The following is a 288,358-nucleotide window of genomic DNA, read 5'->3' as shown; positions in this document are numbered from 1 at the left end:
CAGCTCTCTCAGGAGAAGCGGCTGACTGGTACGCTCACCTGGCTTCTGTCTCTAAGCACTGTCAGCACCCAACTTTGTTACTATAAAAGTGCAGTAGTTCAGCATTTGCTATCTTTCTAGCCCATTTTCAAAACTCAAGTAACTGAATTGCATTCAAAATATACAATGTACCACCATGAAATCTCATTACTGTATTCAGGTATGTGTATGTGTATACACACACACACACACACACACACACACACATATGTATTTAGGGTAACCTAGCAGTTGAGGAGAATGGACAGCTTTACTTATTTTATCTTTAAAATGATTGAATGGAATTGAAGATAATTTCTCTCTCACAGTCACTTAAATTCTACAAGCTGCGACGTTAGCCCAAGTAGGTTCTGCAAAGCTCTGCTACAAAATGCTTCAATTCATTTCAGCCAGGGTTTCCTGGGCAACGGCTTTGTGCTGAGCCCAGTGCTGGGCGCTCAAGACAGACAGTTTGAGTCTGTCTCTATCCTCAAAGGTCAGTCACCTAAGTGAAAGACAGTGTCTATGCATGGGCGACTCTTTCTCTGCAAGTCTGTGTGTTCAGTACCGTGTGTGGTGCCATCACAGATATTAATATAATGAATAGAAGTCCCCTTCTGTGGGAAAATGGCTGAGAGATTAAATTGCAGCCTGAGACAAGTCTTGGGTGCGGACTTCAGACACCGAGTCCTGCGGGGGCAGAACGCTGCCCCAGTGAGCACTACTAGGGTTGTTTATAGGAAGCAGCTGATCCCTGCAGCCTTTCTCTGCACCTGAATCCACTGTAGACTAATTTGACTCAGGCTCTGCTAATCTGCTTGATGAGCAAAGAGACCAATAAATGAGATGAGGCTGCAGAGATCTGGGCTCTCAGTCCCAGAGGCGGGGGTGGGGGGGTCCCCTGTACCCATCTTTTCTCTATGTTGTGTCTTGTGTGTTTTTTTCTGAAGTCCTGCAGCACCTTCCTCTCGTGCACACCCATTGCTGAGCTGGTCGTGGCACGTTCCGGGGGAAAGCTTCCTAGAAAAAGAAAAGTGAGTTATGAGCATTGGAACTATAAAGCATAAAATGAGCTGTTCTAGTGTTCAAAATTATAAAAGATTAGATATTTAGACAGAAAACAATGAAAACCAAGGAAGTAGCACAGAAGTTCCTAGAATCAAAAACATGACACTAAAACAAGTATTTATATATTAACAGGTACAATTACGGTTACAGCAAAATTCTGTGTTATTGATCTTGAGGTCGGCAAATTTGATTTAAAGGATAAGATCATAAAGATTTGGAGGAAAGAGATTATTGGAGAAAAGAAAGCATGTATTATTTTAACCATTTTAGGAGCCTCTCTCATAAAAGGCACCGAAGGCATGTGGTTTTTCGAGAAGCACACCATTGTTTCCGCCAAGTAAGATTATCTTATTTTAGCAACTGAGGTTAAATAACAGAGATGAGCTTTTGTCTAGTAAATGATCTCTTTCAGGGAAAAAGCTGAACAAAAACTCAGATTCTAATCATTCTGAGAACTGGAAAGGTATCATATGAGGGACAGAAATATATGGCCACATGCAGATTTATAAAATTAAACAATCCAGGTTTCAATTTAGACTCAAGGATATAGTAATAATAATAATAATAATAATAATAATGCATCACACATTATTCTTATGTATAATATTAGATTCTAATATATACTACTATATATCGGTATCCATTATATTCTAACATATTAATATAATATGTAATAGGACTTCCCTCCTGAAGTAATTGTAAGGATTAAATGAATTAATATATATTTAATTCATATTATAATATAAATATTACATGTTAATATATTTAATTTATAATATAGACACTATTTTTATATTCATTTAATCCTTAAAGTAAGGGAAGTGTTATGACTGTTCCCATTTACAGAGAGGAAAATGAAGGCAAGCAATGGTAAGTCGAGGGCCTGAGTCCATGGTGGGACTCAGCCGGACCGCACCGTTGTTGAGTTCAGGGAACCAAGCCGTCGTTGAAACAGCACTTGTCCTCAGGGCTCTCTCTAAGGTGGGCACCTGGGAAGCCGTCCAATGTAGAAATCACAAATTGACATTCCTTACTCTTTTTTAACGTTTATCTGCGCAACAAGCGTACCCTAAGCACCTGTAGTGATGGTTATTCCATCCACAGGTGAAAAAACTTGCAAGTGAGGACACCAATCAAGAAGCAATATGGAAATATCTTAAATAACAGTTTTATTTATTTTTTATTGTCAGGTATTATTTAATATTCTTTCATTAAGATTTTAAAACTCTTTCTTATAACACAATCTAGTTCTGTGTACTTCTTTTATTATTCTTATTTAAGCATTAAGTGCATGAAATAATAAACTACCCTTTGGTATATCGTTTCTTATACGTAAAACGGTCGTTAGGGCAGAGAGCCGGTTGTTAGATTATTTGAATCCCATCTGGCCTGCGGTCACGGAGTTGGGAGGTGGTGGAACTGGGGTGGGAACAGGGTTAGCTCCAGAGTCTGCTTGACAACTCTACTCTATCTCTCTGCAAGGCAAAGAGTCTCTTAAAACTAGAATTCTCACTGGTTTGCGTCACGGACTCATTGTATCCCTGCTATCCCCTGCACCTGAAATGTGTCTCCTACTCACCTTCATCACGTCCACACCGACCCGCTCTTGAGATTTCAGGTCAAAGCACTCCCTGAACCCCTAGTCTAAGTCTCTCTTCCCTGTTAGAGCTCATGTGATCGATTGTCTTCCTCTGAGCTTTTCTATCGGTTCATATTAAGTAATGTGATGTCTTGCTTAAACTCTATCTCCACCACAGATCGCATAGTCCATTGGCGTGGCACGGTAACTGGTACATTTATACTGAAATATTTATATAAGGAAGGAAGGAAGGAAGGAAGGAAAGAAGGAAGGAAGGAAGGAAGGAAGGAAGGAAGGAAGGAAGGAAGGAAGGATGGAAGGGAGGAAAGAGGGACGAATGAAAAGAAAGGATCAGAAGATAAAGGAAATATATTTAAATTCACCAATTCTTTGAAAGTCGTATCAGGAAGCCCTCTACAGTTTCCCAGTTGGAAATTGGTCACATCTTCCCCTGTGAGCTCATCTATTTGACCCTCTATTTCCGTTGTTATGAGGGTCTGCTTGCGATCATCTTTAATTCACCCACGTCCACCTCCCTCACCGCTACGTGACCCTCTGGAACTCGTGAGTGGTGTCTATTCGCCCTTGCGTCTCTCACAGTGTCTACTCAGTATATTGAACACCAAAGTTACTCAGTTTTTTGTTTGTTTGTTTGTTTGTTTTGTTACTGAAGTAGAGAAGGTGATGATAGACTTCATGTGTAATCCATCCTGTTTTAGACCTGAAACCTGGAAGGATCCGTGCTGGTGGGGCTAGAAAGCTCTGTGCGTTTGTTACAGCTAATTCAGAAAAATGAATTTCCATATGCACCTCGCCTACACATGCTGTTCTACTATTGCAAACGTCCCGAATACAGTATCTCCTGTCTTTAAAATACGAACCATATGCTCTTCCCGTGTTAACAGACTCTGGACTCCATCAGCAACTTTGAATGGAGTGAACTCACAGTACCCCCAGGTTTGGAATTCCAGACACGCGGTTGGTCACAGACATGTTTTGAGCCACGCTCGGGATTCTGTCTGCCTTCCCAGGAGTGATGATGGGGTTTTCCCAACGAGGCCACGCGTTCTCACCTCATTCCTTTGTGGGCCGAGCATCTGGGAGACCAGAGCTGAGCGGGGTCTGAGCCTGTGGCTCTGCAACAAACGCCCCATGTCCAGCCGCACATGGAGACACCAACTGGGCCTCATTAGCACCATGTCCTTTCCAAAAGCCCCTCCCCACACCCACCCACACCCACACCCACACCGTCTTCAGCCGGCTATCCTCAGAGAGTGCCTCATTAGAAAGCCAGCTCATCAAAATCTCAGAGAGGACCGAAAACGGGGGGATATTTTTAGCTGACTCTATTTTAAAACCAGAATCTGAAATTATGGAATTAAGATAGCGAATGTTTCCCTCCATGCTGTTAGAAGTAGTGTTTCCAGGATGAAACTGCTTTATCATAGGACTATCTAGTTCCCAAAGGTCGGAAGTGAGAGACTCAGTCATTGAAGGCCTGTGGCCCAAGGAACTCAGGACAAAGGAGCGGTCGGTCCACGCTCCGAACTCTGTCCTTTGCTGTCTCAGAACCTCTGGCGATGCTGGGATTGACAAAATGTCACGCCGTTCATTTTATTATGATCCTGAACTGCTACCTCTGTTCCAAGGTCTACGAGATGAAAGTCTACTGAACCAGGGGATAAAGTCAATCTCAAAACCACATAATCTACCCTCCCACTTAGAAGTACCTCCCCCTTCCCCCAGCTGCGGCCTGAGGTCCCCACGAAATCCCACAAGAGACCCTACCTTAACTAAAGCCTTTGAGAATGTCGCCAGTTCTCCAGAAAGGGTAAGGGGCATGACTGCTAAATGTTAGGAACAGAACATCCCAACCCTGCTTCCACTCCCAAAATGAATAAATGTCTGGCCCCCTGGATCTTAAAAAATAGATGAACGGACCCCGCAGTAGTTCTGATAAGTACTATGTGTGCATCAATTGATAGAATATCTAAACCAGCGCTGGGATTTTATAAAGAAAGGACGGATCATTGATTCCAGCCTATCAAACCACTTTGCTTCACAGATTATGAAATTACGATCTTAAAAAAAATTAAGCTCCCATTTGCACAGCCAGCTGTGGAGCGCGGACTAGAGTCCACATAAGAGAGATTGCTGGCCCGGTCGTCTGTGCACAGCCCTCCCCTCTGGATTCTTTCGTAGATTCTGAAAGAAGCAGACAGGGGCTTCAGGCTGAAGGCAGGTCATGAGCACACTCGCTGCTGCTCTTCAGAATCAGGGCTCACGGAATGGGAAACAGGGGAAGAGGATGGCCAGGGAACGGACATGCGCAAAGCACACCAGTAAGCTGTGGCCCAGCAAGCACCAGAATCCACGCCTACGCGGGTTTCCAGGCCTCCCAGGGTGCTGAGTGAAAGAACCCCTTCGAATCCATTGAAAGGTAGGCATCCGGACCTAACTGAAAATTGTGATCAAACTTCTAAACCTAGAATAGACAGCCAGCGAGGTAAGCAGCCAGCCTAACACAGTGAACTTTTTGAAAGGCTCATTGGCACTTGGTGGGACGTGTCCCGCCCCCACTGCCCTCACTCCAGATCTTGGAACCTGGCGCCTGACCTCGCGGAGAAGGATTGTTCCACGGCGCACGGTACGTGACTGCCCAGCTCGGATTGATGGGCAGACGGCGATGGAAGTGCTTATTTCTACCTTGGCCCTCAAATTGAGAGCCTTGCCCAGCCATCTAAGAGAACTATGGGAGGAAGGAAATGTAGAATGTTATTATAACAAATGAGAAGGGGCAGGGCCTGGGGTCTCACCTCTCTCTATCCAAGTCTGAGAACCGTGCTCTCTGACATTAATCACACCCTAAAACCCAAGCTGCTTGAGTCGCTTCGTTTTCTGGTCCCCCTGAGCGCTGACAGAAATCACTGATTGTGTTATGGTGTGATTTATTTATCCTTGACGCTATAGCTAAGATTTTGTCTAGGAAAAGAAATGAAATAATTGTGCACAATGGCCAGCTCTCTCATGTGACAAATGCTTAATTTACGATGAGTATTCCATGAGTAAATTCCAGAGAACATTGGCTGGGAAACAGACAAGGTAAAAAAAAAAAAAATCGGAAGGGTGCTTTCTCCTTTCCGCTTTGGCATCCAGTGAAAATCATTCTAAACTTTTGAAGAAAAGTTGCTACAAAGATTTTGATATAGTGACGTGAGAGATACATACTTAATTTTTTTTTAGTTCATGAACCAAAACATATATAAATGTGAGTTCTGCAAGAATACTTCATTGTATGAACATTACTATTTAAGTTGTTTATTTTTTTCTTTTTTTAAAAATGTGTATTAAATTTATTGGGATGACATTGGTTAAGCAAATCTCCTTGGTTTCAGGTGTAGCACTGTACAATATAGCATCTATATATTCTGTTGTGAATTCCTTACCCCAAGTCAAGTTTTTTTCTATCACCATCCGCCTTTTAATCACCATGCTGTTGTCTGTCTGGAAGGTTTGTTTGTTTGTTTGTTTGTTTTCTGCTTAATCCTTCACCTTTTTCACCAGCCCCCACCCCCTTCCCTCTGACAGCTGTCCGTCTGTTCTCTGTATCTGTGAGAATTAGTTTTTGCTTTTGCTTTTGAATATTAATGATCCTGAAAAACATTTTCCCTAATATTTCTGATATATTTACTCCAGAATGTGTCATTTTAGTCACTTATAAACTGTCAAGCTTTAAAATGACTGTGGCATCAATATTTAGGGGGAACACTTATCTTTAGTTGTTTTTTTTTTCTTTCAGAATTATTAGACCTGACATAAACTGAAAAAATTTTCTGATAATGTTTACAGGATAAAAAAAAAGTGTTATAAATAAACCTGCTTTTAAACTTTAAAAATATTGGTGGTATTTGATTTTCTTTTACTTTAGTCTAGTTATATTTGTACTAGTTACATTGTAGGATTGCCATGATGGGTCCTGGTGTTGCACACAAAATAAAACAAAGTTACATGTTTTGATTCCCATACTTACCAGTTATTTCCTATAAGGAAAAGTATTTTTAACTCCTGAGGGCTATAAGGCAACTGGATATTATTCCGTAATTGTTAATAACTGTAAGTAACAACCACACAAGTGACTTCTGAAGTTTGTATTGGCCCATGCTCATAGAAGCTGGGTTTCTGGTTGGGGATGGGGACTGATTTGTAACCCTCCCATTCATAAAAAAGAAGCCTGGAAAGTTTAAACAATAAAAAATAAAGGATAGAAATCATGTATCATAGAAATGTACCCTTGAAACCTATCTGATCCTATTGACCAATGACATTGACTAATAGATTTGTTAACCAACAGATTTCATAAAAAGTAAATAAAGAAAGTGAATTTAGAAAAAAAAAAACAAAAACAATGAATAATCTCTTCTACTTTCTACAATATTCAAGTTTTGTGCTTGTTAATCTGAGGCCATGGCCAGGACTTCTGCGTAGCTGGAACTCATTGTCTTCTAGGAAGAGGGGACAACCACAGAGTCATTACTTCGTGGGGCAGTTGTGAGTACGGAAGAAGAGCAAGTGCGTACGGTGCATAGACAATACCGGGTACGCACAGGTACTGAGCAAACGATCGTGATAGTAACCATTTCCACTACTTTCCATTATTCCTGATCATTCACAGCAGATACCCGTCGTTGAGCAACCAGAAGGAAGGTCAAAGGAGCGTGGCTCGGTCTGCCAGAGTTATAGTGTCTTGTTCTTCTCAAATAGCAAGCTTTATTTTTTTCTTTTTAAATTAAACATCTATCTCACTGGGCTTGGCAAACACAGGGATTTATACACACAAACCACAGAACTTCGTAGCAATACTGACCTTGGGGAATCTTCCTAAATGATAAGAAAGAACAGTTTTAGAGACTTTAGAGTAACAGTAAGATTACCAGAATTGCGGTCAAAGCTGAGCAATGCCCTTTCTTTTAAGGGGGACTTTCAGTTTTCCAAGCTCGTGCTCAAACACCTGCTATCAAATCTGGCCCCACCCCACACCCTGTGAGGTCAGCAGGCTGGCTGCAGGGTCCCCCTCAGGACAGCCTGGGTTCTGCTTGGCGTCTGGGTTCTCCCGCATCCAGCAGACGCTCAAGCGGACAACCTCAGTGACAGGACTCAGATGGCCTCATCCTGGACTTGGCATACATAACTCTATGGCAAATGAAAATCAAGGAAGCTTCTGAGTATTTAGAGAGAAGACAGAAAGGTATATTATTTTCAGCAAGCTTTAGAATTGGGGAAAAACAATTCTATGAGTCACCAACCCCTCCCCAAACTGCTGCACGGGACATTACTAACCCTGCTTAGGAGGGACCGCCATGGAGGCCTCTTTGCTTTGAGTCTGTGAAGTGTAGACAAATAGTGAGAGAAAAAGAAGCTTGTGGGGAAACATGAAGATAGAATGTAACAATGTAGGAAACCCTTGTTTAAGATGTTCTTCTCTTTCTCCTGGGTTCTCAGGGCCACCCTTTTACCCTCCTTCCCCCACTTATTTTGTAATATTCATGAAACAAGGAAGAAAAAAAGGGAAAGGAAAAAGACTTTCAAAAAGAAGGAGGAAACAACATATAATACATAGATTTACCTGAGCCGATTTAAAAAAAAAAATCATGCCTGAATGTGAAAGGTAGATTTTTTCGCTATAGTAGCACAACTTGCAGAAAATGAGTATTTTAATCATGCTACTCATTTAACACAAACGAAGTCATGTTATTCTAATCTAACTAACTAGTGAACTTGCTGGCATTCCTCACATATTTCTCTCTAAATCATCATGTACAGTAACTATCACTACTTTTAAAATGTTGAATTACTTTTTTTTCATTATATTACTCTGGGGTTGACTACATCTTTGCTTTTCTTTATAATTTTTCTCCTCCTATTTAAATTTCTACAACAATACGATATTATTATAACCTTATTTATAATAAATAAAATTTCTTCTATTTGACAAATTTCACTATGGTCAAATCAGACAAAAATATTTTTGTTTATATAAAATATGTCAATAACTGCTGTCCGTCTGTGATCCATTCTGAAAAGAAAATCACATTATTTAGAGGAAAATTTTAGGTATTATTATTTTGGCATATAAGTCATCCAACCAAAAAATCGCTTCTCTGTTATCATAGCTTCTTAAGCCTTTTAATTAAGTTCATTACAAGAAAATATCCTACTTATAGAACATCCAGCATAGACACACCCTTTTTCTTTTGAGTCTTAGGAAAGGCAAAATTAGTTTTAAAACATAAATAAATAAAAAGAAAAGTAAATCATGCCAGTGTAGTCTTAAGTTGTAACTCTGCAATGAGGATGAAGGTGGGGCCAGACACGGGCTCTTATAAACTCTCCGTGGGCTGACACATCGCTGAGACGCTGAGACCTTTCCTAGCTCTGCTGGTCACATTGCTATTTTATATATATATATATATATATATATATATATATATATATATATATATATATATATATATATTCTTTTTTTTTTTTTTTTAGAGAGGAGAGGGAGAGACAGAGAAAGAGGAGAGACAGAGAGAGAGAAGGGGGAAGGAGCTGGAAGCATCAACTCCCATATGTGCCTTGACCAGGCAAGCCCAGGGTTTCGAACTGGCGACCTCAGCATTTCCAGGTCAATGCTTTATCCACTGCGCTACCACAGGTCAGGCCTGGTCACATTGCTATTTAAAAGTAATCTGCCCTTCCCATCATGTCAGAGGTCTTTAAAAAAAAAAAAAAAAAAAAAAGACAATTCTTTATAACATCAAATCATCCTTAGTTCCAGAACAAAATTTGCTAGTACAACTTCCCACGAAGCAACGGGAGTAGAGAAAACACTGGAAACCTTTTCCAAAGAAACGAGATTTCCTCTCATTGTGAAGGTGAAACAATGACGGTGAAGGGGGGGGGGGAATCAGCCACCGGACCGTTTCTGGTCGTAGATGTGCCTTCCGACTGGATGACATTCACAGACACTCAGGATGCGAGCAAGGACTCTCCCCAAACAGTCCCTAAGCGCCAAGACAACACAGGTTTCAGGATCGGAGTTTGGCCCTTCGAAGTGAAAAGTTGTGCGTTAAGGAGGAAATGACATTTCCTATGGCTCCTGATTACTCATAACAAAGCAAAACAAAAAAGCTAATAAAACTAGTCCCAGAAAACCAAACTGAATTATCCTATTCTCAGCGAGCTAAACTGGCACCCTGGCTTTAAAATAAGACAGAAGGCGTCTGCAGGGGAGAGACACCCACTTCCACAATGCTGGCAGCAGAGAGATATACCCATTTTAAAGAATAAATTATATAAATGTGATTTCCAAGAAGAACGAGCTTATTTTTTGAGACTGGTTTTCAGGTGTAACAGATTACTGACCCTAGAAAGTGATTCCTGTGCGCTTGAGACGGAGGTGTATTCTGCTGCTCCACGGTGTAGTGTTCCAGGTTAGAGTTGTATTTAACTCTGGGAGCTTCTTTGCGTGTGAGATTTGAATAGAATTTCTTTTAAAAAGAGGGAAGTAATACTGGATTTCCAAGATTTAGAAAAAAGAAAATCTCTAATCTCATTAAAAATCTAAATGAAAATTCAAGCAACTAGATAGCTATAAATTAAAACTAAAATTCAGAAGGCTTTTTATTTTGAATGAAATACCCAGTGATGTAAAGGGTGCAGCAATATAGTCACCCCCTCCACTGCTGATGGGAGTCATTTGGTACAACCCTTTCAAAACCGTTTGGCTTCCAACAGTCCTACTTTCTGTACAAAAATATGTTGAAACGTTATTTATAAAAGCGTGAGTCAGAAATAATCAAAATGCAATGATTTGCAATGCTGTGTATGAAGAGTCCATAAACACATGCAAAAAAGCAGTAGACATTACTATGACTTAAGAAGAAAACAATGAAGACCGTTAGGAAATGGAAATACAGAGAGAGAGAGAGAGAGAGAGAAGTCATCATGATCTAACAGAGTTAGCCCAGAAATGGAAGGTTGCCTCAACATTAGAAATCTCCTCAATGCAAGTCACCGCTTTGGAGAATAACCACATTGTTTTCACAAAACATTTTAAAATGTTTTACTATTTCTCTCCATGTAACCTGCAGAAAGCGGCTGCCTCAGGCCTCTTCCCATTACGCACATTCCAGAAGGGGCCGGCCCTGACACGGGCTAACTCGCCCCAGATTGAACCCTGCTCTGGTCACATCTCAAAAGGCATAACAAGAAGACTGAACGAGATCAGGTTCTGGAGACTTCCCTGTGTCCCATGACAAAGGTCCATCACATTTATCTGGGAAGAGAGCTTCCTAATGCTAAACCACAGAGCGGGGTTGTGCCATCTGTCACCAGCGAGCCTGGCACCTCACAAGCTTCCGAGGGGGTCACAGGGCTTTCCCACAATCTAGAGCAGCAAAGGAAGCCTCGACATGTGTGCGGTTCACCTTGAGAACTCTCCGAGGCCCCGGAGTTCCCGATCTTGAATACCCAGAGTCAGCAGACTGGGGTGGTGGCCCCGCTGTGAAATCACACCACGTTCTGGGGACGCCAACGGTGCCTTCGGCAGGACCCTGAGCACACTGATCCCGAGGGCTTTCCTGCGGCTGGCCCTGGACCCCAACAGGAAGTGAGGACCACCCAGGAGCACCTTCTCTTCCAGATGATTCCATCCAGAGAGTGAGCCGGCCACGGGGACCCGGAGGAAGACGACAGCATCATGCTCTCACAGGTCTTCCTCATGGAAGAGAAGGACAATGTCTGGACAGGACAGTGCGTTCACACCACTGGCTTTTTGTTCTCTTCAGCGTTGGAGCTCTGCCGTGAGCTCATGGTCCCCCTGAAGCAGCGCCACCTCCCTCAGGGGATGAGAACAGCCCCCCATCAGTACAGCCCTGCCCCACCTTGGTCCGGTGGCCTTCTGGACGTACCACGGCTCTGCCACACACCCTCCCGGGGCCTCTGGCAGGGATCCGCACTTGGTCCAGAGAAAGCTCTGAAATGGGTCGAATCGGTTAAATTTGCTTTAAATCCGATCTATTCCCAAAGCCACCCTCTCCATCACAGCCTGTCAGACAGAGTGACCAGCCACCCCGGTCTGCCTGGGATGGAGGGGTTTCTGGGATGTAGGACATTTCATTTCAAAACCAGAACAACCCCAGGCAAACTGAGACAAGTTGGTCACCTTCTGCAATGTAATTAAAGGACAGTAAATGGACATGCCTTCAGTTTGATATAATCCCTTTCCAATGATCAAAGTCTAAGGAAGAAATTTAAGTCAAAAAATAAAAGTAGTTTTCAAGACACACATGAAATACATTTTTTAAAAAAGACCTAAAGTCAGGTGTTTTTTTTTTTTAACTCATGAGTCGAAATTCAAGAAAATTAAAATCCAAAGTGTCTCTCCCCCTCCTTCTTCTGCGCCGTCTCAGCCAGAGGGCTCTCGGGAGGCTGGTAGCTCCTCCCTGACCACACGCAGCCTGGGAAGCCTCTGCCAGGAGGAAGCCTGTCCCCAGGGCTTCCGAAGTCGTCATCAGTTCAGTTCCAAGACTCTCCTAAGCCCTACGTGTAACGAATCCAAAAAGTTCCTGGGCTCACACGACCATCCACAAGTTATCATAGCTGTCGCTTCAGAGCCGTTCAGTTCCGAAGACAAGCGAGCCCTCAGATCCCAGAACAACCATCCAAGGAGCGGCCACACTCCCAGAACCGAGCGGGCTCGGCCAACACACAGGCAGCAGACAGGGAACCGGCGGCGGGGAAGACAGGGACTGCCAAGGCCACCCTGGGGCGCTCAGACGGAGGGGAGGCGGAGCCAGCCTCGGAGTCCGCTTTCCCGGGGGGGCCTGTTCCTCCAGGTCAGCCACCCAGGAGCCCTGGTCTGGGAACTTGAACTTGAAAGCATCTCTGAGCAAAAGGCACATTTTGCCCATCAACCTTTGCCGTGTTTGGTCCAACTCCACCCAGACTTACTGCCTCCCCCTCTCAGAGGGGAGGGAGGTGGGGCTCAGGTTTAGAAATCTGTCAGAGAGGCAGCCTACTCACCCCGTCCTATGCGAGGTGCCTTTCTTTTCCTCCCAGTGTATCAGAAATTGTTTCATTTCCATTTCCCTCCGAGGCCAGGGTTTCCGCCACCCTGGTGGTACCAGCATCCACACTGCGGCCGCAGGCCTGTTGGACCGAAACCACAGTGGCCATCCGCACCGCCTCCAGCTTCTGTTGCGTGGGCCTCAGATGCTGGGCCCTGGGGGGCTTCCTCCCTCCTGTGCCATCTGCCCCAGGAGGCCTGCCCTGGGGCCACTGGTGACCTCTGGAAGGCAGCGGCTTCCTCCCTGACCTTGCCAGCAGGGGGGATGTGGTGACGGCTAGTCCGCACTGCCCACCTAGGCGTGGCACTGGTAACTGGAAACCAAACCCTCACCCAACCTCTGTGCCAGGAAGGTGTGATTTTTTTCTGCTCTCCTGTCTGTAAAAACAGCAACTTCACTGTGGACAGAGCTGTCATGAGCTGCCGTCACTTGCCAAGATTAGAATCAACAGCCTAAGACGGTGGTTCTCAAACTCTTTGCAGTCGGGGTGTATTTAAAATCCTACAAATAACTGTAGGCACACTATATACAAATTTCTGAGAAATATGTTATAATAATTAAGTCAAATATTAAAGAAAAAAATATCAAGTCCAAGCGTGCTTTTATGGTAATTAAATGAAATAAATATGAGAAAATTAAATTTATTCTGACATTAAAAAACATTTTTATGTTACATTTTTTGAGTTATGCTTTTTAGAATTTGTAAAAAAGAGGGGTTAAAAAAATAAAGAAATGACAAAAAAGTTATCTTTATATATATATATAGATACATTCTTAGTAAGATTTAGTAAATTCGGCAGGTCCTGGCACGAATGTGTTAAGTTTTTTCATTCTTGTGTTTATGAGAAACATGAGCCAGATGTGTCCTAGTGATTTCTTCCATGTTTGGGCATCTATTTGAAAGGCAAACTCTCATTTCCTCGTCAATACATTGAAGAATTCCTCTTTTTACTCTTAATTGTGTTGAATGCAGAAAACCCCCACCACACATATCATCTTAACTTTACACCAAACAAAGGATAGAAGAAACTTGCCTCCAGTCTTTCCGGGGAACATGGGGGGTAGTGTAAACAATCCAGCAGCACAGCTTAACAGCCTTATTGCAACCTAATCAGGCAAGTGAGATGGGGGGTTGGGCAGACTGTCAGCTTACAGCCAATTCCCCACACCTCTGTCCCCCAAAAATCTAAACTCCAAAAACCCTGTTGGTTTTTGGGTCTCCAACAGGCACATATTTCTCTGGAATGCCATAGGGCCCAGCTGGAAATCTTCTAGGGTGCACCAGGGCACCCTGCCGCACACTTTGAGAACCACTGGCCTAAGAGTTCAAACCCCACTCCCTGGCGAGGTAACAATGACGGAAGGCAGGAGGGCAGGCAGTGGCAGACAGAGCCAGGCTGGAGACCGGGGACCGCGGCCACAGGCGCTGCACCCCCGGTTCCTCCCAGCCACAGTTAGGGTCTCCTGCCCAAGATGCAGGAACTCCCACTAGTTTCCAAGTTCACCCAGAGTCTGTCACTGTGACGCTCACGGCGCGGGGGAGCTGAACAGGACCAAAGCGGCAAGGGTGCGGGGAGAGGGCAGTGACTCACGTGGGAGAGCACTTCTGAGGAAACGCGCCTGTGTTCCGAGGGCCGCGAGCGGAAGACCGAAGGAGAGAAAAACAAGCGGACGCGCCGGCGGAACTGCGTCTTGATGGCACATTCTGTGAAGACAGCAGCCCAGCTGGAACGGAAGTCTGGACTTACTATGTGAACGGCCACCACGCGGCCTGACATGAAGCTTCGTCGGAGGACATGTTAACGAAAATATTTAAACCTTTTTAACTCATTGATCAAATGATTGGCTGCACGAAAGAATGGCCCCCGCCCATCGTGTGCTGATTGAAAAGGGCGAAGCTGAGTCCCACGGAGCAGAGTGTGCTGGGCTCTCTACCGGCTCCAGTACCTGGGACGGGTGGGAAGACAACCTTCTGTGCAGAAGCTGGGTCTGAACTGGCTCACCGTCCCTGAGCTGGTGAGTGACAGGGGCGGCCACCAGAGCAGAGGGAGCAGAAAGAGAGTCCAAGGTCAGTGACAGTGAAAAATGTCCAAGCCGCATAAGAAACACGGACGTCTCTAGAGTTTGGGGAAACAGAGAGAACAGCCGTGTTAATACTCCGTAGTTGAGGGAATTCCCAAGTGAACAGTGTTTGAGACAATGTTTTGGCCTCTTTATGATTTTGAAGCCAATTTAAACGACGTGTTTGACGAAGGGCTCTCCTATATGTTTAGGTGTAGCCGTGTGAGGGGGCCGTCTTCCGCCGTCTGGGGAGGTCACTGCGTGCAGGCACATTGTCACTTTTCCACAAAGCCATCGTAGAGGAAGCAATGATGACAGCTGTCGTAATCAATGAGAACGTTTTACCCAAGTCTTGTTTTTTTTTTTTCATTAGCACAGATGTTGATGTATTATGAAGTGCTCGGCATAAAATAAACAGATAAAAAACTCTCTCCCACCTCTTCAATGGAAAGAGTAATAAAATTTAGATTTCAGTACCGAAGATCATATGGCTGAAATAAAATGTTTTATAGCCTGAAAGCTTAAATTCTTAGCCGATGCTGCCTTGAGGTCGGGTCCACGGAAGGGTTTCCTGTTTCTCCTTTCCCATTGCTGTCCTGACCGTCCGTGAGTGAACGCTCGCAAACGCTCTGAACTGGATGGGGCGAAGCCCGGGTGTTGGGCGTTGTCTTCTAAGTTCGTAGACGTCTTCGCCGGGAAGGTGGGTTGAAAGGAGAGATGAGAAATATTCTAGAAAGGGAACAACTAGAAAGATGGGAGATGAGACTCAGCAAGAAATAGGGCTGAAATAATTGATTATTAATGAGGGAAGAGCCCCAAATCCCCACATCACAACACATGCCAAAGAAATCCCAGGGAGATTAAAGACTAAAATGTGTAAGACACAACTTTAAATCTTTAAAATAAAAAAATATAGGAGGATATTGTCCTATTTTCAGAAAAGGATCTACTCGCTAAGACACAACAGCCAACACCGAAAAGTAAGACTGATATTTTTAAAAATTGCAACACACGTCACTGACAAAAGATTTATGAGGAGGATTGTGCAGAATCCTAGTAATTCAGCTTTGATATTGTCAACACAAAAGAGAAGAAAATGGCCAAAAGACACAAACAGGGAAGTCATCAAACTGGGTACCCAAATGGCCAAGAAACATATAAAAAGATGCTCAAACTCACTAGTCTTTGGAGAAATTTAAAGTAAAATCACACTAATATTTTATTTTTATTATTTTATTTCAGTCATCACATTGGTAAAAACTTTAATTTAGACAACACTAAAACCTGGCAATGAAAGGGAAAAAACAACTCCCAGGCAGCTGGTGAGTGTGAACTGGTACAACTCTTCTGGGTGGTCAATTTTTAATATTCCTAATCACAATTTTAAAATCTGCATCTGGTAAAGAAAAGTCCTAGGACCAAGAAATCCCACTTCTAATGTAAACTCTAGAGAAACTTAATGTATGTGCCCAAAGAACGCGCGTAAACATGTCCAGCGCAGCTTAACTTTTGTGGGAAAAATTAGGAAAACATTCCATTGTCATTCGTGGAAGATGGCTAGACACACAGATATTTATCTGTACCATGTTGTCCTAGATCGCTCCTTCGACCTTTGCTCACATGGACAGCAATTCTTTCAGCCTCTGGTCACACGCTGGCACATGCATCGTCTACTGGTGCGTGCCACACTGCCCGGTGGGAAGACACAGGCCTTACCTCCCACTTCCTTTCTGTTGTAGTTTTGACAGAACTTGTCTGGAAAATAGGTGACACTCAAAAATATCAAACAAACTGCAGTGACTGAATCGTCATTATAGAATACACTCTGTTTAGGAGATAGAAACAAGCAAGCCTACCCTGTATTTTCCTTCCTGTGATATGTCATGAAAGATGTTTTCTTGATTAAACAATAACACGCATTTGTTTCTTCCGCATATGAACGCAGGAAATGTAAAAATAAATGAAATCATTGTGAAGATACAGAAGCTCGTATTCAGTGGTTTCCAGAGGAGTGGAATTTATTTTTTGTTATATCTATTACATTTTCAATCTAGTAAGGGCTGTTCTAAATTCTCCAAAGTCCTGTTCAGAGTGTCAAATGTATAAAGATAAGTTGGACATGCTTCTGAGTGGGAATCAGGTAACTTCTTATCCACTGTATTCAAACATATAGCAATACTGTACATATTTCAACACACACCATTTTTTACCAAAACACTTTGGATTCAACTTAAAGGACTATTCTCTGCACATGTGTCTGCCAAGAAGCTTTTTCTCCTGGTTGTCCTTCATAGAAATTAAAAAGGGCTGTTTTATTCACTCCATAAACTCAAATAACCTGTCATGAGCTCCCTCCATCCAGCACCTGAGCCTGATATTCCTACTGACTTCCCCTTGATAGCTGAGTTGTTCGAGTTTTCTCAAGACGAGTCTGACGGAGAAGTTATCTGTTTCCCAAGGAGAACGAAGAGGCGTGGAGGAATGCCTAAAAGCCGGGAAGAACCACAGCTTCGTCTTCGACTCCACAGGAATAGTGCTGCTGTTCCTTCCCATCCATGTCACCGGAGGGTTCACAGAAACCAAACCTACCTTCATATCTAAACTATTGAAAACGTTTAGAATTTAACAACTTCTAGTAAAACTTCAGCATGGTTGCCTTAAATTGAACAATAATATAAAAGTACCAAAAAACAAACAAATCAGAGCCTTATTAATTCCCACGGACGGGCTCCCTGCATGAAGACATTTTGTTCACATTTGGCAGCTCTCAGGAATTCTCTGGAAGACAGCCATCCCGGAACATGACAGGTGGCTTGTTCGTGAACATGTGTTCTTGAAAGTGGACCCCCAAAATGTCATAAATATAACGGGCCAGAATAACACCAGGCATCAGAAGTCAAAGATCATCACGGCGTGGACCAGCAGTGGGAAAACCAGCATCCAGGTCACACCAACCAGTCTCTGACAATCAGCCCGGGCTACAATTCTCTGCCATGACCAGAGCCAACACATAAAGTAATCCAACACCCGGAGCATCTGTTATTTAAAAAAAAAAAAACAACAAGAGGAAAACCCCCACATTTCACCTGATGTAGCCACAGCGCGGATGCATGACTTGCATGCAAGCATCTCATTACCACCTATGGCATCGAGCGGGCGCCAGCAACAGGGAGGGAAGGACGTACCGGGATCCCCTGGCAAGACAAGGACTTGTAAGCACCGGGCTGATTCACAGTTTAACACTCCTTTTCGCAAGTACAGTCATTCTTAAATGCCTTCTAAAAATGGGCTGCGGTTAATTAACAGGGCCAGCGTTCATGCTACCTCTGTAAGGAACGTCGTGTGTTGGGACACTGTGGCACAGATCTCTGGTCTCCGTGGAATGTACGTGGGCAGAGCCACCAGGAAAACAGACGTCTACCCACAGGAGGCGTGAGCCACCACCGCTGTTATGTCTTTAAACCAAGAGGATCACGTTCCTGGGGTCTCCGAATGAGGGTCAAGAGTAACTGAACTTGTGGAAGCGGATGCCCTGATTTCGGATCCTGGCTCTCACACTTCTTAGCTGTGCGATCTTAAGACAATTATGTGTTTTATTTTTCTCGTTTGAATCATAATGTCATAAGGCTAGTGAGGAAAAAAGCTAGAACAAAATGAACAACTGTTTGAATGTCTATAAAAATAGCATACTAAAGTTGTTAAAATTTTCATTATAAAACTGACAAAATGCCATTAAATTAAAAGACCCATTTGAAAACTTAAGGTTCTGCTCACTTTTTAGAAGGCTTATGTATGGGATAATTTCTAACAAATGACCATGCATTTTTCTAAAAACTCTTAAGTGGTTATACATTAAGTAAAATTTATCTCCAAACGATTTCATTCACAAATTAAAAAACTAATCCCCAAGCAAGATATTGTTTTTAATGTGGGATGTGGGAGTATTTTAGCATGGTTGATATGCTTAGGGTTATGGACTCTAAAATTAAGCACTTAATTTTAAAATGTCCTAAATGACTCAGGAAAAGTTTTGCTAGAAAACAATGCAGGAATCCAAGTGAGAATGGTGATTGTTTGGCCAAAGGCGATAGCGCGGCATAGGACATAATTCTCCATCCGTTTCCTTCCTCGTTCATTTCCTGTGCGCACGTATTGATATAACAGCATGTGAATTGGTAAGCTCCGCCCACCGTGGGAACCAGCGTTATCAACCGTGCTGAGGCAAGGTTGCTTTTGCCATTGGCCTTACAAACTCCATTCATTTCCTCAGTTACCTAGGTCAGCACATTTTCCCCACCCAGTGAATAGGGCGGTTTCATACATTTGTAGTATATTTAGACTATTTTGTCACATTTGCATCTAAGCCCCAACTTCTAAACTGATCTTGTAAAACGTGCATGCCTTCAAGTTCACCCTCTGTGCTGTAAAGTGCTGTGAGTCGTGCCAAGTGCACAGTGTCTTGTATCATGAAAGTATCCTGTAGAATTGTTATCATCTGAAATAAAACAAAGTTTCCAAACCACCCCCTGGGCTTCCCCTATCCAACCCTCCTGCACTCCGGCAGGGGTCAGGCACCCCCGGCGACCACTGCTCTTCCTTACCTCTGTGGCTTTTCCTGTCCAGGGTGTGGTGCAGTTAGAATCCCACAGGCATGGCCTTTTCAGACCAGCTTCTTTCACTCAGCAACGCGCACGTAAGGTTTGTTCCTGCCTCTCCGTGGACTAATGGCTCACTTCTTTTCTTTTTTTTTTTTTTTGTATTTTTCCGAAACTGGAAACGGGGAGAGACAGTCAGACAGACTCCCGCATGCGCCCGACCGGGATCCACCCGGCACGCCCAGCAGGGGCGACGCTCTGCCCATCAGGGGGCGATGCTCTGCCCCGCTGGGGCATCGCTCTGCCGCGACCAGAGCCACTCTAGCGCCTGGGGCAGAGGCCAAGGAGCCATCCCCAGCGCCTGGGCCATCTTTGCTCCAATGGAGCCTCAGCTGCGGGAGGGGAAGAGAGAGACAGAGAGGAAGGAGAGGGGGAGGGGTGGAGAAGCAGATGGGCGCTTCTCCTGTGTGCCCTGCCCAGGAATCGAACTTCTGCACGCCAGGCCCACGCTCTACCACTGAGCCAACCAGCCAGGGCCTGGCTCACTTCTTTTTATCGCTGAATAATATTCCATGGAGTGTATGTACTACAATGTGTTTATTCATTCACCTTCAAGGGACATTTTGGTTTTCAGAGTCTGCGAGTTCTGAACTCGGGTGTCCTAAGCATGTGCGTGCAGATTTTTTTTGTGTGAGAACAGAAATTTCAAACCCTTGGGATCAACCTGAGGAGACACAGGGGTCGTCTTGCTGTCCACAGGGGAGCTGTTTTTGCTTTTCATCCACTAGGGACGCTGGAGAGCAGTCGGGGATTTGGTATTGCCACCAGAGGGGTCTCTTAATAGAACTTGGCATTAATTGAGGGCTCGCGGGTGGGCTCCCTTTTCACCTTCTGTCGCCGATGCCCTCTATGTGGCCTTGAAGCTGGAATAGGAGACAAGTCCTTCCTGGCTGGATGGTAAAGGTTTCTTCTCCCCTGTAGAGCAGGTGTGTGTTGTGTCGAATACTGGTGGGGGGCTCACAATGCTTAGTTTCCCCTCCCCCTTGCCAAAGCCAAGAGGAGAACTGTTTGAGCTCTACCGTGAGAACTTGATGACATGTCTGAAACAAACCGAGGGAAGTTCGGGGGCCCAGGGAGACTGCGGCACCCAGGCACTTTGCCGTCTCAGGCCCGGCCCCTCCGAGCCTCCAGGGACCATCAGAAGCGGCATCCACATGTTCCCATCACTAGACAGCCCTCACCCCCGCTGTCCAGCCGGCAGCTGTCAGCTGTGACCCTGCAGATTCGCGTTATCTCCACGTATCCTCGTATGTCCGGAAACGATAACTTCCGAGCTCTCCTAATGTTGGGACTGAAACGGGAAACCTCTCTGGAATATTCCAGAGAAAATTTTAAGTACCAACTAGACTGATGCATTCTCCGTGGGCGGTCCATGAATCATTTAAAAATGCTGCAAATGTGTGCAGCACACATCTGTGTACTTTTCTTAGGGGTTCAAAAGCTTTTCTTAAATTCTCAGAGTTGTATGACTTAAGACATCTAAGAACTACAGGATAGAAAATAGTTCCTTTTATTTCTGTATGTCAAAATAGAACTCGGGTTCCCAAGCTAGGAATAACAAGAAAACATAAACTACGTCTTTTTTCTTTTTCTTTTTTTTCTTTTTGCTTTCCCTTGAATATCCTTGAGTAGTAAATAATAGACTCCCAAGTTCAAAGGCAGTATCTTTCATGCATGTTCAGTTTGTGAAAAGGTGTCCTTTTCAAGAGTTGATTAAATACTTGACAATACAATGTATAATTTGGCTTTCCATAAATTCACCCTAACACTAGATTTTTTTTAAAAAAAGATTAAGATGTGATTGAAGAGCAGACTTGTCTAGGTACAGGACTGATACAAGGTTCTAACAAGGCAGAGAAGACATTCACATTTCTCCGTGATTTTTTCTTGTCTTTTCTGAAATAATACGAAGACTTAGCTTTATCTATTCATATAACAGAGGAAGCTAACAATCAGGCCTGATGTTAGAGGTATCTCTCATGCGCTGTTACATTAATACAATTAGGCATAAAACAGCAAGATAAAAGATTGCTTTTTAATTTCATCCCACTGTGTGAAATCACTGTCCTGATCTTCAAGGTTGAGTCGTTGAGATTGCTGAGGGAAAATGAGGAAGGAGCCCACCCGTGAGCATCAAATTAATGTAAGTTTTATTAAAGGAGCATTATGGTGGCAAGAGCAAGTCCCCGACCGCTGTCTGCTGTCTCTAGCAGATTAAAAGGACACGCAGCCCCACAGTTTATAGGAACAAGGTCCGTGGTTGGCCCATCAGTCTTTTGCTTGGGCCCGGGATTTTGTATCACCATCGAACTTCCTAATGGTAGCCTCAGGAAGATGAAAGTGAACGCTCACTGAGACTTTCGCACAAATGGATTAATTTGTGTCTCCATTTTTGGCATGTCGCCATGGATACGGCCATCTGAGGGCCTTTGTGCAGCTGTGAGTTGATTGACGGTCCATTCACAGTCTGGGCTTTACAAACCCAGTCACATGAAAGAGGGCTCATTAGTGGACAAAGACCTGCCTCACACTTTTGGGTGATGCTTCAAAGACTAAACGGCACCCTTTTGTAAATCTGACCTTCATATCAATAATCCAAGGAAAGTTAGTTATAACACGAAAGAATATGTTCAAAACTGTAGAGTTGGTATAGTATTTATTTGATACCTCGCTTTACCTCGCTTTTGTTCAACGCCAGCTAACTCACAGTGGAATGGAAACACAAAGAGGAAAGGGCTGTGTGGTAAATCTCGTATTTAAAATAAAAAAAAATCAAAAGCGCCAAAGCCGTTTCTCATTTTAAACTTTCTGATTGCTATATACTTAGGTTAATAAAAGGGAGTAATTTTTGTCATTTACTATGAAATGAAAAGCCTTCCTTCTGCATGTGTGGCCGAGTGTGAAGTGTAATATGACATGTTACGCGGTCACACACCCAAGTGTACAAAGATGCAACTGTTTTCCTGTCAGTAGGATTTACTGTTCTGTCCTCTCTTTTCCTTGATAAATTGGGCAGAAACACCACATCAAAAATCAGCACATTGGACCTGCTCGCTTAGAAAGAATTAAGTCATGCGACTTAAAGGTGTAGCCCCTAAAAGAATCAGAACAGCGATCAACTACAGAATGTGGGGCTATCCTCACACACCTTCGTGCAGATGCGCCCGACGTTGAGAGGGTCTGTGTTAAAGCCACCTGATGAGTCTCTCCCGAAGCAGAGGAACTGGGTAAAACTAAGCTCAGTCACACATGGGAGTAAGTCGCTTAAGTACATGTACAAGGCTTACATCTGATGGCTCTTTTTCTATGTTTCTACATTTCCCAAGCTCATTACTCTGTGGTACAGAAAGACACCAGGGGCAGAGGGGCAAGCCGCTGGGGACTCTAATCTGTGTGAGCAATTAAAGAGGAAAAAAAGAACTCTTTAGAGAGGAAACTTCTTGTAGCAAAAGAGAAGAATATAAGGTATATTTCCAAAGGAGAGCAAGTAGAAGGCTGTCCAGAGAAATACAGAATTTACTTTCTAATTGTCTGGTTTGTGTCTGTTATAAAGGCTTTCTATTTTCTTTTTCTTTTTTTTTTTTAAGACAATAATATCAGGTCTAGTTCTTTTCTCTATATCTGTGCTTGAAATTCAATGGTGGTCAGCTTTCAGCTGATACTTTGATTAGGAACTAACAGGAGAGCCTTTGCACTCAGTTTTCTGGGAGAGCTCAATCCCAAACCTTTGAAAATGAAAAGTGCTCAGAGGAAGATTCCTAAGTCCCAGGCCTCAAAAATATGAACTAATACTAAATAAAAGAAGACTAAATAATCATGCATTGGGAGAAAGTCATTTCATGAGAATCGTTGTTAAAGATGGAGAGGGAGCAGACACAGGCTTCTTCCTGGGCTGGCTTTTCCAACGATATTGTAATTAGAGAACATGAATGAAAGGGCAAATGGGTCTGAAAAGAGAAAAGCAGAGCCTTTTACAGCAGAAACTTTAAGTTTTTAAACTACTTGTCCAGAAGAAATTTCTCTTTTCTAAGACTGTGTGTGTCACTTAACAAAATAGAACACATTGGTATCGGACTATGATATCAATACTGTATCGACTCCCTAGTGTCGTTAATTTATTAAGATTGGATATGACCATATAATTGGTTGAAATGATCATTTAAGAGAGAATTATATCCGAAACATAGGCATTGATGGACGGCAACACGGTCAGTAGGCAGCAAAGCCTAAAATTTTGTGTCAAGACTGAAATGTATACTTAATAAAATACAAATAATACAACATGATAGTGACCTGTCTTGATGATAATCTAAGTTAAACAATTAAAATATAGGGTTCTAGCAGTAACCACCACTTCAGAAGACAGTTATGGGAACCGACCATTTGAGTCATTAACTGTAACAGTTACCAGGGTGCCCCATTCGCTTTTACTTGACAAAATTAAGAGCAACAAAACTTCTCAGAAATGCTCAATTTATATTTCAGAGTACAGTAATGTACATGTGATCCATTTGACTGGAACTTCTGACATTGATGACTTCAATGTAATTTTCAGTAAATAATTGGAAGGCATCTCCTAGAGTTCATGTTCTCTACAAAATTCTATTCTCTACCCACCATTTGCTCTTAATTAAATACTTGGCTTTATTACTTTGAATTTCACAGTCCATTTTTATTTCTACCATCTACTTCCTACTAAGATATATATATATATATATATATATATATATTTTTTTTTTTTTTTTTTTTAAAGCCAGCAACTATATTTAGTCTAGATATATCGTAAGTAAACTAACTTTCGCGAGGTTACCCTGTGGCACGCACCTACTACCTGCTTCCTGTACTTTATTTCATTCTAACCACATCACACATCTTCTCTAGGCACTGTTAGTATCATTTTCCCAATAAGCCAACAGGCGCAGAGAGGGTAAGTAAGTTGCCCAAAGTCTCAGAGTTAATTAATGGCAAAGACATGAATCCAATTATGATTATACTCGCCACTTTCAGACAAAATTCTTTAACATTCTTAGGTCCTTGTTATATAGTCTTGATGTTAGAAATAGGGGCTTAGTACTTTATTGATAAAGAAGTTTCTATAAATTTGATTTAGGCTAACCTAAATATAAAAACTGCTTTTTAATCCATTAAGATCAAAAGGCAGCAAGGAAAAGACTTTTTTTTTTTAAGAGGTCATTAAGTATCTGGGAACTGAAATGTAAAGAAACGCAAGTCTCTAACCCTCAGGCTGAGTGTCAACAAAATGCCCGTGAAGGAAATAATGTCTGAGTTGAGAGAGTGAGATGCTGTAACTCTTATCCTCCCTACAAGGGGGACGGAGCGTAGATGATTCCATGACTGCGTGGTCACCTCCTGTTCCAATTTCCTATCCCGATGAACTCTGGATCACACTCACATCTTGCTTCTGTATTATCTTTTCCACCAGCTTGACCCCATGAAGAACACAAGTTTCTTCCTCTTTACTTCCCCGAGCAATACCAAGCCCATTGCGGGTGACTGACTTTGAACAGAACGTTGGAGGCGTCGGAGAAGGTGAACAGTGCGCACCTCACATTGACAGAGTGAGAATTACCGCAGCTTCTGGGTCCAGTAAGCTGCATTTCCACATTCTCTTTCACCGTTAATGCTCAGCAGAGCTCTGAGGACCTCGATGAGTTTTCTATGCTGAAAACCAGACCAGGAGGGGCCCTCTCACCTCCATCTGAAGTCGGCCGTTAGATAGGTACAAGTAGAACAGGACCAATGGGCCAGGCAGAGGGTCCCCGGGGCGGGGCACCCCGGGTGCCCAGCACAAGGGCTCCCTATAGCATTAACCCCTGGAGAGGACATGCCAGCGGTGTGCCAGGCCAGGCCAGGCAGAGCAAGCCCATGGTGGACATCAGGATCGGCTGCATTGACTGACACCCTGGTGCCAACCAGTCAGTGGAGGCCGGGACCCTGGGGCCCTGCACCAGGAAAGCTGGTGAATATTTTATTGAGATCCTCCCCTGAGACCTCAGCGATGGACGGCCCAGCTTGGGGCATGCCTGCACCTTTTCTCATTCCCTTTCTCTCTCTCCCCCCGTCTCTCTGAAGCAGACCAGACCTTTTCTCCTTATTCCGCCTCTCTAAGTGCCTCTCTCTCTCTCTCTCTCTCTCTCTCTCACCCCACCAAGAACTGAGGTTGCTGAACAAAGGTTAACACCCGGTGTTGTTTTTCCACCACAGACACAACCTTCTCCTGTCATTGACTGCCTCATGGTGCTCCAGCCCAGTATGATGCTCATGACAACCCCATGGAGACAGCTTCATGACAGTCGGCCTTAAGAAACACACACAGAAAAGCGTAAATAAAATAACAGCCAGTGGAATGCAGTAAAATAGATTTTAATCATATAATGACAAGAGAGGAGAATGTATCCTAGGAACAAAAAGATATTTCAATGCAATAATCAAGTTTTCTTTTTAAAAAAATCAACAAGGTTTTAAACTATCAGATTGAGTTAAAGAGATTAGTAACCAACAACAAAATTATATAGACATGAATAATTTGATGCTAATTTAAAGAAAAATTGTTTAAAAAATAATACAAAAGATTCCCAATAAAAGTAGTAACAAGAGACATGAGAATACTTAAGTAGAAATGTATAGGGCTTAAGTTAAGAAAATTAACTTTATGAAGGGACCAAAAGTACATTGAGTGAATAAAAAGACAGGTCATGTTTACACGGGGAGTGATTCAGCACTGAGCTGTCCGTTTTCTCCCCGTGACTCAGAACTACAAGTAAGTATCAATCAAATAGCAGCCTAATGGAGTAGGTTGTGTTTTTCTGTGTGCGTTTTTTTCTTTTTGGACATTGGCTTGTTTTCTTTTTTATTAAAATAATTTGATAGTTCATATGGATGAAATAACTGGACATGTATTTATATGAACTCTCATGCAAGATACTGAGAATAAAATAATAAACAGCAAGACATAGTCCCAATGTTTGTGGCATTTTAATTTTATAATGTAAGAGACAAAACGTTAAAAAGTACACAAATAAATAAAATTCCAGCGTGTGGTACATAATCAGGGTACTATTACAGGTCAGACTTCATTAAACACAAAAGAGCTCTCTGAGAAGTAACTTTTACTCTGAGAGAGGTGAAAGTTACTATTAAAGTTTTCTTGCCCTGGCTGGTTGGCTCAGTGGTAGAGCGTCAGCCTGGCGTGCAGAAGTCCTGGATTCGATTCCCGGCCAGGGCACACAGGAGAGGCGCCCATCTGCTTCTCCACCCCCCACCCTTCCTCTCTATCTCTCTCTTCCCCTCCTGCAGCCGAGGCTCCATTGGAGCAAAAAGATGGCCCGGGCGCTGGGGATGGCTCCTTGTCCTCTGCCCCAGGCACTAGAGTGGCTCTGGTCGCAACAGAGCGACTCCCCGGAGGGGCAGAGCATCGCCCCCTGGTGGGCGTGCCGGGTGGGTCCCGGTCAGGCGCATGTGGGGAGTTTGTCTGACTGCCTCCACGTTTCCAGCTTCAGAAAAAAATAAAAATAAATAAATAAATAAAGTTTTCTTCTTCATTCTACATGTATTGTTTTAAATTTCTATGATAAACATTAAAATTTCTAATACAAAAGACATTACATTAGTTTTTAAAGTTACTTGAAAACAAGGACCATCGCTTAAACAATTATGAGTTTTTTTTGGTATGCCAAACCATTGGTTACATAGATGTTGGTTAAACATCTATGTAAACCGTTGGTTAAACATCTATGTAAACCGTTGGTTAAACATCTATGTAAACCGTTGGTTAAACATCTATGTAAACCGTTGGTTAAACATCTGTGTTTTCCTTCAGTGTTCTTCATATTTTAATTTTTTTTAATCACTCAATGAATATAAAAACAGATGAATGAAATATATGGTCTCATAGTATAGGTTTAGAAACATATTCAGAATACTATGAGGACTGAAATATCCAGTAATCTTAATTTTATAAATCTTATAAAAATACAGAATATTTTCTATACAGACTACTTATCTAATATTTTTTTAAAAACATTTTCTAAAATCTCATGATGATATATTTTAAAATCTCTGGTTCAGTTAAGCACTAGAAGAAATTATGTGGGTTTCTTAATTCATTACTTTTTTTCTATTAATATTTTTAATTTTATACAAATGTATTGAATTTATTTATTTGAAATTTCAGGCATATATAACCAGTAAAACAAAGCTTTTACAAATTAGAATAGATTAAAAATGAGTATTTATTTCTAATATATTTGGCCAATGTAAGCTTATTTATCTATTTTTTTTTCCTTCAAATTATGGAGAATTAAACACATTACCATGTAAGATATAAAGATAATTTTAATAAGAATTATGAAACCCACATAAAGTCCACTACTTCAGAGATTTTACTTAGTAATCTTAACATCAATATAACTACCAGCAAATACTCTTTTTATAATTTTCTTAAGATACTTAAACTAAATCGGGAAAACACACCTTTTACAAATATTCTATAATAATGCCTTTCAAACAGACATAGTTCAAAGATTCTTTTACAAGATAGTGAATTAGTTAGATATTCACATGTGATACTAATATAATCTCCCATTAAATAGCCCAAGAGGCCCCCAACTAGATTCAACGGGTAAAATCTTAGATATGATACAGTTCAAATACATTTCAGCACCAGAGAAATGCATGAACCCACCTAAGTTCTAGTCCCAGGGGCTGTTCCTTAGAACAATAGTTATCAAGTGGCATGAAGAGATCGATTAGATATTTTCAGGAGCAACTGGAAACCAAAGCACTGTGGTCTGAGCTGAAGGCTACCCCGTCCATCATTGGAATGTCCATCCAATCCGTCACCGTGCTGTACGTGACACGTGTATACTTCATCAAGGGAAGTGCTCACCAACGTGCAATCGCTTTTATTTCAACATTTCGTGCTCATTAATGATAAGTCCCTGGTAGCTCTCCCAGATGATCTCCGGGACAGGAAAGAGAAGACAGAATAATCAAGGCAAGCCTGTTGCCCCACCAACGACCTCTCTCTTGAGCTAGAGTTACCTCTAGATGTAGATGTTGGAGACAGCTCATTTGTATGTGACTTCAAAGCGCACCGGCTCCCTAGAATGAGATAAAAATGAAACTTTAGATCCCAAAGAACCAAGGGAAGGTAGAATATGGTGTGTGCTATTGCTCGACACTGTTCATAGCACCTCCGGCAGGGTTTCCCTTTCTCCTTCTGTATAACAAGGTCAAAGCGGAGAAAAAGACCACGTGGCATTTCTAGCTAAATTCAGCCATGTCCCAGTCACGTCTGCACTTAAAAAGCTGAACATGGGCCCTTGGATTCAAGAGACAAGGTAGAGTTTCATAATGAGACACTTAAGCCAGCAGTTACCCTTTAAGGTCTGGAACAAAATGTCTTTAAAAACCCTTGTGCCAAACAGGATAAGGAAAAAAAAAAAAAAAAATAGCTGGCGACATGAGGTAATGAGCATAAAAAACCTTGCTTTGGGTGTGTTATTAAACTTATTGATATCTTAGTTTCAATCTGTGAGCGAGGAGCCAGCATGGTTATGTCAGCTGGTTTCCAAGTCAATAGATCCTTGAACGCCTGGACTCACAGCTTGTACCCCATGGGCCTCCAGCTTTCCGGAAAACCAGGAAACTCAACACCAAGCTCGCAACCGCAAGGCCCCGTGCAGGGTGTGAACGTGACGATCACTTCACAGGTATGTGTTCAGAAAATTTGGGCCCAGGGTGACCTCATTGTATTTGTTTATTTCCTCAAAGATCTGATGGGGGAAAAAAATCCCTAGGGGTATTATCCGTTTTAATCATCAAAAACAGATAATGGAGGAGAAAATTATACATATATCTCAATCTCGTTTTTCAGAAAAGGACTGACATCAGAGTTGATTATGGAGCGTCAGATTCAAAGAGGCTCTCTTCTGAGAGAAACCACAGTCTCTCTTCTCGTCGTATATCGTAGAAAACTGCCTGGAAAGGATGCTCGAAGGAAGAAAAAGGCTTTTCAAGTCTGCTGACTAAGACTTGGTCGGGCTGGGGGAAGGCTGGGAGGCTGACACACAGGAGACGGGGTTCCGAGAGGGAGTCGCTGTGCAGACTTGGTCGGGCTGGGGGAAGGCTGGGAGGCTGACACTCAGGAGACGGGGTTCCGAGAGGGAGTCGCTGTGCAGACTTGGTCGGGCTGGGGGAAGGCTGGGAGGCTGGGGCTGGGGGAAGGCTGGGAGGCTGACACACAGGAGACAGGGGTTCGAGAGGGAGTCGCTGTGCAGACTTGGTCGGGCTGGGGGAAGGCTGGGAGGCTGACACACAGGAGACGGGGTTCCGAGAGGGAGTCGCTGTGCAGACTTGGGTTGAGGGGGTCAGACAGAACGTGAGCGAGATGGTGACAGAGTGCCCAGAGCTCAGGAAGACACAGACAGAATGCGGCCTCTTTAGTAAGTCACAGAGGAGGCAATGCTCATGGTTTTGAGGCATCTGAGCAATCAGTAGATCCTTTTAATTTTTTTAATTTTTTTTTTATTTTATTTATTTATTTATTTATTTATTTATTTATTTCTGAAGTTGGAAACGGGGAGGCAGTCAGACAGACTCCCGCATGCGCCCAACCAGGATCCACCCGGCACGCCCACCAGGGGGCGATGCTCTGCCCATCTGGGGCGTCGCTCTGTTGCAACCAGAGCCACTCTAGCGCCTGAGGCAGAAGCCACAGAGCCATCCTCAGCACCCGGGCCAACTCTGCTCCAATGGAGCCTTGGCTGTGGGAGGGGAAGAGAGAGACAGAGAGGAAGGAGAGGGGGAGGGGTGGAGAAGCAGATGGGCGTTTCTCCTGTATGCCCTGGCTGGGAATCGAACCCAGGACTCCTGCACACCAGGCCAATACTCTACCACTGAGCCAACCGCCCAGGGCCTCAGTAGGTCCTTTTAAAAACAACTGAGGAGTGGCACTCGACTGAGACTTGTCGATCACTTCCGACCGGCCAGTCGCTTTGCCGGCCATCGCAGTGCCCAGAAGGTGTGAATTAATTTTGGGCCCACCCCATGAGGTGGATTTAATTCTCACCACCTCACCATGATGTTGAAGCGTGTTCCCCATTTTACATGTGGGGAGACCAGTATTCAGAGTCAATGCGTTGCCCAAAGCCACAGCGCTCATCAAGACAAGCTGGCTGTGGGCAGTGGCGGGCAGTTAGAAGAGCCTGGATCCTGAGGAAAGGGAAATCAACAGAAGGTGTACGTAGTAAAAGCAACAGGACAAACTGAATTCTGGGAAGAAGCATCTCAGGTCACACTCCACTGCTTTCCTTCCCGGGAAACACGGTGCGCTTTGACCACCGGGGTCTTCCTCAGCCTGCTCAGCGGCCTGAAACCCTCCTCTGCTCCCCCTTCCTCCTGTGCCTTCTCTGGGCCTGATACTCACACTCACCCTTTGCTTTAAAAGACCAGAGTTCCCAGAACGAGGGGTTCCCAGCGGCTCCTGGGCCTCCTCCCTGTGCTTACCCGCGTCACTGCACGCACCACCCCGTGTCTGGATGCCTCCTAACGGGTCTGCTTACCCCATGAGCTTCTTGAGCAAGAATTGTGTCTTATTCATCATTTTAACCACGGAGTCTTCTTCAGTGCCCAGGGCATAGGACCAGTTTTACACATACTGTTGTTGGGGAAAAAGGCTGTGGTATGAAAGAGAAATGGGAAGAAACATACCCAAAGGTTACTATCAAGGAGAAAAGGCAGACCGGTTGAGAAAGCAGAGTAAGGACACGTTATTGATCCATGGTGTCTGGATTTGAGGCCGGCCTTGTCCTTTGACAGGGACTGGAAGAGTGTGAGCAGCCCGTTCGGGGTTCAAGCAGCTGGGCTTGGTGGTGAGTGGGAGAAGGAGGAGCTTGGGAAGGACCTATGAGGTGTGCCTTATGATGGAGACTTTTCATAACCCTGGGCAGGAAATTGGAGTCCCCTCCTCTGTCCCCTCGGCTCTGGGGTCAGGCCCCCGCTGGTCTCTTAGCCTCCTCCATTCCCCTTCTTCTCAGCCGAGTGTCCCCAGCCCAGTGCTCTCCTGGCGACCTCTGGACCTACCTGGGGGGCTGACTCCATTGTAACATTCGAGTGGTCACCTCCCCCAGGAGGGCTTCCACAGTGAGGACGGGTGGGTGCCCAACCCCCACCCCCACCCCCACGGGTTGTCATGCGCTTGCCGTGCGTATTGATCTCGGAATTGATAGTGTGTTGGTGGGGCGGCTGGCTGGTTTCTGTTTCATCTCAGCGCTTGGAGTTTTCAGCTCCGTGAGAGCAGGTACTTGCTCTGTTCATTTCAGAATTCCCCGTGCTTGTCCCATAGGGAGTGCTCAATACATATGCGGAATAAACGGGTGAATCGATCAGCCAGGCTGCCTTTTGCTCTGTGGCACTATCATCAGTAAGAATGGGCGACCACGGGGAAGTACGCTCATAATAGTCACCATATATTGGAGCACTGTATTCTGAGCAGCGTTCAAAGTGCTCTATGCGCATTAATGCAGTCAATCTTTAGAAAAGCCTATCCTGACCCCTGTTTTGCGGGTGAAGAACCAAGGCCGGAGAGCTTATGGTGGTCAGGACCGCACAGAGCGCAAGCCAGGCGGGACGTCCCACTGTGATACCTGGCACGCCAGCACCTGGTACCCGAACTCACCGTCCGGCCTGTGAACGAGTCCCTAACGCTCATGGCCTCCGTGTCTCTGACCCTCTGCCCGCGGAGAGCACTCGTACTTTACCTCCAGGATTTAGTCAACATCTCGCAAACCCTGTATCGTTTATCTGCGGCGTCACCGGCGGCATTAGAGGCGCCAAGTCCCTGTTCCCACAGAGCCCTCCACGTGGCTGTGCTGAGGTCACAGCGCAGTTCCGCGGACAACGCGTGTTTACCCGATGTCTCTCTGATCAGCGGGCAGCTCTGAGGGCAGGGACATTGTGCCTTGCTGGCTTGCGGTCACCGGTGCAGGTCCCAGCCCCAGGCGCAGAGCAACGTCTCAGAAAGTGTTTATTGAGTTCATCGCTACCACTGCTCATAAAACTGAAAATTTTTACAAATTGTCCTCTAAACTTAAGAATCCAAATTTCCATGTGTTAAATAAGGCTTTTGTCAAAAAAATAATAATCTCTACATGGCGGTAGTTTGATATATACATATATGCATATATATATATGTATATATATATATTGCTTTTCTTTTTTTTTTTTTTTTTATTATTATTATTATTATTTTTTGCATTTTTCTGAAGCTGGAAACAGGGAGAGACAGTCAGACAGACTCCCGCATGCGCCCGACCGGGATCCACCCGGCACGCCCACCATGGGGCGACGCTCTGCCCACCAGGGGGCGATGCTCTGCCCATCCTGGGCGTCGCCATGTTGCGACCAGAGCCACTCTAGCGCCTGGGGCAGAGGCCAAGGAGCCATCCCCAGCGCCCGGGCCATCTTTGCTCCAATGGAGCCTTGGCTGCGGGAGGGGAAGAGAGAGACAGAGAGGAAGGCGCAGCGGAGGGGTGGAGAAGCAAATGGACGCTTCTCCTGTGTGCCCTGGCCGGGAATCGAACCCGGGTCCTCCGCACGCTAGGCCGACGCTCTACCGCTGAGCCAACCGGCCAGGGCCTATATTGCTTTTCATTATGGAATAATCAGGTTCATTCACTCATACAGTTCATATGTAATCAGTTGTGTCAGGCAGCTTGCCAAATATATACGGGACTTAGCAGCATTCACGAACAGGACTTTTCCTGAGCCGTGTGAGTCAAAGCAGAACCACAGGATGTCAGCTCCCTTCACGGTCAGCGGCCGCTCACTTGGAGAAGCCTCCAGGTCACCGGGTAACAGAGTCAGTTCTCTCCCGATAAGGAGCCCTCCAGCAGTTGAGCCTCGGACCTGGTCAAGAAGATATTCTGAAGCAGTGGATGTTTCCCTGGGGCTTTTCTGAACCACTCAGCCCTCCGGAGGCCGCTGTATTGGGCCTGACATAGAAGAAGAGGGAGAGGTGTTCTCATAATACTTTTCAACACCATTTGTTTCCGGCTTTAGCCAAAGATCACGTAAAAGAGATTTGTGGACATGTTAAGGTCCAAACTAGCTTAAAAAAAAAAGGAAAGTAATAATAATAATAAAGACTTGGAGACAAAAAACAAAGTCATTGAAATTGAATAAGTTTCACTCCGGCCTGCAGTTGGAACAATGAAACCACAACACAAGCACTCACATTCAGCCTTTATCTGAGAAGTTGATGCCTCCTCCCCTCGCTGACACGCACAGGGTTCATTCCATCTCTCCCTGCCTCCTGCGAATGCATCTCAACTCAGAGGACGAGGAGGTGATGAGATCAGAGTTCTGAGGAGGGCGGCCTAGAAAAAGAAACACAATAACAGGAACTAGGTGGTGGTCACATAAGCATTAAATGTGTCTCAAGTGTGAACTTGAAGGGGAAAAAAAAAAAAGAGAGAGAAAACAGAGCCGTGGCAGAGGCCAAGAGGCAGGGCGATCCTTCTGCCCCGCGGAGGAAAGTTTTGACTGCGTTTTTGTAAGATGTAGATTTTCCATCACTGGGCAACTTTGATTGAATCCACATTCTAGGAGAGACCCCCCCCCCCCCCTGCCAGCCTCTCCAAAAAAAAGTCACGTACCACCTGGGCTTGGACATAAGATCTACTTTGCACACCGACAGATAATTTAACATTTCCAAATGCCTCTGATGTTTTTGTTAACAGAGGAGCTTTTTTGCTTTGAGTGTCCTGCCAAGCAAAAGTGCAATTTCATCACCTTAAGTGGATATGTGAAACATTGGTCTGCCGTGGACCGGAACGGCAGGAAGCCTGCGGAACCCAGCTCCAGCGGCATTGTTTGGGTCCATAATTCCATGCACACTGGGGCTTTCATAGAATGGTCACCTGTAGACCTTGCATGGGAAGGAGGAAAAATAGACCAATCTACAGCCAGCCTCTTAATAGAGGCATGTGGTCAGGTAAAGTGTTAGCTCACAGGTGCTGCTGTGTAAAAAAGTCATACGGAGCAATCTCTTCCATTTCCTTTTATTCTTAAATGAAATGGGTACCACCCACCATGGTCACCCACCTTCTTCACTGGGCTGGTTCTGTGTTTTGGACAGTCCCCTAAATTAAGCTCTATCTTCAAAGAACAAATTTGTATCACTGTAGACTTTGTATCTCAAAAACTCTAAAATGCTATTCTGTTCAATGCAGCTAAAAATCCACCTTGTTGGAGCAAAACACATGATATTCCAGGGCCGGGAGAGGGGCAAAATAATCCCTTATGGTGATTTTGATTTTACTTTTTTTTTTATCCCCCATATTCACATAATAATTATAAGGTTGTGTTTACCCCCTGATTTCTAAACAAACCATTCCTTTTTTTCAAAGTTCCTAAAAATACTTCAAACGAAACCCAACATGGTTACCGAAACGTGTGTGGGCGCCACCACGTGGCCCCTTTGCGGATTGAAGGGCTCCTACGGAAGGTGGAGTCAGTTGGGGCACTTGAAACCGATTTAGAAATATTAGGCATTATCTCAGGAGGAGTAAGAACCTTGTTTAGATGAAGCCATCTGAAAAAAAAAAGAAAAAGAAATGTATGAAAAGACAGACCCCTAGGCGAGGCTGCTGCGTGTGCTTCTCCACGCGCTCGGTCTCAGCGCAGCTGAGTGGAGGGGGCTCCTTCTCTTCTCTCCGGGGGGAGGGGGTCTGGGAGAAGTTCACAGAGAGGAGCGCACTGGCCGCCCTGCCAGCTGCGGGTCCTTCTTCACCAGGAGCAGCAGGGACGGTTGAAAAACAAGCCTGCGTCTGGTTGAAGCAGCTCTTCCCGGCTCTTACACTGCGCATGTAGCTAGGATTCCCAGAGGAAGGCTGATCACAGCTTGCTGTTTTGTACTCTTTTCGTTCCCAGGAGAGTTGGAAACGAGAGTGGAAGGCAGAGAACTACGAGACTGAAGGCAGTAGGGAGGTTCAGGGGGATGGTGCTGCCCAAGGTGCTGCTTGCATGAAAACAACAGCCTGACTAGGCGGCGGCCAGTAGATAGAGCCTCCCCTGGGACCGCCTGGGGTGCCTGGGACTCAGAGGACCCAGGTTCAAAACCCCGAGGTCACCGGCTTAAGCACGGGGTTGCTGGCTTAAGTGTGGGATAATAGACATGACTCCATGGTCACTGGCTTGAGCAACAGGTCACCAACTCAGCTGGAGCCCCGGTCAAGGCACATAGATGAAAGCAATTAATGAATGAATGACTATGGTGCTGCAACTAAGGTGCTGCAACCACCAGTTAATCCTCCTCATCTCTCTTGCTGTCTGTCTGTCCCTGTCTGTCCCCCACCCCTCGCTTAAATAAACAAATAAATAAATAAACAAATAAATAAATAAAATGGAAACAACAGTAACCACTAGGGTTTGGGGACTCGGAGAGTTCAGGCTGCCGTCATGCCAAACCTGGGCCACATATAGTATTGGGTCAAGCCAGATGTATTGGCCGTCTGTATGAGCCACACTCGGGCGGGAGGTATCCCCTGCTTCCCGATTCTAACAGCAATTTGGGGATTCCCAGATGAAGAAACAGGCCCTTACTGTCTTGTGGTGTAGACATGGGATTAGGGGGACAGGACTCATCTATAACACTGGGGAACAAAATTTTTGTTGCATCCACAAAAACACCTGTTCTTACCTAATTCGAGTGTGCTGATCTCAAGTCTGACATTAGTTTTTCTCTGTAAACTACAGTTTTTTTGCAGTTCAAGACTTTAGGTTTTCATCTTATTGTAAATTTTTCAACATTTAGTTTAACATAATAAAGTAGAATGTCTTCCTGGACATCATCTTTGTGAAAATATATGATAATAAGTTTATAATGCAGTAAATACACTAATACACTAAAAGATATGATTGCATCAGAATTTGTCTACAATTTCAAAATAAAACATATTAAAACACTTATTTTAATCATAAAATTTGCACAAAACTTATTTAAATTCTATTCAGGCAAAAATTTGCATTTGTAGCTCTTGTGTTTGTGTACTTGTTGAGGACAATCTCGTTTGATGCTCCAGCAGTAGTCTGCTCATCACTAACAGCTCCAAGATTTTTGGGAAACTTATCAAGGTGACTGTTCAGGAAGTGAATCTTAAAGCTCATGTTATATCCAATGTTGCAGAAATCCAACAGCATCCTTTGAAGCAGAAGTTCATAGTTTTCTGCTTTTTTGTTGCCAAGGAAGTTCTTTGTAACTGCCACAAAAGACTGCCATGCTGCTTTCTCCTCCTTATTCATCTTCCTGGCAAATTCTTCATCACGTATGAGGGTTCGATTTGAGGTCCATCGAATACACGTGCTTTTATCTTCTCGAAAGACAAAGCAGGAAAAGCAGAAATAATATGTTGAAAGCATTCACTTTCTCTATTCAAAGCCTGAACAAACTGCTTCATTAAGACAAGTTTGATGTGAAGTGGGGGAAAAATGATCCTGTCTCGATTAACTACAGGTTCATTCACAATATTTTGCATCCCTACTTCCAGAGCTTCACGTTTCGGCCACTCCCTCTGTGTCCAGTGTTTCTCCCAAGCTTGGCTGTCCCACAGACACAGAAAGCAAGGATACTTCGTGAAACCTCTCTGTTGTCCTAGAAGGAAATTTACCATTTTAAGATCCACACAAATGATCCAGTTATGCTCCTCATACTTCAGGAATGTCGAGGACAATTTTTATGTCATTATAATCTTCTCGCAAATAAGTTGAATAACCAATTGGAACCACTGCATAAACATTACTGTTATGTAGGATAACACATTTCAGACTCTGTTTAGAGCTGTCAAGAAAGAGCTGCCATTCTGTTGGACTGTAAGTGGTAACACCTAGCTGGCTGAGAAGACTACTGATATCATGACAGTAAACAAAGTGTTTGTCTTCGGAAAAAAAGTCCACAAAAATTTGTTCACGCTTCCTGAAATGGGATACTTTAGCTCAGTAGTCCCCAACCCTTTTTGGGCCACGAACTGGTTTAATGTCAGAAAATATTTTCACAGACTGGCCTTTAGGGTGGGATGGATTAATGTATCACGTGACTGAGACAAGCATCAAGAGTGAGTCTTAGACAGATGTAACAGAGGGAATCTGGTTATTTTTTAAAAATAAAACATCGTTCAGACTTAAATATAAATAAAACAGAAATAATGTAAGTTATTTATTCTTTCTCTGCGGACCGGTACCAAATGGCCCACGGACCAGTACCAGTCTGCGGCCCAGGGGATGGGGACCACTGCTTTAGCTGACCGGTGAAGTACATTCTTTTCTTGAAGCTGGAGGCTAATAACTCAGCTGCTTTCTTTGATAGGCCCAAATCTCTTACTAAGTCATTCAATTCGGGTTGGCTAAACTGCTGAGGGGTTAATGACTGCTTGGCATCAGAAGAAGACCCTTCAGATTCTACAACCATTTCCTCATGCATCTTATCAAAATACACTTGATCACCATGTTCACTTTCTTTGTCCTTAGAAGAAATAAAACCATTGAAAACTGGAACCGGGAGTGTCTCAGAGTATAGGATAGGTCGTATTGCTGAAGGAATATTAGGATATGCGATCATATGCCGTTTTTTCTTGCCAATGCCCTTTTATGGATCAGACAGAAATAACAGTCACTGCTGTGGTCCTTAGGTTCACACCAAACCATGGGAATACCAAAAGGCATTCCTTTGTGTTTTTCTTTTGTCCAGTCATGAAGCATTTCCTCACAATTATGACACACAATATGAGGAGCCTGATTCTTGTCTTGGTTGCCAAGGGGAACTTGAAAATAGGCAATATATGCACGTGTCACAAATGATGAAATATTGTGCCTTTGATGTTGAAGTGTGTAACAGCCACATATATAACAGAAGGTGTCAGGACTATTCTTACATTTACGCCTACTCGAAGAAGCCATGATTCAATCTTAAAACAAAATAAGAGGGTGTTTTTATCAGATAATATTTTTTTACATTTAAAAACAACTACAGGCCCTGGCCATTTGGCTCAGAGGTAGAGCATCGGCCTGGCGTGCAGGAGTCCCAGGTTTGATTCCTGGCCAGGGCACACAGGAGAAGTGCTCATCTGCTTCTCCACCCCTCCCCCTCTCCTTCCTCTCTGTCTCTCTCTTCCCCTCCCACAGCCAAGGCTCCATTGGAGCAAAGTTGGCCTGGGTGCTGAGGATGGCTCCATGGCCTCTGCCTCAGGCACTAGAATGGCTCTGGTTGCAACAGAGCAACGCCCCAGATGGGCAGAGCATCGCCCCCTGGTGGGCATGCTGGGTGGATCCTGGTTGGGCGCATGCAGGAGTCTGTCTGACTACCTCCCCATTTGCAACTTCAGAAAAATACAAAAAAATAAAAAATAAAAATAAAAACAACTACAATTATGTAAAAGTGATGTTTGTAAAACATTAATTGCCTTGTGGTTATGTTCAATCCAAGAGTCGTTGCCCTTTAACTCCAATTTAAAAACCAATGCATGCCATTAACTGTAACAAAAAGAAATTAAAATTGCATAAAAACTAGAGCATGCACCAAAAAACGAATTTCAGATTTGGAATCAGCGATGCAGAAATATACAGAAACAGTTCTAAAACCTCATGCAACAGGAAATGAAAAAAGATTTGTTCCCCGGTGTTAATCCATAGCAACCTCCGGACTTTCCCTCTGCTAATTCTGGAAGCCTCCGCTGACGGCCAAGGCTGGTGATTGGGACAAATGACCGCCACTGTCCCCTTCTCGGGCTCTCTGGGTCCACGGTGCTGCCCTGGGAGCACACCAGGAGATAGAAATGCACCAGGGGGACTTAAAATGGAAAGGGAAAGAAAATAATAGGGAGACAGGATGTTGAACAAACAACACCCAGGTAAGTGTGTTGGTGACAACCGCAATGCAGGTGCGACCTGCAGGGTGCAGGGAGGCGTGGCCCCTGTCTGAGCTCTCACAGCTCAGCTCAGCGCTCAGCACCCCGCTGCCCCCCAGGGCTCGTACTGTGCCCATTTTCATGACAAGTCGCCCAACCTCTCCGGGAGGAGTATAAGCCCTGGAGAGGCAGGAGGCTGACCGGAGAGAGCCCTTGCTAGCTGGCAGACCCCTTGTCACAGTCATTCAGAAACACATGATGATTTACTGTCGATGAACCCAGTCATGGTAAAGGACACACCAGGGTGGGGGGAAGGTTATTGAGAGCCATACACGGACCGCGGCCGCTGTCTGCGCTGGGCCTAGGTGCTGAGGAAGGAAATCCCCCTTCTAAGGGGTTCCACTCTCGAGACCCTCTCCACAGTCACCGGAAATGTGTGGGAAGCGAGGGTGGAATCACCTTTCAAACCCTCCACCCCACCGTGTGTGCCCCAAAGGCCGGGCACGGGCAACAGGCACCTGTGCTGCGGTCCCGGGAACTGCAGAGCGAGGGGTGCACGCAGGGGGCGGGGAGCTCCGCTGTTCTGCAAAACCAGCGAGGAGGATCCAGGGGCTGCAGGAGGCGGCGGGTGTGGAGGAAGGAGACCCCCGGCTCTGGGCTACTCACCGCGTGTGAGGGACGCTCTGAAAGGGGAATCAAGGCAGGGAACACAGCTGAACACCAGCGGGGATTCACGAGACAGCGCGCCCAGATGGGCAGGTGGCTTTGTGCACTCGTCCTGCAGGACGTGGGATGAATGACAGCGGGCCCTCCTTCCGTCCTCCGCCCGGCCTCTGCTAGTGCCCACGTGGCTAGTCCTACTGGGTCCCGGGCTCGCCCCGTTCTCAACCCAAACTGTGAACCCCCTCCGTCCAGGACCCCACTTTCTGCTGGTTTATCTGACGACGGACTGATTATTGCTGAGGTACAGGGACTGATGTGCCGCCTAGATAACCTACTTCCATTTCAATGACAGCAGGAGAGACCTGACCTGCAGTGAACAACTCCAGTGGGACGGAGGGGGCAGAGGGGTCCGATGATGGAGGCCTCCCTGCCCTGCTCACATCACACCTCACAGGCCAACCCCTGCCTCCACCCGACCGTGCTGGTTCCCACCACCTCGTTCCCCATAGCTGGGCACTGTCCCCGGGGTCCTGCCAAGCATCTGGGCAGAGCCCCACACATTTCCTTCAATGCCCTGTGCCACCATCTTGCTGTGAGAAATCATGCTGCTCTCCTCCTCCACGCAGGAATCTCTGTCACTGAATATTTGAACTTCATGCAAATCAGCCAAATGTATTTTCTACTTTGCTCCATCAAAAACCAGGACAACCACAAGAATTTTCCATAATTCCAGCAACACAGCTCTCCAGAAATAGAGTCTCTGTTTGGTTGGCTTTCAGATTGTAATCATAGAAAGAACACGTCTTTTTAAGGCTAGATGAGAATGAGAGTGCAGAATTGGGCATCGTCAGGGCAGAACTCCGGACTCCCCACGGGCCCTGCCCTGTAGTGACAACTGCTCACCCTCGCCACGTGGCTCAGAACTACTCAGCCCTCCTCTGCACCTTAATGGCTATCACGTTCCTCCCCACTGCTCTGGGTGATTGAGAAGGCAGGTGTGGGAAATGAAATATTACTGAAATGTGAGGTGCTGATAACCACTCGATTTCAGAACTGAATTTTCTAACCAGGACTTGTATCATTTAAACGTCATATCAATTCACAGAGACTGTCATTTTGTTCTTAAGAGAAAAAGAAAAACACCTGGTACATTGTTTGGTATATGTAGATAAAAGGAACCAGAGGAAATTATCTTTGGCAGCAAGAATAAGTAGTTGTATATTTTAACTGTCAGCTGTTCCTATTTCTTATAAATTCTGGGTGGCAACGGCTTCTTTCTCCCTTCTGCTTCTCTCTCTCTCTCTCTCTCTCTCTCTCTCTCTCTCTCTCTCTTTCTCATTACCAGATAAAAAATTAGAACATATTTCAGTTCCAACTGAGGTTGCTCAGATGTCAAATAGAATCCGCACTATCTCCTGGACACAGCACCCTTACTTATTACATAAAACTGTACCAAATGGTTGAGAGCTCCTTTAATGGCTGTGCAAAATAAAGTTGGATCTTGGGCCATCAATGTCCCCCTCCAGGGGATAAAAATGAACCTCAACACCAAGAAAGAAAATAGAGACCAAGAAAGGCAAAGATCCCTGCAAAGTAAAACTGATTCCCCACCCTTGGAACAGTGCCCAGCCCACGGTGGGCGCTCAGGTCGGTCAAGAAGTGACTGTCCACCCCGAGTCCCGACCTCCTGCTGTTCGGCTCTTCATAGCACTCTCTGCTGACCTTCCTGGTCTCTGCCCGGGTTTATGGCTCCTGTCAGGATGACTCCATGTCACCTTTGTCCTGCTAAGGAACCTTCACATCTGCATCCATTGGGATCTTCCAAACCTCCACTCAAGCACTTTGAAATGAAATCACAGCCAGTGATGCGATAAGTAAGCAGGCAGAGAAAGTATCTAAGTACAGTGTTACACATCATGGCTGGTTGAGGACCATAATGCATAATAAATCTTTCGGCTCAAATGAAACAGGAGGCTCTGAAAACAAAATCAAAAGCATGTTTGACCGCCTTTCTCTGGTTTCAGCCTCTTTTATCTCTTGGTTCTCTTAGTTGTGGGAGCGGAACCGAGGGCTAAACCCCCTAAAGCAGAGTCTGTTGAGGATACTCCCATTCTCACTCAAGCAGGAAATGCCGGGAAGATCGCGAGAGGCCTGATTCCTGAGTGACTGCTAGTCTCGGTTACGTACCCCACAGAGTAAAATGTGCTTGGGGAATACTCGGAAGAAAAATAGTGCTAAATTAGGGGGCTTTACCCAAATAAATCCCTTTCAAAACAGTCTGTTGTTAATATTTGGGTTTCAGTTAAAAATTATCTTGTATCTTTCATCCTTTTGTCGCAATATATCCTTGTCTTAATTAGGAAGTAGATCTTATGGAATGATCTGAAAGTGATTACCGTTATATCAATAAGGCATTAGTCATTAGTTTACCTAAGTTGTTAATAGTGTAATTAGTCATCCATATTGAACTTTTTTTTTTTCTCTCATGATGCCTCAAGAGATCACAATGCCATCGATGCCATTGCAATTATTTCCAAAATATTGATTTGAATGACTCTTGGAGAATTGAAAAGTGTAAAAAAATAAAAAATAAAAAGGTTGCCATGACTTCTTAAAGTTAGAAATTAAACATGTTTTTAGCTGCTAGAAGCTTTAAATGCAACCCTGTTTTTGCACCATCAAATGTAATTTTGAAAAAAATGTTTATTCATGGAAGAAATACTAGTTTTAAATAGAGCTCCCCGGATTTCTAAACACTCTAAGGAAGATGAATGAGCCTGGCCGCAGGTTAGACGTCATGAAAATAACACGAAGCAGAAAGAGTAGTAAAATTAACCGGGGATATAAAGGAAGGAAGCTTCAGTATTTCTGACCATGGGAAAGCGAGCGATTGTCCAGGGATACACTTCGCCAGTGTTCTCCCCAAGCTGCTCTTGTTCCTGGACTGTGTATCTTGGCCCGACAACTTCTGAGGAAAGGAAACTCCACTTTACTGCCGGGTCCAATTTTCCAGATGATGCGTCCGTACAAAGCACACCAATGTTGACCTCACCCAGTGCCAAGAAGTTAAAATTACGCTGTGAAGTTTCCAGCAGAAACATTTGAAATTGCTTAGCAGAGGATTCACTTGTTTCTCTCCTCTTTTTTTTCTTTTTCTCAGCCGGAATGAGTGCTGCATTTTGCAAGCTATTCTCTGGGCTTTTATCAAATCAATGAAAGTGCAACAACGAGAGACGGGACTTCAAACACAATCACTGCTGTTGGCCAGGGAGCAGACCAGGGTTCCTGGGTCGCGTCCCTGAGTCATCCCGACGCCCCCAGACCTCATGGGTCCAGACACCAGCCTCACTGAAATCCGTGTCTTGACCTCTCCAGCCGCCCCGCCCACACACATGCCCTGCTTGGTGCTCACAAGAGGACTTGTGGTGAAGGAATTCTAAAGCCACATTGATGGGGTGAGCGTTTATCGGAGGCCTCCTGCAGAGCGCATGGATGTAACAGTGAACCAGGCTGAGCCCAGCCTCGGGCAGCCTCCCCGCCAGTGGGCGAAGGGAGCCTCGGACAGCGGCCACGGAAACTGAGAGTCCGTGGGTCATTCCAGTACACGAGACAGTTATCCAGTTCTGGTTCTAGGAAAAGGGGTGGAGGGGCGGCTCCATGGGAGCAGGGGCGGGGCCTTGCATGGGGGAGGGGCAGGTAAGACAGGGCTGGAGGGTGAGAGAGCGCAGGGCTGACGGTAGTGTGGTGTGACTTCCGGTACAGTGTGTGACTACGTGTGTCTGTGTGGGCGAGTGTCTGTGTGTGTGAGAGAGTGTGTGTGTGTGTGAGTGTGTGTGTGTGAATGTGAGTGTCGGTCTGTGTGACTGTGTATGAGTGTGTGTGTGAATGTGAGTGAGTGTCGGTGTGACTGTGTCTGAGTGTGTGACTGTGTGCGAGTGTGTCTGTGTGTGTGTGAGTGTGTGAGTGTGTGTGTGAATGTGAGTGTCGGTCTGTGTGACTGTGTGTGAGTGTGTGTGTGTGAATGTGAGTGAGTGTCTGTCTGTGTCTGAGTGTGTGTGTGTATGTGAATGTGAGTGTTGGTCTGTGTGGCTGTGTGTGTGTGTGTGAATGTGTCTGTCTGAGTGTGTGTGTGTGAATGTGAGTGAGTGTGTGACTGTGTGTGAGTGTGTGTGTGTGAATGTGAGTGTCTGAGTGTGTGTGAATGTGAGTGAGTGTCTGTCTGTGTGACTGTGTGTGAGTGTGTGTGTGAGTGTGTGTGTGACTGTGTGTGAGTGTGTGCGTGTGTGTGTGAATGTGAGTGAGTGTCTGTGTGACTGTGTCTGAGTGTGTGTGAATGTGAGTGTCGGTTTGTGTGACTGTGTGCGTGTGTGTGAATGTGAGTGTCTGTGTGACTGTGTCTGAGTGTGTGTGTGTGAATGTGAGTGTCTGTGTGACTGTGTGTGTGTGAATGTGAGTGTCTGTCTGACTGTGTCTGACTGTGTGTGTGTGAATGTGAGTGTCTGTCTGTGTGACTGTGACTGTGTGCGTGTGTGTGTCTGTGAGTGTGTGCGTGTGTGTTGGGAGGGGAAGCAAAAGCAGGGAGAGGGTGACGGCAGAGCTGGAGAGAAATCAGGGACATCACCCAGAGCCCCTGGGTGTTAGGCAGGGAGAGTCTGGACTTGGCCTTGGGGACAATGAGCTCATTGAAAGGCTCCCCGAGGAAAGAAGGGTGGCACACCTGCACGGAAAGAGGGAACCACCCCTAGAGGCAGAGCAAGGCTGGACGTGCCTGGGCTGAGAGGCCGGCTAGGAACCAGCCAGGGCGAGAGGCTGACTCACTGAGTAGGTAGCGTGGGGATAGTAAGAGTGGGCCCATTCGAAATAAAGTAAAGATGCCGCAGGTGTCAGAATTTCAGGTTATCTGGACACAGGGGTAGTAAAGAAGGAAGGTTTGAGGATAATGCTTCATGACATGTCTCCCATGTGGGTGGTGGTACCATTCAGTGAGACAGCGAATGCAGGAGAAAGAGCAGATCTGTGTGGCTGGAAGTGGATCAGATTAAAAAAAAAAAAACCACACACAGTAGAAAGTGAGACTTAAAAAGGCAATAATGGCTTTTAAAAAAATATGGATAAGATTTAGCTAAGAACAAAGATTTTTTCAAAATAAATCCTCTTTTCCTTATCCCCCCCTTCAGCTTGTTTCTAGTCTTCTCAGTGCTGACCACTGGTCCTGCTGACCTCCCATTATTCCATCAGACCTCCGCTCCTCAAATCTCCAGCGTGGGGATTGTTCCTCGTATGTTTTGGCACCTAACGTACTTTTAAAGGGCTAAATATATGTACAGATGAATGGTCTAATAGATATATTTTTTTGTCTTATACCGTCATATCCAATGGAATGTTCTCGTCTTGGTAGTTAACTGGGGACGACTGACCACCGAGGCAGGTCTGCTGACCGAGGCACAAGGGAACCAGGTGCTGTGGGCTTCTGTCCCTACGAGCGCTGTGGGTAAACACGATGAGGTTCCGGGGGGAATGAGGTGTGACAAATCCCTACACAGTCCGAGTCAGATGCACAAGCACATACACATATGTGTGTGTATAAAAATATACTACGTATATATGAGGCAAACTGGAAGCTCTTTGAGTACCTACAAGTGACACATAACATACGTAGTACAATTAGATGTCCTAGATGATAACCTATTCAACTTCTAGCGCATACAGACACAGAACGTTTCGTTTAGTGTGAAACAAAGAGACGCTTCCAGGTAGTAAGGTAAGGAAGACAAGAGACATGATTCCTATTCTCATTAAAAATTCAGCTCAGTTGATAATAACAGATGCCCAGCTACCGTCTGTGATCGCCTGTGAAACTAGTCCACAGGTAGGAGGGGAACATACACTTGAGTGTAAATCCCACCTAAAATTTCAAACCCTCAGCGAACCTTTTCCACCCCGGCCTCAATATCATGGCCCCTGTTGGTAACATTCAACCTTATTGATAATTATGATTATTGGGTTTATTTCTCTATTTTCTTGATTGTAATCTGACTCCATTACTAGAATATAAGACCCATAAGAACAGGAACCAAGTCTGGTCCTCCCTATATCCCTGAAACCTAGCAGAGTGTAGCACTTAGTAATTATACATATATTTGAAAAAATAATTAATCTCATCGGATTTTGACATTAAAATAAAGATATGACTTTCTTTTGCACAGAATCATGATGATTACATATTAATCACTGTGCTTTCAACTTTTTATAAATTAATTTGATATCCCCACTATTGAAGACAAACTCCTAGTTCCTGAGGACTTTTTCTTTCGATCTGTCCAAAATTTAGGCTCTTCGATGGCATGACCTACATTTTATTTGTTTTGTTTTGTTGTTTTTTTTTTGTATTTTTCTGAAGCTGGAAACGGGGAGAGACAGTCAGACAGACTCCCGCATGCGCCCGACCGGGATCCACCCGGCACGCCCACCAGGGGGCGACGCTCTGCCCACCAGGGGGCGATGCTCTGCCCCTCCAGGGCGTCGCTCTGCTGCGACCAGAGCCACTCTAGCGCCTGGGGTAGAGGCCAAGGAGCCATCCCCAGCACCCGGGCCATCTTTGCTCCAATGGAGCCTTGGCAGCAGGAGGGGAAGAGAGAGACAGAGAGGAAGGAGGGGGGGGTGGAGAAGCAAATGGGCGCTTCTCCTATGTGCCCTGGCCGGGAATCGAACCCGGGTCCCCCGCACACCAGGCCGACGCTCTACCGCTGAGCCAACTGGCCAGGGCCTATCTTTATCTTTTGAAAGCCTGACAGAGCATGTGACAAATAACAGGCATGTGATCAATATTTATTAGAGAAATAAAAGAAAGAAAGACAGCCAGGAAGGTTTTCAGTTGTACTTTCACTGATAGGAACACATCAGAGAGCAAATTTTTTTATTTCAGTGGTTCATTGATTATAAAACACTTAATCATTAAAATTAACATTTAACGATGCTCAAACAAGCTTTTGCTTACAGTGGGTTTTAACTATGCACATGTATCTGGAGGGGAAAAGAATTGTGTGCTCAGGGGTGGTGACAAAAAACGCTGACACATGTCACAGTCCTAACGAAAGGTGTTCTGCTTCCTCTTATTTTCTTCTGAAAGAAGTGACACTTGGTATCTAAGTGCCTTTCACATTCTTGTGAGAACTATTTTTAACTGCTTTACAGTGTTTATCCTCAATCTTTTATCACTTTTTGCCACCAGACGGTTTAAAATCACAGTAGAGGCGGAGCCTTCGGGCGGCTCTCTGGCTACAGCCCACAGTGACCCTTACGTCTTGAAAGAGAGATGTCGGGCGGCTCTCTGGCTACAGCCCGCAGTGACCCTTACGTCTTGAAGGAGAGATGTCGGGCGGCTCTCTGGCTACAGCCCGCAGTGACCCTTACGTCTTGAAGGAGAGATGTCGGGTGGCTCTCTGGCTACAGCCCGCAGTGACCCTTACGTCTTGAAGGAGAGATGTCGGGCGGCTCTCTGGCTACAGCCCGCAGTGACCCTTACGTCTTGAAGGAGAGATGTCGGGCGGCTCTCTGGCTACAGCCCGCAGTGACCCTTAGGTCTTGAAGGAGAGATGTTGAGGAAGAAGAGCAGCCTCCAGTAGGGTCAGGCCCAGAAACCGGGGCCACACTGTCTGCCTTGCAACTCAGGCTGAACTCATTGAACCTAACAAAGACAGTGAGAAAGCCTGACTGGGCGGTGGCTCAGTGGATAGAGCGTCAGACTGGGATGCGGAGGACCCAGGTTCGAAACCCCGAGGTCGCCATTTTGAGTGCAGGCTCATCTGGTTTGAGTAAAGCTCACCAGCTTGGACCCAAGGTCGCTGGCTTGAGCAAGGGGTCACTCAGTCTGCTGTAACCCCATGGTCAAAGTATATATGAGAAAGCAATCAATGAATAACTAAAGTGCCAGAACAAAAAATTGATGCGTCTCATCTCTATGTGTTCTTGTCTGTCTATCCCTCTCTCTGACTCTCGCTCTGTCTCTGTAAAACAAAAAAACAAATACAGTGAGAGAAAATTCTAGGAAGACCTAGCAATTTCCTCAGCCTACCTATTCAGAGCTCAAAAATGCAGCAGCAGTCACCAAACAATAAACACAGTTATAGCTATGACAATAACCCCATTTTTATGATGCTTTACATTAAGGATGGCAAAGAAATTTGCAAAACTCTACACTAACAGCCAGTTTACCAGGCATTGCATCGTTACATCAACAGTTGTTTGGAGTCTTCTTAGTTTATTGAAAACACATGAGCAAAGAGCTTCGTAAATTTTAAGTCAAATTATATTTTAGTTATTTTTAATATTCTTCTTTGAGTTGTAAAGATAAATTTGTGTATGCAGATATCTAACTCGACAGCATAAAATCCATTTATAGTATACTGTACTCTCAAGTGATATTTTAGAAGCTAATTAATTAAAGACATGACATAGTCCAAAGATAATAAATAACAGTTTGGGGGAAAAAATATGACATCTAAATTAACTAATATATAGTACTAGTGATTGGTTACTTTTACCTAAGAATATAACCCAGTGGCAACTGTATTTACGCCAATCCCACTGACGGTAGCTTGAACTGTCGCACATTCATTAATGCAGGAGTGAGTTAGGCTCGGAGGTATCTGTGCTAGGAAGGAGACCTTCCGCTCCTCAAGGATGACTTGGGCCCAATGTCAACAGAAAGAAGTGAGTGACAACATGGTAACCCACAAGAGATACGTCACAAAATATTAGAACAAACAGCAAACAGAAACCTGGAAATTAAATTATTTCCCCCAAGCCTTTCCTAAGGAAACAAACCTCCTGGTACCCGCCTCCCTCTGTCCTTCCCGCAGGGGCCACGGCCATTGGAGGTGGGGAAGGCCGGTGGATGTGTGCAGGGTTGTCCGCTAGGACACGTGTGTGTCAGCTCTGACCTTGTCTGGGGGTCGCACGGGGATCTGGTCACCAGGCAGAGGTCAGCAGGTGGGAGGTGAGGCCCCCCATCACACAGAGGCCCTGGCATGGGAAACAACTCCCAGGGGCCGGTTCCAGGCCAAAGGAAGAGGAAGTTCTCTTTGTCTTTCATGAGGATGTCAGTTCCCAGCTCCCTCACCTCAGAGCAGCGGGTGACCAAGGCAGGTCTTCACAGCAGCCTAATCACAGAAAAACCTTTGAAAGGGAGCAAGGAGATTGGCTTTGAAGGTCCCCAAAAGGGTAATGGATATTTGTTTAAACAAAAAATATATATAAAATAAAAGAGATAACTTTTTCAGTTATACTGTCTGCCTAGCAAAAAATAACCGTCAAACCTTCGAGAGGGAAAAATCAGACTGCATCTCAGGCTTCCGTCGGAAGTTTCCCGAGTGTCCGTTTGGGAGGACTGGCCCGAAGAAAGTTCGAGCCTGAACACTCCTGCACCCCCTGCAAGTGTCTATTATTTGCATTCTCCCCAAAGGGAATTTTCTATTCTGCAATCTGTCAAGATAAAAACCGACACAAGTATGGAACTTGAGGAGATGACGCAAGGTTATAACTGAACAGGACCTTCCGCGTAGCTGTTTCCAGGAAGAAATGAATATCGGAAATGTCTAATTCACACACTTCCATTGGATGGACTTTTCAGATTCTCACTACTTCAATTACAAAACTAATATCCATTAGAATACATAATTGCTTAATGGTGTTCTTAAAATCACTTGTCAAATCCTCTTCCAGCTTGTATCTGCAGATAGATGTTGGGTCCCTGGGATCTAAGCGGCTATACTAAAGCACTAAGGTAAACAATGTAATTTTCGATCAATAAAATGTGTATATTTTCTCAAAAATATAAAAATCTGATGTTCTATTCAGAGGTATATGAATATATTTATTTAAATAATTATAACCAAAATAACTTGCATTCAGTGTGAAAAGAAATTATAGTTTTGAACCCTGTGCATAAAGTTTATGAAAGTTTTTACTGTTACATTATATTATCAACTCTATATTTCAACAGGGTGAATATCACAAATGTTTCTATATATTGACTTTTTCAATTTACGTGACCAGTATTTAAAATTCAGAAGAATAGCCGGAAATACTAACAGTTTTAACATTTGGTGTCCAGAAAACCAGACGCATTTGGTAATCACTAACATGTACCATAATATCTGAGCAAACATTGGAAGGTGTTTACTCTTTTCAGTTAAGTCATTAGAAATCTATCACATTAGGGCATTTTAGAAATAGGAAATTATGAATCCTTTTCTTTTCAAGTGGTAATAAAAGGCAAATAGTTGATTGTTGTTGATTAAAGAACCCATAATGTAAAGCCATTTCCCCTGCTTTCAAAAAGAAGCATACATCACAAAGAGATACTGTAGGCGACAAGAGCAAAGAACGCCACTGGTAGACTTCAACTCGAGACATGAAGCGGATACATTTACAGCCAACAGCTTTAAAAGTCACGTGCAATCCCGTAAAAACAACACCGATCCCACTGACTCTGGCCTAAATGCCAAACGCAGTAAACACAAATTCAACAGATCTGTAAAACAGTATACAAAAGCTATAAATCTATACAAAACATCCCTCAGAAAGCTGTACTTTCAGTAGCAGATCTGTCCAAGAAATTTGGAGTTAACTAAAAATGACCACAGTATTTGTTTTAAGATGTTCTCTGCAGACACTATTTATAGAGAGAATGTAGAATAAAATATGGTCTCAGTTATCAAGTGTTGCATGATAAACTACCACAAATCGAGTGGCTTCATACAACTGAAATAATATGGACACACTCACACACACACTCGCACACATGCACACACATGTGCACACTTGCACAGCCTTTGAAAGACTTGAACGAGAAGATGCTGCCGGGTGCTCAGGGCTCACTCCGCTCCATCACGTACGCCCCCTTGCCAGTCTCATCAGCGACTAATTGTTCTTTCTTCTCACATGTTAAAAATACAAACAGACCAATGGCCAAACTAGATAAAGATGAAAAATATAAACATTTTACTACTCCGGAAATTGACCAAAGGCATAGAGCAATCAGAGAAGCAGTCTTGCTTGCAAACCTCCTGAACTTCAGCTAAAAATAGTGGCACTTTGTGGCATTACCAACAACAAAAAAACCCCACAGAACTTGGGCCCTCACCTCACACCATACACAAAAAGCTACCTCTCAATGAATCTGAGACCAAAATGTAGGAGTTAAAACTATACAATTTCAAAAATAAAACAGGAGATACTCTCCATAGGTTCTGGTTGAGCAAAAAAATTCTTACAAAGGATGCCAAAAGCACAACTCATTTTTAAAATAAACTTGTTGAAGTGGACTTCATCAAAATTCTTAAAAGATTCAAAATAGTGTCAAAAGATACTATTATAAGGCCTGACCTGTGGTGGCACAGTGGGTAAAAGCGTTGACCTGGAACGCTGAGGTTGCCGGTTCGAAACCCCAGGCTTGCCTGGTCAAGGCACATATGGGAGTTGATGCTTCCTGCTCCTCCCTCTGTTCTTTCTATCTCTTTCCTCTCTCTGTCTCTTTCTCTCTCTGTGTCTCCTCTCTCTAAAAAAAAAAAAAAAAGATACTATTAAGATAGGCAAGCCTCAGACTGGGAAAAAGTATCTGCAGATTATAGATCTAATAAAGGATTGGTATATAAAATACATAACGATACAGCTCAATTATAAGAAGACAAAAAGACAAAGAAACAACAAAAATAAAGATTTGAATAACATTTCATAAACCAATGTATACAAGCGGCCAGTAAACACATGGAAAAGAGGGCTCAGCAGCATTAGTCTCCAGAGAAATGGAAATTAAACCAACAAAGAGATGCCACTACTCACCCTCCGGATGAACAGTAACAAGCCTTGGCCAGGGTGTGGAGGATTGGGCAACCCCACACATTGCTGGCAGGAACGTGTCAAGGTGCAGTCACTTCGGAAAAGAGTTTGGCTGTTGTTCAAAATGTTACACCTATATCACAGGACTTGGAAATTCCACTTCTATTTACCCAGGAAAAATGCTGACATATGTCCGCATGAAGACGGAATGTGGGAATGTTGACTGGAGCATTATTCATAGCATCTAAAAAATAGCTGGAAACATTGCAAATGTATAATCACCGGGGGGGGGGGGGGGGCGGATAAACGAAATGTGGTCCTTCCCCGCAACGGAAAACCATTCCGCGATCGAGAGGGGGACCGAAGGCGCATGGTACACAGTGAGAGAAAAGGTTGAAAAACATTATGCTAAGTGAAAGCAGCAAGACACAAAGGCCTCAGACCACGTGTTGTGTGATCCCGTTTCTGTGAAGAGCCCCGGAAAGGCAAATTTACAGAGACAGAAAGCAGATCGGTACTTGCCCGGGGCTGGGTGTGGGAGGGAGGATTTAAAGATGAGGTTTTTGACGAGTGTGTTTAATGAGCACCAGGAAAGTTGGTGCGATGAAGGCTGTGTAATCAACCGTTGTGGGGATGGTTGCTCCGCTCTGTAAATCCGTCAACTTACAGTAGATGAATTACACATCAATAAATTCGGTTAAGAACCGTTTTTAATTGTGTACAATATTTCATCTTCAGCACTTCTTTGGCTTTAGGATATCTTTCACACATGCGGGCACACACACACACAAGCATACACATTTGTATGGGCTCAGTTACTGTATGTCTTACCCAGCTTAGTCTTCAGACACTTTCTGTCTCATTCTCATTATTCTACATATTATGTTGTAAAACAGATTATTTCTAACTCTGTTCATAATCTCATGTCTTTGAAGCAAGAGCCTTCTCCTTTAGAGTTTCAAAACTTGCTTCATGAGGGTCTTTTCAAGAAAATTTTTTAAAAAAAATAATACATTTGACATCAAACTTCTAAGAACAAAACATGTTCTGTGTAGCATTAATTTTATAGAATTAAATTTATTGCTTTATTTCACACAGCTTTGTCATGGATACATATGGCATTTTTCAATTAAAATGAGAATTATTCCTTAAGTGCACCTTGACAGCATTTAATGGAAGTATAATTTAAAAGCAGTAGTTAAAATAATGGTTAAAATCCATCTCAAGAACATGTAATACATTGGCCTGCTTGGACTCCACAATTTAAAAATCACTCACCTTTATATTTTTAGGTTGATCTTGGCCAAAATTTTTCTTAAAGACTGCCATTTGTGATTTTAATATAGTGCTCATTGCTCACACATAATTGCCACAAGCTCACTATTCATAGCAAGTTGTTTTTATCCATAGAGCATGATCTCATAAAAATAGAGACTGGCTTAGTTTTAGCAAATGTGTAAAAATGAGAACACAAAGCCCTAGTTTTTAGACTCAAAATCAGCAATGAAAAGAAGTTAAAGTATCATTTAATCAATTGTTACTATATGGGAAAAGTACGGAATAGGAACAACATGTCCAACTGCGTATCTTCCCAAGGTTGTCCAGCAAGCGGACTTCCTCCGCCCAGCATATCCCGTTTTCTTCACTTAGCGCTGCTGTGAAAGCATCGCTAAATTAAGCAACAGCAAGCCACAGTTTCCCACTCTGTCCAGTAATTATGACCTAACTTCCAAACTAAAAACAATCATTGATTCTGGGTACAGTGTTTATTTCATTTTATCACGAAAAACACAGTGACAGGAGCTTATGCTTGGAAAACTGTCTCTCATCACAGAAACTCATGGCCGGTCAAGGGAACTTTGATAGACACAGCCATCTCCCCCTGCACCTCCCGACCGGTTCTTGAACAGTCTTTTACACTTGACAAAAAAGCCAGACAGACCTCAGGAAATAAGTTTAAAAAAGTTCTGTTATTAAGGTTTACTACAGCATAATATATCAAGCTGATGGGATCACTGCCTATTTTCCAATGTGTGTAAAATGCATGATTGCCTGACTATTGTCATTTCCACGGGCTAGCAAAATAACACAAAGTGTGAAGTGTGACCCTGTGTTTTAAGACAAGAGCAGTTTACGATTAAGAAGACTATATTTTTGCCATGATGAATAAGGAACTGAGTACTGCTAGATTCTTTTCAAACAATGTCAACTTGGGATGTAGCATTTGTGAACGGGATTCTGGGCCTGTTGATTCCGGGTTTTCGGGAGTGGGAAGTCACTCCTCACAGCTACTGGGTTTCACTGCTGTATGTCCACTGTTTGACGGAGGGGTGTGTCCAGATAGAGCTATAATGAGTGTATAAAGGTGTCCTAAGGATGTCCAGATTTCCCTATCACTTGCTATAGCTGGGTTATTTAATTTTGAAACACACAAGTCTAAAAGTCTAAGTCGTCAGAATTTCTATTTCCTTTTCTTTTTGTCTCTGCAAGGGTACATGAGTATTCTCATTATCTTTCTTTCACCCGTTTAAATGCTTTCTCAATTCTTTTTTTTTTACAGAGACAGAGAGAGAGTCAGAGAGATGGATAGGCAGGGACAGACAGACAGGAACGAAGAGATGAGAAGCATCAATCATTAGTTTTTTGTTGCGCATTGCAATATCTTAGTAGTTCATTGATTGCCTTCTCATACATGCCTTGACCACAGGCCTTCAGCAGACCGAGTAACCCCTTGCTCAAGACAGCGACCTTGGGCTCAAGCTGGTGAGCTTTTGCTCAAACCAGATGAGCCCTCGCTCAAGCTGGCAACCTCGGGGCCTCGAACCTGGGTTCTCTGCATCCCAGTCCGATGCTCTATCCACTGCACCACCACCTGGTCAGGCGCTTTCTCAATTCTTTAGTTGTATTCACCATGGATATTTTCTGTTTCAAGTTTAAAGTAAGGGCCCTGGACAGTTGGTTCAGCAGTAGAGCATTGGCCCAGTGTGTGGAGGTGCCACTTTCAATTTGCGGTCAAGGCACACAGGAGACGAGCCCATCTGCTTTTTCACCCCTCCCCCTCTTGCTTCTCTCTATCTATCTATCTATCTCTATCTATCTATCTCTTCCCCTCCCACAGCCATGGCTCAATTGGAGTGAGTTGGCCCTGGGTGCTAAGGAAGGCTCTATGATGGTCTCTGTCTCAGGCACTAAGAAAACCTTGGTTGCTGAGCAACGGAGCAACATCCCAGATGGGCAGATGACCACCCCCTCGTGAGTTTGGCAGGTGGATCTCAGTCCGGGTGCGTGTGGGAGTCTGTCTCGGCCTCTCCTCTCTCACTAAATTAAAATTTCAAGAAAGGATTTGATGGCATGAAGAATATGAAGCTGTTGCTATTGTTCCCATTTTATAGATGAGAAGCTGAGTCATGGGCCAGGACTAGAACACAAAGCTTCTTCCTTCCGATGTGTTGTTTGGCTGGTTTTATCTGACCAGCGTATTGCCTCACTTTTAGGCAGTTGTTTCCAATGTCTTGTTATTTTGATGTTTGCTTTTGAACATAAATGGTGAATGTGGACCATTTTGACTGAAGAAGGCTCAATCTAAGACACTGTTACGTGGTTCTCCAACCTGCATTAAATGTCATTTCAGACCCTCCATACGTCCTACAAGAGACTGCAGACTTATTCAGCTCACTAACTCAAAAGAGGAAAACCTTAGAAAGAAAGCACATTTTTCTTAGTTACTAATTTTTCCTAATCTGAATTCTAGAAGACTTTCTTAACATAGAAAATCCTCCCTCCTGATTCAACTACACTATGCCGACCTCTGCACTACAGACCATCTGTTAATGTGCTATTCTTGACAAAGGTGACATATTCCAGGACAAGGAGCAGCCCTTTTTTTTTTTTTTATCATACTTACATATTTAATTCCATACCAAAAAGCCTCAAAAGATTGTTTCAAGAAGATAGGAAAACTTAACACCCAGAGTTTGTTTTGAATATTATTCATCTCCTGACAAGGAATTTTCAATAAAACTCTTAGGATATGACAATGGACAACTATTTATCCGTAGTGGTAATGGGTTACCTGGTTGTGTTCACGCCACCGTCAGAGTCCATGCCGACAATGACTTCCCTGGTGTCCCTGCTCTGCACTGAGAGAGCACGGGATCTCCCACGCAGACCTGGCATTCCCTCAGGGCGTGGCGACCAGCAGGAGTGTGGGTTCAATGTGGTTGTCAATTAGCCTGTCATTTATCTACAGAGATTACGGTAACTCTCTTAGTTCTCCAGGCCAGTGGCTCCTGAGTGTGAGCATTGATGGGGTCCCAGGGAAAATGCCTTCTGCAGGAAGTAGGAGGCAACGTCTCTGGTCATAGCTGAGCAGCCTAACCTTCCAATCATGGAGAACCAGTTTCTGAAATAAGAACCAGTTTTTGAAATCTCAGAATGGATGAAGCTCAATTTTATATCTTTACTTTTCTGTTTAAATTTCACTATAAGCCAATCACTTTAAATTCATTTGAAAATCACTTTTGAGAGTTAAAATAATAGTTCTAAGAAGAAAAAAAAAAAAAAAAAACTAAGGTCTTGTAGGGCCAATCCTTTATAGCATGTTTACAGACCTCCTGCTAAAATACCTTTAACTACATCCTCTTCAAGTCTGCCAATAATCACAGTACTTTTAAACTGCGAGAAAATTCTTATAAACATTTACATATGCCAGAAAAGATCTGGTGTTACTTCTATCCAAATAGCTTTCTATCCAAATACCCAATCAAGTAAGTTATTTGTCATCTAGTACATAAACCTTCTGCATATTTGATTTAATTTTTAAAAATAAAAACCAAGTAAAACCATTTCGTTTGCACAAGCCAGTATTCACCAAGCTTTTTAAATTACTAAAGCAATCGATATAGTTTCAAAATGAGGCAAAATTTACTTAAATATGTATTTCTTTATTTACTCTTATATATTATGATATATCCATTTGACAAACAGCAGTAGAAAAAAACTTCAAATCCGAAAAATATTAATCAAGATTAATTGGTTGCCTGACATTGATAGGTGCAAAATAAACATTAAATAATATAAAATAATGTGAGAGCCATTTTAGGGGGAAAAAAAACAAGCAGAAAATCTATGATCTAAAGAGCTTCTAAAGAAGTCTTAGGTCATGTCAATTTTTTTTTTTTATGCTAACTTCGAGAATTACTTATGGCCACAGTGGTGGCTTTCATCCACTGAGAGTACTGATATATTGTACTGTCAATTGGAAATTAGACAGATAAACAGGTTCACTGACTGCACTTAACACTTACTTGCACAAAAAGCAAACATCCGTGTTTGGATCTCAAGGGCTAACATGGTGTCTCAGAAGCCAAAGCCCTTCCGTGGCCTCATGCATGTGTGTGCTGAGGCCCCATGGGCACGGCCTGGACCTGGCAGAGGCTCTCAGAACCTAGAGCTGGCTCCTTCAGGGCCATGCTTGGCAGTTATTAATTTCTAAACCTTAAAACTGTCAAAGGCTTTAAGATTGCTTACCAGTTCTAAAAACACCAGCTACATTCAATTCTAATAATTGGCCCTCAGAGAGCAACTGCGTTTTGTAATGCTATATGCTTTCTCATCGTACTGTTTAAGAAATTTAAGAATGCAGGTTTCAGCCTTGGCTGGTTGGCTCAGCAGTCGAGCGTCGGCCTGGCATGTGAAAGTCCCGGGTTTGATTCCCAGACAGGGCACACAGGAGAAGCACCCATCTGCTTCTCCACCCCTCCCCCTTCCCCTTTCTCACTCTCTCTTTCTACCCCCCCCTTCACCTCCCACAGCCATGGCTCAAATGGTTCGAGCAAGTTGGCCCCAGGCACTGAGGATGGCTCCACGGCCTCGCTTCCAGTGCTGAAATAGCTTGGCGCCCAGCAGCGGAGCAGTGGCCCCAGAGAGGCAGAGCATCACCCTGTAGGGGGCTTGCTGGGTAAATCCCACTCAGGGTGCATGCAGGAGTTCGTCTCTCTGCCTCCCTTTCTTCCTACCTCTCACTTAATAAAAAAAAAAAAAGAATTTAAAAATAAATAAATAAATAATGCAGATTTTCACAGAAAAGACTTTGTCTGGATCACCCACTTTTGATTTATGGCATACACTATCTTCAAAAAAACAAAAAACAAAAAGCAAATAACATTGTTATTACCCCCACAATACTAGTAATTTCAACGAACTAAATCAGTTGCATGGGAATCAGATAGAAGAAAGGATTTTTAAAAGTAATTTTAGGGTATTACGCTTAGTTTGTGGAACATTTGATTGATTCATTTCTCAAAGCAAAGCTGTCGCACAAACAAACATCTCCCGGCACTGTCAGCTCAGAGTCTGAGGTCTCCGCCTTCCTCTTCCCTGAAGCTAATGAGCATTTTTGTGTGCTTTGCGCCTTTGCTCCAGTTTGTTTTGTTTTTGCACAGACTGGGCTAGATACAGTATTGTCACTGAAATAGAGACGATGGTCCCCCCATGCGTGTCTGTGTCTATGTGTATCCATCAGACAAAAGGCAAGGAAGCAAACAGGTAAACAAACAATAAAAGAAATATTGTTAGTGCACCTGTAAGTGGTATTTGGTTTTAGATTTCATTGTGACAAAATAATTTATGCTACAGAGGATTTTGTCTGAACGAGATTTGATTATTACCATTCATTTCAAAGATTGGTGCAAGACATAAGTGTCCTGGTCATCCTCCGATTTTAGCGTTACTGATGGGGAGAGGTCAGCAGAAACCCGGGTCCCCGCTGAGTGGGGCGCTGCAGAGGCCGACAGGCCTCCTCTGTTTCGGGACCCGCAGTAACTAGGTCAGTGCTGGGGACCTTCTGGTCTCTCCCCGTTGCTCCACGCAGCCACCTGGCCCGAAAGCTGCCGCCAATCGTACAGTAACCAGTGAGTGCGGCTGTGTTCCAATATATTCGGCTCACAGACACCGACATTTGAATTTCACGCAATTTTCACACCTGATGAAATGTTATTCTTTTGGTCTTTTTCCTACAATTTAAAAAATGTAACCACTCTTCTTAGCTAGTAGACAACACAGAAAGAAGCCGCACACACCTAGGGCGGTGCAGAGAAAAAGAAGTAAAGCCGACTTCACCACTAGGTCTGAGCTCTTCCTGGTTTCTGGGAGGGTCCCCCCTCTGGCTGCTGGGAGGGTCCCCCCTCTGGCTGCTGGGAGGGTCCCCCCTCTGGCTGCTGGGAGAGTCCCCCTTCTGGCTCCTGGGAGGGCCCCCCCTCTGGCTGCTGGGAGGGTCCCCCCTCTGGCTGCTGGGAGGGTCCCCCCTCTGGCTGCTGGGAGAGTCCCCCCTCTGGCTGCTGGGAGGGTCCCCCCTCTGGCTCCTGGGAGGGTCCCCCCTCTGGCTGCTGGGAGGGTCCCCCCTCTGGCTGCTGGGAGGGTCCCCCTTCTGGTTCCTGGGAGGGCCCCCCTCTGGCTGCTGGGAGGGTCCCCCTTCTGGCTCCTGGGAGGGTCCCCCCTCTGGCTGCTGGGAGGGTCCCCCTTCTGGTTCCTGGGAGGGTCCCCCCTCTGGCTGCTGAGAGGGCCCCCCCTCTGGCTGCTGGGAGGGTCCCCCCTCTGGCTGCTGGGAGGGTCCCCCTTCTGGCTGCTGGGAGGGCCCCCCCTCTGGCTGCTGGGAGGGTCCCCCCTCTGGCTGCTGGGAGGGTCCCCCCTCTGGCTCCTGGGAGGGCCCCCCCCGAGCCTCAGCCACCTCACCGAGGGGCGGTGAGAAGTCCCTTCCAGTTCTAACATCTGAGGATGTCAGTGAAAGAATCACCCATACTTGCTATTTTAATAACTCCTATCGATCAGTTATGGAATGGGGTTTTGTACAATAGCTTGCAAACTGCCTTTGTGTCTTATCCTATTTTATCCTCAACATTTCCTGTGACATGGCACAATTTTACTAACTTTTTAGATAAGGAAACTGAATGTTTAGGAAATACTCCTCAGGTCACACAGCTACCAGTGACAAAACTCTCGTCTCAAACCCAAATTATCAAACCATTACTAATATCCCCATCACATTTCTAGTACTTCAAAAAAAATTATCCTTAAAAAAAAAACACTTAGAAAAACCTCTTTAAATTATTTAACAGTCATGTTTTTGATGGTTTAATCACCTTGGGAAACCAACGGTAAAGCTTTCAATCAAAATTAGTACACTTGTCTTTCCTGAGATACAAGCTAGAATCTTGAGAAGCAGCTAATGATGTCTAAAGAAAAAAAAGGGGAAATTAACTAGACTAGGTAATAGAACATCTGTGTCTCCTCTCCGAGTCTTGTAAAACAGACACTGACAGCTGACACCGACATTTTAAGGTAATAAGCATTATACTTACTTTTATACCCTCATAAAGGCAACGTCTATTTTTAATTTGCCTGCCAACATGATGAGCTATATTCTTTATGTAGAGATAGCATCATCACTAAACACAAATATCAAATCTCTAAGAACTGTTCTGCTGGGTTGACTAAAGAAAACCTTTATTTTAGGTATTTCTCTTGGTCCTTGACCAAGTCTTTCACCTTTAAAAATTTAGAAATATTCTGCGGCCCTTGTTTTAGCCACCAGACCTGAAGAATAAAAGAAATATAGTAAAAAGTGTTTATAATTATCTGAGGTGAGAATCTAGAACGAATAAAGAGAAAATAAACCAATAATGTCTTAAGGTTCTGATCGGAAGTGTGGATAACTTAGTTTGTATGAACTATATATATTAATTCGGGAATTATTTTGAAGGGCTATTGTATGTTGAGTATTGTTCTAGGCCTCAGGGATTCAACAATAAACAAAACACAACTTCTTCTCTTGGGAAGCTTACATTTTGTCAGGAGAGACATATAACTCAACAAATGAATATATGATTTCTCAGATGCTAATAAGGACTATGGGGGGGAAATGTAGAATAAGGAGCAAAGAACTGAAGGACAGAGTGCTGGCCAGAGAGGCCAGACAGTGAGAACAGCACATACAAAGGTCCTGAGGCATTACATGCTCGGTTGGTTAAGGCACAGCTAAGGGGCCCACCTGCTGGAGTAAAGAACACAGAGGCGAGTGACAGGGAAGGAGGTCAGACAGGCCCACCCGGCCTGAGATGGAGACCCTTGAGGCCCCCTTTGCAGAGTAGCGTCATGATCTGACTTGTGTTCTCTCTGGACATGTGTGAAGTATACACTATACATGGACAGGGTCAGAGGCAGGGATCATGAGAAACAATGGGAAAGTCCAACTGAGAATTTACAGTGAGCTGAGCAACGGTCCTCGTAGTGGAAGTTCTGTGTGGCGGTGAGATTGTTCTAGTCAAATGCCAAAGGAAGAGCTGCCCGAATTTACTGATGGTTCGACTCTGGGCGTGAAGGGGAGTCGAGAATAACAGGAGTCTGGCTGAAGACCCTGGAGGACAAACGTGCCCTTCGAAAGGACAGGAGGGTGTGAGCGCGTCAGATCGGTGGGTGGGCAGGGTGCAGATGGAGACGGCCATGGTAAATCTGGGGCGCCTGTTCCATGTGCAGAGAGAGATGTCAGTTAGGCAGTTGGATGGGTGAGATTCGAGTTCCGCAGAGGTCCCTGAAACATGACCCTACGTGGGAGGCAGGGTTGGCTGGAGAAGAGGTAGGCTGCCCCCCCCAGGGAGCCCACAGACACTGAGAAGGTGGGGAGAAGAGCCACAGAGGCAGGAAAGAAGAGTCAAGGAGCCAGGAGGCGAGGAAGGGAGAGCCGTGTTCTGGAAGGCGAGGGAGGGAACTATTTTTGAAAGAACAGGAGCTGGATGGGATACTGTTGACATGAGCTAGACTGAATATGGTTTAAAGGCTAAGATGAAAGCTAAAATCGGCAATACATGTCTGAACTATACACATGAATACATTAATCCTTCAAAATAATTCCCGAATTAATGTATATAGTTCATACAAATTCTCTGGTCACCTTCATCCCGGCTGCTTCATGGCAGTTAGGAGACCAGAACCAGACGGTGGTCGGTGTAGGGAGCGCAGCGGTCACGGAGGGGGGAGCACAGCTGACCCCTTGGAGGAGGATTGCTGCAGAGAGCGGAGACTCGGAGTAAAGGGTGGGAGGGCTGGTGGGGTCAGAGAGGGTTCCTTCCAGAGGGGAGCTGTGGTTGTGCAGCCCGTGTGGAGGCGCAAGGGGGAGAGATTTCAGGAGAGTGGTCTTGCAGCAGATAATGGGGGGGGAGTACTGTGTACGAGAAAGGTTAGACACCGGACACACAGTCCTGAGTCAACAGGACACACAGCACAGTGACAGCAATGGGAAGAAAGACAATCTGGTGTAGGTGGAGGCAGGTTGGGAGGTACGGGGACGAGGACGTGTCAAAGAGCTCTCCTACCTGCCTCTCGTCTGCGGCAGCCTGTTCATCAGCTGAGAACAATTGAGAAGAAGAAGGTTTGGGAGTTTGGAGAAAAGTTGTGGAATAATAATGGTCTAACGCACTGGTCGGCAAACTCATTAGTCAACAGAGCCAAATATCAACAGTCCAACGATTGAAATTTCTTTTGAGAATCAATTTTTTAAAACTTACACTATATAGGTAGGTACACTCCTTATTGAGGTAGCGCCTGCATGTGGTATTTTGTGGAAGAGCCACACTCAAGGGTCCAAAGAGCTGCATGTGGCTCGTGAGCCACAGTTTGCCGCTCACTGGGCCCTAACATAATGGGAGAATAAGGCAATTAGGGAAAAATACCTGCTGACAACACAAAGGGTCCACTTGAGATCGGTGGCCATGAATATTTTTAGGTTGTCATGACTCTGTTTTTCTGCAGACTTGCTCAGTTTCCTAGGGACAAGGGCAGAGCATTCCGAGTAAGATTTAAAGAAAGATTGAAGGTCTCCTGGAAGAACACCGTGGAGGTGATAGGGTCAATGAATTAGAGTTCCCTGTGAGGTCCGTGAGTTGTGGTTGTCTTAGAAAGTTGGGGGAAGTATGTATATGGGAAAGAGAAGGTGTCGTTTTCTGAGCTTGAGATACTTGACGTTAAGGTTATGGAAGGTGACAGAGGTGTTGCTAATAAATGCTAGAGTATGAACATGAAAGTGGGTGATTGAGGAAAAATGGAGAAATAGATTGTTGGAGGTCAGGGTAGTGAAAGTCCATTTCTCTTCAGTTATACACAGGGCAATGCTGAGGCTAGCCGAGAAGACCTGTGATGCCACGGGCAAGAGAAATCTCTGCAATTCTTTGACTGTCTTACAAGTCGTTTGAGGACCTGCAAGAATGTTGTCATAAGAAGCAAGCATAACCGTGGACTTCCTCTGCTGTCATGTCAATAGCATATTCAGTCACATGGACTCTTGTGGACATCTACTGGAAGCTATGGTAGTGGGAGTAAATCTACAGTAAAATCAGGACAGTGGACGGTATCCTAGTTATGTGACAACTTTGTATTCCTCAGATGGTCCAAGGATTACCTGTTCTGACTCATTCAATGGCTTTTTTCAGGAAAGAACCATGGCATGCATTATGGTCATTAAGAACACACAGTAATGTCAGAAATGGGTCAATTGTCTCTTCTATTTACTGACATGTTATTTCTCTCGTCCTTTTTAGAAGATAAAATGGGTTTGACTATAGCTCAGTTCTGTAGACCTTTACTCCCCAAACTCCAAACATAGCTAGGGTGAAATGTGAATGAAAATGGCAGACGAACTGCTGAGCAAAAACTGTACTCTCCGCATTAAGGAACAGGGGTAAACACATATCTCCTGGTGTGAAGAGTGCATGCACAATTAAAAAAAATAGATATGTTGTATTGTATGAGAAGATAAAGGATATCAATAATTATAGAATCATTAGAAAGTGACAGACTTACGTGAGAAAGAAAATATTAGAGTCCATTTGGGAGAAAGCAAAAAGAAAGGCGAAACAGAGCAGCAAGCTGACACAGGACTAGGGTACAGCAGGGATCGGAAACTTGACCCTCTCTGGGAGCTGACACTGACTCAGGAACTCAGAGCGGAACACCTGTGGAGGTCTGACCTGGCTGATATTTTCTGTGATCTGAAGTCAGAAGAAGCATAGAGAGACACTGTCACACTAGCATTCATTCCACCAACAGGAAGAAATACATTACAATGGGAAGATTATCATGAGAAAGAAATAGGCAAGTCATTGCGGAGGGACGGAGAAAGCTTCCTTTGTGTCATTCTTGAGGACCCGACATCCGATACAAAGGAAAGGATTGGATTCTGTGTTCTGAATCTTTCATAAGAAAGATGAATTAAGAGCATTTGAAAGCTCTAAAAATGTAATTATCTAGGCATAACTAATTATTCCAATGAAGTAGAAAAGTGACAAGTAAATGAAAAACTACATGAGTTTCACGGGCTGTTCTCAGTAAATTAAGGTCATAATAGATATGAATGACAGCAGGGAAATGAAGCCACAGCCAAGGACAAACGTAAGATGCTGGCCTGGACAAATCAAGAAGATGAAATCCTCAAGAGAGCTGAGGGCTTATTATATATGTGTATGTGTGTGTGTGTGTGTGTATATATATATATATATATATATACACACACACACACACACACACATACACATATATATATATATTGCTTTTTAATAGTTTTATTAATGCTATGTATTTCCATGCAAATGGGTAAAATTACTGTTGACAGGATATAAGACTATACGTCAAGGCAACCTCCAGTTAGAAGCTGCTAACACAGAACCCACCTGCCTCAGGGAAATTGCAGAAGGTTCACAGCAAATGGATCAGTAAAGGCACAACAGGAAATGCAACAACAACAAAAAAACAGTGGGAATCCCAGTATTCATCTCATGGAAAATGGCAGGAGTCAAGGCACAGACAAAACTCCCCATGATGGGCGTGGTGATTAGAGGGCTTCCCCTTAGGACCTGCAGACAGTTCCTCAACTGCAGCTCCCTCAGCTTCCTCCTGCTTTCTCTCCTCACCTCCAGGAACACTTCCATTATCATCTCCATTCTATCACCCCCCTGCCTGTTGGGTGTGGCCCAGTGGAGGTAAAGGGCCAGCCAGGGAGGCTGCCCCCATCCATTATTTCCTGCCGACTCCTGGCCTCGCCCCTCCCAAAAGGCAGTCTTCCTCTCCGTTCTGCACGGGCTGCTCTGTTTCTTTGTTTTCCTGGTGGATGTTTGCCGTGGTGAGATTTCCTTCCCAGGTTGCTTTACTGGGCCGGTGCTTGCTGTTGTGGTCCCCTCCTCCTGCCTCTCCTCCTCGCCTGCACTCCGCTGTCCCCAGACACCGGGTCCCCTCCTCCTGCCTCTCCTCCTCGCCTGCACTCCGCTGTCCCCAGACATCAGCTCACCGGCGGGTTTATACCATTACAAGCAAGGTGGGGAGAGACCCTATTTGAAATGGCTGTTTGAATGTTAATATCCATTAACATGGACAGAAATAAAAACACTTCCTAAATTTTTCTTTTATTCGGTTGTTCTTTCAACTTGATAGACATTCAGATGGCTAAGAATAAAATAGTGAAAATATCAATAATTTACTCAAGTAATGCATTTCCAAACCATTCGGTAGAAGGATGTTGGGGAACAGAATAGTGCTTGATGTCACCCAGAGATGACTTGCTAACTGTAAAAGGCTAAACAAACTTCATGTTGGAGAAATCTAGTGGTCATACCTTAACAAAAGGGCCAATCTTTGCTTTGTGCAACATCTTGGTATTATGTGTCTAGGATGATTCACTATATGTCAAAAATGTTTAACCTGAATATAAATAAAATGTTAAACTTAATTCTCAATTGAAAGAACATGCTAGGGTTAGAAGAACCAATTATATTATATATAGCACAAAATTTAAAATAGTTTTCCAAAAAAAAAAATCCTGATAGTTGCCCCAAATCAATATTACTGAGGAATTTAAAAATGAGGAGGAAATGCTCTTGATTTAAAAAACTATAAACTAAACTAATACATAAACTTTATTTAGATATTAGTTCAATTCCACCTCAAGGAACTAGGAAAAGAAAAGGGAACTGAACCCAAAGTTAGCAGAAGAAAGAAAATAATAATTAAGGCAGAAATAAATTAAATAAAGACTAAAAAAATTTTAAAATCCATGAGACAAAAATGGTTTTATAAAAAGAAAAAATATTGACAAACCTTTAGCTAGACTAATTTTTAAAAAAGGAGAGAAGAGCCAAATAAGACTATAAATTGAAGAGGAAACATTACAACTGATATCAATCACAGAAATATAAAATATCATAAGAGACTACTATAAACATTTATATGCCAACATACTAGATAACTTAAACCAAATGGATAAATTTCTAGAAACATACAATTTACCGATACTGAATGATGAAGAAATAAAACATCTGAACAAACCAATAACAAGTAAAGAGATCGAATCAGTAATCAAAAACATCCCAGCAAAGAAAAGCCCACATGACCAGTTGGCTTTATGAGTAAGTTCTACAAAACACCTAAAGAAGAATTAATCTTCTGAAAAATTGAAGAGAAGGGAATACTACAAAAGTCATTTTACAAAGCCAAAACTACCGTGATATCTAAGCTACACAAGGGCGCTACAAGAAAAGAAAACTATTGGCCCGTATCCCTGGTAAAAATAGATGCCAAACCCTTTAACAGAATCCTAGCAAACTGAATTCAACAACACATTACAGTGATCACACACCATGATCAAGTAGGATTTATTTGGGGGATGCAAGCATGGTTCAAGATAGACAAATCAGTAAACATGGTACACCGCATCAATGAATGAAGGATAAAAATCATGGAATCATCTCAATGGATACAGAAAATCTATAGGAAAAAATTCAGCATTCTTTCATGATTAAAAAACAACTACTAACAAATAAGATATAGAAGAAATATACCTCAATATAATAAAGGCCACATATGACAAACCCACAGCTGACATACCCAACAGTGAAAAGCTGAAAGCTTTTCCTCTAAGTCAATAACAGAAAAAGGCACCCACTCTCACAACTTCTATTCAACACAGCATTAAAAATCCTAATCAAAACAACTAGGCAAGAAAAAGAAATAGAAGCCATTCGAATTGGAGAGGAAGAAGTAAAAGTGTTTCCATTTGCAGATATGATCTTATACACAGAGAATAAAAAAACTCTCCATCAAAAAACAAAACAGAAAACTGTTAGTAGAACTAATCAATGGATTCAGTTCCTGTATCCCTTTCTCCCACTAAAGTTGCTCTTGAACCTCCCAGCCATGACTTTAATTAACCTCCTCAGTGTTTTCCTGTTCCCTCAAGAGATCATTTTCAATCTTCACTCCCTTCTCTATTCAGTCTAGAAACCAGGGCCCATTATTTCAAGTACACACACAAAAAAATTCTTGAATGAGCTGTAGTCTTTTGCTATGATCAAAAAATGATTTCATCATCTTATTTACATAAATGGAATATCTTCATTTGGCAAACACCACTTATCTTTGAAATTTATCCAATCTATGAAAAGCATTATAAGACTAAGGATAGTATCTTTGAAAAGCTTAGTCCTAACTAAAATTTCACAAGTGCCTCTAAGATGTCAGAAGGAAAGGCCAAAATAAATTGTATGTTGACTTTTTGTCTTTCCGCTTAACTGTCTTGAGAATTTTTAGGGGGAATATATTTGACTGTAAATATAGCCGACCATTCTCCATTCTTTTATATGAAGAAATGATCGAAATACTAAAATCAGAGAAAATTTTAAGGCATGATAAGAAAGCTACCCCTCTGGATGGGTGAATTAACCTGGGATATTAAACTTAAAACAACTCTGAGTCCATTTTAAAGCAAAAGTATTCACTTTTATCAATGTTGATTGGATATGTCCTTAGTTAGGTAAAGTATCAAATCCTAATCTTGGCGTGTTTGCAAGTTATGTCTTATGTTTGTCCTATAACGGTATCATTGGTGTTTTTTTGTTTTTGTTGTTTTTTGTTTTTGCTAGCAGAAGAAAATATGTATGAATATTATCTATTGCAGAGGGGACAGATCACACCGAAAATTAAAATGAAAGATTAAAGTTTTCCCTGCTGGGTAGGGATACTGTGAATTACATTATTCATAGAGACCATTAGGTCATATGAGCAAACTTAATTTAGAGATTACAGAAAGCTAATACAGCTCTATTTCCGGTAGGTGCACAGAAACACTAAAACAAACTCTGCTAAAAGGATTTGACAAATTAATTAAAGCCGATTTGAGGATTACAAAACCTCGAGACTGCATTTCATAAACAGCTTAAAACAAAACATATTCTAACCTTTAAAGCCTTAGGAATAACAGTTTTCAGCATGCTCTTGATCAAAATATCACTTTCTGTTCTTCAGTTAAATAATCGAAATGAAGACATGACTCCCTATATATAAGCCATGCATTGCCTTTTACGTATGATTAATGTAATTTGAATTTGATACTTAGGTTATTTTTAATAAAATTTATTGGAGTGACATTGGCTAATAAGATCATATAGATTTCGCCTGACCAGGGAGTGGCGCAGTGGATAGAGTGTAAGACTGGGATGCAGAGGACCCAGGTTGAAAACCCCGAGGTCACTGGCTTGAGCGTGGGCTTATCTGATTTGAGCAAGGCTCACCAGCTTGAGCCCAAGGTTGCTGGCTTGAGCAAGGGGTCACTCGGTCTGCTATAGCCCCCCCAGTCAAGGCACATATGAGAAAGCAATCAATGAACAGCTAAGGAGCCACGACAAACAATTGGTGCTGCTCATCTCTCTCCCTTCCTGTCTGTCTGTCCCTACTTGTCCCTCTCTCTGACTTTCTGTGTCTCTGGCACAAAAAAAAGAGATCATATAGGTTTCAAGTATACATTTCTATGTTACATCATCTGTGTATTGCATTGTGTGCCCGCCACCCAAAGTCCAATCTTCCATTACCGTATATCTGACCCCTGTTAGCCTGTACTGCCTGTCCCCAACCCCTACCCTCTGGGAACCACCATCCTATTGCGACAACATCGATGGACCTGGAGAATATTATGCTAGGTGAAATAATTCTGTCAGAAAAAGCCAAGAACTGCTTTGGGTTTTATTCAATGTGACAGCTTCCAAGGTAAAGGTCTAGCCTATTTCCTGAGGAGAGAATGTGAAATTAGATCTCTAGAGGCACGACCAGCCGACTTGCCTTCATAAGGGCTTAGAAACAACAGAGGTCGCCTAGCACGTGGGCACCTTGCACGGGATGAGGTGAACATCTGCCTGGTTTATTATCCTCCCTGTGTCTCTGTCTCCTCACATATAAAACTGCTTCCTCAGCATACATGGCTGTGAGGATGGGAAAAGTACTAAGAGCCTACCCGACACATAGAAAGTGCCTTTATAAACACTTTTGGAATGCTGGTGAAAACAAAGCCCGGAGCCACCAGGGACACTGCATCAGACCACAGACCCGGGAGCTGAACGTCCTTGTTAGCAGCAACGGCTCTTCAGGAAAATGGTCTTAGGTTCAAATGTTGCTTCTGCCATTTACTGGATGTGTGACCTTGAATGTGACATTTAATCTTTCTAGATCTTATTTTCCTCATAGAACTTGAAACATAAGTTCTCGATAAATAACAGTACAAATAGTAGTAGTATCACCGTTATCACCAGAAAACCAGGAAGAAGTCATCAGCATGGCCAACTTCTTTGCATTTGACAACCTCTGGATATTTCTAAGCTCTGGGTCCATCTTCTTTGGGTCTTATTTTAAGTGACATACCCAGAAGACTCTATAAACTGTACTTGGAAACAAGACCCTAAAAAGTTGGTCTTGTTGGAAAAGTAAGGGGATAGGATTACTAAGAAGTGACCCCCCATAATGACGAGATTGGGTCCCAGCGGTTGCACTAACAAGAGTCTGCCGAGAGTCTGTCCGGCAGGGGGCAAGCTGCAAAGGTTTACAGAGCATGGACGTGGAGGTGGCTGTGACAGCACTTTCACTGTCTCCACTCTGAACATGAAGTACAAAAAAATATGCTGCAACTGTTTCTCCACCACCCCGCCATAATCAACCGATGAAATCAACTCAGTCAAAGAATAGTGAGCTCCCTGATCTGTGGTGGTGCAGTGGATAAAGCGTCGACCTGGAAACGCTGAGGTCGCCGGTTCGAAACCCTGGGCTTGCCTGGTCAAGGCACATATGGGAGTTGATGCTTCCAGCTCCTCCCCCCTTCTCTCTCTCTCTCTCTCTCTCCTCTCTCTCTCTCTCTCTCTCTCTCTCTCTCTCTCTCTCTGTCTTTCCCTCTCCTCTCTAAAATGAATAAATAAAAAATTTAAAAAAAAAAAGAAAAAAAAAGAATAGTGAGCTTTACAAAGACATCCAATCCTATTAGTCAACAGGACAATTCAGTTAAAACTGTCAAACCCACTTCTCCACTCCAGGACAACCAGTCACATACATAAAGGCATAGTGGGCATGCCTTTAGACTTTTAATTAAATTTAGCCTCTTAATTTAGACTTTTAATTAAATTCATTTCCGTGAAATTCTGACATGTAGACTTTTTTTTTTTTTTAGTTACACTGTGATATACCAATATTTCTGAAGTATGATATTCTGAAAATCAAACTGTGGCCTTTGAAAACGGCGGCTCTGCACTCACTCTCACTCGGCCAGAACGTCTATGTTGTGATACACGCCCTTAGGGAACCCGTTGGACCAGGCTTACATCGTCATACTAATCCACCGAATCCACTCCTAATTGTTGAACAAATAATGTAGCTTCACATTCCTCAGGGGAGATGGGGGAAGGAAGAGATACTTGGAAACACTGGGAAATTATTTTTCAGGATGGTTGGAAGAAAGAGTCGGAGTTAAGGAGATGCTATGACACACAGACCCATTTGGATTATGAACCTTGTGTAATTACTCGAAATCATCATTTACAGCTTTTAATATTTACGTCCTTTTTTTTTTTTCCTTCCACCAGACATAGCACACTCATTTGTACTTATGGTCCCCTAAAAATATCTGAGGAAGATGGATCAAGAATTGCATTCCTGAGCAGGTAGACCAAGTCCACTGTGAGAATGATACGGAATTTCTTTTCATGTATTTTAACACGGGAGAAGGGAAAAACCCAAACAGACATAAGCAGGGAAGCTCGTCCTCGGGACACCACGTGAAGCGGGGGCTCCGATAAGAGCAGGCAGTGCACTTGGAGGGTGACCCTGGGCACAGCCGCTGGCAGTCCCCGGACAGAAGGAGGCGCCGCCCACGCACCAGCGGACGACTCTTTGCTTCTCTGCTCTGGCAGGTTGGCGTCGGGACTCCTCCACGATGATCAACTTCTAGAATGAAACGGATCTCAACGCATGAGTTGCAGATCATTAAGATTACCTTTCGTGACTAATGACAAACCGCCATAGTAGTCAGGAAGTCAGTTGATAATATTGTTGTCCCTGCTTCGAGTTTGTCCGTCTGCCTCCCTCCGGCTCCCACACAATGAAGACCGGCTTCCTCAGGCTGGGGCACGCGGGGCCCCCCGGTTGAGCCCCATCCTCACTGCTCCCCAACGCTCACTCCGGCCCCACCAGCCTTCGGCTCGGCCTGTGTTTTATCCTGGCCCTTGGCCTTCAGTCTCCTCTGCTTGCAAAGTGCTTGGTCTACCCCAGGCCCTTCAGGTGCCGTGAACTTGTCCGTGACTTCTGCTGTAAAACCTTCCCGGCCGCCCCTTAGTCCCCTCTGCTTGCAAAGTGCTTGGTCTACCCCAGGCCCTTCAGGTGCCGTGAACCTGTCTGTGACTTCTGCTGTAAAGCCTTCCGCCGCCCCTCATTCTAAGTGTAGTCAACAACACTATCTACACTAGGATGCACCGGGCTTTTGCTATGTGTCAGAAAACGTCTTCCTTAGGAGGAAGGCTAGAACAGGGCACCACAACCACAGACGCAGATGCGAGTCAAACAACGTGGGTGGTCACCGTGGCTCCGTTATGAGCTGTGTAATCCTTGTGCCTTCCTCACCTTACCTCTCCGAGTGGCAGACTCTTCCTCTGCCAAGGGAACCGAACAGCATCTGCCTCACACGGTTGTTGTGATACAGACTAAGTACTCAGTGACACAGTCAGTGTGTGTGTGTGTGTGTGTGTGAATTCTCATCACAGTCCCTTTCACAGAGAAGTGCAGGCTTAGGATGAAGCAACTTAACGAGCTAGTAACGAGTAGAGATTGGAATAAACAAAGGGCTCTCTCACCCCAAAGTTACCCACTCAGGCATTGTGTTATCACGCCTCCAGGAACTGGCTCTATCTCTCCAGATACCGAAGTATCTTAGACATTTCTTTACCAGCCCTGACCCCAGGCGATCCTAATTGCCTACTGACATGCTGAGCCCCTGGGGAGCAGGGTCCAGTCTCCTTATCTCTTCGTTGGGGACTGTACTTAGATCCCACCCCCCTGGCACAGGCCTGCATATCACACTGTTTCGTCATGGGGTTCAGCAAGTGATTGACAGGGTTATTCAGGATACAGAGGCCACGCCTAAAAGGGTACTCTGCTTTGTACGCCAGAGTCTCAAAATCATATGGATTAGAAAGCTCAGTACATCCTAGAGATGGGATTGGCATTCAGGACATGAAGTCTTGGTCCTCTGTTGACATCACCTCTATAGGTCCTAATCATCCCTCTTCCACTTCCATCCCCAAGTTCAGAGTCAACTGAAGCAGCGTCCTTACCTTATGGTTGCTCCTTCGTTTGTCATGTATGTTACCAACTATTCTCAATACAACTTGTTCAACAGAGATCCTAGGAACCCCTACTCTGTCCTGGAGCCTGTGTCCCCCTGGCTGTCCCCTCATAAGGACTGAGGAGTACGTGTGGCCAAGGGGACATTACCTTCTCCTCCCACGGAGTCCACATTAAGTCTTCAAGACAAGGTTCCAGACCCACGGGTCCCCAACCCCTCGCCCCCTGGCTCCAAGCCGGCCTCAGGCATTTGTTTGGGACTCCTGCTCACAACAGTCAGTGTGCCTTTGGTGTCTACACTCCTAGACCCTTGGATGATCAACTGGTGTCTACACTCCTAGACCCTTGGATGATCAACTGGTGTCTACACTCCTAGACCCCGTGGATGACCAACTGGTGTCTACACTCCTAGACCCCGTGGATGATCAACTGGTGTCTACACTCCTAGACCCCGGGGATGATCAACTGGTGTCTACACTCCTAGACCCCCGGGGATGATCAACTGGTGTCTACACTCCTAGACCCCGGGGATGATCAACTGGTGTCTACACTCCTAGACCCCGGGGATGATCAACTGGCTCCCGCTTGTTGGATGCAGAAGGCACAGCTGGAGCTCAGAAATGCATCTGGGCTGACATGTCTACACCTGTGCGTGACAGGTGAGAGCCAGAGCTGAGGCTGAGAGAGAGGAGACCAAGCCACAAGCCACGGTGCAGCCCCGGGCCAAGGTGTGGCACAGTCCACGGAATCTGCTTCTAAACCTGCACGTCCAAGTCATGATGAAAAGTGCGTTCGCTTAGGGAGGCAGATGGAGTGTGTCTGAATTAACGCTCCCTTAGATTGACTTATCATTTCTGGATATTTAGCAAACAGCTAAATCCGGGGGCTTCCCTTCGTACCTCAGCCTCAGCCGCCGCTCCCGGTCAAGGCAGGCCCGTGAGCGACAGTAGGCCTGCCTGCAGCCAGCAGGGGAACAGGAGCCAGAGCTCTCTCCTCAGAAGACCAGAGGGGCCTAGTGAGCAGGAAAGCAGAGACGAAGCAGGGCCCTGAGAACGGCTCCATCGGCCCCACCCTCCGTGCCCACCCTGCTCACGTCTCTGTAACCGCGGTGAAGTGACTAACATGAGAAAGAGGATGTTCTCAAACTGTCCTTTTTCAGCCAGACGGCCACCCCGGCTATTACGAAATCAGTGTCTCCCAGGGCGATGCCTTTTCCTAATGAGAGCCATGTGCAGGAAGGGGAGACGTTTAGCCACTGAGAAAAGACACGTGTTCGCCAGAATCCAGGTGCCCCAGGAGCCAGCAAGCCTGTTTCCATGTTGTACCCCCTGGGGCAGTACCCCCTGGCCATCGGTAGGCCTGTCTGTTAACCCGGGTGCCGTTTCAGAGGTCCCTGGGGGAGGGGCTGGGGGATGGAGTGGGCAGCGGCGTCCCCACACCCACGAGGAAGAGCCCCTGGCCGGAGCACACCTGGACAAGTTCAAAGAGAAAGCGGGTGGCGGTCTCCAGAGGCCCCCTCTGTCCAGCAGAGCACGCGCCTGCTCCGTGGGGTTCCTGTTAGCAGGGCGGGCGTTATGATTTACAATTCATCCGAAGGGTACTTTGACTCTTAAAAAAAAAAAAAAGAGAGAGAGAGACAGGCATTGTGGGCCCTGGAGGCAAAGGAAACCGCCCTTGAGCCCAATCTGCCCAGCAATCAGGTTCACACGGCCATAATTCAAGGAAGCCGGGCAGTGTGGGGACGGCGTGGGCGTTCGTTTCGCTCTTTAAAACGTGGACTTTCTCCCGGGCTGGTGCAATGTTTTTAAAAGCAGCTGAGATTGTCCCTTCCCCTCCCATCGGCCTCAGCAAGCTCTTCTGCTCCACGTGGGAACCCCCGAGCCCCGGGCTCACACTCGCCGCCTGGTGACTCATGACTATTGTTCCCTCCGACTTTTCTCACGTCTCCTCCTGCGACATTTCCCTTCGCTCAAGAGTAAAAAACACTAATGAGAAAAGTCCATGTTCTAACACGTCCACTGCACACGGAATGGAAATATACTAAGACAAATTCACGAGCTCTGCTCTGACTTTTCAACGACCACATAGCTTGAAACCCGTACGCACCTTGTGTTCAAGGTCAGAATGACCTTGCTCACCTAATAGAATAATTAGTATGTTTCTATTTCTTTTCCCTTCTTGTAGGGAAAGAGAGTTACAGCTTTTTATTGTTTTTTTATTTTACTTCTACTGAATGTATATCCTTGTCTTCTTGCAGATCTGCTGTAAAGATGAAAATTTCATACATTTTACATAACCGTGGCAATGATAACACTGATGCACTTAAAAATAGATCCAGCCATTGAAGGGGTGGGAAGCCCCCTATATACCTGGTTCATTCGACTCCACAAACTATGCCAGATGTGACTTCAAGAATGATCAATAAACAATGACGCTAAGGTTAACTTTTTAAATATAAACACCAATAGTGTAACGCCACCTTTTGGGAGAAATTCAGGGACAAAGATGAAGTGCTTTAAATCATCTGATGGAAAGGAAGGAAAGGTAAGTGTCATATTTCAGTGACCAGATCAAAATCTCTCTAAGGAAAGATGGCCCAGTGAAGGGAGGTAGACACCAGAGGTCACCCTGCGGGGAGAAGGGTGTCGACTCTCTCTGAAAACAAAGCCAGCGCGCAGTCACAGAGAACAGCACAGACTCCCACCCCTGGAAGGGACTTCAGACATGAGGGAGTGTGACCTTTCCATGTGACCCTTCGGGAAACCGGGGCCCACAGGTTTTTAACAACTTCACCAGGATTCCACCCCAGGGCCCGGCTTGGATGAGGCCACCAGGCTGTGGATCCCAAATGCGGGACCGAGCCTGTGTCTCCCTGTCTCCCGCGGTACTACGTGCATCAGTGTCCGCTTTAAAAATAAAACTTTATTACTGATGCTGAGTAGGCAGTATGCTTTTCTTAAGGCAGGGGGTTTATACAGGGCACTTAGAGTTACGATGTATCCATTTATGATCACTCCTGGGTTTCCAGTGGAGAGGCAGCGGCCGGAAGAGTGTGGGCTTTGGAGAGAGGAAGAGCCCACCGCTGTCTATTAACCAGTCCTGTGCGCTTCCCACAGTCACTTAACTTGCAGAGAATTCTGCTTCATCGCGTCTATCATCATGATCAACATCACATGACTGGCAGACCTTTTTAAAAACTAACATTCAGGGACACAAATGGAAACACCAAGCACTGTGGCTGCCACCTGGGGGCACTGAGATGTCCCGCCCAGTATCCTGCTGAGTGAAATGAGTCCGTGGGAGGAAGACTGAACACCCTACAACCTCACTCCTATGCGGAGCCTAACGGACACAGTAGAAGCACAAACAACTCAGGAACAGACCGAGACGCGGAGAAGAGACGGACGGTGTTCTTGGATAGTCCAGTGCGTGCTGAGCAGAGTTTAGGTCCCTCTGTGTGATGCCCTGAGCAGCGTGGTGACTTTCTGTGGGACTGGTGGCCGCACAGCAGTCCTCAGAGGAGTCCTCCCTTCCCCCCGGGGGGTTCTCAGAGCTCAGGCAGCTCGTGAGGACGGGTGACCCCTGCGTTCTCACCTCTCGCTCCCCTGCCTCATCCCGCAGTCGTCACCGTCCCCTAAGGCACGACTGTTCTCCTGATTCCTCCTCCTCTGTCGTCGTCGTCGGGGACATGTCCACACGGCCCGGACGTTAGAGAGCCGAGGGCTCGGCCGCTGCTGAGGTGGACACCATGTGATAAAGGAGACGGAGCAGGAGTGCCGGTCGCCTCTCGTACCTCGTCTGCTGAGACGTGGGCCTGACCATGTCACGCACGGTGCGGCCGGAGTGCTGGAGGAAAAGATCTTATGTTTAAAAAAAAAACAAAAATCTCTTAAAACCTATTCTAGATACAACTGTTATATAGGTCCTAAAACTCTTTGCATAGAAGACTTTCAAATTTTAATAATAGTAAATTTTCCTACTCAAACGATCAAACTGTACTGCCGTTGTTCATAAAGCTATTCTCCAGTTGTTTGGTGTCAAACTTTGTATCTTTTTTTCTTAATTTTATTAGGTCAGTATCTTTTCACCACTGACTGTTTCCTGGTGTTCACTACTGCTTAATATACATACCTCAAAATTGGATTTTTTTTTTTTTTTTGTATTTAAAGACTGCATAAATTATAACAGAAGCCAAAGGAGCCTCACTAAGGAAAATGAAGGGACATGGGACTGTTTCGGTGTTCCTGGCTGCAAACGTTCTGCAAACAGTGAGAATCCGCGGAAGGGGTCATGGTCTCCCGGTGTGCCTGCATCCGGAAGAGCCACCACCAGGTGGCAGCACAAACACCTGTATCGAATCTGGATTGAAGTACAGCATTCAGTCCCACGGTGGGACAAACTAATTGGAAGTATAAGGGTCAGAAAAAAAATCTGTGGAGAGATGGCCAGTTTTCCCATAATAAATTCAGAATTTACTGAAAAAGAAAGACTGGCCATATTGCTCCCTTTAAGACACACGGTCTTCAGGATAAACTACCACCCCCGCTGAAAGGAGAAGGTGGATTTAAAACACAAAGGCTGTTGCAGAAACACCCTAGGGTACAGGGACTTTTGTAGGTAGTATATTTTCAGTTGAAGAGGCATTTCCTCACTTTGAGACACTAAAGGAAACTCGCCTCCTATAACTCGAGCTGGTTTTGTTCTGCTTTTATGGGATCCGCCCTTAGCTAACAGCCCAGTGCCGCACCAGGGGAGACAGAACGACTGCTCGCTACTGTAGCCAGCACGCCTACAGAGCAGACTGTTGCCCAGGCAGCCACCCAGGCACACGCCCCTAACCTCACACACTGGTGACTCTCACCCTCGAGTGAGGCCCTAAGCTGCCATCGCCATCAGGAGTGATGCGTCCTCCCGGGGAAGCACCGACGGCTTCACCACAAATGCAGATTGCCATTCTCTGCATGTCTCCCTGCTTTCTCTCTTCTTTCCCAGCTCTCCAGGTTGGACACTGAGATGGAGATTTAAATTTAAAAAAATCATAAAATAAAATGGGGAAATAGAAATTCATCATTGCTGGAATACAGAATGCCTCGAGTCCCCGATAGGCAAATGGGGAGGATTATTATGGTGACAGTTCAACAAACATGACACTTTGACGTGATAACTACAGTGACTTCTCCTCGGCTGGTCCTTGGCAGGTGAGCAGCAACGTGGAGTAACTACAGAGAGTGGCTGCCATCTGCTGGACCACTAGAGACAGGAAAAGAGAGACGCCGTGTGTGGACCTGGAGTCCATCCACATCTGCGATGGGTAACGGAGGAGCATTGGTGTAAAGCAGGGGTCGCCAAACTACGGCCCTCGGGCCACATGTGGCTCCCTGAGGCCATTTATCCACCCCCGCCGCACTTCCGGAAGGGGCACCTCTTTCATTGGTGGTCAGTGAGAGGAGCACATTGACCATCTCATTAGCCAAAAGCAGGCCCATAGTTCCCATTGAAATACTGGTCAGTTTGTTGATTTAAATTTACTTGTTCTTCATTTTAAATATTGTATTTGTTCCCATTTTGTTTTTTTACTTTAAAATAAGATATGTGCAGTGTGCATAGGGATTTGTTCATAGTTTTTTTTATAGTCCGGCCCTCCAATGGTCTGAGGGACAGTGAACTGGCCCCCTGTGTAAAAAGTTTGGGGACCTCTGGTGTAAAGCCTCGGGGTTGAAGGGGCGATGGCGTGTCACGGGGGCGGGGAGGGGGTGCAGTGTGTCACGTGCGTGGTTGGCTTGCAGGCGTCCGGTCGAGGCAGCGCCACTCCCAGAGCGGTTACACAGCCTTCATAAATACTGCGGATGCCCACGTCTTGCTGTTGACTTCTGCAACGTGGGTCTCCCTCAGCGGGACGCCGGCTAGGTCTGTGCAAACTCTCGAGTGGGCTTTGCAAGTCGAGGACCGAGAAACCCACTCAGAACCCATCACTGGAAGAGTCAGAAGGCAACTTGGCCCCAAATGGACAGATCCATGACATTCGACGTGGCTCGCCCAGCCCTTTCCCCGGGCTTTCAGCTGAGTTTCTCTTCTAAAAAAAGCCGTTTCTTGGTGAGGCGAGGAGATCACTCTTCCTTGAGGACCTGTCTTGTTGTTTCATTTTGGCTGCGTGACTACACGTCCACGAGGGAAGTGTTCCTAAGTCCGTTTCACAGACGAGAGCGGTGCAGGGTTGGTCCAACGTTACCCGGGTTGTAAGTGACCGAGGGCGCTCTGACTCCGGGTCCTCGCTGACCGTGGGGACATGGTGCTTTATGTCTCCCAGGGCCGGAAACTCTCCGTGTCATTTTCAACTGTACACGGTGACTAGAGAGAATAGGAGCTGCCCATGGACACCGAGGGAGCCCCCATTCTTCCCTCGCAGCGCGGTTCTGTTTGGGGACACGCTTCTCCAGCACGTGCCTTGTGAAGACTCGGAGCTGCACCAGGCGCGGAGGGCACAGCTTTGTTCCTCCGAGTACAGGGTGAAATGCGCTCTGGGCCTCAGTTTCCTGACTTCTGCAGTGATGGAGATGGGTAGGTCATTCCGCGGGGCCCTGTCAGCCACGAATTCGCAGGAAATAGCGGCAGACCCAGTGCCCGGGTTTGCTATAATTGCGCAATGACACAGAATTCATATATATATTGCACTCCTCTCTCGGTAATTGAAGTGTTATTTAGTCTTCAGAGGTTTTGTTTCTAATGTCTCACGGCAATTGGAGTGAAACTGTGTACTCGAAGGTAGTTTATTTTTGCACATAAACACAGCCTCTCAAGATGTTTTCTTGCCCGATAAAAAATTTGGGGAGGGGGGGAAGCCCGTACTTTTGCCGTGGTCTAAAAATAAAACTGTTATTCTGCCCGAGAAGAAAAGTAGCTGTAGAAACACTTACAACACATGTAACCATCACCAAAACACTATGTTTGATAATGAAAAGATCATTTTTATGAATTAGAAACAAAAAAAGTAGACAATACCACATCAGCTCCTTGAGAATTTAAGTGTTTTCAAATTTCCAGGTTACACGTTTTGATTACTTAACCTCCAAAGTGAAAGAAAAAAGGTCGGAATGTGGTTTCGAATATTACTGTAGAAGGGAAAAGTAACACAGGTTATCTTCTATAATTGGCCCAATTCCTGCATTAAAATCTACAGCCGATCGAATCTTGAACTCAATAGTGCCATCTAATGGACGCCGACCAGAAGTGTTGGTTTTCTATGGCTGTTTCTACCAGGGCCTCCAATAACCAAGACTAGTGGCACCCCCCCCCCCCAAGTAGGTAGGTATTTGTTTGCAACAGAAATGTGCGCTGGAGAATTATGTAAACTCTCTCATGGAATATACTGAACAGTTTCGCTGAATATTATAAGGACATAACTATCTAACTAGGAGCTCAGTCTTAACAACCACTCATCATACAAGATGCTGACAAATGTTACTGTCAGGGGTTAAATGTGGTGTACGGGCATAAGCATATATAAATATATACCTACATATAAATCACTCATTAACTCAGTTATTAGCAATTGCTCTTAATTTATAGTTCTTGTCTCTCTATTTCTGCTGCTGTCTCTCCACAGCTGTCAGGCATGAAGCCCTGGGCACGGCTTACTTTTTTGCAGACGACACTGAACCGAACCCCGATGTCCCCACTGCTCCCCGCCTGGCTGTGCGGCTGCTTCCGGAGGTCTCGGGGTTCCCTGGCTCACGCGCACCTGCTTCCGGAGGTGTCAGGTTCCCTGGCTCACGCGCACCTGCTTCTGGAGGTCTCAGGTTCCCTGGCTCACGCGCACCTGCTTCTGGAGGTCTCAGGTTCCCTGGCTCACGCGCACCTGCTCCCATGCGGTTCCCTTCGCTGCTGCAAAGATGGTTCCTCTCCCACGGGGTCCTCTCAGCGCCTGTGAGTAGCGGCTCAGACGAAGACAGTGGGGGACGATATCTGGCTTGTTGACAAAGTGCCACCAGAAAGAACAAACAGGAACAGACAGAAGAAGAACAAACAGTTCCCTCCAGGAACAAACAGATTTGTCCTAACCCTCTGACAGCAGCCACAGTCGGGGCGGGTGCTGGGGAGGGGCAGGCGCGGAGAGCTGATGACTGCACTGTTCTCCCTGCACCGGTGACAAGCAGCCCTCCCACTCCCCGGGGGAAGGGGAGGGGGTCTGAAAGGCTGGCCTGATGACTCGCTGCTCCTCCTTTAAAAAAAAAACCAAACCCTTTTCCAGCCCAGGGCCCCCAGCATCCTGGAAGCCTGTGCTGACATTGCGCCTCCAGGAGCCTGGGCCAGGGGCTCTCATGTCAAAACGCAGAGCCCCCGCCCTGCTCGTGGGCCCTCTGGGATCGCGAGTAAACAGGAAATCTACCACCAAGCCACCGAACTGTTAAGATGGTGTGTATGTGCTGTACAACCCAGCCAAGTTCTGTGGACACCGAAGATGAGTTCAGGGTAAGAGAAATAAATACACTCACCTGTGCCAAGACCAAGGTGGCCCCAGAGGTGAGCGCAGGTGAGAAAGGATGACCCTGTCTCTCCCGCGGGGGAATGCCCGCTACTCCCGAGGATGCCGTGTGTGTGTGTGTGTGTGTGTGTGTGTGTGTGTGTGTGTGTGTGTGTGTCTGTGTGTGTGTGTGTGTGTGACAGAGAGAGAGAGAGAGAGAGAGAGAGAGAGAGAGACCTGGAGACTCACTACACCTCAACTGGACGGAGGCCCCAGCGCCCGCGAACTCACAGCCCCTCTGACCACGGGTCCCCCCTCGCTGAGTCATGTGTGTGTCACCATCGTCCTGCTCGAGACGAAGCCAGAGTGGCAGCCGCAGGTCGGAGCACCTCGCCCCGTGGGCCCCGCCGGGGGGACGGGCCAGGGCTGCTGTGCAGGGTCTCAGGGGCCTGTCTTGTTTCCCGTGGGGGACAGGGCGCACCCCCCGGGAAGGGACACTGTGAGGTGGCTGAGCTGAGCCTGAGCAGGAACGCACACACCGACCCGGGACCGGGCGGCCGGCCCCCAGCTGTCACCGCCCCTGGCCGATGGTCAATGGCTTCAACATCCCGGGAGAACAGAAGCTCCTGGGACCACCTCCCAGCAACACCCTCAGCATGGGCCAGCAGCACACCTGTGGACAAACCGAAGCTGTGAGTGTGACCACTGTCCATCAGTCCTTCGTCCAAGGACCGTCTGACTGACCCCTGGACTTGAGAAAGACGGGAACAGCAAGAATAAGGGCGAGTGAAGGAAATGGTGAAGTTGGTAAGGAAATTGAAACAGGTATTTGTGGTGGGAACATGGTGAGCATGATGCCAAGTGTGTGATATCAAATGAAAATCAAAACAAAAGGCCCGAGCCGCTGGACACCGGCAGCCCGCCGGTCACAAGCAGGTGGCGATGGTAGCGTGCTCTGAGGTCCCGGGGCTGGGAAGGCATCGGGGTCGGAGACGGAAACCCCAGCCCTACTGGAGGGGCCATGCTCAACACTGCGCATGCTTGAGCGTTCGTTTAAGGATCCTTAACTTAAAATTTTGTTAGCGATGCCTGGTAGTAATGGTTCAAGGTTTACACCAAGTTTAAAACGAAAACCAATGAATTGAAAATAACGAAGGTAAATAAGAGGACTCCATCAACTAAAAATAAAACAAGAGAAAATAAAGCATAGCAATAGATGATTGGATATGAAGTACAAAGAGGGGAGAACCTGTCCAAATAAAGCGATATTCGTGATAACCACCAATTAAGATAGAGATCATCAGATTTGATTTTTGCTTTCTTTTAAATCCAATTCTGTTTTATTAAAAGAGATGTCCCTACGCTGGGGATGGCTCCATGGCCTCAACCTCAGGTGCTAAAATAGCTCAGTTGCCGAGCAACAGAGCAGCCACCCAGCCAGGCAGAGCATCGCTTGTTAGGGGCTTGCCTGGTGGATCCCAGTGGGGGCACATGTGGGAGTCTGTCTCTGCCTCCCCACCTTTCAATAAATAAGATAAATAAATAAGTAAACAAAATACATAAATAAAATAAAAGAGATGTCCTTAAAACAAGGGCGACAGGATAAAATTAAAATAATAAAGCAAACTGCCTGACCTGTGGTGGCGCAGTGGATAAAGCGTTGACCTGGAATGCTGAGGTCGCCGGTTCAAAACCCTGGGCCTGCCTGGTCAAGGCACATATGGGAGTTGATGTTTCCTGCTCCTCCCCCCTTTCTCTCTCTCTCTCTCTCTCTCTCTCTCTCTCTCTCTCCTCTAAAATGAATAAATAAAAAAATAAAAATAATAATAAAAAAATAATAATAATAAAGCGAACTATATATCCTTCAGGGTCACACTACCCACTCTGTTAGTTTGTAGTTCAGATTGCCTAGACAATACGTTTTTTTATACTGTTAGTGGGTTTGTTTTACGTGATTTTCAGTGACTTTTTAAAATGTACTTGTCATGTTTCACTGAGAGGGGATTTATTGGCAATGTGCACACAAAAGTAATGACTGTTTGGTTATTGTTAGACTTGTTCTTAAAAGATTTATAATATTTTTCATGACACTGATTTTCAAGACTAGCCTCAGTTTATGAAATTAGATATTGCTTTCTATTAACTTGACACCTCAGAGCTGTTAGCAATTTTTATATGAGGCAAAACTAAATGAACTAAGTGTGTGTTATGGGTAATTTTTCTTTATGCTTTTCAATATTGTGACTTGTAGACATTAGTGTACACAATATTATACTGGTTTTCAACCCTTTCATCTCATGGCATGCATAAACTGACTACTAAAATTCTGCAGCACAGGAAAAAATGTTATATTTTTTTGCCAATCTGACCAAAAATTTTTGGCATAATTTCTATTTATTCACACTGGATGGCTACTGTTGTGTTAGCTGTTGTCAATTTTTTTATTTGACAATCTAAGGGAAAAGAGGTCAGTGCCCTTGACTCGAGTATTGCATCTGCTCTATAGCATTAAATGCTCTCTTTTTTTAATGAAATGCTTTTTGTGGACAGACAGAGAGAGAGTCAGAGAGAGGGACAGATAGGGTCAGACAGGAAGGGAGAGAGAAGCATCAAATACTCTTACTTGCTTTCCCTATTTATACCACCAGAGGGCATCAAAGCACCAGTAATCAGCAAAAAATAAGAATTTGAGAAAAAGACAACAGTGATGATTATGTCATTTTTTTCATGGCTTTTCACAAGTAAGCATCCGGCCAAGGTGGTGAAGTTAAACACCAGGACATCAAGATGGGTCCGCACCGGGCACAGCGCCCTGCCGATGGCTCTTCGTGACATGGTTTGGCACTAAAACTTTTTATTGTAAAAAAATAATAATTGTTTTAAGTCTGAAAACTAGAAAAATTGCATTGATGAAATGCCTTCCCTCCGTGGTGCTTTCACAGCTTACACTGAATGAAAGCTATTTCACTGACGTGGAAAGTTCTGTGACGTCTCACCAAACGATTCACGAGGACAGCACTGCCGGACGGCTCACAGCGTCTCTACCAGTGTTTGCTCAGCTGGCTGGGCCCAGGCTTCTACTGACACATTCCTTCAGCATGTGATTTCCAGCCAGCCACGCTGTCGGACCCCTTTAGCTCACCGGATAACGTGGTAGGCCTCCGTCAAATACGGAAAGGTGAGTAAGGGGGTGGACGGACGACACACAGTGAGTGAGTACATGTCCCGGTCGTGGGGAGGCATGGCCTTCGGGGTCACTAGACCCGTGACTCAAGGTCAGAGCGCCTGAGGGCCGGGCCCACAGCTCAATGCCCTGACCAGCTGGCTCTCCATACCCGCACTACACCTGAGCCCGGTCCCCGGGAGGCTCTGAGGACTGCCCGCCTGGCCTCGGGGTCCCGTGCGACGATCGCTCTCCCCCTGGCAGCCTTTCTGGTACTACCCTTTTTGTCACCTCCTTCTGGTACCACCTTGCCCCCAAACGCTCCTTATGCCCCTTCCCACGGCACTGACAAAATCACGACCCGAGACACGGTGACACTGTGGTCGGATGTCCCCCCGCCCCCACCAGGGATTGTTTGCTCTGCTCTGGTCACAGCTCCGTCCCCACTAACTAGAACAGCGAGTGCCTGGCCCCCACACACAGTCAATGTTTGCAGAACAACAGGGAGCCCCGATGTTGTGACGGATCATGTTTGTTACATGACGTGTTGTTCCATTCTTAACTCCTTGCTTCCTGTTACGGTCTCAACTTTTTTTTTTTTCCACGCCAGAGCTTTAGTGGGGAGGAGGGTAAGTGTCACTGACTGCCCTTAGAATTCTTCACAGACCACAGGAGGGGTCCTAAAGGCAGTGCAGCCCACTCCCCACTTTGCAATGCAGAAGTGTGTGTGTGTGTGTGTGTGTGTGTGTGTGTGTGTGTGTGTAACGCGTGGCAACAAGAACTTTAAAGGATGCTGCAGAGTAGAAAGTTAGATGGCAGAATGACTTCAGGAGCCACCAGGAGCCTTGGAGGAGGTAACGCGGGTGAAAGACGAGGAGACAACATTCTGGGAAGGGGTGCGAGTGCCTTGCAGCGGCCACAGGAAGCCGCCTGGCCAGTGGGACGAGGGCAGCTGGCGCTGGTGCCAGGGCGTGTGTATCACAGGAAGTCTGCTTCCAGGAAGACACATCCTGCTCATGCCCTGTGCGTGGGAGCCACGCGGCCTCAGCAGTCCTGGTGGCCCCGCTGTGGGAAAAGACCTGCTCGTGTCCGAGACCGACCCCGGGGGACTCTTCCCAGTCCAAGTGACACAGACAACCCTCGTCCGACCCGGGGGACTCTTCCCAGTCCAGTGACACAGACAACCCTCGTCCGACCCCAGGGGACTCTTCCCAGTCCAAGTGACACAGACAGCCCTCATCTGACCCTGGGGGACTCTTCCCAGTCCAAGTGACACACACAGACAACCCTTGTCCGACCCCGGGGGACTCTTCCTAGTCCAAGTGACACACACAGCCCTCGTCCGACCCCAGGGGACTCTTCCCAGTCCAAGTGACACAGACAACCCTCGTTGACCCCGGGGAACTCTTCCCAGTCCAAGTGACACACACAGCCCTTGTCCGACCCCGGGGAACCCTTCCCAGTCCAAGTGACACAGACAACCCTCGTCCGACCCCGGGGGACTCTTCCCAGTCCAAGTGACACAGACAGCCCTCGTCCGACCCCGGGGGACTCTTCCCAGTCCAAGTGACACAGACAACCCTCGTCCGACCCCGGGGGACTCTTCCCAGTCCAAGTGACACAGATAGACAACCCTCGTCCGACCCGGGGGAACTCTTCCCGGTCCAAGTGACACAGACAACCCTCGTCCGACCCCGGGGAACTCTTCCCAGTCCAAGTGACACAGACAACCCTTGTCCACATTGGCACCAGCTCTGGGCAGCGTTCCCCAAGAGCTACTTTGCATGTCTGTGTTGCATCGAGTGATATAAACAGCAACCAGGAAGAATAGATCAAGATAAAACTGGTATCCTTTCCGTGAAACCAAGTCCTAGAGTGACTACTAGGCTAGAAAGGGTACTTGTCAGGTAACTCGTGCCCGAGAGGTGGTTACAAACCCCAACTCCTAAAACCTAACGTGCTCAACCTCAGAAAATCCTTTCTGCCTTCATACTACGGACGAAATATAGAACAACTACAGAAAACATTCACAATAATCAGCAGGTTACCCCCCCACCCCATGCGGCGGGGGCGGCAGGCAGAGCTGGTGAGCACGAGGCAAGGGTGACAGGTGCCCGGCCGTGCAGGACTCTGCTCCTGGCTGGTCACACAGTGCCCACCCAGTGAAGATTCTCCCCCCTGGGGTCCTCGAGTCTCTGCAGGGCCACACCCCTCGGTCTCACCAGGAACAGGCCTGGGCCCCAAGCGGAGGCGGTTCCCAGTCCCCGCTAGTCTCTGCAGAGCAGGCCTATGCGGGGGCGGGGGAGGCTTAAAGCAGCCGCAGAGGCCGCAGCAATGGGACGAGCCCTGACTTCCCAAATACATCTGAGATGCCCACACAACTTAAGGTCCTCTAACAGGATACAACTCCCTCTCAGTGCAGGGTGCCTATGTGTGGGGTCCCTCGGGGCATCTCAGAAGCCTGCTGGCCACCCCCTGTCCTAGCTCACCAGCAGGGGCTGGGGATGTGGGGCCCAGAAGCACCAGCCTTCAGGAGTGGAGGCTCTCTCGTCCCCAACACCAACGACTGATCAACTTTGTCACCTCCCAGAGGCCGGCTTGCTACCATACTGGACACACCAATGGGATGTAAGAATTACACTTATTCTAACAAGAAAACACCTGCTTCTCTCCGGTGGGAAGGAGAGGCCCGGCTGGGAAGCCACGTCAAGCTGGAAGTCGGCTCAGACAGACCAGGGCACCCCGGCCGAAGTGATGCTCTTCCTTTCTGCAGGTGACACGCTGACCGGGAGACCCACTGAGCCCGGAACTCCTGCTGTGACGTACCGTCTGGAGAGACAGGGACAAAGGAGGACAAGAGGTCGTGTCTGCGGACCGAGTTCTGACACAGGGTTTCCCAAGTTGGGAGAAAAACACAAAGGCAAAATTTAGCTGACCTTTAATATTGATCCAGGTTAAACACACTTAGGAAAGAAAAAAAACCCTACGCTCTAAACTCAACTGATTTGGGGTTCTTTTGAAGGAATATTTTTATTCTGAGTGCACTGGTAGAAGTTCAGCCTCTTCTGAGAAACTCCTGTCTCTTCTGAGAGAAATAAAGAGGACAAGAAGAGTATCTGTCACTCAGCACCTGGCGTCCCGCCCGAAGAGCCAGGAATGACAGTGGCTGGGCGGCCTCGGCGAACCTGACTTCCTCCAGCGGAGTCAGGCTGCGCCCTTGCACCATCTCTTCAGGAGCCAGACAGGCATCCTGGGGGGGGGGGGGGGGGGTTAAGTCTGCATTGTGGTTTTCTAGTGTATTTGAAAGTAGGCGATTTGCACAGCACTCTTCCCACCCAGTCACCACCCCTGGGCTCTGCTGTCCACAGCAGCGGGGTCCAGGTCAGAACCAGAGGCTGGAAGGGGAGGAGAAGACAGAGCTGTGGGCAGCTCTCAGGAAGGGAGAGAGACTGTCCCCGCGGGGTGGTCCCCTCGGACAGCCAGGGACGCTGTGTGCTGTCCTGTTCATCGGGTGCCTGTTCTCTGTGCGCGCAGCGTGCCAGGCGCTGGGGAAGGCGCGTGGGGAAGAAGGCGCGCTGGGGAAGAAGGCGCGCTGGGGAAGAAGGCGCGCGGGTCCGCAGCTGCCGCAGAGCGCGGACCGTCTAGCGCGGGTGCCCGTCTCCAGAGGGATGTCAGGCGTCATTAACCTCCCCGCCCAACCCGCAGAAGAATTTAAAAAGTGAGAAAGAAAAAGAGAAACACGTTCAGGGGACTTGACCTCACCCTTTCCATTTAGCTCAGAAGCAGCCTCACATAAAAGGCGTAAACCTGAGAAGCTTTCAGAATGCATCCTTCTACTCACAAAACTCATTTTCGTTAGAAAAGAATGCTATTATTCCAATTAAAATCCTCATATATTCAGTGTTTTTATGAGTTTTTTTTTTTCTTAACCAAGCTGTATTTGTGAAGTAAACAATTTCCTAAATTGCATCAAAACAGGCCACCACTTGGTGAAGCAGGTCCCTAAACCATTGGGGTCACATAACACGCGCACAGCCTCTGGGGAAGCAAGGACAGCTTCGGACACGGACAGGGGCTTGTGGGCTAGCCAAGCTCAGAGCTCATGGTATCACACAGCCCTCTCGTGTCTGCTCCGTGTATTATAAAGTAACACCTCCTCCCACCTGCACCCCCAAGACCCAAGTCTCAGATCACCATGCTTTAGACAGAAGAGTGGGAAAAAGTTCATTATAACCTTATAGCCCACCTCCTAGAGCAGGGGTCGGGAACCTATGGCTTGTGAGCCAGATGTGGCTCTTTTGATGGCTGCATCTGGCTCGCAGACAAATCTTTTTTGTTGTTTTTTTTTTGTATTTTTCTGAAGTTGGAAATAGGGAGGCAGTCAGACAGACTCCCGCATGCGCCCGACCGAGATCCACCCGGCATGCCCACGCTGCCCATCCAGGGCATCGCTTTGTTGCAACCAGAGCCATTCTAGCACCTGAGGCAGAGGCCACAGAGCCATCCTCAGCGCCTGGGCCAACTTTTGCTCCAATGGATCCTTGGCTGCGGGAGGGGAAGAGAGAGACAAAGAGGAAGGAGAGGGGGAGGGGTGGAGAAGCAGATGGGCACTTCTCCTGTGTGCCCTGGCCGGGAATCAAACCCGGGACTCCTGTACACCAGGCTGATGCTCTACCACAGCCAACCAGCCAGGGCCGCAGACAAATCTTTAATAAAAAAAATAATAACACTAAAAATATAAAACATACTCATGTATTACAATCCATTCATTTCCTACAGCTCATGTTCATGGTTGTGGGTGGCTGGAGCCAATCACAGCGGTCCTCCAGGACAACAGCAAATTTTTATTGGATAATGCGTAACATACACGGGTCGTTGTATGGCTCTCACGGAATTACATTTTAAAATATGAGGCCTTCATGGCTCTCTCAGCCAAAAAGGTTCCTGACCTCTGTGCTAGAGCTACTACTTGGCTCTTACCCACCAGACAACTATCAAATGATTCCAAGCAACAAAATTCAAAATCACCCACTTTAGCGTTACACCCTAAGGAATTTCTGAAGGTTTGTCATTTTCCTTTACGCATAGAGACTAGATGTAATCGATTGGGGGAATAAAAATAGACTGCACTAGCTCCTTGTTTAGGCTACACTGCTAGAAAAGGGGTGAGCCCTCCATGTCAACATTTACTCACATTGAACCAGAACTTTAGGTTAAGTGTCTTGCAAGTATTCGCTTTTGCCAGAATCACTTCTGGGCTCACAGTTCTAATCCCACTTAGGTTTCTGTAAGTTTGAAGACTTGGGTCTTTGTGGAGATGTTATCAGGGTTTATAAAACAGTGATGCTCAGCTAGATAAGGTTATCAGAGTGAATACAAATCTTTTTTTGTTCGTTTGATGTAGATTCATAGAAAAGGAACAAAGCTGACACACCCAAGAGTGAGTTCCTGAGAGGGAGGTTTCCCGTCCCGAGTGGGGAAGCACCTTGTCCTGAGCAGAAACACAGTGTAGCTATCTGTCAGGCTAGCGGGGCGAATAGAACCCTCGTCCTCACCCAATCCCAAACCAATGATAGCGCAAGTGGATTTCAACATTCACCTCCACCTCCAGTGACAGCCCCCTCGCCCAAGTCTGCCTGAGCTGTGAACCCAGCACTCGCCCGGCCGCGACGGCAGGCTTGCTGTGCACCTTCCTCGATGACACCACGCCTAGTGTGTAGGCTTTGATGCCTGCAGATGTGAGGTTTCCACACCCACCCGTAAGAACCACATGGAGTCAACGCCCGGGTGTACGCCTCACAGAACTCAAGTCGGGTCACCGTGAATTACCACATGGAGTCAACGCCCAGGTGTACACCTCACAGAACTCAAGTCGAGTCACTGTGAATTACCACATGGAGTCAAGTCCCGGGTGTACACCTCACAGAACTCAAGTCGTCACTGTGAATCAGATGTCCCCTCTCCCCTCCCTGGCTTCACATGACTACAGTGCTCTCGTGCTTGAACTCTCTGCTGACGAGACACAACAAAGTTGTAGACCTGTGTGGTGTGAGAGCACCACTACTGAAGTTAACTAGTCCAACTGTCACTTTTCAGATAAAGAAACTGGGACCCTGGAAAGTTTAATGAGAAGCTGGGAGCCAAACACAGTCCAGGACTCATGATATTACACCTGACTTTTCCCACGGACACAAGCTCCTACATACAAATTAACTCAAACTGTGTAAATCAGAGTAATTAAGTGGTGCTGCCTTTCATGAAATAAACATAGCAAATGAGAGAGAGCTATTGACGTGAACTAACCTCAGGACACACCAGCCCTTCCCAGTGACTGCTGGCGGTGACAGCTGGCCGTGGGCAGTGCTGGCTCTTGCTCTATGGGGGACTGGTTTGTAGCTGCTGCTTTAGCGGATGGCTACTGGTCCGCTCCAGACACAAGTCACGTTAAATACGACCACATCGCCAATTCTGTTTCATCATGTGTTTAATCTCCAAATGACTTTTACACATATCTGGAGTTTTATACTGTTAACATAAGTAAAATTAATTCACGCAGAGGACGGAGGTGAGCTGTGACCTCCAGAAAGGGGTTGGGAGCTTGGGAATTAGTCACCGCCACCGAGGACGGAAAACCTCCCGGGGAGTGGGACAAAGCGTGTCCAGGGTAACAAAACACACCATGAAAACTACCCGTGAACTGATTAGTCTGTGGTCTGAGTTCAAGTTTTCACCCCTCTCCTTGCTGGTTATGGACCTGCAAGCAGTTCGGTCGGCTGCTGGGCTTGTTTCATCTGCAGAGCTAACATGTGCACGACTCACCTCATTAGCCTCCTGAAGAGAACTGGCAGTAAACGATACGGGAGTACTGCACATGGGAGAGTGCACCAACAAATAGTATGATGACCCCAGTAGTTACTAAAGTGTGGACCTACAGAAGAATGTAAATAGTGACCACTCAGTGGGACTAGGCATGCTCACGAGAACAAAGCTCCCTCGGGGGACCATGCAGACAACAGCAGCTGTCGCCGGCAGTGCTGAAAACCACACGCAGATGACAAAGGGCCGTGTTTACGACAGCACTGAAGACACACTCGGCGGTGTGAGACCTGAAATAAGTTAGAATGATCACAGCACACCCAGAGGTAATCAGTCCCCACGTGGAGGGAGCTGCTAGTCACCTACGAGAACAAGCAGCACGGGCCTAGGACACCTGGAATAAAACCCCATCACTCTGGGCTATCTGTCACCCAGGCTTCTCACAAATACTCCTGTCCACGTTTCCAGTCCTCAGACACACCATGAGAGAGGGACAAGACAGCGCCTCCTCCTAATCACATCTAGTGTGAGCCCGGACGCAAGGCCTGACACAGAGCTCTTGTAAGCCCGCCGGCAGTAACAACGTCAGCCACCCTCACGCACACTGTGTGTTCCATTCGGGATCGTGGAAACACCGGGGACCCTTCAAACAGAAACCGTTCACAGATCCTGGCGTACGGCTTTCTTATTCTCTCACACTCCACTCTGGTGGCCTTCCTTTTCTCTTTGTTTTGACTTCAAAATTAAGTGTAGGTAGCACGTCAACTCCTCCATTCAACCATGCCTTTTGATGTTAGTTCTCATACAAAAAAAATTAAGTTAACAACCAAAAACAAATGAAGATGCAGGGGGGACATAACTGAGATACAATTCATTAAGTATAAAAATATGCTGTTTCAAATTCAGAATAATTTAATAACTCTTCATTATTTCATATGTATCCGGAAACGGAACAGACACGTGTCCTGATCCTGTCACAAGAGGTAGAATTCCAGCATTTGGTACAACGTTCCAAGACAGGGTTAAAGTGACATTCCTGTTTCCCCTGTAAAAAGATACAATAAACAGATGTTAGCAGAAACATGTATAGTTCAATAAAAACATTTTACTTAAAGCAGCGAGGTGTCAAAAGGTCTAGTTACAAGCAACTCTTCCTAACTGGCACCCTAACCCTCAGAGTGTTCTCAAGTCCTGGAGGGCAGAACACTGGCGACCCGCAGGGTCTGCGCAGGCGCCCACGAGCCCTGGGCTCCCCGACCGCAGCTCACAGACCCCAGGGAGCGCATGCGCAGACCCGAGCGGGACTCAGGAGACTGCCGGAGCCCCAGCGCTCCCACCACCTAGCCGGCAGGCCTGGGCCAACCTGATCGCAGTGGAAGAGCCAAAAATGTCCGGGAGATGGCTCATGTTGTGCAAGAAGGAAACTGAGGCTCGGAGAAGCTGAGGGGACCAGACCCAGAACCAGAAACCTCAGAATCAACTGGGCCAGTGTGGTACTTGCTCGCGGAGGTCCCCCTGGGTAGTTCCTCTTCCAGCCCACAGGAAGGCCGTGCCAGACGCCCCGACGTGGCGGTCACCCCGCACACAGCCGGGGCACGTGGGGCTCGCTGCAGCCGGGCGGCCATTCCCACCCGTCTGCCAGCCCACAGGAAGGCCGTGCCAGACGCCCCGACGTGGCGGTCACCCCGCACACAGCCGGGGGTGCGTGGGGCTCGCTGCAGCCGGGCGGCCATTCCCACCCGTCTGCCAGCCCACAGGAAGGCCGTGCCAGACGCCCCGACGTGGCGGTCACCCCGCACACAGCCGGGGGCGCGTGGGGCTCGCTGCAGCCGGGCGGCCATTCCCACCCGTCTGCCAGCCCACACCTGCTTCTCTCTCAATCTCCCTGTTTACCCGCTAATGTTTATCTTTCAAAATACATCTCTTTTCCCCTCACATTTCATTAAATGTAAAAACAAAAAAGACAAAGAATTGCTCACTTGAGACCATTTCCATCGTCAAAGAAAAAATATTTTGTTTTCATATCTTTCAAGAGCAGCTTCGGATTATCACCTCGCAGAACAATCTTGTCCCAAAGGACAACTTGGTTCAGGGCCTACATTAAAATGAAAATTAATTAGATCACCTCGTCAGAAATAGCATCGTTATCACTTCAAAATCAAGTATTGGTACGCAAAGAGTTTACTGTCAATGCCCCCAGCTCTGGGGGACTGCTGCCATCTGCAAGCATACAGAATGGTAACAACTGCTGGAGAAGGTGCAAGGGGGCATCAACCTTTTCCTGGGTAAAAGAAAGATATTCCTCGAAAGGAAATCATTCCCTCTGCTAAGGCAATTGGATTGTTTAGGGTCCTTCAGAGCTTCACACAGGGTTTTACCCTGTGTGCTCTGAAGAGTCAGGCCCTGGGAGAGACAGAAGGGACTAGAATCCCTGGACAGGAAGAATTCCCCAGTCACTTTCTTCTGTAAATTTCTGAGACTCTGACTTAGTACAGAACCTGAATGGAGCCAGAGACAGGTCCATAGCGCTGCTAACACAGGTCACTACTATCAGATTATGTCATGACAATTTATGTAGCTCCAAGGTTTTTAATTACCAAGGAATCCCATCAGTTTCATTACGGCAAAATTCTAGAAGTTAGACAACTTTTAAGCTACTGTTATAACACAACATAAACAAACTGTTTATAAAATCAGGGGCATCAAATAAAGAGAAAACCCGTCTGTGGTCACTGTTAAATACCAAGGATAGTGTCCTTCCTCAGCTGCTGTCCGCTAGCCTGTGAGGGCATCCGCTCAGCGGGTGATGGCTAACTAAAAAGAAATGTGCGATCGTTATTCCTAAGAGAGGGCTCAAGTCATGACTGTAAAGCCTCTTTCTAACATGAAACAGGAACGTCACAATGGAGGGACACAGAATCAAGGACATGCCAAGTGAAATGACTTTTCATGTGTATGTATTTATTCACCCACACAATATTCTGTCAAATTCCAAATTATATTAACATACTAGTCACGCTGGGGTAAACCAGAATTATGAATATCATTTAGGTCTATCTGTCCCCAAGACAATGACACAGTTATTTGGGTGATTTGCTGCACTCTGTAGAATAATATGTGTGCTTCTAATTATTACTCTTATCTTCAGAACAGCTTTTCCTGGTTTAACACCTTGTTGATTCTCAAGGGCAAGGAGCAAAACTTATCCAACCCGACATTCCCAGGGCCTAACAAAATATCCGGCACAAAAGATACACTGAGTGAATGTAACGTACAATGAACCGAATGAAATGCTTAAATGACACTGAACTAAGAAACCAACAAGCAGATCAAGCCAGTCAGTCTGCATCCCTCGGAAAGGAAGACACTGCCGATGGACTGCAGAGGCTGCCCCGTTCCCAACCACCAGCTCCTCCAGTCCACGCCCACAGACAGCAACCGCCGGAGGGGGCCTCGGGGACGAACACCACAGCACCCACTTCAATACACAGAGCTCACCTTTGTACTTTAACTCACTTACCAGAATCATACACTTCCAACGCTCCGGACCTAAGATTTCTGTTTCAGCAACATTCTATATAAATATCTCAACCCTCACTCTCACTACCCTAAACGCTCGAAATCAGACTGGATTAAATATATTTCTATCACAAACTAGTATTTTAATACATTTTAATCTAATAGTTTAGCAGCTCCTAATTATAAAACTTCTGATTAAAAAGACTACCATAAGTACTCAAATTGGCAAATCCCATACAACTCCAAATCAAAAAAAAATTTCTCAAGATAGATTATTTATTAATTGTATAGGTATTACCTCGTAAGCCTATCAAAACATCTCAGCCATGTATTAAAATATATATATATATATACACATATGTAGATGGATTATAAAATGACCTCAGCAATGACTCAGAATTAGTTACTGTAACAGATTTTGCTTACATATCTCAGTTATAAGCACAGATCACAAACTGCTGGTTCAGATGTCCTGCTGTCTGTCTTTCTGATCACAGCTGTGGAGAGAAGATGTCAGCTGGAAGCCCCGCCCCTTTCCTCCTACACTGCAAGTTCAGCAACGTCCTTTCCGATTGTATCACCGGAAGTGGTCGCCAAAGGTTTTCGATCACAAATTATTTTGAACAGAAATCCCCAAATACGCTTTTATTTACAGATTATGTACACGATAAACATAACTCTTATCCCTCAATAACACCATCATCAATAGTAAGTGTGCATTTCCAACAGTCTTCTTGACTAATGTTGAATTTTCTTAGCCAACTTTTTATTAGCTCCATCTAGGTTCTCTCCCTGTCACCCTCTAAGGTGGCGAGCTGCTCGAGGGGACCGGACCGGACGTTCAGCTCCGCCCTGTTCCCGCTGACTGACCTGTGCGTGCCTGCGCCATTAGCATTACCTTCAACCTGCCAGGTCTTTGCAGGAATCTTTTCAAGCCATTTTCCCAATCTGTGAGGATTCGTTCGTTTAAAACTAAATGATGTAACACATTTAATTGGGCATCTACTGCATAACTTTGTACAACGCTGAACGAGAATGAATAAATCTACACAGAGAGCCTGGTCAACCTCTTGCCTTCCAGAATCCCTCCTCTTCTCCAGAGTATTAGCATGTTTTAGGGAGCATGTGACCAAACCCGACTTGGGAGCTGAGTATATGTCAGTCCACACAGTGTCTGAGTATTGTTTACCTTCTTTCTCTTTCAAGTTTAAATGGAGAAATACACACGTAGATCTGTGGTTCACGTATGGCACGTAAGGACATGGGAACTTGCCACACCAACCTAACACCAAGTAGGAAGGTGCACAGACTGAACAGCTGCCACTCTGCTTAGACCCATAAAAGAAAAGGGTGCTCGCTTTCCTTAGACACCTGCCGACACCTCGCAAGCGCCTGCCCTAGAGACCTTGGTGCTACGGAGCTGCCCAGACAGACAGACAGAACGACTCAGGCTCCCAAAGGAGATGATGTTTTCTTAGCGAGTCTCCTCTCCACAGGCTTGTGATTTCTACTGAAATACTCAGGTCATATATTTTGAATATTTAAAACTTGTATTTTTTCATAAAGAACAGTCTTACATATCTACTAAAATACTTCTATAGATACAGATAGATATATATACATATACTTACATTATTTTTTGTTGAATATTCTGCCGATAAATAAAGAAACAACTGCTTAACATTCCAATCAAATATATTCTCTAGATGTAAACAGATTAAGGAATATATAAATCACAAGGAGCAAACAACTTTAAAACAGGTTATTAGTTATTCTTGAATATTCATAGCGATGCCAACACAAAAACAGAGAAAAAAGAGGGCCCAGAAACACACTGAACCACCGATTTATTAAAAATATATAAAAGGCAAAAGGATTTAATATATATTTCAAGAACATACAATTCCACTTAAGTTCTAAAGTATAATGAATCATCACAATTTAAATGTAATGATGTACAAAATAAACTAGGCTCAAGAATGAAACCAAGTCTAATAAATCATGTATGTTGCTTTTGGACACATGCCAGAGGAAATCAAAATGTCTCCATCTATGAAATGCTTTGGTGGAATCCACGGCTGGCCGCCAACTGGATTGCTCCAGTTTACTAGAGTGAAATAAAAATAAAAAAAATCACCAGGATTAATTACAAGACTGGTGTCGCTAAGAAATGAATTGAGTTAATGTTTGGATTTTATTAAGAATTATATATAAACACTTAAGTCATTAAACGTGTTTACAGAGCCATAGCAACACAATCATACGTTTACACAAAGAATCACTATTTTAGAATTGAGAAGTCTACAACAGATCTTTTTAAGAACAGGTACAATTTCAAGTTTTAGCAAGAGCCTCAAGAAAATCTGACTAAACTACAATCAATGAGACTGAGTATATACACAGTTGCTGAGATACCCGGCAATTTCACTGTAATTGTCCTCACCAGTGATTTTCAACCCGTGTGTGGCAAAAAATGCTAAAACATGCAATACCGGACTACTTAGGGGTACTGCCATCTTTTCCCTTGGATTGTCAAATGAAAAAATGACAATAGTCAATATGATAGGTGTGAATGCCGTGTTGAAACCTGAATACAGTGCTCACAAAAATTAGGGGATATTTTATAGCTTCATACTCATGTTTGAAACATCCCCTAATTTTTGTTAGTGTATGTAGATCATATAACAGAATTGCATCTTACTGGTCACATCACATAGTAAAGATGTGTCCGATTGGTTAATTCTTGGCACCAGACATTCCTAAGAATATTGACATCTTATTTTTTAAAAGTCACTTGGAGCAAAAAGTGTAGGTAATTACTATTATATTTTTGGTAACTCAAAATTATACCTAATTTCTTTGTCCTATCAGCAAAAAACATATTTTTTTGATTTGCCAAAAAATTTTAATTGCTGGTCCAGACACAGAAAGTTATCACTTTCACACTAGATACAAACTGCCTCTTATCAGAGGTTTCTTTAAATGACATGAACACCTAAAAGGAGACACAATGTTTAGCACACAGGGGACTTTTCTCAGTGTGCACTCTAGTTCCTAAAACAGTGCCTAGAGAACTAATTCCTAGCCCACTTCTAAACCCAGTAATTTACAAGTTACAAAAAACCCAGTTAGAAGTAATGTCATAGTAGTAAAGGGACACATCAGGTTACCCACCAGTCCTATGATCTGCCTCAACTGTTCAACAGTTCAATCTCCACAACCAGTTTTAACCCTGGCATTTGACAAAGGCAGTGAGATCATGCTGGAAGTGGCCGAGAACAATATCACCACCATCAATCTAAGACCCTAAACTGGCCAAAGTGATAAGAGGTGACAAAAGATGGAAATTCAAGATAAAGAGAAAATAACTAAATCATTCCTATTTTAAAGTACCTCTTTTAACTGTTATGATTTCTCTGACTAGTTCTGAAAATAATTATGCAAAAAATTATAACGGCAAAATGCTAACCTGTCTTACCAATAATCATTTTGATAATGACAATGACCTTCCAAACCATAGAGAAGAAATGAAATTCACTTTTAAAAATATGTTTCTATCATAAAATATGAAGATACAGTTTGGGAGTTTGGGATATATTCCATCTAGGTAGGAAGAGCCCTGGTAACATTCTTCCTTCTGTAATTCAAATGATCTAATTTTCTCTTTCAGAAATACAGATTGAAACTCTCTTGAAGCCTCTATTTTCTTGTTTCTGTGAAGCATTTACACATAGTAACTCCTGACTCTACAAATAAGTTTTCTCCAGGTGTGAATGAGGAGGTATTAACACGCTTTACTGATGAAAACGTAGGAACAGAAACTTCCGAGGTTTTACTGATAGTCATACTGTCCCCCGAGTCACAAAACAACATGTGTATCATTATAAAAGTATAGAAAAAGCAATGGAGTATTTTCTTAAAGGATATCTGCTGTTATGTCAAAGTTAAGAAATCCCAGATCACTTCTTTCTCTAGGTCCAGTGAAGTCTTCTACATTTTTTCTAGAAGTAAAGATAAAAGTTTTAGCATCCTTCAAACACATCAGCATTCAAAATACACATCTTTCCTTATGTGACCTGAAGACAGGCCACGGTTGTGTGCTGGGGCGGGGCAGGGGTTGCAGCAATTCTACAGTGAAAATCAGGGAAACCTGGAAGTGTGAAGTCAGGATCAACTTTCTCAGTCCACACAGAAGTGGGTCTGTAGCTATTTTCAAGTACCTCAAAAGAATCCCTAACAAAACCCAGGGGAGATAAAAAACCGCTCAAAGAAAGTGTCAGTCCTGGATGTCCAGCCACTGGGAAGACCGCGTGGAAGTTACCCACGCCTAAAGGGTGGTGTGGACACCCTGGTAACACAGCCGCCGCTGTTCAGGAAGTGAGCACTTCCTATGTGTCTGTGTCAGGTCCTTCACGTGTTTTTCACCATTATCTTCAAGCCAAGAGTTCAGTAGTACTTCCACTTTAGACAAAAGGAAATTAAGGCCCAGAATGAGTTAAATGCTCAAAATTAACAAAAGCTAACAGCTGCTTGGTGTTTACTAAGCACCAAGCTTTTCAAAAGCGGCTGAGTGGGAAATAAACGTGTAGGGGTGCGGTAGCTATTAAATGACCCGCTTCTGATAAAGAAAGAAAATTAACGGTGAAGACAGAGATAACTTGTTGGAAGATGGAAAAAGATAAAGAGAACTTGCAAAAATAAAAATCCACGTATCGAAGAAAAAAGTGCTAGAGAATAAAAATTAATCAGGAAAAAAAAAAAAGAAAAACTAGGCAACGGCGACATGTCCACGTCATCCCTAAGTTCTATTTTTGGCATTCTCGCAGATCTCGGCAAACGGTTGGCGCTCACAAAATAAAAACGGCGCGGCGGCAGCGAGCGCGGATGCCGGCCGGTCCCCGCGCCCCGGGCCGCTCCCGCCAAGTTCGGGGCCGCCGCCGGGGCCACGGGGCGTAGAGAGCGGGGCGCGGGCAGCGGGGCGCAGGCAGCGGGGCGCAGAGACCGGGTCGCGGGCAGCGGGGTGCACAGACCGGGTCGCGGGCAGCGGGGACCGCGGGGAGCGGGGCGCAGGCAGCGGGGCGCACAGACCGGGTCGCGGGGAGCGGGGTGCACAGACCGGATCGCGGGCAGCGGGGACCGCGGGGAGCGGGGCGCAGGCAGCGGGGCGCACAGACCGGGTCGCGGGCAGCGGGGACCGCGGGGAGCGGGGCGCAGGCAGCGGGGCGCGGGCCCGGCGGCGGCGGCGGCGGCCGTGCTGGTGTGTGGCTCCCTCATTGGCGGGCGCGCGGGGGAAGTGAGGGACAGGAAGGAAGCGCCGACACGGAGCCCAGCAACACTCAGCCTGACAGTTTAAGAGCCAGCCCGGGAAGCCGCGGCGCGGGCCGGGCCGGGAGGGAGCCCGCGGGTGCCGGGCCGGGGCCGGGCCCCCAGCAGCCCAGCACGGCCCGGCCGTGCCCGCCCCGGCCCCCGGCCCCCTAGCCCCCGGACCCCGGCCCAGCGCCCGCCCCGGCCCCCGGCCCCCTAGCCCCCGGACCCCGGCCCAGCGCCCGCCCCAGCCCCCGGCTCCCGGCCCTTTAGCCCCCGGACTCAGGCCCTGGTCCCCGGACCCCGGCCCCTTAGCCCCCGGTCCCCGGCCCCTTAGCCCCCGGACCCCGGCCCAGCCCCCGGCTCCCGGCCCTTTAGCCCCCGGACTCAGGCCCCGGTCCCCGGCCCCTTAGCCCCCGGCCCCCGGCCCCCCAGCCCCCGGCTTCCGGCCCTTTAGCCCCCGGACTCAGGCCCCGGTCCCCGGCCCCTTAGCCCCCGGACCCCGGTCCCCTTAGCCCCCGGACCCCGGTCCCCTTAGCCCCCGGTCCCCGGCCCCTTAGCCCCCGGACCCCGGACCCCCGACCCCCGCCCCGCCGCCCCGGCCCGGCCGCACTCACAGCATGATCCGCGAGACGTGCAGCCGCACCGGGACGCTCCGGTCTTTGAAGGCGGTAGTGATGAAGCAGCCGAACGTGAGCGCCGCCATCACGCTCAGCGAGAAGGCGAACAGCGAGTTCGCCCGCGACAGCACCGTGTTCATCGCGGCCGCGTCTGCCGAGCCCTGTTCCACGCGCACGGCCGGGACCCCGTTCCGGTGGCGGATCGGCTCCCAGCGATCCGCGCCGCCTGCGCTGCGCGCGTTCCGGGGCGGGCGCGCGCCGCCGCCGCCCCGCCTCCCTTCCGGTCCTCCGCTCGGAGCGCGCGCGCGCTCGCACCCGCCTGCCGGGACACACCCACCGGGCGGCGGGACCGCGCCGAGGGACGCAGACTGGATGGTGCGCGCGCCAATCAGCGACGAGCAGTGGAGGGGCGGGGTTTGGCCACGAAGACCCGCCTCTCCCTCCGCCCGCCCTGGCGTCCCTGGCTCCCGCGACCTGGCTGGCGCACCCTCCCGTCTGGGTGCCTGTCCCCGGTGCTGTGGATCCGCCGCTTGGTGGTTTCCTGTGTTACATTAATTTGCACTTGAAACCAGGAGCCCAGCTGGTTGGGAGTGTGTCCTGACGTGTCGCGCTGGGGAGCAGCACCTTCCCCCACGCCGGCTCTTCCCTTTGTCGGATGGGTCCGAGGGTGGGGGAGGGGAGGAGCGGCCCCGCGTGCCCGAAGCCGCGGGTCGCACGGTCCGCGGCTGACCTTGCCCACTTCCTGTGACGGCGCCTTCCAAAGGCGGGCGCGGCGGTTGTAGACGATAACGGTTGACGCTATTAATTCTTAAACACGCATTTCACAGGCTGTTTCCTCTAACCGACCTCCCGGGCTCAGGATCACAGCCGATGAATGGCTCTGGAGTCGCTGGTCAGCCCAGTGTGTAAGGGTCTAGAGTTGGCAAGGTATCGATACATGCCGGCCCTCGGGGCGCTTGCAGGTTCAGACTCAGCCCACCCGTGACCTTCAGACCGTCTGCAAGCACCTTGGTTCCTTTCACAGTTAGGGATTTTTGTAATAATAACAAAGTAGAATTCAGACGGTCCGGTAATCTGCTCAGATTTTTTTTTTTTAATTTTGTGTTAATAAACCCGAAGAGGTTAATACCACCTGGCCCAGAACATGATAGGTGCAAACTGGGAAATGATGGTCTGACCCTGATGCTGACTTATGACTTCCGTTGATGAGCCCTTGCTTCTTTGCTTTATTCATTATCGTTCCATCTCTTTCGTCCAGCCACGCAGTTAGGATTATTACTGAGAGCCTCTATGTGCCAGTTCTGGCTTTGAGAGTGCAGCACTAATAATGAAGGAACATCCCCGCCAAATCGGAATAGAGCTCAGTAATGAGAAAGGAGGAGATGCTTAGTTGAGTTTACAAAATAAACAGTCGAACAAAAGAGAGGAGTACAGGCAGGGATACATAGACTGATAGCTATCAGAGGGGAGGGCGCTTGGGGAGCTGGGTGAAAGAGGGTGAAGGGATGAAGGGGAAAACTATACATACATAACACATAGACACAGACAACCTTGTGTGATAGACAGAGGGAAAGGGGGTGGGGCAAAGGGGAGGGAAATGAGGAAGGAGAAAGACTTTGCTTGGAGTGATGGGTGCACCACACATTGAGCAGGTGATGTTTTATTGATTTGTACCCTTAAAACCTGTAAGGATTTGTGAACCAATGTCAACTCAATGAATTCAATTAAAAAATAAATAAAAAGATACAGTATGGGTATGTCTAAGAGATACCCAGTCCAGCTAAACAAAGTATGTACAACGAATTAGGCAGAAATAAGGCTGGAAAGGTAAAGTCAAGCTAGGGAGCTGGGACTTTCTATCAGGAAATTACATATTAAACATACTGGTAGCCATTTATGTTATATGTAGAGAATAAGTGAAAAAGGAAGACTAATACAACATTGCAGAGACAGAATCTATATGATTTAGATTAGGGAGGGATAGGGTCTGTGAAATATGGAAGAAAGTAGACAAGCGTAATCAATATTGTTATGACACCATGGTTTTGAACTTGAGTGACAGGGTATGGCAAAGAAACATGTAAGTAGATGGTAAGAGCAGAAAAGGGATGGGCTAGGGAATTCTCTTATTCTGTGGTATTTCTCCAACTGTTTATTTGGATTTTCTAGATATTAATCATATGCAGTGGTTTTTAACTGCCAGTCTGCCAGAAATTTTGTGCCAGTCCGCAAAAGAGTTAACCATCTTCATACACCACCAGGGTTATGAACTCTATAATCTTCACACGACATCAGGGCAATTAACTCTATAATCTTCATTCAACACCAGGGTGGTTAACTCTTTTCCAGACTGGCAAGAAATTTCTGGTGGACTGGCACTGGTCTGCCAACCAGAGGTTGAAAACCAATGCAGAGAACATTTTATCTTTTTCTTAACAGTTCTTATATTTCTGATTGTTTTATTTTGTTCATTGCAGTGGCCAACATTTTTTTTTTTTTTTTTGTATTTTTCTGAAGCTGGAAACGGGGAGAGACAGTCAGACAGACTCCCGCATGCGCCGACCGGGATCCACCCGGCACACCCACCAGGGGCGACGCTCTGCCCACCAGGGGGCGATGCTCTGCCCCTCTGGGGCGTCGCTCTGCCACGACCAGAGCCACTGTAGCGCCTGGGGCAGAGGCCAAGGAGCCATCCCCAGCGCCCGGGCCATCTTTGCTCCAATGGAGCCTTGGCTGCAGGAGGGGAAGAGAGAGACAGAGAGGAAGGAGGGGGTGGGGGTGGAGAAGCAAATGGGCGCTTCTCCTATGTGCCCTGGCCGGGAATCGAACCCGGGTCCCCCCGCACACCAGGCCGACACTCTACCGCTGAGCCAACTGGCCAGGGCCACCAACATTTTAAATGGCTCAGTAATAATTTAAATAAGTGGCATCATGTTCTTGCTCCTGAATTTAAAAGAAAAATTTCTTTCATTCCTCCAGGTAAGATGCTAGCTTTGAGATGTAAGCATGTGTGTGTTCATATGTCTATAAATCATACTGCTATTAAGGAATTACACATCAATGCCTATGTTATTGAAAGGCTTTTTAAAAACATGTGTCATTTTTCATTATCTTGATTTTGCTGGACTGAGAAAAAATGTGTTAAAGTCTCCAAATTAATGTCTTCTTGTCCTTTTCTGTTCCCATCTTTATAGTTTCTGCATTATAAAATTTATGAAACTTTTGTCTCTCCATTATAGAGGGTAGACTGTAGCATTGTAAACTATTCTTTTACTCATAATACTCTTTGACCCAAATTCTAGCTTGTCAAGTGCCAAGATTATACAGAAGGGAATTGAGGCTGTTATTTATCTAAAGTAGTACTGTAAACCTCAAAAGAAAGTCTACCACTTTTTTACCAATATATCTTGTACTCTTTGGTAATTCTGTTCAGAACCTAATGCCGTAGGACAGAGAGGCCATTGTAGTGCTTCGTTCGTGCTTATTCAAGTGGGGTGTAGTCAGCTGGGGAAGACATGCTTTGTTCTATTTCTGCAAAATAAGAAGGACCCTATGACAAAGGTTAAGCTTCTGTCTTCTAGTCTGCGAATAATTATTCTTTGTAACACTCAGCTATGAAGAGGGAAGAGGAGTAAATTATTTTATGAGGAAATGCTTTAAATAAAGCTGTGTGCACATAGACAGTTCAGGGGTAGCAAGGGGACTGACCCTAAAGAGACCAGCATTGCAATCAAATGTGTTCTCTTTAGGGATATCGAAAGGGTCTCTGCGTCACTAAGCCACTAAAGAGGTTGCTATAATGGACTATGTTATAGGTCTCCCACACTGAGGACTCCAGTTGAAAATCTTTTCCAGGAAGAGGCTATAAATTATACCATCCATCACGGAGGGTCACGCACTTTTCTATCTCTCTTAGTGGCCAAGACAGAATCTTGCACATAGTGTACGCTAAAAAAAAATAAATAATATAAAAATCTAATTGAATATAGATACCCTGACTCCATAGACCATAATATTTTTAAAGAAATTTCCATTGGGAAAAAAATACATACCATACACAAGTAACAAAAGTAACAGGCATTTAAAGTGTAAATTGATAAAATGGTAGAAAATAAATGATACACTAAATTGGATTTGGAGACCGAGGACAAATTGTGAAATGTTTGATGCTGGGCTAGTAAGTTTGAACATCATCTAGGAGACAATAGCAGCTTTTGAGGATTTTAGATCAGTTGAGTAAAAAGACCAAGTAGGCTCCAGGTAAATAAATGATTTCCTAAGGAAGAATGAGGCTGCCAACTGGTAGAGCAGGTGAGAAATTATTATAATAGTCCAGAGATGAGATCTTGAGTGTGTGAATCAAGGTCATGGCAAGACAAATGAGACGAAGGAGCAGCTCCATCTCCGGATGCCCTATAGTTCCGTCCACTGCCTGCAGTCCCCGCCTTCAGCCCACCTGCACGCACCTGACTATCAGCCTGCACGACAGCTTGGCTCTTGCTGTCACAGCTGCCCATCCTGCATGCACAGGGCAGGCTAGATCACCAAGCATCCTTAGGAGGGGTAACTGAAGTTATACCAGGGACCATTGGTTTCTGAGGATCTATGCCTCACCCTCCCAAGTAAAATGAAGAAACAAGAAGCCCTTCCATATTCCCTAGACAAAGACACCCCAAAATTATTGGGATTCTTTGGCTAGTGTAGATAGGCTTCTCTGTTCATATCATCTAAACAACTATCCTTCCAGGAAGGTGAGAGGGGCTGGTGAAGCCTGTGGCATTCTCTTAGTGGAAGCACCCAATCAACTGTTCTCTCTTCCTGGCCTCCTCTGACTCACCTGGAAACTCACTGTTGGAAGCACATATCTCTCACACTCTATGGTGGACATCTGGTCCTTGAAGAACCCAGGCTGAAATCTGTGATCACTGCACCCACATCCCAGGGAAGCTACTCCCAGCGGTGACTGGGCCCGTGAAAGAGCTTTCGTCCTTGGGGCTCTGCGTGCTCTGTGGAGTGGGGCCAATGCCTGTTACATCAGACCACCACAGCTCTAGAATAAGTGAGAGCCAGCAATTCAGACCGGGCTGCTGAGACTTGCTACCTTCATTTACTCATCTGAGCTCTCCTTTTACCGTAGGAAAGTTTCTAGATAGCCATTGGGCAGATAAAGCCCTCGTACCCATCATGGAAATGAAGGGGGAAATGGGTATGGCAGCTGTGCAGAAGAGTTCACAGGGCTGAGATTCCTGTCCTTACAGGTGCCCGCTCACCAGGTCGACCCTTGCTTGGCATCTGGAGCACAGTGTCCTGCGCTGACACGCAAAACTTGCTGTAAATGATAAAAGTGGCTCACTGCCCCCAAATTGATTGTATAAACCATGTGGTCTGTGCCAAACACCTGTTTTCCTTCTGGGAGTCTGGAATTTGGGCACATGCTGGTACATTTGGCACACGCCCATCCCCAGTGGAAACCCTGGGCACGGAGTATCTAAGGCTTCCCGGAAGCTGTGACTGGTTTCCTCCCCAGTTCCTCCCACGCAGGTCTTCCCTCTGACTACTGTGTTTTGTAATCTTCTCCTTTGAAAAACTGTGCCACTGAGAACTGAGTCCTGTGAGTCCTAGCGAATCAGCTAACCGAGGTGGTCTGGGCACCCGACACAAAGACCATTTCCCGTTTCATAAATGTCATCATGTCCTTAGGATTTCTACCAAAACCCAGGGAAACAGCCCCATTCTCTTCTGCAAGGGAGGTGGAGTATTTTTTTTTTTCTATCCTAAACCTTATAAATGAACTCGGTCTTTTGCTCGGGGGTTAACTGCTCCCCCATGTTGCCCTGTGATGCTCGCATTCATTCTGCCTGCCTTCTGATGACCCGTCTTCTCTGCTCTGTTCTCAGTGCCCTACTTGTCTCGTCTCAGGACCGACTTGTCACGTTAACTCAGGTGGACGCATCACCCAGGTTCCTCAGTCATGACTTGCACGGTCTCCTGCTTCCACGCACAACCCCCACTTCGAGTGGGAGGCGCTTCCGCTGCCAGTTCCTTATCATTATCGCTACCAATGCGTCATCACTGAGCCAGTCGGTGGCTGTGTCAGCTCCCAGACCTCCCTGGGAGGAGGGCGGGTCAGACGGGGTATACTTTTTGTGTAGACTTATTCCCACCGTCATGTTCCCTGTTTACCGATGGAAAGTTGAAAAGTAAAATCAATATATATATATGACAGAGGAGGCTGTAAAACCCTAATACCTAACATGACTGTTTTTCCCCCCGAGACTTGTTTGTTTTATTTTTTTTTTATTTTTTTTATTTATTTATTTTTATTTTTTTATTTTTCTGAAGCTGGAAACGGGGAGAGACAGTCAGACAGACTCCCGCATGCACCCGACCAGGATCCACCCGGCACACCCACCAGGGGCGAGGCTCTGCCCACCAGGGGGTGATGCTCTGCCCCTCTGGGGCGTCGCTCTGCCCCTCCAGCGCCTGGGGCAGAGGCCAAGGAGCCATCCCCAGCGCCCGGGCCATCTTTGCTCCAATGGAGCCCTGGCTGCGGGAGGGGAAGAGAGAGACAGAGAGGAAGGAGGGGGGGTGGAGAAGCAAATGGGCGCCTCTCCCATGTGCCCTGGCCGGGAATCGAACCCGGGTCCCCCGCACGCCAGGCCGAGGCTCTACCGCTGAGCCAACTGGCCAGGGCCCCGAGACTTGTTTGTAACTACTGGGAATACCTAAGAAATTAAACACTCATGTGCAACAGAAATAGTAGGAAACATCTGAATTTTTTCCATTCTGACTTTGAAACGTCTATTCCAAAGAAAAGGAAATCGTTTCAAAAGAATTTTAGATTTCAGCTTCTGGATGCGGAAATATGGTTAAACTTTCCTCACTGTCACACGTCTCCTAAACCTGATATTGGAAGGAAGTTCAAGAAATCATTCAAACGATTTGAATATACTAACTGAAACTGAAACTGGGAAGCACAAATTCTGCTTCCGCGGTTTAGTCGTGCGTCACCCTGCGGGAGTCAGCCATAAGGGTATGGCACTTTCGGAGCAGGGGGAGAAGCAAAGAACTTGTGGCTTGGCCAAAGAGCTGTAACAGATGCCAAGAAGATGATCTTGCCATGTGCACTGTTTACCATAAAGGCTGGCGAGACCGGTCCCCGAGAGGATTCCAAGGACAGTTGCGAGCCAGGCAGCAGGCAGCGAATGGGATCTGAGTTAATCATGAAACGAGCAGGTGCCTTTCTGCATTTACATCACTCGTTTTTATAAAGCACGGTTCACTATCCATTACCATGTTTAGCGTTTCTGTGGTAACTTTCCAGGGAAAGATCCCAAGCGATTCCTAACATCAAGGGATTCTTGACAGCAAGATCCCTAGGTCAAGACATTGAGTAGATCGTGTCTTCTTTCTTATCTCCAACGAACAAAGAAGAAGAAAAAGCAAACCCTTGGTCAGTCTACAGATCTCACGTCTTCACTGAGCCTTGGTTGTTGGTGTAGGTCCAGGACGGGAGGCCAGGGTACTTGGCATCTCTTTTTAGTTCAACAGCTCAGAGTGAACTTAAAATTCCTCTATCTGCCCTAGGGTCAGTGTGGACATTATTGTTTGTTTGTTTATTAATTTTAGAGAAAGAGAGAAAGAAACATCGATTTCTTGTTTCACTTATTTGTGCATTCATTGGTTGTTTCCTGTATGTGCCCTGACCAGGGATTGAACCCACGACCTTGGCATATTGGGACAACGCTCTAACGAATGGGTCAGGGCCCTCGGCTCACTGTTTTTAAGGAATAAATTATTTCTTGTGTGTGTAACATCTTTTAAAAATTATTTAAATATATGGGAAGACATGCTGGAATAACACATGTAGGTAATGGAGATCTAGAATGTTTTTGCCCATTTTTACATTCTTACAGAAATAATTCTTGGTTAAGGTTTTTCCTCTGATGTTGGTTTTTCTAGCCACGTTACCTTGACTTATTATACATACTCACTGGGCTTGATTTCCTGATTATGAGAGAAGGACCCCATGTTGGGGAGCTTACCATAGCGGCACTACTCAGGCATGAGGCAGGAGAAATGGTGATTAAGCAAGGTGTGCCCATGCTGGCTACAAGGTATCAGTGGGTATTCAAGGCAAGTCTACCAGGAATTATGTTTGATAATGAGGCTGAACTTAGAGGTGGGGATCATGGCAGACTTGCACTCCTACCTGAGGTGTGGATGAGAATGGTGTGGGGATATTGGGGGCACAGATGTCTACTCAGAAGTCACTCAGGGTGTCCCCAGATCCCAGTGAGGGATCTTTGATGAGCTATGCTGAACTCCAGAGCGCGGGGAGACTGAGGCTGCTAGTAATCTCCCTCACTGCAGTCCGGACTGGCTGAACTACAGAACTGAATCTACATTATTGGAGGGGGCGGTGTCATCACCATAAGGAGCCGGCAACAGGACCAGAGGGAGAAGATACGGAGGGTGGGAGACCATCAGTAAGCGCCTATTTTTATATCTGTTTTGAAACTAAATGTCCGTGGTTATATGAAGTGAGTGGATGAAGTTTCAGGTTTGTTTTTTTTTTATCATAGAAGGATAATTACAAATCTAAAAAATACTCTTACACAAATAAGAAATGAGTTGTTTTTAATTCTCCGACTTTATCAAAGTTTTAAGTTTCTTTTCACTCTATTTGTGTGTATAATATTTAAGTGACTCTATATTCAAATGACAGTGCTATCTCAATGCAAATGATACTTTTTAAATTTTTCCAGTTTAAATAATTTCTTATCGCTGAACCATTCCAACGACTCACTCTTTGGAACAATGATTTTTCAACTTTTTCATCTCAGGGTGCATATAAACTACTGAATTCCTGTGGCATGCCAAAAAATATATGATACTTTTTGCCAGTCTGACAAAATAAAAAAAAAATAGATTTAATTTTGATTCATTCACACCCAGTGGCTATTCTTGTGTTGGCTATCGTCATTTTTCTATTGGACGGTCTAAAGGGAAAGAGGTCCACACCCCTGAGGAATGAGGGGTCGCATGCTTTAGAATTCTTGTGGAACACCGATTGAAAATTGCTGCCTGAGAACACATAGAGCAGCCTGCAATGTAGATCCTTTTCCACTGACTACATGCTTTGTGTTGCTTGCATTACACAAACTGCCTATCATCCATCATGCCTGGAACAGTGTGGGCACTCAGTATCTGAAAGCTGTTAGCATCGCTGTCATTAAAAGTCCAACAGTTTTATCTAAACAAACATTGTGAAAGTAAAGACTTACACATACAATCAATGTCATAGTTACCCTTTTCTCCCCCACCCCAAGCTTTTATGTAATAATCACATGTAGATGGAGCAAAGCATGGAGGTAAATATTAATTAAAAAATGAAAGCCCTTCATAATATAAAAAAAAAGAAAACAGAGAATGAGACAGGAACAAGACGACTTGAGAACATTTCAGAGTGGAGAAGGTGAAAGATTTTGTTAAAGATTACTTGTAGATATAGACCTATTAAGTTAATTATTTAAATTATTTTCTATTGCCAGAGTGAAAGAGTAACAGAAAGGAAGGGGGGAGGGCAGTGAGGGATGAATAGGAAAAAAGGAAAGCTTAATTAGAAACATATCCTTGCAGCCCTGGCCAGTTGGCTCAGTGGTAGAGCGTCAACCTGGCATGTAGATGTTCTGGGTTCGATTCTCAGTCAGGGCACTCAGGAGAAGTGACCATCTGCTTCTCTCCTCCTCCTCCTCCTCCTCCTCCTCCTCCTTCTTCTTCTTCTTCTTCTCTCTTTCTCTCTCTCTCTCTCTCTCTCTCTCTCTCTCTCTCTCCCCCCCCCTTCCCCTCCTGCAGCCATGGCTCGATTGGTTCCAGCACACTGACCCCAGGGTGCTGAGGATGGTTCCATGGAGCCTCTGCCTCAGGTGCTAAAAATTGCTCAGTTGCGAGCATGGCTCCAGATGGGCAGAACATCTGCCCCGGACAGGGCTTGTCAGGTGGATTCTGGACAGGGTGTATGAGAGAGTCTCTTTCTCTAGCTCCCCTCTTCTCACTTGGAAAAGAAGAAAAACAAAACGTGGCCCTGTGAGGAGAGTGCCGGCAGTGAAAACCGGGTGGGAAGGGGACCGCCATCGGCAGGTATGGAGCCCAGCTCTCCCGTGTCTGGGATGGTGTTGCTTCAACACTGAACCGCTACAGAGGAGACTCAGGACGGCTGTGGGTTGTCACCTCCAGGACCCCCATGATGGCCGAGGGAAGGCCACAGCCCTCTGTGGCAGTGACTGCTGTGCCCCTCACCTGTGAGCTCAGCTCTGCGACCACTCCTCTTCAGACTAAGCGACAGCTATAAGTGACCCAGTATTCAAATTGGAGGTCACACCAAAACTCCAACACAGATGTTGGCTGTAGCCGAGATTAATGAACAATGTATGACACAAACCAATGCCTGCAGGGAGAGGTAGTTCCCCAGCCGCCCTCCCTTCCCCACATTTCATGGGCCTTCAGCCCTCTCTTTAGGAGAAGTGATGTCTTTGTTTATATTATTATTATTAATTTTCTTTATTTTTATCTTAAGACCTTGTGAAATTAGAAAAGAAGTTTTCCATTAGACTGCCAGTGCTGTGTAGTTCTCTAACACACTATAAACAAATCTCTTAAGCTGTAACTGTCTCCAGTGGGTTCAAATAATCAATCATAGTTTTATTGAGAAAAGAAGAAAAACTCTTTTTAATATCTGACTTTGCCAAAAGCAGATTAACAGCTGATCTATTCTTGAAGACATCAGTGGAGATTCTGAATTAATCATTATTCATAAGGAGCATTCTAAATCAAACATCCACACTTTTTTGGTTCCTAAATTTGTTTTCAGTGGTCACTATTCAGTGAAAGACTTGAGTACATTGATCATGGAATTTCTAGAGCTTAATACTGCCTGAAGATTTTTGGAATGTAAATTCTGGTGGACATCTGTCATTCATGTCTACCTAAATTTTTTTCAATGCTTTCTCCATATGGTGGTGGTTGTCTTCCATGCATATGATGCATTCTGCCTTCCCAGTGCAGCATCCAGAAACTACATTTCCCAGAACTCCTTGCTGCCAAGGTATAAACATGTGATTTAGATTTGACCAATCAGAGAGAGCTTAATAAACCTTTGATTTGATTGGCTACATGAGAAAACAGGAAACTGACATTTATATTTGCAGCATGGGAGTTTCTGAGTTTGAGGGTGAGGGAAGCAGCTTCTAGGATCACAGCAGAGGCAGAGTAATTCTCAGTGGTCACTGGGAGCAGCAGGACCTTCTAGCTCACAGTGGAAGAAGCTCTGGTCTGAGGTCAGATGAGGCAGCCACTCTCTTAACAATTTTGTGTTATTTAATTTCTTTCTTTTATTCCAGCTATTCACACATGCTGACCTTGTGTCATACTCATTTCATAATGACAGTTTGTCATTCTTAGGGACTTATCAGTACATGTCTGTTGACTGGAACGTCAAGCCACTACTGACCTCTGAGCCTCTGCTGGTGCATTATACTGAACATGAATCATGTATTCTCACTGTTCGGTAACTTGGTTTACAGTGCAGCTTAGTTGTAAAGTACCCAGATGGCAGCTCATTGTCGATGATTTATTAGGCAAATGCCATGTAACGTATAGAACCAGCCTATGGGAATCATAATCATGGGTGGCCAAGTTTTTAAATTTATACTGATCACATATTTCTGTGGGGATACTGTTCTAAGATGATGCCCACATATATTTCACAAGATATTTAGCACCAGAGTCTTTTCTCGGTGCTTTTCTTTTGCACTGTTGTTTATAAGCTCCAGAGCAATGCTGACTGAGTTCTGGTTTCCTGAATTCTGTGCTAACGCCATCCAGAATCTCATTGTGCCATTGATCGGGTGTTCCTCTGATTCCTTTCTTCCGTTCACCATCTAGTTAACTGACAAATTCTATTAATTCTACCTCTAATTGTATCTTGCACTGACCCACTTGGCTCAGCTTTTACTTCCATTTCCCTAGCTGTAAGAGTCCTCACTGGCCTTCCGATGCTCTCCCTGCCCTAATTCTACACACACCAGCTAACACAGTCTTTTCTCGCATTTATCAATGCCTTTCGATCGCCTCCTCTTTCGCTTAGAATAAAATCCCATGAAGTGATGTGATGCTGCATTTTGGGTCCCTCAGGAAGGGGTCTCTGGGGCAGAGCATAGCGTGCAGGTCAGAGGTTTAGCAGGGAGCATCACAGGCAGTTCCCGGGGTGGCTGATGGCCGAGGGCAGCCAGCAGGCAGCACCATGAGCAGGGAGAAGAACTGCTTCTGAACTGGGGGGGAGTCCGGTGGTACGGAACTGTATCTGCTCCTTGTGGCCCCAGGCACAGGTCCCTGCCCACTCCTGCACTACCGGCCATGCCGCACTCCCCCCACTCACGCTCAGCACAGCGTCTTTGTGGGTCCTGGGAAACCAGAGTCCTGTACCGCCATGCCGTGGACTTGTGCTCCCTCTTCTGGGCCCGCGCCCTCCTCCCCAGCTCTTCAGCGGCTGGCTCTCTCCTTCTTCAGGTCTCTGCTCAACTCTCACTTTCTCCAGCAGGAACCGCCTCCCCTCCCTCCCTGTGGGTCACCACATCGTTATCCTTTTCCCTACACTGCACCAGCTTCTTCCAGTGCCCGCATCACAGTCTTGGTTTGTCTTGGGCATTATCATTATCTGGCTGCTCTGCAGGAATCTAATCCCCACGACAGACAGCAGGGGCCCCGAGTGCTCACACCGCCTGGCCGGTGTCTAAAGAAGCCGGGCACAGAGTGGGCACTGGATGAAACCGTACTGAGTCAGAGAACGCAAATCTTCAGGCTGAATGTTAAGACTTCAGCACGGTTCCATATGAAGGCAGCTTCGTGAGCGCCTCGCTCAGGCTGATCACACTGACAGTGTGCGCCTCCATCAGACAGGCTACATGGTGCTGGGCTGACAGCGTTAAACCCTCCGTGACTTGGAAACACGTAGGGGTACTTCTCATGCTGTGGGTCCCCGCTGGGCTGTGGGGCCTACTGCTCTATGTTGTCTTCATTCTGTTCCCCAAGCCATCAGGTGAGGCTTGATTTCCTTGTGTCCCGGTTTGCTGAGGCAGGAAAGATGGAATGTGGTGAAATGTGCACTGGCTTTGCTAGCTTCTTCCCAGAGGTGACACATGTCTGCTCTCAGGTCATTGGTCAATGCAAGTCACATGTTCAAGGCTCCGTCCAGAGGGCATAGGGAAAGACAGGGTAGATTCCAAATTAGGTTTGTCACTCAAGACGAGATGATGAAGGCCAGAAAGCACACATTTAGTTCCTGTGATGAAATCATATTTTTATTCCTGGAAAGGTCACCTTATATATGACACATGAAAAGCCCTTGGGAGGCACAAGTGAGACTATGTGGGCCTTACCCATCACTGATACCAAAGTAGCTATGCAAATAAAGGACCTAAGAAAACCCATGGGTGTCTGAGAATCACTCCAACAGGGAAAAAGGAATAAATAAATTGAAATAAATTCACAAAATCACTCCAAGAGTTACTCATTTTATCTCAGAGCTGTACTTAACAATTTATTTCTTTAGATGCCTCCGTCGAATTGAAGGCATTTGGTGAGCATGTCTTCCAGGGTATCATCAGCCGCACGTATGTGTGTGCGTGTGCGTGTGTATGTACTGACAGGTGTATGACATAGTTCAGGGACATTATAGCGATGGTTAACACTCACAATTTATCAAAGCAACATTAGATTGATTATTAAAGTACAAGAATTATTACAGTAGCCTGACCAGGCGGTGGCGCAGTGGATAGAGCATCAGACTGGGACACGAAGGACCCAGGTTCGAAACCATAATGTCAGTGGCTTGAGCACAGGCTCACCTGGTTTGAGCAAGGCTCACCAGCTTGAGACCAAGGTCGCTGGCTTGAGCAAGGGGTCACTTGATCTGCTGTAGCCCCCCAGTCAAGGCACATATGAGAAAGCAATCAATGAACAACCAAGGTGCCATAACAAAGAATTGATGCTTCTTACCTCTCTCCCTTTCTGTCTGTCCCTATCTGTCCCTCTGTTTGTCTCTCTGTTTTTGTCACACACACAAAAAAATTATTATAGTAAATGTCTTACAAGAAAAGCATAATACCATGGCCATTAATTATAATAACAATAAGTAAATGAACTTTTGTGCTATTCCTGCTAATGACTTTTTCAGGGACCAGATAAAGACAAAAGAAATGGATTAAAAACAGGGCTTGATGGATAGGTGTGTGGTTACTAGAAAGCATATCGGGTTGAAGAATATTTAAATAATTACCTTATAAGATCACCTCTCACAATTATATATGGCCTATAACATAAATCTGATTAGCATACATTCCTAGACATTTATTGATGAAACAATCAACACACCACTAAGACTAAATGCAGCTTAGCCCAGCTTGCTCATTAATTAATAAAGTGGATTATCATGAGATAAAACTGAGGAAGCAAAAGGCCTTAAGAATTTACATATAAAAAAGTTTCTGAAGTGGACTGTTGTGAGGTATATATTCCAGTTAAATTACTAATGACTATTTGAATATGACCTGTTTGAATACGACCTGATTGTGGTAATTCTTTACTGCTGATTTTTGAGGACATATTTTTATATCTAACATGCAGATGTGAAAGAGAAAAAATGGGTCAGCAACAGACAATGATGTTATGATTGGTAGCAGCTCCTTAAAGTGTCATTTTTACTAGTCATTGTAGTCCTGAGGATTCAAAGGCTACACTTTATTTTCTCCATCTTTCTCAAATAATTTTTTATATCTTTGCTTTTATCCCTGGGAAGAAATCTGAATTAAAATTTGGGCATAATTTCCTTTTACTATTTGAGCCTTTTGAGCCCATGTTGTTTTAAGATACAAAGATATAATAAGTTCCTTGAGGAAGAAGGCTGTCTTCTCAATCATTCTATTCCCACTTGATATATAGAAGGCCCTTGGTGAGAATTTTGAAATTCAGTCACAGTGATTTGATGGAGTTTGACCAGACTCTTCCTATAATGATAAAGGGCAATTCTGTCAGACTTTTCTCTGCCTTGTTGGTCCGTTTACTTTTAGTGCTACTTTCGCAACAGAAACTCGAGTGCAAGAAATTATTTTCTCACTTTTTACATAATGGCACATATATTGGAATTGTTGATTAAACTCCATCAAGGATCAATGGATCAATGCTTATTCTTCTATTGCATGTATTTTTTTTTAAAAAGTCTCAAGTATTTTTATTATCTTTATTTTGAAGGACTTTGGCATTGCCCCTTTCACAAGCAGTATATTTTATTGAATAAGTGACACAGAGCATTAGATTCATTCCTTCGTCCCTCTGCCTGTGGAATGTGCCTGATAAGCCAAGAAGATGACATTGAGCGTAGTTCCTCGCCTATCCTGCCAATCGGTTGTGAGCTCCTAAATACTTTTGACAGTTACCATGGGCTCTTTGGAAGGGATGCCACTCTGAACTCCCGAGGCTCTTCCCGGGGTCTAGGAGCACTATCGGTCTCTCGCCAGGTCTCCATCGACTTTCCCTCTTCCCGTCCCCTGCACTGAGGGACCGATGTGACTGCTCAGTGCGGGGAGAGAAACCTGGACGTGCCCGCCCTCAGTCTGCGGCCTGTGTTTCCTTACCAGGAGGACACATTCTCCGCTGTTCCTTCAGGAGCGAGCTCTTCCCTGCCTCTCAGAGCCATCGGCTACCGTCCAGAACCGGGAACACCTGGGTGGATACGTTTCCCTGATTCTTGTGGTAAAGGTAAGAGTCCGGCGGATGGTGTCCTTCAACCTGGCCTTTACTGGTGACAAAGGCGATGTTTTGACCCCCATCTTCCTTACTCTTCGTCTTTCTTTGGGAAGGATAAAAGGTGTTATTTATTGCACATGCACACACACACATACACACACACGTGCACACACACACCCCAGCAAGATGTCACCTTTTTGTTGCATTGGTCAGGATGACTGAGAAATAAGTTATAAGACACAGAACCCAACACGGAGTCATCAAAGCCTGGACTTGGGGCTCAGATGAGATCGGGCGTGTTTGGGGCAGTATGGCCGTAGATGGGCTTGGCGCTCAGACTAGACCTGTGGGCGGGGTATGGACCGGCTGTCAAGAACAACTTACCCTGTCCACTCAGTGAGCACCATGCCGACAGCCATGGTATTTTTAGGGGACCCAGAAAATGTTTTCATTTCTTCCAACATCTGAAGAAAAGAAATTGATAAAAGTCTGGCTTGGATTTGTCTTTATACCAATGCAGTTGTCAAATACAATTTGTTTATATTTTTAAATTAATTTTTAAAGTTCTATGGAAGGAATCCCCGAAGACAAAGTGTCCGAGGCCCAGAGGAGGCATCCCGCAGCTCTGCCTCACGGTCTGCGGAAGCCCTGACTGCCCTGGTCAGCCGAGCACAGCGGGGCGTCCGCCCTTAGCTGCTCGGCCCCAAGTGAAGTCGGCGTGTGGAGCCGACCAGGAGGGGAGCCTACAGCATCCGGCCCCCCTGTCCTGCCCACAGGTGAGCGGCTGCTGCCATCGAGGGCAAGTCGCCAGCGTGCGAGGCTCTAAGCGAACGGCACCTGGACGGCGTCTCTCTGGAGCAAAGGCACAAGGACACCAGCAAGGCTGCCATCTGGGGGTGCGGGCTGCTACAGCGTGACCCCAGCAGACATCGGCAGGGCGTGGGGCCTCAGCAGAGGCTGCGGTGACCAGAGCTGCAATGAGGATTCGCCACAGGGAAACAGCTCTCTCTGTAGACACCCCTCTCAGGTGGTAGCCGGCTGAGTACACCTGTTGCTCTGTAGAATGTGGGAGAGCTGACGACTGTTTGCTACAAAATACTTCTCGGGCTCCAGAAATAAAATCGGAATGCCCCAAATTCTACATTGAGGTGCCAGCTAGACTGCGGGACCGTGACCTTGAACTTATGTGTCTTATCCACGGGATCAAACAGAAGCATACTCGGCAGATACACTTCAAAGCGATATAACGGGCACGGAGACCAGATCCAAGCTCGGATCAGGCCTGCACCGCCCAGACTGCGGACACATGCTTGAGATTTTAGAACTCAGAGCGGAGGAAAGAGGCTCTCCGGAGAACTTGATCCCGGCCTCTCAGCGAACAAGCATCACAAACACCCGAAGCATCTGTCCACTCAGGAGCTGACTGACGGGTTCTGAATGTGGAACAAACGTGGAGGACTCGATGGACACGCTCCCCGAGATACACGCTGCTCAGACCTCAGCAAGTCCACGAGAAAAGATGGGGTGCAGCAGCCTCGGGGCCCCCCACGTCTGCTCACAGGGTACACAGTGGAGGCCCCAGTGCCGATGGTCCACACACAGTGCTCCGAGGGCTGGGCATCGGGGCCCACAGGGACACGGCCATCCCCACGCTCTCCCGGGTGGGACTGGGAGTTCTGTCCTGCAAATTTCGAATCTTTGCAAAAAAAAAAAAAAAAGTTTGTGTTACAAATGTCACTCTCCCACAGAGGAGACGGTACGTGTGAGGAGACTTTTCCTTCTCGAGGGACATGCGGGGTCTATACGTCCAGCTCTGACTGAGACATTCTTCTCTCTATGGTCACGGTTGTGGCCGCCGTACTGTTGGCACCCTGGGATAGGCGGTCCGGTGAAGAGGAAACCTCCATCTCCCCTCCCACGCTCGCACAAGATTGAGTTTCTGCCGTGGCTCTGGGCAACGCTGATCTTGGGTCCTAGGAATCATTCCAGGGGTAACTGCCAGGAGCAGGGAGCTGGTTTGCTGCATTCACTGGGCACAAGGCCAGGGCTGTTGCCAATCTTCCGTGTCCCATTCTGTCTCGGAACTCCTCGGTAAGTGAGGGACATCAGAGACCCGGCATTGAACTCGTAGGCCTTTTGACGCCCTGAAAGCATTGCCGTCATTCAGGCCGGACTCTAGGCGGCAGCTGCTGCCGGATTCCAACTCCACCGCGTTCCGAGAACTCCCCTCACGGAGGCGGGGAAGAAGAAGAAATGGGTAAAGGGCGTTTGCTTTGTCATTTAGCTTGAGATGCTTTTGTCCTTGAACGGGTAGCTCGCTAGAGCAGCAAGCTTCAGTTTGGACTCCAACCCTTTGAGCACATGAACATGCCAGGGGATTTATTCCCTTTTGAAAACTTGTGAGATTCAACCCCATATTGAAACATGCACAAAACAAAGGTCTATCTTAGGAATTTTTATAGAGTTGTTCCCCAGGTTCAAGAACTGGGAAATTGCCCCTCCCGCGCCCACCTTGCTTGTGTCATCTCCTCCCGAGGATAACTACACACCTGGCGAACACCGTCTCCTGCTCCTCATTATGCTCGAACTACATGAGCGTGGGGTGCGTGCCGCGGAGTCGGCTCCGACTCCTGACGACGTTACGAACGAGGGACGTCCACGCGTCCTGTTCTCGGCCACCCCTCTCAGCTCCCGCTCCTTCGTGCCCAGGGCTTCTTCTGCAGACAGTCCGTCTCATATTTGGTCTCCCTATTTTCCTGCTGCCTCTATTCTTCCCAGCATTATTGTCTCTTCCGAAGAACTTCACCTGCTCCGACGTGACCAAAGTAGGACAGCCTCAAGTTTACCCTTCTGGCTCCGGGGATGTTCCAGGCTTCGTTTGCTCTCGGACCTACTTGTGGGTCGTCTCAGCAGTTCGGGCTCTTGTCTCTAACGCCAGATTTCTAATGAAGTGTTTTTTTCCCCTATCAGCCACCTTCACTGTCCAGCTTTCACATCTGGGTATAGTGGATGGGGGACATGATCTTAGCCCAGGTCTCTAATGACACAGCTTAGCTCTCGGGGGTCTTTCCTAATTCTTCCACTGCTGCCCTGCCGAGTCTCAGCCTTCTCCTGGTTTATCGGCTACAGTCTCCATTTGAGTCGATGACTGACCACAAAAGGCATCTCCGTGGTCTGTGTTAAGGTGTGTGCGTCCCCAGCAGTCAGGATTTCGTCTTCTTACTGTCGCAATGCCGTCCTACATGGGCACTCACTTCTTTCATTCTCATCAGAAGTCGCTTCAAATCATTGCTTCTCCTGCCAGGAAGACACGTCATCTGCAAGGCGTGAGTTACTTACTGCTCTTTCTTTTACCAGCTTTTCTTCCACCAATTGTCACTATTTTTTTCCTGATCTGGCCCAGTTTTTTTCTGTTGATAGGTTCTGTGTGCAGATTAAACAAATAGGGAGAGGAAATGCACCGTGGTCCGACCCCTGTGCCTGGAGGAAACCGTCCTCTCTGTCTCTGTCCGTGTGCTGTCCCGACAGTGCCTTCCTGTCCACAGTGCAGGTCCCGCGGCAGGACAGTCCAGGGCTGAGGCACACCCGTGGGTTCCAGATCAACCTGTAGCATCCCATGACCCACACAGTCAAATGCTTTGTTGTGGTCGGCGAAACATAGACTGACTTTCAGAAGTCCCCACTCCAGTATCCAGTGAGTGCTCCCAGTTAGACCTGAGTGCCGCTTCCTTTTCTGAATGCAGCTTGACCAGCCCGCACTTCCGGCTCCGTGTAAGGTAGGAGTGACGCTGCATCACCTTGAGCCATCACTGCACTTGTGTCGTTTAGGGCTGTGTATCCCTAAAAGCAATGGCTCAGTTGCGCCTTTATATGAAGTTCACATACATGAAGTTAGACGGCGCTCTGTGGAGGGGCCTGGGAAATATTTCCTCCCCGTTCTGTCCGTGGGAGTCGGACGTGGGTGGGAAGAGCAGCAGTCTGCTTCCATAACGAGCTAAACGCCTGGGCAGGTCCCCTGGCAGCACGGCTGAGCCGACCCCAGATGGCCTCCACCGGGCTCTTGTGGCCTTCAGCCTCAGTGCCCACGATGCGCAGCTGAACATGGACACGGTCTCCCCCCCTCAGTGGGTTCAATTCGAGTCCATTCTCATGGCGCTGGCCGAACTCCCCTTCATGAACCTTGCTGGATTTTTATTGATTCTTGGGTTGTTGCCAATGACCTGGGTGTTTGGTCAGCCACTTGGAAAACCTCAAACTATCAAATTAGAGACTCTCCTCTTTGAAACCACAAACAAATGGTGCAACGAAATGAACCATCTGGGCCGCTCATGTCGCTGCCCCTGGTTCATCACGAGACCAACTCCAGCTGCTGACTGATTCAGTGCACCTGGCTTACAAACATGGCTACCTGGATCCACTGTCGTGCAGACCATGGTGACTGACGTGTCCCCTGTAACAATGGGGCAAAGGATTCTTCTCCCAGGGCAGCAGCTAATGCTGTCAGACATGGGACACCTGCCCTTTGGTTTCCAGGGAAGGAGGCTGCAGACTGACTGCATCAGAACTTGGACGCTTTCCTGGTCCCAGGAGTGGTGTCTCACCACACTTACTATTTTTTTTCTGTTTATAATCTTTTCTGTTTTTCTAGTACGATCAGCTAATCACTGTGGCCCTTGAAACTAATCTGTACTACATCTTCAGATTTCTGAATCATTTTCAATTCCTTACCAGTGTGCTTCTTATCACAAAAACTTTCCAACAGTAGATGGATGGTCAAGGTGTTTGATGAACTTCTGTGCTCTCTCCCATCCATGGGCATCTGATAGTGTTGAGCATTGGAAAGGCTTCCTCAAAAATAAACTAAAAGCCCTGGCCAGGTAGTTCAGTGGTTAAAACATTGTCCCTATGTGCCAAGGTTGCGGGTTGGATCCCTGGTCAGGGTAGATACAAGAATTAACAAATAAGTGCATAAATAAGTGGAACAAGAAATTAATATTTTCTTCTCACTTTCTTTTTCTTTTTCTCTCTGTCTCTCTCCTCCTCTCTCTCTCACTCAAATCAATCATATACAATTAAGAAAAGAAGTGTCTGAGCAGAGAATACCCACAGCGAATCTTTAGAGACCTGAGAATACATAACCCAGTCCATTAAATATGCTGCAGGTGTTCTTCATAATACAGGATTAAATAAATGGGTTTATAGCAAAAGCATATTAATGTGCTTGCTTGAATAGCAAGATTGTTAAACAAAAAAAGACTCACCACAAGTTAAAGATGAAAAAAAGGTGTCATTTAAATACCTACTGACCCCAGTGAACTCCTCAGTGACGTTTCCTCGCCGTCTCAGAGAGTGTCCCTTTACTTTTTCCACCTGTGACTTGTCAGACCCCTGTGACACAGACGAGGGGGTTGAAGGGTCCCATCATCTTGCTGGGATCCTCAGGGTTCTTGTGGAGGCAGCCTTCCCTTGTCATTTCCAAAAAAATCCTGTCTTCGATCCATGGACCCCAATGTCCTGCGTAATTGTCCTTTCTGTCCTTGTAAAAAAAAAAAATATATATATATATATATATTTATGATGCCCGAGGCAGCCTTCCCTTGTCATTTCCAAAAAAATCCTGTCTTCGATCCATGGACCCCAATGTCCTGCGTAATTGTCCTTTCTGTCCTTGTAAAATACATATATATTTATGATGCCCCCGACAGCCTTGGGTGATGTTGCAAAGGAAGGCCAGGTGGGGCAGCTTCCCAAAGGGCACAACCAAGAAATCTTGGCCAGTCCAGACCAGCAGGCAGGGACCGCGGAAAAGGGAGCTGAGACGTAAGGGTTAAGAAAGGCGGAGGCTGAGGCACGGTGTCGGCGCTAGTGAGAGACACGGGGAGCACATGGGACGCTGAACTGCGCTGAGGCTGGCGGTCAGAGCCAGCTTTCCTTGGACTTCTTGTTGATTTTTACATTCTGCGCATTAGACGAAAATGCAAAATATGCTGCATAATTTTGAGAAAATCTACGGTTGCCGACTGAAAATGTTATTTGTTCCGAGCGCAGCGAGAAGGAGCTGCAGCTGAGTCAAGGCCCTGAGAGCCGACGCCGAGCCCGCACGCACCCCGAGCCCGCACGCACCCCGGGAGGATGTGGGGACAGACACGCCGCCCCCTGACTCGCGGAGGGGTCGTTGTGGCCAGCCGGAAGTGGCGGAGGGGTCGTTGTGGCCAGCCGGAAGTGGCGGAGGGGTCGTTGTGGCCAGCCGGAAGTGGCGGAGGGGTCGTTGTGGCCAGCCGGAAGTGGTGGAGGGGTCGTTGTGGCCAGCCGGAAGTGGTGGAGGGGCGTTGCAGTGACTGCTGTAGGCAAGCTGGCTGATTATTTTACACAAGGCGATCCAGTCCGGGGCCCCAGGTCCACGGCCCGCCCTTGACGGGACATTAAACAAACTGCAGGGCGAGGTCTCCTGCGCCCACCCCCGTCTGTGATAGCGCTCTCACCCTCCTCCACAGGGAAGGACACGGGCTCAGGAGGCTGCGGACCCTGCCCAAGTCCACACGGGCCCAGAGCCAGAACCGCCGGGGCTTCTGAAGACCTGGCCCCCGCGCTCGCCGCAGTCTCACCACCTCATCCTGGGACGGTCACCGTGACAGCGGCCACGGGCTCCCCGTGGAGTCAGTGCCCGGGCTCTCGGACGGCCATGCGGCTTCCGTTCTCCGCGTACCTGTACTTGTACAGCTGCACCGCACGCGTGGGCTCCTTTCGGGCCACAGGACCGCGTAGCACAGCGTGTCTGCCCCAATGACCCTGGTCGTTATCAGAGGGAGGTTCTGTCCTTTCCGGAGCCTTTGTTCTCAAACCGGGGACCGTGGGTTGCAGCCAGAGACGAGCGAGCTGTCCGTCTAAGACCCGGAGTGTCCGCTCTCTTCCCTGCGTGTCTCAAACTGAGGAGTCCCCTTTGTCACAGGCCTGGGAAAAATAAATATTTCCAAATATGTGTGATGAACAAACGTCTCATGAAGTTACAGCTCTCCTTTATATCTTGAAGCAAAAGATCTATCATTCATTTGATATAGAAGATCGTGGGCCAACCAGGTCACGGATCCTGGTTGTGGCAATGGGCACAGTTTCCAACACCAGGGGGAGTCGGATATACTTCTTTGATGTAAGTACGTGTCTGTCGTTGGCAGAGACTAGGGTACGACAGGAAGCTGGACATTTAATTAGATGAGCACAGGGCGATATATTAGAGCCCAGGAGGCAACATTTTCTAATTTAAATAAATAACTAAATAATAGAAATGGTCACAGAACGCCAGTATTTGCCGAGGTCTTCTTATGCAGCATGAAGGGCAATTGTGCATTACTGCATTTAAACCTCACGCCATGTGAAGTACGTTCTTTTATCACCAGGCTCATAATTGGAGATTAAAAAAGTCGCCTTGAAAGGAGATACCCAAGGCCACACCAGTGCTCCCGCAGGAGCTGTGATCAGGGTCTAAAGCACGCTCATTCTCAGATCCCCGTTTTATTAGCTGGTTCGCCACATCCCAAGGTAACCGATGCGTTTCATTTAGCTGTGTGACGAAACGGTCGTTGTTAAGTGCTGGACGTGCACATGTAAGAAGGCCGATAAAATCGCCAGGCTGGCAGGACCTGCGGGATTCCTGCGACATCACGTCACTTCTAACACAGTCCACGCCGTGGCTGCTCAGAACGCTGCCGCCACCGGCTTCCCGTCAGGGAACAGCCATGAGGTGGTTTGTTCAAATGAGACGGCAAGAACAAATGTTTAATCACCGAGGATGTGGCCAGGGCTCATTCGCTTCAGCCCTGTAAAATGCGCAAGTATTTAGCCACAGACTATTTATAACCCTAGCAGGACACACATGCGTGTGGTAAATTGCGGGCTGTGCTCGAGGGTGAGGACGGTGAGTAAACCAGACGACGTGACTGTCTCAGCTCTGACCTATGAACACGAAGGTGAGAAGGATTGCAGTGAGAAGCGCTCAGGGTAGGATCTCAGCCCTTCTACGTTAAGGGGTACAATCTTGGGCAAATTCCTTCACTTCTTTGAGTTCTGATTTTCTCATCTGTTGTCCAGCAGGGGTAACAAGACCTCCTTCATAATTTCTTAACAGGACTCCAGAAAAAATAGAAATATATCAGAACTTTTTTTCTGTGAAAGTGAGCGGAATTCCAATTCAAATAGGTTTCATCTGACAACTATCGGAATTTATTCTTCCACATTACTCAGCTCCACCTAGGTCCCGGTGTTCAAAGGAAGGGGTGGTGACCATGACGCTGCCTCTCCAAAGCCTGACCGTTTTCCTTCGCGTTGGCTCAGTTCCCAGGCACGCCGGGTCCTTGCTGACCATCCATCTTTTAGGCTTAGGGCTTCTATCTTTTTTTTTTTTTTTTTTTTTTTGTATTTTTCTGAAGCTGGAAACAGGGAGAGACAGTCACACAGACTCCCGCATGCGCCCGACCGGGATCCACCCGGCACGCCCACCAGGGGGCGATGCTCTGCCCACCAGGGGGCAATGCTCTGCCCCTCCGGGGCATTGCTCTGTCGCTACCAGAGCCACTCTAGCGCCTGGGGCAGAGGCCAAGGAGCCATCCCCAGCACCCGGGCCATCTTTGCTCCAATGGAGCCTCACTGTGGGAGGGGAAGAGAGAGACAGAGAGGAAGGGGGGGGTGGAGAAGCAAATGGGCGCTTCTCCTGTGTGCCCTGGCCAGGAATCGAACCCGGGACTTCTGCACGCCAGGCCAACGCTCTACCACTGAGCCAACCAGCCAGGGCCTTAGGGCTTCTATCTTAACCTCCCTCCCAAAGTAAGAGCTCTTTCCCCAAACTCCAGTAGAAGTTCTGCAAGCATCTTTCATTGGCTTCGTTGGTCAAATGCCCTTTTCTGGAGCCAGGAGGTCAGGTACATAGACTGAGGTTGGGTGAGACATGATCTTCTTAAAAAATGCCAACTTTCTTCGTCTTTAAAGTTAAATAAGAATACTCACATCTTTGAGATAGAAACAGTGAATGAGAAGATTTCTGTGGAACTTGCAGCATCCAGCATACCCTCAATAATGATTTTTTTTCCCTATGTTTTTAACATCTATCGCATCAGCCATTCCGGGTAACACAGTTCTTGGGCTCAGGGCTGGTTTGATTGATTGACTGCTCGATGAACAAGGTTAGAACAGTTGGGATGTACCCACCAATCAACCAAACCCTCCCACCACATCCTCTCAACAATTTCAATTATAAAAGTATTCTCTCAATATATCACCTAAATTACTAATCAATATTTTACTCCTACAAAAGTACTAATGCCTAGAAAATAGGGACACAGTGCGCTTGAGGTGGCTTTTAAATGTTAATGAAGTTATTTATGGTGTTGTTTGGAAATGTCTATAACGTGAAAAATGCAGCATCTAGCTTAGATTTGATGAGTTCACTTACTGTGAGTTATTTTATTTCATTTTAATTTTTATTGATTGGAAACGTGGGAATTTCATTACAATACAACCTGGCGTCTTGACATACCGTATTTCTCCATGTATAAGACTCGCTCTTTTTCGAAAGATTTGGGGACTAAGAACTGGGAGCATCTTATACAGTGGTTGGAGGGTTTTTTACTTGCATTTCCCACTTTTTCACATTTGTTTTTGCTCTCATTGTTGAAGACAGTGATTTGTTGTCAGACACGGATGAAGACAAGCTAATGGACGGGAGTTTTGGCAGTGATGAGGAGCTGTATGAATTTTATGACGAATAAAACTTGAGTTCAATAACTTGATGTAATACATTTTTTTTTTAAATTTCGCGTTCCAAAATTAAGGTGCGTCTTATACATGGGCGCATCTGATACATGAAAGCCTCAGCATTGTATTAATAGTATTTTTCTCGTAGTAAAACTACATGGATTTCAGCATGGTGCCCAGTAGTAATAGCCTTACTGAAGTGAAAGTGATCCTCAATGCCAAAGAATCCAGGCCCCGAAGAGCTGATGTGAAGAGAATTATAATAGCACTTACTGGTAAGAGGAAGGCGTGAAACCTTAGACGTGACTCAGGCGGGATTTATCAGGAATCCCGAGCACTGAAGTGGAAGTCAGCGCAGTGACTCAGAGCACTGTGACGGTCCAGCTGTCCCGGCCCCCACCTGCCGGGCATGTGGTCAGCAGCACGCCGGAGGGAAACCTCGCTGTGGGTGACGGTCATGTTACCACCGCACGGGCACAATCTCATCGCCACGGCAAGCAGAGTATGGAGTTACTTTGTCTTCAGTACTTTGAAGTCAGCTTCGAGGATTCCCAAAACACATATGAGATGGTCACTGAGTCCAACTTGTGGCCGCTGCTTGATACATGTATTACAGCTAAAGCGACGTCTCATTTGCCGTAGGAATGTTTTATGTAAATCGGTCTAATCAGATAAGAGACACGGCGCAGAAAGCATACAGCACGGCAGATAGGCACTCAACACTTGCCCATGTGAACGATGATTGATAATGCTTCTTTATGCCAAGAAGTGACACTTTTTTTAATGTCTTTTTTATTTTGTGTTATTCTGAACCTTCGCAGAAGAATGGGGAAATGATACAATTAACCGGCCCCAAACTTGGTCATATAAATATATAAATTTACTCCCAGTGTGATGTGTTGTTTTATATTTTGTTGTATTTTTTTTTGGCTTGTGTACAGAAATATTACCACTCTATGTTATTGTCCACAATAATTTATTCAATTTCTTTTTAAAAAAAAAAATAACTTGTCTAAGGATGCCCTTCTAGAGAGTGGCATTTTACTGATAAAAACATCAAATTGGGGTTAACAAAAATTATGGACCTTAAAAGTATATTGCTTTGCTTGGTTTGGGGCTGTCTAAATGAAACACTATGTTTATTTGGTGATTTTCTGAAGTTGCCATCTCCTTCAGGAAGCCTTCTCTGATTCTTTCCTACCTTCCTCTTTGTGCTCCTGCCATACGCTGTCCATACCTGGCTTTGTCTGATGTATTGTCTGTTTCCTCTTCCAGACTCTGAGATCTTTGTGGCAAAATGTTTGACACATAGTAAGTGCTAAAAAGTTTTCACTGGATGAATGAACAGGCTAAAGTTATTGTTCTATGACTGTCCCATCAATCCACCTATAAAAATTATTTTCTAACAACAGTCAAAGCTATGTAATTAACTCATCTGATGAGTCGTCGTTAAGATCATCAAGTTGTGGAGAGTTGGAGGATTTAGCTCATGATCTACAAATAGGACCATCTTAAAGGCTTCCATAGGTGGACTTAGTTTTACCTCCCTCTTATGAATATCATTTACATAAACAACGAGAACCTCAAACACAGAGTCTTCAAGGTATTTATGCTAATTACATACCCCAGAAATGAAGTAACCTATATATAAATTTCAATACCTAGATTTTGCAATTCGGAGCAGAGACACAGGGCGTCTATTTATTTTGAGAATGGAAAGTCAGGAGTCTTGCGAAGGGGGCATGTGTTGCAGTTGCTTGCCTGGAATACGGTCAGACCAATCAGAGCCTGCCGAGAACTTGTATGGACAGTATAAATATTTTGAGCTGGAGGCATCATTACCAGCTGATGTTTTCTTTCGGCAGGACCAGCTGTTCAGGAGGATCCGGACGAGAGCCAGGCACATTGGAGACTTGGATCTCACTGCAGCCTGCCCGGATTCCTGTGCAGCCATGTCGGTGTTAGAAGAAAGCCGACCATTTGCTCAACAGTTATCCAATGTCTACTTCACGATCCTTTCCCTGTTCTGTTTTAAGCTTTTTGTGAAAATCAGCCTCGCCATCCTCAGTCATTTCTACATTGTCAAAGGCAACCGCAAGGAGGCTGCGCGGATAGCAGCGGAATTTTATGGAGTAACCCAAGAACAAGGTATGTTGACCGTCATGCTTTCTTGTCTCCAGTTGAGTTGTGACTTTCGTTTCATCCGCAGTCCGAGCAAACACCGCGTGATTTCTTTATGGACTGTGTCAAAGGGAACATGTGGTAGATTTTTCTCATTACAAATATATATATATGTATATATATATATATATATATATATATATATATATATATTTAACTCAGTTCATGTTTTTATTAAAAAAAAACTAGTTTGCTGTGGAAATGAATGTCTGGGCTAATACAATGTAGGTATCTTTGCAAAATCGATTAGTGGAAACATGCTTTTGAATACACATTGTTCTCTTAATAAATTGTTTACAATTTTAAACATTTCATTTGCCACCATTTCACTGGTTTCAATTACTGATGGCACTTCCATTTGCCGTTAACCTGTACCCAAAGTTTTATGCTTTTTAATTCAAATATTTAGGTATATGTGAAATAATTATTTAAAAGAGAAGATTTGGAGGTCTTATTTGTCGTTTACAACTTTTATTTTACCAAGGTTAACCACTTGATTGTAAAATAAAGCACAACGTGTCAGATACTAAGATTTGTGGAATGTGTTTTCCTGATGGCATTTTTGTTGCTTTGCTCAATTTGTGAAAAATTGATTATAAGAGGATAGAAACATGAATTAACAACCTTATATATGTGCAGCAAAATCCATTCATGTTTCCTGAAGAAATTGGAATATGAGACCAAATGAGAAACAATTATTTGAATCATAGACTTTAAAGGACGTAAAACCAATTACATTCTATTAAATTGATTCTCTGTGCATTAAAAACAATTCTTACGGTGCACTTCAAGGTGACATTTTAAGCTCTTAAAGTCTTTTGATTAACTTCTGGTTTGAAAATTAGCAGACAAGTATATACATTTTAGAGTCCAAAATACCACTAACATAACTTGTTTTCAGAATCAAAACATACTATCACATAATTTAAAATGTGTTATTTCTTTTTTTTAAAAAAGCACTTAGAGTAGAAATCTTGACCTCAAAGATCTGTTTTCTAACATTTTTCAATTTTCGAAAATAATTTATTTTAAATGTAGGTTACTCTGTCAGTACATGGAAAGTTGAGTAAAGGTAAAATATCTCGTGTGTGTGTGTGTGTGTGTGTGTGTGTGTGTTTATGAGGTGGAAAATGAGTTTATTTTTCCTAAAAAAATTTTTCTTATGCAAAGTGAGGGCTTTGCACCAGCTTTGCTGCAGGAAAGGTCTAACTTTTTAAATGTGCAAACATTATGTTGGTTGACAGAATATATTGTATTTAAAAAAGCAGCAAACATGGAAGACTATATTTAAAAACAAAACCCTATTTCTAGATACAAGACTAAATAGATTATATGATCATAACTACTAAAGTTTACTCTCCTGGGCTGCTTGGAGCTCATTACTGTGAGTCATAGTCAAATCTTGTCTACATATTATGAGAATTGTCATGCATAAAAACCTAAAATTTGAGTTAAAAATTTTTTTTGTGTGTGTGAATTGACCAGGGTTTTAGAGGAAGTTATGGAAGCTCCTTTTTTGTACATATTTAGAAATAAAGAGCAACAATCATATTCTCTTCGGTCCGGTCTCAGTGTGATTAAGCTGGGGAGTCCGGGAATGTATGAAACGGCTTCCATGTTCTTGTCTACACTATATGAGTCTGTGTTAAGATATTAGAGAACTCTAGGGTTATATCACTCAAAGGAAAGAAAGACATTAAACACTCACTAATAGAAAATGCTTTTCCTAGGAATATAAAGTTTTTTAAAATTTTGTTTTTTTATTGTTTTTAATGTTAAAGCTATTTAACAAAATTCCATCCTCCAACATCTTGCATTAATCTATGTGTTAAATAGTAAAATATATTATGGTAATTTTTATTCAGTGTAAACATAATCTCCTTTTTTTTTTAATATCAGGACAATCAGGTACATTACAAACTCTTTCTTGATCACCTACCTCTAAGAATTAATTCTTTCTTGCCGAAGAAATGATCACCTCCTTCATGTTACCATAGCTTGTTCCTTTACTACAAAAAAAAAAACTAATTTTTATTTTGATTATATTTTTATAATGAACCAATCAGACTCAATTATCTTTGTTTAATCTGGCAATTTCCTCCTTCATAGGAAAGATTATCACCTTGACTCCACTTTGAATTAGGTTACTCCTTCCTACTTGCAAGACTAGGCAAACTGGTCCCCAAGATTTCTGATGTGGGGTTGCCAGATTCCAGGAAACATGAGCTGATGTGTGTGTTTCCATTTCTTTCATAACCACAGAAGACCCTGCTGACAACATCCTGGCTGTCCTCCCCACCGGCAGTAGTGCTGGGGTGTGAAAAGGAAGAAACCGTCTCTTCTTAGAGACTATTGCCAGTCAGCTCGTTGTGTTAGGCCAGCGATTTTCAACCCGTGGACCACAAGAATTTTTACAACATGCAACCTGATTATTTAGTCAGGGGCCCTGGCTTCTTTTCCCTTAGATGTCAAATGGAAAAATACAAACAGCCAACACAAAAATAGTCATCCAGTGCGAATGAATCAAAATTATACTTATTTTTTGATGTGCGCAGAATTTTAGTGTGACGTGAGATGTAAAAGGTTGAAATTTGTTGTCAGGTGTTACAGAAATATCATGGGGTTGTTTTTTTTTTTTTTTTTTTAAGCATTCTACAATCAGGCTTGAGACCAAGGTTTGATACACAACAAGAATTCAGTGAAAGTAAATAGTAGCTAAAACAGCTTAAGGTTATTTCCTTCTTGGTCCCTTTGTTATTCCAATGAAACCAAAGAGTTTTCCCAACTCCACCATCGTACTGAAGGGACCTCTTTGCTACACTATTCTGTATAACCGCCTCATGTACCGTTCTTGCTGTCTAAGGTCATGACGTCAATCCCCATATATCAGAGGTCGAATCTGTTTTTAGAGCTAGCCCTCTATTTTGAGACTGACAGTGAGACTAACAGGAAGCGAAAGGTGGTTTTAATTGTGCTATCAAATGGTACAGAGAGCAAATGAGGATGGGGAGGCATCCACTGATTTTCTGGAGTCAAAGGTTCATGAAATAGAAAAAATGACAATTGGGCGCAGATATGAAAGAATTTGAATGGCAGGCAAAGCAATTTGAACTTTACTTTGAAGGCAGCAGGCATCACTGAAAGGTTCTGGAATGAGTGTAGGGAGAAAATTTGGAAAAGACGCAAAACCTTAATATGAGCTAGACTTATATCATCCTGATTTTTGGTGTGGGGCAAGGGGACAGGGTTGAGGTAAGTGGCCGAGGAGACCCCAGCCATAGGAGATGCGAAGCTAGCCTTCCTTGTCGGGGGCGCTGGTGTGGATAGAAAAGGAAGAATGACAACAAAAATAAATAAATAAAAAGAAGAAAAGAATGAGTGAACTGGATGATTCTTTTAAATAATGTTGGCGGAAAACGAATGTTACCTTAGAGGACTGATTGTCTCTCAACATTAGATTTGAAAAATTCTTCCGTCACAAGAGCGATTTATTTACTACGCAGTGGAATCTGTAGTTCTCAGTCAATGCCCACCTGGGAAGGTGGGTCCCTAGCTGCTTGGTCACCTGTCTCTGATGGGAAACATCAGTGTGAATCAACTAGAATCTGAATTCTATTTGTGCATTTGATTTATTTAATGTATTCCGTTTGTACCGTGTTTTCATCATCTCCGATTAAGATGTGGCTCTCCATCTAGACTTGTCCACAGAAAGAGAATGTTTTAGTCCATCTGACTGTGTTGATCCTCACTGTGAATTCATGTATTTGCATTTGATAGCTCTCTGTAGCGTTTGGGGCTCTTTGAATGGTACGTGCACCTCTGAGATGCGATGCTCCAGCTTCGCTGGAAGATCAGGTTTCCAAGCCTGCAAGGCCATGGACAAATTCTAGACAATGGAAAATTCACCAAGGTAACGTCTTTGTGTGAAGCTGCTTGAAAAGCAGTCTTGTGATGCCCAACCTCTTCAGACACTATTTTCAAGGTTGGGGCTTTATGTAGACTATAAGATCAATGTAGAATCATCTAATACGATATTTGTGCTCACGATTTCATAAATTTGCTTCTAGGGTTTCCATTAAACACGCAAATTTTTTTTGACAAGTCTACTATTGACATTTGGAAATGGACTGGGGTGGAGACATGTCACTTTGGAGAATAGTACGAACTGCAGACGAAAAGCAACTGGAATGAGATATAACGTAATATCACTTTTTTCTCCATCAATCAAGTGCATTCCGGGTCTTAAAACTAGCTCAGGAATTTAACTTTCTAGCGAATGTCAGCCAGAAGAGCCGCAGTGGCATTCCTAGGGAGCACCGTGTTTCACGTAAAATTTGGTGCCGCTCTGTTGAGCGTGAATGAGGTTACTTATATTAGAAACATTTCTCAGAATCTCAGCAGTGAAAAATTTCAAGCAACAAATCTGTAGGACAGCTTTTTTTCATGGTGTTCATTATAGAATGTTGTAAAAAAATACCTTTAAGATGTGAGAGTTTTGGACACATTTTCTATACTTAGGCGGGACTCAGCAAAGAATAACTTGAATCAACGGAACTGCTCTTTTAGGACAAAAATTTAACATTATAATCAAAAGTTCTACAAAAAATGTGTAAAGAGTTTCCGATTTTACTTGAGCTGTACTAATTCTCCAGTGTGCCAGAGCTCTTTCTGGGAAGAAACTATTATGATAATGTGGATGAAAAATGGAATCTAGGTCCAGGTTTACAATCGATTGTCATTTTAATGTATTAAGACCTTTCTTCTTACTGTATATTTGGAGAAACTCGTGAATTTGTGGGATTAAGAGACTTTGCATAGTTTAGGAGGGACCAGCTCTCCCTAGGAATAAACTTCTCATTCTGTTTGTTCTTCTCTTCCTTCCTTTAGTCATTCAATGACTTGCTCCTTTATTACTTGCCGTGTTTATTCATGTATCTTCTATGACAAAGGCATGGTGCTAGGCATTAAGGATAAAATCTACAAACACACCGCAGTCTCCGTTCCCCAGGTGTGCATGGTCTAGTGGGAGAGGCAGACAGTTAACCGAATCATTTAGAAGCACAATAAGTACCATTTTGCAAGGTTAGAGGGGGCACCATGAGATCATAGAGGAGAGAGTGCAGAGATAAAACTGCTTCTGGGCTGACCAGGCGGTAGCGCAGTGAATAGAGTGCTGGACTGGGATGTGGAGGACCCAGGTTCAAGACCTCGAGGTCACCAGCTTGAGAGTGGGCTCATCTGGTTTGAGCAAAGCTCACCAGCTTGGACCCAAGGTTGCTGGCTCAAGCAAGGGGTCACTCGGTCTGCTGAAGGCCCACGGTCAAGGCACATATGAGAAAGCAATCAATGAACAACTAAGGTGTTACAACGAAAAACTGATGATTGATGCTTCTCATCTCTCTCTGTTCCTGTCTGTCTGTCCCTATCTGTCCCTCTCTCTGACTCTCTCTCTGTTTCTGTAAAAAAAAAAAAAAAAAAAAAAAAAAAAAAAAAAAAAAAAGACCGCTTCTGCCTGGGACGTGTCAGTTCAGTAAAGCTGTGCCAACAAGCCTGCTGTGTCCCGCGAGCAGGCGCGGACCCGTAGTCAGAACGCCCCAGAGCTGCCCACCCCCCTCCCCTCCCTGTTCACTCTTCACCTCTCACCCCATTATTGTTCTTATTTCTAACTCATATCTCTGCTTAGATCTTTACTTAGAGCCTCAGAGTTTTATTGCTAAAAGGATATATTTTTGGCCCTGGCCAGTTGGTTCAGCGGTAGAGCATCAGCCCGGCGTGTGGAAGCCCTGGGTTCGATTCCCGGCCAGGGCACACAGGAGAGGTGCCCATCTGCTTCTCCACCCCTCCCCCTCTCCTTTCTCTCTCTCTCTCTCTCTCTCTCTCTTCCCCTCCTGCAGCCAAGGCTCCATTGGAGCAAAGTTGGCCCGGGTGCTGAGGACGGCTCCATGGCCTCTGCCTCAGGTGCTAGAATGGCTCTGGTTGCAACAGAGCAACACCCCAGATGGGCAGAGCATCGCCCACTGGTGGGCATGCTGGGTGGATCCGGGTCGGGTGCATGCAGGAGTCTGTCTCTCTGCCTCCCCGCTTTTCACTTCAGAAAAATACAAAAAAAAATGTATTTTTAAGAAAGAACAGGTACCTCATTGCTTATCCACTAAGATTTTTTTAAAAATGACAAGTATATTGGTGAAAGTTTTCAAAATTAATTTTGTATATATTGATAGATGCCACTGTTATAGTCAACTCTAAAATCTTTATATAATAAGGACAGTTAAAGAATGAAAATCGGATCCTGACATTTTGCTTTCCAATTTAGTATTTTAGAAGGTGTTAAATTATTAAAATAAGTTATTTTTCTTATGAACTGGCATATGAGTAGCTTTGAATTTAATTCAGCTCAATGAATACTTAGACACCGACTCTATTCTTGGCACAGTGTCCGTGGTAGAAGTACATAGATGGAAACATATGTATCTGTATGTTGGTGGGTGTGCATGTCTATAGATATATTTACATATAGCATATGGCTTGTTTTTTGAAAAAAAAAAAAAAAAGGAAACTTGGGTGAATGGAGCCAAACCTTGCACATGCGAAACACGCAAACAGCAAGCAAGTAGCAAGTTGTAATGCACTACACTGAAAGCCATTGGGTTCTGCGGTGAGTGTTCTCTAAGGAAGTCCAGTCGTAAAGCGCTGCACTGAAAGCCATTGGGTTCTGCGGTGAGTGTTCTCTAAGGAAGTCCAGTCGTAAAGCGCTGCACTGAAAGCCATTGGGTTCTGCGGTGAGTGTTCTCTAAGGAAGTCCAGTCGTAAAGCGCTACACTGAAAGCCATTGGGTTCTGCGGTGAGTGTTCTCTAAGGAAGTCCAGTCGTAAAGCGCTGCACTGAAAGCCATTGGGTTCTGCGGTGAGTGTTCTCTAAGGAAGTCCAGTCGTAAAGCGCTACACTGAGAGCCATTCGGTTCTGCGGTGAGTGATCTCTAAGGAAGTCCAGTGGTAAAGCGCTACACTGAAAGCCATTCGGTTCTGCGGTGAGTGTTCTCTAAGGAAGTCCAGTCGTAAAGCGCTACACTGAGAGCCATTGGGTTCTGCGGTGAGTGTTCTCTAAGGAAGTCCAATACGAGTATCAGGTGCTGCACAAGGAAGGTGGAATTGGAGAGAACGCTTCAAAGGCAGAACGAATCCGGTTATGTGTGAATGGAGAGGAAACCAAGCTGAATATAAAGAAAAAACAATGTTGAGAATGTGGAACTAAACAAGCCTGGTTCATCTGGGATGAAGGATGAAGTCTAAATCTCAGATAAGGACACAAAATTAGGTGGTTGCTGCCAATATGAAAAATAAACACACACATTCTTAATCACATATCCAGAGTTGATCGTCCTATGAAGAGCTTTCTAATGCCTCTAACTGGCTTCAACCTATGCAAAAGAGTCATCAGCTAATGATGGGAACCATTTACCACCGTAAGCATTTTACAGAATTCTTGGTATAATTTTATGAACCACATCTTGGAGAAGAAGAAGGCTTACTTGACATTGACTCCGCAATGCACCTCCTCAGAGTGGCTCCGTGGCAGTTATGTTGGCTCCTGCAACACTTTCAGGATAGTAAGCTCATTTCCTCATCTGAGGAGGAGAGAGGAAAGTTTATCTCCAGTGACAGACAAACCATGTCATTGAAAATAGCTGGAGTATTTGGAATGCCTCTTCCTCCGAAACCACTTCAAAAAGTTTTGCAAGGAAGGAGGGAGCGAGGGAGGGAGGGGAGTGAGAGGAATGAGAGAGACAGAAAGAGAAGAAGGAAGGAAGGAAGGAAGGAGGGAGGGAGAGAGGGAGGGAGGGGAAGGGAAGAGAAGAAAAGAAAGAAGGAAGGAAAGAAAAAGTTTGCTAAGAGCTATGAACTATTTTTAGCATATCATCTTTACCAGCTACACAAAAAATAAATTATTTTTTCCTGCCTTCTTTCAGCAATGCTACAAAGCAGATCACTGGCTTTTTAAAAAACATTTTTCACCTTTATTAATTTCTTTTATCTTTTAATTGAATATATTGAAGAGATGCTGGTTAACATAATTATACAGACTTCAGGTGCCCCATTCTACAACCTATCTCTGTACCTCATATTGTGTGCCCAGTGCCCCCCAAGTCAAGTCCCTGTCCTTCACCATTCTCTCCCCTACACCCTCCTCCACTTCCCTCCCCACTCTGCCCATGTCCGCACTGTAGACTGTGTCCATGGGTTGTGTCTTTTGGTGGGTGTTGTTGTTGTTTTGTCCTTTTGTGCTCTGTCTCTTCTCCTCCCTCCCCGCCCACACACAGCTGTCAGCCTGCTCTCTGTGTCTGAGTCTGTCTCTATTTTGCTTGTTAGCTGATTTTGTTCAGTAGATTGCATATGTGAGTGAAGTCATCTGGTTCTTGTCTTTCTCTGACTGGTTATTCCGCTGAGTAGAATGCTCTCCAGGTCCATTTATGCTGTGGCAAAGGGTACAATTTCCTTCTTTTTTATGGCTGTATAGTATTTCATTGTTTGTTTGTTTGTTTTGACTGAAAATGCCCAAAGAACATCATGTCTCAGAGGGTGAGGCTTAAGGAGTGTCATAAATTGTTGGCATTTCAGATGTCCTCTGATTAAACAAGTCCACTCTGTGAATTTAGGTTGAGGGTAAATATCAGCATGATCTTCTTTCTCAATCCTATAATTCTCCATTGGTTACAGAAATATGTTTGTTTTTGTTTTTTGACAGAGACAGAGTCAGGGAAAGGGACAGATAGAAACAGACAAATAGGAAGGGAGAGAGATAAGAAGCATCACTTCTTTATTGCAGCTCCTTAGTTGTTCATTGATTGCTTTCTCATATGTGCCTTGACTGGGGGGCTACAGCAGAGCTAGTGACCTCTTGCTCAAGCCAATGACCTTGGGCTCTAGCCAGTGATCTTGGGCTCAAGCCAGTGACCATGGGGTCATATCTATAATCCTACTCTCAAGCCAGCGACCCTGCTTTCAAGCTGGTGAGCCCATGCTCAAGCAGGACAAATCCATGCTCAAGCCGGTGACCTCAAGGATTTGAATCTGGGTCCTCTGCGTCCCAGTCTGATGCTCTAGCTACTGCACCACTGCCTGGTCAAGCAAAAGAGAAATATGTTTTTAAAAATTCTGTCCTCCACGTAGATTTAGGAGTTTTCCAGAAGAGCCTCAGGGATGAAGAGGCCAGGGTGTTGTGAGGGGATAAGCTTCTCACGCGCCCCCATCCTCTCTCTAAACAGAACAACTCAGATGAATCTTCAGAATTTGACCTTTAAGAGGAATTTTATTTTTCAAGAAAGAGAGAAAAATGTTTTAAACAAAACCGTCCCAGTTTGTTTCAAATCTATTAAGAGTTACATGCGTCTCTGCAGAACCTCACCACCCTGTAGAATGAGTCGTAACTGCAGAGCCCTGTGCCCTTCTTTCCTAGGGATTAGAGCCGCCGTGAATCTAGGTGGGACGTCTGGAAGGCGTCCTCCCTCCTCCAGGGCAGCGAGATTTCCACGTCCCCATTACCTACTGAGCAAAATAGGAACGTTCAGAAACACATCCACGCTTTCCAGAGGCTTGTGGTCTTAAACTATGGGCCGAGCACAAACTAACACATACTGCCAAAATGCCACTCACGTTCTTAAATAGAAACACTGGCTCCTCTCAGTCGTCGGATGCGCAGCTCGGTTTAAGTGAAAACGGAGAATGACACGACTCAAGGCAAGACAAGTCCACAGAGACACTGCTCTTTGCCATCACGACGTGGCAGTTTCTTGTCGGTTGATGGAGTCAGGTAGGCTGCGGCCAGAGTGCTGAAGGAAGCTGTTATTCCTCTAAAGAGGTCTCTACCCACTACCGCGAGCAGTTCGAGACCACGCACGTCAGTAACGGTGACTGACAGAGCGCCTCAGCAACAACCAGACACGTTTGGGTTAGCCACCGAGACGTATGAGCTAATTCTGCTTTCCGACGCTACCTCATTCCCCAGAGAAACGATGCTGCCTATTATCCGTCAAGTTAAGCAGTCAGTGATTTTCGGAATGAAATGATGCCCCGGATGAATTTCTGAATTTGAGAGCGTTGCGTCTTATGCTCCTCTTGAGCCATGATCCAGAAGGGAGAATTAGGAAGAGAAAGGAGTGCTGGCTCCTTTAGAGTGCAAACGCAGGGAATCGCAGGTCTACTGCGTCCGAGGAAGCACGACTGCTTCTCCTTAGCGACTCCCCAAGAACTACACACAAAAAAGGAGCTGAATGAAAATGTGAGTGCCTTTCCTGCTGTCCACCCCAGGGAGCTATGATGATATATAGCTCGTCTACTAAAACCCAGCATGGGAGCAACGTTTCATGGCGGCTTACCGTTTATTACTCAAAGTGAGGCACAGAACGAGAGTGGTCTGGGTTTGGGAGACGAGCTCCTGTACAACAAGTCCTAAGACAATGCTTGCACATCTAATTGGAGTGGCATTCCGAGAACGTGAAAGAAAGGGAAACCGTTTCAGTAAGCTCAATATTTCGGGTCTCCTGGAAATAACAAGAATATTTTTTTAAAAGCATTTTTATTTATAAAAGTTAATTAGATTGAATGATTGAAATTTTTTATAATTATTTAGAGCTTAATTTTTAAAAGCACATACAAATGACCACACATCTGTTTCAACAGCTTTATACTGAATATTTTTAGTATTAAAAAAAAATAAGCTGTTGAAAGACTAAGAATTTAATTAGAAGGAAAAAAAATGAAGTTTGTAATTAATCTGAGGCTCATGAGGTAAACATGATTCTGGCCAAATACTTGGATACTGAATTGTGACTCAACTACAGGGAGAAATTGCTGCTATTTTGGGGACAAAATTATAATTTACTAAGCAAAATGTCCTTGAAATACCAGCGAATGGTATATAGGAAGAGCAATGCTTTGGATGGTGAAGAAACTCAGCTAATATTTGTGGAATAAATAAAAAACCTTCAGTTAGGGGGGGAAGTGGAGTTTAAAATCACATTGCAGATAACACAGTGATTTAGCCACACAAAAATCTTTCTGTTAACGGCTGTGGTATTGCCTAGCTGTGCCTGTCATTGTAGTCATTTTGTCTAAAGTCTGTAGCCCTCACCTTTCTCCTCAGTAAAAAGGAGACAGTGATATTTATTTCAGGGGGTTACTGTAAATTTTATATGCGATATAATTTATCACCTGGATCATTGGCCACTGCGTCTGACATTTAGTTCACCCTCCATCAATGTTAGATTTTTCACCAATGGGGCACGAATACCACAACTTAGCAACACAGAGAAGCGTCAATATGAAAAAGCGGAGAAAAGAGTAACAATTTGTTTCTGAACAGTTGCTATAAGCACTTGATAATAAAATAGGACTCATCTACGAAGCAGCTGTTCTTCACCAGCATCATGCCGGCCCTTGAGGCAGATGCACTACAGAAATTAAGTGGTGGGTTTTACGTTTATGTTGATTTGAGCGTAATAGACAGGATGTCAGGAAAATGACAGTAAGTTGCTGGGCGGTGACGGAAGAAGCAGGGTTTTCACCCCAAGCCCCTGGCTCAGGTGTGTGCCTTCCCAGGCTGCGGCCTGCTCCTCGCTGGTCTGTCACCCCACATGAGCAGGTCACGCCAGAAGCAGGCCTCCAGCCCATAAGGTCCCCCACGTCATTCACTGGCCCTTTCCACACAGAATTTCAACTATTTAAAGAGTGTTTCAAACACAAAACTTGCTAAAAACACAAGCTAAACCAAGCAGTTGGTGTTGTGCCTTTAAGACCCAAACTATTCTTGCCATTCAGATATTTTCTCCGCTTGGCTTGACACACAAAGTAGGAAGGGTTCTGCGCGGCCACGCAGAACTGCTGGAGCACCGCAGGGCGGAGCGCTGGGCCCGGAGGGCATGGGGCCGAGGCTGGGGCCGACCAGGAGCTTGAGAGTTACTGGCAGAAACTTTTTCAACCATCTTACTCTGTCCAAGAAACTCTTCTTTCTTTGGACAGGAATGTACTCCTGGGCAAACCTGGTCGAATACCTGGTCACGGCTACCCTGTAGGAAAGCAGGTGTTTCCGGGAGGGCGTCCCAGGAGGTAGGTGACACGTGCTGCAGGCAGGGAGGCGGAGCAGCTGATAGAGCAGCTGATGACCCGTCCTCGGCCAGGGTGGGCACACGGGCACGCGGGAAGAGCCGGAGCTGTGTACCCTGCAGCCCACCAGAGCGCTGGGCATCACTGACTGCTGCCTCATTGTTTCCCTGCCCTATCATTGCGTTTTCTCTTCATCCCTGGCAAGGGAAAAGGGAAGGCAGACGAGCCAACACGCCCACGCTCAGAGCAGGGCGGAGTCAGCTAGTGCAGGGATTTGGCCTTTTCCTCCTTTATTTTGTCTTCTCCTTTCTGCCGGCTGGTTTCGCCAGGAAAGCGAGCAAAACACGGGTTCTCACAGAAAGGTACCTTAGAAAAAGCTTTGGAGGAAGGAGAAAAATAATTTCTTTAAAATAAGCAGACCTATATCTGAAAATAAGGATACAGAGTTATTTCACAGAATCATTGAATAACCTCAGACTCTGTTAATATTTTAAGTTGTCCGGGGCCCTCTGCTCGGGTTTGCAAAATGCCCCAGGAGCCAACAGGAGCACTGCGCCCTTAGCAGCCGCGCAGGACGATCGGGAGGCGACAGCTTCCCTGCGGAAGACAACGAATCACAAACAACGACTGTGTCTTCCGCCTGCCGTAGGGACCGCTACACCGCATTCTCTGCCGCCATTACACCGCATCCTCTGCCGCCATTACACCGCATCCTCTGCCGCCATTACACCGCATCCTCTGCCGCCATTACACCGCATCCTCTGCCGCCATTACACCGCATCCTCTGCCGCCATTACACCGCATCCTCTGCCGTCATTACACCGCATCCTGTGCCGTCATTACACCGCATTCTCTGCCGCCATTACACCGCATCCTCTGCCGTCATTACACCGCATCCTCTGCCGTCATTACACCGCATTCTCTGCCGTCATTACACCGCATTCTCTGCCGCCATTACACTGCATACTCTGCCGCCATTACACCGCATACTCTGCCGTCATTACACTGCATTCTCTGCGGTGGGGACAAGGGCGGGGCCCAAACAGCAGGAACACTAAGGCCGCTCCTCATCCGGTCTGAGAAGCAGCTTGTCCTCCCCTGCATGTGACTAGCCAGAAAGAAGGAGCGTGACAACCAGAAGCGAGGCAGGAACAGAAGGGTGGACGAAGAACTTTCTGGAAGTGGAATGTCTCATGCAGCCTCCGCAGGCCGGAGGGTGGCATTCCCGAACCACGCGGCGGCCGGCGAGGACCCCACGCGCTCGGCCGGGAGCTCAGGCCCGCCTCGTCTTCAGTAGACTCTCACCAATGACACGGCCTGTGCCCTGCTGGCCGTTTGTGGGACGAGATGGTGGCAATCCAGGTCCGAGTAGTCATATCAGAATTGTAATAATTCTAGCAGAAGTGCTATTAAAAAAAAAAAAAAAAGAAGCCAAAATCCAAGTGTTTTTGAAGCTAGTGTTTGAAATTTGGCAAAATAGCGATCACATATACTCGTACCAGAATACGTGTGCGGCTGTGCTTGCTAGGTCGTGCGTGAAACGGCTTTCAGTGGAACTTTGTCCACCGTGTAAACTTGTTACATGAAAGGGCCCCCATATTCATTTTGTACATATAGTTGTTCCTTAAGTTGCGTGCTCCTATGCGCTGCCTTTCTAGTAACCACGGGGTTAGTGCTATAGAAGGAGGAGAGAAGGAGAAATGGAAAACATCCTCTCCCACATCCGGTCAGTGCCCTGTGTCTCCAATTCCCTGTGACTGGGCTTCCCGGGGTGGTCAGCGAGGGTCTTTCGACATTTTCTGTTTCTGTCTTTGACTCGACATGACTTACCTCACACTTTCTAAAAACAGTAGGTCATATGTTTACGGTCATTCACAAAGTCTTTCCTCGCATACTGTCACCTCATCACTGTCCGCTAAAAGTCGACGCGGCATGATGAGTCTGTTACAGTGAAGGGACCAGAGGGGACCTTCGCTGGGGAGGACCGGGCTCGAGGGGACTGACTGCGTCAGAGCAGACAGCAGGTGAGCCCTGGCTGCTTCGGCCGTGGCTCCTCCTGAGCTCGTGGGGGGTCTGGGCCCTCGGATGATGCCATGAAACAAGCAGGGTCCTTTTCCCGGGGCTTGCTGTGTATCAGCTTGCAGCCAGCCCGTCCTGCTGGGTCCTTGTGACAATCCCAACCAGACAGAACCCCCCCAGACTTCCGGTGCCACTTTCCTTCCTTCCCGACCGCGGTGACGTCCCAAACAGATGCCACACTGACTATGCCACCAAGGTGGGCCAGCTTGTTGGCCTCGTGAAGATGGGTTCATTTCATCCTCAGGGCTCAGAAAAATGCCAGCACGTGGCAGGTACTCAGTACACGCTCCAGGAATGGAGGAATTGAGGAAGAAGGGGGAGAGGAGGGGAGAAATCAAGGCTAGCAAGCTCACATGCATTGGTTTTAGGACCACCCTGAGCCCAGGGCATCGCGTGTGCCAGTCATGCCTCCCCCTGGGGGTGGTGGCCCGTGGACACTGAGAAATGTTAATAGAGAGACGCTGGGAGTTCATTCTCACAGAACAGAGGAAGATGGGAAATCTCTGCTATGCGGAAATTAAACCTGTAACTCATGCCTCCCACGCCTTCCTCTTCTTAATCAGATTTAATGTCCCTAAATTGGCAATTTTACCGTCTCCTGAATAGGCAATCACCCTACTCCCCAAATAAAACACACCCTGCACGTTATTTTTATTTATTTATTTTTTATCTTTTTAAGCTGGAAACGGGGAGAGACAGTCAGACAGACTCCCGCATGCGCCCGACCGGGATCCACCCGGCACGCCCATCAGGGGCGATGCTCTGCCCCTCCGGGGCATCGCTCTGCCACGACCAGAGCCACTCTAGCGCCTGGGGCAGAGGCCAAGGAGCCATCCCCAGTGCCCGGGCCATCTTTGCTTCAATGGAGCCTTGGCTGCAGGAGGGGAAGAGAGAGACAGAGAGGAAGGAGGGGGGGGGGTGGAGAAGCAAATGGGTGCTTCTCCTATGTGCCCTGGCCGGGAATCGAACCCGTGTCCCCCGCACGCCAGGCCGGCGCTCCACCGCTGAGCCAACCGGCCAGGGCCACGTTATTTTTTTTAAGTGGCTGTCCAGGCACCATCTCTGGGCTTCCGTTCTTTGCCCTTCGTGCCACCCTGCATGTTACCCTGTGCCCCAAATTCCTTAGTGTCCTTTTTCAATGTGCAAAATGGTAGCAAGGATAAAAATAAATACTTTTTTCTAAAATCCTGTTTTTGCCTGTGCCCCCAAGCAGCTGCTTCGTGCTCAGGCAGCTAATGGCCAGGAGCAAGAAGAAGGACCCGTCGGCACACCAGGACCTCTCTCCTGTAGTTGACCTCACAGAAGGGCAGCCGGGCAGCCGCCCCCACAGTGCGGGGCAGGTGTCCTGGTCGGAGAGGGTGGACAGGGATGGACTGCCCTCAGGCCGCCCCTGTCTGCGAGACCACCTGGGCCTGCAAAGTCGGAGCTGAGGCCGCTCACCTGGGCGTCCTGACTTTTACCCTCTGCTCCGGGACCTACGTCCCCAAGTGTGTTCAGCATGGCACAAGCAAGGGCCCTGGACCTCTCTCTTCCACATGCAACACCCTCCCCGCTGCCAGCGCCCAGCCCTTCCATGAGCTCATGGTTCGTGGTGGTAAAACTATTTGTGGCCAGAACGATGGGCAGGAGAAGGATTATGAGCAAATTGTTCTTACATTAGGTCCTCGTCCGCCGCGGGGATCAGATTTTCTGCAGCAGCTGTCCCGGTCCGGGTCGAGGCACGGACGGCTGCTGTCAGTCCTTGTATGGACTGGTGGCCCTTCGGAAAGCGTCAAGCTGGCCATCGGGAGAAAGCGAACACCTGTGCGGACAGAAGGACGAGGGAAGCGTGCCTTTGGTGAGAATGGCGAGCACCGGCCCAGTTCTTAGTGACCAGCCAGGCGCTGTCCTAAACGCACCCAGGGATAAACCCACCGGATCCTTCCAGAAACCTGACGGCGGAGGTGCCGCTGGTGCCCAGACCCGTGCTGGCCTCTGGTTCATGTCCTAAACGAGCCCAGGGATAAACCCACCGGATCCTTCCAGAAACCTGACGGCGGAGGTGCCGCTGGTGCCTAGACCCGCGCTGGCCTCTGGTTCATGACCGCTGGCTCGGAGTCGTCTTCCCACGGGGTTGAGGACCAGTGTCGTTGGGTGACTTGGAGGACATCCCCTGCCTGCCCACCTCGACTTCAGTTCCTGAATCTGCAGAATGAAGCAACGAGGCTAGATCGATGGCTTTCCTGTTTTCTTTTTTTTTAAAAGCCTTTTTCCCATTTTTTTTGGGGGGGTGGTGACCTGGAGGCTTAGTTTGTAAAGAGGATAGAGTGGGGGCCGTGCTGTTTGAAGAGAGAGCCCCCTGCCCCGTGGCTGATGCCCTGGAAGGCAGCTCCCCTGAATTCTCTGGGGTCTTTGAAGCCACTTGTAAAGTCACTGCAGTAGATGATATCCGAGTCCGCTTTTAGCTCTGAGACACGATGATTATTTGTTTCATGTTATTTTGACTATTGGCGAATCACGCTTGTCCCAGAGAAGCTGTAACTTGGCTTCCTTTTTATGAGTGCATCACACCCATGACCTCACCTACCCGGTTCCAGAACATGGAGACTGGACTCAGCCCAACTGTTCAGAACACCGGTCCCGAGTCACCAAGTCAGACATGACGGCAATGACCTTAGCGCAGGCCCTGTGGTCCTGCCGACACATTCGCACTTACTCACTCAAGCACACCCACGGTCACTCGAAGCACATCGGGGGTCGTTCCACAATCCGAGCACACTGGGCTCTGTCCACCCGCACCCCCTTCCTCATCCTCGCCACCGCAGGCACCTTCAGAGACAGTCCCTGGGTCATTTCGGGCTTTCCTGGAGGCGAGCGCAGCTGCTCAGCGCCCACAGGAGGAGGGCAGAGGTCAGAGAGCAGATGTCGTGCAGCCTTGGGCGGTTGCGACAGGGTGGGGGTGGGGGGGGGCCCAAACACCGCCGTGGGGGGGGGGGCACCGCCGCTTGGAATACAGGGCGCCAGGGCAGGAGGCCCCAACCTGCGTCCTCTGCGCTCCCGGGGCGGGACGTGTTCTGCTAACATTCTCCTCGTTTCAGTCGTGTTGGCTTGTTGACTGACCTCCTTCTGTGAATTAGTACTTTCTTCATCATAGTATAAACTATACCGGGGGGAGAAAAAAGAACAGAACTCGTTTATAGACTGTGGCCAAACACTGTAAAGCAGAAACCGGTTAACCACCATCGAGAAATAGCGAACATGCTTGGAACCCCAGAAATCCTCCCCCAGGTCCCCCTGTCGGACTGCAGCACCTCTCCCCGCCTGCGCGCAGGAGAGCGCGGCTGCCTTCTATAGGAATCACCCCCTTGCCGTTGCTGTTCCTCAGAGTTCTCACTCCTACGAATACATCCCCATTGGACACGGTTTGGTTGGGGCCTGTTTTAAAACTTTCATGTAAATTAAATCAGTCTCTAAATAATCTCCTTTCTTGACTTTCTTGTCTTTTCCACCAAACAATAGGAAAGATTTATCTCTGTGTATCTGGAGGCCATTTCCAGTGCTGTAAATTCTGTTCCCAATTTGGCACGGTCCTGAATGATGTTGCTGTCAACAGCGAGTGCGGTAAGCTCGCACAGCGCTCCCAGTGGCGTCGTCAGGGCTGGCAGCGCGCCTGTCTGCTTTTTTTTTAGGTGGTAGCACACTGTTTTCCGACATCATAGTATCCCTAGTAAAACCAGCGGCCTACGGAAACTCACGTCGCTTCTCAGGATTGCTAATCTTCGGTATTACCAGTGTTCCTAAAATTTGCCAATCTTGGCGGATTTGTAAGTGTATTTTACAGTTTGAATTTCATTTCCTTCACTGAGAAGCCATTTTCATCTGTTTATCGCACATTTGTACTTCCTCTTTGTGGTATGCCTGCCAAATAGTTTGGCTTCTATTTTCTTTCTTAACTAAAAAAAAAATATTTTATTGTTTCTTGAATTTATTATTGGTGTGTTCTAACAATTAGATAGAAAATAAAGAAAAAGTTAAAAGAACTCATTGCAACTATTTTTTGTGGCTAATTCACGTTTTATGATTTTTTCCTTCTGGTGAATAGAGCTCTTAATTTAAAAATAGAATATATATATATATTCTATTTGGTTTGGTTAAAACTTTTTGTGCAACTTACTTTAAAAGCCCTGCTCTACTTTTAGATGATAAAAGTTTTTTTCTGTATTCTCTCCTTAAAGCTTTCTTTCCAGTGATCCACTTGGAACTGAGTTCTTGAACGGTGCTAGTCCATTTTTACTGATGGATAGCCAGTGTACTCACCACCATTTATTGGCAAGTCAGCCATGCAGTCTCTATCCTACAGTCACTGCGGGCATAAGCATAGGGACTCTTCATGCGTGGGTCTTCGTTCTATTTCTACAGACCTAACCACATTTTATTTGTTGGTTTCTATAGCTTTAGAATATGTCTCCATGCCTGGTAAAGAAGCCTTCCCACTCTGTTCCATTTTCTCAGTAGTTTTGGCTATTTCTATTGTTGGTACCTTGAAATCCATAAATGAATTTTAGAAGTAACATTCGTGGTTCACAGAACACCTGTTGGGTTTTGAAAGTCACTTAACCTGTTATGTAATCACTTATTTGAGGAAGAAATTCCTCTTTGTAATACTTGGCATTCCAATGAAAAAACACATTGTTTTCTAATTACATAGGTTTTCTTTGCTCTATCTCGTAATGTCTTATGATTATCCCCTGGGGAAGACCTATGTATTTTTTGAATTTATTCCTAAGTATTGAATTGTTTTATGCTATTGTACTAGTATCTCATTAATTTTTTTCATTTTCTATATGTATGTTTTAGGCATCGAGAAATACAATTAATTTTTGTATATTGTTTTTATACCAAGCAAACTTGTTAAACTCTCTTACTAATTCTAATAAGAATCTGTGGGTTCTGTGGGGTGTTTTTAGGTAGAAAATTCTATGAATTGTGACTATGACCGTTTTGTTTATTCCTTTCTAATCGCGACACTATTTTTATTTCTCTTTCCTTTATGGATTAAAATCTTCAGCACAATTTTAAACAGAGCACAGATAATGAGAATCCATTTTTGGTTTTCAGTTCAAAGGGAAAGTTTTCCACATTTTGCCATTAACTATAATGTTTCCCAATGGTTTTTGTTACTTTTTGTAGACGATCTTCCACATTTTCAAGGAAGTTCCTTATTATTCTTGTCATGTCAGCTGACTTTTGTTTGGTTTTTGTCCAACAACTTAACACTTTTACCTGTACATACATGTGGGTGGACCCCTCGTCGCTGAGGAAGAACTTGCTTCTGCAAATGCATCTTTATTTTTTCGCATTCCTCATGCCATCACTCGGGTAGCTACGTTCAGCCTCGGTATCTGGAAGATGGTCCACGGTGCCCACACTCACCAAATAAGCGTCTGCCCTTGGCATGGGCTGGTTTAAGCTTTGTGGTCTCTCAGGGCCCATTCGCACCGCACCTCTTTGACATGTGTACTGAACATTTCTGACAGACGATCTGGAAAGGTCATTCTTACATTGAGTTTTTTCATCGAACGTTTTAAAAGCTTTTCTCAGAAATATCTGATTTAACAACATCCTTCTTTTCTACCTAATATATCCTGGCCCACTAGTTGTCTTCATAGGGTCTGTAAAAGGCTTCACCTTTGCTTAGTTTATACCAAGATTACTATTTGAGAAGTGTGTGTGTGTGTGTGTGTGTGTGTGTGTGTGTGTTGTGTGTGATTACATTTGCATCATTTACAAAAGGTGCCTTGTTGCTTCCTGGTAAGGAACTGAGGAATGGTTAGGCGATCTGCAAGCTCCCGAGAAGCCCGGGCCAGAGGACGGATTATAAGGAGGGTGGTGGCTGAGGTGAGGCCTAGGTCACCTTACTGAGGTGACGCCCTACAGTGTGGTGATTCTCACTTGGTGGCAGGATAAAACAGATTTGTCAGGGAGATGTCCAGAGTTGGAGGAAGGCTCTCTACACTGGATGGGAGGTCCCGTTTCTAAAGAGCGGTTGCAGATTCGGTCACAGGTCGTACGTAGAGCGATCAGTGCGGGTCGTGAGGAGCAGCTTTTGTATTTTGTGCCATCGACATACGAGGTGTGGGTGCAGACGTGGTTCGTGCGCGATGCCTGCTCGACAGTGAATTTGTGTGTGGCGCGTGAGGCACGTGTCACCCCGAATTTATACTTGAAAGATGTCACTTATAGAGGCAAGATTATGGCTATACTTTTATTTTAGCTCTCATTAATGTTGGATCTGCATAAAATTTTAGGCGCAGTGTTTAAAAATAAATACATTATTTTAACTTTCAGAGAAGAAGAGGGAAGATGGAGTTTAAAAAGGAATCAACTCTCACTCATGAATATAGATGCAAAAACCTTAAATAAAATATCAGCAAGCCAAATCTAGCATGAATAATTTGCTTTCTAAGAAATCTGGTATGATAAAGTTTCCTATGTTAAACAAAATAAATTGAGCAGAAAGATAAGATCCTAGTAGGTGATCCCACCTTGCTTCTGCAGAGGCACACAACAAGGAAGCTTGCAAAGGTTGCCTTGGAGATGATTTTGAAGCAAGTCCCAGACATATCACTTAATTAATAAAGGGAGAACGGGTGGGCAGACGGCCAGAGCGGATGCACGGAGAACAGTTCGTAACGGTCACAGCAGAGTAACGAGTAGCAGCTCGGTCTGAACCTCTGACTCAAGGCTGATGGCATTGGAAATCAATGAACTTGGACATAATCCAGAGAAATTCGGGAGGAAAAGTAGGCGTGACGAAGCAACAGATTGAATCAAGTGTACTTTCTCATCAACATATGAAAGCCCCGGGGTAATGACAGTTGAATTTATCAAGGGATTTTCAGTGTAAGACAAAGGTATTATTACTCATTTAAGGATGGTCATCAGTTCTTTCTTAAACTGGCATTTACCTAGCCAAAAATCTGAGGTAAAATATTCACCTTGGGTTGAATTTGATTCAATCAGCAAACCTCACTTGGGGACTGTCCCAATCTGCCTTCATCGCCACCGACAAACTCTTCCGGAAAGTAGGGACTGTCACTGTGAATATTTGAGTGAATTTGTGCTTCCAATCACTTGGGAATCTGTGGGGTCTTCCCTTATTTATTTATTTTTTATTTTTCATGTTTAAGTATTTCCTACATTCTGGCTTTTACAGGAAAATAGTTGGTCTACTACATATGGTATCAACCAGCATTTCTTTCTTTGCAACCAGTAGACTCACCGGGACACAGAGGATTAGTGTGTTATGAGTCCGTAACTCCTCTTACCTGTCTTTTCTATCCCTTCGTTTTCATGGGTTGCTTCTGTCCGGGTGTCTGTTGCTTTTTCGGTTGCAAAGTAGCAAAGTTACAAGATACCAAGAGCTGTTTTATATACACCATCGTCACTGAGCAACTTATGAATCATGAAAATGTGCGGGGTTTATCAGTAACTGAAGTGCTTGAGAGCTGTGGGTTTTTCATCTGCTTTCCCAAAGTCACAAGTTTAGCATTTGGCTGACCTAGAATACAGACCCTGCTTTGGTAGTTTCCTGCCAGAGGTAAGGCTCTTAATTACTACTGTCTATTGGAGAGAGTGTCATTACTGAGATACGAGAAATCAAATGTAGATAAATTGCTAAAGCAAGTAGAATTGATATTAAAAGGCCACATCGATGAGAGTTTAACATATTTAATTTCTACATGTTGAGTTTAAAAAACAATGTTAGGATTTTTAAAATAAGTTATATAATTTCTTCTAAATACATGTTTAGCAGAAGTCTAGAGGAATGTCCAACCTTGTTTCCAAAACCAGAATTGACCTCCTTGGTTAGACCTTCCTTACTTCTTCTTCTTTCACAATGATACCTCCCCCATCAGTTTCACAGTTGACGCCCCCGCCAAATAATTTCAAAGAGACCCTGGTAAAAAATAATGGCCACAGTCCAAATCTTTTCTTGCCTACCTTTCCCAGAAAATTCCTTTGGGCTTCGTAAAGATCTTCGCAGTGGAGATGCGCTGTCTGTGGTGAGGTCACGGCGTCTGCTGCGTGTCACGGGTCACTGCTTACAAGGGGTTAAACTTCAGTGGAAAGGACATGCGACCCAGGTATTCGGTGGACATCTCCATCTCTAGCAGTGAAAGGACAGCCGCTGTAACCTGGCGATAGGAATTTCTGAGTTGGTCACGACGGTAGGAACTTTTGTTTCCCAGATGTACGAAGGTTCCGTAGACAGTGGGGAAGGTCTATGTGATTCTGAAACGCCCGTCTGGAGGCCGAGGTCCAAGCAGGCAGCAGCCCTTCTCCTTTCTGTGGCCGAGGACGTATCGCCTGGCACCTGATCCGTATTCAATAAGTCAATGAACCACATCCCACCGCCTCATTCTTCCATTACACAACTACAAATCAAACACTAGACCTTAGAGAGTTCATGCTAGTCTCTCATGATTTTAAGCTCTGAGGTATTTAGAGTTAAAATTGTATTTTATTAGTTTCTTTCTCCATAGAAGGGATTAGTGTTTGTGTCCCTTAAAAAAATCACTTAAGTCATTTGGTATAGTTTAAATTATTCCAAATTTAAGGATATCTCTTATTTTCACCACATTAAAGGAAATATTTTAAACATTTTGAGACTATTTTAGCTCCCAACATTAACCGACATTTGTATACGGTAGAAATCACCTTTGAGATACAGCTACGAGCAAACGACTTTGCATTGTGGAGTTTCCACATCGGGAAGAGGTGCGTCTCCCCCGGACAGAACCCCTTCACCGCTTTGTTTCGGTATCTACAATAAAGATACATTGCGCAGGAATACAATCCTGCTATTTCAAACTAGAGATTATGCTTATAGTTTACTAATCATACCCCCCAAAAGTTGGTAAAATTGAAGAGACCGTCGTAGTAACATTGACTCTCAAGGCCTCGCGTACACAAACCAATTAAACATCCTTCACTGCAGTGTTTAGGCACTGACGTTAGAGGTGTGGTTTTGTAATGATCCCGAATGTTATTTTCTCTAGCTGTCTCTTTTTCAGACCCCTGTGGCTTTTCCTAACCATTCAGTTCCCATTCAGAGAGGAGCCATCAGGGACCACAAGATGTCACTGTAGGTTTCCCGGTAACCTTTGTGTATGACGTGAGTGACCCCTGAAACCGGGTAACTGTTAGCTAACAATCCCTCCATTTCCCCAAGAGCCTTCAGCCAGGCTGGCCCTCAGACCTCAGCTGCCTCTTCTCCCATCACTAGGCCAACAGCTCTTGGTACTCATGTTTAAATAAAATAGAATCAAGAATAAAATGGAACAAGAATGGGGCTCAGAGATTATTCTTAAAGAATTCTATATGCACGTGGCTTTGTAACAAAAAAAGAAAACCTCACAGCAAGGCTGACGCCAAGCACCGAACAATGGCCTGTTCCCCATGCGCCTTTGCAGCGGTGGGAATTTATCACCAACAGGTAAAAGGAATCTCTGTGATGATTTACGGTGAAGACTTTATCTTGTATCTTTGTGATGATTTACGGTGAAGAGTGAGGTCTTGATAATGACAGACAATAAACATTTGGGGGGAGGGCTGATAATCTTATATTTGTTAAAAGGTGTTTTAGAAAATGCAGAGGTTACGGACTTTTGCTTCAAGATAATGGATTTGAGAACTATATGAATTTAGGTACAATTAGAGAAAGCAGTTTCTGAACTGAGCGTCCTTTTAGAAAGTAACAGTGTCCTCCCTGTATTTGCTGATACATTGGAACTACAGTTGTCGTGTGATGGTGACGTTGTAGCAATGATTACAAAGAGTCTTCATCTTTTAGAACCCATGCTGAAATACTTATGGGTGAAATTATATAATGAGATTAGCTTTAAAATAATCCTAGGAATGGGGATGGAGAGGGGAGAGGGTGTTGTGGATGAAACAGGACTAGCCATGAGTTGATACTGTTAAACTGGGTGCTGAATAGCTTCTGTGTTTGAAACACCCCACTGTTTGAGAGGGGGTGAAATGGCCGCCCCGGATCCAAGCAGGGGTCTGTGCATCTTGATTTGTTTCTGTCAGTGGGTGAACTCTATGATCTAAGTCCCCAGACTCAGGAATATACCCTCAAAAGCTTTATCTGTGGGTTACTCATTCTTTAGTGTAGCCAAACAGTAGCTTTTAGAAGCAACGAGCTCCTGAAGTTTGTGACTGGTTGTGTGAACTAAAAAGATAAGAAAAGTTCACATTGAACATTGTGTCCCAAATTTACCTTTGAAAACTGTAGATGGTGATTGTCCCAACTTACTAGTTTTTCAGAAATTCTTGGAAAAGTCTATTCACTCCTAACCATGCAATTGCATGATTATGAAGACTTTCACCATAATTCCTCTTAGATTTCAACTTTCTGTTTTGAAATATATAAAATAATCAGAGCCCTGGCCGGTTAGAGCATCATCCCAAAACAAGGTTGTGATTTGCGAGTTCGATCCCATCAGAGCACATATGGAAAGCAATCAATGAATGCACAACTAAATTAACAAGTGAACGCTCATTCTCTCTCTCTCTTTCCCTTCCTCCCTGTCTCTCTAAAATCAATTAATTAAAAATTAACAAGTGAATGCTTCTCATTCTCTCTCTCTCTTTCCCTTCCTCCCTGTCTCTCTAAAATCAATTAATTAAAAATAAACAACTATTAGGATTTCTTTCCTGTAAAGAAGAGCCTCCATCTCTCAGATGATTTCATGGTTTTTGTGAACATGTCTGCAGTCTTTCTCACCAGGGTTTGGTAATGAGACAAACACAAGGCCTGAGTTTTCAGGCACGTTGTCTCATTTCCCATATTCTTCTTATGAAGGTTCACATTTTTATTTTGGCCTTTGCAGGTAGTAATAGTATGCCTTCTCTGATCTACGAAATTTCTCGGGTTTTTTCTCTAATACGATAGTTCAGAGTCCATTATCTTCTGTGGAATATAATGTTTATTATTTTCTTTATTTTATCAAACACTGGTTTGCTATAAAATGTCTGCCTACTCCAGTGATAGTCTGCAGTTTATCCAGCCCACTTTTGTATTGACATTAAGGAAGATGCTAGATTCCTCCATATTCGTATTTGGAGATTTCCCATTGATCTATAGGATCATAGACACTCAGCGTTGAAATGATTGTGTCCCACGCGCATTCATGTCCTTGTGCTTTCTTTTATAGAACCATGCAGTTGCACATACTCATTTGATTTCATCTTTAGTTCCCTATTTTTGTCTAGTAAATTAATTATCACTGTATCGCCCTTCAATGCTATGGAGTTCCTTTTAAAAATTACTTTGGTTTTTGATGCATCTAGAACTTTTGAGGGAAGTACTTAGCTCCTTGGTCTACCCGATTATTGAAGTAAATGAGGACCCGTGTTCTGCAGGACCAGCAGAGCACGCCTCTCACTGCACGGGAAATGGCTACCCTCCTTCTCTGCCCAGGACTACAGAAAGCCCTCTTGAAGTATTCTTGGGATTTCCACATTCCTTAAACTAACAATGTTTTTAATGCCCACCATTTAAGAAGTGCCACGGTAGACCCATGAAATCACAGACACCTTGCACTTGGTCCCTGCAATCCGAGTGCACAGCCTAGTGGAGGAGGCAGACACAGAAACAGATCATTGTACGCCGGGTGTCCAAAATTGTTTTTAGGTCAAAACCGCCTCAACTTTTATAATAAAATGCCCCCTATTTATTTTACTATAACAAAATAAAAGTGCAAAGCTAAAAAGTCAAAAGCTTATCATTGAAATTGCTTTTACAAACAACAATTAGCATTTATTTCACCTTTCCCCCCAATACACACGCTCCCTTCCTTGTGAGGAGAGTGTAGTCAATAATACTGTGATAGGTTTGCACGCAGACAAACGGGTCCTAGCATTAGTGGGCTGATCACACCGTAAGGTATAGAAAGGTTGAATCACTCTATTGTACACCAGAAGCTAATATAATATTGTACACCGACTCTACTTAAATTTAAAAAATTAAATAAAAATTAGCATGTACTTTTTCTGTGTGGCTTGTATATAGATCATCACACTCCCTAGTGGCCACCAAGGTGGTGGTGGGGCAAAGAGCCAGTAGTGCATGACCACAGGCACATGTGAACACGCTGGTCAGAACAGGTCCCTTTGCTGGCCACACGTCAGCCGTTACTACCTTCCCCTGGGCTGGTGCCCCGCCCCCCTGCAAACAGCCTGGGCTGAGTGAGCTCTTTTACCGGGAACACCGGGCTTCCTCAGTGGTCACGGTGGTAACCACCGTAGCCTGCCTAAAGTCCCTCGGCCACCTCGCCCTTCATATGTTAGCCTTTGACTCTGAAACATAGCACGTTAGAGCCAGAAAAGAGGGATCTTACGCCGCGCTCCTCATTTTATAGAAAAGGAAACTGAGCTATGATTTAGCTCTTTGCCCGGGGTCGCATAGTTTGTGCAATTAGAACTTCACTCAAGATAAGGAAAAGATAGTCTTGGTATCTTAGGGATAACTCGGAGGTCAGTATTGGCCATCTACGATGGCAGGAAGTGTGTGGGCAATAATTCCACTCATGAGACGCTGTTCCTTCCACTTGTTCTCTGAAAGCAATACCCCAATACATTTTTTTCAGTATATATTAACAGAGGGTAGAGTCTCAAAAATTGTGATAAAAAAAATTAGGGTGAGTAATAAACTCGGTGAGCACTCTTCATCAAGGCAGGGCTCCGTATGTGAATAGCATGTAAGGCAGGGCTCCGTATGTGAATAGCATGTACTGGGACCGCCAGCTCAGTTGAGCCCGCAAGCCCTGCCGTGCTCCACTCGGTCATGCACAGGGAAGCTGGCTCCAGTCCCCGAGCCAGCCAAGCATACCAGGCACAGGTCCGGCTTTCCTCTCTGCTCCCCAGCGACGCTTTCCTCTGCCTTTTAAGGTGGAAACTCTCAGCTGCACTTAAATTGACTGCTGACGTCTTTGGGTCTAGAAATGACCTCCCGAAAACAAAAAACAAAAACAAAAACAAAACCACACATAATTGTGACCTGTGCCTATATGAAAAAAGAAGAAGAAAGAAAAAACAGACTGCTGTGATTTTGCATGGAAGCCAAGGCTAAACTTAGAGACTTACACGGTGAAATCCTGAGCCAGCTGCCGCCTGGCCCTAATGCGCGGACACGCCCTATCCCCCAGGACCGAGGAGAAAGGCTGACTGGTCTCACTCAGATCCCTTCTGGCCTTCCTGGCTGCGAAATTCTTTCTGGAGCGGTTTCCAACAGGCAGTTGGATATGGGGTTGATTTGTAAATAATTCATAGGCTTCACGTTTCTGTTCTGTTCTGTTCAACCAAGGAAAGCAAGTTGATACATTTTTTTTAATCACATGTGTATCATGCAAATAGTTAAAACTTCTGGCTGCAACTGAGTCTCCACTTTAAAAATAGAACACGCCGCTGCCTCTCTACCCCCCTCCCCCCCCCCCCCCCACCGCACCTACCCACCCGCCGCAAGTGTTTGTGAGTGGAGCTCCAGGTGGGGGCCCTTCTGCAGTTAGCCTCTGTGCAAGCCCGGAGGGCGGGAGAAGGGAGTTCGCGCCCCGCCGCTGGGATTCCTTGCGGCCAGGGCGTCGGCCCCTGTGCCATGTGGCGGGTGCAGACAGACACGTCAGACACACTATGCCCGCAGATAGTGCTGTGGAAAGGACCCGCAGTAAGCAGACCCCCTCGCAAAGAAGGCTAGCCAGGATAGAAGAAGGTTCTTCTAAAGGAAACGCTAGCTGGGGTATTCTGACCAGTCAAGGTTAGTAGAGCAGCCGTTGCAAGTCTGTTGGCTCCTGAAATAAACTCTACTGACCTGTGCTTGGCAAATATCATACTAACTTTAGACCCGGGGAGGGGGAGGGCGCTTTCGAGAAGGTCGATTCATTCGGCCCAGGACCGCCCCGCGTTTCCCCCCCGGGTGGGATGGCAAGCGCACGTGTGTGCTCTGGGACCGCGCGGCACACGCGGAGCCCCGGGGCTGCTCACCTCCCGGTTCCGCAGGCGTCTCTAGGTGGTATGGGGACGGGCAACCATGTTGTTCGGCAGGAAAAGACTCTCTACAGACAATTAAGAATGGAAACTTGGAATCATTTCAATTGGACCGGAACGAACAAGAATGAATAGAACAACTTATTTTTGAAGTGCTCTGCTGCAAACTTATTAATTTTTCATAAGAGAACAATATGAAAGCTATAAAGGAGAGTGGGTGAGTATCAAAGAGGAGCCAGGTGAGGACATTAATTTTAGAAAGAAGAATCTAAGTAGTTATTTTAGCAGAACACCGATATGGTTGATGAAAGATTCGGAGGTTGGAGATGAAGACTCGGGGTAAAAATGACCTCCTCCCGCCGAAACTGCCAAAGCTGTATTTACTCTGGAATGCTTGGAGTCGGAAGAATATTATTTATGGATTAACATACAATTTTAAAATGTAGAAAGCACCTCCTTAAATAGGATAAAAGGCTACCATGTCTCTAAAAGATGGAGGAAGCAACTTGGTTCTTTTGCCTCATCCCAAATTACTTTTCCTTTGAATTACTGTTTAACAATGTAATGATCAGTACAGGTTAAGAACACATTAGCATGGATACAAAGTGGTGAACTACAAAGAAGACAATTTAGAAACTCAACAGGTGTTTATTGAGCATTTACTATGTGCTGGGCACCAGGCTGGATGCTGGGTGTTAAACAGTAACACCTCGTCTCAAGGCCCTTGGAGCCCAGGAGGAATGCCGCAATCAAATCGTGCAGAATAGAGACCTTTCTGTCCTTCCTTGGATGGAGAGCAAATTACCTACACATGCACGTGACCACAGGGGGGCGCCACCTAACAGAGTCGGATGAGGTGATAATTTAAATATCAGCAAATTTATTCACCTAGCTGAGTCTCACGTATCTTCAATGAAGAGAGATGCCAGAGGATGTCGACAATAAGCTATACTATCATTTTAAAATCCTGATTTTGTATGAAGAAAATACAATTTCAAACAATCTTCTTTGATATAGTTTAAATATATAGAAATTATTAAAAGAGAAAAATGGCCCATGCTCTGATTAAAAAACAAACAAAAAAATACAAAAAGAAAGAAAAAAGCTTAACAAACTTTCATTAAATTTAGTTTCAAAATTTTCCAGTACTTTTAACAAGACTGTAAATAGGCCAAGTCTTTTTTTTTTCTTTTTTTACAGAAACAGAGAGAGAGTCAGAGAGAGGGAGAGATAGGGACAGACAGACAGGAACAGAGAGAGATGAGAAGCATTAATCATCAGTTTTTCCTTGCAACACCTTAGTTGTTCATTGATTGTTTTCCCAAATGTGCCTTGACCATGGCCCTTCAGCAGACTGAGTAACCCCTTGGTCAAGCCAGTGACCTTGGGTCCAAGCTGGTGAGCCTTGCTCAAACTAGATGAGCCCGCGCTAAGCTTGCAACCTCGGGGTCTCAAACCTAGGTCTTCCGCATCCCAGTCCGACACTCTATCCACTGTGCCACCGCGTGGTCAGGCAGGTCAAGTCTTGACAGAGGCAATTTGATGACATATTTCAACATTTTAAGAATTCACACTAAACAGGTAATTAGACGCATTCACTAAAGTAAGAAATGATGCTTACTCCCTAAAACTGAAAGCTACCTCAACATCATTGAATGGTGCATTAAGTAAATCAACAATGGTAAACCTATAAAAAGAAATACACATTATATAGTAGTCATTTAAAATGCAGAATTGCATTTTGTGACACGGGACAACGACCCTCTGAAATCCATCAGTGGAAACGAGTAGGTGAAAGGCAGTCTGAACTGTAGTCTGCGTCTTAGGTAAGCTGACTCGGAGCAGCAGGGAGGACTTGCTCAGGGAAGGAGTGTCCTGGTGGAGGGTGCGGTCAGCGAGGAAGGGTCCTGTCTCAAAAGGCCCACCTGCAGAGCAAGCAGAGGGTCTGTGGGGTGTGAGGAAAGGCTAAGAGGTCCGGTGCCGGAGCCTGGGCCACGGAAGGATGGGGGTTGGAGCCTGAGATCAGGAAGAGACCCCTATGGACCACGACAAGGTGAGAAGGGGGCCCACTGGATTCTTTCTAACACTAAAAGGATCATTCTGGCTCCTGAGTGCGGGGGCACTGATGGAAAGTCACGGGTGTCAACACACAGACCAGTCAGGGGGCCTTGGCGATGTCAGGTGAGGGTCACGGTGGCGTGGGCGAAGGTAGGCACAGAGGACGTCGGGAGATGATCGTCAAGGTCTGGACTGCATGTGATTCGGAAGTTCACCGGGGTGGAGGAACCCAGGAAACGGGGTCACACAGCAGCTCCTGGGTGAGTGGGGGTGCCCCGTGCCCACAAGAGGGAGACTTGGGAGGGCCGAACTAGAGGTCAGTTTCGGACCTGTGAAGTTGAATTTCCTGTTTCTCTATGGAAACACAAGTTCATCGCTGGAAACACAAGTCTGGAGTTCAGGGGAGAGAGCTGGTCTGGAGTACACATTTGGGGTGATCAACGTGTGCATAATATTTACTTCTGTCAATGGGACGAGGAGGGGTCCGTCCGAGCATCAGTGCAGGTAGATGCAAGGGCTGAATTCGCGAGTTGTGGACTCATGAAAAACAAAAGACGAAACGGGGTATCTGGTCAGTAACAGGGGCACCTGAAATCAGTAATACATGCGGCGTGTCCTTGGAAATGGCTGTGCTTTCATTTAAGACCGTATTATCGGTGCCAGGTGGCAGAATGTACGGCCACACTGTGTAAAGCCACGGAGAAGCAGAAAGGAAGGGCTGGTGCTGAGAGACAGATGGTGCGTTCGCTTTCAGAAAGGTGTTGAGATGCCAGTAAAACATCTGGGTGAATGTCTAGACGTCAGTGTTCAGGTGCGGCGCTAAAATCGGTGAGAGGCCAGAGAAGAGCTCTAGGCTGGAAAGCTTATCCGTATGGATGCGATCACTGTCCCTAAGTTTTGGCCACTCCCGTGCTGTTTGTGTCTCCTACGGACACACAGGTGAGAGGAAGGAGATGTGCTAAGGTCTCATGATCTTGAGTAAGTTAGGTCAATCCATCTCCTGTTGGGAGGATGTAGTCAAAGCCTCAGACAGACATATGGAAGCGATGGATTAAAATGGGAGGCGGACAGCAAGGTCACACCTCAAATGTGTTTGGGAGGATGTTAACTCCTTCACACGCCCCGTAGCCCTAGTCTGTGGGTAGAATTGTCTTCCCTTTACAATGGAGAGAACAGCCTCAAAGGTTAATAACTCCCACAAATCCCACACTCACATCTGTGCTGGAATTAGAACTCAGGTCTATCTGACGATGGCCAGCGAGCTCTGTCCACAGCGCCAAAAATCAGTAAGTAATGAGTCGTCTCGCCCAAGAGCAGCACTGTTGTTGGGAAACTGTCTTAAAAACTCTCTTTCTCTTGATTTTAGAAAACCACTACCTGTTGAAAATGGAGTTTTTTTTTCTTGAGATAAACCACACAGTTCTTTCACTTACGTGTGTATGGTTCCCATTTGGTCTCATACGCTATCTTTTTATAAAATAATAAAGGGCTCTAGACTGTGAACAAGACATCCATTAGAGTAACTTGCATGTTCATGCAATTCGGTATATGTACTTGCGGTTCTCGAGGTACAGAAACATCTAGCGCAGGGGTCCCCAAACTACGGCCCGTGGGCCACATGCGGCCCCCTGAGGCCATTTATCCGGCCCCCACCGCACTTCTGGAAGGGGCACCTGTTTCATTGGTGGTCAGTGAGAGGAGCATAGTTCCCATTGAAATACTGGTCAGTTTATTGATTTAAATTTACTTGTTCTTTATTTTAAATATTGTATTTGTTCCCGTTTTGTTTTTTTTACTTAAAAATAAGATATGTGCAGTGTGCATAGGGATTTGTTCATAGTTTTTTTTTATACTCCGGCCCTCCAACGGTCTGAGGGAGAGTGAACTGGCCCCCTGTGTAAAAAGTTTGGGGACCCCTGATCTAGCAGTTTCGGATCTGGCGAGCAGGATGCCGAGGGAATCGTCAGGTTGATGGGAATGGAGAGACGGGACAGTCTCCATCTCTGAAGAGACAGTTTTCGACAACATATGGTTTCCCTCCTTCTCCACCGTGTCCTCCGGCATTTGTGCGGCTCCGTTAGTCTGATCCATCCGGTGAGCCGAAGAGTAAGCAACGGACATCACCAAGTGCCTGGGGATTTTAACTATTTTGTAAAGCTGTGAGTAGGGATGAGCCAGGCGTCGCTGAGCCTGAAGCCGGTCCTTGTTTGGGAGACTTCTTTGAGGAAGACGACGTAGAATTACACACAGAGTCTTAGAAAGGGCCTGTGCGGTTGGAGGCTGACCGGAAGTATCATGGGCCTCATGGTGAGTTCACCTCCATTATGGAAAAGATGGTTGATTTACTGTTTTGTAGCAAAAGGAACTAAAAAACGTATGAATAGTTTGCAGTCTGATTCATCGATGGCGTCCTTGCCCCGCTCTCTCCCTGGGACTCCCTGTTGGAGATGTGGCCTGTTTACTCTGCTACCACTGAGGAGAGGTGGGTTTGTACTGAACTTGGGGAGCCAGGTGCCCTGCGGCCGGGCCAGCTCTCCTGTGAGCCTGCACCCCGCTTCTGCGGCGGGACTTGGAGCGGGGAAGGCACGGGGGGTCCTAAGGCATAAAAAGTCTCCATCGTAGCCATGGGCAGAGAGCTAACTGTAAGACTTCTATTTCATTGCAGGGAACACCCTGTCAGGAGAAAAAAAAAAAAAAGTGAGAACGAGCAGTTTCTCAAAGAGGAGGAGTGATTAGGAAAGGCTATTTTGAAAATAAATGAAACTTGCAGAAGCTGTTTTTCTTTTTTGGAGGTGAAAGGTCATGTTACAGGGAGCTCAGAGCTCCTTAAAATGGCCGAATAGAACTAGCAAATGACACGTCATTTTTTTCCCCCTATGCTGATAAGAAAGAGATATGAGTCGGATTTACCTCCAGAGTGGCTGGCTTGAGGTGCCTTGGGGCGACGGTGATTTAGGTTGGTACCGACCCTCACCAAACTGTATGTATCTGAGACCGTGAATGCTTTTGCTCCGGCAATGTGATGTTTACAGACCAGGGCCTGTGCTCTCCCTGTAAATTAAATACCAGATGTCTGGGAACTAGTGTTGTTTCTAAATATAGCCCTGTGTAGCAACGGAGGGACCATAACAGTAGGCATTTGATTAGAGCGACGAAAGTTACAGATATTTTGTAAAGCAATTTCCACACTAATTAAGTTATCCTAATGACTAAAACTGAACATTAAAGAAGAAGAAAAAAAAGAAACCTTAGATACCAAATTAAAGGCTACCATGATTGCAAAGTGACTGAATCATTGTACGGGAAGAGATTTATATTTTGTTTGGTCTCGAGAAAGCTTGCAAATCTTTCTAATATAAAGCATGTTCATACTGAATATAGTATTGGACTCATTTGACTAGGAATGTGCAGTTGCTGAATTTCAGATGCTGAAGGGGAGAAACAGGGAGGAATGAACAGTGAGTTTAAATCAAGAATTGGAACATGGTAATGTTCCTTTAATTTCCACCTCTTTCCAGATCAATCCCAGGAATTCTTCCAAGGACTTAAAAGGAAGCCAGTGAGATGGGCTTTGCTGGGGCTTCAGCAGAATTCAAACAAAGAACCTTATTTTCCATCGAATATCATGCATGTACCTAGATTGGTACGTCTGTATGTCCTGTTACTTGCTTAGGAAAGAAAATGTAGCAGCCCTTTGTTGACTGTTGACTTAACTACATTTATAAGCCAGGCAATTGTTTTATGTAGTTTAATTAAGTGCATAGCACTAAAAATCCTTTCAGTCAATGGATGCTGTTATTTATGGCTTGAGTTTCCCTCGCTTTGGAGGAAAAGGATTGCTCCCTGAAATTCATATTCAAATCTGCACTGTGTGTCAGTGTATGCAGAATGCTGGGTATTATTTATTGTGCGTTCATACAGCAGTCCTTAGCAGCTCCTTCCCAGCTCTCCCCCAGTCCTGTCCCAGGTGACTGCATGGAGGCCACTGTCCAGTCCAGCCCAGCCATCCTTTTCTTCTGGGAGCTTCTGGGCTCTAGACCCCACCTAGTTGCTCCCTTTCTCGGGGTCTCTATTTCCATCTCTCTGCCTCCTGCTCTCGCCTGCCCCCTGCTGGAAGCAAGAATGACACACAGCAGGGGTCCCAAGCAGTGAGCTGAGCTGAGCTCAGCTTAGGATAACCTAACAGTAGTCCTCAACCTTTTTTGGGCCACGGACCGGTTTAATGCCAGAAAATATTTTCACGGACCAGCCTTTAGGGTGGAACGGATAAATGTATCACGTAATCGAGACAAGCGTCAAGAGTGAGTCTCAGACGGATGTAACAGGGAATCTGGTCATTTTTAAAAAAAATAAAACATCGTTCAGACTTAAATATAAATAAGACATAAATAATGTAAGTTATTTATTTTTTCTCTGCAGACTGGTACCAAATGGCCCACGGACCGATTCTGGTCCGTGGCCCGGGGGTTGGGGACCACTGACGTAGTACTTATTTCTTCTAAGACTTTGTCCCTGTCTGGCGAGACAAGGGATCCCTCATCCAACCTGGTATATTTTCAGTGGATTTGTCTGCGGACACTTTCCAGTAGATTTCTTTGAGGACTCCTTTTCCATGCTCAAGGAGGAGGTCATGTTAATAGAAACAATAGCAAATGCGCATATGTAAAATGTGGCTTAGGCACTTTTTCTCCCCACTGTGTTGGACTAAAGTCTTGATGATTAAAAAGTAAAAGTCAGGGTGGGGCTAGGAATCTATGTGACAATCTGGGGGGGGGGGTGGGCACTGGAGTTTGGGATAAAAATGTTAAATTCAAATACTTCGTTTCTCTATTTTGGTCCTTGTGCAGCCTGTTTTCTAAATAACCTTTTCTTTTTTCCTCTTTTCCTCTGTCTTGTTAACACCAGCAAGCAGTGTCATGATGGGTCAGAGGGCTACTGCAATCATTTTGATGGACAAACACATAGCTACAGATATTGTTAATTTTGCTGTCCCTTAAAGGCCTCCGTAAAGGACTAGAAAGAAATGAGTCCAGAAGGAATCCCAAAGACCATTTCTCTGGACTTTGCCCAGCCCCAACATCTGGTTAACAGCTGTGTTAGCTAACGATGGAGGAAGACTGAGCAGTACTAACCACTGGGCCTCATTGAATTCCATGCAGCTTTTAGAGATAAGTTAAGGGTAATGAGTTTTATTAAGCCCTTCTATAGGAGGGCACACAGGATTATGATAAATGTTATAATTTACTTAAAGCATTGTTTACTTAAAAACTGTATTAATTTATGGCTATTATGCTGACTTACCTGCACATAGTGGTTTCACACATATTATCTGTCTGGAAAGTGAATGTTATGATTTTCTTATTTAAATATTCTCAGTGAACATTGATACATGTCCCAGAGTCCTCCGGAGTTTCACTCGGCAATCAAGTTCAGTAATGATAAAAACAAATGGATATGTATGATTTAGAAAGCATCAAATTTCATCTTAGAATCTGGAACTCAAAACATACGTGTTCCCCAAAAATATTATTTATGATGGTGACTTTTGCATTTCATGTAGTGAGAATATAGTGTTCCAATTTCTTATAAATTATTGTTTTGCCACCAAATTTTGTCCTATCAACAAACATTTAGCCTGATCAGGCAGTGCTGCGGTGGATAGAGCACGGGACTGGGACACAAAGGACTGAGGTTTGAAACTCCAAGGTCGCTGGCTTGAGTGCAGGCTCATTTGGCTTGAACACAGGCTCACCAGCTTGAGCACAGGGTTGCTGGCTTGAGCATGGGATCATAGACATGACCTCATGGTTGCTGGCTTGAAGCTCAAGGTCACTGGTTTGAGCCCAAGGTCGCTGGCTTGAGCAAGAGGTCACTTGGTCTGCTGTAGCCCCCCCCCCCCAGTCAAGGCATATATGAGAAATCAATCAATGAACAACTAAGGTGCCGTGACAAAGATGCTTCTCATCTCTCTCCCTTCCTGCCTGTCTGTCCCTATCTGTTCTTCTCTCTGACTCTCTGACTCTTTATCTGTCTCTCTAAAAAAAAAAATTATCAGTGTACTGTATTTATTTTAATTCTACTTCTAAAATATAATGGGAGTATTGAATACAAAATAAATAATATGAAAAAGGTAATAACAGTAACTCTTCTTTCAGTTGAAAACTCAAAGCATTGGATGTCTGCCTTACTCAGCTTTTTGGATGTGCAAGGAATAATGCCAGATGCAAAGGAAAATCCAAGACAACGCAGTCTTGTCGCTAGATGATGACTCTCTCTAAATGATTCATTTCTACTAGTGCTCATTTTCTTAACTTGAAAATAGAAATGATAATTGTGTACACCTCAAAGAGTCGTGAAAACTAAATGGGATATTGTACACGGTGCTTAGACTAGTTTGTTCACTTCGTGAACACTATTCGACGTTAGCTATTATGACCATCAGTCATAACTCAGAGCCAGGAAGCGGAAGAGAGACTGCTTCTCCTCCCCCTTAGGAACTGTATTTTAACCAAAGCCCAAGTATCACTGGTTACAATAGGACTGATGATTGGCAGTTGACTTCTGTCTTAAACCAAGTTCACTTGGTCATATCATCAACCTTGTGCTGTGCGTCCCACAATTCAGTGGAATTGCTGGGATCTCACTTACGTTGTGGTGAAGTTCTATCTTAAAAACATATACAGAAGCATAGATTTATGTGCAGACTTTTCCCAAGATAGGAGTAATAAAGTGATGTCTAAAGGATAAAGCCCTACTGTGTTTCCAATAATTTTCCTGCTCTATTTAAACAGGCTTTAGACATGCTTTTCATAACATTTGTATCTGACTAACAGCTAGGTGACTTTATTTAAAATGCACTAGAACTGATTAGCAGTATTTTTAAAATTATTTTTATTTATCACATCCTACGGATCTAAAGAGTGGGGAAGAGGCAGTCGACAAGGAGATGGATATTAGCAAACATGATTCCATTACATTGGGAAATTTTCTCTCTAGTCAGCATTGCATTAACGTATCAGACAATGATATCCTTAAGTGAATGTTTTTCTGTTTTCCATAGTATGCATATTTAATTACTTTAAAACGTTCAAAGCGATCTCTTGTGTCCACTAAATAAGGCCAACAATGCTGGTCCCGTCTGAATTACACGTAAACCACCAACGCAGAATTCTATCACGTCACCTGCGTGGCCCAGGAGGTGGGGAGAGACTGGAGGGAGGGGTGACCTCCTCCGCTGGTGGCTGGGTGCTCAGAGGAGCTGGGGAGAGAGGAAAAGGGGACTGTCACATGGGCGGGCACTTTCCTAATGGGAGGCGCACAAAGGCAGGACAAGAGAGGGAGACTTAGGGACATGACAGGGCGGTGTTTTCCCACCAGGTTTCAGTGCCACCGCCCTCCGCCATCTGGGTGAGCCATCGGCACTCTCAGCACCGTTTCCACCGAAGAGGACCATGTGCTCAGCCCAGCCTGTGGCGCCCGTTTCTGTGGCCCACCTGGCTGGTTCCGTGGTTCAGGACTCGGGGCTCAGCTACGCCCCCTCCTTGGCCACCTGTCGCACACCCCCTCATAACAGGGCAGAGACACAGCATGGCGGGTGCGGAGAGGGGGAGGGGCTCTTCCAGCGTCTTTTCTGCTAAAAGGGACAAAATATTATGTCTGTATTTGGGAGGCTCTGACTGGAAAACTGTGAAACAGAGGTGGGTTCTTGTTTGTTTTGGTGGCAGATAGAGTGACCTTCATCCTGTTCTTTGAAGGACAGTTCCGAAGGCGCAGGAAGTCTGCGGTAGGCCAGTTCCAGACCGTGCGCGCCCCCGGCTTTGGGAACCGCCCATCAGGATCCCTTAGAGAAGGGTCGGATTTCCCGATGGATGGGCTAAGTGTCTCGGTCCCCTCGTGACCGCTGAATCTGAACAGTTTCTATTTCCCAGGGACTGACCTGCCTGACAGGGTGTCCTCGGACTCAGAGACATTTGTTTCCTTTCTTTTCGGGCAGGCTCCTGGGCAGATCGCTCACCGCTCCACGAAGCAGCAAGTCAGGGTCGCCTCCTCGCTCTGCGGACGTTACTGTCGCAGGTAAACTCTTCCATCTGCTTAGAACAGCCCCCTTCCCATGAACCGAGAACATGAGTCCTCCAAAGTAATCAACTCAAAAATGACAAAGTAATATAAAACTGCTTCATAAATGTCATTAGTCTTTGTATTTTAAGTCACAAAGTAGTCAAATCTGTATTTTCTCATTTCTCTTTGAAAATCTTCATAAATATTTAGGCGTACAGTCTTATGCCTTAGACTTCTCAGACAGTATATTTGCTTATGGATAGATATATGTATTTAAGCAAGAGATAAGTGGAATTATGTATAACATATTAAGCATTTTAAGTATCCTTAACTCTGTACAACGTGCATAGCTTATGGCAGACTTAGTTCATTCTAAAACATCCAGAAAGGGGTCATCAGACCAGATGACTCAACCATCTTTTTTTTACATTCTGGTAATCTGCGATGTTTTGGGGAAACGGCCCATGAAAGCGACAGAACCGTGGTTTCTGCCCCTGCCTCTCATCAGACATTCCAGAGGAAGACAGATCAGGTTGTTGAAGCAGAAAGCGCTCTGGCATGGCCTGTGCATTTTTTTAGATTTTCCAGCGTGATTCAAATGTACACCCAGGTCAGGACGTCAGGGCCCGAGCGTTTCCCAATAGCAAGGAGAAGGCTGTTTTCTCCCATGGCCCCAACGGAGGGAGGGTAGAATGGCTCAGGCTGGAGCGTGCCACCCTGAGGCCAGGGACCTTGGTGACAGCCTGGCACTAGAGGGGAATCCCAACCTTGATGAGTGCCCATTTTCTCTTCTGTGACAGGAAGAATTAGAACGAGATGCCCCCTTACGGCCCGCCACTTTTCTGACAGTCAAGTGATTATTTTGTTCGCTCATCATTTAATGGAATAGTAATAAAAAAAATAAAGCCTGCAAAACATCCTTAATGTCTGAAGGGTACCCCCTGAAAGGGCCACGCAGTTCTTTGAGAGCTGGGCAGTCTTAGGATCTTTTGAAACAGGGATCCCGTATCCACTGAGGAGCCGGCCGGGAAAAGGCAGGGGCTGCCCCCACGCCCTGTGTGAAAGGGAACCTTGACCTTGGCGATGCTTCCACGGTCCGGTCACTCTGCCGTGTCGCAGTTAGGGATTCATGCTCCCAAGTCCAGTGGCGGGCCAGCCACTCAGAAACCTCTGACAGGATCATTTAAGGGGTCGTAAAGATCACTACTCACAAGTCACAAAGGTTGAGGGTCATTCTTTTCCTTGCCTTCATTTTAAGATTCCTCAAGGTCCACTCGGCATGACAGATCACTGTAGCCTGTAATACAGGGGTCCCCAAACTACAGCCCGTGGGCCACATGTGGCCCCCTGAGGCCATTTATCCGGCCCCCGCCGCACTTCCGGAAGGGGCACCTCTTTCATTGGTGATCAGTGAGAGGAGCATAGTTCCCATTGAAATACTGGTCAGTTGGTTGATTTAAATTTACTTGTTCTTTATTTTAAATATTGTATTTGTTCCCGTTTTGTTTTTTTTTACTTTAAAATAAGATCTGTGCAGTGTGCATAGGGATTTGTTCATAGTTTTTTTTTTTTACAGTCTGGCCCTCCAATGGTCTGAGGGACAGTGAACTGGCCCCCTGTGTAAAAAGTTTGGGTACCCCTGCTATAATACGTTATGGGGCTTTGGTCCCAAAAATCTTCTTGTCCTAGTGTTTAGTGTGATTGTCGATAGACAACGAGTTACCAAAAACAGCAAGAAGGCAAAGAATCTCAGGCCTTAATAATATTTAATTAATTTAGTCTGATAGTATTCGTCTAATCAGAATGAAAATTCCAGAAGTGTTTAGTTTCGATGGAATAATCCAATCCAGTCAAACCTGTTCTGTACGCCGGGCGCTGTCATGATAACTGTTTTCCACATATCATCTCGTTGAATCTTTAGGCTAACGCTAAAACTCAGGGGTTAGTGTCCCTGTTCAAATTAAAACAATGACTGCCTTACGGAGCAAACCCCCCAGCCCTAGTCTGGCTCTGTCGGCAAAGACCCTTACCCAACAGCAAAGAGCCTAGTCAGACGTACTTTCTGACAGAATTTCCCAGAGCAGATGACAATTTAGGGTGCTTTTCTTCCCGGATGGGCTGACATGTGATTTTATAGCCCCAGTCATAGCAAGTGATCCAGCTTATGAACAAACTCTAGTGCCACAAAACTAAACCGAACAAAAAATCAATAGCAACCAAAACAATTTCTAAAGAGAAGAAACTGTTAAGTAAGCAAAGTTGAAATAATAACTTTCAGAATATAATGAAGAAAATACTTAAAGCAGTACTGGGTTTAGATAGGATGGTGTAACAATTATGGGGCTCAGCTGTCTTGAGTTTAACAGGTGAGGCGTTCATCTTGGCTTTTCCTGCTCAACTTAAAACCTGAGAGTTGCCTGAGATTGCTTAATTTTTTATGTAATATCACTTTTTGGGATTTTTTTGAGAGAGAGTGAGAGGAAGGGAGAGAGGAGGGAAGGGAGAGAGAGAGAGAGAGAGTAGCATCAACTCATTGTTTTACTTAGTCGTTCCACTTTTAGTTGTCTATTCGTTGATTGCTTCTCTTACCTGCCCTGACCAGGGATTGAACCTGTTACCTCTGGGGCCAGGGGACTAGGTTTTATTCACTGAGTTACCTGACCAGGGCCTTTTTTATATCACTCTTTAATGACAATTGTAGACATAGTTTTATAGAACTTTTGGCTCACCTTTCAAAATTATTCATGTCATGTTTAGGGTTACAATGTTAACGCCGTAACCATCGACCATGTCACCCCCCTGCACGAAGCCTGCCTTGGTGACCACGTGGCCTGTGCGCGGACTCTTCTGGAAGCTGGAGCTAATGTAAGTCCCTGTGAAAACCGGTAACATTTTCACATCTACTGAGGAAGCAAATCAAGCCAAGTCCTCTCTTTTCCTTCCTTTCCTTCCTGGTGGGTTTCAGGGCTTGCGGGATAAAAACAGTTCTCCAGCTGCCCGGCCCTCTGTCATTCGCACTGGAAGAAAGACTCCCAACCATTGCAAAGAGGGTAGCGCCTTTCGCAGGACGAGAGACTCTAGGCTGTTTCCTGCTTCCGTGATTCTAAACAGCGGTAGATGAGCATCTTGATGCCCATAATGTTCCTCCATCTTTTGGATGATTTTTTCTTTTTTTCTTCAAATAAATCCTCAGAAACAGAGTTTCCAGTTTAAACGGCCACCAGCCAAGTGGCTTCGTCACACTTTTCGTCACCATTACACTTGCTGACTTTTTTTTTCTGTAAATGGAAAACACCAAACCGTTGAATTCGCTTTTTGTGTATTTGATCCTTGAGTATGTATTTTTCCTTTTCATGGTCATTCCTGTGAGTGACCTACCACATGGCACTTCTCTGGATCTCTTGACGGGGGAGAGCTCTCCTTACCCGAGTGTCTGAGCGAAAGGGGCTGCCCTGTTCCCTGTGCGCATCCCTGTGCAATGATTCCCGTGAGCAGATCGTGACGGACTGCCATCGCGCGTGCTCTCCCGACCCTCACCGCCATCGCGCGTGCTCTCCCGACCCTCACCGCCAGGCGTCCATTTGCTTTGGTTCAGGTGAACGCCCTCACGATAGATGGTGTGACTCCACTCTTCAACGCCTGCTCGCGGGGCAGCGCCAGCTGCGCGGAGCTCCTGCTGGAGTTCGGGGCCAAGCCCCAGCTCGAGTCTTGTCTGCCTTCTCCCGCGCACGAGGCCGCCGGCAAAGGTGACAGTGGCGGGGGCGGGAGGTCCCGGCAGCAACACGCCGGGCTGCCTTGCCCTTCCCTGAACGGCGTGGCTGGAGCAGCCAGGGGGAGTGTGTGTGTGTTGGGGGCACAGGGGGTCGGAGTGTGGCTGTTAAAGAGAAGTAACCTGTCTCTACTCTGCGTCTGCAGGCCACCATGAATGTCTAGAGATACTGATATCCTGGGGCATCGATGTGGACCAAGACATTCCTCACTTGGGGACGCCTCTGTATGTCGCCTGCATGTCGCAGCAATTCCATTGCATCCGGAAGCTTCTTTACGCTGGTAATTGTCCTAATCCGGTCTCTCCATACCCACCAGCAATTATTCAGGGCTCTGCCTGTTCCTCTCCACCAGCTTCTTAAAAGATGATATCCCGGTGCTAAAAATGTCCTTATTCTAAGCATGCTCACACGTAAGTCGATAACCCGTAAATGAGAACCTCACACCCAATGAATCCACCTCACCTCAAAGCTCCAAACCCTGATTTACAGAGTTTGTGATAAAGATCTTCAAGGATGAATATAAAGTTGCCAAATATATATACATCTCTCTATTTATCTATCTATCCATCTATCTATCCATCTATCCATATCTGTAAAGAAAACCATCAAAAGAAATTTTAAGACAGTAACTGCTTCGATAACCTTACCCCCCACCAACCATAACTCATGCACGTTCCCAGGCTTTCATCTCTGTCCCCATTCCTTGAAGAGACGTAATGTCCTTGCCCACCTAGGAAACAAACCAGTTGTTCAAGATTCAGCTTCAGGCCCTGAGAAACCTCTCCGAGCCTTGGAGACCCCAGCGGTCCCACCCTAGGGCTGCGAGCATCTGTAGGTGACACATTCTGTCCTTCCCCTTCTTCTCTTTGCTCTGGCGCTGCACCTCTCATGGGGTCAGCTCTTAACCAGACTTGAAATGAGTAAATGGATTTCTCTGCCTTTTACTGTTTACGACAACCCTTTGGCCTCTGGCCTATCCTGGCGTATCTTTAGTAACCCCTTTGTGTTACTCACAACATCTCAGCTAAATTATAAATTCCTGGTGAGCAGCATCGCCATACATTTCACCCCCGTTACCAGTTAGATTCTAAAACATGAGTTCTGCCAATAATTGCTGGCCAATTGTTATTTTCTGGCTACAGTCACCCATCAACTTATATAACCAAAAGAGTTTATTCTTTATCACCTTTCTTGACTTTGCTTAAGAATATTTTCTTTCCATTACATATTTTATACTGGGTAAAAAAAAAAATACTGCAAAGTGCCATTAGCCATCATGGGTGGGCCAGTATTCTCAGGTTCTGTTTTCTTATAACATTGATACAATCAACAGAGTTTACATCTTCCGTGTGGAGATTTTGTGATGCAATGTAATTTTCCCACTAAATGCTTTATAGTCGGTTAAAAACATTGAAAACAACTGCGTTTATTGAAACTTGAAAGTAGCAGGAGGGCCAGCCAGAGACTCAGAAGGTACTGCTTCTTATAAACATGAGCTTGACAAACAGTCTCAGAAAAATGGAGTTGAAAGGACTGATGCATTTTTATTGATAGGCATTTCCTGGTGGTGCAACCACTTATGTGTGGGGAAAATGGGGTTGTTATTTCTCACAATATTAAACAGTGCCTATTCGTCACGCACTCCGTGACCACCACGTGCCAGGGTTCACACTAAGATACGGAGCCATGCAAGAGGTGACTAAGCATGGCAGACCTACATGGAAGCATTTTTTCCCGATTTGCTTTGCATGCAGAGATATAATGTGCCTTTCCATGTAAGAGGCTCTGTGCCTTTTTTGTGTATTTGTCAACCTGTACTTCACGAGTGAGGAGGGGCAGGAAAACCTAGCCACCTTTTACCTGAAGACCTCACATATCTAGAGTCATGAGTTTTCCAAGAAATGAAAGTGCTCTGGTGAGTTAAAATACATGAAAAGAAGAAAAGCAGTAAACTCTTGAATAATCCTAAGAGCAACCCAATCATGAGAACAACGGGAGTCAACTTCAACTGCACACTGTTTATAAGACATAATAGTTACTATGGTTAATTTTGGAACTGCTTAAAATTTTTCAAAACACGTATTAGGAGACATTTTAAGCACAGAGAAAAATATTAGAAAATATAACAAACGTGTGCATTTTTCATGCAGAGATGCCACGTGTGTGAATCTATGTATATATCATATGAAGCCCTCAGGACAGCGGGAGCTCACTGAGCTGCCGGTTCTGATTCACCTTCTTCCTCCCTGCATCGGGGTGACGCTTATAAGCCTTTTTGTCGGTATTCGTCACCATTCCGTATTTGCACGTAGGCGCTGACGTACAGAAGGGCAAATACTGGGACACACCGCTCCATGCCGCCGCCCAGCAGTCCAGCACGGAGATCGTCAACTTGCTGCTGGAATTCGGAGCGGACCCCAACGCCAAGAACACGGAGCTGCTGCGGCCAGTGGACGTGGCGACCTCGAGCAGTCTGGTGGAACGGCTGCTGCTCCTGCACGAAGGTGAGACCAAGACCCGCGAGCCCGGGAACCGCAAAGATGCGCATGCCTGCGGGAGGGGACGGTCACGGGCCTTTTGTTGGCATGTGACATAGTGATGGTGTGAGATTGGGAATATGTTTTCATGAAAAGTAAACATTTGTTAATTTAGGTTCTATCTATGAAAAAAATAACCACAATGATCTTAATTTTTTTTTTCCATCTCACCTAAACTTTATATTCCTCTGGTTAAGTTAAATATATCCAGTTTTTAACCATATATAATAGGTAATTCTGTTTATTATCTGCTAAGACGTATTTAGACACATGCCCCGTTTTATAGGAGCAGGACCTTCCATAATGTGTTGTAGAAACATAAACAGGAAATATTTTCACACTTAAGGCTTTTATTCTAAAATAGAATTTCTGTTTTAATTTTTATTATTATTTTACTATTTTTTTTAGCATATGTGTGAGTAAAATAGAGACAGAGAGAGGGACAGACAGGGACAGAGATAGGGACAAACAGAAAGGAAGGGAGAGAGATGAGAAGCATCAACTGGTAGTTGCAGCACTTTAGTTGTTCATTGATTACTTTCTCATATGTGCCTTGGTTGGGGGGCTACAGCAGAGAGAGTGACCCCTTGCTCAAGCCAGTGAACTTGGGCTTCAAGCTAGTGACCCTTCAGCTCAACCAGTGACCACGGGGTCATGTCTGTGAACCCACACTCAAGGTGGCATCCCCGCGCTCAAGCTGGTGAGCCCACGCTCCAGCAGATGACCCTGGGAAAACAGAATTTCTTAAGTCTGGTTCAAACACCATAATAACAGTGACTTTGGCTGAAATAGTAAATCTAATTTGAGAAAACAGGTTACGAATGTCTTCCTAGAGCCCCGGACACTCATTGGGTCTAGATCTCCTTCCCAAAGCACAGTTTGTTTCTGAGGTTTCCAAGGCGACAACCATTTCACAAGCCTGCAGGCTTCCCGCGGTTTAAAGAACGCAAATGGGGGCGCAGGTCAGTTCTAGATGGGTCCTTACAAAGGCCGTCTAAATGCTCGCGTGGGGTGTCCCCAGCACCGTCGCCATTTTTCTGGAGACAAAACACGGTTGTCGTAGTTCTCTGGTTTTACTTACTGTCCCGTGCGGCACACACAGAATGGATTTTCCACCCTTGACCTGACGCGCGCTCTTGTCCCTCGCAGCCACGCCGAGCGCGCTGAGCCAACTTTGCCGCCTCTGCATCCGAAGCCGCGTGGGGAGACCGCGCCTGCACCTGCTCCCGCAGCTCCCCCTGCCCCCGCTCCTGCAGAACTTCTTACAGTACCGATAAGGCAGTAAAGGAGGCCGACACACGCAGCAGGCCAGACCTTTCTATTTCAGCGGGCGGAGTGTGTATTTCATATTAAAATACGCTAAATAGGGTTTAAAAAAAAAAGTGAGTATGGCAACACCCAGGGAAGAAGTGACCTATCGATCTTCATTGTAACTGTCCTAGCGGGTACTGTTGTTTGATGCATTATTGTTTTCGGACATAGTATATTTAAAATATTTACATATTACTATTCCTATATACCCTTTTTATGGTTTAGAAGAAGAAGAAGAAAAAAAAGAGACATTCTCCATCGTGGGTTTTAGAGTGAAAAGAAAAACTGTGAACTCTAACTAAAATTATTCCCATAATTGTATTTGAAAAGGTCTGTTATTCTCCACATAATGCATTAATCTTTCGATTTCGGTCACTGTATTTTATTTGATCCTCTGTATTTTTTTTTAATATTGATACAAAAATAGAACTATTGTTTAGAAAAGAGCAGTTAATATGTGTTTTAAAATAAAGACGGCTCGTTTGGGAAATCCACTATGTTGCCTGTGCATGGTCATTGTAACCGTCAGCTCATAGAGAAAAGATTCCACTCTCTTCTCCAGCAAAAGGATCTCACTGTTCACTTGTCCATCGTACATGGACCCAGTCCAGAGCAGGGTAGGACTGAACGTTATTGCTGCTGCGCCCCGGGGCCTGACCGGTAGAGGACGCAGTACGCCTGCGCAGGCTATTTTAGGCCCTCCTCCTCCGGGTCCACCTCAAGGTGGGGGGGGGGGGTGCTCTTAAGTTCTCTCTTCAGTGCCTTGACACACGTGACCCCAGCCTTCTTCCGTTTCAAAATCGTCAGCAGCTGGCGCTACCTGGAATGAAGAACCTGGACTTCCTATCGACACGACAAAGGGGCCCTGCTCACACAGTGATCAGAGCAGTCCACAGCTGTAGAGAATGGAAGAGGAAAAACTCCTTACATTGCGGGGTGCCCCTGAGCCATCTCAGAGACCTTCCGAAGTGTACCCTATGTTCAGCCACTAACAGTAGTGTTTCTAATTCTTCTCCCCCAAAGCAGGGATTCAGCGTAGACGGTTTTTAGCAAGGGAGTGTTGGATCAACGAAGACGTTGCTAAGATAGCGTCCTGGGCAGGTGTTCATACTATGTCCATTCTCTTCTGTGCTTGTCGAGTGTAGTTTAAAACATAATAAAACTTTTAAGCCCTCTTTGTAAGTTAGCCCGGATTTGAGTCTATTATGGATTTAGAAATAGGATACTCAAGATACAACACTGTGTAAAGTAGAAGAAAATGTTTTGATGAGTTTTTTTTTAATTTACCAAATTTTGATAAAATAATGTGACTACTATTTTAAAAACCCAGGGGCCTATTTTCCTTTCTTCTTAATTCTTGGCTGACTTCCAGAGACCCATGGGAAATAAACCATTATTGTATGTAATTCCAACATCACTAAGATTGCATTTCAAAAAAAAACCAGTGTGTTTAGATTTTCAAAGGTAGAAATAAGGCTGTAGCATGTTTGTTAAAATGTTTCCTACATGTCTAGAGAGTAAATGTGTCTGTTTTACTGAAATATTTCCAAAAACTGTATCATGTCCTCCTACATGGATTTTATGACCGAGTCACCTCATCAAATATAATTAGGCATTAAAACTGCTTTTTAGTATAAAAAGACTTTTACAGTATTTTTCCTGTGTTAGAAGTTTTCTCAGAGTGTGGGAGAAACACATGCATCCCCCTTTGTTGGTCTCGTGTGCCACGAAGAGAAGTAAGTATCAGGTATTAACATGAAAATCGGCACTGGAAAATTTTAGAATGTTGGTACCTTGAAGCTTCTCTTAAGTGTGACTGTCTTATCAAACAACTGTTCTAATTTAAATATCTCATCTGTTTGTTCCTGTGTTCCAGTGTGATGATCTTCCCTGGAATAAAGCACTTTTTCTTCTGTTCTGATTAGTCCTTGATTTTGTGGCGGAGGCACTGGGGAGTATGATTCCACTGCGCTGGGTTTCTGAACCACCAGCTTCTACATCAGGGCAGCACTGGGCACAGTGCACGCTGATGTCGGAGGATCCCTGTGACCTCAGCGGAGCAGACGGCAGGCTCCTGACAGCAAACACGCCTGCAGACCCGTTCGGGTGAGTCTGGGTGTGAAGGCGTGTTTGGACTCCCAGAATCAAAGCCGGCCAGAAACACCTGCACAGCGTTCACGCCCACGAAGCCAGCAGCCCTGCGGTAGAGGTTGGTGGACTTGGCATTCAGAATCTGGCCAAGGTTGGCATCTCCTTGGCAGTGTGAGAGGCAGATATCTTTTTAAATTCTCTCTATTGCCCAGGAGGAAGTTAAACACACAGACACATGCGTGCACATGCGCACACACACACACACCTTCAGCATCCAAGGACAAATTAATTCTCAGGGACAGTAGTGGCATTCAAATACATAAGATGGAAGAGAAGTATTGTCCTCACGTGACAATTTTTGAGGCGTCTCTCTTGAGAGGAGGTCAGCACTTCCCATGGTGAGGTTTACATTATCATGCAGAACCATATCCACTGTGTACACAGAGCTTTTGCAATAGGCAAGAAATTGCTCCTGGCAGGAAGGACTCAATTTAATCCTCAACCAAATGGTCTCAGTTGGGGGGAAATGGAAGGCAGTAATTTTACAGGTTCAGTTCCATTCTCCTTGGGAAAAACAATTGAAGGCATTGAAAAGAATCTCACCAACTTTCTTGTGTCGTTGTGTAGGAAGAGGAGAAATGACAGAAGCCCGCCTCTGTGTGCTTAGTTTTGAACCAATGGGCAGGTCTCCAGTCCGGACCCCACCTAGAGGAACCCCTGCCGGGTTCATAATCTGCTGTCCTCACTGGAAATTCTTTCTTTTGAATTCTATGCCCGCATTTTTATTTTGCAACATGCCCTGCAAATTATGTACCTATTGCCATTCTGCTGACACTGTTGGGTCACCAGTAAATAACTTCTGCCCTGGGGAAGCCTTCCCCTCATTGGCGAGGCAGGTGGAAGTTGCTCGTTGCCCTGTTCTGGGACTTAAAAGAACTGGAGAGACAGAAAAGAAGGTACAGTCAGAAGGCAAAAGGCAGAATTAACTTCTCTGTACTCTCGAATCCTTTGTGGGAAAAGCACCTTCACCAAACCAAATTCAAGTTGATTAAGGCCTGAAGGGTACAGGGAACTGGACTAGATTGTTTGCAAAATGTCCCCAGTGATGCTACTGTCACCCCTCTCGGCAATGTGACTTCCTCTTTCCTTCCAGCCGGAAGGGGGTCTGTGTGCGTGTCTCTTGAATTTGGGCTGATCCTGTTTCCTGTTGTGACTGAACAACGTGGTGGAAGAGACGCTGGGTTACTTTTGAGCTTGGAGCTCTGGGGACCTTTTCAGGTCAGCTCACATCCTCTTGGTGAGACCCCCCGTGAAGGGGCCCGAGACCCCCTGTGAAGAACCCTGGACTAGCCTCCTTGGGGATGACTCACCTAGCCAGCCGGCAGCACCAACTGCCAGGTGTGTGAACAAGGCCAGGAACTGCAGCCTGCTGGGTGACCCTAGGCAGGGTGACCCGGCCACTGGGCCCGGCCTGGGGGCTGCCCCACCTCACTGTGAAAACATAAATTATCCTTAGTCATCAGGTTTGGGGATGATTTTGTTACACAGCGATCGGTAATGATAAGAAATGCTTTCTGCCATCGTCCTAGGAGCATTTCCTGGTCTCTCTCCTCTTTACTTCCCAGTTCTTGCTTTTCCTCAGGTGGGACCCTGCGTTCTGCGGCAGGCGGGGGGTGCCTAAGTCCCCACTGGTGATGTTGACCTGAGTCCCCACTGGTGATGTTGACCTGAGGTTACTTTTGAGCTTGGAGCCCTGCCTCCCCACCCGCAGGAACTGTCTTCCAGCTGAACACCTGCATTATCCAGATACAGGAGGCCAAACGTCTGAGCTAACCAGAAGAAAAAAATGAGGCGAAGAAAATGGAAAGAAATATGGTTACTGACACATAACGTCTGAGACCATTTGCTACCCAGAACCTTTCAAATTGGGTCATGGTGGAAAACCACCCCACCCCACTGACCGCTGACCCACAGGGCACATGAAATGTCAGCAAGAAACAAACGTTCAATGTGCTAAGCAGCACGATTCTTGAGTTTGTGTGCTCTAGTAATAATCACTTGTCTAATATATTAATTTTCATATATTGAGCCTTCAGTAATCGGTGTACATGATCCCAGGGCCTCAAATATTTGCCACTTTGTAGCAATCCGATTCATTTCTGTATAAACTCACAGAGTATGCTATTAAAAGGTTTAATTTTAAGTCTTTGTATGTTAATGAAGAGAGAAAGATATCTATTCCTATTGGTGTTTTCATTTGTTAACTGATGATTGTAGCCCATTAGAGTTGTTAGCCACTGCAACCGAGCTGACCATGAGCTGTAATTACAATCACAGGGGTGAACATTATCCAGGTCCATCTGTACAGACAGAGACATGACGTGGCCAAGTGAATTTAACACACTGTTGAGGAAAGTGCTTCCAATACACATCCGGCCTGAATGCAATAGACTGAGTCACCCCGAGGGGAGATGAACTAATAGGCACTTGGCTTCAAAATGAGCTGAAACTAATTTTAGCATTGGAGATATTAAAATATTTAAGTAAGTGATTAAATTTTGCAGCTGCTTTTAAGAAGTCGATTCTGACATTGAAACATAAAATATTTAAATAGTAATTTGGGTAGTAGATGTGTTCTTACTTCAGCTTATAGTCCTGCTTGCTTAAATAAAAATGTCATTTCTAATTCATGCTCAGTTTAGTGCATTCTCGTGGCCATGCCTTTCAACTTCGAAAGGTTATTAGGAGGCAGTATCAGGGGAAACATTTCTCCACACCTTAGAAACTGAGCCATAATCTTTTTATATAAGTACTTTTGAAGACCCACAGTCCAGTGACAGTTATAAAATAACGTGTAGTTCTAGGGTGAAGCTCCCAGAAGAAGTCAACGGTGGCTCCACGTGGCAGCTGGGTGATAAAACCAGATCTTAACAAATTTTAAATTAAGGTTAAGGTGCAGAATAAAATCATTTTTTTAACTAAACAATCGCACAGAAACCTCAAATTTTCAAGAAATTTGATTCATGTACTAGTTATTGATTTATAGATGACAAGTAGAGACATAAAATACTTCTGTTAAAGTTTAACGAGTGAAGCCCCGGCAGGTGGCTCAGTGGATAAAGCGCCTAGTGCACCAGAGCTCGCGAGTTTGATCCCAGGTCAGGGAACAAACAAGAAGCAATCAGCGCACAACTAAGTGAAACAATGAGTGGATGCTTCTTTCTCTCTTCCTCTTTCCTCTCTCCTTCAAATAAATGGAAATGAATGTAAAAATATTCAATGACTGAGTATTTACAATTTATAGAACCCTGAATTCTGATATCTGATAGAAAACAGAGAACCCAAAAAAGGAGCACCAGAAGATGATTCGGGAAGCAGTCCCCGCCCTGCAGCTAGATAAGGAGGTAGGGAGCCGGCAAGGACCAGGCACGTGGGTTAAAGCCCTGCCCACTGACCGGAAGGGGCTGATTCCTCCGGAGCTCCGCGGAGCTGGTCCTAGAGTCACATCTGGGACTCCGGTTCTGAGGGCCACTCCCCAGTGGTGGCTAAAACCTGTGGGTGAGTATGGTAAAACGTGCTTCAGAAGTGCTAAAACAAACAAACAAACAAAGATGGAGGCCTGAAGCCCTGGTCACTGCCAGGTCAAACTTTGTTGCTAAGGTGACATCCCTCCGCCCCATCCTCTCCTTTTCCGGTCTCTCTCTAGCTCCCCCTCCTGGCAAGCTGTAACAAAAACGCTGAGCAAAGGAGAGACCAAGTTGACAGTGCCAACTCCACAGGGCTGAATACAGAAGGGTGTTTGAAACGGGCCGACTTGCTTAACCATTGGTTCATTTGTTAAGGGAAAATTCTAACTCCTTAGCAAGACTGTTCTCAATGAAGCCCGAAGCTATACACCTAACCTACCTCTCAAGTCATTACCACACAATTCCTGGGTTAGCCCTCATGCTAAAACCTAAACGATTTTTCCAACTCCGGTGGGCTGTTGCTTCCGAAGAGTCACAGCAAAGACCGTATCACTACGTTTCTGCTGGCATTAGCCACGCTGTGTGGCTTTGTCTCCTTGCTCCTTCATCCCACAGCTTTCCAGGATCGTCTTAGAAACAGTAATTGACACTTGCAGAGCACTTACTGTGTGCCATGCACTCTTCTAGCTCTTTGCATGTTTAAGTTGCCTATTTCATCTTCCACACAACCCTGTGAGGTATATATATCCTATTTCCTTTCACCTCATACAAATGAAAATGGTTAAACAACCTGCCCAAAGCTACATAACTAATCAAAAGCAGGGATGGTCCTCTGAAACCTGTCTTAACAAATTCCAAATACTACCTTCTAAGATTCAATTCAAAGGTCATCTCATCCGAAAGGACTCCATGACTCCCTCAGACCAAATTCCTTGCTTCCTTCCTGATACTGATGTATTTTTACCGAGGCAGGCCCGTTCATGGTATGTGTTCTTTCTATGGATAATTCTATCTGTGCACCTCCCGTAAGTAACCTAGAGCACAGCTGTCCGACAGAGCTTCCTGCAACGATAGTCCTGGATCTGTGCAATACAATATGGTAGCCCCTGCAACATGTGGCTGCCAAGAATTTGAAATGCAGCCAGTGTTACTCACTTGATTTTATTTAAATTCCTATCTTAATAGCCACATGAAGCTAAATTTTAACAGCTACTATAGTGGATAGTGAAGATTTAGTGAGCACAGAATAATCAATAACTCCTCAAAAGAAGTCCATTGCATGAATGAGTTATTCATGAAGAACTTCACTGGGCCAAGAGAAAGCACTTGCTTATATAGCATCATTTTTATTTTGCTTAATTTAAACCATATACAGATTCTCATCGGTTTACTTTACTAATGAACATACAACGAATAAACATCTCATCAGATATTATATAGCCCCACTCAAGATCTATCCCATATTTAGTCGAGGAAAAAACATCCAGCCGAAGGAAAAGGTTTTATAAGAATTTAATTGAGTCAAACTGACCATTGCTGAGAAGCAAAAGCTCAGCAGGATGAGAAAATGCTCGAGAATGACAGTGTTGTAGTTTATTTTAAACATCAGAATCCGAGGCAGAGACCTAGGGGGTTACATGAAACTCATTGGCGGTAGGTTAGGGAGGCGGAGAAAGCAAAGCAGGGAAATCTCTGGGATTGGATAAAAAGTAAAAGAGAGAGGCATACTTCTTTTCCACTGGTGGGGACAAGAGAGTCAACATTCACGGCCCAAGAGATGGCATTCAGGGAACAAGATAACATCGTCCTGTCACGCTCTGACGCGGACAGTTGAGCTTTGAGGGTTTTCTGCAAAGGAAGGCTACTCTGACGTTTCAAAGGCATGCCATCTTAGATGCTCAGGGACAACAGATGGTTTCAAAGTTACATTACCCTTCGTCAAGGAAGTCGCAGGCCTAGGATACGACTGTCCCCCATGACCTCCTTCGGTGGGGGATTTCCATGTTCAGGCCGCCCTGTGCGGTTGCTCCCTCCTCTGGGTTTCTAAGCCCCGCCCTTTGGGCGTCCCCTGAGCTCAGCAGGGTTAGCGTGGGGCCCCTTTCTCATCCCGTTTCCTCTTGAGTCATTGACTCCGTGCCACACTGAATTTTTTTTCTGTAGAAGATTTTAAAAAACCATTGTTGTGTAAATAATTAATGAGTAATTGTCTGGGCCTGCTCTGCGATCATTTCTTGGTCTCCGGATTGCTCACTGATACATCCCACGTGTCGAGATGGGTGCCCGGTGGCGCAGAGTGGGGACTCCAGGACTGAAGGAGGAGTGGATCCTGCCCACCGGGGCCCCCTGAGGAACTGCGAACATCGACCTCCCACATCGTTTTCAAAGACTGCGTCCTTTCTGTGAACATCGTGTAATAATGAAGGAAATAAGTAGGCTAAATTTTAGACTTTACACATGCCTTTGAATCTTGAAGATCTTTTTTTTTTTTAAATTGGTGTTTAAGAGGAAAAATCCCAATCGTTTCCAATATCCAAACAAAAACTGTCCTTGTCCTCTGGAGCCCCCCTCACCCCCTCCTTCAAAAGCTTGACCGGCAACTGGACCTTCTGCTGGGCTTACAAACCGCAATATTAAGCGGTAAACCTCCAGGGAGCGCTATACTAGTGAAAACAACTAAAGCGCAGTGAAAGCCCGCCGCAGATTGAAGCTCCCCGCACCGCGTCCAGGCCCAGTGGGGCCAAGGATCGCATCCCCCAATCCAGACCTTCGGGTTCCCAAACTGGCGGGGGACCCACGAGGCCCAGGGTGCGCGCGCTGAGGCCCCGCCCCAGGAGGCCCCGCCCCTCGCTGCGGTTGCTATGGAAACCCAGAAAGCCACATGGCTGCCGCCGGCCCCAGGAAAGCGATTTTGAAAGCGCCGGCGGCAGTTCGACCCAAGTTCCCGTCCTGTGCGCCAGAGCCACCAGCTCCCGCTCCGAGGAAGCCTGAGAAGTGTCTGGTCTACCCGCACCCGCCCAAGAGCTCCCGCCTGTCTCGCTCCGTCCTGCGCTGGCTCCAAGGCCTGGACCTCACCTTTTTCCCCAAGAACATTACCAGGTGCGGGACACGCCTGGCCACCTCCTCCGTGCCGCCCCCCGGCCCACCTCCCCCAACCACAGACACATCTGCTCTCTTAGGGAGAGCGCCTGAAAACACTATCACGAAGCATTTCATTCATTCATTCATTCATTCATTCAATCAATCAATCATGACACTTTAGAAATCACCTAATACAGAATGCTTTGGTGACTACAAACGTATTAAAATACCCCAGGCTCTTCAGGGACACTGGGCAAAGTTTCTCGCCGTCAGTCAGTACAGAGTATTAGGTTGGTGTTCACTGTGACAACCATCTAAGTAACTATGTGTTGTTTCGTTTCCTTATGGCTGTGCATCAGGGATTTTTCCAATGGCTTCCTGATAGCAGAGATATTCTCTGTATATTACCCCTGGGACCTTAAAATATCATCCTTTCAAAATGGAACTTCTTTAAAAAGCAAGTTGGATAACTGGTCCCAGTTGAAGAAGGTAAATTAGCAATCTTTGACACTTTTAACTGTTAAGTTTGTGTTTGAAAAGGCGTGCTCCTGATGTCTTGGGCGTCTAGACGTGGTAACTGTTAGAAAGTAATGGGACCGGGTTGGTGGCTTGGTTCCTCATATTGAAAAGGAAGTTTAATTAAAGTTGAGGTCAAGAGTCACCTGTGAAACTCAGCATGCTCTTTTCAAGTCGGAGTGGGATATAATGTTTTTCTTGCTGAATACTATCTTTTAAAAATTAACACGTCAAACAGAAAATTAGTTGAGATAAAAGGGCGATTAAAGTGAATTCTTGGTCATTGGCTATTTTTAGAGCTGTTGTTATGATGCAAATGTTTTTTGTCCACTATTAAAGTTCCTGACCAAAAAGAAAATTAAATTACCTCAAGAACTGATCTATGGAACAATACATTGTAAGACTGGAGTGCCTGAAATACTGATAGAAGAGATTTACACCTTGTTAACCCATCGAGAGTGAGTTCTTTGGAATTTCCTAGTAATACAAGTTAATATGAAACTTTTGACAGTATAAGTTTCACTCCTAAAATGTGGCTTGTCAAGAATATTTGGTTTTTTTATTTTCAGGGTTAAAAGTGTCCAGGATGACTTTGTGAATTTTACAGACTATGATTACCAGATGAAATTGCCCATGGTCCCGAAGTCTACAGCTTCGAAGTTTATTAAAGATAACATTAGGTTTTCAGAATTAATAAGTCACCCCAACCTGCTCAGCAATGAACTTAAAATTGATTCCCTCTTCCTTTTACAAATGTTGCAAAGAAAATTAAGCAGAAAGTTGAACCCAAGTAAGTTTTCCTTGGAAATACTTAACTGATTGCTTACTGAGGCTTGTCCTGGGCACAGATGAAGCAAAAACCCCAAAGGTGAACCATGGAGGGAGAGGGTTACTAACCTCTGTGCTCACACAGCTCTTCTGAATGGGATGAAACAGGTCTACATAGTGCACTTAATTTCTGAACTGTGGTGCTTTGCTCTGTCAATGGCCACGGTGAATTCTTAAGAAGCAACATGTGTATTTCTTTTACAGAATGGTTTGACGTCAAGCCTACCGTGGGAGAGCTCACTCTTGACGCTCTTCACACCCAGGCCTCTCAGCACAAATCCACACCGGTGACTTCAAGGCAGAGGCTCCCTCCTGTTTTACGTAAGTATTTTTGTTGTTTTATGTTTAACTCTTGCCTGTTAAAATAGTCCTTTTTGTTTGTTTTTCTCTGTCCATTTAAATTTTTAAAAACAGTTGAGAAGTTGGTCTAGGCATTCCGCCTAAAAGGGTACAGCAGGCTGGCCGCCACATCGTGCTTTCGATAGGAAGAGGGGAGCTGTGGTCACATCAGGGGAGCTCCTAGGCCGGGTGACCCTGCCTTCTACCATCCGAGCCGTTCGGTTCCGGCCTATCCTTACGTCGGTGGGTGTGAAGGAGGGGAAGCCCTTCGGCACAGCTCAACACGCAGGTCCCAGCAGTTCCCGGGATGGTGAATCGGTCCATGTCAGACACGGGTGCCTGCATACCTAGACCTTCCAATCAGTTGCGTTACAAGATGCCCTTGTTTAAATCCTCTTAATTCCAAAAGCATTTATTTATCCCTTAGCACATTACAGTTCACGGGCCAAAGTCTCTGCGGCCTATTTTTGTATGGCCTGCAAGTCAAGAATGGTTTTTACATTTGTAAACGGTTGAAAAAAATATATCAAAGGAGAGAATGCTAATTCTTGGCACATGCAGACTGTATGAAAGTCAAGCTCCCGTGTTCATAAGTCAAGTTTTGCCGGAACATGGCCATGCCTGTTGGTTTTAGGCCTTGACCGTGACTCCCTCTACTCTCAGTGGGGGCTTCCCGCAGCTGTCCGAAACCAGAGGACCTGTAAAGCAGGACTCTAGATTTAATGAACAGAAGGACAGAGGAATACAACCAATAGCTTTTGGGAAACGTCGAGGACATACTTTTACTAAAAATGATCTATTGTTTATGTGAAATTCAAACTGAACGGAGTGTCCTGTATCTGCTCCGACGAGCCTGCCACGGAGCCCGGAATATTCACCGTCAGGGCCCTGAGGGAAGGTATCTGTGGGGCCCTGAGGGAAGGTATCTGTGGGCCCCGGCTACAGGGCCTGGTTACCAAGTGTTCAGCGTTTCATTGGGGGGGGGGGGGGGTGTTTACACAGGGTCTGGGAATGCAGCCTGATTCTTACTTTAAACTGAGGACTTCTCAGGGAGGCCTTACTAATACGCATCCTGAACATTGAGGAGGAGAGAGTCCGCATGAAGTGCGTCCCCAACGCCACGGGATCACACATCACTATTCCTGAGGTTTTTTTTCCGCTCAAGACCTGGTGGAAACAGTGCTCCTCAGAGCACAGTTTTGAATATCTAAACATTAAGCCAGTCTGTTCCATCAAAGTTCTTTTAACTCATTGTATGCCTGAGGATAGTACTCAGTGTGATGAAACCCAACCAGAGTAACTGTTCTGTGGGAAAGAAAGTACCTCCCGGTTCACCTTCAGATTCTGGGAACACACCCTTCACGGCAGCCTGCGGACCCTTCCCCTCCTAGGATACTGCCTGCCTGAACGTCCCGCAGGGGGAGCTGAGGCCAGGGCCCTGGGCTGAGGTCGGAGGCAGGGGTTGATGGGTGCGGAGGTCCCCGGAGGCGGCTGCCCTGGGCTCCTCCTGTCCCCTTCTCTCGGTGGCTAACTCGACCTGACTAGGGAGGGAAAGTTCCTGGCCTCTTGCTCTGGGGCCTGCAAAGACAAGGTCGGAGTAGTGGTGACTCACCACTGGGCTTCTTTTCTGTGTAAGAAACAGATGCAAAGCGCCACAGAAGAAAATGACCCCCGCTGATATCTAAATTCCTCACTTTTGTCATCTTTTCAGCAAACCTTCCAGGTTCACGCATGCATTTTCCAAAAGACGAACGCTTTCATTATTCCGGCTCAGGACCCAGTGAAGGGGTTCTTGCATTTACAAGTTGAGGGTGTGAACTGCTGGAAGTACCTCCTCCCAACTGTTCTCAGTGTCTGTGATGATTTTCTGGTGGCGCAGTAGATAGAGTATCATCGCAGCCCACCGAGGTCACGAGTTCGATCCCCCATCAGGGGACGGAGAAGAAGCAATCAATGAGTACACAACTAAATGGAACAACTTAAGGAGAACAATGAGTTGGTGCTTCTCTTTTTTTCTCCCTCTCCCTTTCCCTTCCTCTCTCTCTGTCTCTCAAATCAATGGGGGGAAAATGGCTGGCGAGCATCTGGGATCATCACCGGACTGGGCTATCAGGACGGGAGGGAACATGCATTTTTGTCTTTTCATTTCTCCTCCCATTGTGGTTCCTGGATTCTCTCTATCGGGGCTCAGCAGCAGTTAGTGAACGGTGTGTGTGGACCTGACTTGGGCGGTTATACAGAGGAGAGCTGCTTGAACTCACGCTTCCCGCAAACTGGTTCAAGGGGGTCCTCTGTGGTGGTTTCTGATAAACCAGCCGGGTGATTGGCTCAGGTCAGCGACCCTGCAAGTTAACGGAAGGAGGAGAGAGGCAAGGACACGGGACCGCAGACACGCAACCCTGCCTTGCACCCTGTAAGATTCGCAGAAACCTTAGGCTGTTCATCTGCAGAACTTCTCTCATCAGCGAGTGGGGTGGTGAAACTAGATGCGAGGTAGGCTGTCACCTTCGTTTCTTTCCTTTTCTTTAACACAACGTCCGCTACCGGTTCACCTCAATCTTGCATTAGCAAGGCGAGGGGCCGCAAGAGTGTGTTCCTCGGTGGCCCGGGACCCCCGCTGGAGAACGGGGTGAGTGGCTGCCGGGGCACCGCGCTCTGGACACTGGGTGCGAATCCCGAGTGAGCGCCCAATCAGAGCCCTGCAGGATCGGAGCCTGGCGCAGGCCTCAGCTGCTCTGGGCAGCAACAAACATTTCGAAACGGTTGAGTCATGTTCAGTATCAGATGCACCAAAATAAGCCCTGGGTATTTTTAGGCACGGCTTATGACTTTTGGAGAAGGGTGGCATTCAGATTTTTTATTTATGACTACTACAATGCGTGCTTTAAATAATCTATTTCCTGGCGTTCAGAGCAGCCCGTCTCAGCCTGCGGCCCGCCATCGTGCATTTATTTGTTTGCGATATTAGAAACATTGATGGTTGTGTAAATATTGAATAACCACAAAGTGATTTTAATTTTGTCTATGTAAACTTTCCAGCAAATATAGGTAATGTTGGCAACTCAATTAAAACACTTTGCATGAACCAACCCAGGACGCCATCTTTTGAATCTGTGATGAAACTGACCACAGACCTGAAAAGTACCCTTAAAAAGCACCCACCGGGTTTGAAGAAGTGATGTCACCATGTCTTGTCACGGTAAAGGCACAGAGCCACCTACTCTGCGATGCACTTCAATGACAAGTGAATTAAAGTGGTGTATTATTCACAATTGGACTGGAGAACATGCTTTTTCAATGCCCTTCAACAACCATTTGTTAACAGCATCTATCCCACATACGGCTGAAAATACAAAGTCAGATTAGTACAGAATGTGAAGAAATGATTTTAAAGGTATGGCTAAACATAATCCACCACAAGAGTTTTTTCTCAGAAATTCTGTAGAAATGGTTAACTTACTTGGTAATATTTTCTCCGTTAGAAATGAGGAGAGCTAGCCCTGGCCGGTTGGCTCAGTGGTAGAGCGTCGGCCTGGCGTGCAGAGGTCCCAGGTTCGATTCCCGGCCAGGGCACACAGGAGAGGCGCCCATCTGCTTCTCCACCCCTCCCCCCCTCCTTCCTCTCTGTCTCTCTCTTCCCTTCCCACAGCCGAGGCTCCATTGGAGCAAAGTTGGCCCGAGCCCTGAGGATGGCTCTGTGGCCTCTGCCCCAGGTGCTAGAGTGGCTCTGGTTGCGACAGAGCGACGCCCCGGAGGGGCAGAGCATCGCCCCCTGGTGGGCATGCCGGGTGGAACCTGGTCGGGTGCATGCGGGAGTCTGTCTGACTGTCTCTCCCCGTTTCTGGCTTCAGAAAAATACAGAAAAAAAAAAAAAAAAAGAAATGAGGAGAGCTGTTTGTTTGCCTGATACTGTTTATTTAAACATCCATGCATAAATTTAAAAAAATAATTATTCTGAGTGACTTATTAGCATACATTGGCCCATAGAAAAATCTGCCCACCTCCCTAGATAGCCTGTAACATTTTTAAAAAGCAGGTGTCCTTCCTGTGGGAACTGAGTTGTGGAGAAGGAAAGGGCTCTGCTTAGCAATCCATTTCATTCCGGTAAAAACTTCCTACTGGTTGCTGCACCCCTCCCGCCCTAGTTTTCCTGAAGGGAAACAACAGCAGGCTGATATCCTGAGAGACTATGTCTCGCTTGTTGTCGGTAAATCTGTGTTCACATGTGGACAGTTTTCTTTGACTGGGATTATCATGCTGTTATGCCATCTCATGACCGGTCCTCTGACTTCCAAGATGAGGATTACTAACGGCGAGTCCCAGGGGATGTCCGCCGGCTTCCAGCTATGCCCTGACCACCCTCTCTGCACTGTTTGAAGGCTTACACGGTTTTATTAGCATTTCTACCTCCAGAGACTTCCTCGTTTAATTTTACACTTTCGGGTGGATCAGACTTAGTGAAAGAAATCAAAGCGAGCCCTGGTGAACAGATGAGTTCTTAGGCATGTGTTCAGAGTCTGGTTTTATCGGCGGGAAAAGATCTGGCCCAAACGCACATCCTCTCCGGATAGCGGTTATGCAAGTTAACGGAAACTTGCGTTCTCATAGGACAACTCTCAAGTAGAAAATTGTGGGGACTGTTTTTAACCCAGAAAATACGGTTCCTTAGGAAGGGTTTTTGAAACACATCTCATGAAGAGGCACTGGGGAAAAGCCCCAGAGAAAAGAACTGGTTTTGGACAAAGAGTCAACTGATATGTTTCTTTATTGTCTGGACTCTTGTGTTCAATCTCCTGGAAACATGAATCCCTCCTAGTCCCGCAGTAAGTCCCAACACTCCCGGGACCCGCCAAGACGTTGAAAACTATATTAAAAAAAAAAAAAAAAAACTATATGAAAAATATCAGCGGTCTGGAAGATTCAATCCACCGTTAATAAATAAATAAAGGCAGAGGGTATGGTCAAAGTAGGTAACTTCCAGAACTTCGGGGGGACGGTTGTGGCAACAGAAGCCGACACTAAGGCCAGTCTGAGAAAGACCTCTGACAGAAGGGAGCGGTAACCTGTTCTAGGGGCTACAGCAGCCTCTGGGGGAACAGAACCCTCTCTGTCAGCTGGCAGATGCTTGTCGTGGCCTGCAAGCCTCTAGGACATGCTGTTCATATCCATCAGCCAGCCGTGTCTCTTTCCTACTGATTTGGGGGTTTATTGCAGTCATTGCTTCTGACAAGTGAAGAATATTCCTCCTGAACCGTCCAGTGGAGCGGCTTCTCTATCTTTCTGAGTAGGTAATGATGCTGACAGACAGCTCAGCCCTCGCACCTCTAATGACCCTGGGGAAATAGTGGACACTCAGTGGGGTACCAAGGACAAGACTGATGCTCACCTTAGCAGTTAACTAGGTCACATCTGGCTTTAAATGCAGTATTTATTAAAATTTAGGGGACCTGAAATACATACATTTATAAAAATCTAAACTACATGCATAATCACATAGTATTTAAATTCAGCATGAAAGTACTTTTTCAATTATGTAGGTCCAAATGTTTTAAATATAGGGTACAATCTGCACTTATTAAGAGTTGACTATAAAGATAACTTCTGTATTTCTAGTGCACTAAATATAAAATATAAAATTTTACAAATAATTTGTGAGGCTATTACTATATTCAGAATACCTTTGAAGATCCAAAAAAATATCAATTTTCCTATTACAGGGACAAAAACAGTCATTGCTCTAATACAACCCTGTTCCTTAACACACCTGAGTGACTTCGTGGAAATATGTATGTTTGATTAATTCTGATTGACATAAAAAGCAGAGATTTTTATAAGATGTAAAATCACTTTGCTACTGCAATTTTGTTAACCATCCAGTAATTTAACAGGCAAAATATTTTTCCAGTGCTTTTAAAATCATCATCTAGTGAGACTTCTTTCATAAAGGCAGATTTAAACTTGAAAAAGATTTGTCCACATTATTGGTTATATAAGCATCTTCAAATAGTACACAATAAGTTCATATTACTTGTTTGGGTTTCACGCATATGAAACCTAACAATGAAAAATACTTCTATAAAATTTAAAAATTGCTTTGTTTTTCATATTAAGGTATAATATATACAGATTGACATAGTCAAATGATATTTATAATTCTGTAAAGAATAGTTAAAATGAATATTGATATAGAACATTATAGATGTCAAACAATAATGGAATTGCACTTGAATAATCCAATTTAGATTTCAGATGAAATTGAGTTACCCTTTATTGTCTTTATGTGCTAAAGAGTTATATGATTTTTTCATATTTTATACATAAAAATATTCTTTTCCTGCATTCATTAAAATATGGAATGTGGTTATTTATATATGTATAATTTAAACTCAATGATATCTTATGAAGTAATTATGCACAAAAGAAAGGCTTTTTACTTTTTTAAAAACAAAATAAAGAAAAATATAGTAGGATTTAGACCAGGGGTCCCCAAACTTTTTACACAGGGGGCCAGTTCACTGTTCCTCAGACCATTGGAGGGCCGGACTAAAAAAAAACTATGAACAAATCTCTATGCACACTGCACATATCTTATTTTAAAGTAAAAAAACAAAATGGGAACGAATACAATATTTAAAATAAAGAATAAGTAAATTTAAATCAACAAACTGACCAGTATTTCAATGGGAACTATGCTCCTCTCACTGACCACCAATGAAAGAGGTGCCCTTTCCAGAAGTGTGGCGGGGGCCGGATAAATGGCCTCAGGGGGCTGCATGTGGCCCGCGGGCCGTAGTTTGGGGACCCCTGATTTAGACTGTCATTTTCATGTAAGGGAATTTTAGTTCATATATTCCAGTTAATAATCCTGCTTACTTAAAACAATTTTGAGTTACATATATCACTAATGGTTAAAAGATACTTCTCAGATTCACTCTATATTCACTCCATTGCATCTCTAAGTTGCATACATTTTCTTTGATAAGATCAATTAAATTCCCTCCTTTCTCTCCTATTTCTAAAAAATCAAATAAAATTTAAAAAAATTTTAAATGAAATTTGATGTCTTTTTGAGGAGTTAGAAGTGGTCAATGTGGTAGAGAGTTATATGATATTACTGTTTTCTCTTTTAAGAAGCTTATTTAAAAATTTTTAAAATATTTTAAATGTTACAAGTTTAAAGATTATAATAACCCAATTATTCTAGTTATACAAGTTCATTCTTTGGTTAAAAGATCTATATAATAAATTCTGTAAAACAACTTGAGTATCAAAGTACTAGTCTTCCTAGTATGCAGTAATTTAATAAATTTCAAAGTCAGAATTCTAGAACAATTGAAATACTTATAGCCACGCATTGGGCTTTTGTTTTTTATAGCTTTACTCTTCCCCCCTACCCCAGAATAATTATATAATTTTTAAATTAACTGCTGGATCCCTGACCCTCTAATATTGTTTCTCTACAGCCCTTGAATTTAACTGATAGAGATATATCCGAAATGTCAACTGATATCCTATTTACTAAAATTTACTTCAAACTAATTCTCATCAAACAAATCTGTTTTTAATATAAATTGATTAGAGATTATGTCAATATTAAATGCATTAATCAAAATTAATATTTACACATACTCAATACCTTTTAAAACAGTGAACTATCAAATGCAAATTCTTATACAGATATGACTTTATTTTGTTTTCTACCCTCTCCCCCATTTTCTTCATACTTATCTAACTAATTTCTTTATATGATAATTACACATCTGAATTTCAGATAGAAACCTTGGTAATGTTTTCTTTAAAAAAAAAACTCAAAAGTATTTGACTGTGTATCTATTTATTGATACATATGAAACTTGTAAACTGAAAACTTTTATTCAATATGAGCTAGGACTAGTGGTTTACTATACACTAACCAGAGGAGAAGACAGGCACTTGCTAGCAGGTGAGGGTCGCACGCGGCTTCCGTCTGGGGACTTGGAGACGCTCAGTCTTGCAGACGCTCACTAGGACCTTACTGCTCACCAGCTCTGTCCCAGGAGCTACACTCTCTCAGGGCTCAGGGTTTCAACAACAAATCAACGGGCCCTTTGTATGCTTCCTGAACGTTTCATATGCTCTTTGAGGTTATTCGGTCCTTTCTAATTTCAATGTTACCTTCCTCCCAAGTATGGCTATTATATTTTATAAAGGAGACACTTACTTTTTCTCAAAAGTATATAAATATTTTATTTTTTGAAGTTAATAAATAAAATCAACTGTTATTCCCACTTCTCTGTCTCCTCCTCCCAACCTTTGGCTCTTGGGCAACAAAGGTTTAGTTAATACTAATAAATAGAAGGTCTTCAAAAACACACAAGTAAGTTTGGGGAGAAAACCTTCTCTCAGAAGGGGTTGAGTCGAATTCCAGTCCCTAATGGTGAGAAGGGATTCACCTTTGCCCACATCAAAGCATCGTTCAGGGAGATGGTGGACTTCCCGTCTTCTAGGAAATACACAGGGCCCTGCACAGAGTCGAGGAGAGAGAAGATGAGATTATAGACTCGCAACATGTTTTTAAATTACAGAAACACTCGCTCCAATCAAAAAGCAACTGGGGCTATTGTGGCAATGCTGATAAGAAGTTAAAAAATATGAGACTTGACTTTGGGTGGTGAACACACAATATTATACACAGATGATGGATTATAGAACTGTACACTTGTAACACATATAGTTATTATATATCATATATAATAATTTTATTCATCAGTGTCACTGCAATAAATTCAATAAAAAATATAAGAAAAATTAGATTTTTTTGAACTGCCACCAATATAGAAACATTTTAAGACATCTCAATGTTCTGTATACCCTGATGGCTTTCAAAATAGAATTTAGTTTTATAATTTGAGTTCTTTAAATACAATAGTGCTATCAATGATAGTGGGTATTGTTAATCTATGATTACTATAGAGTTAACATTTTAAAAAGGCATATATACCTGGTAATAGCCTTAAGTGTACTTTACAGCCGGGAAAATTACTTAAGCTGGAAGCTCTGACTCTGCTCACTGGACAATGAAAGCTGCATTGTTGTGATGTGTCTATATAATTTACTATCACACCGACCATGGGACTTACCAGCGTACTTATAATCTAGTTAGATCAGCTATTTTGTATGTCAAGGGCAGTACTAAAAAACTAAGTGCAAAAAAAGAGAAGAGCCTTTCAGTCTATATTTCTCTATTATTTCCCAGCTCTTAGAAGGAAAATAATGACTTAAAAATTAAAAAAAATATAAAAACCAATTTTCTTATTTATGTTCTAAAGTTACCAGGTTTTTGATCGTGGCCTCAAATGAAACAGCATGTTAACAAGTTAATTCCAGGAACTGGAAAATCCGTCCTGTGAAGCGGACAGCTTCCTACCCACAGGCACTGGAAAGTTCAGTTATAACCAGAACACTTGAACTTTCGCTGAGACAGAACTATCCGGGAATGGCGGTGCTCCATCCGGATCAGTCCTGTGCTCCTCAGCGTGTGGATGCTGATTAGCAGCGCCTGTCCTCACATGGTCGGTGTGCAGAGAAGGCCAGACAGCACCTCTGTTTGGTCAGCTGGCGCTCTCCAAAGGGGACAGGGAACCAGAAGAGGAGAGAGGAACACGAAGGCATCGAGTACCAGAAGTGCACCCAGAATGCAGTGGGCGGCACCAGAGATCCAGCCCCAAGACTGCGTTCTGCATGTTCTCCTGATTGTCAGTTACTGAACTTACTGCTTTAGTTTCTCTGTCTCTGAACATAAGTAGATACTAAGCATGAAGACAAGGGTGTGTCCTGCCTGTGTGCTGGGAACATACTGCTGTGTTCTGAAGACTTGGTCTGCAGAGTCCCATTTACATCAGGAACCAGCCATTTAATTTATTTTGAGTGGAAAGCTCTAAAAATACCTTTCTCTGTCGGCCTAGGATGTTAGTACTAGATCTGTAACCAGCCACATTACATCAGAAGTGTAAGAATCGCCTTACTAAAGTGTGACTAGACTGGGAGGTGGAGGTCTTCCCGTCCAATCTACAGTCTCAGTGAGCATCTCATGGGGGCTACACCCACCCAGTCCCGGCTCTGAGGCGACGGATGCCTCTGTCTTTTCTGGGGACGCTGGCCTTCCTGCGGCGTGCTGGCCGGCTCTGGATTTGTTCCCCAGCACTACTGTGCTTGCACATTCGGGACTCTTCTTTGGAAATTAGCCATCCCTCATGAGTGATCCCAAACATGGTTAGTCAATGAAAAGTTCAGTGAGCCAATATGAGAACATGCATAATATGTCAATAGTATATTATACATCTGTGAGTTTTTAATTGCTTTCTTTGTGTTTATAAAATACAAATGGAGACTACTAAACTACATTTAATCTGTTATAATAATTAGCAGCTGTTGGTTGCTGCTTGTGTCCCTTATTTAACTTACTAAGCATGTGATCTATATGTATACATATCCTCTATTACTAAGTGTGCCTATGACATGAATGGCTTTTATGCTAATAGCACAACGACTCTCTCTGAATTTATTTTAAAGCGACAGAAACCATTTACACTAACTACGGAAGCATTAGTGGATAGCTTCTTGCTGAGCCTCAGGGCTCTTTAGGAATACCTACTTTTAATCAGATACTTATTTTAAAACCACATTTCAGAAAATAAAGCAACAAACACAACGATGGACATGCGTAAACTCTGCCCGACACGGGCAGGCACCTGGATTCTGGACCCGGTGAGACAGGAGACGTGCGCGTCCGAGTGGCTGGGGAGCTGCGACCCCGCCACGCAGTCGGGCCCGGCGAGTCCCCGCAGCGGCTCCGTCCCCAGCCTCCTCTGCACAGCCGCGTACGCCGCCCTCTGCGACGCCGACGGGGGTGCGTGTGGAGGGTCTTCTGACGACCTGCGTGTTCAACAGACACGACATGTTCACTTGCAGAATCACAGAATTACCAGGGGCTAGCTTAGATAGCCTCCCTTTACAGACGCCTCGTCAACGGCAGACTCAGTTTACAGCAGAGCAGAGGCAGCGTCGTAAACTATTACTGAACACCTGCCAGACAAACCGAGTTCCGTTATTCTGTTCTGCTGACTGATGGGAACCCACATTTGGAACGAGCCTGCCATGACCCCGAGTGACACCGTCTATTCTGAGTGACCCCGCGGCCACTCACCGGCCGGCGGGCTGCGTGCACGCTCGCCACGCGTCCAGCTCAGACGACAGGCGCTCGATCGTGAGGGGCACGGACACCTTCCGCCGCTTCAGGAGCTGACTGAAACGGGAGGGAGGAGTTAACACCCGACACCCGAAAAGGCGCATCTAAATGAGCGCAATTTTAGATTCAACAACTACTGCTCAAAAATATGTGTATGCCTCTGTGTGTGTGTGTGCCTCTGTGTGTGTGTGTGTCTGTGTGTGTGTGTGTCTGTGTGTGTGTGTGTGTGCACTTGTATATTTAACCTGCAAGTCCTGGCAAGTCAGAGATGCGGCAGTGGCTGTGGGAGGACAGCGGGAGTGAGTAGGGATGACCGAAGGGCCTGCACTACGCAGGGACAGCGGTCAGATGGGCCGGGTCCTGCCCCCTGACAGCGCGTGGCTGCCGTCCACACCGCACGCGTCTGCACGCAGCGTGAGTCTGAGGGGGAGGCAGGCCGGTGGAGAAGAGCAAGAGGATGTCAGCCAGGGGGACGGGAACGGGCGGGAATGTGAGCTGAGTGCTTCAGAGACGAGGCGTGTTGAGAGAGCAGGAGAGTCACAGCAGGAACGTCACATGTGTGCAGAGAACAGGATCGTTACATTAACTGTGAGGAGTTAGATAAAGAATTCCAGTCCTCCCTTCTATAATAAGCTACAAGCGCATCCTGTTTTTCAAGGAACTAACTAATGGAAATGTAAAAGTGAGACTGGGAAATTCATGAAACAAGATGACAGCGCTCTACCGGACAGAGGTAAGGGGGTTCTCTCACATCAACAGGCCCCAAAGTCGCCCCCAGGCTCAGCCACTTGGCCTCCTCTTCCTTAAACTACTGGCCTTGCTATTATTCTTGATATTATCGCAAGTGACCACTTTCTTTCTTCATCACGACTGAAGTCACATACCGCTGAACATATTTCACTAAGTCATGTTTTAGTTCATGTGACGCGTCCTCCTGTTCCCACCATGTGTCTTAGCGTCACAGGCTGCTTCTGAGTGGTGGCTCTGCCACTTGTGCAGAAGCCGACATGTCGCTGAGCGCCCGGCAGTGTGGCCCCTGCAGCCCTGGGTCGGTCCTGGGCCCAGCCGAGGGCCACACTGACCGGCCCCAGATGAGGACAGATGTGTCGTTGAGCGCCCGGCAGTGTGGCCCCTGCAGCCCTGGGTCGGTCCTGGGCCCAGCCGAGGGCCACACTGACCAGCCCCAGATGAGGACAGATGTGTCGTTGAGCACCCGGCAGTGTGGCCCCTGGGTCGGTCCTGGGCCCGGCCGAGGGCCGCACTGACCGGCCCCAGATGAGGACAGGCGTGTCGCTGAGCGCCCGGCAGTGTGGCCCCTGCTGCCCTGGGTCGGTCCTGGGCCCGGCTGAGGGCCGCACTGACCAGCCCCAGATGAGGACAGATGTGTCGCTGAGCGCCCGGCAGTGTGGCCCCTGCAGCCCTGGGTCGGTCCTGGGCCCGGCTGAGGGCCGCACTGACCAGCCCCAGATGAGGACAGATGTGTCGCTGAGCGCCCGGCAGTGTGGCCCCTGCAGCCCTGGGTCGGTCCCGGGCCCGGCTGAGGGCCGCACTGACTGGCCCCAGATGAGGACAGATGTGTCGCTGAGCGCCCGGCAGTGTGGCCCCTGCAGCCCTGGGTCGGTCCCGGGCCCGGCTGAGGGCCGCACTGACCAGCCCCTGACAAAAGCAGACATCGGGACGAGAGAGCCCGGTTCCCCTCTGCACCCTGAGCCCCCACAACGGGGCTCAGAGGAGTCACACACCCACCGCCTCTCAGCACTTTCGGGAGGTACCTACCCTGCCAGTTAGCAAACTAGCAGACTTGGAAATGTTTTTCAGGGAAGGAACTGTGGATTTTATTGCTGAGTGCAAGTTCTAAGCATAATGGCCGAGGTCAGCACGCTGTCAGAGGACGGAGGGTCTGGGCAGGTCAGTGCCGGCTGGACGGGCAATTGTGGGTTAGCCACCACTCCCAAACCCCTTTACTTCGTTACTTTATTTTACCAAACAGAGATTGGAAAGCTAAAATACCAAACTCCCACCTTCTCTGCAAAGTACAGTTCCATCACTCTGGCCCACGGGATGCGGGCAGAGCACTGCAAGGGGACTTTCCTTCCTGACTTGGTGGTCTTGCCCCTGTGGTCACCATTCTGGCACCCTTCTCTCCCTTTCCTGAAATCTTGGGTTGCAGACACAGCGTACAGAGGGCTGGGAGCTACCCGGTAACCACGGGCAACTCCAGAGGGCTGGGAGCTACCCGGTAACCACGGGCAACTCCAGAGGGCTGGGAGCTACCCGGTAACCACGGGCAACTCCAGAGGGCTGGGAGCTACCCGGTAACCACGGGCAACTCCAGAGGGCTGGATGCTACCCGGTAACCACGGGCAACTCCAGAGGGCTGGATGCTACCCGGTAACCACGGGCAACTACATAGGGCTGGATGCTACCCGGTAACCACGGGCAACTCCAGAGGGCTGGGAGCTACCCGGTAACCACGGGCAACTACATAGGGCTGGGAGCTACCCGGTAACCACGGGCAACTACATAGGGCTGGGAGCTACCCGGTAACCACGGGCAACTACATAGGGCTGGATGCTACCCGGTAACCACGGGCAACTCCAGAGGGCTGGGAGCTACCCGGTAACCACGGGCAACTCCAGAGGGCTGGATGCTACCCGGTAACCACGGGCAACTCCAGAGGGCTGGGAGCTACCCGGTAACCACGGGCAACTCCAGAGGGCTGGATGCTACCCGGTAACCACGGGCAACTCCAGAGGGCTGGGAGCTACCCGGTAACCACGGGCAACTACATAGGGCTGGATGCTACCCGGTAACCACGGGCAACTACATAGGGCTGGATGCTACCCGGTAACCACGGGCAACTCCAGAGGGCTGGGAGCTACCCGGTAACCACGGGCAACTACATAGGGCTGGATGCTACCCGGTAACCACGGGCAATTACAGAGGGCTGGATGCTACCCGGTAACCACGGGCAACTCCAGAGGGCTGGGAGCTACCCGGTAACCACGGGCAACTACATAGGGCTGGATGCTACCCGGTAACCATGGGCAATTACAGAGGGCTGGATGCTACTTGGTAACCACGGGCAACTACAGAGGGCTGGATGCTACTTGGTAACCACGGGCAACTCCAGCAGGCGGAGGAAGTCAAGAATGTCTGCGCAAAAGACTGGAAGAATGCAGGCCCCTTACAAAGCCACAGCTACTGGCTTGAATGTCACCCTGGAATGCCGCCTCAAGGATCTCAAACATGAGCCCACCAAACCCTGGTGTTTCAGCCAGAGTGGGATTTCTGATACATATTTATAGCCTCATTCACTTCCAGTTAACGCAGCTCAAGAGCTGTCCTGCAGTGCGTGCTGAGCAGGTGGGGCGGGTGTGTGACTCGCCGAGAGCCCCCCACGTGGGGAGGGGACCCCCGGCACACACAGAGGCCGCTGTACCTGGTGTACTCGTAGAGCGCGGGCACGATGCCGCCATACCGCCTCCTGATGGCCTGCAGGGCGCCGGCGTAGCCACTCAGCACCAGCAGCTCGTTCCGAGCTCTGCAAGGGACAGGCTTGTGTTTGTTTGTGGTTTGTTTCAAATTGCTTAATTTGAGGTGCAGACATGACTCTCATAAATAGTTATTGTGCTTGTATATATCTTAATGGGTGACATTTATTGCAAAATACATTTAGAACATTTTCTAAACTAGAAGATGTTTTATTCATCAGGTAACACGTTCAGACGTTACGCTACAACACATTATAATTTAAAATAGAAACCTTAGCTCCTCCTTAACTCTGGCCTCCTCGTCTGTCTCTGCTCTTCAGAGGTATCTGCATGTGCCAGCCCCCTGGGGCCCATCTGCTCAGAAGTGGGGACACCGGGCACGTGGTGCGGACACAGGGCTGTGCCCCGCACGCCCTGCTGGGGAAGTGTGCCCATCTGCTCAGATGCGGGGACACCGGGCACGTGGTGCGGACACAGGGCTGTGCCCCTCACGCCCTGCTGGGGAAGTGTGCCCGTCTGCTCAGATGCGGGGACACCGGGCACGTGGTGCGGACACAGGGCTGTGCCCCTCACGCCCTGCTGGGGAAGTGTGCCCATCTGCTCAGATGCGGGGACACCGGGCACGTGGTGCGGACACAGGGCTGTGCCCCTCACGCCCTGCTGGGGAAGTGTGTCCATCTGCTCAGATGCGGGGACACCGGGCACGTGGTGCGGACACAGGGCTGTGCCCCGCACGCCCTGCTGGGGAAGTGTGCCCATCTGCTCAGATGCGGGGACACCGGGCACGTGGTGCAGACACAGGGCTGTGCCCCGCACGCCCTGCTGGGGAAGTGTGCCCGTCTGCTCAGATGCGGGGACACCGGGCACGTGGTGCGGACGCAGGGCTGTGCCCCGCACGCCCTGCTGGGGAAGTGTGCCCGCCTGCTCAGATGCGGGGACACCGGGCACGTGGTGCAGACACAGGGCTGTGCCCCGCACGCCCAGCTGGGGAAGTGTGCCCGCCTGCAGGCCACGGCGCCCTCTGTCCACACGGGCACTGACACAAGAGGAGCCCGATGCCTCTACTACAGTTCTGCCTGGTCTCCAGGGACATCAGCCACCTGGAAAAGGACGTCCTTAAATGATGCTTGCTTGCAGGGATGGTGGCTATCTTCTACTTCCTAGAACTTTCACTTCTTTCCCCCAACCTAGTATGCTTAGTACACACTGGATATGTAATTGATGTGATCACGGGTTTCTTGAGAACTTGTAGTCCAAAACCACCAAAAAGCTCTAAACTAGCCCTATTTGAACCAGGTGTGTATACGCGTGTCTGTGTACATACACGCATGTAAACGCCCAAACCTTAGGTATTAGTTAGCAAACTAACTAATGACTTATGATTAGGATATATACGCATATATAAATGCCCAAATCTTAGTTAGCAAACGAGGCCACTATGATTTATGATTTGTTTCCAACTGAGCTCTGTATATTTTCTTAAGATTATAACGACTAAAAATATAATTTTTTCTATACATACAGCTACCGGTCCAAGATGATCTTATTTCTTGATCTAAACACCAAAATTCGCACAGCCATTCTGAAACATCACATAGGTTCAGCTGGGAATCTGGAGAGAAAGGACTTACTCAGTACACGTATGCAAGAGTAACTTCTCAGTGCGAATGTAACTCAATAGGTCGAGCACAGGACAGATGGTGTCCAGAGTCCAGTCGGGACTACTGATGCATTCTGCAAAACCAAGCCGAACAGAGGGGTCTCTAAGTAACAGGACTGAGATGAGTCCGCCCAACTCTCAACCTAGGTGATAGATCCTCTCCCAGGCTCCGGCCGGTCCTCTCTACCCGTGTTCCGATCACAAGTGTCCCACGCACCCTCCCCCAGGCCCCACACCACACAGTCCAAGACCTTTTCCTGTCTCAAGTGGGCGTGGCTAGTGCTTAATTTGAAAGCTATTCAGAAAGAATGAAAATATCAAACGAATGAGCGATTTTAAATTATAGTAGCAGCTTCACACTCACCTTTGATGAAGTTAATACCAACGGGCAGGGCTTTTTCAGGGTCGTGACTTAACAAGTAGTACTTGATTGTTGCAAACACGTTGCCCTCCGCATGAGCGGCCTCGGCTAGCTGCGCACACTCTCCGGCGGGGGGCAGCCGGCACTGGAACGGAATGGGTTTGATGACAACGTCACCAAGGAGCCCAGGGGCGAAAGGAACCGCGTGAGTACTAAGCGTGTCCCAAACACCTGGGTGTTGTTTTTATTAAAGCTGCTTGTTAGAGGTGAATAAAATCATTTGTCTGAAGAGAATGCATTTAGAGTGTTCCCTAATGAGGCGGCGGCTCTGTGCCACACGCACCCCTAATGGGAGAGGTGGAAGGGCACTGTCCTGGCCGTGTTGTGGCGAGTGCTGCCTGCAACTGGGACTTTGTGAACAACCGCTGAGATTACTTTGCAAGGGTCTCCAAACTTTTTACACAGGGGGCCAGTTCACTGTCCCTCAGACCATTGGAGGGCTGCCAAATACAGTGGTCCTCTCACTGACCACCAATGAAAGAGGTGCTCCTTCCAGAAGTGCAGTGGGGGCTGGATAAATGGCCTCAGGGGGCCACATTGAGGCCCGCGGGCCGTAGTTTGGGGACGACTGCTTAGAGCAAAGAGGCTGACCCATACCAAAAACGGCATGAAATATACAAAACATAAAAGGCACACTGTTCTAAGCCCTGGCTGGGTAGCTCAGTTGCTTAGAGATTCGTCCTGATATGACAGGGTTGTGGGCTCGATGAGCGGCCAGGGCACATAGAAGAGTCGACCAGTGAGTGTACAAGTGGAACAAGTTCATGCCTCTCTTTCTCTCTCTCCCTTTCCCTTCCTTTAAAATCAATCCATGAATAAACAGGTGCATTCTTCCATGTCCTATACACAATAAATTAATTTCATTTGGCCTTTGAGACAAAGCAACTTCATTTCGAGCAGAAAGACAGAAAATGTACAAGCTCTGAAAGATTTTCGGTCCAATGTTCTGAAACACTCCAGAGTGTAGGTTTGGAGCCTCTGAAACCCACAGAGGGGCCGTTCACCTCTTGTCCTCTGAGATTGCCACCCACTTCCCTCACTTTCTCTTTAGCCCTGAAGTTCCTAAGATGGTTTATTCAATTTACTTACTTATTAGTGCATCTATTCAATAGTTTCATATTTTCTGTTGTATAAAACATTAGTTACGTTACATATTTTAGATCACTCAAACTCTCAAAAAAAAATGACAAGAAACTACATTAAAGGAGCTCTCCTGGACCTGACATCTCCTATTGTTTCCCCATCTCTACTCACTAAATGCCCATCATTTATTGAGCAACTACTATGATCTCGGTACTGTGCCTGGCTGGATGAAAAGGGTTTCTTCCCTTTGATGGAAGCTCAAAGAGCAGAGGGAATGAAACATGGTTCTCATGGAAACTTCACACTCAGAACACAAGAAGAGGAAGATTGTCGACCCTGCAATTCTTGTCCTGTCTTCAAATTCTGAAAGTCATATACGTCGACATAACACTTGGATATACAATTGTATAAAGTGTTCCTTGGGAAACTGCCCAGAGTTATTCACACCTTTCCACACACTAACCAGCCCTTCTAAAGCGTCCTTGGTGAAGTCTGAGCAGAGTCCAGTTACGTCCTTTCAGAATGTGTGAGGAGAGACTCATGAAGACTATTCTTGCCCCACTGTTAGCAGTTGTGAAAGCACAGTCCACTGTTTAACCTCTGTACGCGTCACCCTTAACCCCGGCACTCGCCTCCGAGGGGAAGTGGCTGTACATTGAAGCACTACCCCGCCAACGGGAGCGTGCCTGAGCAACGCCACCCGCTTCCTTCCTCATGCATCCCGACTCCACAGGAACACAGTTCCAGTCGTGTTTGTCAAAGCAAAGCACAGCTCATTTAAAAAATGACTCTCGGGAGACAAAGTGTATAAAGAAGTTAAAATCACTCATCTCCCAAACCACTGGTAACTTTGAACATTTATCCCTTCACGGTATTTTCCCTGGTACCACACATGCACACATGCTCATTTACACACTCACATACACTCACATAGACACACAGATTCACATTCACACACTGACACTCTGTCACACACACTCACATATAGACACACACAGACTCACACTCACATAGACATAAACATTCTCTTACATACAGACTCACAATTCTCATACACACTCACAAACACATAGACACAAACACACTCACACACTCACATCCTCATACACACTCACACACACACTTTTGGTCTATCCGTAGTAACACACACCCAGGAAGTATCCCTAATTGAATGACTAGGGCCACTCACACGCACACAACTTATTTTTTCAAGTTAAGATGAGAAAACGTCTGACTTCTATCTTATCTTCTTCTTGAAATAACTGTATGTATCTTCTTCAATATGCTGCACCATTGTCTTCAAAATGAAAATCACGGGCACGTGCAGAATTTATAATCTATTTTTTATTTGTTTTATAGCCATCTACTGATGTCAATAAAAACAGAACTTCATGATCCTTTTAATGGATTAATAGTGTTGAAATATAGAAACTTACTGCAATTTATATGAACAGCCTCCCTATTGTGGAACAGCCTGGTTGGTTTATATATAATCTTGATACAGAATTCCTAGAGTCTGGAAGGGAGAACTTTTAAAGCACTTGGAAAAATGAACATGAATTCTGTTCTACTTCAATGCAGTTTTCTAGATAGAAACAGTATACTTGTAAAAACTAGCATACCTGCACCTCCCAGGCAAAGAGGGACAGAAGCCAGGGCTTGGGATTTAGGGTTAGACACGTTAAAGCTGATATTCTCACCCACCATTAGCTAATTCTGGCAAGTTCCCTACCGTCTCTGAGTCCATTTTCTCTATAAAGTAGGAAAATACACCCTGCTTTCCAGGGTTTCATGAGAACTGAGTCAAATGCACATATACATGAGAACATTTAGAGTAGTTTCAAGCATATGGAAGCCCACTAAATGTTCCTTCTTCTTAGCATTTTTGTTGTATTTATGAAAGGGTCCTAAAAGGACCATATATTTTTTCTCTGCTTATATCTACATCCCTGAACCTAAAACTAACTAAATCACGGTCCTTCGACCCAAATTAGAATACCGAGTGCCGTCAGGTACCTTCTCGTGAAGATCCGTGATCTCCTCCGTGCACCCTGGGTAGAAAGCGCAGAGCTTCACTAACTGGAGCTCATTATCGGGAATCATCAGGAGAAGTCCGGCTGCCAAGTCCCTAGTCACGTGACAAAGGGAAAACTTCAGTGAGAACCAGACGCTCAGAGCAACACAGACAACTATGTCAGGAGGAAGACTCTTAGGATACCTCCCAGGCTTTTCTGTTTACATAAACAGTGCTAATTTCCTACTTAATTATGAAACTCTTCTAAACACAGACTACAGAAACCAAAGGGCATGAAGAAAAATGTATTATGAAATTCCTAAATATTTTTTTAAAACCCTAAACTGAGTCTTCACATATTTGCAATTCACTTGTTATTATACAATAATTCTCTGACCACACTGAGTAGGATTCGATGTGCTTTTCATTGAATTATAAAGCAAATTTGTGAAAGCTAGTCCTCATCAACAATGGACAAGTATATTAGCTCATTAGAATACTCAGATATTTTAAGTTTATAATTTTGGGTATTCTGTCTGTTTGTTAAACCTTAGGTGGAAATCAAAGATACAAATGCAGTTTTTTAATTTACTTTTAAAAAATTCAATCAATGGAATAAACCATGTAAAAATAAGGCACTTAAAACCTGTATGGATTACAGCTTTATGATAAAAGTGTTCTTCTTTATGAAATTCTTTCTAAAAATCACTATATGAAGAGTTCCTGGTTGCATGTATTATAACTGAGAAAACATTGATTTTTGATAGGACAAGATGTTATTCAACTTTCAAGAAACTAATGTATACACGTTCAGCATGACTTTAGAATAGACAATACTTCAAATGTGGATTTAGGAAGGCTGTGCTGTTGACTATGAGAGTAAAATTGTCCTTCATTTCTGTGTGAAGCCTACAGTGAGATCTATATTGGTCATTTATGTGAAGAAATTATTTTTAAGGCCCTGGCCGGTGGCTCAGTGGATAGAGCATTGGCTGGCGTATGGACCTCCCAGGTTCGATTCCTGGTTAGGTCACACAGGAGAAGTGACCATCTGCCTCTTCCCTTCTCCCATTCTCCCCTTCCTCTCCCCCTTCTCGCCCTCTTTCCCTCCTGCAGCCAGTGGCTTGATTGGTTCGAGTGTGACCTCATGCACTGAGGATAGCTTGGCTGGTCTGAGTGTGTCAGTCTCAGGTGCTAAAGACAGCTCATTACTTGAGTATCGGCCCCTGATGGGGTTATAGGGAGAATCCTAGTTGGGGTACATGCAGGAGTCTGCCTCACTATCTTCCCTCCTCTAGCTTAAAAATTATTTTTAAAATATTTTAAAAGATATTTAATCAAGAATATAGTGAATATAGAATAAGAATAGAGATAGTTATGTCAAATTTTCTATTATCATTAGAGAAGCAAATCTTTGAAAGTTTTTACAATTTCAAAATTAAAGTAATTCATCTGTTCTTGCCTAAATTATAAATGGCTTTATGTTTTTTGATACTAATATTTACTAGCAGTTTTTAATAATATCCATGAAACTATAGAAATTATTACTTGCTTCTTTATATAAACTTACTGTGCTAAAATTCTACTAAAACTTCTATCAACTACAGACAAAAACCTGACTTTCTTATTGTCAAATTATATCCTGATTCAGTGAAATTTACAGCAATGCTAGGTAATTTTATTCACTCTTGAGTTGAAATCATTATTTATTGAAAATTTAGTATACCAGTTGGGAAAAATGCATATATATGCAATGATTTGGACCAACCAAATGATCTAAGCTCTTATATTTCACTATCAAAAGAAGCATTTTAATTTGCTTAGCTAAATTAGATATTATTTTATATTGTAGAAAGCCACAGTTCATATAGAATAAACTTTTAAGTAGAAAATCATGAGTGCTTTTTTACCTATATTATAGAAAATATTCCCATTACTTGGTAGTTAGGTTTCATATGCTATAAATGAAATAAATTGGCATTCTATAAAACAAGATGAAAATAGTTAATGATAATTTATTAATATGGAGTTAGTATTCTAATAAAATAAAATATAAATATTTAATTAAGCAGTTTTTTGTGCAAATGATACCTGTATCCATCAGATGGAAAGCTAAAAAGAGAATAATTTTGACTATGAATACTATAAATAAAGCAATTAGAACCAAGAAGAAGCAAACTTTAGTAAATTTTAAAATGTGAAGGATTCTTGGTTTATAAAATTATAAACATTCTCTTGAAATGTTGAGGCTATTTTATTTTTTTAAAATTTGTGGAGCTCTACGAGCAGCCGTGAGAATCACAGATTTCCCGAGTGACCCTGATGGGCATCGTGGTTTCAGAGCTGAACTGCGTCCCGGGTTTTGTGCACGAAACTATGGGTACAGCAGGGAGAGTCTGTGGGCAGCTACAGGAAACACAGGACTGATTTGCATTCAAAGCAACTGAGACATACAGTCAACTGAAAGATTTCTAAACCTCTCTTAAATGTAATGTCTATTCCTGTTTGGCTTCTTTTTACCTTCACTTTAAAAGAAGTCACATTTTATTTGGATTGGATGATGCCTTGCAGCATGGAGACAGTCACCTTGGTGAATAAATGATTGAGTTAGTCCTCATGCTGGGTCTCAGGGAAGTCGTGGTCACTAAGTCACTGAGCACCATAGCTGCTGACAGGCGGAGAACTGGCACTGTCCAAGGGTGGCCAGCAGCAAGCACACTGGAGTCTGAGACCGGGGGTGGCGGTGGGGGACCCACACAATCTGCTGGGGCAGGATGCTCGTATCACTGTACGAGTGGGTAATGGAATAGTGCTGGGACGCCCGCTCACTGTCGGCTCCCAGATGGGACAGAAGGGAGCACAGAAGGGCTGCTCCTCTCTGAGTCAGCACCACGTAACAAGGTGGTGCAGTGCGACCGCGGCTGCGGTCTGAGTGTGTGTGGCCCCCTAGTTCATATGGTGAAACCAAATCTCCAGTGTGATGGTATTAAGAGGTGGGACCTTTGGAAGGTGATTAGATCACAGAGCCTTCATGAATGGGATTAGTGCCCTTATAAAGAGAGCACTAATAGAGAGCTCCCTAACCCTTCCCACCGTGGGAACCCGGTGAAAGACGGACAATTCTTAAGCAGGAAGCTGATGTTCATCAGACAGGAATCCTGCCAGCGCCTTGACCTTGAAGCTCTCAGCTTCGAGAACCGACCGTGAGAAGTACATGCTATTTTTGCAAGGCACCCAGCCTGCAGTACTTTGTTGCATATCATATTATAGCAGCCCTAAGACACTAGCAAAGAGGGCCACCTTTAGAGACAGTCCCTGTACCTCTGGACCTTGGCTCTTATCACTTCCTGAGACCTGAGGCAGTCAGTATCTACTGCACCGCATCTAATGAGTTACTGCACGCAATGTGCTTAAATCGGCGCCTGGCATGCGGTCAGCAGCACGGACGTGACAGACAGCAGCGGTTAGTGGTCTCCTCTGCATGCTCCCTGCACAGTCCGCTGAGCTCCACCTGAAGAGCGGCGTGTGTGCGCAAGGGGCGTACAGTGCAGAGAGGGCAAGGTCCTGATAAGCAAGTTTACTAGAAACGTCTTGACATCCTAAGTGATTTGGGAAAAGAGAAGTCTAAAACCCTCTTTATTCAGCAAACATCCACTGAGCAACAGCGTCACACCTTTCCTCACAGCGCCCCCACTGGGGAGGGCTGTCTGCCCAAGCACGGTTCTGCGGGCGTGAGCGGGAATGGGTCTGGCTGGGACCTCCGGTTACCCCACGGACTTGGCAGTCCAAGCTAAGCCACCTTTATTATTACTCCCATTCGAGGTGACTTGATTTTCCACACCTTAAATCAGGGGTCCCCAAACTTTTTACACAGGGGGCCAGTTCACTGTCCCTCAGACCATTGGAGGGCCGGACTATAAAAAAAACTATGAACAAATCCCTATGCACACTGCATATATCTTATTTTAAAGTAAAAAAAACAAAACGGGAACAAATACAATATTTAAAATAAAGAACAAGTAAATTTAAATCAACAAACTGACCAGTATTTCAATGGGAACTATGCTCCTCTCACTGACCACCAATGAAAGAGGTGCCCCTTCCGGAAGTGCGGCAGGGGCCGGATAAATGGCCTCAGGGGGCCGCATGCGGCCCGCGGGCCGTAGTTTGGGGACCCCTGCCTTAAATGAAGACACAAGACCCGACAAGAAAGAGCATCGTAGCTAGGAAGAATTTAAAATGTGGGAATGTATGGTCTTGATAGTCTTAACATGTATGCATTAATTGTCTCGCAATGCTTTATGTGCTTAAAATATTATGGAATTGCAACTAAGCTATTTCAGAATGGGTCGTGGCAGATTTCATTATACAGCCATAATAGTGTGCACTGTTACCTAATTCTCACATCACCATTTCCTCTCACAATCTTATCTGTTATTAAAAAAAAGGGGGGGGGAACCTTGTAGACTCCCAATACATGTTATCAAATGCAACTGGCAATATTTTAAAAAATACGTTCCATTGCCATAGAATTCCTCTTTGCATTTAGAAATTCTCACCATATTGGAATCGTCATGCATTTTCTTGCCAACAGCTCCAGGGCGTAGTGGGTGGCTGGTGCGGCCGACTCCCCCAGCACCGTGCCCACGCAGACCGCCAGCTCCAGCTCGTTGGCGCGCACCAGGGACGCCATGGCCAGCTTGCTCGGGGAGAGAGGTCTTCAGTGTCAGAGATGGGGGAGCTCCCCACTCCCGCCCAGCCCAGAAGGCAGATACGGCTGTATTAACCTATCATTCTTATAAAATACTGCTGTCACATTTCTACACAGTTCGTAGGTCTAACTGCAGTTGTCAAGGGGACAAGATTGTAAGGGGACACACAGGACATATCTTATAAGGTTAGCATTTAGACCTTAGCATGGAAGGGTTTAGAACCTGGCTCATACTTTTGTAATTAATACAGTCTCTCTGCAATATCCTCAACCTGTCCTTCAATTCATCAGAAAACAAAAACAAAAACATAAATTCTTAAAAGTTTCTTAAGTAGTGTATGACGATTATCAGTTATCCCCTGAAGCCAATATATCTAAGGATACATGAAAACAGAATCTGTATCTCCACTTAATATTTTCCTTATTACATTAATGGGTCAAATGGAAAATATCCCCAAAATATACCTTATGAAGAATATACTCAATTATACTTGAAAATAAGTGCCTTCAAAAGTCAGGACTTCTGAGTCCAAGTGCAGCGATTTCCCCCTTTGCTTCACAACTGCTCCTCATCTATGATGACCTACTTCAGGTAAGGTTGTTACAGATATCTACGTATCTTGTGATAAAAATTAAAAATGTAAAAACTGACCTTACGGTCGGCAGGGCCATGTGCCCATAGTGCAATGCCGCCTGGGGCTGGGGGAGCCCTAGAGCCAGACCCACACAGGGGGCGCCCACACTGCCCCTGGACACCATGAGGCACCCTCAGGGCTTCCCGGCGCCCCCCCCCCCCCCCCGCCTCGGAGATGCCATACCTCAATGTCGTCCACAGCCAGGTGGCAGCACGCGGCCAGCACCGCGCGCCCGCTGCGGAAGTGCCGCTCGGCCAGCTCTCCGCTCACCGTGCGCAGGAGTCTGGGGAGGAAGGGGCCTGGGTGTAGACACGCGGGGCCCTCCTGTGACACTGCTAAGGCGGCACATCAGATTTACTCTGACATCCCTGACCTAGGGACCGGGCCTGATGTGGGGGAAATCAGGACAGCGGTAGAACTTTCTTAGCATTTGAGCTGATAAGCACCCCCACCCCTGCTGACACGAGAAAAGCCTAACTTCCAAAATTTACCATCCTAAATGCAACGGAATGATTTGTGACTCAGCTATAAGGGCAGTCAACCTCGGAAGCATTACAGGTTAAACTCAACCTTTTCAGAACGTGGGCCGTGACTGGAATACAGGCAGGGGTTTGATCTCACAGTGCCCAGTGTAGAGAGGGCAGAGGGGGGCATTGGAGCACAGGGAAGCAGTCCGTTCGTCCCAACGCAGCATCCGCTTACCAGTTTCTGATCCTTTTCTACTTGCTAAATGTCCTAAAAGTTCAAATATCAAATACCCTACTTTCTAGGGCAACACAGGAGCTGAAGGTAGAGCCAGGAAAAGGCAGAGGACTTGATTTGGAAAAGGTCAAAAAGCTGAAAGGGTCTAACTTCTATTTCTTTTAAAACGTAACTATCTGGTTCTCCTCCGTAGACGGTGCTGGAATCTTACCCCGGATGCCGGAACTGGGGTCTTGGAGGCCGAGCAACGGCGGGACACTGTCCACGCCCGGCGTCACGGGATCTGATGTCCAGACCCAGCGTCACAGGGTCTGAGCGACAGCAGGACGCCCTCCATGCCCGCTGCCCCCTGCCACTCTCCTCCCCACGGGTGCGCCCCGCTCTGGGCACTGTGGTGCCTGCCTGCCGTCTCCACCGTGAAACGCGTTCGGCTTCCCTGGAAGCTCGAGAACGTGTCAAGGCTGCGTCTACGTGGCGACACCTCCCTCCTCACCAGGGACGGACGCCGCGCCAGGACCTGGCTATGGTGACACAGGCAGGAGGGCACCACCAGCCCACCCTCTCTGCACAGCGAGAGGCGGTGCGGGCCTCGAACGCCCCCGCCGGGAAGCCCGCCGTGCCTGTAAGAAACCCTGGGCCCGGCCCGCGGAAGCAGTGCTTACTCAGGAGGGTCTGCCCCGTGGGCAGCCGCGGCGCAGGAAGGACCCGCAGGCGGACAGCCGGGCGCGCTTGGCACGTTCCCCTCACAGGCGGCCTGGAAGGCGACGAACGCTCGAATGAATCCTTAGCTAACTGTTGGTGATTCACCCATTTCAGGCTCCTCTTTTGAACAAAGTACATCTAAATCATGTTTGAAATTTATATTACAATGTAGAGATACCCTCAGAAATGGAAAAAAACAAAACAAAACAAAAAGTGAACTCCATTGTATCAACATGAAGCTGCAGGCGCATGGTCGCCAGAGACAGCTAGCCCTTCAGGCACACGGAGGGCTCAGCCCCGCCCGCGGTTCGGGTGTCCGTGGGACCGGAGCAAAGGGACCGAGACTGAAATGTCTGGACGGAAGGCCGGGAGGGGCAGAGGCCAAGCCACCTCTGGCTTTGTCTTCCATGTGAGGGTGAACTGGTCAGCGGGTCTCTGTCCCGTCCACACACCCCTGCCACACACACCCCCTGCCACACCCCCTGGGGGGGGGGGCGCAGCTCCTGTAACCGTACCCTGTACCTGGGCCACAAGCAGAGCGTCTGTAAGCTGGCCCCGGGACATAAAGAAGGTGACAAGTTTCTTCACATCTCCAGTGGCTATGCAGTACAGAATGACATCATCCTTATCTTCCTGGATCAATTGATCGGCTCTCCTAATAAAATAAGAACTTTTTTTTTTTTTTTACAATATACCAATTTCAAGGTTCTCACTTGGTCTGAGATGATCTGAAATATCTATTAAAGTATCTAAAAGTTGAAGCAGATTTCATAAAGCCCTTTGGCATTTTTTTTTTAAAGGATATTTCTTTTTTCTTTTTTTTTAAAGGTTTTTTATTTATTCATTTTAGAGAAGGGGAGGGGGGGAGGAGCAGGAAGCATCAACTCCCATATGTGCCTTGACTGGGCAAGCCCAGGGTTTCGAACCGGCGACCTCAGCGTTCCAGGTCGACACTTTATCCACTGCGCCACCACAGGTCAGGCTGGCATTTTTTTTTAAAAGACAGATTTCATGATCAAATCATGTACGCAATACAAAAGTCTTCTGAAATAATAAACACTGTATTGTTTATTTTTATATATTTATATGTCAGTATTGTTTTCCCTCAGAGCACTACATGTTTTCATATAGTAAACGTACTGAACACTTCAGGCCTTCACAGCAGGTAGCTGGTCTATTCATCTGAGCAGTACCTTGTTCTGACAGTGAGTTAGATGTGTGATGGGAAAGCCGCCCTCGAGTGGATTTGTAAATATGAGGGGTGTACCTTATTAAAGAGAATGTTAAATGTTATAGCGAACACAACAGTGACTAGAGAGCTTCTACCTGCAACCAGCATAAAAGACATTAAAAAAAATAATGCAAGAACATAAATATTGATAATAAAATATAAAGTACTGCAAGTGACCCAAGCAAGGTAATTTAAAGAAAAATAACGTCCCAGATATGTGAAGGGGACAGGGAATCCTGGTCTTGAAGATTATGAAGGGCACACCTGTGTCCACCTGTCTGTCTGTGTCCATCACTGTCTGCCTGTCTCGGCCTCCCTTTTCCGAGCTGAGTTGCAGGTACTCTCTCAGTGACCGACCTCGTTCCTCCCATCCTCATGTCGAACCTCGGTTCTGCTGAGCACTCATCTGGTACACTGAATTTACGTTGGTATTTGTATTACATGACATTTCAAGTGCCAGTCTTTGGGTAGGTGCAGCCCACACATTTTCTGTGGTTTCCTGGGCTCACTGTTAACCATCTCCTATTCGTGGGGCAGCGGGATTCTTCTCCACAGCTGTGTTTTTACGACGTGCCCGACTTCCTTGCTATAGCTGATAGAAACAGTGTTCTCTTCCTTGGCATTTGAAACTGGGACTGAGAGACTGCCAATCAATCTCTGAATGGCTGGATCTAGAAAGTCTACATTCTGGAGCGGTGGGGCGACCACTTTCTGGCAACTATGTGAACTAAGGAGCTCAGAAAGCCAGGTGTTGGTTTTCGAAGACAATTGAAATAGAGTTTTCGCTGATGTTGAGTCAAAATAGTTTTGTGAAATAAATGTCTTCTGCTAACTTGACTTTTCAAGATTTTAGTGAGAGCAGTAACAATCCCAACTGCGCAGTGAGGCCCTGTGGATTCTCTGGGGTCTCAGCACACAGAGTGGGGAGCCTCCAGTCGGAGGGCTGGGGCCAGCCTGCCCCGGAGAGGGGGTGGCAGGAACCGGCATCCACTGAGAGTTTCTGAGATGACGGAATGAGCATCCCACAGACATTCGGGAACCTGCACAAAACCTCCCTGCTCGTTTTTCAGTCTGCACGCTGTGCCCAGTGAGGACGCTCACGGACTGGTCATTTCTTCCGCCAATGGGGAGACCAGACCGGCCTTAACTGTCGGTATCAGGTGTCAGGTCAGACGCAGGGACACCAACATAACTTGTCACCAAGTAACTTACCGTGTCAGTAGATACAAAGTTCAGTTATTATTTAACACAACATAACAGTAAAATCTCAAAGGCTGTCATCACTTCATATGTTGTATCTACAGGGACACACGTGAAAACGTCAGAGGGACACAGACTCTCCGTCTTACCTCTGCATTAACTTCTTCCAGTATCTCACTGAGACACCCGGCGCCGCCGACAGGGCCTTGTCCCACTGGGAGAAGAGAGAGCAGAGACACAGCTGTGCTCACTGTGCTGGCCGGGGACTTACAATACAGGATTTTACAGAGTTCTTCGAGTGTGCGCGTGGCCAGGATTAGTTTTGTATTCTATCTCATTCATTCCCCACGGTATAAAGAATGATTACTCTCTTCTAAAATGAAATAAGAGATGTAAATTCTATTCTTTAGCAGGGAAAATGCCAAACCTAATCCTGGACAGAGAGCCAGAAAGAGGGAGAGGAGAGAGAAGGGAGGTGGGGGTCAGGAGGGAGCACAGCTAAAGCGCAGAGTCTGAAAGACAGAGGAGCTCACCTTCCAACACAAGACCAGTGATCTGTGCTGCGGCACTCTATGCTCCACATAATATGTACTGGAAATGTTATTCTACTGTTCTGTTTAACAAATATATGTAAGATCTATTTCTCTTTTTATTCTTTCCCTACTCATTTTTATACATTATATTTACTGTAAATTCTTCCTTTACAATTGATAATACCTGTCTTCATACTTGAAAAATTAGACTACTAATAAAGAAGCTCATTACTCAGTCAAGGCTGATTGTGACTGTTATTTGAAAATAGGAATTTCACTAAATTCAAGTCCAGAAGGGAAGTGAGGAAAAAATATTCTGAAATATCACTATATAAAACTCCATTTAAATTACAGCTGGGGTGGAGGGGTGGGGAGGGGGCGAGGAAGGAGAGGGAGGGGGTGGGGGGAGGGGAGGGGCACAAAGAAAACCAGATAGAAGGTGACGGAGGACGATTTGACTTTGAGTGAGGGGTATGCAGCATAATCAAAGGTCAAAATAATCTGGAGATGTTTTCTCGGAACATATGTACTCTGATTTATCAATGTCACTTCATTAAAATTAATAAAAATAAGATTAAAAAAAACAGTTTGACCTTCAAAAAAAAATTACAGCTTTCCAAAACAGAGGGCCACGGCCATTAAGGTGTATTATACGCTTGAGAATTAGCCTGGAAATAACACATTAGAGTTAATCAGGTAATTTTAAAATTTATATTATTTATAATCCTGTTACCTAAGAAAGGGAACTTAAAATACTTTTTTAGGCAAAATTTATCTTTAATATAGTAGGAAGAAATGGAAGAAAAGGAGTTGAAATGCACATTAACTTCACCAAGCTCTTCCAATAGAAACATGTCATGTAAGTGAGAAGATTAGATGGTATTCTAACCTCAAAGTATTAATCATATAGAAATAGAAATGATTCATAAGGAGATAGGTGATGACGGACAATTATAAGGACGCCCACATTTTGAAAGGATTTTCAGCTCAGTGTTTAGAGCATTAAGTCATTGATAAAACTGCACAACAAAACTATTAAGTTCTCTATAAGTAGATACCTGATTAAAGGATCTTTAATTTAATTTGAACTAAATATAGTTTAAGATTATATATACCAAGATATAGAACTCAGAAAGATAAAGAATTATACTGTTCTATTAATATTTATTTATTTTCTCCTTGACTTTTATGTTTGTCTTTCTAGTAATTCCCTGTTGAAAAAGTAACTTTTGGCCTTGGCTGGGTAGTTCAGTTGGTTAGAACGTCATCCCGACATGCCAAGGTTGTGGGTTTGACCCTGGGTCAGGGTACGTACAAGAAACAACCAATGAATGCAAAAAAAGTGGAATAAATCAATAGTTTTCTCGCTGTCTCTCTTTTCCTTCTTTTCTCTCTATAATCAATAAGTAAATTGTAAAAAGTAACTTTTAGGTTGTAGCTTTACTTCTTTATAAGTAAAACTTTTACACTGCTCCTTGATTAAATACATTTTAGTTTGCAATGTCTTTCAATAAAATTTTTAAATGACACAGTTTATTATTCTAGGTCAAGCTACAATTGTCTCTGGTGTATGGAGAAATAAAAAGGTACATTAAATTTCATTTTGATGCATTTTATTATAACTTTATTGCTCAGTTTTACTTTATATTATTTATAAGCATCCTTAATACCATGCTTTGTAATTATGAGATTAACTTAAACTTAGAGCTTTTCAAAGGTGATTACATATGAAGGAAGTCCGCACCGTCCTAATCTTGTTTTTGGAGGGTGGGAGAATTGTTGAAGCAAACGCACGTGCAGAAACATGAAAGCTCAGGCAGTTTTCACAAACTGAATCCACTCGTGTAACCAGCACCCAGGTCAGGAAACAGAAGCCCTTGGCCCTGGGAACTCTATTACAGTCACCGCCCACCTTCCCAATGTAAGCCTTGTGGTGAACTTTAATGAGGTCGGCCCATCCTAACTTCCTCTGAAAACTCTGCTTTGTTCCTCAGTCTATACAAACCAGGACGTGCCGCCAGGTGATCCTCAGTGGAAACTTGACTTCTGACCAGTGTGGGATTGAGTTATGATGTAGAGTTTTCACAAGGGGAATCCACTGTGAGCATTTCAGCCAAAGCAGATGTTTTAGGAAGCAAAGCTTCCAGCCCAGGGCAGTGGCTCTAAGTGCTAACATGCATGAGAAGAGCCCAGAAGGCTTATAGAAGCACGGAGTGCTGGGCTCCGTCCCCAGTTTCCGGACATGCATGTCTGATGGATCCTGAGGGGTATACTGGCAGCCAGCCTCGGGTCTCACGGTGAGAACGGCTGCTCTCAGCTCTCCACCTGAGCTCAGACGGCCAGAGACCCAGTGACAGTGGGAAGAGAGAGAAGCTGACTGTTTACTATGTGACATTAATCAGAACCCTCGGTTACACGCACTGACTTTGCTTTAGCGCATTACCTCTCTCGGTTACACGCACTGACTTTGCTTTAGCGCATTACCTCTCCGAGTTCCACCATGAGCTCGCAGTATCTCTGGACATGGCCCAGTCGCAGGTGGATCTCTGCCGCCTCCTTCAGTCTCTCCTCCTTAGTGGGAACGCCGATCCCGCCTCCGAACTTAGACATCTTGACGGTGGTCAGTTCCTGGGCTTCAGACTGGTTATAAAGAGAACAAAATTCTTCTCAATGTTGTTATATAAGAGCTGGTAATAACACATGACCATAAAAGCATTATATAGATACATACTTTAAAAGCAGATAGCACTGGAAATCAAATATTTTTAAAAAACCAATACATTTCCCCTATAAAATCGGATGGCAGCATCTTGGTGTGTGTGTGGGTGGTAGTACTGGAGGGGCCCGGTGTGGGTGCAGAGCAGGCATACGCCCACGCCCTCACTACCCACTGGGGCTGTGGGCACACAGGGGGCCAGGGGCCGCAAGGCCAGCAGTGACAAAGACAGATCACGGGTTAAAAAAAAAAAAGGTGTATAAAGACCTCCAATAAAAATTAAAATTACTGGCTTACTCTAATTGGCTCCTATGTTCTCAGTAGGTAACTGTTATAGTCATTATGTGTTTAGTTTGAGATTTAAAAAGGACTTCCTCTTTACAAAGGAACCCTTCTCATGCCCATGAAGCCCACACCCCTGCACAGTGCCCTCCTGCCTCTGACAGCCAGGGCCACCTGACAGTGCACACGTGCATCTCCTCTTCTCATGCCCATGAAGCCCACACCCCCGCACAGTGCCCTCCTGCCTCTGACAGCCAGGGCCACCTGACAGTGCACACGTGCATCTCCTCTTCTCATGCCCACGAAGCCCACACCCCTACACAGTGCCTTCCTGCCTCTGACAGCCAGCGCCACCCTGACAGTGCACACATGCATCTCCTCTTCTCATGCCCACAAAGCCCACACCCCCGCACAGTGCCCTCCTGCCTCTGACAGCCAGGGCCACCTGACAGTGCACACGTGCATCTCCTCTTCTCATGCCCACAAAGCCCACACCCCCGCACCGTGCCCTCCTGCCTCTGACAGCCAGGGCCACCTGACAGTGCACACGTGCATCTCCTCTTCTCATGCCCACGAAGCCCACACCCCCGCACAGTGCCCTCCTGCCTCTGACAGCCAGGGCCACCTGACAGTGCACACGTGCATCTCCTCTTCTCATGCCCATGAAGCCCACACCCCTGCACAGTGCCCTCCTGCCTCTGACAGCCAGCGCCACCCTGACAGTGCACACGTGCATCTCCTCTTCTCATGCCCACGAAGCCCACACCCCTGCACAGTGCCCTCCTGCCTCTGACAGCCAGGGCCACCTGACAGTGCACACGTGCATCTCCTCTTCTCATGCCCATGAAGCCCACACCCCCGCACCGTGCCCTCCTGCCTCTGACAGCCAGCACCACCTGACAGTGCACACGTGCATCTCCTCTTCTCATGCCCATGAAGCCCACACCCCCGCACCGTGCCCTCCTGCCTCTGACAGCCAGCGCCACCCTGACAGTGCACACGTGCATCTCCTCTTCTCATGCCCATGAAGCCCACACCCCCGCACAGTGCCCTCCTGCCTCTGACAGCCAGGGCCACCCTGACAGTGCACATGTGCATCTACTCTTTCTGGTCCCAGCACTGGCTTGTTGTTGGGACTGCACATTGCCCCAGGTCTGAGATAACAAATACTCCTGCATTCACATTCACTAAGACCTACAGCCTAGGATCAGTGTGAACAAAACACAATTCAGAATACAGCTATTAGGCTCTGAGACGAGAACCAGAGAAATCATCTGGCTGTAGGGTAAACAAAAGGGCTTTCAAGTAGCTCCGAGTGACCTTTGAAGAATTCCATGGATTCAACCCAGGAACACTATGGCTGCCTTCCTCTGGTCCCAAATAATTCATATTCTCTCGCTTGGTTTTCATTGGAGATTTACTGCTTCAATAGTCACTTGTTTTAGTCTAGCAACTCTATATACATTTTAAAAATAATATTTATATTTTAACTGTGAAAAGGCAACACATCATTTTTGCCCGAGCCCATTGTGTCTGCGTACCTCACTTACCGTTCTAAACTTGACCAGATGCTTCCGGTGGATTATTCCTTTACAGTAGTTCTGTGGGAGTAAGCTGTCATCTTGCCCTTTTATCACAGCAACTAAGTCCCATAAGTTTTCACTGCCACCTGGAGGCTAAAGAAGTTGTTATAGAATAGGGGTCGTCAACCTTTTTATACCCACCGCCCACTTTTGTATCTCTGTTAGTAGTAACATTTTCTAACCGCCCACTGGTTCCACAGTCATGGTGATTTACAAAGTAGGGAAGTAACTTTACTTTATAAAATTTATAAAGCAGAGTTATAGCAAGTTAAAGCATATAATAATAATTACTTACCAAGTACTTCATGTCAGGTTTTCGCTAAGTTTGGCAGAATAAATCTTTATAAAACAACTTACTATAGTTAAATCTATCTTTTTATTTATACTTGGGTGGCTCCACTACTGCCCACCATGAAAGCTGGAGCACCCACTAGGGGGCGGTAGGGACCAGGTTGACCACCACCGGTATAGAATAACCAAAGATACAATAACGAATGAGAAACCCCACAGCATTTTGCATAATGCGGGCACATCTAAATTGGGAAGTAACACATAACAACCGTGCTTCGCCCTGTTTAGAGCTCTGGCTTCCACCTGCCCTCTTACATTGCACACACTATGGTCAGAGCGACCCAGTGAACTGGGCTGACACGAGTCAATATGTGATGACTTCGTGACAACAGTCATAACGATTCATTCTGGCGACAAGGAAAATGTTCACGTTTAATTCCGGTAATACTTACTGATAAATATTCTGAAAACCATCTTAGTTTTTTCTCTTGAGGATTACCAGTTAGCTTCTCTATCTCCTGCTTGATGTCTCTGGACACCTTGCCACACAGAAGAGGAGGCGAGCCCTGCAGCACAGCGTAATCTGCAAGGCAGACCCCCCTGGTGAGGAAAGGCGGCTCGGAAACACCCCTGAAAAATCAAAACCTAACGCATGCATATCTGCAATACCAGTGTTCCCAATAATGTCTTTCCAAGGTCTGTCCGCCAGAATATTGATTTGCAAAGGAGTGATTAAAGGCGTTAGCGACCAGAGTCTCACAGTGGAGTCGCGGGAGCAGGAGGCCATGGTGAAGGGGCGGTTCGGGTGGCATGTCAGGCCTGACGGAAAAATAAACCTGTTTTAATGGAAGGAAACATTGCAAATAGTTTTTATCTATATGCACCTCAAAATACTTATACCGCCTGACCAGGAGGTGGCGCAGTGGACGGAGCATCATGATGACTGGGATGCGGAGGACCCAGGTTGGAAACCCCGAGGTCACCAGCTTGAGCGCAGGCTCATCTGGCTTGAGTAAAGCTCACCAGCTTGGACTCAAGGTTGCTGGCTCAAGCAAGGGGTCACTCACTCTGCTGTAGCCCCCAGTCAAGGCACATATGGGAAAGTAATCAATGAACAACTAAGGTGTCACAGCAAAGAACTGATGCTTCTCATCTCTCTCCCTTCCTGTCTGTGTGTCCCTATCTATCCCTCTCTCTGTCTCTGTCACAGAAAAAAATAAAAGACATACAGAATTAAAGTTTTGAAGAAATGTTTCTATCTTGGCTGAAAATAATAGAGGAATGCAATAAATTATTTTGCATATTCTATAAATATGAATACAAATTGAATTATGAGAAAGCACATGGTTCTGGATAAACATGTTGAAATTCTATCTCAGCGTGTCCGTATCAATGGCGGGCGCACTAATCTATGGATTGATGGCAGTTCTGGCTACAAGAGTTGGGCCCTTTTGATGAGCTATGCCCGGAAATGGGATTCCCTTATCCGCAGCCCACACTGCCACTATTAAAAGTCCACTGGGTACAGCACATGAATACAAATGTATAGATTAGGGCTGCTTTCCTTATGGAATCTTTTTTGCATTCTTAATTGGCCTACTTACGCCCATCAACATTTGGGGGCTACAAAAGACAGTAAAGTGAGGTGCAAAAGATAAGAAATCTGATGTTCCATATCCAACTCAATAATATTAAAAAAATAAAACACTACTTTAAACATTCAAGAATAGAGATAGAGGAATGGCTACATAAGCTCTATTTACTTTATTATTAATTTCCTGCTTTATAACTTACCTTCAGAGTAAAGGTAAAAGAGGGAGAAAAATCCAAACTATCCGTGCAAATATGTGCATGGGTATATATGTGCATGCATGTGTGTGCATGTGTGTGTATGCATGCACATGTGTGCGTGTGTGCATGTGTGTGTAGAAACACAAGTATACCCACAGATAAAGACCCCATGATGCTAATAAGTTATTTTTGCAAATTTCTGATAACATTTTTTATTACTGTCTGTGTACTTAGATAGCTCAAGGGTAACACGTATAGTTTCTAGTGAGAAGAACGTTGTTTTAAAGTCAAACACTGCATGACTTCTTCAAAAAATCCTGCATTGCTCAAAAGTACACTCCACGCTAACACAGCAACATCGAGGCCCACGGAAACCACCTTACCGTACACGTCTGCGCCGTGATCGCACACCGTGTCCACGCAGGCCCCTCCTCGCGTGTCCCACACTTTTATAGTGCAGTCCCAGCTGCCGGATACGAGTAGGTAGGGGATCTCGGTATTCCACACCAACCCCCTCACAGGGGCGGTGTGGCCACTGAGCACCTTTATGCAGGCGTCTTGGGTGTAGTCCCAGATTCGAACACAGCTGAAACAGACTACGTATTATGGGTGTAATAGCATTTGAATTACACTTTATCTAAAATATTAACATAATTCTTATTGGAGCACAATGATTATTTTCTCAGTATATTGAAAAAAATTTATTTTTCAAGGTATGTTAAGATTCTCGGCATGACCTGTGCTGGTGCAGTGTTTAAAGCGTCGACCTGGAAATGCTGAGGTCGCTGTTTCAAAACCCTGGGATTGCCTGGTCAAGGCACATATGGGAGTTGATGCTTCCAGCTCCTCCCCCCTTCTCTCTCTCTGTCTCTCCTCTCTCTCTTTCTGTCTCTCTCTCTCATCTCTAAAAAATGAATAAAAAAATTAATAAAAAAAATTTTTAAAAAAAGATTCTCTTCTTTATCACACATGGAGATAAATAAGGAGGCTACAGCTAGCCTATTCCAATATATAGTATTTTTTCTCTAACTTCTACTGGTCATTTGCTAATGATACTGAAGGTACTATTTCACAGTTTATATATTTAAAAATCTGCTTTCTTAAAATGAAATATCCTAAACAGATAAAGCCAAAAGTGTGGTTAATAACACAGATATGACAATTTAAGAACTCTACAGTTATTTGTAAATCAGGAAAAAATAGGATACATGACAATGACATTATCTGAAATATCAATTCATATTCATGGTTGTATCAATGTGGTAGGCTCTCCCTTCACATTGTTGCCAGTATGAGAAGTTGCTTAGTTCGTGGGGAATCACTCTCAGATCAAGTGTGAAATTTAAATATAACTGGAGTAGTGATACTAATTGAACTACTTGAATCAATTGATTGTACAAAGTGCAAATTTTACTAAAATAAAATTTGAATCAAAATTCACTTTAAGACCCTCAAATGTTAATTTTGCTTAAACAATTAATACTAATTTTTAAGTCACAGGTTTATATCAACCTGATGATACCAAAATATTGATACTTCTAAAATTATATTATATTATACTATAAAGAAGGTACATTATATATTTTATCACTTTACAGCATAGCTCTTTCTGCTTTATATAAAAATATCTCTTCTTTTCACTTTATCCTACTACAGAACAATGTATCCAGGTACATGAGAAACCTGTTTTTGGGTGCTAATATTTTATATATGTTTAAATTATTTTGTTTGATATAATACCTTCATACATGACTATATATTAAGGTGATTTGTTTCAAAATACTTTAGTCTTACCATCGTGCGCACTAGAACAGGTGCCCTTGCTTTTATGACATAAGGTAGATTAGGCAAACATCAGGCTTTGAAGTCCTAATGTGTATTTTTAAATCAAACATAAGAAAAAGTTTGTCTACACAGGAATGCCTGAGGTTTCTTCCAGATTGAAGCATAGTACCTGTAAATTCTGTAATAAGTTCATTGGCAAATAATGATTTCCCTACAGTTTTGACTATTATTTAAAGGTACTAGATAACATGTTAGGTACAACCATCTTGCATATGACTACTCAGAGGACCAATAATCAAAATTCAGTAGTCTTTCAAATTTCATTTCTATATGTCAGTAAAATGCTTACAGATACCTTTCTGACAAATATTACTTAGACAATAATTAAAGATTATACTCTTTTTCATTTAGAATAGAATGGAGACTCTAGGGTCTACGATAACAGACTGAACTGAAAACACACAGAAATCCCATAATTATTTTTATTATTAAATTTGGATTTATTCTAAAATTTCAAGAAGAAAATACTTAATTTTCAGTATGAAACTAGAGGTTATTGCACACTATGACTTTCACTCAAACTAAGCAAGATTTCTCTTACTTATTTTTTTCTCAAATTCAATAGTGATCAAACTGTATTATATAAATCTATCTTGTATAAATAAAAAGATTCCACCAAAACACTACTAGAACTAATAAATGAATTCAGTAAAGTAGCAGGATACAAAATAAATATCCAGTTGCATTTTTATACACCAATGGTGAACTATGAGAAAGGGAAACTAAAACCACCACTCTATTCACAATTGCCTCAAAAAGAATAAAATACCTAGGAATAGATTTAACTAAGGATATAAAAGACCTGTACTTAGAAAATTATCGATACACTGAAGGAAGAAATTGAAGAAGATACAAATAAGTGGAAGCTTATACCATGTTCATGAATAGGAAGAATCAACATCATTAAAATGTCCATATTACCCAACCCAAAGCAATCTATAGATTCAACACAATTCCTATCAAGATACCAATGGTGTATGTCACAGAACTAAAACAAATATTTCAAGAATTTATATGGAAAAAATCTTGAATAATAACAGTGATCTTGAGAAAGAAGGACAAAGTTGGAGGAATAACTCTACCTGATATCAAACTATACTACATGGTACTGGCATAAATCAAAACAGCATGGTACTGGCATAAAAACAGACATATAGGTCAATGGAACAGAATAGGGAGCCCAGAAATCAACCAGCACCTTTAAAGTCAATTAACATTTTCGGCCTAGCGTGCGGAGGACCCGGGTTCGATTACCGGCCAGGGCACACAGGAGAAGCACCCATTTGCTTCTCCACCCCTCCGCCACGCTTTCCTCTCTGTCTCTCTCTTCCCCTCCCGCAGCCAAGGCTCCATTGGAGCAAAGATGGCCCGGGCGCTGGGGATGGCTCTGTGGCCGCTGCCTCAGGCGCTAGAGTGGCTCTGGTCGCAACATGGCGACGCCCAGGATGGGCAGAGCATCGCCCCCTGGTGGGCAGAGCGTCGCCCCATGGTGGGCGTGCCGGGTGGATCCCGGTCGGGCGCATGCGGGAGTCTGACTGTCTCTCCCTGTTTCCAGCTTCAGAAAAATGAAAAAAAAAAAAAAAAAAAAGTCAATTAACATTTGACAAAGGAGGCAAAGATAGTTTACTACATTGGTTTTCAACTGCCAGTCCAAGGACTGGTGTCACTAGGCCAGAAATTTCATGCAGGTCAGTGCAAGAGTGAAGGACTCTGATCACAGAGTAAACCACTGGATGGTGTCGGGAATATTGGACGGATATGTGCAACAAGATTAAACTAGACCATCTTCTTACACCATACACATGAATAAACTCAAAATGGATTAAAGACTTAAATATTAGACTCAAAACCATAAAAATCCTAAAAAGGACATAGGAAGGAAAGTCTCTTGCAGCAATATTTTTTCTGATATATCTCTCTGGGCAAGGGAAACAAAAGAAAAAATAAAGAAAGAAATGGGACTACATCAAATTAAAAAGTTGTTGTATAGCAAAGGAAACCATCCAGAAAATGAAAAGACAATCCACTGAATGGGAGAACATATTCCTTGGCACATCTGATAAGGGGTTAAAATTCAAAATTTATAAAGAACTTAGAAAACTCAACACCAAACAAACAAATAAACAATCCAATTAAAAATGGACAAAGGACCTGAATATACCCTTACCCAAAGAGGACATACAGATGGCCAACAGGCATATGAAAAGATGCTCTATGTCACTAATCATCAGAGAAATGCAAATTAAAATCACAATGAGATATCACCTCACCCCTGACAGAAGGGCTGTCATCAATAAATCAAGAAACACCAAGTGCTGGAGAGAATATGGAGAAAAGGGAACTCTCCTGCACTGCTGGTGGGAACATAGATTGGTGCAGCCACTGTGGAAACGGTATGGAGTTACCTCAAAAAATTAAAAATGGAACTGCCTTATGATGCAGTGATCCACTTCTGGGAATTTATCCAAAGAAACCCAGAACAGTAATTCAAAGGAAGATATGCACCCCTACATTCATTGTAGTGTTGTTTACAATAGCCAAGTGCCCATCAGTAGATGAGTGGATAAAAAAGCTGTGGTATATTTATACAATGGAATATTATTTGGCCATAAATGAAGGAAACCTTACCCTTTGGGACAGCATGGATGAACCTGGAGAGCATTGTGCTAAGTGAAATAACCAGTCAGAGAAAGACAGGACCATATGATTTCACTCTCAGGTGGAACTTAATGAACAAAATGAACTAACAAGCAAAACAGAGACAGACTCTGACACAGAGAGCAGGCTGACAGCTGTGGGGATCAGGGAGCTGGGTGGGGAGGCGGAGGGATTGAGCAAAAAAGAAAAATCTTATGGACCACAGAGTGGAGACTGCTGGAGGGAGGACCGCAGAGCGGAGGCTGCTGGAGGAAGGGCCGCAGAGCGGAGGCTGCTGGAGGAAGGGCCGCAGGGCGGAGGCGGCTGGAGGAAGGACCACAGAGCGGAGGCCGCTGGAGGAAGGAAGGACCGCAGAGTGGAGGCGGCTGGAGGGAGGACCACAGAGCGGAGACTGCTGGAGGAAGGACCACAGAGCGGAGACTGCTGGAGGGAGGACCGCAGGGCGGAGACTGCTGGAGGAAGGGAGGACCGCAGGGCGGAGGCTGCTGGAGGAAGGGAGGACCGCAGAGCAGAGGCTGCTGGAGGAAGGGGGGAGGGGAAAGGAGGGGATGGCGGGAACAGAGGGGGCATGACGGATGGAGACACGACTCAGGGGGTGAGCATGCGATACCGTGTGCAGATGACGTGTTGTAGAATTGCACACCTAACACTTATATGATAATGTTAACCAGTGCCACCTCAACAAATTCAATAAAAAGGAACAAAAAATAAATAAAATCAAGTCAAGATTTCAGAAACTCCCACAAACTCCCCCAAAATGTTAAATTGCTCTCATTTCTAACTTATCTTCTCTTCATGCTTAAATATATAATCATCTTCTTTTATTCTCTTCGTACTGAAAAGAGTCCAGTTGAGTTTTCAATAATATGTGAACAGTGCCAAAGACAAACTCTTCTCTACTTTACAATTGTAAACTCTACTTTACAAATTGGTTTCCTTTTTCTCTTTCCTGATAGATAGAGCCTTTAAAATTTTTCTTGTTTTTATTTACTCTGTCATTAGTAAGACATTAGTATCTGTAGCAAGTAAAATAAGAAAACAGAAAGCCTGACTATGATGATAACACAAGCTACTATAAGCATGGCAAAGTTTCAATACTGTTTGTTGAACTCAGTTAGGAGCTTGTTAACTGCCAACATGTTAAGTGCATCTTTAAAATACTTCTCATATCAGTTGGGTCATAAAAATAAGTACATTTCTGAAAAATTATAAGCATATGATTTTAAGGACTAGAAATTGGAATCCAAAAGTACATACCCATCATCAGAACCACTGCAAAGGATGCCCTCCCTCAGGGGGCACCATCTGACATGGAACACCTTGGCTGTGTGCCCACTGAATACTTTCAGGGGTTGATCCGAGCTGGTGGCTACGTAATAGACACGCACGTTTTTGTCTTCACAGCCCGTGGCGATCATGTCTCTGAAATGTCATCAATGGCACATGAAACATGAAACAGTTGATGGTATATGGCACTGATAATTTACAAAGGTACAGAGCTCTCATAGCTAGCGTTAGAATGTCGCTTCCTTAGTGAAGTCAGACTACACACCCCATTCCTAAGAACAGATTCTGCAGACAGGGCCCTAATGCGAAGAGTTTCCCTCTCAGTGCCCCCAGGTAATCAGTTGCAAAGAGCAGGGGGAACGGCTTGGAAGGAGACTCCTACCACGCTCAGGGACCGGCACTGCAGGGTCTCCACACAGGCTGGCTGGGGTTGTGCACCCCGCCCAGCAGTCGGTGGGAAAGGACTGAAAGACTACAGCAGTCTGAGAACGGTGAGCTTAGATCTGTGCTTTTAAATGTTCGCTGGCTGCAACGCAGAGGCAGGGTGGGGAGAGAGAAAGGGGCGTTGGGGGGGGGGGGGTGAGTTCTGAAATTGATTCAGAAAGCTTTGGCAGAAACCCAGAAACAAACAACTATGCCTGGTTTAGTGGCGAGAGGGGTGGTTAGAAAAAGAAGACACTTTGGATGGAGGGTGTGAGTCATTCACGGCAGACTGCAGGTGGAACTTGTGAGAGGGTCAGGTCTACTACTGGGGGAGAGGCTGGCTGAGCTCATTGGCCTACGACCCCCTAGCAGTGTGGGACATCCTTCTGTATCATCAGGAAGAAAGACACGGGCCCATCGTTTCGTATAATATGCCTATATTTCGTCTGCTATGTATAACACACAGAGATGAAGTTTTAGTATTTTAACATATATATATTTCCACTTGTAATATGGAAAATGTAAGCTACTTCACACTGTTTTAACAATATCTGAATAAAGTTTGAATTTTTAAGGATGATTTATATCCCATCAAGGAAGGTTTAAAACACAAGACTCTGGGAAATGCAATTATTTCAAGGATCAATTTTAGTGGCGGTTACACTTGGACTCATTTTTAAATCTAAGCTGATTTTTACCTGGCAAAGATTAGGCTCTTAAGCAAGGGGGACCTTTCAGCCCCACCCATAGAAGTCCTACGTGCTGGGGCCTCGTCCAGTGCTGAGCCTGAGCCTGCGCCTGAGCCTGCGCCTGCGCCTGGGCCTGAGCCTGCGCCTGAGCCTGAGCCTGCGCCTGCGCCTGAGGTGGAGGCCACGGCCTGTCAGGTCAGACAAGACCATTGGATGCACAGATACAGGGTCAGAGCGAAGGCCCTGTTTCCCTGGCAGAGTCCACGCCACACACAGATTTAACTGACTTCCATTTTTCATTCATGAGCCAGATGTTTTATTCTCAAATGTCAGAAGGCTGCTTTGATAATTCTAAATCATGTAAAAATCACATAAAATAAAGATAGACATGCAGAATAAATAAGCAATTACAAGGCTAAGTAAGGGGAATATTACTCTAAAAAGAGTGATGGTATGTCCCATGGGGATAATATTAAACTTTATGATTACTTAAAATCTCAGAAATGTAATTATTCCTTATTTCAGGAAAAAAAAATACTGACTTGTTGTTCTGGCTCCAGTCACACCCGAACACGGCGGCGGGATGTTTGTATTTGCGCAGCACTCTTCCGTCCACTGTTCGAATAATACTGAAATTAAGGGTCACGTGTTAACAGGAAAATCATTCTAAGTATTTCATTCAAGGACACAAAGTCAGAACTGCCTAAGTCAAACATTATTTCAGGCTACAGACCTTGCCTGCAAAGCAGGGGAGCAAAGTACCTGGTAAATGCTATTACCAATTATGCGTATGTGTATTTACATCACATATTAATTATGGTAATCCATTTATATGAATTTAAAGGTGACAATTTTGATTTAGAAACTTTTTTAATGAATTTTTTTGATTGAGGAAAAGCATACACATATATTTTAGAACATTATGATGTAACTCACATATGTATTAGATATTCAGCTTCAAAATTTATATATAATGCTGGTTACATGCACTGTCATACCAAGTCCAAGATCTATACGTTGCAACCCTTTCCCTGCATATTCCAAGTGATATAACTAAAAGGTCAAAGGGCCCCTTCTCCCTAAAATAAAAAAATCCTAAATTTAACTGCAAAAACAAAAGAAGCTCTAATACCCTACTATATAATACCATAACACAAGGGCTATGACCTCCTTCACAAAGAAAAGAAAATAAATGTGTATAAACTAATTTATTACAGGGTTTTGGATGTTTTTGAAAAAGACCCTCAAAAACATCATCGGGCCCAGAAATCTTTTGGGGTCACTGGGTCGTGTGGCGGCCATGCTTCCAAGTGTGCAGGCGCTGACTGTGGCTCTTGTCAAATAAGCAGCACCCGGAAGCACTCGGCAAAGTCCTATGTACCATAATCAGAGGGCACTCAGGCACAGTTTTGTATCAATTTGCAAATAGTTCTTTTCAAGGGAAAAAATCACTAACATTGTCATTTCTGAACATTTTAATTTCCTGGCAAAGAACTTTGGTTTCCATAGGTACTGTCTCTCCCACTGAAATTAACAAGTGAAAATAATCAAGCTGGTGGGTGTAGCAGCACCTAAGACGAGACAAACTACTACACCTCTGAGCACGAGTGCCCGTCACCCGCCAAAGGCGACAAGCCCTGCAGCTACGGGGAAGCAGCGTTTGATCAAAACAACTTCTTAACCCAGTGGCAACTCTTCCCTTACACATATTCTTTTTGGAAACCAATTTTCCCTAGAATTTAACAGAATCAAGAAAGCACACATTTCTGAAACACAGAGTCAGAAAATCTAGCTTCTGAAAATGGGCATTTCCTGCACGAGTGACCTTATTCCTCTTTGCAAAGGCTCTTTTATCCTTGTATAAATAACCGCACACACAAAACTGTGAAGAACTGTCTGGAGTACTTGATTGCTCCTGAATCACTTTAAAACGGAAACACCACTCCCTCGAAAATTTGATGAGAATCATTTAGACTCTTTGTGAAAAGTCCTTCGAGTTTCTTTAAGGCAACTCAGTCTCTTAGTTAAAATTCAGGCAGTATTTTCACTTGACAAGCAATCACCAGCTGATTTACTTATTGTTGAACATCATTTCATTAGGATTTATTACGGATGCATCCCAGCAATCCAGCATATGCCTAGGTGGGTGTGTACTGCCTATGTGGGTGTACACTGCCGATGTGGGTGTACACTGCCGATGTGGGTGTATACTGCCGATGGGGGTGTACACTGCCGATGGGGGTGTACACTGCCGATGGGGGTGTACACTGCCGATGTGGGTGTATACTGCCGATGGGGGTGTACACTGCCGATGGGGGTGTACACTGCCGATGGGGGTGTACACTGCCGATGGGGGTGTATACTGCCGATGTGGGTGTGTACTGCCGATGTGGGTGTACACTGCTGATGGGGGTGTACACTGCCGATGTGGGTGTACACTGCCGATGTGGGTGTATACTGCTGATGTGGGTGTATACTGCTGATGGGGGTGTACACTGCTGATGGGGGTGTATACTGCTGATGTGGGTGTACACTGCTGATGTGGGTGTATACTGCTGATGTGGGTGTGGGTGTATACTGCTGATGTGGGTGTACACTGCTGATGTGGGTGTATACTGCTGATATGGGTGTGGGTGTACACTGCTGATGTGGGTATACACTGCCAATGTGGGTGTACACTGCTGATGTGGGTGTGGGTGTATACTGCTGATGTGGGTGTACACTGCCGATGTGGGTGTATACTGCTGATGTGGGTGTGGGTGTATACTGCTGATGGGGGTGTACACTGCTGATGTGGGTGTATACTGCTGATGTGGGTGTGGGTGTATACTGCCGATGTGGGTGTACACTGCCTATGTGGGTGTATACTGCCGATGTGGGTGTACACTGCCGATGTGGGTGTACACTGCCGATGTGGGTGTACACTGCCGATGTGGGTATGTACTGCCGATGGGGGTGTATACTGCCGATGGGGGTGTACACTGCCGATGTGGGTGTACACTGCCTATGGGGGTGTATACTGCTGATGTGGGTGTACACTGCTGATGTGGGTGTATACTGCTGATGCGGGTGTACACTGTTGATGTGGGTGTATACTGCCGATGTGGGTATACACTGCTGATGGGGGTGTGTACTGCTGATGGGGGTATATACTGCCGATATGGGTGTACACTGCCGATGTGGGTGTACACTGCCGATGTGGGTGTACACTGCCGATGGGGGTGTGTACTGCTGATGGGGGTGTACACTGCTGATGAGAGCAGAGACCCGCACCAGTGGGACCTCATCCCCACTGTGACTCTGTGCTAACAGCGACGGCTGGTGTTACCTACCGCCTCTCCCAGAACAGCGCAACTCCGGGCAGGGTACTCACCAGAAGCCGTCTCCGCTGCACGTGGCTAGTCTTTTAGAATCTTTATGACTCCAGGCAATGCAGAATATTCCATTTTTTCCATGCTTCAAAAAATGTAAAATACCTATCAATAAGAAATAATTCACTCCCTTTTTTCTCTTATTCATTTACTTCTTCTAAGTATCTTTCTTAGGGACTTGCTTTATAGGATGCCAATAGTGGAAAGGGAAATGTACCCTTTAAGAATGTGTGAAGTTGTCACACTGAGCCTGTTGTGCAGTCGAGCGCTCTCTAATGCCTTTTCCTTAGTCATCAGGCCGGAGAGGAGGAGAGGTGTCACCTGCCCCTAACCCGGTGCCACCACAACACAGCGGGAGGAACCCTGCAGGCAACTGTACTATTGATTGCTTTTCTCAATTTCAAAATTGTATTTTTATAAAAACTAAGAAGCAAAGATTTAAGATCTTCCCTACAACAAATAACTTTATATTTATCCGCTCATCTGCATTCTTGAAATGAGGAAGGGTACAGGGATGCACACAGTCACAGCTGCTGTGGTAAGAAAGTTTCAAAATACAAGAAAAATACATGGAAATGTCATCCATCAACTAGGTCATGGGTGAATAGAGGTCACCATCAATCCACTTCCAAATTTAATTTAAAACATTCCAGACCTTATACAGCACTTAAATTGTGCCGGCTGTTAGAAGAGAGCAATGTGCCTTTTCATCCTGACTTCTAAGGCTGTGTGGCGGAAGTGGTGTCTAGTTTGCTATGTTAACCTCTTCGGGGATCAAAGGGGGGTCTATAAAGATGGATACAAACACAGAGGTAGCCCCTACATGCATTCAGCTGGAGGGCCTTCCATCGGCTTTGCCACCCCAGGTGGAGCGCACCGACGCTCGCCACCACCCTGAGTGTCCTCGTGCGAGGCACAAGCTGGCAGTGTGGACCTTTCCCACAGTTAGCCTCCTAGGTTTAAGCAATTTTGGTATTGATCTTGACTGTGAGAGCCAAGGATGGATACAAGAGATGTCCCTCAGGCTAAGAGGCCGGGCTGCTGGCATCAGGCTGGGACGGCCCTCGTGCTAATGGGCAGATATTTTAGGTCACGAGATGCCATGAGGATGGATAAACAGATTTGACACCTAAAGGTAAAACTTCTGGATTTACATCAAAAGTTTCTGTTTCAGGGTCATTTCTTCTCACGTCACCATTTATCATGGGAGAGCGGTGGTTGCGGTGAGGGAGGGTGCAGGGCAGGCTGGGGGCCTTGCTGGGCTGACACCGTGCTCTGCAGAGACAGAGAAGGCTGAGCAAGCAGTCCTGTGTCAGCGTCCTCTTCTGAGAGCGACGCTGCTTACCGGGATTGCTAGTCCCCCAACTCTCCGCACTGGCCACACCTCCTCAGTACCCCCAGAAGATCAACGCTGCTTGATCCTCAAAGGGGAACAATCTTTAGTAGAAACGGTTGTAAAGCCTCGACCATATAAAATTTTTTGATATGTTATATACCTTTAATAAACCTTAACAGTAATCATTTGTAATTAATTTTAAGATAGTGAGGCAATCCTAGATTCGGTCATATTTCCCTTGATTCCCATATAACATACTCTAATGAAATCATGCATATTTTCCAAGGATTAATTGAACTCAGTAAACTGTGGATGACAATTTGACTCCAAGCAAAAGTAACAGTACAACCTGTGACACACGAAGAGGAAGAGAGGAGGTTTTAGGGCTTGTCCTTGAATAAAAGAATTTAAGAACAGAAAGGAAGCCTAAAATATTACATAATCCAACTTCACCATCTTACAGGTGAAGGAGTCAGGTCCAGGCAATACAGTGACTCCCCTATGTCAAGAGCTAATCAGTAAGAGACTGGACTATAATTTGGGACTTGTTCTGAGTTTGCTCTTCTTCCAACTATTGAATATTTGCCTAGAGAACTTGTGGAAGATGACCCAAAATTCCTCTGAATCTCTAATGCAACTTCAGGTGGATTTCTGTACCGTTGGTGCACCTACATTTTAGCATGTAAACACACTCTTGGGTTTTCTTCTAAGTCAGAGAACATAATGCCACCTGGTAATGAACTATTCAGAGATGAAAGCATTCAAAAAGCATGGAGCAGTACAAGACAGTAGGCTATTCAGCTATCAATAAATAACATCTCACCTCGTTAAATCGTTGCACCATTTTGCCCTTTTTAACGTCCCAAATAAAAGCACCATTTTGGGAAGTTCCTCCAGCGATACAATCCAAATCACCTTAGGAAACAATTTGTTAGACATTATATAAAATGTCTGCCACAAATGTACTTTCCAAAAACACTTTTTGAAAAAGACTTGAGATTTCCAAAGTATTTAAATTTTATATGGAAATCATCAAATGTATCAAATATAGAGACCAGTGTGAATGGACCCATGATACTGCATCAATGATTATCGAAACACAGTCTGTCTTGTTCTGTCCACAGCCCCGACTAAATTTCTTTGCTGCAAACCCCTGACATTAGATCATTTCATCAATAAACACTTCTGTATGGATATCTAAAAGACAGGACTCCTTTACTAACATGACCAAACTCATAATCACAAATACAAAAATTGTCAATAATTCCTCAATATCATCACACATCCAGTCAGGATCTACATTTTTCTGATCATCTAGCAATTTTTTCAAGGTTGGGAAAGCATTTATGTAAGTAAGAAAAGCATATGAAAAAAATGTTTCTCCATTAAAAATATAAACATGTCTTCGTTTTTAAGAAATGAGACGGTGTCAGGGGTAGCTGTTGCTAAGGCAGTGGTGTGAGGACAGTGGCCCTGTGTGCAAGGCTGCAGGGCACAGGTTCCTGCTAAAAGGGACGCTGTCACCTGCCACCTTGGAGCAAACACAGGAGGAGTCACTCGGTGATAAATAATTATAACCACTTAAAAAGAAGTCCTCCTCATATTTTCATTCTGCTTCCCTTTGGGGTTTGGAGAAGTTTCCATTTGTTTTGCACTGTTTTTCTTTTCCTATGGTATCTACTCTACTCAAACAGAGAAGAATTACGTATCACTTATATCTGGTTCTACTTCCACCCATGTCAACCTTTGTCATTCTTTCAAGTTCATCTATATTCACCTAAAAATTGTGCTTCCTTAGTGACTACATTTCAGTAAATCACAGATTTTTCTTTTCCCAACATTCTCGCTTTCTTGAGGCAACTTCTCAGTGCAGAATGTGAAATAATGCTTTATGTAAGATCGGACCCTCTGCGTAATGCACGGAAAGAGTGGGGTGCGTGGTCACACTTCCCACTCAGGCTTTGGACAGGTCATAGGAGGACAGTGCCCAGCTCAGGCTGAGACTTATGGACAGGTCATAGGAGGACAGTGCCCAGCTCAGGCTGAGACTTATGGACAGGTCATAGGAGGACAGTGCCCAGCTCAGGCTGAGACTTATGGACAGGTCATAGGAGGACAGTGCCCAGCTCAGGCTGAGACTTATGGACAGGTCATAGGAGGACAGTGCCCAGCTCAGGCTGAGACTTATGGACAGGTCATAGGAGGACAGTGCCCAGCTCAGGCTGAGACTTATGGACAGGTCATAGGAGGACAGTGCCCAGCTCAGGCTGAGACTTATGGACAGGTCATAGGAGGACAGTGCCCAGCTCAGGCTGAGACTATGGACAGGTCATAGGAGGACAGTGCCCAGCTCAGGCTGCCTGGGCCCGAGTCTGGCCGGCTGGTCCAGTTCCTACAGGCTAGCGAGGGAGATCTGCTGTGAAGATTCAGAGTCACGGCTGAGAGCACTGGCTCACAAGCCACACGGACAGCTGTTTGCACCCCGATTCCGCCACAGAATCCTGGGTCAGTCACCCCACCCTGCTGACCTCAGACCCTCTTTCACAAACATTGGCCACGGCAATCCAAGAGTAAAATGGGGGGGGGGGTGAAGAAGGGAGAGGTAAGACAAAGTTCAGTTCTTCCGGGGCCTCGCTTCTTCAGTAGTGAAGTTACATCCTTTTCAATTAGCTTCACAGCCACAGTGGCGCTCAGTATGCTTTGCTCAAAGGAATAATTGCTGTCTTGAAGAGGTGGGTATAGAGCCCTTTTCCAGGTCTCTTCAGAGGAGGAGACGAGGGCTGCACAGCAGCGTGGCTGGTCCTCAGCCTTCCTGCCTCGCTGACCGCTCGGAAACCTGGTGCCCATGATGATCTTTGCCACAAGCAGGCACGTATACAGCTACTTTGGAAATCATTCACAACGTTCCATGAGGTTCCCAGATTCTCGGAGGACAACTTACATCCTTGGAGCCCATGCACTTCAGGTTAAAAATCTCTGTGCATGACGTCAGCAAAATTATAAACCAACAAAAATCTATATCCTGATTATGTGCGGGTTTTAAATTAATATATTACTAATGGGTCAAATAATTAAAATCTTCTGCATACTTTATAAAGTAACATTCATTTCGGTGTGCACAATTATGTATATTTAGCACAGGGAAATACTATTTTGGGAGAAGTATCCGAGCTTCCACAGACCAGCCCCCGTTCTGTAAGGGAAATGTACAGATAGCAGCATCTTCCTGAGACCGAAGCAAAGACCCTTCGGCAGAGCACTCTTCAACATCACAAAGATGGGATCGACACAGAATTAATCACATGGGCACATGTGACCTGTGATGACACAGAACCACTCATATTTACAGACCAGCTGGATCGGGGAAAGGCACGTATTTTAATTTTTCAAAAATCAATTTTGAATTTTCATGTATTTGGTTCACATGAAAAGTTTAAGGAAAACTTCTTCCAGGTAAAATGTGTTATATAGTTAAAGGCATATCGATACAAATGCTGCTGAAATTAGATGGGTCTCAGTCATCCTGATTTACTGTGGTTTTTCTATATAATTAGGTCGTATCACAAGGCCCAGAAATCAAAGTGTCTATGCAGAACCTATGCTGCAACCCACCCCAAACGGGACTAGCAGATACGTCTTTACTGATTTGCTTCGACAAGCATTTGGAATAAAATGGCATTGAGAGAAAGAAGATAATTCAGATGAAAATGGAATTTTGGAAAGTCATTTAATTGTATTCCTGATTTCAATAAAGTACATCTTACCTGGAGCCCATGACAGGGAATAAATGACCCCCTCGTTCCCCGGGGAAGTGTACACTGCTGTCATCGTGTTTATGTCCCAGACTTTTATAGTGCCATCAAAGGACGCTGTTGCCAAGAGATTGGGATCATTGGGTTTGAATTTGCAGTCAAAGATAGTTTCCACGTGTCCCTAGGAAGGCAGCACAGGAAGTCATAACGACTGAGGAAAATCCGTGTTATTAATAAGCAACCCATCATAATGCATAATCAAGTTGAACCATGCATTATGGTTTCTAAATATGAATGCAGAGATAGAGGGCATGCAAAAGCACAGAGTCTGGATGGGCCACTGCTGCTGGCGAGTGACCTCTGTGCTGCTGCTACCGTACCAGTCCGCACAGACCTAGGTTTTATTCCAGCTCAGTTCCTTAGATCAGCCACTAAATACAAAAATGTTCCAAAGTCTAACTTGCAACTTCAGCCCATATCTTTTTCTGATTATCATATGCAGAATGCCGTGCTAGAATTTATAAAGCAATCAACTGTTAATCCATAGTTACTAAGTCATTTTGGCAGTATAATCAAAGACCAAGAAAAACTGAAACTAAAAGTCTCTTAATGCAAATATGCTTTTTCTTTATAGCAATGATACACTCCTAAAGGACTTCACCATTTTAACAGAAAGAAGAGTCAGCGTTGTCTTGATTTTTTTTTTTCAGAGAGAGAGAGAGAGAGGGATAAACAGGGACAGACAGACAGGAATGGAGAGAGATGAGAAGCATCAGCCATTAGTTTTTCATTGTGCATTGCGACACCTTAGTTGTTCATTGATTGCTTTCTCATATGTGCCTTGACCGTAGGCCTTCAGCAGACTGAGTAACCCCTTGCTGGAGCCAGCGACCTTGGGTCCAAGCTGGTGAGCTTTTGCTCAAACCAGATGAGCCTGTGCTCAAGCTGGCGACCTCGGGGTCTCAAACCTGGGTCCTCTGCGTCCCAGTCCGACGTTCTATCCACTGTGCCACCACCTGATCAGGCGTGGTCTTGATTTTTAATGTATCTTGTTCCAAAAATTTCTAGTCAATTGATTCTTTGGAACTCACGTTACTAGGTCCCATTACATGGTGACTTGGATCCCAAACACCCCACAAACTGTGAAGTGGGGGGCACAGCCATATTTAAGCCAAGTGAAGGCTGAATACTGCCTGCCTGTGGGGAAGTCTGGTGGAATTCAGAGGAAGTACCATTCATCGCCACCCCGACGCAGGGGATGGGTGCTGACACTCCTACTCCCAGGAGCAGAAACCGCCCCTGCGGGGACCTGGGGAACCGACACAGGCACAGGGCTCTCTGTCCCCAACGCCTGCCTCGCAGTAGAGAGGGAGCCCTTTAAACTCATGTACCCCCAGGGACCCCGGACAGCACAGCCCCCAGGAAACCAGGCACAGGCTGCGCGGCTCCCTCCAGTGAAAGGCAATCTCCCGGGTTAGCCAGTGGGAGGAGCTCCCGGGTTAGCCAGTGGGAGGAGCTCCTGGGTTAGCCAGTGGGAGGAGCTCCCGGGGTTAGCCAGTAGGAGGAGCTCCCGGGTTAGCCAGTGGGAGGAGCGGCTGGTTCCACTGCAGCTCACCAGGGGCCTGTTCCGGTCCCGCACCCATGTTAGGAACCTACAAGGAAAGGCAAGGACAATCTCCGGGGTTAGCCAGTGGGAGGAGCTCCCGGGTTAGCCAGTGGGAGGAGCTCCCGGGTTAGCCAGTGGGAGGAGCTCCCGGGGTTAGCCAGTGGGAGGAGCTCCCGGGTTAGCCAGTGGGAGGAGCTCCCGGGTTAGCCAGTGGGAGGAGCTCCCGGGTTAGCCAGTGGGAGGAGCTCCCGGGTTAGCCAGTGGGAGGAGTGGCTGGTTCCGCTGCAGCTCACCAGGGACCTGTTCCGGTCCCAGCACCCATGTTAGAAACCCACAGCAGGGACACCCTGTGTGTGCTTTTTTCTACTTTAGTTCATGGTTATGCTTCATAGTTTATGTTTGAAATTTGAAAAATCACATAGCAAGAACTAGATTGTGAGGATTTCTTCTTTGCTTTCTTATCAGGAGGAATGTAGGGATGAAGGAAAAATTTTGAGGCATTTGCCTTCATTTTCATCAAGCAGACACTCACATGGAAGCACACCTTCTAATAAAGTATCTGAACAGGGCTTTTCTGATCCCGTGTAACTCGGATCTTTGTGGATGCTCTAAGCACACAACATCAGGGTCATATATTTCTACTGGTAACATTTCTAGTCATCTCAAATTTGGGTCTGTGTTAAGGATGAGAAAAAATTTAAGGAAAAATCTCAACGTCTATTCCGACTGGCAGATGATTTTAAAGTGAGAAGAGCTAGTGAAATAATTTTTAATCAAGGAATATCTTGCCTGATCAGGCAGTAGTGCAGTGGATATAGTGTCAGACTAGGACCCAGGTTGGAAACTCCAGGTTGCCAGCTTGAGCATGGGCTCACCAGCTTGAGCATGGGGTCGCTGGCTTGAGCATGGGAATATAGACATGACCCCATGGTCACTGGCTTGAGCCCAAAGGTTGCTGACTTGAAGTCCAAGGTTGCTGGCTTGAGTCAAAGGTCGCTGGCTTAAGCAAGGGGACACTCACTCTGTGGTAGCCCCCCTCCCCCAGTCAAGGCACATAAGAGAAATCAATCAATGAACAACTGAAGTGCTGCAACAAAGAATTGATGCTTCTCAGCTCTCTCCCTTCCAGTCTATCTGACCCTAACTGTCCCTCTCTCTGTCTCTGTCACACAAAAAAAGGAATGTTTAAGTTTTTATTGAATTAGAAATTTTACATAGTTTTTAAAATAAAGCACATTTTAATATGAGAACATGCGCTCAACAGAAACTCTATTGAACTTATATTGCACTTCTTCACTAATATAAATTTTAATACCCTTATTTTCTCATATTTTTCTTTTGTTTCATAATTCTTTTTAAAGTAAGTGGTAACTTGAAATATAGAGAAGATTTCTCACACAGGGAACACATTTAAATGGAAAGACAAGTTCACAGGGAGGGAAAATTAAATAATCTAAAAAATATCTGCTGCCTGACCTGTGGTGGCGCAGTGGATAAAGTGTCGACCTGGAAATGCTGAGGTCGCCGGATCAAAACCCTGGGCTTGCCTGGTCAAGGCACATATGGGAGTTGATGCTTCCTGCTCCTCCCCCCTTCTATCTCTCTCTTTCTCTCCTCTCTCTCTCCTTTCTAGAATGAATAAATAAAATAAAAATAAAATTAAAAAATATATATCTGCAAAAGGAATATTTTTAAATAACTAAGCTATACATTGTTAAAAATATTTTTGCTAATGCTCACTATGTTTATTTAAGGACAAAATCAAATTAGCCCTGAAATGATAGTATTGTTGATCATTTCTGTTTTTCTACAAGGTTAGCTGTAGCTCTAGATGCTTTTATAAGGTTTTCCATGGAAAAACAATTACCATTAAACATTTTTTTAAAGGTCTAGATTAGAATAATTCAAACCTATAAAAAAATGGTAGAATTTTATAAAATCTAAATTAGAGAAAATTAAGGAGGATGATGATGAGAAATGTTAATCACAACACAATATACATTACTACATGTATTCAGTCAGTCGGTCAACAGAAGGTAGTCACCTCTTGCTCTGTGCCAGGTACTGTTTTAGGTAATGGAGAAAAAGCAAGAACAAAACCAAACAGAAATGTGAATCCTCAGTAAGCTTGTATTTTTCTATTGCATATTGAGGCTTAATGGCCACAAGAACAGAAGCTGATAGAATCACAGAATTGTGGTGGTTCCATAATAGAAATAAATTGTAAAAATAATCCAACCTTGTTCACTTGCAGAGAACAACAATCTGGGAGTACCTGGCAGAGAGGGACTTGTCCTTCCTCCTAAGAAGGTATTTTATTTCTCATCTTGCTTCCCAAACAGAGTACCGGAATGTAACTTTCCAGTACTACACAAAGGGTTAACATGGTCCTCACGAAAATGGGAACACTCCCTACCATGCAGATTGATCACGATGTCCTAGACATGAATATTTATAACAGTCTAATGTTTAAAATTTAAAGGATTTTAAGAGTTTTGTATCATTCCATACATTTTTCTAAAATGTTTTGGCCAACCAAAATAAAGTCCTAGCACATGATTCTTTATGAAAATAAAATTTAATATTACTATGTAAGTAAAAGTAAACATCTGAAGCTTCACAGAGTAAGTGCTGGCAAACACGTACCATGTCCCTAAGGAAATCCCACTTCCTGGCTCCCATGTCATACAGCCCGACGCCACCGTCCAGGAAGCAGCACACGGCGTGCCCCGGGGGCAGGGAGAAGGCCTGGCTCTGCGTCAGCGTGGGCGGTGGGACCGCCTCGCTCGTGGAGGACGTGTAGTGATTTTTGGTTGAAGGCTGGACGGAAACTGAACGGGAAAAAAACCAGTCAGTAAACATCTATGCCAACAGTTTCCCACATGCCAGAATGGTACCACAAGGCTTAATTTATAAAAACCCTCTACTGTCTTCTTTTCCCCAGAGTTCGTATCAGCACACCATAGGTAATAATCGCATTTTCTGCCACAGGACTGCTCACGGCTCTGCTGAAATACAGGGTGGAGCAAAAGTAGGTTTACAGTTATTCGAATGGAAAATGATACAATGCATAATAACACAAGAATCAACTCTGTGTTTCATGTACTCACAACTGTAAATCTACTTTTGTCCCACCCCATATATATGTATATCCATATACACAAAATTGGATTTTATTTTGAAAAGAGGTATATAAAAGTGCAGGGTGAAGTAAATGGGTAAAAATCAGTGTGTGAGGAAACACAGTATATGTTGTGAATATTTGGTTTCTTATCTCTCCATAAATTAAAGCACAGAACAATTATTTTTAAATCAGAATCTTCTTTCAAAATCTTGATATATTAGTTTACTTCCACCTCTACAAACACAAACACACATGCATGTGAATTTCTTCTTGTAAAGTACATAACTTCCTTCTACTACTTGCTAAACCAATGAAAATATTTTTGAGATTCTGTAATCCACTTTCCTTTAGCACCCAAGTTAAGAACCATAACTGGCTGATATACACCTGCACCTCATTTTCTATTCCTCCTCAGGTTTACTGTTACTGTTCATGGGCTTCCATTGCTCCAACTTTCAAATCCCTAAGTGTCCCCACGCTTCGTAACTTTTCTATATAATCTTTATCTCATACTGTGTCTTCTTTCAAGAAGTTTTTCCTTAGGACGTGAATGTTCTTCTGTAAACATAATTTATTTTTTATTTATTTATTTATTTATTTTTTGTATTTTTCCGAAGCTGGAAACGGGGAGAGACAGTCAGACAAACTCCCACATACGCCCAACCGGGATCCACCCGGCACGCCCACCAGGGGGCGACGCTCTGCCCACCAGGGGGCGATGCTCTGCCCCTCCGGGGCATCACTCTGTTGCGACCAGAGCCACTCCAGTGCCTGAGGCAGAGGCCAAGGAGCCATCCCCAGCACCCGGGCCATCTTTGCTCCAATGGAGCCTTGGCTGCGGGAGGGGAAGAGAGAGACAGAGAGGAAGGAGAGGGGGAGGGGTGGAGAAGCAGATGGGCACTTCTCCTGTGTGCCCTGGCCGGGAATCGAACCCGGGACCCCTTGCACGCCAGGCCGACGCTCTACCACTGAGCCAACCGGCCAGGGCTGTAAACATAATTTAAAATAATGATAGAAGTAGTATAACTAATCAGATCAATCTACATTAATTACATACTGAAATATAGATAAATATTTCCCATGTAATCTTTTTTTTTAGTATATCCCTTTTTTTATTCAAATACAATAAAGTCTTCCTTATTGTATTCATTTGGATAATACTCATTTCTCAGAACCTGAAAATGACTGGAAGTCATACCAGAATGAAATTAATAAAAAAAAGAGACAGCTGATGCCTGGCCTGTGGTGGCGCAGTGGAAAAAATGTCGACCTGGACCACTGAGGTCGCTGGTTCAAATCCCTGGGCTTGTCTGGTCAAGGCACATATAGGAGTTGATGCTTCCTGCTCCTCCCCTGCTTCTCTCTCCCTCCTTTTAAAAATGAATAAATAAAGTTGAAAAAAAAGATAAGGTGATGATTGGAAAAATATAAAAGAAAGGACAGTTAAGTCATTGAAATTTTGTTCACAATATGATCCATGACTTGTTTTTCTAATATTTTATTTGTTTATTGACATTATGGGTGTTTTGGATCCCCTTATGGAGCTAGCTGTAATTCACTGGGTTTGTTTTTTTTTTAGAATTTGGTATGTCTTTATTTCATTTAGTTATTTTTGTAAATTTAAGTGCCGGGGTGGGGGCAAGATAGAGAGCCAGACTCCCACATGTGCCGACCGAGATCCACCAGCAACCCCCATCTGGGGCCATGCTTATAACTGAGCAATTTTTAGCACCTGAGGCAGAGGCTCCACGGAGTCAACCTCAGCACCTCAGGGCCAATGTGCTCGAACCAATCAAGCCATGGCTGAGGGAAGGAAATAGAGAGAGAGAGAGAGAGAGATACAGAGAGAGACAGAGAGAGGGGAGGAGAAACAGATGGCAGCTTCTCCTGTGTGCTCTGACTGGGAACAGAACCCGGGACTTCCACATGCCGGGTCGATGCTCTACCACTGAGCCAACCACCAGGGCCGGTATGTCTTTATTTTAAAACCTTCATTTCCACATAATTTTTCTTATTCCATACTTTCTGTTATATTAAAAAATTGAGGTAAAGTACTAGATATCTAACAATAGATTATCTGAGCTGAATTACTCAAAAATGACAAGATCAGTATGTGCTTTATATTTTATGGTTTTTCTCTAATAGGCATGGACTGCTTTTGTAATGTGAAAAAAATGTGAAGGAAGAGAACTGGTGACATTTCAGTGATCACATGCTATGAATGTTCATGGCAACTAAAGAAACAAACAAACAAAATTTCAGAGAACATAAAGAATATATTAATCTCCAGAATATTACTTCTCCAGTCCTAATGTCTTTAGAACCTCGAGTTTCCAGGATTTAGAAGTACTGGGAGGCCCTGGCCAGTTGGCTCAGTGGTAGAGCATCAGCGCAGTGTGCGGAAGTCCCAGGTTCAGTTCCCAGTCAGGGCACACAAGAGAGGCAGCCATCTGCTTCTCCACCCCTCTCCCCCCTTCCTCTCCCACAGTCATGGCTTGGTTGGAACAAGTTGGCTGCTGTGTTAAGGATGGCCCTATGGCCTCGCCTCAGGTGCTAAAACAGCTTGGTTGCTGAGCAACAGAGCAATGGTCCCAGATGGGCAGGGCATCGCCCGGTAGGGGGGCTTGCCGTGTGGATTCTGGTCAAGTTGTGCGCAGGAGTCTGTCTCTCTGCTTCCCCGCTTCTCACTTAAGAAAAAAAGTATTAGGACTCTAAAGAGAAGCTTAACTTGTATGGCTTTCACGGCTCCCTTAGCACACGTATTTGTTTTTTAATTTGATTTTCAGTAGCCTATGGTATTTGATATGTATATATCATTATAGTAGTCATTTTATTTGAAAGCAGCAACTATATTTTAACATATTAAACTCTGATAATACTTTTACATACACTTTTTTCTTGGAGGAGAATTCAGTACATGCAAGCACTGAAATCCTGTTGTCTTCAATTTAAAATGATCAATAGGTGTTGTTCTTGAAACATTCCAAATGCGTAAAACACCTACTTGGGAATCTAGTCAGGAAAAAAAGCATTATGTTAACAAATTTTAGTGAAATATAAAATGCCCAGACATAAAAGTAATAAAAAGCTTGAACTTGCAAGACTTTGAGCTACTAACTGCCATTCTTCGAACAGTAAGACTGGACATACTGTGAGAGAGTAAAAGAGACAGCCACAGTGATCTTCACCTTTACATCTTTGGCATGTTTGACTATTATTTCTGTTCGAAATCCTTTCCGAGGGTAAGAATCTGCCGCGCATAGCACCTTCGTCCACAAGGATCGTTAGGACAGTGTGATCACGAGCAGCAGCCCGCTGACACGGGGCCCCAGGAGAGCCACCCCTGGGACCTCCCACCCGATGCTAAACTGTCCTCCTTGTTGGCTGTGTTCTCAAGCTGCTCCCCTGCTAAACTGCAGCCAAACAGGATGCCCAGCAAACCCGGAGACCAGTGAGCAAGCCCCCTGCCTTCCAAAGCATCTCCCTTTACAAGCTACTTCAGAAAACAACCCAACAGGTCCCCAAATAATTAAACATAAAGTCACCATACAGCCCAGCAACTGCACTCCTACAAAGACACCCACCAGAATGAGAAACACGTCCGTAGGAAAACCTGCACACAAATAAATGTTCATAGCAGCATTGTCCTTAATAGCAACAAAAGCAGAAGAAAGCTAAATGTCTATCAACTGATAAACAGATAAGCAAAATCGGGCATATCCATGCAATGGATTAAAAGGAATGAATTATATAGACATCCAACAACATGGGTGAACCTTAAAAATCTGATGCTAAATCAGAGAAGCCAGAGATAAAAGACCGCAGACTGAGTTACTTCTTGCCTAGGGAACGTCCACACCCACAGAGACGGACAGCAGATTAGCAGCTAACACACACACACACGTGTACCCAGAGGCCCTGCAGTGGGGTGACGGAAGGTGACGGCAGTGGGCACAGACAGCGTTTACTGAGGGGATGGTCAAACATTCTGGAACTAGACAGTAGTCAAGATTGTAAAACTGTGACTACAGAGACCGCTAAACTGTGTGCTTCAAAATGCTGAGTTTTATGGTATGTGAATTTTATCTCAATAATAATAGTAGTTATATAAAAATGTCCTATGTCTATCATTAATTTTACCCTGTGAAATTAAAGGCAATTAAGATAGAGACGAATCTTCCATTTGTAATGTACATGCTTGAAGTAGTAAAGAATTTCTCGTTTTTTTCCCCCAACTACAGTTTACATGCAACACCATACCACACTGGTTTCGGATGTGCAGCAAGCTGGCCGGAAAACCAGGCACCTCACAGAGTGGCCCCTCCCCCCCGCCGCCCCGAGCACCCACCCGGCCCCATACCCAGTTATCGCGACATACCCCGCTATACTCTGTGCTGCAGTCCGCATCTCTGCGGCTGTTCTGCAGCCACCAAACTGCCGCTCAACCCCGTCACCGTTCCCCCAGCCCCCAACCCCTCCGCGCCGACGCCTGTCGGTCTGGTCTCCATATCTAGAGTCTGTTTCTATTCTGTGTGTTTTGTTCATTGGATTCCACATATGAGTGAAATTACATGGTCCTTGTTTCTCTGACGAGCTTGTTCCACTTAGCGTAATGCTCTCCAGGTCCATCCATGTTGTCACAAAAGGTTACATTTCCTTTTTTGTATGGCTGTGTAGTATTCCCTTGTGTAAATGCACCACAGCTTTTTTTATCCACTCATCTACTGATGGACATTTGGGCTACTTTGAGATCTTAGCTATTGTAATTTATACTGCAAAGAATGTCTTTAAAAGTGTTGAGAAGATAAAGACTCTGTCTTTTATTTTACACTGAGCAGATACGGACAGTGTGTATACAGTAGCTGACGTGACCCTCACATTAGAGACCTCTCTTTCGGAACCTAAGCAAATAGTACACACAGTCACTGAATTTCTCCTCACTGTTTCCTATTACAGAATCTTCCCAGTCCCCACCGCTTCTCGGCTCTGCTGATTCTCTTTGGATCAGGGGACCATGAAGGAAGAGTCCTTTCAACCCATGGTGGTAAGTTCTGGGTCTGCTGAGGCCCAAGTACCCACTGACAGTAAAACGGCCAGTGTGGTGAGCAGGCCTCCGGCCGGATGAGCTGCTTCTCCAGGAAGTGCTTTCGCTCTCCTCCTGCCCTGCCTGGAGATCAGCTCCGCCCCGCGCGCTCCGCCCTTGCGCGCTCTGCCCCAGCGCGCACACACAAACGCAGACGTGCACAGGTCCAGGCAAATGGACTCCAATTTATTACCAGAAACCCGGACAATAGGCCTTTGCTTCATTTTATCTGACATTATGTTAATGATGTGCAGTAAAAATAGCAGTAAACTAGGCATTTACTATAATACATGATAACATTTGCAACAGTGATGTCTTACATAGAATTAGCCAATAAAAGAGTAGAATCTGCCTGCCTGATGGAATGAAACAGCACACACACATTTAAAGCACTGGGGAACAGGGGACGCTTACCTCCCGTTATAAACATCCCAGGGGCACTGGGGACCCAGGCCAGACACCGCACAGAGGCCGCCACACTGGGAGAATTAAACGTTGTTATGCAAGAGAGTGATTCGGAGTCTACCAGCCGAATTCCACAGTGTAAATTAGCCACGAGGAGATAATCAGTGGACAGTGGGTCCCACTCCAGGGCTGTGACAGGATCCTCTTCCTCTGTCCCTTCAAGAGATTCAGGCCTCAGAACATGTTTCTGATTTTTATGACCTGTTAACATATAACGAAAATGATTGGAAACAACATTCTCACGATCAGTAAGGAAGACGATACTAATTTTCTCCTGGCGCACCACTGAGCGGACCTCTGGCAGCGCTGGGATACAAAGCTGGCGTTTCCTGCAGAAGTTATAATCGACCTGTGACTGCAGGGGGACCAGTTTGTCCTAATGATGAAACTGAGACCGAACTGCTTTGCTTTGGTAACCTCTACTACCTGCACAGTTTTTCCTATTTGTTACTGAAAAGCTGTAAGAAAAAGACATATGAATAATACACAGGATGTTGTCATCAACCCCAACTTCACTGAGCTACAACAGGCTAAGGATAGGAAAAGGCTTGACAAAAAAACAAGAATATGGCGCTGTGATTACAAGTACAGATGTCGCAGCGCTCGGCTGGGTCCAACCTCGCAGAATTATATAGTTCTACCAGTTACTAGCCTGTTCTTGGACGAGACGTTTCACGTCTGTGTGCTGGGTTTTCATTTTATATGGAAAACATACATTTACCTTCTACAGTTTTTGAAAAGATTAAATGAGTCAGTTGCTTAAAGTGCTTAGAACAGAGGGGCACATTATAAACGGACTATCAGTATTCATTGCCACGCCTTCCCCACTCATCACACCGTTTGTGATGATCACAACACTCCTGCCTCCTGCACACCAGGGCAGACAAGGCAGACAGAAAACAGGGAGCGAGAACAAGCCGACTTCAATGAAGCGCAGGATCCTCAAACAATCCTCTGTTCCTTCCAAATTACACAGCAACTGGTAACAGGAACAGCACTGCTGCCAACCAGCCCTGTCAGGACGCCCCTGAGCTGTCCCCGCACTCTCAGAACAAAGGCAGCCAGACAACCGAGCCTGGAGACCACCCCCTTAATAGAAAGCTCATTGTTGCTAAGTGGTCGAAACTTTAAAATGATGTTTACGTAAAACAATACAATTGCTCCCTCTGCCATGTCATCAGCACCTGCTGTTTTTCAGCCTATCCGATTATACAAGCAGAGAAAATACACTGCTCACAAAAATCAGGGCATTTTTCAGGATGAATATGAAGCGATAAAATATCCCCTCATTTTTGTGAGCAGTGTAGATACCCTTGAGTCTGTAAGATATCACAAAATGAACTGAAAACCTTATAGCTTCTTCCTTGACATTAAATTAATGACTAGATTATGTTATTTAAATATGAGGTTGATCTTAAGTAGGCAGTATGTTATTTAGAATTTATGCATATATAATCATAGAAAGTGCATGAGAGGTTTCTGTTGTTTGGATTACCGCATTTTTACAATGACCATCAAGGAAGGTTTGTTTCTTTCTCCTTTCCTCAAAACAAACACCTTCTAAATTGCTCTGTGACATAACAAATAGTAATGGGATTAGTGCAGCAGGTCAGTACAAGGCAAAAAGAGGCAGAAAAGTGATTTATTCGCCTAAATTGTACCAGCTAATTCTTAAGTAACTGTCAGGTATTTGCATGGCCAGTGAGTACCTATGATTTATTAGAAATATTCCAGCATGTGAGAAAGATCACCACCGCAACACAGAGCATGGAAAAATGTGCGGCGTGAGTGTTTTAACTTCTAAACCCTGTTGCCTCAACACCCCACCCCCACAGAATGGTAACAAGCTGTCGTCACTGTTTCTTTCTATCTGGTATCAACATCTTTATTATAAGGAATAGAAATATAAATCTGTAAAATTTAAAGCCAATCACAAGAATAACAGCTGATAATACTGTATTAATTTATGTGATTTTGCTGGGATGTATGTTCTATTTTAATATAGCATCCAGTGCTGTCAGATAAAGACGGAAGCCGAGAATAAGGTGGTAAGATGAGGCTGACGGCTCCCGTGTGAAAAACAAACCCTGGGCCGGGAAACGGGGGCTGGAAACACAGGAACGAGGGTGGTGCGTAACCCAGAGCGGCGGGAAGTTCGATTCTGAGATGTGCTGGGTAAGCAAAGAGAAAAGAAACCACGAAAGGTTGCACAATAGGATAAAAATCAAACAAAATGACAAAAAAAATATATACTTAGGAGAAGCACAACTTTTCCTAGAACTGGGACCAGCAATAAACGTCTCCTACGTGTTTTCAAAAGGGGACACAGTATTCCACAGGGACCGTGTCAACAGCAACATTTCTACCACTAAACAATGCGAATTTGATTAATGTGTACCCCAGGGATAATACAAAAGTCAGTTCAAACAAAATATTTCTATTATGAAGGTAAAAATTCTCTGATGGTCTGGCTTTGTCCAAGAATATAACTGGAACTAGTTAAAACAGTTTTCGAACATTTCTGGCTCCAGCACTCTATTCACATGGAAGTGTTTACATGAAAAGTCAGAAGTCGGTACATAATACAGAACAAAGCGGTGCTTTGCCGACTGACTCAGGCAGAAGGCAGAGAGCCACTCAGTACACACTCAGATACACAAACATACTAATAAGCACAGTTTTAAAATCACTGACTTAAAATAATGGGTGCACTGCATTATTGTGGGCAGTTCTCTGTGAATATTTCTTTTTTCTCCTTCCAAAGGAGATAAAACTGGACAACAGAGGCCCGAGGTCAGAGTCACCTGCAGCACCTGCAGGGCAGAACCTCCGTCTTGTTTAATGGATACTGGACCGCTGAGGTGCCTGAGGTCACAGTCACCTGCACACAAGGTCACAGTCACCTGCACGCACCTGCAGGGCAGAACCTCCGTCTTGTTTAATGGAGACTGGGCCGCTGAGGTGCCCGAGGTCACAGTCACCTGCACGCACCTGCAGGGCAGAACCTCTGTCTTGTTTAATGGAGACTGGGCTGCTGAGATGCCCCAGGTCACAGTCACCTGCACACAAGGTCACAGTCACCTGCACGCACCTGCAGGGCAGAACCTCCGTCTTGTTTAATGGAGACTGGGCCGCTGAGGTGCGGACACCTCAGGAGCAAGGTGGGCGTGATGCCCCGGGCAAAGGGAAACCTAACACCACCAGTTTCCATCCTAACCGGCTCCAAGTGTCACTCACATCAGAATGTCTTGTCAGAGTCAACACGGAGCATTTTCCAGATCGTGGCTATTGTAAATACGCTGTAATGAACATAGGGGCATATATAATATATTCTTTCAAGTTAGCGTTTCTGGGTTCTTAGGATATGTTCCCAGAGTGGGATCGCTGGGTCATAAGGCAGTTCCACTCTGAATTTTTGAGGTGACTCCACACTGCTTCCCACAGTGGCTGCACCAGTCTGCATGCCCATCAACAGTGACAAGGGTTCCCTTTCCTCTTTTCTCCACAGATCTCACCAATGTGGCTGTTTGTTGACTTATTGATGGCAGCCATTCTGACTGGTGTGAGGTGATATCTCACTGTGGTTTTAATTTGCATTTCTCTGATGATTAGTGATATTAAACATCTTTTCCTATGTCTATTAGCCATCCGTATGCCCTCTTTAGAAAAGTGTTTAGTCAGCTCCATTGCCCATTTTTAAATTGGATTATTTTTTTGTGGTATTGAATTTTTATAAGTTCCTTATTAATTTTGGATATTACCCCTTATTAGATGTGTCAGGGAATAATTTTCTCCCATTCAGTGGGTTGTCTTTTTATTTTATTTTCAGAGACAGAGAGAGAGTCAGAGAGAAGGATAGATAGGGACAGACAGGAACGGAGAGAGATGAGAAACATCAATCATCAGTTTTTCGTTGCGACACCTTAGTTGTTCATTGATTGCTTTCTCATATGTGCCTTGACTGTGGACCTTCAGCTGACTGAGTAACCCCCTGCTCGAGCCATTGACCTTGGGTCCAAGCTGGTGAGCTTTTTTTTTTTTTTTTTGCTCAAGCCAGATGAGTCCACGATCAAGCTGGCGATCTCGGGGTCTCAAACCTGGGTCCTCTGCATTCCAGTCCAACACTCTATCCACTGCGCCACCACCTGGTCAGGCTGTCTTTTCATTTTGTAGATGGTTTCCTCTGCTGTGCAACTACTTTTTAGTTTGATGTAGTCCCATTTGCTTATTGTCTCTAGTTTCCCCTGCCTGAAAAAATATTGCTGTGAGAAATGTCTGAGATTTTACTGCCTATGTTTTCTTCTAGGATTTTTATAATTTCATGTCTAACATTTAAGTCTTTAATTCATTTTGAATTTATTCTTGTATGTGGTTTAGGAAGGTGGTTTTGTTTCATTTTATGCAGGTATTCATCCAATTTTCCAACATCATTTACTGAACAGACTATCTTTACCCCATTGTATGTTCTTGCCTCCTTTGCCCATCAGTAGATGAGTGGATAAAAAAGCTGTGGTGCATTTAAACAATGAATAAAAATAAAGGAGGCCTTGCCTGGTTGGCTCAGTGGTAGAGCGTTGGCCTGGCGTGCAGGAGTCCCAGGTTCGATTCCCGGCCAGGGCACACAGGAGAAGCGCCCATCTGCTTCTCCACCCCTCCCCCTCTCCTTCCTCTCTGTCTCTCTCTTCCCCTTCCACAGCCAAGGCTCCATTGAAGCAAAGTTGGCTCAGGCGCTGAGGATGGCTCCATGGCCTCTGCCTCAGGTGCTAGAATGCCTCTGGTTGCAGCAGAGCATCGCCCCCTGGTGGGCATGCCGGGTGGATCCCGGTTGGGCGCATGTGGGAGTCTGTCTGACTGCCTCCAGGTTTCCAACTCAGATAAAGAAATAAATAAATAAATAGTAAATAAATAAAAGAAAGGAAATCTTACCTTTTGTGACAGCATGGATGGATCTGCAGATTATTATGCTAAGTGAAATAAATCAGTCAGAGAAAGACAAGTACCATAGATTTTACTTACATGTGGAATCTAATGAACAAAATGAACTAACAAGCAAAACAGAAACAGACTTACAGATAGAGAGCAGGCTGACAGCTGTCAGGAGGGGGTTTGGGTGAGGGAGGGGGGGGAAGAGAGCCAGAAAGGACAAAGGAACTCATGAGCATGGACGACAGTGTCGTGATTGCAGGGGAGCAGGTGGAGGAGGGTGTGGAGGGTCACTGATGGCGACCTGACCTGGGGAGGTGATCACACAATAGGGTGTACAGACGAGGTCTCAGAGAACTGGGCACCTGAAGGAGGTGATCACACAATAGGGTGTACAGACGAGGTCTCAGAGAACTGGGCACCTGAAGGAGGTGATCACACAATATGGTGTACAGATGAGGTCTTAGAGAACTGGGCACCTGAAGGAGGTGATCACACAATATGGTGTACAGACAAGGTCTCAGAGAACTGGGCACCTGAAGGAGGTGATCACACAATATGGTGTACAGACGAGGTCTCAGAGAACTGGGCACCTGAAGGAGGTGATCACACAATATGGTGTACAGACGAGGTCTCAGAGAACTGGGCACCTGAAGGAGGTGATCACACAATATGGTGTACAGACGAGGTCTCAGAGAACTGGGCACCTGAAGGAGGTGATCACACAATATGGTGTACAGACGAGGTCTCAGAGAACTGGGCACCTGAAGGAGGTGATCACACAATAGGGTGTACAGACGAGGTCTCAGAGAACTGGGCACCTGAAGGAGGTGATCACACAATAGGGTGTACAGATGAGGTCTTAGAGAACTGGGCACCTGAAGGAGGTGATCACACAATATGGTGTACAGATGAGGTCTTAGAGAACTGGGCACCTGAAGGATGTGATCACACAATATGGTATACAGATGAGGTCTTAGAGAACTGGGCACCTGAAGGAGGTGATCACACAATAGGGTGTACAGATGAGGTCTTAGAGAACTGGGCACCTGAAGGAGGTGATCACACAATATGGTGTACAGACAAGGTCTTAGAGAACTGGGCACCCGAAACCTGTGTAATTATGTTAACTCATGTCACCCCATAAAATTTAATTTAAATAAAAAGTAGCATTTTCTTTATGACCCATTAGCTCCTGTACGCAAAAGGAAAATGCAGAGCCGGATAATACCTTTCGTAACAGCTTGTGCGTAAATTCTTAAAAACCTTATGGAATAAATGAGTTAGAGACATCTGTGTTGGGTTCTTATGGGTTGAACTGTTCCCCCCAAAAGATGTTGAAGTCCTAACCCGCAGTATCTGTGCATGCGACTTTGTTTGGAAGGAAGATATTTGCAGATGGCCATTTTCTTCGACAGTCTGCAGAAATAAAGAACTGACATAAAACAAAGTCAAACTGTGGGACAAAGGACTGACCGGGTTAAATCAAAGTTGAGCCTGCCCAGCCGAGTTAAATCATTCCAGTGCCCACAAACACACACTTCAGACAGTGCTCTGGAATCACAGCAATGCAGGGGAATGTTTGCACAGCTATCATTTTAAAACCAAAATTCTGTTACCTTCGGCTTTATGCTGTGTATATAAGAAATTATATATGCAAGAAAACGAAAATTGAAGAGCGCTAATAAAACCCTCACCTGGCTGGAAAATCGACAGGCTTCCATCCATGTGACCGAACACCACCTTGCCCTTCCTCTGGGAGTGCCACCGGAACACGCTGATGTCAGACAGGAAGCTGTGGGCGTCCCTGTGCGCGGCCACGCCGCTGCTGGGCCCCGAGACGGTCCAGACGAACAGCGGGCCCCTGGGGGACGCGAAGGCCACGGCGTCGTCCTCGCCCCAGCACCAGCTCAGCGCGGCCGGCGTCCCTGGGACAGACGCGGACGGACACGTAACGCACAGATCTGGCAGGAGGCCGCCCGGTGACCTAACATTTGCATTGCCAAGCTCAAACACAGGAGATGAAATATGCTCGTTATTAAAAAATAGTACTTTCTCTCTTGAGAAGTGGGTTTTTAAAGTGAAACTAGTGGGAACTAGATGTCTAGGGCCCTTCCATAGTGAAAGGAACCTCGCTGGGTTCACAAGTATAATCTGGTCAGACGCCTCATCTATTCAAAGACATGTACAGAGTTCTTTCTTTCAGAAAACTGTATGCATATAAAAGCAGTGAATTCTTACTGGGCTTTTGTGTATGAGACCTGCTCTAGGCATTCTATGTATACAAATTGGTATAAGGTACAATGCCTGCTTTAAAAGACCTTAAATAAAAAATAGCGGGGATAAGGATTAAATATACGAGAAGGTAAATGTTACTATATATAAAAAAATAAAATTAATACTGCAATCTATGTTTTAGCAACAGTTTAGATTCAAATCTTAGCTTTCCCTCAGAGGAACTAAACAAGTCACTTGACCTTTCTGAATCTCTGTTTCCTCATCCATAAAATAGACATACTAAAATTATCTGACCACTTACTTCACATGAATATTAAGAAGATAGAATTGTGTATGTAAAAGTCCCTTTTAAACTGTCAGACAGTATACAAAAGTTAATCGTTAATCACCCCACTGTTACTATAATCAAATAGATCCTAAACAAACAAGTATTATGGTAAATTTATGTCTCAAGACAAAGATTGTGACTCTTCCAGCAAGTCTTAATTGATTGCATCACTACCATCTAATTGAAGATGCATATGAGATCATTTGAAATTAGGGCTCCGGAATGTATTTTTAATAAGGTTCTCCAAACGGCTGGACATGCAGAAGCATTTGTGAACCATGGAGCCACTGTTCTGGAAAGGAAATGGGATTTGAATTATTTCCTGAAGGAGCAGTAGAGTTTAAATATGTGAGATGAACACTATTTTCCAGGAAGAGAAAATGATATAAACAAAGGCAGAGAGTCAAAAGTTATTTACTGACAGTAACAGCAATGTGTGTCAGTAATGCACCAAGGGGCAGAAACTGGAAACCCAACACCTAGTTCAGGCCTTGACTTATAATGGGAACGCCATAATTTTTACTGAATGAATGAATGAATGAATGAAAATATAAATTAAAAAGTATAGAAAAGCTGATGTGGTTTTAGGAGATATATATTAACAGAAGTAGAATTTCCCCACTAAGGGATAAGATACTCTGTATGGCTCATACCACCATAGCACCCTTGAAGAAACCATTAGAATGGTGGCTCTCTGAACGCATATCTTAAGAAAGGCAGCAAGGAAGAGAAGGGACCAGAAACAACACCATAGCATTACAGAAGCCAACACTGCTACAACGGTGTATTATATGCAAGCACTTGTAAGAGTTCCATAAATAGCAACTCACTTAAGTCTCCTAATAAGATTCTGAGATAAGTAGGCTGTGAAACTATCCACTGTTAACGATTTTTGTTTTCTGAAAGCATATTGTGACATTTTTCAAGTTCATGACAAATTTAACATTTTATATTTAACAAATTAATACTCATTTTCCTTTAAATTAATATTTTGATTTGGAAAAATAATGATGAATTAAAAAATACAGTTTCAGGTTCAAGTTCAACTGCTGGATGTGGAAATTCTAATATTGATTAAAAAATTGACATGCAGCCTGACAAGGCAGTGGCCCAGTGGATAGAGCATTTATCTGGGATGTGGAGGACCCAGGTTGGAGACCCTGAAGACACCGGCTTGAGCAGGGGCTCATCTGGCTTGAGCAGGGGCTCACCAGCTTGAGCGTGGGATCATAGACAGGACTCCAAGGTCGCTGGCTTGAGCAAGGGGTCACTCGGTCTGCTGTAGCCCCCCCCCCCCCCCACCCCCCCCCCCCCCCCCCCCCCCCCCCGTCAAGGTACATATGAGAAAGTAATCAAATGAACAACTAAGGAGACTAAGGAGAAGAATTGATGCTTCTCATCTCTCTCCCTTCCTGCCTATCTGTCCCTATCTGTAAGCCCTCTCTCTGTCTCTGTCTCACACACACACACACACACACACACACACACACACACAAAATTTATATGCAAACTTTTACTTTGCTTAAGCTGGATTCTGGGAAGAAAAAAAAGGTCTAAGACATTTGAACAGGATTATTTAAAATGAAAATGACTAGAAATATTCATATCTTTTTTTTTTTCAGTTTAAACTCTTCAAATTAGGACTACATTTAGCATAAGTGTCTGAAATATTTTACAAATGTTAACAAAGAGTCTTACTTATTTGCACATTCAGTGGAAGCTATGGTACACACAGCTGATGAATGAAAATGGTGGAAGTCATGGTGGAAGATCACCATGACTAGATGTGACGCATATGATGTCTGATGAGAAAGCAGTGGATAAACTAGGTCATAATACAATGTTACGTTGTCTAATCTGTACTTTCATATGTTCGGGTAACACGTTATTATGCAGTTCTAGTCTCGTGTAGATTTTGTGTGACAATTTTATCAGAACAACAACACTGTGTAACATTTTTAGTTAATGTCACATAACATAGAAAAAGACTTTTAAGGAGTGTTTATTGTGTTATTTAAAACTAATTTCACAAAAAGCTAGATTTAAAGTATTGGGAAAATACATTGCTTACTGATATAAAGAATACTGGAAAATCTTGTAGGATTGTGGTTGGTACATAAACACATATGACCAGAGGGCATGGGGAACCCTGACTGAGGCTGTCGATTGCTTTTATACATTACAAAGCTTGTACCAAAAGTAATTGGGCTTTTTCTTACTGATGTATTGAAAACCTTAAGGAAAACTGTTACTTATATTAATGGAAGCTCACTGAATAATTTTCTTTTAAAAACATTTTGCTCATAGATTGCAGCAAATAACTGATACTGACATTCACTGGTTATGGCAAGTAAAAATAGTAAGTAGGATGTATGAAACTGGGAATGCGATTTACATTTTTCTAGTTGAAAAAATAACCTTGTTTTGGCAAATATTTTTAAGATGAAATTTATCTAACAAAATTGGTATATTTTACTTGTATTTTCAACACTCTCAATGACCTAAATTTGAAAAGACAAGAAAAAAGCAATAAACTAAATATGTTGAACATATCCAAAGGTTCCAAAAGGTGTTAGTATTTTAGAAGCAAGATTTAACTCTCACTGCCTATGAATTCACAACATTGTTACTACATACTAAAAAGAATATTATAAAGAAACTTTTAACAAAAGAAAGTTAGTGAGATTGTCAATTTTCTACCTTAAAGTTATAATCAATGTTTTGTAAGAAAAGAGTTGAAAATGGAAAATATATCTATCAGTAGTTTTCAAAACCATAATCCACAACTGACCTACATGTGCTGCTCAGAAAGAGTGAACTACTGTGATATTTAATACAGAGACATCATTTACTGACGTCGTCATTACTATGGAGTATGATTCTAGGTAGAAAGAGTGAATTACTGTGATATTTAATACAGAAACATCGTTACTGACGTTGTCATTACTATGGAGTATGATTCTAGGTAGAAAGAGTGAATTACTGTGATATTTAATACAGAAACATTGTTTACTGACATTGTCATCATTATAGAGTATGATTCTAGGTAGAAAGAGTGAACTACTGTGATATTTAATACAGAAACATCATTTACTGACGTCGTCATTATTATAGAGTATGATTCTGGGTAGGAAGAGGGAATTACTGTGATATTTAATACAGAAACATCGTTTACTGACTTTGTCATCATTATGGAGTATGATTCTGAGTAGAAAGAGTGAATTACTGCGATATTTAATACAGAAACATTGTTTACTGACTTCGTCATCATTATGGAGTATGATTCTGGGTAGGAAGAGGGAATTGCTGTGATATTTAATACAGAAACATCATTTACTGACGTCGTCATTATTATAGAGTATGATTCTGGGTAGGAAGAGGGAATTATTGTGATATTTAGTACAGAAACATTGTTTACTGACATTGTCATTATTATGGAGTATGATTCTGGGTAGAAAGAGTGAATTGCTGTGATATTTAATACAGAAACATTGTTTACTGACATCGTCATTATTATGGAGTATGATTCTGAGTAGAAAGAGTGTAGTGATATTATTCAAATCCCTGAGACCCACGGGTGTGAACTGGGACTTTCTACCTTGACCTAAAAAAAATAAGGGAAAGAAACCACCTCATCAGGGCACTAAAGGCACATACAATATTGTGCTTGTGTGTCTCAGATTGGAACACAGGAATGAATAAGCACGGCTAATGGTCTCATTAAGAAAATCCTATCTATTATTTTTACATGTACTATTTTGAAAATTTTTGTGTTATATTTAAATATGAACAAAATTATTTGGTATTTACTATGTTTTAATTGATCAGTGTTCTAAATATAATTATTTCATGAAATTTTGTTTCAGTTTCACACACATGCACACACACAATAATGAGTCACGATGTGAACTGTATTTCTCACACAGATTGCCATAAAAGGGTTTGACTACTTTAAAACCTGAGCTAATTAAATAATTTTGTTTACTGAAATAAAAATATGTCATTCAATAAAATAAATTCCAGTTGCAAATATACCTTTTGTGTTGTTGAGTTTAGCGAGGACTTTTTGTTCTGCAACATTCCACACGATCACTAAATTATCGGTACTGCCGCTCGCAAAGAGGTCAGGGTTGTGTGGGCACCAAGAGATAGCTGTGATTGCCTTTTTATGTTCAGACATGATTGCGTGGAGCTTAAACTCATTATCACGGTGATCCAACTGAAACAAATACACAAATAAAACATGTCAGTGCTTCTCTTCAGATCATACACCTTCCGTTAACCACGTCACTTTTAAAAGCCACCTACATGAAAATTAGCACACCTAACCACAAAATAAGAACACGTTCCAGCCTTGGTCTATTTTCAGTATATTCCGACAGCTAAAAGAAACTATTTTTGAGAAAGTAAGAGAGAACTGAAATTAAACATACCACTTTTAAAAACAAGTAAAAAAAATGCTATGTACATTTAAATATACATACTAATTCAGAATTACTTTTATGTTTTCTATAACTAAATCTATTTATGAGGGAAACACCTTTGGTCCGAAATATTTTTCCCCAAAATTTTCACTTATGTTTGAATAAAAAATACTTATGTTAAATAAACCAACTGGTCATTATTACACTATTAAGATGTCCAAAGTCTGCAGAGCAATGGACCCATTTTATGTTACTGCATTTTGGATGAGACATTATATTGTGTCCTTAGATATAAATGGACAGAAAGAATTGCCAGTACCTAATTTTTCCTATTTCTTTTGTAAATGTGCCATTCATTTGTGAATCAATGAATCTTTTGATCATTTTTAACATATTTGGGATTACATGTCATTTTGTTGTACCTTGTTTTCCCTCACATGATGTTTTCTCAAATGGCAAAATTTTCTTCTTTTTCATGGCCAAATAATCTATTGTATACCTATACCACATTTTCTTTATTCAGTCACCCATCAGTGAACACTGGTTGCTTTCAAGTCTTGGTGATTGTAAATAATGCCTCAGTGAACAAGGGGGGGGGGCAGATATCTTTTCAAGTTAGCATTTCTGTTTCCTTTGGATAAATAGCCAGCAGTAGAATTGCTGAATCATATGCTAGAGCTGAGATTTGAAAATGTTCTCTTGACAGGAAATGCAGGCAAATGGAAAAATTTATGTAAGCACAGGCAAGATATAAAAGAGTATGAGATGTTTTGGAAAATACAATTATCTTGGTATGTCTGAAGCTCAAGGTAAGAGAGAGACAAAAACAAGAAGACTGCAAAAGAATGTCATATCATGAAGTTTGGATGTTGATATTAGGGAAGGAGGGATAATTGAAGATTTAAAGTTTTAGATTTGCATTGCAGACGATTGATTGAACTTGGGTTTAATTTAGAGGGAGTCAAAGTAGAGGCAAAGAGAACATAAGGGGACTATTAAAATAGCTTAATTAAGAAGGATATAAAGATGATAAGAAAAGATACAAAATACTGGAATCACTCTTGGTTACCTGGGTGTAGGATGTAAGAGGAATCAAAGAGAACTCTCATATTTGGGGTTTAGATGAATTGGTCCACTGGTGACACCGAATATAGACTCCAGGTTTTAGGAGAAAGACCAGACGTGCACCTAAGATGCTTACGGCACCTCTCCATGGAGAAATGCCCAAGGCCGTGGGCTCTAGAGATCCAGAGCTCATTAAGAGATGGGACAGAGCGAGGGCATCAAGACTATCTCAAAATATATCGATACTATCTCTAACGCACTACCCACATTCTTCAACTAGGACAATTTTCTCAAGCCAAATGTTGTCACTGAGAAATGTTTGAAACAAATGAATAAATGAGTCCATTTACTCATATGGAAATGTAGTTCAGAAGAATTAACTGCTACTTGCTCATCATTCGTAAATGGGACTTTTTAATTCTTGAAGAAATTCTCTTTGGTGGAAAGCACATAAAGGATTAGGAAATCAATGAAGATTCTGCTAATAATTTAATACCATTATATAAGCATTTTCTAAAAGCTCGACTTGTAAAACTAATTTATAAATAGCTACAAAATATAAAATATATATCAATAAAATTACAGCATTAAGCTTTTCACGTGACTGGTATCTAAAACTAACTACTAGTCAAACACTCACTTTGCCTGGTAAGAGGGAAGCCCCGGAGGCGGCAGCCGGCTTACCTGGTACACGTAGACGGCCAGGGTGGCGCAGTAGGCGAACCGGTCTCCGCAGGCGGCGCACACGTCTCTGCCCCACGGCTGGCAGCCGGCGGCCAGCAGGCCCACTTGCCTTACCTGCGACATGTTGGCCTTGAAACACAAATGTGGAGGAGCGTCAGTGATTCGCATCATGAAATAAACTTCCGCTTCATTGTTCTATCTCTCTTCCTCAATGCTTATCTTTATGCCCTGAACATTTTTCTTTTATTACCCATGATCTCAATTTATACTTTCAGAGAATAGAAGTTGAAATCTGCAAATGTCCGTAGACACGAAGGCAGGCAAGCAGTTGACTAAATCAGGGAAGCAAGCGATTGTGAAATGCCCGCCGCCCGCTGACACTGGGCCAGGGGCTGGGCGCGGGGTTAGGGCGCTGAGCCCTGAGTGACGGGGACCCGGGGACAGAGTCAGTGCCCGTCCTATCTGAAGGGCCCTGCTGCCCCTGCAGAAGGCCATGCGGGGCCGCCACGTGGACGGAGCCTCCCAGACAAACACACACGTGCAGGTTTTCATGTAAAATAAAAACACCTTTTGATGTAAAATGTACCAATTTTTAAATGTTGGCAACTCACTCAAGACAGCAAATTCAAATATAAAACACTGAGCCAATCTGGGGAGGAGCACAACGTTTACCATAGAACGACCTCGTTTTTACACGATTCTCTAGTCTCACAATCACTACTTGCGTGACACAAGGGAGGTCCAGGGGCTGGAGGGTGACACTGCTCATCGTGAAGCGTGGGTGGGAGGGAGCTGGACACGAGAGAAGGGGGTGCCCGCGGCAGCGCAGAGGAGGCTGGGAGCCCAGCCCGGGGGATGCGGGCAGCTGGGACCACACCCCTCACCCTGCAGTCCGCACGGAACCCACTTCTGACTGGTGTCAGCATGGTGTATCGTTCTCCATCCCTTTAGTCTTTTTTGCAGGGGGATATTAACATTTTTAATTTTTAATTGAATTTATTGGGTGACATTGGTTCATAAAATTATTTAGGTTTCAGGGGCACAGTTCTATATCATCTGTTTGTAATCTGTGCTCCCGCCCCAGGTCAAGTCTCCTTCCATCTCCATTGCTCCCCCTTAGCCATCCGACCCTCTTACCTCCTTTCCCTCCGGTGTGCCCGTGCTGTGGTCTGTGTCTATGGATTGATTGATTGATTGATTGATTTGTCTAATCCCTTCATCTTTTTCTATATGTGTCTTTAAAGTGAATGTGTTTCTTGTAGACAACATGTATTTGACTCTTGTTTTTGATCCACTCTGACAATCTCTGCTTTCAGTGGGCACATTTAGACCATGGACATCGGGGCCATTACTGGCACAGTTGTTTGTCACTGTTTCAATTGTTGCCTGCTTCTTTGCTCCCGTTTCTGTCTTCCCCACTTTTTCTTCCTTTTGTGGTTTCAATGAAGCACTTTATAGGATTCATCTTTTTCTGAGCATATCAATTATATCCCATAGAGTGGGTGTCCCAGACTTGGCTAATACATTCACAACCGGTCCAAGTCAACTTTCAAACAACACTGTCCGCTTCTCAGGGAGAGTCAGTTCCCTGTAATAACAAAATACCCCAGTCCTGCTTCCCTTTCCTATGTCCTCATTCCATTCACTTACACAGTGTGTGTCTGTGTGTGTGTGTGTGTGTGTGTGTGTGTGTACACAGAAAAACACATAACCAAATACACTGTACATTGATTAAATACATTTGTTGGATAATTAAGAACGAAGGTTTTAATTTTCACCATCACTCCCTCATTCTCTGATAGTCCTCCTTTGTTTATACAGATCTGAGTTCCTGACCTGTATCATTTTCCTTCTCTCTAGAGAACTCACAACATTTCTCTTGCAAGGCAGGTTGCAAACAAATTGCCAAATTTTTGTTTGTCTGAGAAAACCTGTTTCTCCACTTTCTAAGGAGAATTCTGCAGGGAACAAATATCCCTAGGTTGGTGTTTTATTTCACTCCACATTTCACATAGTTCATTCTGCTCTCTTCTTGTCTATGTGGCTTCTGAGAAGTCGAATGTAATTCTTACCCTTTCTCCTCTATTGATAGAGTGTTTTTTCCTTTGGCTTCTTTCAGGATTTTGTCTTTGCCTTTAATTGTCTGCAGTGTAAGTACGATTTGCCTAGGAAGGTGGAGTTTCTTCAGCATTTACCCACTTGGTGTTCTCCAACCTTTCTGGCCCTCCTGATTGGTGTCACCATTAATTTGGGGAAATGCTATTATCATTGCTTCTTTCCTTTCTTCCTTCTTCTTCAAGTATCAATATTTCTATTACGTGAACGCTTGCTAAGCCTTTTTACAGATGTATCACAGTTCTTGGATATTGTTATTTTTCTCGTTTTTTTTCTTTGCTTTTAGTTTGGAAGTTTCTACAGTCATATTTTCAAGCTCAGAGATTCTTCCTCAGCCAAGTCCAGGCTACTAATGAGCTCCCCTGAAAGCAGTCTTCGTTTATGTTGCAGGTTTCTGGTCTTTAGCATAACTTTCTTATTCTTTCTTAGAATTTCCATATCCTTGCTTACATTATCCATCTGTTCTTGCATGTTGTCTGCTAATCATAGTTTTTAAGAACCTTGCTCTGATAATCGCAACATTCCTGCCCTGTCTGACTCTGGTTTTGATGCTTGTTTAGTCTCTCCAAGCTGTGTCGTGTGTCTGTGTGTTAGCCGGGTAACTTTCTGTTGAAAGGAGACGTGCGTGGGTAAACAGGCTGGAGTCCTGCGTGGGTAAACAGGCTGGAGTCCTGCGCTGGCAGGGCGCAGCGGGAGAGGAAGCGTTCTCAGTGCTGTGCCTAGGGCTCTGTCCTCCAGTGAGTCTGTGCCTGTGTGTTAGCCGGTGGCTTTCTGTTGAAAGGAGACGTGCGTGGGTAAACAGGCTGGAGTCCTGCGCTGGCAGGGTGCGGGGGAGAGGAAGCGTTCTCAGTGCTGTGCCTAGGGCTCTGTCCTCCAGTGAGTCTGTGTCTGTGTGTTAGCCCGGGGACTTTCTGTTGAAAGGAGACATGCGTGGGTAAACAGGCTGGAGTCCTGCGCTGGCAGGGCGCAGTGGGAGAGGAAGCGTTCTCAGTGCTCTGCCTAGGGCTCTGTCCTCCAGTGAGTCTGTGCCTGTGTGTTAGCCCGGGGACTTTCCGTTGAAAGGAGACATGCGTGGGTAAACAGGCTGGAGTCCTGCGCTGGCAGGGCGCAGCGGGAGAGGAGTATTCTCAGTGCTGGGCCTAGGGCTCTGTCCTCCAGTGAGTCTGTGCCTGTGGGCTGTGAATCTCACCAGTGATTCCAGCAGCAGCATGGGGCCTCCCGGAGCTGTGAACTGTCAGGCTTGCTCCTCTGCTCCGACCGGCAGAGGACTCACCCGGTGCTCCTCTGCTCGGGCATGCTGGGATTCCCTGCATCTGCCTGTCTGGCTCTCTACCTTTAAGGGCAGCAGGGGGCCTTGTGACCTCACCTCTCTCATGGATCTAAGAAGAATTGTTTATTTTTCGGTTCATTCAGTTTCTTACTATTTTAGGCTAGTGAGAAGACTTCTAAGCTCCTTACATGCCCAATTAGAAACTAGAAGTCCCCTTGCTAACTGTTTTATTTATTAAAAACAAACAAATTACTTTGAAATCCATGCCAATATATTTTTTATATTAACTCTCAGTATATCCTGATTTACTACCTTTATTTTTCATATTTGCGTAATGTGAACATTTTGATTTTGTCATATCATGTGGTATGCCTTTTAAATCTTACAGTGCAACAACATAAATCCTTTTTAAATTCAGAGTCGAATAACTTGTCCAAACTAGCCATTAAAATAATAAATAGGACAAAAAACGGCATTTTATTACAGAAATCTAACATTTTTAATTAATATTTAAAAATCATCCATTATTAAATATGAATACTATTACACATATAAACATGAATTATGTATTTAATCTGGTAGTACAGGTATTTGAAACATCTAGATTACTTTTCAAACGTATTAAAACCTGTATGTATGTATATACTATGTGGCCTGGACTAAGTGATCTCTCGAGTGGCGGAGAAGACCATGAGAAATGTCCAGGAGCTGTTGTTATCCTTGTAGTCAGCACAGATTGCTCCACAAGTAATGATCCTACATTACTGAAAGTATTGATAGAAAATGTTTGACTGAGGTCCATTTCAAAATATATATTTATTTATATTAAACATTCATACTATAAAATGTCACATATGTAGGTAAGTAAATAGACTTTTACTTAGGTGACAGGTAATTATGTATTTCAGATCATTATTGTATGTCTTTTTTTTTTAAGTGAGGGAAGGGCAGCTAGTGAGGCAAACTCCCACATGTGCCCCAACTGGGATCCATGTAGCAACCCCATCTAGGGCTGATGCTTGAGTACTGAGCTATTTTTAGCACCTGAGGCTAATGTGCTCAGATCAACTGTGCTATGCTCAGTACCCAGGGCCAATGCTAATACTAATTGAGCCACTAGCTATAGGACAGGAAGAGGGAGAGAAGGGGAAGGGAGGGAGAAGTAGATGTCACTTCTCCTGTGTGCCCTGACCAGAAATCGAACCCAAGATATCCATATGCTGGACCGACACTCTATCTACTGAGCCACCAGCTGGGGCCTATATGTACTTTTCTAACCTTACTTTATGTTTAATTTTTCATGTGAACAACTTAAAAATTTTCATGTCCATTTTAAAGATTTGTTGCTTCAGAGTGTATCTATTTTTTGACCAGAAACAACATATATATTTTAAGGATGAAATACTAGACCATGAAGTTCACTGAATAATGCAGATTTACAAAAGATTCAGGAAGAAAGGCTGAGCATCCGGTCACCCCACATGTAACCAACAGTGTCAGTAGCATGACAACTAGAGCCCTTACAGAAATTTCTTTTAGCTTAAATACACAGTTTTGTTTCAAACACACACACACAATTACAGTGAAGATGCTTTGCTTGATGTGCATGTTTTCATTAGATTATTTGAAAGTGTAACAGTATTATGATATGGAATGATCACAATAAAATTTAAATTATAGTTGTATAAACATGGCCATTATTTAGAATAGACTTTTTTCTTCATCTAAATCTGTATAAGAGCTGATCAAAACTTGACCAGAAGAAGCTCAAACTCATGAAGAAAATATGGTAATTTGAAGATAAACAATGTCTAGAGTAGCTATTATTATAACGTGATTCAGAACCAGTAAATTCGTTCGTAAAGGTCAATAGTATTAATAAAGGGCAGATTGGAGTTATGGTCAAGGGAAGGATTTTGAACCCTCATAATTTCCATGAGCTGCCCCAAAGTCACTGTAGAGGAACACAGAATTTTGGTAAGAAAGCGTCAGTCACACCTTCCCCTAAATTGGACCATCATCCCCATCCCCATACAGGACTGTATGGACTGTACTTCACACAAAGCCTCCTGCTTCGGCGTCAGAAAGGCACTTACTGCATTTAAAATGTGCACACGTGACACAAAGGGTGTGGCACCGCAGTGTGAGTGTGTGAGAGGGTGAGTGCGTGTGTGCGTGGTGGGATGCAGAGCTGCTATTCAACCCACAAGCTGGGACACTTCATCGTCGTGGGGTAGAATGGGCTTCAGGATGGACAGCCACCCACTAACTCCCACCTCCTTCCTGCCGATGCTTCAGGATTTGCGAAATGAGGGGTTTTCTCCAGAGCTAGACTTTCACTGGCTCCAGGGCTGTTCACCAGCTTGATTCACAGATGGAGGGAAAAGAAATCCCAGAAAGAGGTGAGAGGCTTTAAACCGCTGAGGATTTACAATGCGAGCGACCACTGAGAACTGGGTCCTAGGAAACTGTCCTGGATTAACGTGATTAGAACTGGAGCCTGGTGAAGGAAGGAGGGATAAATTCAGCAGCGCCTGTCTGAAGCAGCCCACGCAGGCCCTCAAACAATGAGAAAAAGCGACTGAACACCAGAGGAAGACAATCTGACTCTTTTGTTCCACTCATTAAAGAAAAGAAAAATCCACAAATTACCTTCATTTAAATTACTTAGAGTTTGCCCATTAAAAAGGTAGTAATAGTCAAAGAGAAATCATATATATTCTAAACTAAATCCATTTTGATAAGGTGCATTTTTAAATAGCAGTTTTGTACTTCTGTGATAATAGATCAGAACAGCTATTTCAATATACTATGCCACATTGCCATAGTAACACTGTAAATCCTAATTGACCAAAAATTTATCGAATGGAAAATGTTTGTGTTTTCTTTTAAAGTATTGTTATAATATATTGTATTATTATACACATCTATTTCATTAAATAATTTTCTTTATGTAAAATGACTTCATTGGGCCCTGGCTTCTTGGCTGACTGGTAGAGCACTGACTCGGCACACGGAAGTCCCGGGTTCGATTCCCAGTCAGGGTACACAGGAGAAGCTACCATCTGCTTCTTCCCCTCCCCCTTCTCTCTCTCTCTCTCTCTCTCTGTCTTCCCCTCCCCCAGCCATGGCTCTATTAATTCAAGCACATTGGCCAGGGCGCTCTGGATGGTTCCAAGGAGCCTCTGCCTCAAGTACTAAAAAGAGTTCAGTTGTGAGCATCCGCCCATCAGCTCTGGGCAGGGACTGCCGAGTGGATCCTGGTCGAGATGCATGCAGGAGTCTGCCTCACTATCTCTCCTCCGCTCACTTAAAAAATATTACTTCATTCAAATTAGTGGTATTTTTATACATTAATCTCATTAGACAGAATTTCAGTTTATGCAGGGCGGGGCAAAAATATATTACAGTTGTTTATATAAAAATAATACAATAATTACCAAATAATAACACAAGATAAGCTGTTTCACGTCCTTACAACTGTTTACCTACTTTTGCCCCACTTTGTATAAATATTTAAAGCCTAAAGTCAATCTGAAAATGCTATAAATGCATCTAAAACCAGGATAGAAAAAAAATACCTTTCCTTCAATGTATAATTATGAGTATCTGAATCCATTATCTTCGTACCTCTGCTTTTAAATCCATCAGATAGTACCTTTTTACCCTCAGAACTTCGCAACGCAAAAACGTCTGCAATATAAATGACACAGTACTGCAGCCACATGAGAAATAAGACAGAAGCAACACAGAAAACTGTAATTACAACATAAATGTAGCTTACTCTTTGCAGTCCTTCATACCAGTCATCTTGCTCAAACCAACTTGAAATGTAAGTCATCCAAGCCATAGACTCTCTCTACTTTAACCAAGGCAATGGGAAGCTCGGCCTCGCAAATCAGCACCTGAAGTAACAACAGCGTGTTTCAACCGAGCAGCTCTACCAAGTCTGCCTGGAAAAATGTTGTCCGGGACAAGGAGCTAGACTTCTACACACACATCAGCTGAAACAGTTTTAATAATCTACAAATAACAGTATCTGTAAAAAAAAAAAAAAAGCTAAACTAGAAAATGGAAGCATATATTCAACTAAGAAAAAATAAATAAAACAAAAATTATGTTATTGTGCAGTTCCAGAGAATGCTATATCAAATAGTTTACTCCATTTTCATTCTAAAACACATCTTAGATTTAACCTTTGCAAGGTAACAGGCGAATTTCTAGAAGTTACCACATTAGCAGTAAGGAATTCAGAAACACACACACATAACAACAGGAAGCAGTAAATTAGTTTCATTTCCAAACTTAGGAGTTTGACATACAGCTGGAAGAAAGCTTCTAGGTGACAAACTACAATGACAAGGGCAATCCGGTATTTCCATCTGCTTCCAGCTCAGCTCTCTGTGAACCTCAGTGCCTCCAAGTTCACGGTCAGCAGGTGACTGAACGGAGTGCTAATGCATTCAACAGGGATCCCAGTGGCACTGGACTTCATTGTAGTTTTACTCACTTCTAGAAGCTGTTTCCTAGCTGCTAAGTAAGAGATTTCTTAGAGTAGCAGGAGACTATCTGAACTTTGAAATATCCTCTCTAAAGTTTAGGTGAGTCACCCAGCATTAACAGGTTCCCAGCGATCGGTTCCTGGCAAAATTCATTAAACCCTATAACTCAGTGCAGAAAAAGGAAGGAAGGAAAGGAGGGAGGAAGGACAGGAAGAGGGAAGGAGGGAAGGAGAAAAAGAGAAAAGGAGGGAAAGAGAGGAGAGAAGGAGAGAAGGAGAGAAGGAGGGAAGGAGGGAAGGAGGGGGCAGAAAGAAAAAGAAAACAATCTGAGTAATTTGAATGTTTCATTTTTCATCCCCTAAACACAAGACAGCTTTTGTTCTGACATAGAAAGATACACTTAGGCCCTGGCCGGTTGGCTCAGCGGTAGAGCGTCGGCCTAGCGTGCGGAGGACCCGGGTTCGATTCCTGGCCAGGGCACACAGGAGAAGCGCCCATTTGCTTCTCCACCCCTCCGCTGCACTTTCCTCTCTGTCTCTCTCTTCCCCTCCCGCAGCCAAGGCTCCATTGGAGCAAAGATGGCCCGGGCACTGGGGATGGCTCTGTGGCCTCTGCCCCAGGCGCTAGAGTGGCTCTGGTCGCAATATGGCGACGCCCAGGATGGGCAGAGCATCGCCCCCTGGTGGGCAGAGCATCGCCCCATGATGGGTATGCCGGGTGGATCCCGGTCGGGCGCATGCGGGAGTCTGTCTGACTGTCTCTCCCCGTTTCCAGCTTCAGAAAAATGAAAAAAAAAAAAAAAAAAAAAAAAAGAAAGATACACTTAGATGACATACAAATATACCTGTAGCTGATTGAGAACAGCCTATGGTTACTCTAAAAACTTATCAAATGGAACATGGCACTGTTCCATAATTCTTCTTCCTTTCTCTCTAGAAACATTTTCAATCATATCTGCTTGAAGCCTTCCACAGGAAGTTCCAGGATGGATACAACCTCTTGCTTAATTTGTTTTCATCTTGGCGACTTCCCTGACACTGGACCACGCATTCTGTCCTGGCTATGAGCTCCCACAGAGCCCTTTATCCTGGCCGAATGCTCCAAAATGGAATCCTCTCATTGTCCCACCCTCTAAGACTTGCCCCCCCAACTAATTGTTGTCTCTTTTGTCTATTGTTTACCTTACTTTGAGCTACAATTCTATGTCCAGGTCCTGCATTAAGCTTTTTCACCCAGCCTTGAATTTCTCTCTAGCAGCTGCTCAGCAACTCTAACTACCACTATTTCAGTGCTTCCAGCCTGTCTTCTAATACACTCGAAGCCAAGTTCTCAAACTCCATTCTGCACCACCTCCTGAACTGATACATCCCTCAGCCATTTACCTGGAACCCTAATATGGACAGGTGTAGCGCAGCTTGTCTCTTTGAGTGCCGTTCCCCTTTCCCGCACTCCCACACATCCTCTTCTTTCTCCTCCAGTCCCCGTTTCAGAGACTAGCATTATACTCCAGGCAGTAAGCCAGGAGGTGCACATCCAGCCACCTCCGATTCCTTCATCCCCTTGGCCTCTCCTTCCCTCTAGATCACAGGGTTGTTATCAATCTGCTTTCAACAAGTCTCTTCAAAAGGCCATCTCTCCCTCCCCAGTGCCATCATTTTGGGGAAGCCCCTCGTGTGTTGTATAAATTCATAAATAGAAGAGTTTACTCCTTACTTTCATTGCAATTCCTAAACGTGTGCTATACTGTCATGATGTTGTGCCTTGAAATTTCTAATGCTTTTGCCTTAACGGCCCCCCTCCCCGTTCTTCTGGGAGCATCAAACTCTTCCATATTTAGGGACTCACAAGACCCAACTTAAATATCCATCTTCTTTGAAGCATTTTTCAAATGCAGCCAATCCTTCATGTGTTTGCCTTTGAATTACTTGTGTTTACACTGGACAGTGATTACTGTGGAGATCTAAATTGTGAGTTCCCCAAGGCAAAGGACCATGGCTCCGCCATGTTTGTCCAGAGATACCAAGTGTCTGCGGAGTGAAGTGACACGTACGGACCAGAGGAGACCGTCAATAAGAGTCAGTTCACGTGAGCTGAAGGTTCCTAGTACTGAAACCTGGGAAGGGTCTGACAAAACAGGCCCACGTGACAGGAAATGGACCCACTCACAAGTGGGATCCTTCTTCAACTCCTTGTAAGGAAGTGGCTAACCAAATCATCTAAAAAATTGTTTTTAGAAGGGTAAAAATATGCAAACTTGAATGGGTAAAATTATTTTATAATTTCCCAGGCACCGAGTATGTATTTATTATACCACTGCAAACTCAATGTAGTTAACGTGAATACCTTGCCTATAGGGCACACATCAGGTCTCTGTCTTATTTCCTGGTATTTTTTCATGAACACTAGTTACCATATTTGCAAGAAGTAAGGAAAGCAGAATATCTCACATCACATGATCTCAGGTGAGATACTGTTCTGCAGAGAAAGACCTCCCTCTGGCTGTACTCCTGGCATTTGGACAAAGTGACAGTGACAGAACCCGGCTCATTTACTGTAAGAACGGCACACAGTTTAAAGTGCCGCTCTCCTCACTGGGGAGAGCTGGGTGCAGAGCACCTGGGCCCTTAAGCTGACCTCATCAGAGGAGAAACCTGTCACGATTACTCAGCAATGACTGAGACAGGAAGGACAGACATGGTGGCACCTATTCCACGCCCTCACCTATTAAGATCAGTGATGGAAGGAAAGGACAATACTCAAAGGCTGAATGTCATCATGATACAGAAAATAAGTAAGATAGTAAAGTAAAATGTTTTGCCATGTCAGAAAACTTACTGCAAGCATTACTATCCAAACATGGTCTGATTGTTGGTCCTGGCCTTTTCATACATCTCTCTGCATCTGTATGTTTGTCATACCTCATCGGGGGCAGACTATCCTTGCCTGTTGTCTTGGGACTTGTCGCACGACTTGTTTTGCCTAGTGACGTGGGCAGAAGTCAGAGTGTCCCGGGTCCAAGCCCTGGCTACACGCTTGTTTCCCTTCCCACCCTGTGCCTCTGTCATCACCGTGAGAAGGACAATCCATGGCTACCTCACTGGTCCAAGGAGGATGACAGACAGAAGGAGCAGAGCCGCCACTGACAAGTCACAGATCTCCAGGGAGAAGCAGCACCATGCAGCTAAGCAAACCTGTAAGGAAAACCCTAGGCTTACACTCGCGAGCATAGTAAATGCTCATCGGTACATTTTGCTGAGTTTTGGAACGGTCTGCGACGAGTGTTTTTGTGTGAATAGCTAGCAGATATGTCGCCGCTAGTCCTATTGAGAACCAGCATTCCTGAGTCAGGAAGACATGCGCAATCCACGGAGACTGTCAATCAACTCAACAATTTCACTGTACCTGCATTAGGAAATCGGAATCTAATGGCTACAGGAATCAAGCAAGATTTATAAAGTTTATAGTGCTATGACAATCTATGTCATGTACAAGAAGAGTTAAAGAAGACGGGATATTTAAATTATCTAAATATAGAAAGAGATATTTATTAATATAAAGAACAAGTTATTTCACAGTTGTTTTTGTTTGTTTGTTTGTTTGTTTGTTTTGTTGTCTCTAGCAATTTGAAAAATAGTTATAATGAGTCTTTCTTTTCACAAGAGGAAAATGTATCAGCACATCTCAGGGGACCCATTCATAGACTCGCAATGTTTCCATTTTGTTATCCCTCACCCTTCTTAGAAACGCTTTCTAACTCTTTGTTAGGATAGTCAGGACTACCTCGGGGTATGGAAATTTTAAGCAAATAAAGTAACACCCTGCTCTTATTCTGAGAAGCTGGTTGTCTCGGCAGTCATCAACCTCTTTCCATAAATTCAGGATCTAAAATCAAGACCCAGGTGGGTAGTCCTGCCAGGAGTGGAAAGTACTAAAAGTCTCCAGTTGAGATTTCATGTGAACCTATTTGTATCAGATCCTGAAACGTTCACCTCTGCTCTCTTCTGCCTAAACTTGATAATGTTTTTCACTCGTGCATGTTTAAAATCCCAAACATAGTGAAATGACGTTTGGCCTATTATCTGAATCTTGGTCTCGGTTATGAATCTGCCTTGGTTCAACATTTGGATTTTTTCCACCCAGTTTTGCTTGTTATCTCACACTGAGATAGTGGCTTAATCCTCTGCCATGTCGGCATTCGCAGCTTACCCTTTCCTCTAAGCTCACCCTCTCCAGGTATGTCTTCTTACACGTGGTACCACCTGCAGTTACTCTCTTGGTCAGCCCTGTCTTCTCTGTTATTGTTTACCACAGCCATGACACTTACAGAAACTTCCTAACAAACTAGAATAAGCATGCAAAACAAGCACGGGCCACTGCTTGTGCAGTCAGAGGAGGATGGAGTATAAAATACACGGCATTGCTCAAGATCCTTCTCTTCCCCACACCTGCATGTGACCTGTCTAGAACCACGGTTGAAAGGGTCAGGGGAGAGGGCAGGGTTGTGAAAGAGACTCAGGAAGTGCCAGTGTTCCTTCCGCTGAAGACGTCGCACAAGCTGCTACAGATCTGGGGTCACCAGTCTGCCCACTCTTACTATGAATAGAACTCCTCTGAAGGAATCAAGATTAGTGGGAGGCAGTTGTCAAGAGCATTAGAGCACCACAATTTGGGGGGTTCATCCACCGAACCTAGACTAAAATCCTACATAAAAATGACAGAAGGAAGTCTGAGTCGGAGAGCAGACATACATATGGTTTAATAAGCATGCTTCAAATAGTCAGAATGATTCCGTATTTTTAAAAGCTTGTTATTTGTAAGGCCCTGGCTTCCTGCACCAGCAGACGGGTATAAATGTGCCAGTCCCCCCACTGAGGACAAGCAGGAAAGGTGGGTGAAAATGTGTGAAGTCTCAGACTGAGAAGGGGAGTCCCAAAGAAGTCCAGGTCCAGCACCTTTTCTTTGAGGACGGCGATTGGTGGGGGAGGAAAGCAGGCGGTGCTCCATTTTCCCAACAGGATTTTCCTAAAAAACAAAACGAAACTAGTGGCTGAAATACTAAAAAGCTCAGTAAGCTTCTGGTAATCTCACAGGGCTGGAGGGGGAGAAAATGGAAGTCAGACGCTGCCAAGGGAAAAACGCTCTAATATCGGTGTCCTTTCAGCAAGAACCACCGCGTCAGCATCCTAAGACGAAGGAGGAAGTAGAAATGGACCATCCCTTACAAAGACCGGAGGTCAGCTTCAAATGAACTCATTCGGTGATTAGATTAAGGTGATCTTCCCTATGTTAACGCTCTTTCTTCAAGAGCAAAAGTAAGCTCTCTCTGGAGGAAGAGAACATAGCGCTGTCGGGTTGCAAGGCAATCAAGGGAATTCCGAAGAGTAAAGAGCACGTCCCTGAAGAGACAGGACACAGGAGCAGTTTCACCAGGACAGGGCAGGGGAGAGAGTGGTGACAGCCGGTAAAGAGGGTGGGAACAAAACCAGACGAAACTGCCACTGATTTCCACAGGCCAGGGCGGGCCAGAGCGTCAATGGAGAATAAAGGGAGGCCCCGGAGGCAAGGTGAGTCGCACTCACCTCTCGGAGCATCTCCACAGCCCTCCCTGGTGGTGAGGAAGAAGACTGGGACACCTGCGGCACTCTGCCTTCTCCGCTCAGCTAGGACCTGTGGAAAGCCAGTGGCCACTGAGAGGGGACAGGTCTGAAACTCCGGAGACCTGCCGGGGCCTCCTCTCCAATGAAGCAACATCCCCACTCCACTGGGGAGAGGAAACAAACTCCTGCACTCCCAGGGACGACGGTGTGAATAAGAGAATCTCCACTGCCCCTGGGGACAGGCAGAAAACTGAGAGGGGGAAGGAGGAGCCGACCACCCTGGGGTGGGGGCGGTGGGCAGGAAGACCTCTGAGGCGCCATCCTGCACCACAGCTCGGAGCAGAGCCACAGTTTCAGGAAGTGCACGTTCTGTCCTGCGGCTGCCTGACGGTGGGAACAGTGTTCTTCCACGGGGTCGCAGGGAACACATGCCACGGAGCTCGTGTGAGTGGAGTGGGGCTTTCCCGGTAAGATGCATCGGGGTTGAAATGGAAGGCCGCCCACGGGTTCCCAGTGTCCTGTTCCCATCTGTCCCGCATGGAAAATGTCCACCCTAGTCTTTCTTCATCAGGCCCCATACAGAAATTAGTGTCCAGACATTGTCATGGTGCAGTCCAGTCTGTCCCTGGCCGCATCTGGCCAGCAAAGGTGCTGTGCCAAGGCCCAGGACGCTCCTGGGCCCCAGGCGGCCTTTAAGCTGCCTGGTTGGTGTAGAGCAGCTGTCCCCAACCCCCGGGTCGCGGACCGGTACCGGTCCATGGGCCATTTGGTATCGGTCCGCAGAGAAAGAATAATTAACTTACATTATTTCCATTTTATTTATATTTGTCTGAATGATGTTTTATTTTTAAAAAATGACCAGATTTCCTCTGTTACATCCATCTAAGACTCACTCTTGACGCTTGTCTTGGTCACGTGATACATTTATCTGTCCCACCCTAAAGGCTGGTCCATGAAAATATTTTCTGACATTAAACCAGTCCGTGGCCCAAAAAAGGTTGGGGATCACTGGTGTAGAGTGTGCAAAAGGACAAAGGACAGGGCGCATGGGCGTCTCCAAGTGAGAGAGGAGAAAAAGAGTGGCTTCTTTGCTGGGTTTTTATTATCTTGAGCTAGGAAAGACTAGCTTTTCTTCAAACCAACTAGTCAGTGTCTTGATCTTTCCTGGGTTTCTATTGGTACTTCACCCCAACCAATCAGATTCCTAGGCGATGGTGCTCATGTTGGCTCCCACTGCGCAGGCGCCCAGCGGAGGAATCCCTCCTGCTGCTTTTATTCCTTCCACCCATAGGTTGTACCTGGGGAAGAATGAAAAACTGGTCCTTCCTCCCTACATGGGGGTGGGGGGTGTTCACCCCCTTTCCTGGGCTACAATCCCCTGGGGTGTCCATACTGTACAGGCTATAGCCTCCTAGTCAATGGAATGCTGTAACATCCCACTGAGGCGGCGTCCCAGCTCTACTGAGCTTCCTATTTGATTCCCTCTTCCCGAGTTTGTCATGCTCAGCTTCTGATCCCCTCTGCTTCCCTTCCTTCCGCATCCCAGTCTGACGCTCCATCCACTGCGCCACCGCCTGGTCAGGCCCCTTCCTTATTAATGTACAGCTACCTCACTGACACCGCTGAGCACCACCACAGATCCAAAGTGAGGTTTGGCTGCCACAAGGGTGCTGGAAGGGGGGACACACCAGTTTCCCCTAAGGACAGAGTCCCTGGTGTAAGAGATAAACACTTAGTACAATCATACATGTGGGATACTATGTAATAATTAAAGTGAGCTATACACACAAAATGGATGAAACCTAGAATGTAATGATCCCTGAAAGTCAAATATAAAATGATACATATTACACGATTCCATTTATAGAAGTTTAAAAACAAGCAATATTAATCTACGCCATTAGTAGCTACGAGTTTTCTTGGCGGAGCAGGAAGTAGTAAGAAGCCGTGGGGAGATTTCTAGGAAGCTGACAATGTTTCTTTTATGCTAATTATGCTAATGAGCAAATTTTGCTGCCACAAAACACTAAACTGCTCATTTCTGCTGTCAGGCATATAATCTTAATAAAAAGAAATGAGACGCTAAGAATCCACAGCAGTTCTTTCTAATACTAACAAAATTAAAGGGGAAAAACCCCAAATAAACTTGTCCACATACAGATACTGTATAACTGGATTATATTTCCTAATTCACTGGGACACTTTCATTTATCTTTTTATCTTCCCCTCAGAGTTACCTACCCCATTTACTGCCCTTGGCCAATATATTCCAGAGCACATCAATTTAGATCTTTCTTTGAGATACAGTATTAATACTATTTTTATTCCACAAGTGTTTTTAGAAACAATGTCAGGGACAAGCAAATGAGGAAGATGGACACAAAAACTAAATAATCTCCTAACAGGAAAAGAGCAAAAACTGAAGTCTACCAAAACGAACTGAAGGGGGCAGAGATGGACCAGATTTCAGAGATGTATGTGGGGGTCCAAAATCTACCAACATGGCATTTCGTCACTGCCGCGGCTGTCCACAATGGATGCCTACTCATGCCACATCCCTCACAGGTCCTCTGAGGCCTCAAGTCTACACACTCAACGCTGTCACAATCCAATTCCCAGCCTGTTTAGCGTGCCATGTGTAAACTGGCCAGCTAAGTCTGCGATTAAGGAAATGCATGTGGCCAAGAAAAGTCAAGGCAGTCCTGAAGAAGAGGAATAAATCCGAAGGTTTACACTACCAGCGAACCACGCTGACTACAAAGCTATAATAATCAAGTCTGGGATCGGGGTGCAAGGATGCCACAACTGACTAACGGGGCAGCACGTGATGCCGGCACAGGTCCCACACACATTAGAAAATTAATGAGAATATTTTGGTTTTGGAGTAGAAAAAGATTTAGTGAATAGCACACAAAAGATTGCCAATCATATTGGACTATATGAAAGTTACATATTTATTTTCATTAAGACAACATTAGAGCCTGACCTGTGGTGGCGCAGTGGATAAAGTGTCGACCTGGAAATGCTGAGGTCGCCGGTTCGAAACCCTAGGCTTGCCTGGTCAAGGCACATATGGGAGTTGATGCTTCCAGCTCCTCCCCCCCTTCTCTCTCTCTGTCTCTCCTCTCTCTCTCTCTCTCTCTCTCTCTCTGTCTCTCCCTCTCCTCTCTAAAAATGAATAAATAAAAAAAAAGACATCATTAGAAAAGTCAAAAGCAAGCCACAGAGTGGAAAAAAATATTTATAATACATGTGATCAGGTAGACCCGGTTAAGACCCTGAAAGTAGTACTCTTGTTTCAAGTAAAATATATTTTTAAGAAAGATCTATGCCTAGGTATAGTAAGGCGAATTCAGGGAGTAATTTATTTTATTTTTTTACAACCTTAGAGCATTTAAGTAGAATTTTCTTATATATTTAATATGCCAGAACTCAGTGACACAATAACTATGTTAAACTGAACTATTATGATCTTGGTATTCTATAAGCAGCCAAAATATCATTCATATGTGAAGCAGAAACAAACAGATAGAAATTCCCTGTCACAAATGCAAGGATTTAGAAGACAATTAACCCATGTTATCTTCCTTAAATATTATTTAAATACAAATTACAGGCTATTGAAAAATTAATCAAAATAAACAACTTTAATATAAAAGTTGGCTCTTGGGTTTCTTGTATCAGAATTAACTAAGAAACTGGCTAAAATGTAGATTCCTGGATAACACATCCCAAGCCAGTGGGTCAGAATCTTGGGGTCTGGAAACTACTTTTTAACATCATTCTCAGATGATTAAGATACACAATAAAGCTTCAGAACTACTTACTTAATTCATCAATAGTAAAGATAAATTAGCAGAAAAACTGCCTCTGGTAACTTCTACTGAAGGAGATTAATCTCAATTTCTATCATTCTGACGTGGACCTTTCATGCAGTTGGCAGGGGGTTGTATCTAAGCATTCCCAACGTATGTCAAATCATGATGTTCTTAAGAGCTTAGACTGTAAAATAGGTCACAACGAGCCCTGTATTAAGCTATGTTAAAATCCTGGATTAGGGAGCAAATAGAAAAGAATACGGTCATTACGGTTGAGTCTGGACTCATCAAGTAACCACTCATACCAACGTGAATTGAGCCTGATGGGCAGAATGCAGGCATTATATGTAAGACCAATATCCTGACTTAAAGATGGGGCAAAGCTAATGCATCCCATCACTCGTCTACACACTAACTTTCATACGTCCCTCTGCTTTAACCACCAAAAGGAAAATTATACCAATTGGAATTATGGAATTAGATTTCTCTAGGTGCTTGGAGGATTACAGAATCTGTAATCTGGAAATGATTTTTAATTGGATAGAAGACCTAATCTACTTTTCTTGAACAACAGGGTCATTCATATACTTTCTGTGTGAACATTCCGAAAGTCAGAAAAAAAAATGTAAAAAACCAGAGAGGGGTAAAATCACATGTCCACTCAAAAACTAAGAATTTAGAAGTAAATATATTCCCCCGTAAGAGAGACATTACAATGTAAATATGTGAATATTTGTCATAAAAGATATATGATTATTTCTATACTAAAGCACAGCAAAATTACGCAGGCTTATTTTTGTAAATAGGATCGTTTGTCATGAAGGAAGACTGAGAAGCTCTGTCACGCAGCTGTGAACCCGAGCATCCTGCCCCCTTCTAATCGACCTGTCTTGTAAGTCGGATATAAGAGATCTGTAAGCAGGCTGGGCCTTTATGCTTATCTGTCTGTGAAAATCAGGACTTCCATTTATTTGGCAGTCACTGAGACTAACATTTGCATGTTCCGAGCAAAAGGTGCTAAAAATTATGTTGGCAGGTTGAGAAAAACCAGCACAGGAAATCAAAGGAATATAAAGCTTGAAAGCTTTAAAATGAAAAGAAATAGCCCACATAAAGTCACTATATCCACAAATGTCTTTAATATATGCATGCATTCGTTGATAGAGGGCCTGAAATGTTGTATCCGCTAAGGCAGGGCCGATGCCTAGATCAGAGAGGTTGCTACTGTACCTCGATAGACCATTTGTCAAAAAGTATCTCCTTAGCAAACATAAAATTCCCACTAAAGATGAACTAATATAATTAACACTGAAAGCTACTATTGAAACATAGAGGCTTACGAAATGGATTGACTATTATATTTCCAGAAGTGAATACATTTATTTAGTAGTTCATGGTACTCCCAAGTAAAGTTTCGAAAGTGGCATTGGACAGGGACATTATCAGCTCAAGAGCAGATCAGGTCCAATGGCAGAGTGAAGCTTTTATTGATACTTCTCAAACTCTACCTTCACAAGAGTCTCTGGAGGCATGTTAAAACCCAGATTCCAGAGCCCTCCCTCAGAGATTCTGACTTGGCAGGGGTGTGGCCTGAAAATCTGCATCTCTAACAAGCTCACAGAGATGCTGATGTTGATGTTGCTGGTCTAGGTAGGACACACTTTGAATAACACTGCTTAAGATGGCATTTGGTACTAACCTGACAGAATGTCTAGTAAATAAATGTATCCAACTTCCAAAGGTTACCTAGTATGACCATAACCTAGGCTTCAGATACAACTCCCGAAAGCTCCTTGTTTCTTGTATTCTTTCTTTTTTTTTTGGGGGGGGGGGTTTAATTCATTTTAAGAGAGGAGAGAGAGAGAGAGAGAGGAGAGACAGAGAGAGAGAAGAGGGGAGGAGCAAGAAACATCAACTCCCATATGTGCCTTGACCAGGCAAGCCCAGGGTTTCGAACCGGGGACCTCAGCATTTCCAGGTCGACGCTTTATCCACTGCGCCACCACAGGTCAGGCATTTCTTGTATTCTTAACAGTCAACTGTAGCTATGATGGCTATATACACTTATGTACCCATTGGGGTACATTAGGATAAGGAATTTCTAACATGACTGGACTCCAAAAAATCGCAAAAAGAACTTCGCAGCAAAACTTAAATTAAGAAGCAAATCAAAAAATTGTACAAGTTGTGGGAAAACACTTTTTTAACTAATATTTTAGGTGAACTTTCTATATGAACTTTCAAACACATGCACTTTGTTACACATCCCTCTTGAACATTTTATGTAACCTCAAGTAAGAAGAGTTTTCCTTCAGGCTTTGTTTCTCTACAGAGTCTATTCTTTGGGGAATGTCTGCATTTCTCTCAGGCATCCCTATTTCATTTCTTGCTCGCAGATCCCCAAGGAATAATCTCAACAGAGAGAGAATCATGTCCATGTGGTTATCATATATCACAGCATAAACCTGGACACTGAAAAGTACCAACCAACTCTTCGTTTAGTATATGTGAAAGAAAAGAAAGGAAGGAGTCAGAGTAAATAAGAAATCCCTCCCCATCTCCTAATACGATTTCTGTGGATTAAAACCTTCGCAAATCTCTGCCCTGACAACACACTGGAAGCTACATAACTTCACTTTAATGTCTCAGAGCTAAATGGAATAGATGTACAAAATACAAAAGGAGTGAATTTGGCAAATGCAGAAAGTAGCAGTAATGCTTGCATATACATCATTATCATAAATGGCTGGGTATACTAGTTATTCAGTAATCTGATAAACTGCTATCTTCCTTGCATATATCAGATCCAGATAATTACTGGAAAATAGGGAGAAAATGTAAACCCTTCAAAATTGCTTGAATTTCATTTTAGCCTTCACTATAGAGTTTAGGCAAATAAAATGTGGTAATATGGAGAATCTGTACATACTTTATTGATAGTGACAACCTAACCATTCATGTTGGACTTCTAGTATCAAGGCAAAGCCAACAAATATAAAACTATTCCTACTTTTCTCTGGGTAATTTAAGAACTGCCCCTCGCTCATCTAATGCCCAGGCCAAGGGCTACAAGATAGTCTATAGAAAACAACACAAACGCTCTACCCATAGTAGTCCCTCTATTGCAATCAGAGGAATTCAAAAAACATTTCTTTCTAATCTAAATTAATTTGTGTCTTTCTAATGTATGGGATTATTATATGACTAATGGGTCACAGAAATTTTTAGTACTCCAGTATATAATTATTAAAAACAAAAAGAAAAATTTAAAAACTTTTAAATAAATATATATGTATTTTTCAGAGATACCCACAGTTTTTTTAAGTATTTCTATTAATATCAACACAGGGGAAAATCAGATCTCTCTCTATATAGATTATATAGACTAAGTTTGCGGAGCACACTTAAGCACTATGTGATTTATCTTTCCATGTGTAGCCTTTGAAAGAGGCCACTGGTTTAGTCAGTTTAGAGAACTTCCCAGGAACTCTCAATGCAACCACCTAAAAGTGGCATCACAACATCAATCTCTAAGCAATCCACTAAAGTATGTTCCCCCCAAATTTTGTTGAATTCATTGTCACTTAATCACTCTATTTAATTTTAGATCTCAGGAGAGGAAAGGGAGTCAGACGGGGCTCACCCAGGTAAGGTGTAGCTATGCCCGTTTCTTGCACTTAGGCAAGCAGGGCAGAAGCTCAGCAGGGCATGAGACAGCTTTTGCCACAGGCCCGAGCTGGGGGCACCCAGCACTCAGCATCAGCCCCTCCCAAGCCAATCGCCAAGGCCAGGCTGCAGTCTGTGACAGTCACAGGGCCTTTATTTATTCTCTCTCCCTGGACCAATCTCTCCCCTGGAGATCTGTGAACAAGGAAGTGGGATAGGGATGCCGAAGGAATTTACTCGGAAGAAAAACGAAACGTCAAAGAAACGTTTTTCCTTACTCGAGGTTGCTCATAATGTTGGACAAGGACTTGGAACTTTGGTTATAGAAACTGGTCGAAAAATGAATTTCCGCGAACAGTAAATATTTCTGAAGTCCTCAGACGATGAAAGACTGAGAAATGTAGTATCTCTCAACACCTTGTTAAAGAATCCCATTAATCATGATAATATATATGGAAGTTATAAAAACAAGCGCGACTTATTTTTGATGCATGATCTAAGTAATCACTAAATTCATTCAAATCCGTTGCTTTTAATTAATACGGTAAAAAAAAAAAAAAAAGTCAGGTTAAGTTTTTGCTCCTTTTAATATTTGCAAGCAAAAAGTCTGGAATTTGGGGGGCCAGGGCAGGAAATACTGTCTTGTTAGGATTTACCTGACTTACAGGATGCCCCTGAACATGAACCACCGTCTTTTCCCCGGGACGCCTCCTTCTTCCCGACGGCTTTCCCGGGACGACCGGCTTCCCACGCAGGTGGCCCAGACACACAGGTGCTCAGGGACGGGACCCCCTGGAAGGGAGCCGCCGCCCCCGGCGGGCCGCCGGGACTGCTCGGCGGGGGAGAAACAGGTGTGTGTCTGGGACCCGGGCGGGACGCCTGGAGGACGCGCACGGCGGGGCCCTCGCTCGCACGCGGCGCCACACGATCCGGACACCGCCGCCAGGCTGCCCGCCGGCTCCTTACCTGCAGAACCGGGGCGATGCCGCGGCGAACAGCGCAAGGTGCTGAACCGGGGCAGCGGCGGCGCAAGCCCAGCCCCGCGCGGCCCGCCCCGCCTGGCCCCGCCCGGCCCGGCCCGCCTCTCCTCCTGCGCGCCGCGGGCTCCCGGGGCGGGGCGGCCTGGCCGCGGGTTCCGAGGGACTCGGGCGGGGGGCGGGGCCAAACAAAACAACCGCGGCTCCCGGCGCCCCTGGGCCCGCCCCGACGTCCACGTGACGGCCGCCTTGGCCGCTGATTGGAGCGTCAGGTGGAGAGGCGGAAGCGGTTTATGACCCCTGGAAACCTCGAGCGCGGGAGGTGGTTACCTGGCAACGGGCAGTCCCCGGGTTCCCAGGCTCTGCGCGAGGCTCCAGGAGAGTTGACAGTGAGGCTGGAGGTGCAGGAAAACGGTGAACCACCCACTAGCAGGTCCCACGTACCGAGTTTGCGCTTTCTAGGGAAATGAGTGAGTCAGATATACAATGCGTGGACCACAGTCTCCTCCCTGAGGGGCACGGAGGAGGGAGGTGAGCATCTCTCAGCGGCCAGGCTGCCCTAGCTTTGAACCATCATCCCCTGTGCTTCATCATAATCTCATTGGCCTCCAGTCTCTCCATGGGAGACTTCTTAGGATGCAACTATTGGTCTCTATTATTGGAGCTCAGAGCGTGCAAAACTGACATTTTCCTTCTGGAATCCAGTTGAAGGGAAATGCTCGGTACTGTCATTTATATTTTCTTCTTCATGTCTCTGAAATACCTTCATTACCTATGGCCATTATCAAGCTCGTGGGAGAAAAGAGCCTCTGTACCTTAGCATAAAGTGTATTTAATTACATTTACTGAGCTTTCATGGTATATCAGACTCTGAATAACTAATGAATGGTTTACCTCAATCAGGGAAATTCCCTGAAAATAATTCCTACCTTCCTGTTGGGAAAACAACTGTGTTAGGCTTGCTCACTTGTACTTTGTCAGATTAGTGTGTGAACACGTGGCAGCACCACCTGTGTATCGTCTGTGTAAGGCTATGGGTGCAGGCCCTCAGGGAGGATGCAGATTGCAGATTGCCTGCCCACCACTGTGAGGGGACAGTTTTGCTGTTCACTTGTCCCTGCTTGTTTGCTGGTCCACATGGCGAGACTCCGCCTTCTGAGACTCTATTAAATGGGAATGGCCCGATGCTCTCCTTTCTCCACTGTTTGCCCGAATCCAATGTGGACCTGCCTGGCCGTGGCCTCCAGCATGACACCTCCGGAGCCACAGAATTGTTGTTCTTTTCTCTAATTGTATTCTCTGCAGACTGTTTTCTACCACAGCACTTACTTTATTTTGCAAGTTAAAATTGACTTAAAAGTTGCCTTTTCATATTGATAATAAACTTGTTAAAAGCTAAAGTCAGCCCTTACAATTGCTTCCTACATCTAACAGAGTGCCTGAGGAATAGCAGACCTTCAGTAAATGTTGGATGGATGGATGGATGGATGGATGGATGGATGGATGGATGGATAGCTGGCTGACTGGTTGGCTGGCTGGCTGGCTGGGTAAAAAAAATAAACTAGCCCATAATCTCCTAGAGAAAGTATAAAAGGCAACAACTAAATATAATTCGATGTATTAATTTCTACAATAGAGTTACATGAAAGCTCTGTAAGATGATTTCACATGAAGGAGAAAGAAATTTTGTCTCCCAGTGTATTCAGAGGAACTTTCAACAAGAGTAATATTTGAACAGGCACTTATTAAATAAATGGATTTCACCTGATGGAAAAAGGGACAGGACATACCACACAGCATGGACAGCATGGCCCAAAGCACAGAATTGGGAAAAGGCATGACTGATGTAAATAATTTCACTTGTTTGCTTCCTCTGGGAGGTCAGTTTGGGTACCTGAGTCATGAGGGGACATAGAAATGGGCAAAGACTGAAGAATTCAAATAAAAAAACAAGATGAGGAGAACACTGGACTTCCTCCTTTAGGTTACACTCTAAGCTCTGAAACCAGGGCTTTTTCTTTCTTTTTTCTTTAAATTTATTTAAAAAATTAAACTGAATGGGGTGACACTGATCAATAAGAGTACACAGGTTTCAGGTAAACTTTTCTGCAGCATTTGAACTGTTGGTTGTGTTGTATGCCCATCACTCAAAGTCAAATCATTTTTCATCATCATATATTTCTCCCTCTTTTCTTGACTCCCCTCACCCCCTCCTCACCAGCGCCTTCCCCCCGGTAACCACTTCACTCTTATCTCTGTCCGTGAGTCTCATTTTTATATCCCACTTATGGGTGAAACCATATAGTTCTAACTTTTTCTGATTTACTTATTTCACTTAGTATAATGTTCTCAAGGTCCTTCTATGTTGTTATAAATGACTATATGTCATGATTTGTTATGACTGAGTAGTATTCCATCACATATATGTACCACATCTTCTTTATCCAATCCTCTATCGAAGGGCACTTGGGTTGTTTCTATATCTTGGCCACTGTGAATGATGCTGTGGTGAACCTGGAGTTGCTTGTGCCTTTGTGTAGCAATGTTTTCGAGTTTTTTGGGGTAGCTACCCAATAGAAGGATTGCTGGGTCATATGATAATTGTATTCTTAATTTTTTGAAAAACCATCATACTCTCTTCCATAGTAGCTATACCAGTTTACGTTCCCACCAGCAGTAAATGAGGATTCCTTTTTCTTCATAGCCTCTCCAATACTTATTACCTGTCTTGTTGATAATAGCCAATCTAAGGGGTGAGGTGGTATCTCACTATAGTTTTGATTTGCATTTCTTTAATAGCTAGTGATGATGAATATCTTTTCATATAGCTGTTAGCCATTCGTATGTCTTTATGATAGAAGTGTCCATTCAAGCCCTTTCCCCATTTATTAATTGGGTTGTTTGCTTGTTTGTTGCTGAGCTTTGTGAATTCTTTATATATTTTGGATATTAACCCCTTGGGTCCACTCTCTTCTGGCTTATAGAGTTTCTGCTGAGAAGCCTAACGATGACCTAATGGGCCTTCCTTTATATATTATGTTCTTCTTTTCCTTAGCTGTCTTGAAGATTCTTTCTTTGTCATTGATTTTTTGACAATTTTATTATAATATGCTTTAGAGAAGACTTGTTTAGGTTGAGATAACTAGATGTTCTGTTTGCTTCTTGGATTTGAGGATCTAACTCTTTCCATGGGCTTGGGAAGTTCTCATCAATTAATTTTTGGAATAGGTTCTCCATTCCCTTCTCCCTCACCTTTTCTTCTGAAGTACCCATTATTCTTATATTGTTCTTTCTGATGGAGTTAGATAATTCTCACAGAGCTCTGTCATTTTTTAAAATTCTTGCTTGACCAGGTGGTGACACAGTGGATAGAGTGTCATCTGGAATGCAGAGGACCCAGATTTGAAACCCTGAGGTCACCAGTTTGAGCACAGGCTCATCTGGCTTGAGCATAGGCTCACCAGCTTGAGCATGAGTTTGCTGGTTTGACCATGGTCACTAGTTTGAGCCCAAAGGTCACTAGCTTCAAGCCCAAGGTTGCTGCCTTGAGCCCAAAGTCACTGGCTTGAGCAAGGGGTCACTGGCTGGTTTAAGGCACATCTGATAAAGCAATCAGTGAACAACTAAGGTGTTGCAACAAAGAATTAATGCTTCTCATCTCTCTCCCTTCCTGTCTGTTTGTCTCTATATGTTCCTCTCTCTATCTTTATCTGTCTCCTATTAAGTAAGTAAGTAAATAAATAAATTCTTGAGTCTCTCTCTTCTTTCCTCTGTAGCATCTCTTGTTGCCTGTCTTTAATGTCACTGATTCTCTCCTCTATCTGGTTTATTCTATTACGAAAACTGCCAGCTCATCTTTTAGTTCATGTATTGAGTTCTTCATCTCTGTTTGTTTCTTTTTCGAAGTTTCTATCTCCTTGGTGAAATATTCATTTGGTTTATTAATTTGATTTTTGAGCTCATTAAATTACCTATTAGTGTTTTCTCACATCTCACTGAGTATTTTCAGAACTTCAGTTTTGAATTCTCTATCATTTAACTCCAACATTTCCATATGATTGAGATTGCTTTCTGGATATTTTTCATTTTCTTTCTGAATTACACCTCTTTCTTGCATAGTCATGGTATTCATTTTCTCATACCTTGATGGCATTTGAGAATGCTATTGTTAAGAAATCTAACAAAACATGGGGAAAAATAAAAATACAATAAAAATAGAAAATAATTTAAAAATAGTGAAAAGTAAAAAAATTACAGAAAAAACAAAGAGCAAAAACCAAAACAATAAAAATATAAAAGATAAAATTCAAAAGAAAAAAAGAGATTTCAGTTTTGAGAGCTTTTCCTGTTTTCTTCCAGTAGGTGGTGCTGTATTACAAGTTATAGCTCTGAAATTCTTGAGATGTTGCTGTTGCAATGATAGAGACAGGACTGCAGTCATGATGATGGGTGATCCCTGTTGTGAGGGCTCTATGGCTTTAGCAATGGATTGAGCAATGATGATAGGCCTCTAGGTGCTCCTCCCCACATCTCAACAGAGCAGAGGACCAGACACTAAGCATGCCTGACATCTGTTCTTCAGAGTAGAGAGTGGCTCTGGAGAGCTAGCTGTGGGATCTGTCTCTGCGTTCTCCTACCAGTAAGGTGAGGGAGGTGGGATCTGGGAGGCTGGGGGGGGTACACACTTTGTTTGACTCTGTCTCTGTGCTGAGTGTGGGCTGTGGGCAGTCTGGAGCAACACTGGCCATGACCCCTAGTCCTGCTGCCACTTTGGTTTAGTATCTCCTCCTCTGCCCCTCAATCTCAGCACTCCTCCCAGCAGAAGTAGACCCAGTCACTCTGGGCTTTTCTTCTCTCGGGGAACCCGACCGCAAGTGCGTCTTATCTTCCTCCCCCTTCTCAACCCTTCCCAGCTTTAGTCAATTCTACACGCAAATCTTTTCATTGAGGAAAGATAGCTTGGAAATGTTGGAGATACATAAGGCTGCAAAGAAGTAAAAAGCATGATTGATTAGGAGAAAAGTGCAGTAGTTTATGGAAAAGATGCTGATGGCCTGAACTCAGAAAATGAAAATAAGAATGATGAACAGGGAAGATCACAAGAAACATTTTGGGGAATATAGACTACCAATTCCATTTGTAACTGATATTTGTTAGTCACAGTGCTAAATAGTAGACTATATATGTGAAGAGAAAAAGTGGCCAAAGACAAATGCCTTGCTTGGTTCATTGGTTGTATAGAAAGTCTATTATATATAAATGGTATATAATTGCTCCAACTTGCCCTGGCCATTTAACTCAGTGGTAGAGCATCAATCAGCATGTGGATATCCTGGATTTGATTTCTGGTCAGGACACACAGGAGAAGTGCCCATCTGCTTCTCCACCCCTCCCCCCTCTTGCTTCTCTCTCTCTCTTGCTCTCTTTCTTGCCCTCCTGTAGCCATGGCTTGATTGGAGCAAGTTGGCCCTGAGTGCTGAAGATGGCTCCAAGGTTTTCACCTCAGGTGCTAAGAAGAGCTCATTTGCTGAGCAATGGAGCAATGCCTTAGATGGGCAGAGCATTGCCCCCTAGTGAGCTTGGGTGGATCCTGGTCAGGGTACATGCAGGAGTCTGTCTCTGCCTCCCCTCCTCTCACTGAATAAAAGAAAAAACAAATTGCTCCAACTCTCCAGTTAAGAATCATAAAACCAAATGAAACATTAGAAATTATCTGTATGCATTTGCAATTAAAAGATGAAGGTGTCGAAGCCTGGAAAGTTATAAATTTTCCAGTCAAGTGGTTAGATTAGTAACAGAATTGATGTCGTGATCCCAGAGTCTCAGTTCGGTGCTCTTCTCCCTTTACTGTGAATTGGTTCATTAGCTTTGAAAGAAAGATTTAAACAATTACAGATGTGGTCACATTAGGAACCTAGGGAAACAATATAACCTAATTTCTGAGAAAGAGATCTCTAATTTTTACTCTTTTATTCAAGGAATATTTAATGTAGCACTCTTATCTTACAAAGGAAAAAATTATCGTCACTCAGGCTAGGAGTTTCAAGGCAATCATGATTTCCTTAGCACTTAGAGTACACAGAGTCCTCCGTGATTAAATTGAAAAGCAGCGTGATTAGGGAACGGAATGACTCCAGTCAATTCCTCTTCAAGGCTAGGCATGTTCTTTGAGAGCAGCAGCTTTAACAAGGTATTCAATGCACTTAAATGTGGAGTGCTTCTTTTCAGTGGATATTCTAGAAGAACTTTGTAAACTTAAATCTTAGGAAAATTTAGTCGAAAGGGCTTTAGATTCACCTAAATGGAAAGCTCTCTGACACTATTTTTAATGTAATAGTGGAAAGAGAACAAAAACAAGC

General features: G+C 44.9%; 4 protein-coding genes across 13 annotated transcripts; 2 read left to right on the top strand and 2 right to left on the bottom strand.

Annotated features, from left to right (window-relative positions):
- Positions 1-90,694: 90,694 nt before the first annotated feature.
- On the bottom strand, positions 90,695-100,779 carry SPCS3 (signal peptidase complex subunit 3). The gene is made up of 5 exons (XM_066380115.1): positions 100,485-100,779; positions 98,491-98,564; positions 96,195-96,271; positions 93,024-93,139; positions 90,695-92,089 (listed from the first exon to the last, which is right to left on the bottom strand). The coding sequence occupies exons 1-5, from the start codon at positions 100,625-100,627 to the stop codon at positions 91,957-91,959; spliced, it is 543 nt and encodes a 180-aa protein (XP_066236212.1). The 5' UTR covers positions 100,628-100,779; the 3' UTR covers positions 90,695-91,956.
- Positions 100,780-127,891: 27,112 nt separating this feature from the next.
- Positions 127,892-174,665, top strand: ASB5 (ankyrin repeat and SOCS box containing 5). 3 transcript variants are annotated; one of them, XM_066380112.1, is made up of 7 exons: positions 127,892-128,183; positions 166,476-166,555; positions 169,298-169,405; positions 170,136-170,286; positions 170,456-170,590; positions 172,623-172,814; positions 173,997-174,665. In XM_066380112.1, exons 1-7 carry the CDS (start codon positions 127,988-127,990, stop codon positions 174,122-174,124), a joined length of 990 nt encoding a protein of 329 aa, XP_066236209.1. In that variant the 5' UTR covers positions 127,892-127,987; the 3' UTR covers positions 174,125-174,665. The 3 variants fall into 3 exon arrangements, with proteins under 3 accessions (XP_066236209.1, XP_066236210.1, XP_066236211.1); XM_066380113.1 differs by lacking the exon at positions 127,892-128,183 and adding an exon at positions 156,058-156,194; XM_066380114.1 differs by lacking the exon at positions 127,892-128,183 and adding an exon at positions 161,328-161,438.
- Positions 174,666-182,594: 7,929 nt separating this feature from the next.
- SPATA4 (spermatogenesis associated 4) lies at positions 182,595-187,656 on the top strand. Its single transcript, XM_066383581.1, has 6 exons — positions 182,595-182,812; positions 183,154-183,283; positions 183,650-183,768; positions 183,880-184,100; positions 184,343-184,459; positions 187,517-187,656. The coding sequence occupies exons 1-6, from the start codon at positions 182,595-182,597 to the stop codon at positions 187,654-187,656; spliced, it is 945 nt and encodes a 314-aa protein (XP_066239678.1).
- Positions 187,657-188,721: 1,065 nt separating this feature from the next.
- On the bottom strand, positions 188,722-282,062 carry WDR17 (WD repeat domain 17). 8 transcript variants are annotated; one of them, XM_066380104.1, is made up of 32 exons: positions 281,989-282,062; positions 267,224-267,344; positions 260,055-260,183; positions 257,917-258,100; positions 253,013-253,243; positions 246,342-246,593; positions 243,734-243,856; positions 240,367-240,551; positions 236,127-236,295; positions 233,186-233,277; positions 231,029-231,111; positions 228,198-228,284; positions 226,514-226,678; positions 221,137-221,339; positions 219,632-219,781; positions 219,415-219,545; positions 218,639-218,764; positions 216,575-216,730; positions 213,707-213,771; positions 211,649-211,781; positions 211,087-211,178; positions 209,906-210,005; positions 208,936-209,075; positions 206,468-206,488; positions 204,379-204,490; positions 201,223-201,364; positions 200,830-200,932; positions 199,147-199,248; positions 195,663-195,761; positions 195,208-195,391; positions 192,910-192,978; positions 188,722-189,341 (listed from the first exon to the last, which is right to left on the bottom strand). In XM_066380104.1, exons 2-32 carry the CDS (start codon positions 267,287-267,289, stop codon positions 189,225-189,227), a joined length of 4,011 nt encoding a protein of 1,336 aa, XP_066236201.1. In that variant the 5' UTR covers positions 267,290-267,344; positions 281,989-282,062; the 3' UTR covers positions 188,722-189,224. The 8 variants fall into 8 exon arrangements, with proteins under 8 accessions (XP_066236201.1, XP_066236200.1, XP_066236204.1 ...); XM_066380103.1 differs by lacking the exon at positions 281,989-282,062 and adding an exon at positions 281,679-281,942; XM_066380110.1 differs by lacking the exons at positions 188,722-189,341; positions 281,989-282,062 and adding exons at positions 189,752-189,810; positions 281,679-281,942.
- Between the last annotated feature and the right edge of the window lie 6,296 nt (positions 282,063-288,358).

The sequence above is a fragment of the Saccopteryx leptura genome, chromosome 4 (genome assembly GCF_036850995.1).
Source record: "Saccopteryx leptura isolate mSacLep1 chromosome 4, mSacLep1_pri_phased_curated, whole genome shotgun sequence".
Lineage (NCBI taxonomy): Eukaryota > Metazoa > Chordata > Mammalia > Chiroptera > Emballonuridae > Saccopteryx > Saccopteryx leptura.
Note: the sequence above shows the minus strand (reverse complement) of the source record. Positions and strands in the feature narration are given on the sequence as shown.

Excerpts from the sequence above, each read along its gene's own strand:
- SPATA4 (XM_066383581.1), top strand. The coding sequence starts at position 182,595 with ATGGCTGCCGCCGGCCCCAGGAAAGCGATTTTGAAAGCGCCGGCGGCA. Across the intron at positions 182,813-183,153 it reads TTCCCCAAGAACATTACCAG|GGATTTTTCCAATGGCTTCC; the intron begins GTGCGGGACACG and ends GCTGTGCATCAG. Across the intron at positions 183,284-183,649 it reads ACTGGTCCCAGTTGAAGAAG|TTCCTGACCAAAAAGAAAAT; the intron begins GTAAATTAGCAA and ends CCACTATTAAAG.
- SPCS3 (XM_066380115.1), bottom strand. The coding sequence starts at position 100,627 with ATGAACACGGTGCTGTCGCGGGCGAACTCGCTGTTCGCCTTCTCGCTG. Across the intron at positions 93,140-96,194 it reads AATATTCAACAAAAAATAAT|GCCCTGAACCAAGTTGTCCT; the intron begins GTAAGTATATGT and ends ATTTTAATGTAG. Across the intron at positions 92,090-93,023 it reads GACGATGGAAATGGTCTCAA|GGGAAACAGGAATGTCACTT; the intron begins GTGAGCAATTCT and ends ATCTTTTTACAG.
- ASB5 (XM_066380112.1), top strand. The coding sequence starts at position 127,988 with ATGTCGGTGTTAGAAGAAAGCCGACCATTTGCTCAACAGTTATCCAAT. Across the intron at positions 128,184-166,475 it reads TGGAGTAACCCAAGAACAAG|GCTCCTGGGCAGATCGCTCA; the intron begins GTATGTTGACCG and ends CTTTTCGGGCAG. Across the intron at positions 170,287-170,455 it reads GCACGAGGCCGCCGGCAAAG|GCCACCATGAATGTCTAGAG; the intron begins GTGACAGTGGCG and ends CTGCGTCTGCAG.
- WDR17 (XM_066380104.1), bottom strand. The coding sequence starts at position 267,289 with ATGGCTTGGATGACTTACATTTCAAGTTGGTTTGAGCAAGATGACTGG. Across the intron at positions 258,101-260,054 it reads TGGCCGTCTACGTGTACCAG|TTGGATCACCGTGATAATGA; the intron begins GTAAGCCGGCTG and ends TATTTGTTTCAG. Across the intron at positions 216,731-218,638 it reads ATCTGGTCAAGTTTAGAACG|TCTGAAGCCCAGGAACTGAC; the intron begins GTAAGTGAGGTA and ends CTTTATAACCAG.